The sequence below is a fragment of the Equus przewalskii genome, chromosome 1 (genome assembly GCF_037783145.1).
Source record: "Equus przewalskii isolate Varuska chromosome 1, EquPr2, whole genome shotgun sequence".
Lineage (NCBI taxonomy): Eukaryota > Metazoa > Chordata > Mammalia > Perissodactyla > Equidae > Equus > Equus przewalskii.
Window position 1 is genome coordinate 89446747 of NC_091831.1, and position 285274 is coordinate 89732020.

The following is a 285274-nucleotide window of genomic DNA, read 5'->3' on the forward strand; positions in this document are numbered from 1 at the left end:
CCTCAGGCTTAAGGTACTGATTCTCTTCAGGCTGAATGCCACAATTTGCCCCATAGAGTAGCCATGGGCAGCAAACGTGGATTCATACAGCTGTCCGAGAAAGTTCCCGATGGAGCAGTGAATTTAGATCCATCCTTGAAAAAGAGAAAGGCACAAGGAAAACTACAACTTCAGCTGATAAGCTGGTGAAGCAAGCGGGCTCAGCAAGCCAAGGAGTCAAAAGAAAGACTTCCTGGACTCAAGGTCTGGAAGTAGCGCTCCTCTATTCAGAGAACAGTGTGGGGATAGGGCCCATGGGCAGTGAAGAGCTGCAGCATGGGGACAGGACCCATGGCCAGGATTTAACAGGTCTTAGTCTTATAATATTGCATAAGGAAGCATTCCCAGAAAGACGTCTTAAAACATAGTCAGGCAAAGTTGATATAACCTCCTCATAAAAAGAAAATCACCTCAAGCATTCCAACCTTTACAATCTTATCAACACTTAGACCTTTATATTTCACCAATTCAATTATAACCTGAGTCAGGGTTTAAACCTAGTTACCATTTTCTTGTGTTTCCTTTTCAATTTGGCCTTTTTTCATAGATACCAATAAAAATTATGATGAGAGCTCTCACAATTTTTTTCCCCAATTTAGAAGTTTTCCGAATTTAAATGATCCATCGTTTGGCCGAATTGACGAGTAAGATCTTAACAGCGACTCAACCAAAGCTTAACCAAGGACAAAGAGGCGTCCCCAAAAGAGATCCAGAAAATTCACTCCCCAAAATAGCCTAAGAAAGTAAAGGCAAGAAACAAAGGTTGAGACGACAAAGGTCCCTTATGAAAGCAATTGGGACCTCTTATGACAAACTCCCCGAGAGCTTAAACAGCTGGACAAAGAGAGCCAAGCTCTCAGGACAAACTTTCCCAGAGCCCCAGTCTATGTGACTGGCCGCCAGGATGCGTGCCGGTACATGCATCCTCCGATGGCGGAGACCAGAAAGGTCACAAAACCAAGCTCTCAAGACACAGAACAAGACAAAAAGCCCAGACAACAGGCTTATAGAGACGCCTGTGTCTTATGACAAACAAAAAGACAGAGACAAGGAAAAGTCTATCTCTGGGAGGAAAAGGATCTACAACCAGTGAGTACTCAAATCCTAGATGACAAGGATTTTTAGGCTGCTTAATTTTAAAATGGCTTATGATGAGGATTTTTAGGCTGATTAGTTTTAAAACTACAGATGAGATTCAGGCTCCAAGGAGTGGAATTTGTTTACCCCTTTGTTGGGAAACATTTACATTTCTAAGGGAAACCTCTATCTGTGAAGATGCCTCCCTCTCTGTGCCAGGAAGAAGGGGGGATGGTCTTATCTCTAGAAGCTCTTAATCAATGCCAGAGGCAAGAACTTAAGTTGGTTACTGTCTGGCAACCTCAGGTAACTGACCCTCCCCCTCACAAATCCTCCTTTGTCTTTAGCCGTGGATAAAATTCAAGCGGCGACTTCTGCCATTTACTCAATCCGGTTTGATTCTTATCTAAAAGTTGTGGGACCGCCAAATGGCCAGACCATACGGCCACTGATACCATTTTAACTTTTTTACATATTCTTTGTCTTGTAAAGAGATAACTCACATACCTATGCCTTAAATTTAGCCTTACTCTCCACCCAACTTAGCAGCAGCAGCAGGAGCTCTGACTGCCCGTGGGTCCTGTCCCCACACACCAGCTCTGCCTGCCCATGGGTCCTGTCCCCATGTCAGCGGGGGCAGCAGCAGCTGCTCTGCCTGCCCGTGGGTCCTGTCCCCATGCCAGCGGGGGCAGCAGAAGCGGCGGCAGCAGAAGCTCTGACTGCCCATGGGTCCTGTCCCCATGCTATTCCACACTATTCTCTAAATAAAAGAGCACTACTGCCAGATCTTAAGAGTCTAAGAAATCTTTCTTTCGACTCCTCGGCTCACCGACCCCGCATCACTATAGTCGCTGAATCCAAGAAGCTAGCCTCACCAACATTTTCTCCTGCTAATCTAAATTTAGAAGAGCAAAAACTCACCACTCTTGCTTCCATTGGAGCCTGCAGGCAGAGATCCGGGAGACTGACGTGGTAAGAACTCTTACCTCTTGCCGGCTCTTCTCAGGGGTCCGGGATCTCTTGGCCGCAGAAGTCTAGGAGCAAGCAGTGTCCAGCCAGTGAAATTTCATCCTGCCGACTACGCCAAAACTGTAGGGGAGGAGGACATTTCCTCTCCCCAAATGGGGGTTCGTCTGGCTGGAGAACAAATTAAATTCACATGAGACAGAATAGCAAGAAAAAATTAAACAAAGCTTTATGAGGAACCATGGCCCGGGGCCTTTCTTCCCGAAGGAAGAAAGGGCACCAAAGAAGTGGGGTGCACAGAGTGGTTATATAGCCCCCAAACGGGGTGTTTCACATATGATTGAAAAGTCCCTTTTACAATAGTCACGAGGCTGCTTTGTCAGCACAGCGCTTGATGGAAACGGCAGATAGGTCTGCTGTCCCAGTGAACGCTGCGGGGTGGCAGGTGTGTTGCCTCGGGCTGGGGGGGGGGGTCACAGATGAGCGCTGCAATCGGTTCCCAGACTAAAGAAGATGCTTAATCTTTACAGAAATGCCAAAGTTGGGAGGGGGAGGGAAGTCAGTTACAGGAGGTTACCAGAGAAGCACAATAAAATGCAGATTTAATGTCCTTGCCTTTGGTATTGATTAGGAGTTTTTAGAGAGAAGCTCATCTCCTTTTTTCTTCCTGGTACAGAGAGGGAGGCACCTTTTACAGATAGAGATTTACCTTATGTCGACGAAAATAATCCATATCCAATCTATAAATGAAAATTTGGGTGAGTTTATTCTGAGCTTAAATCTGAGGATTATAACCCGGGAGAGTCTTTCCACAAAGGAACAGAGCACTCCAAAGAAGTCGGGGTATAAGGGTGGTTATATACCCTCAAAGAGGATGTTTCACATAGGATTGAAATGTCCCTTTTACAATAGTCGCGAGACTGCTCTGTCCGCACAGCGATTGATGGAAATAGCAGGTAGGTCTGCTGTCTCAGTGAACACAGCAGGGTGGCAGTCTGTTGTCTCCAGCTGGGTGGTCACAGGTGAGCTGGGAGGTGAGTGCAGCAATCAGTTCCTAGCCTAAGGAAAAATGCTTATCCCTAAGGAAATGCTAATGTGGGGGAAAGTTGCACCTTTATCTCAAGGGCCTTTGTTCTGGCCATAGGAAATGTCTAAGTAGATATGCAATGCGTGCTCAATAGCCACAGTCAGGCCCTTTTGAAAAAAAAAGTCAGGCCGAATTAGGTTTATACCAAATGGCTTCCTCATATACTCCAATATATCCTATTGCTTGCCATTTTTATTTGTCACTTACAAATTTAAATGTGTCCTAACGAAGGGCAAGTTCCATTCCTCAGAGCCTCCTTCCCTGTTCCAGTTTATCAAAAGCAATCAGCCTCAAATAATCCTGATGCCAAAGAGACATATCTTGGGGTGGCCAATTCCAGGTCCTCACACTACTCTGTGGGCACAGCGATTGATGGAAATAGCAGGTAGGTCTTCTGTCTCAGTGAACACAGCAGGGTGGCAGTCTGTTGTCTCCAGCTGGGTGGTCACAGGTGAGCTGGGAGGTGAGTGCAGCAATCAGTTCCTAGCCTAAGGAAAAATGCTTATCCCTAAGGAAATGCTAATGTGGGGGGAAGTTGCACCCCTATCTCAAGGGCCTTTGTTCTGGCCATAGGAAATGTCTAAGCAGAGATGCAATGCGTACTCAACAGCCAGTCAGGCCCCTTCGGAAAAAAAAAAAGCAAAGTCAGGCCGAATTAGGTCTATACCAAATGGCCTCCTCATACACTCCAATATATCCCATTGCTTGACATTTTTATTTGTCAAACTCAATTTTGATACTACCTGGGGATAGAATCAGATCCCACAGGCTAAGAGTTCAGTCCCACAGGATTACCCTTTGCCTCCCATTTTAGATGCCAATTGCAAGTTCAGCTTGTCACCTGTGCTTCTGACCAACCAGCCACAGAGCAGATGTTCCCACAGCCCCCTCGTTGGGTTTGATTACTTTGATAGAGCAGCTCACAGAGCTCAGGAAAACATTTTAGTTAGCAGCCAGCTAGAAGAGATGCATAGAGTAAAATACGTGGGGCAGGGATGTGGAGCTCCCAGACCCTCTCTGGGAATGCCACTCTCCCCAAATCTCCCTGGGTGTTTACCAACCCAGAAGCTCTCTGAAGCCCATCCCTTTGGGTTTTAATGGAGACCCCGCTACATAGGCACAGTTGATTATGTCATTGGCCTTTGGCGATCGAACTCAATCTTCAGCCTCTCTCCTCACCCTGGACTTGTGGAGGGGGGATGGGGCTGAAAATTCCAACCCCGAATCACACAATAGGTTTCCCTATTTTCCCACACACCAGCCCCCACCCTTAGGGGCTTTCCAAATGTCACCTTATTAACATAAATGCAGGTGTGGTTGAAAGGGCCTTGTTAGGAATAACAAAAGACACCTCTTTCCCCTTTATTGCTCTGGAGTTATTTCAGGAACTGAGGACTAAAGTAATTATTATAACAAAATATGCCTCTATGGCTCTTATATGGGAAATTACAAAAGTTTTGGGAACTCTGTTGCAGAAACAAAATGAAGATATTTATTATTATAAATCCAGTACTGTACAGCATTGACAGCACTACGGTCTTGAACAAAGCTACATTCCCCAGTTCTAAAAACGTATTGATTATAAGAAAGATTCATCTTTATGGCTTCTGGCTTCGAGGGGTATTGTTAACCTGGGGCCAGCAATCTACCTGCTTCAGTTTTACCTTTACTGACATGACACTGGCTGCTCACTCCACCTGTCCTTGTGCCTACAATTCTGAGTTAGCTCAACTTAAAACATTTAGGGGAATCTCTTCCTTCTCAGGTGCTGGTGTATCCCGTAATAGGGTCATAAGCTCAACTCCCCAACTTTTTGGGTCTTGGCTCTCTACTTTATCTTTTTCCCAGCTTATTGAGGCCCCTAACTTAGATAGCATGTCCCTCCCTAGAGGGGGAACAGGGCATTCTGGTACATACAGAAAGAAACGCTTAAGTATTTTTCATTCTGTTTCATAGGTCAAGGGGCTCCAGAAAACTTTTGGTCTCTCCTTTGCCTGATACTCCTTTGATGCTACATCTTTTTCTTTTTGAAAGGTTTCTCTTTTTGGTATTCAGTGATGAGGATTTTTAGGCTGCTTAATTTTAAAATGGCTTATGATGAGGATTTTTAGGCTGATTAGTTTTAAAACTACAGATGAGATTCAGGCTCCAAGGAGTGGAATTTGTTTGCCCCTTTGTTGGGAAACATTTACATTTCTAAGGGAAACCTCTATCTGTGAAGATGCCTCCCTCTCTGTGCCAGGAAGAAGGGGGGATGGTCTTATCTCTAGAAGCTCTTAATCAATGCCAGAGGCAAGAACTTAAGTTGGTTACTGTCTGGCAACCTCATGTAACTGACCCCCCACCTAAATCCTCCTTTGTCTTTAGCCGTGGATAAAATTCAAGCGGCGACTTCTGCCATTTACTCCATCCGGTTTGATTCTTATCTAAAAGTTGTGGGACCGCCAAATGGCCAGACCATATGGGCACTGATACCATTTTAACTTTTTTACATATTCTTTGTCTTGTAAAGAGATGACTCACATACCTATGCCTTAAATTTAGCCCTAACCCTCAACTCGGGGCAGCAGCAGGAGCTCTGACTGCCCGTGGGTCCTGTCCCCACACACCAGCTCTGCCTGCCCATGGGTCCTGTCCCCATGCCAGCGGGGGCAGCAGCAGCGGCTCTGCCTGCCCATGGGCTCTGTCCCCATGCCAGCGGGGGCAGCAGAAGCGGCGGCAGCAGAAGCTCTGACTGCCCATGGGTCCTGTCCCCATGCTATTCCACTCTATTCTCTAAATAAAAGAGCACTACTGCCAGATCTTAAGAGTCTAAGAAATCTTTCTTTCGACTCCTCGGCTCACCGACCCCGCATCATTCAGCACTGAGAATGTGGCTCCAGTATCGAGCAAAAATTTTAACATGTTCTCCTCATACTGCCAAGGTCACCCGGGGCTCCTAGAGCCAACTGGGGAACTCCATGGCCCTGTTGATGCGGTGACAGCAAGCTGAAGAGTCAAAAGAAAGATTTCTTGGACTCTCAAGGTCTAGCAGTAGTACTCTTTTTATTTAGAGAATAGTATGGAGTAGCATGGGGACAGGACCCGTGGGCAGTCAGAGCTCCTGCTGCTGCCCCGAGTTGAGGGTTAGGGCTAAATTTATAAGGCATGGGTACATGACTTATTTTTACTGGAAAAAGAAAAGATGATGTAAAAAGTCATTAAATTATTTCAGTGCAGATGGGGTCTGGTTATTGTGCAGTCGTATAACTTTAGATACGAACCTGGCCATATAGGTTGGCATGTAGGTGAGGATGCCCTGGGCTTCTCTCCCTGGGGCAGCCCTAATTCATACCATAAAAATCCACCGGGTCATATAGTTCGGCATGTAGGCCAGGTCACCTTGGGCTTCTCTAGCTGGGGCAGCCTTAATCCACATCAAGAGGAGTGTTCCCCAGTAACCTGCGTGGTCTCAGATCCAGACCTGGGAATATGGGGATTTGGTCCTGTGGGTGTGGTGGGCCAGGAGGAGATACCCTGAGGCAGCTGCAAAGAAGATCCCCAAGTTGCCCTCCAAGTGTCAGTCGTGGCATCCATCAATCTGCTGACCTGGGATGGGTCCCTGCCCCAGAGGTGTCCAGAGGCAGTTCATTCCATGGGCCATACCACCGGGGTCCCCGCAAGTCCAGTCCCAGTGCATCCCAGGAAACAATGGAACACCACCCTGACTGCTGGCACCCTTCCACCTGCCACTGCCAAGGCTATCGTCCCCCATCTGGAGACGGGGTGTGGCCAGAAGGGACCCAGATGTAGCAGAGGATAAGCTCCAGGTTGGGCACTGCAGCTGCCTAGTGGCTTCCCACACATGGGGCTGAGGACACCTCCCAGAAAACTTTCAGAACTGAGTGCCCTTTCCTCCATGCTAGTCACCCCAACAGATTCTTGGCCCAGGGGGCTGGGATAGCCGGGCTCATTCAGACAAAGCAGGGAAGTCACAGGAATCTCCTCTCCCTCTGCTTCTCACCTGTGCACCTTGGGACATGGCCAGGGGAGGGCCTACATTGGACCTTAGTCATGGATTTCTCCCGAGAGTACTGCCATAGGCAGCAGGAAGGCATGGCTTTCCTGACTACAGAGTTGAGGGTGGTACCCTCCCATGGAAGGGCATGCACAGTGGGTCCCCTGCTCTTTCCCTAGGGAGCTTGTCTAGTGTGGCCACGCTTCTTTGGCAAGCCTTTCTTGGCCCTGTCACTTGTCAAAGTCTTTCTTCCTACTGGTATTGAAAGGTTCATTTGTGCCGTGTCACCGTGTTTCATCGAAAAATAAACGAGGCTCGGGATGACCAGCTGGCAGGAGATAGCATTGCCCCCCTCCCTGGTCTGTGGTTAGCCAAGAGGGGCAGAAAAACACAAGCATCGACCCGAGCAGAAGGGGAGAAGGGGATGTGAGACCCAGCTGAAGGAAATGGGAACCCCAGTTCACCTGCTGCTGCACCTGGCCACCACCAGTGGGCTCCCACACACCTTCAGAGCCCTGAAGACCCATTGCTGAGCATGCCTAAGGGTCTTTGTGAGGCCAAGGGCCCGAGTCGCAGTGCATGTGCAGTTGGAGGGGTTGAAAGGAAGGCCACTGGGTTCACCAAAGGGTGGGAGAGAGCAGGATGGATGGGAGATGTTGGGGAGCTGGGGAGGCTGTGGCTGCACTCCTGGTTCCCTCATCGGGTCACTGAAATCTCCCATCCCTGTGTCGCTGCTGCTGCCGCCTGGTGTCTTGCCTCAGCTACCAGTGCCGTTTCCCCTGCCACCGCAAACACCACTGCAGTGTGTGCCAGATGTGGTGGTGAGGAGCGGCTACCCCAGTCACCCCCATGGTCTCACATCTGGACCTAAGCACATGGGGATTGAGTCTGATGGGGGTGGTGGAGCAGGAGGAAATATCCTGAGGCAGGGGTGATGAAGATCCCCAAGTTCCACTCCAAGTGTCAGTTGTGGTATCTGTCCATCTTTTGCCTTGAGGCAGGTCCCTGCCCCTCCCAGTGCACCCCAGGAAACTATGGAAATCCACCCTTGCAGCCAGCGCCTCTCCACTGGCCACTGCCAAAGCCGTCATCCTCCCGTGCGAGCCTGGTCATGGCTGGAAGGGGCTCGGATGTGGCAGGGCTAAGCCCCAAGTCGCACAAAAGCTGCCCGGTGGCTTCCTGTTCCCACAGGACTGAGGACAACTGCCAGAGAAATTTCAGGACTTAGGGCCCTTTCCGCCATACTAGACCCCTGACAGAGTCTCTGCCCTGGGAGCTGGGAGCTGTCCCTCCTTTGGACAAAGGAGGCCCTCCCAGGATGCACTTCTCCCTGTGCCCCGCAGCTGTGCACCTAGAGAGATGGCCATGGAAGGGCCCGCCTCAGCCCTCAGTTGTGCATTTCTCCCAAGAGTAGAGCCTTAGGCAGCAGGAGTGCACAGCTTTCCTGACTCCAGAGTTGAGGGTGTTACCAAAACCAGAGTGGGGCCGCTCTGGGGAGTTTACTCACAGTCTTCTCCAGAATTGATTTTGTTACAAAGTAAAGTATATTTGCAGTAAATAGGAGACCATTAGGAATCATTTCCAGGGTCATGGCATCTGCAACAAACAAAGGGAAGCAAGGACATTTATTGCAGATGGGGGTTGAATATTCACAAGAGAGAGGTGGTTATTTGCTTGCGCTGGCTCAGTTGGAAAGCGAGTTTCCACATACACTGCAGTTTACCTTAACAAGGTAACAAACTCTTCCTGGAGAGATCTTAGCATTAAAAATAAGGCAAAGTTTATAGGCTTTGCTCTGGTGGTGAGGCTTGTTCAGGGTGGTTGGTGATTGCATCTCAACATAACAAAAGGAAAAAAAAACAATTTGGGACAATAGTTAAAATATCCAAGCCCACCTTTGTTTTCCTCGGGGTAACTAGTTGATGACACCTTGACTGCTTTTCTTTTGTTGTGCCATATATACTTTAGGTTTCCTTGTTCGTTTTTTGTGACAAGTGTTCTTGGAGCTTTGATGGGGATTGCAGTGAACCTGTAGATTGCTTTAGGAAGTATGGATATTTTAACTATGTTAATTCTTCCAATTCCAGAGCATGGAATATCAGTCCATTTCTTTGTGTCTTCTTCTATTTCTTTGAACAATATTTTATCATTTTCAGCGCCAAGGCCTTTCCCCTCATTGGTGAGGTTTCTTCCCAGGTGTTTTACTCTTTTTGTTGCAATTGTAAATGGGATTATAGTCGCAATTTCTCTTTCTGCTACTTCCTTGTTATTGTGTAGAAACCCAAGAGATTTCTGCATGTTGATTTGTATCCTGCAACTTTACCATATTAATTAATATGAATTAATTAATTTATTTATTTATTGCAGTAACCTTGGCTTATACCATTATATAAAATTCAGGTGCACATCATTATCTTTGAATTTTGGTGTTTTCATCATGTTTCCCACCCAAAGGCTAATTACAACTCACCACCTTATACATGTGCCTCATCACCCCTTTCACCCTCCTGCCTCACTCCTAACGTCTGGTAACCACCAACTCCATTTCTTTCTCTATGTGTTTGTTGTTATCTTCTATTTATGAATGAGATCATATGGTATTAGACTTTCTCCCTCTGTCTTATTTCACTCAGCATAATACCCTCAAGGTCCATCTGTGTTGTCACATATGGCCAAATTTCCTTATTTTTAGAGTTGATTGGTATTCCATTGTGTATATACACCACATCTTCTTTATCCATTCATTCCTTCATGGGCACCTAGTTTGCTTCCAAGTTTTGGCTATGCTCAGTGATGCTATCATGAACATAGGGGTGCATATATCTTTACATATTCATGTTTTCATGTTCTTTGCATAACTACCTAGCAGTGCAATTGCTGGATCGTACTATAGTACTATGCTTAATTTTTTTAGGAATCTCCATACTGTTTCCCATAGCGGCTTCTCCAGTTTGCAATCCCAGCAGCTGTGTATGAGAGTTCCCTTTTCTCCACATCCTCTCCAACACTTATTTCCTTTCTTGTTAATTATAGTCATTCTGATGGGCGTGAGGTGATATCTCATTATTGTTTTTATTTGCATTTCCCTGACAATTAGCAACGTTGGACATCTTTTGATGTGCCCATTGGCCTTCTGTGGAGAAATGTCTTTTGCCCATTTTTATTTTGTTTTTGAGGAAGATTAGCCCTGAGCTAACATCTACCACCAATCCTCCTCTTTTTGCTGAGAGAGACTGGCCCTCAGCAAACATCTGTTCCCATCTTCCTCTACTTCATATGTGAGATGCCTGCCGCAGCGTGGCTTGACAAGTGGTGCATATGTCTGCACCCAGGATCCCAGCTGGCAGATCCCGGGCCACTGAGGCGAAATGTGCCAACTTAGCCACTGTGCCACTGGGCCTGCCCCTCTTTTGCCAATTTTTTTACATCGGGTTTTTAATTTTTTGCTTATCATATTTGAGTTCTTTATATATTTTGGATAGTAACTGCTTATCAGATATATTATTTGCAAATATATTCTCCCCATTGATATGTTGTCTTTTCATTTTATTGATGGTTCCCTTTGCTGTGCAGAAGCTTTTTAGTTTGATGTAGTCCCATTTGTTGATTTTTTCCTATTGCTTCCCTTGCCCAGTCAGACATGGTACTTGAAAATATACTGCTAAGACCAATGTCGAAGAGCATAGTGTCAATGGTTTCCTCTTGAAGTTTAACGGTCTGGGGCTGATTGGTATTCGATTCAAGTCTTTAATACATGTTGAGTTAATTTTTGGGTGTGGTGTGTCAATGAAAATAATCCAAAACCAATCTATAAATGAAAATTTGGGTGAGTTTATTCTGAGCTTAAATCTTAGGATTATAACCCGGGAGAGTCTTTCCACAAAGGAACAGAGCACTCCAAAGAAGTGGGGGTACACAGGGTGGTTATATACCCTCAAAGAGTATGTTTCAAATATGATTGAAATGTCCCTTTTACAATAGTCACAAGGCTGCTCTGTCAGCACAGTGGTTGATGGAAACGGCAGATAGGTGTGCTGTCTCAGTGAACACTGCAGGGTGGCAGGTGTGTTGCCTCGGGCTGCCCGGTCACAGATGAGCGCTGCAATCGGTTCCCAGCCTAAAGAAAGATGCTTAATCTTTAAAGAGACACCAACGTTAGGAGGGGGAGAGAAGTTGCACATTTATCTCAAGGGTCTTTTGCTCTTGCCATAGGGAATCTCTAAAGCAGATATACAATGCATGCTCTTAACCTAACCCTAACCCTAACCCAACGCTAAATCTAACCCTAAACCCTCACCCTCGCCGATGCGCTCCCGCTCACCCTCACCCTCACCCAACCCTAACTCTAAACCAACCCTCACCCTCGCCCTGGCCCCTGGCCCCTGACCCTGAACCTGACCCTAACGTCTAACCCTCACTCTATCCTAACCCTAATCCAACCCTAACCCTAACCCCTGCACCTCGCCCCTGGCCCTGACCCTGACCCTAACCCCTAACTCTAACCCTAACTGTAACCCTAAACCCTAACCCTAACCCTAACCCAAACCCTAGCCTTAGTCCTATCCCTAGCCCTAACCTTCACCCCGAACCCGAACCCTCGTAGCCAAACCCCAAACCCAAAGCCAAACCCCGAACCCAATCCTGCACCCCGAACCCATACCCTATCCTCTAAACCCTAACACTAAGCCCTGACTCTTGACATGACTCTGAACCCTTCCACACCCTCTTTTTCAACTTCACCCCCACCCTCACCCTGATCTAACCCTAACCTCTAACTCTAACCCCTATCACTGGTCATCACTCTAGCTCTAACCCCTACCCTAATCCAATCCCGTGACCCCAACCAAACCTCACTCTCAACCTTCACCCTGATCCTAGGCCCTGGCCTCTGCCCTGACCCTACCCCTACCCCTACCCCTACTCTTCGCCCTCCCCCTTCCCCAGCCCGAACCCCTACCCCTTGTCCTCACTCTCGCCCTAACCCTAAATCTGCAAACCCTAACCCAGACGTGGCCGGGACAGTAAGGTCTCCAGCTCTGCTTGGCCCCTCCGGGTTTTGTTTTGGGGAGGCCGTGGGGGGAATTCTGTTCCCGCCGCTGCGCCCCGGCTTCCACCGCCCACGCCGCCCCAGGAAGCCCCGCGGAAGCTGACGCGCACGTGGCGCCGCGCGTGGCCGGGGGCGGGTTGGGCGAAGCGCGAGGACGGAGCGCACGCGGCTGGGCGACTGTTGGAAAAACTGGCCTCTCGCCGCCCCGCCCTTCGCCGCCGCCTCCCCGGGCCTGCCGCTGCCCTCCCGCTGTCCGGCCCAGGGCTCAGGTCACGCAGAGGGGGACCCGGTCCCCGTCCAGCCCTCGGTGAGCGCTCCTGGGCCCGCGGCGGGGGCGGTTCCGGCTCCTGTGGGAGCCCCGCGCCCTCAGCCTGTTGTGCGCGGAGTTGGGGCTCCGGCCTGCGGCGGGTGCGCCGGGCGGGGCAGGGGCGAGGGCAGCGGGGCGGAGGAGAGGCAGGTCGGCAGGGGGCCGCGGGGTTCCTGCCCCGTTGGCTAAACTTCGTGCGTCTGCCGTGCGGCCCTGGGCACCCGTTTCACCGGGCTGAGTAACTCGTGCGCTCCCCGCCTCTGCGCCGCCGCCTGGGCTGCCGAGTCGAGCAGGCCGCCGGCCGTAAACCCCCAGGAACCCTCCTGCCCCACAGCAGCCCAGGCGCGGGTGGGCAGGGTCACCGGAGTCCCTGTGACTGGGAACGTCAAACCCGGGAAGGCCCCGTCCCGGAAAATGGGCCCCTCACTCTGGCGCACCCGGGACGTCCCCTGGGGCTGGCCCTGTGCCTGAGAGGAAGACACTCAGAGGCATGGGGTGTCGCTTTCCCGTACTGCTCCTGCCATCCTGTCCAGTGGCTTCCCTGCCTCGACTGCCCTGCAACTCCAGGCTGGACTCGCCAGGGAGGAAGAGAGGGCCTGGCCGGGTACCCCGAGCCCTGCCCTGCCTGGGGTTTGGGAGCCGTGAGGGGCGGGGCGGAGGGGTGGGGAGACTGAAGGAGCTTCCGGAAGGATGTTAATTGTTGGCGGAGACAGCAGCTGGATGTGTGAAGGGTTTGTGGTTTGTGAAGCTAACACAGCTGACAATGACGGAAACCGCTGTGTGTCCCCACTTCTGCCTGGCCGCCTCCGTGCAGCCTGGGGTTCAGGTTGGTCGCCTGGCTGGCCATCAGCATCCAGGGAGCTGCAGGGACCCGGTGAGACTGGGAGGAGAGGGAGCCTGCAGGAAAGGGGGCTCGGCACGTCCCCTGAGCACACGAGACCCGCTCACAGGCCGGCGCGGCAGGGTGAGCACGGTCTCAAGTTGGTCACATCTGAGACTCCCTCTCTGACTTTGTGTGAGGGAGACCTTGGCGGGCGCCAGGCTGGACACCCTCCTTGCAGGAGCTCTGGGTCCTCCCACGCCCCCAGGGGTGGGCACTCCTGCCCATTTTGCAGATCAGAGAAGTCGCTGGGGGAGGCTGAGGCCACAGGCTCCCAAGTGGTGGATTTGGGACTCAGACCTCCAGCCGTGGTGCTGGTGTGTGTGGAGGGAGAAGGAAAGCTGGGCTGTTGGTGACTTACTGCTGCCCTGCCTGGTGTGGGGCTGCAGGGCTCCTGTGTGGCCTGCCTGTCCCCTTTCCCTGTTAACACTTTGCACACTGGTATGCACACATGCCCAGGGCTGGGCTCTTCCAGAGGGTCCCTTCTGGAACAGGACGCTCAGCCCTGTCTCTGCCCCACCCTGACCTAGCAGGGCCCTGGCTGGGGCCGCGAACAGGACAGGTCCCTGTCCCTGACATCCTGGGAGGGTCCTGGGATGGCACAAGTACAGCCCAGGCTGCAGGGTGGCTGTGCTGGAGCCCCTGTCATCTGGCTTCTGCGGCTGCCGTGCTGCACATGGACTGAAGGACAAAGGCGGAAGCAGGTCAGACAGGAGACGACTGTGGTAACCCAGGGGGAGTGGAGGTGGGGACAGGTGCTCAGACCTTAGATGTGTCTCTGCAGGTAGAACCAGGGCAGCTTCACAGGCACGTGACGGTGCTGTCACACGAGGTCCTTTGTCAGAAAAGCTATGCTTGGCACATGCTCTGCTGTCACATCTTGAAACCTTTCTGTTCCCAGCTTTGTTGAGACGTGGTTGACATAGAACACGTGTGAGTCTAAGGTGAACAGTGTGACAGTTTGAGCCACATGTACGTTGCAGGACGGCTACCACAGCAAGGTTAGTTCACCCCTCCATCACCTTGCATTTTTTTGTGGTGAGAACATTTCAGATCTACTCTTAGCAACTTTCAAGTATTTAATACAGTGTTCTTAACTATATATAACTATAGTCAGCATGCTGTGCATTGTGTCCCCAGAACTTATTTATGTTATAACTGAACGTTAGTACACTTTGTCCAACATCTCTTTCTCCTCACTCCCAGCCCCTGCCAACCACAGTTCTCCTCGGTTTCTGTGAGTTTGGTCTTTTAGATTCCACATAGAGGTGAGATTATACAGTATTTGTCATTCTCTGACTTGTTACACGTAGCGTAAGGTTCATCCTTGTTGTTGAAAATGGCAGGATTTTCTTCTTTATCGTGGCTGAATAATACTTCATGTTGTTATACACTCCATCCTCCATATGCGTTCTTCTGTCGGTGGACCCTTAGCTTCTTTCCATGTCTTAACTATTGTGGATAACTCCGTGATGGACATGAGTGCAGCTGTCTCTGAGGCCCTGCGTTTCCTCACATGTGTGCCCAGAGCGGGGCTGCTGGCTTAGGTAGTAGGTCTCCTTTTAATTGTTCTAAACTGCAGTGTGTTGATTTGACCCATATATATACTGCAGTATGATTACCACCACAGCTGTAGCTGACACCTCTATGATGTCGTATAATTACAATCTCTTTGTGGTGAGAACATTTAAGAACCAGTTTCTTAGTCACTTTTAAGTATATAATACAGTATTGTTGTCTGTAATCACTGGGCTGAGCATTAGATTCCCAGAACTTCCTCATCTTCTAATTGCAAGTTGGTGCCCTTTAACAGCATTTCCCCAACTCCCCCGCCTCTTAGCCCCTGGTAACCAGCATACTATTCTGTTTCTGTAAGTTTGGGTTTTTTAGATTCTACATGTAAGTGATATGATACAGTATTCATCTTTGTCTGGCTTATCTCACTGAGCATAATGGCATAAGTTCATATGTGTATATACGACATCTTCTTTATCCATTCATCCGTCGATGGGCACTAGGTGGTCTCCGTGTCTTGGCTGTTGTGGGCAGTGCTCCGTCACTGCCAGGATCCCTCATGTTGCCCTTTTGTTCTCTCACCCTCCCTTCCTGCCCCGTCACCTCTGGCAGCATTTCATCTGCTTCCTGTCTCTATATTTTGTTGTTTCAGGAATGTTATGTGGACGGGATCAAGTAGTGCATAACCTTTCTGCATTGTCCATCTTCATGCTGGGATCCGTCCCAGCTCTGCCTGTGTCCCTGGGGGACCCCTTCCTGCTGCTGCGTAGCGTTCTGTGGTGTGGATGGACCACAGTTTGTCAAATGTCCTCTTGCTTGTGTCCAGTGTTTTGTCTGACAAATAGAGTGGCTGTGAGCACTTGTGTAGAGGCTTTTGTGTGAACATAGGTCATTTCTCAGGACTAGATGCTCAGGAGTGCGGTTGCTGGTTCGTATGGTAGTTGTATGTTCAGTTTTATAAGAAACTGCCAAACCCTTTCCAGAGTGGCGGCACCATTCTGCACTCCCGCCGCCTTCTCCCTAGCATTGGTGTCACGCTGTTCTGTTCATGCTGAGCTTGGGGGTGTGGTGTGGAAGCGCATCGTGGTTTTACTCCATGTGTCTCCAGTGCTGATGACGTGGACCTGGTCACGTGCTTTCTGCCGTGTGCGCGTCTCGTCAGGGGAGGTGCCCTCTCAGCCCCTGCCGTCTTCTGGTTGAATTGTTGGATCCTGTTGAGTTGCGAATGTTCTGTGCATGTTCTAGATGCCTCTTCTCCGTCGGTATGTGGTTCGCAAATGTTCTTCCAGGTCAGTAGCTGTCTTTCCGTCCTCTTCCCAGCATCTTTGTCATGGTGCAAATGCTTATGTTTTACTGCGGTCCAGCTGAGAGACTTTCCTCTTAGGGCTGGTGCTTTTGGTGTCAACTCCAAGAAGTCTCTGTCTAATCACAGGTCTCGTTTTTCTCCGATGGTTTTTCCTAGAAGTTTTATAGGTTCCTGTTGATGCTCTGATGGGGCTCTCACCCACAGAAGGGATGCAGTGATCATGACCACGGATCTGATCAGACTCCAGCTCTGTAGCAAGGCTGTGAGAGGAGGATGTCTGTCCAGCCTCTCCAAGCACACCTCAGAGAAGCCACGGTGCGTCGTGTGCCCCACTCCCCACCTGCCACTCAGCAGGAGTCCAGTAGTGCCTGCATCCTAATTCACTTACTCTTGTGTCTTGTTTTTTCAACTTTTTCTTTTAGAAAACTTCAGATATTCATAAAAGTAGGCAAAACAGTATAATGACCACCCCCTCGTATGCCCAACTTCAACAATTATCAGCTCATAACTAATCTTACGTTGTCTATCCTGCCTCCTCTTTCCCCCTTTCATATTATTTTTTCAATTTTTTTATAGAATAGCACAGTCACTGAAAAGTGCTTGTGTCCTAAGTGTGCGCTCACCTGGTAAAGATTCTGGCACGCACTTCTGACTTGTGTGTACTGGGGGAAGTGTTCCCACACCACCAAGCAATTCCCTGACACCTGACAGTCGCCTGACAATGGAACTGAGTCCTGACGCTCTGCTGGAGCCAGCATCAGATTCCACAGGTCAAGGGCTCAGTCCCATGAGACAGCCTCCACTCAGACGCCAATCGCAAGCCCAGGTTGTCACTTGTGCTTCTGACCAACAGGATATAAGTCAGACGTTGGCGTGGCCCCCTCTTTGGATTTGATTAATTTGCTAGAGTGGCTCACAGGACTCTGGAAACCCGTTTACTCACTAGATTACTGGTTTGTTACATAAGATATTAAGACATGAATCAGCAGCCAGATGAAGATACACACAGCAGGGTCCCTGACAAAGGAGCTTCTGTCCTCGTGGAGTTTGGGGCCTGGCAGGTGGCCCAGGGAAGCGTGCTAGTTCACCAACCTGGAAGCTCTCCAAACCTGTTTTGGGGTTTGGGTTTTTGTGAGGCTTCATTATGTAGGCAGGATCGATTAACTCATTGGCCATTGGTAATTGATTCAACCTCCAGCCCCTCTCACATTCCTGGAAATCAGGGGGCGGGACAGAAAGTTCCAGCCCTCTGATCATGGTTGGTTCCAAGGCCACCAGCCCCCCGTCCTTAGGGGCTTAAAAAGAGTCACCTCATTAGCACAAACCCAGTTGTGGTGGAAAGGGGCTCATTAGGAATAACAAGACACCCATTTCACCTTTATGCTCTGAAGCATTTTCAGGAGTGGAGAATAAGAGACTTGTATTACAACAAAAGATGCTTCCATTGCTCTTATTTCTCAGGGAATGCAAAGGGCTTTAGGAGCTGTGAGCCAGGAACCGCAGAGGAAGAGCAAATATAGGAAATATATTTGGTCATCTGAATGAGCAAATACTGACTTCTCATAAATCACAGTATCGCCCCTGGGGAGACAGTACTGGGAGCAGGAGCCCAGTATTATCAGCCCTCCAGCCCCTGTGGCCCCTTCCGTCACTGCCCTCAAGTAACCTCTGTCCTGACTTCTGACATGACGGACAGAGGCTGGTCTGCCGCTAGCTGTTGAGGTGGTGACGGGGGCGTGGTGGAGCAGGCAGTGCGTGGAGTGGGTAGAGTCGGCAAACCTGGGTTCACAATGGGCCTCGGTGCTGGCTGGCATGTGACCATGGCAGTTACGCAGCCTCCAGGAGCCTCAGTCCCTCTTGTACGCAGCGAGGACTGTGCTGGAGCTGCCAGGTTGCTGTGAAAATCATTAGTAACATGCACCAAGGCCCAGCCCGGGGCTCGGCACGTAAGGAGTGGCTCTCATGGTCATCATCATTGGTGTTCTTTTCAATTTTGCACCTGTGGTGAGACGGGAGGCGGCCTGTGGCCCTGGCAGGCGTGTGTAGCTGTGGTGAGAGCTGTGGACGGCCAGAGCCGTCAAGACAGCTGACACTGCTTTGTGGCATCGTGGGGAAACTACCCTGCACCAGACTGTCAATTAGCTCGAAAGACGACCTGAGGAACACTGTCACTGACACAGCAGATGTGGGAAAGGGGCCTAGGACGGCCCCCTGGCAGTCAGCAGAGATGGTTCAGTGGGAGAAGCCGTTCCCTGGGCTTTCTGCACTCATGGGGCCACACAGCTAGTCTGTGCAGTACTGAAAAGGCGGTTTATCTTCTCATTTTCCGTCGTGTATATTCTATAGCTCTTTTTTTTTGTGGTTACCATGGCATTACACTTAACATCCTAAAGTTATCACACTCGAATGTCAATTTATACCAGCTTAACTTCAGTCCCATACAAACACTCTGCTCCTGTATGGCTCTGGCTCCACCCCATTGCAGTTATGAACGTCACCAAATTACATCTTTAGGCATCGTGTCCAAAAACAGATACTAATACTTGGGTTTTTTAACACTTTAGTCTCTTAATGTAGAAAACAAAAAGTGGAGCCACAAACCAGTTAGAATAGCACCAGCTTTTATAGTCGTCCACATAGGTACTCTGACCAGGATCTTTATTTCTTCGTGAGGCGTCAAGTTACCGTCCAGTCCTTTCGTCTCATCCTGAAGGACCCCGTCCTTGGAGGCAGGTCTGGTGTAAAGCACTCTCTCAGCTTTGGTTTATATGGGAACGTCTTTATTTCTCCCTCATCTTTGAAGGATGGTTTTGCCAGATTCAGGATTCTTGGTTGGATTCTTTTTTCCTTCTGCACATTGAGTACATGAGCCCAGGCCATCTGGCCTCCAAGGTTTCTGGTGAGAAATCTGTCGTGGTCTTACTGGGAGAATGTGATAAAAGCTCTCTTCCGTCAGCTTTGTAAACATGGATGATGTCCCTTCTCATGTCTTACGCAACAGAGCGTTTTCCTGTAGTATTATAACGTCCTTAAGTTGTAGGATCGTTGTGAGACTAATCAGAGCTTAAGGGAAAGGAACTGAGTATTTTAAGTGTAGACATTGTGAGGTCTTTAAAAGCCAAAAATGATTACAGATTTTTAAATTAGAAATGAAAAGGCCACTGAAGCATCCTACAGATTTTAATTTCTAATAAAGTAAATATCACTCTCTAATATCCCACACAAATAAAAAGCTCTTTAGGTTCCTATTTTTAAGAGTAACATGGCCTTGAGACCTAAATGTGAGAAAACCTCTGTAGTTGATCCCCAGCCATGACTGGTCCATTTCTTGCTCTACCCTCATAAGGAGCCACAAGTCCCTGTGGAGTTTACACATCCTATACAAGCCTCTGGCTGGGCTTAATGTTTTTGGTGTTAATAGCCCAGGAAGCTAATTTTTGGTAACCTATAGGTGGACCACAGCCAACTTGTTTTCTCCTTTTTTTCCCCCATTTTAAAAATTTTTTCTTTTTTATCTAGTTTTTCTTTTTTCATTTTGCTTTATTTTCTTTTTTACTTTTCTTTGTTCTCCTTTCTCATTTTATTATTCTTTTTGTCTTTTTCTCATTTTTCTTCTTTAATTTTTCTCACTTTTTTACTTTTTCTCAATTTTTATTTGTTCTTTTCTCATTTTTTAAAATTTTTTTTCTTCATCTTCTTTAAATTTTTTATTTAGTATTGTTAAGTTGTCAGTCTAGTTATTATAGTTAGTGTTGTTGGTATAGTTAATGTTGTTGGTATAGTTGGTATAGTTAGCATTATTTATTAGCATAGTTAGTAAGCATAGGTGGCCTTATTAGTATCTTTAGTTAGTAGTAGTTAGCATACTGTCATTTTGCTTGTTAGCATAGTTAGCATGGTTAGTTAGCATTCTGGGTGTAGTTAGCAGGTCATCAGGCTTCTGGGCCTCGAGGCCACCTCCACTGAGGGGCAGCCCGTATTCACAGTTCTGAGCTCCTCAGGGCCGTCGGGGAGCTGGGCCGCCACATCCCAACCGGAACAGAAGTAGCCGTGAATGTCATCCCAAAGGAGGAGCAGATCTTCTCCAGAGCGAGGGCACCTTTCTGCAAAGTCCACAGCCTGAAGGCCTTGCGTCACCCGAACATCACCCAACACCCAGCCGTCAGGTTGTTTGAAGTGATTGACACCGAGAAGATGTTGTATCTCACCGAGCACGTCCGCGGGGGAGACCTGTACCATCACCTGACAAGCATGGCCCTATGACTGAGGAGGAGGCCCAGGGAATGTTCCGGCAGCTGCCCTCGGCCCTCCAGTGCTGCCACCGCAAGGGCATCGTGCACGGGGACCTGACGCTGGGACAGTGCTGCTTGACACTGGGCTCGGCATGAAGCTGGCAGACGTGCTGCTCATCACCATGTTCCTGGGCCACAGGCTGAGCACGGGCCGCAGCAGCCCCTGGGGCACGGCCTGGAGGTCCTCCAGGGCGAGGACTAGGAGGGGCCCCTGGCAGACGTCTGGAGCCCTGGCGTGCCGCTCTACGCCGTGCTCTCCGGCTCCCTGCCCTTCCCGGGGAACAACTCCAGGTGGTACCCACCCGCCATGCCCCTGCTGTGCGAGGACAGGAGGTTCCTGCAAAAACTGATGACCTCGACCCCAGCACGAGGAGCTTGAGAGACATCCTGAAGGACCATATGTGCTGGGTCACTATGGGAGACCCAGGCCTTACAGGGAGCTGCCCTGCGACAGCGGGGCCCCTGAGTGACACACGTCATGAAGAACATGGGCTTTGGGAGGGACGACGTCCAAGATTCCTTACGAAGAAGGGGATACGATGACACCAGGGCAACCTCCCTCACCCTGAGCGCCCAGAAGCCCCAGGTGGAGGGCCACACTGTCCGCGTAGACCTTACATCCCTCCCATTGACCCCACGGCCGCAGTTTCTTCCCGACCTGCATGGTGCAGCTGGAGGTCTCTGGGTCCCAGTGAGACGCAGACACAGGGAGCCTGTTGTCCCCGCCTGGCTCCGCGAGGCGGAGGATCAGTGGCCTGGGGAGAACGGAGAGCCGGGGCCAAAGGCCAAAGGCCTGCCTGTCCCCTGCCTGGCCTGGAGTCAAGGACTGACCGCCACCCCAGCCCAAACCCCCAGCCTGGCCCCGGGGCCTCCGCCTCCACCCGCAGCACCAGCAGCAGCAGTGGGGCTGGGGAACCAACTACCCCAGGGTGTGTCCTGTGGGGATGCTTCCCACACTCTGGGCAGCCTGATGGGGCCTCTGGCCTCTCAGTCCAGCCCCAGCCAGACCGGCAGGTGGCGGGGGGCCATTGGGGGACCAGTAGGGGACGCTGGGAGATTCTTCAGCTTGATAAGACACTTGTGTTCCTGTCTCCCCAGCAAGAAAAGGATTTAATGTAATTTGACTATTCACCTTGTCAAAGATGCTGTGAAAGTGCCCATAGCTCACTAGTTCTTCATTTGTTTACGCTGAGTGTCTGCAAAGTGTTTGAGGGCTGGTTTAAAATAGGATGTATTAAGGGAAAATTGGAGGTTCAGTGAGGCCAACAGACCAGGAGACGACGCCATTGACAAGATGGTTTGTTACTCACAGTTCCCAAGGAGGGGGCACACCACACCACGCAGGGCCACACAGGCCACACGGGAAGCTCCAGGGTGGCCAGGAGGCAGAGGGAGCAGGGGCTGTGGGTTCTGCGGGAAGGAACAGTAAGGCGGGCGAGCAGGCTCAGGACTGGCTGGTCTGAATAACTGCACAGGCTCTGGGGCCTGGGCCTGTCCCAGGTGTCTGGTGCCCACCTGGGTGACAAGGGCAGGGGGACAGTGGCCTGGATGTGCATGTTCAATAGAGGGGGTGCTTGGGGTGTGGACGGACACTGGATTGGTTGGTGTGTATTTGAAAAGTGGGCCCAAGAAGGAGGATTGTTCCTGGCAACAAGGGAGGCAGGAGGCCAAGAGGAGGGGATTCAGGACAGGATTGCGTAGGCACGCAGGACGGATGTTAAAACACCAGGTTCACAGAAGATGGAAACATGCTCCAGACAAGGGCTCAGCTGGAATGTCTCCTCCTCAGAGGAGCCTTCCCTGCCTCCTCCATCCACAGTGACAGCTTCCACCCCAGTCTCCCTGCCATCGCCCCCCTCATTCCCCTCACAGCGTTCAGGGCCTGGCCCCTGCTTAGCACCCCGCCCTGACTCCCCACCCAGATGAAAAGTCCTCACAGGGGCCCCCAGGCTTCTCGAAGTTGGTGTCCCAAACAGAGTTCAGCCCCTGCCCCACGACTGCCTTCTCTCCATGAAGCCCATCTGGGTGAGGGAGCCCCCACCAACGGGATCCTCAGCCCCCGGGCAGGGCTCCCCCCAACCATGCACCACCAGTGCATCCCAGCCCTGGATCCACCACCAGAGACCCTATGATGCACTCCTTCCCGTCTTCAGCCTTGGGCTGCACACCGACCCCCATCTTCACAAACCCCCAGGAGGCTGGGACACTTACGGGGACTCAGAGGCAACACGTGGGTGTGGCTGGAATGATGAGCAGTGTCCCAGAGCATGGGGCGAACCAGGACTCCCGAGCAGCCAGAGCAGGGCTGTTGTGGCAGGACGGCCATAAAGGGGGTGAGGTGGGCACCCGACTGCAGCCCCTCCCCATGTGCCCCAGAAGTCCCCATGTCTCACTCCTCGGCTTGGCTGGCTGTCCCTCCTGCTGTGAGGTGGGTGCCTGTTCACTCATTCACTCACTCATTCGTTCACCATGTATTTAGTACCTGCTTGGTGCCAGGCCCTGGCTAGATGACAGCTCGTCCTTGGAGGCCCAGCTCAGACGTCACCTCCTCCATGAAGCCATTCTCCATCCCTATCCCCTCCTGCAGCCCCCTGGCCTCACCTGGGGCCCGCAGTGCTGTGCTCATACTTTGAGGACCCTCCAGCCTATGTGCTCTGGGAGGCTCTGGACCAGATGCAGAAAGGGCCTCAGAAAAACATGATGATGGCAAAAACCCTGAGTAGATGGATTTCCCGCCGGCTGCGTGAGAGTCAGGCTCACCCCTTCCTCCCTCTGCTCACAGGCCTGGGGCGTCCAGGATCTGGAGCGCCCTTTACATTCTTGTCAGAGCAGTGACTTTCCTCTTGTGAAGAAGGCTCGCTCCTTCCTCCTTCACTGCAGACACCTCTGTGAGCCTCCTGCCCTTCCTCCTTCATGGTGGGTGGCCTCTTCCAAGTGTCACCTGAATCTGGACTTTCACCCATCCCTGTATCCCCAAGAGTCTTAACTCATTCCCGCATCATGACCTCTTGGAAGAAAACGTAGACATAAATCTTCATGCCTTGCATTAGGAAGCGGTTTCTTAGATGTGACACCAAAAACATAAGCTACAACAGCAACAAAAACAGTTAAATTGGACGACACCAAAATTAAAACCTTTTGTCCTACAATGGACATGATCAAGAGAGTGAAGAGACAACCCATAGAATGGGAGAAACTAATTAGAAATCCTATGTGAAAAGGAGGTTGTGTCTATAATATATAAAGGACACAGCTTGATAATAACACAAATAACCCTATTAAAATGTTAACAAGGGATCTTAGTAGACATTTGTCCAATAAAGATGTACAAATACCCAATAGGCACATGAAAAGATGCTCAACATCCTTAGTTATTAGGGAAATGCAAATCCAAACCAAGTGAGACACCACTTCACACCCACTAGCGTGCCATTCATCAAAAAGAGAGGGAGTAACCAGTGCTGGTGAGGATATGGAGAAACAGGAACCTTCACACACTACTGGGGGGAATCTAGAATGGTTTAGCCTTGTTGGAAAACAGTCTGGCAGTTCCTCAAAAGGTTAAACAGACAGTTACGAGGTGACCCAGCAATTCCACTCCTAGGTGTATACCCAAGAGAAACGAGAACATGCATCCACGCAAAAACTTGTGCATGAGTTTCCATAGCAGCGTTATTCCTAATAACCAAAAAGTGAAAACAACTGGTGAATAAACAAATTGTTTGTACAATGGAATATTATCTGGACATTCAAAGGAATGAAGTGCTGATGTGTATTACACTGTGGATGGACCTTGCAGACATTCTGGTGAGTGAGGGCAGACAGACACAAAGGACCACAGACTGTAGGAGGCCGCGTGTGTGAAGTCTGGAGTAGATGACTGTAGAGACGAAAAGCAGATGAGTGGTCGTCGAGGCCGTGGGGGAGAGGCCATGGGGGAATGGGAGTCACTGCTCAAGGGGTGGGGTTCCTTTGTGGGGTGATGACCATGTTCTAAAATTGATCGTGGTGATGGTTGCACAACTCTTAAGACCACTGAATTGTACACATTAAACGGTGAGTTGTATAGCATGAGAATTATATCTCAATAAAGTCCTTAGCAAAAAAACAATAGTCTGAGGGAAATTGGTTAACTAATGTAAGAAGAATGCCTAAATCAGAGCCCTGACTCAAAGCAGACACCAAACGGAATTCTGACTTGATTAAAGCACTCGATGTAAAAGTAATTAAACTGAAGTCGAACTATCATGATGGGAAGAGCTTTTCAAGCATAAAACAAGTTATAAGGAAGAATTAACAGGTATAATGACCACATAAAAGTTTAAGAATTTCAGTTCAAAACACACTTTTTTCCTATAACTGAATTCACCATCACACACAAGCCTCTGTTTTTGCTCAGAGTGGGAAAACCCAAACTTGGCTCATGGTTTCAAGCGTGGTCATTTCTGGACCTAAGCCCAACCGGTGGCAGATTGGCCCTGTCCTTCTCCCTTCTCCCCGAAGGTGTTCTGAGTTTCTGGGGGCAAAGGAGGCAAGAGGAACTTAGGAATCTTCCCGGCTCTGAGGCAGGGCAGTCTGGTCCTCAGCGCTGTGCTCCCATCCTCCCTGACGCCCCCTGGGGACAGCTGGCCCCTGTGGCTGGTCTGTGACAACCCCGCCTCAGTGCGTGGTCTTGGCAGCACAGCAGGCTGGGCTTGCAGGGCTGTTCACACTGTTGTGCTCTGGTTCCAGTGTCCTGGACGCTGCCTGGGCCGCACTGGGAGGACGCAGCGCCATCTCGTCGTCTGTCAGCACCACAATGGCTCTGACTCCAGCTGTGAGGACAGGAGGTACTGGCCCTGCCCTAGGGCAGCACACAGCTCTCCTGCCTCAGTCCCTGCCCAGGACTGCGCGGAAGTAGAATTACTCTACCTGTCCAACACCTTGCGTAATTGACAATGCCTAGGAAATTATGGTTTCTCATAGCGCCGTCCTCAATAGTATATATTATACTGAAATATTAATTAATATGTACTATTTATTATTACAAATTATTTGTATGTTATGCATATAGAGAGAGGCCCCCAAAAGAGGAAAAAGGGGAGCATTGAGAGTACACAGATATTTTCCTCTGTATACCAAGTTGGTCAAGCCTAACAGTATTTGGTTTAGGTTCAGATTAAATCTCCCTGCTGTTTTCAATGAGCTACTTTATTCCTCTTTAGAAGCTTAGGCTGAGGATGCTGGCACAACGGTCAGTAGAGAATAGGGTAAACTTTCATCCTGGTAAGGGGCTCCAACGAGGAGGGGTTTGCTTTGCTCTTGTGTAAAAGTCGGAGCTGGTCAATGGTTCAGGGGTAAAGAGCTTTGTTCCGTGAGCTCCCAGGGACCCAGACTTCTTCCATCTGGTGACTCCGCCTTCCCAGCCATCCCACTACTGAGTATCTACACAAACAATTGGAAATCAACAATCCAAAGTAACATATGCACCCTTATGTTCATTGTTGCATTATTCACAGTAGCAAAGACATGGAAGCAACCCAAGTGCCTATCAACCGATGATTGGATAAATGTGGTATATATCTATACAATGGAATACTACTCAGACAGAAAAGAAGACAAATTCATCCTATTTGCAGTAACATGGAAGGACCTAGAGGGAATTATGCTAATAAGCCAGACTGAGAAAGACAAACACCGTATGATTTGACTCATGAGGAATATAAACAAGTACTGGGACAAAGAGAACAGTTCAGTGGTTACCAGGGTAAGGGGGGTAGGGGAACCCTGTGGGTGAAGAGGAGCACTTACGTGGTGACACTCAAGAAATAATGTAAAACTGAAATCTCACATTGATGCAAACTATTGTGAACTCAATAAAAAAAAGACACCAGTGTGAGAGGGAGGCACAAAGTGGAAGATGACACAGGGTGTGTGATAAACAAAGACAGAGACATCACGTGGAATGTTACACATGAATTCAGAGACGCCACGTGGGGGGTTACCAGGAAGTCGTCCTTGCCACGGGGATTGTGACACACATGTTCAAGACCCCAGGGCTTATGTGACACACAAAGTCTGAGACACCTCCAGGTGTGTTACACACGATGTCTGAGATGACTGGGGGAGTGTGATAGGCGTTTTACCCATGATGTCACACAGGTCAGTGGGAGTGTCATGCACGAAATGAAAGACACCAGTGGGTGTGTTACACAAGAATTCAAAGACAGCCAGGAGAGAGTGATGCACGAGTAAAGAAACAACCTGGGTTGTGTGACACATGAAGTCAGAGAAGCCAAGGGGAGTCATACACACGAGGTCAAAGGGCACAAGGGAGAGTGACACGTCGGATGTGAGATGACGTGAGGCTTGTGATGTGCAAACTCAGAGACCCCATGGGTGGATTGTTACACATGAAGACCCTGAGGCCATGGGGTTTGTGACACACGAGGTGACAGATGACAGGTGGCATGTGACACACGAAGTCAGAGAGGCCACTGGGAAGGTTACAAATGATGTCAAAGAAAACACAGGAACTGTTGCAGAAGAAGTCAGAGACACCACAGAGGAGCATTAGGAACAAAGCCAGAGACACAAGGGTGAGTGTTATTGAGGCAGCCAGAAAGCCCACATCAAGTGTGACACAAGAAACCAGAGATGCCACCAGGGATGTTACCTATTTCAGAGACGCCTTTGGGAGTGTGAGACATGCAGTCAGAGACTATGGGTGGAGTGTTGAACACAAATGCAGAGACGTGAGTGGGATTGTTGGAAATGAAGTCAAAGACATCAGGGGGAGTGGGACAAAAGAATTTCAAGACATAACATGACATGTTATACATGAAATCAAAGACACCAGGGAGAAAGTAACACACAAAGTCAGAAACGACATGGGGTACGTGACACAGGCAGTCAGAGATGCCATGTGGAATGTTAACACGAAGTCACAGACAGCAGGGTAGTGTTAGACAAGAAGTAGGAGATGCCATATGGAGTGTTACAAATGAGTCCTCGATGCCATGGGGATTACGACACAGGGGTTCAGAGATGCCAGGGGTTGTGTGACACAAGAAGTCAGGGATGCCACCGGGTATGTTACACTCAAAGTCAGAGAGGCCTGGGGGAATGTTACGCATGAAGTCAGAGATCCCACTGGGAGTGTAGCACACGAAGTTGAACAGCAGAGGGAGTGATGAACGAAGTGAGAGACATCAGGGCAAGTGTGACACTCAAAGTCAGAGACTACTGGGGGACTGTTAAACATGAAGTCAGAGACGCCAGGGATATTGTTACAAATGAAGTCAAAGATACAACGGGGAGTGTTATGCAAGAAGTTAAAGACACCTGGTCGCATGTTTTTGTGTATGGCATGAGTTAATAATCTATCTTCATTCTTTTGCGTGTGGCTGTCCAGTTTTCCCAACATCATTTATTGAAGAGACTCTCTTTTCTCCATTGTATGTTCTTGGCACCTTTGTCAAAGATTAGTTGTCCGTAGGTGTGGTTTTATTTCTGGGTTTTCAGTTTTGTTCCATTGATCTGTGTGTCTGTTTTTGTACCAGTACCATGCCATTTTGGTCACTATGGCTTTGTAGTACATTCTGAAGTCAGGGATTGTGATACCTCCAGCTTTGTTCTTCTTTCTCAGGATTACCTTAGCAATTTGGGGTCTTAGGTTGCTCCACATGAATTTTAGGATTTTTTGCTCTATTTCCGTGAAGAATGTCATTGGGATTCTGATAGGGATTGCATTGAATCTGTAGATTGCTTTGAGTAATATGGACATTTTAACTATGTTTATTCTTCCAATCCATGAGCAAGGAATCTCTTTCCATCTCTTTATGTCATTATCAATTTCTCTCAGTAATATCTTATAGTTTTCATTGTATAAGTCCTTTACCTCCTTGGTTAAATTTATTCCTAGGTACTTTATTCTTTTAGTTGTGATTGCAAACAGAATTGTATTCTTGAGTTCTCTTTCTGTAAGTTCGTTGTTGGAGTATAGAAAAGCAACTGATTTTTGTAAGTTGATTCTGTACCCTGCAACTTTACTGTAGTTGTTAATTATTTCTAGTAGTTTTCCAATGGAATTTTTTGGGTTTTCTATATATAAGATCATGTCGTCTGCAAACAGGGAGAGTTTCACGTCTTCATTCCCAATTTGGATTCCTTTTATTCCTTTCTTTTGTCTAATTGTTCTGGCCCAAACCTCTGGTACTATGTTGAATAAGAGTGATGATAGTGGGCATCCTTGTCTTGTTCCTGTTCTCAGGGGGATGGCACTCAGTTTTTGCCCATTGAGTATGATGTTGGCTTTGTCATATATGGCCTTTATTATGTTAAGGTAATTTCCTTCTATCCCCATTTTATTAAGAATTTCTATCATAAATGGCTGTTGGATCTTGTCAAATGCTTTCTCTGCATCTATTGAGATGATCATGTGGTTTTTATTCTTCAATTTGTTGATGTGGTGTAGCACGTTGATTGATTTGAGGATGCTGAACCATCCCTGTGTCCGTGGTATGAATCCCACTTGATCATAATATATGATCCTTTTGATGTATTGCTGAATTAGGGTTGCCAAAATTTTGTTGAGAATTTTTGCATCTATGTTCATCAGCGATATTGGCCTGTAGTTCTTTTTCGTGCTGTCCTTGTCAGGCTTTGGTATCAGAGTGATGTTGGCCTGGTAGAATGTCCCTTTGATCATTATATACTGCCTCTCTTTGTCTCTCTTCACCTGCCTTATCTGGAAGTCTACTTTGTCTGATATAAATATTGCGGCACCTACTTTCTTTGGTTTGCCATTAGCTTGGAGTATCGTCTTCCATTCCTTCACTCTGAGCCTGTGTTTGTCATTGGAGCTGAGATGTGTTTCCTGGAGGCAAATTGTTGGATCTTGTTCTTTAATCCATCCCACCAGTCTGTGTCTTTTTATTGGAGAGTTCAATCCCTTTACGTTGAGGGTGATTATTGATGTATGAGGGCTTAATGCTGTCATTATGTCACTCGTTTTCTGGTTTTCCTGCATTTCCTTTGTTTCTTGTCCTGTGTGTTTTGGTCTACCCATTGAATTATGTAGTTTTTTATGGTGTGTTTCTTTGTTTTTTCCTTACTTGTTTTTTGTGTCTCTGTTCTGCTTTTTAAGTTAGTGGCTGCACTGAAGTTTGTATTCAGAATCTTGTACCTAACGTAGCCCATTTTCTGATGGCCTCTTATTTCCTTAGACTAAACTGATTCAGTCCCTTTCCTCCTCCCCTCCTAAGTTATTATTTTCATATCTTATTCCAACTTGTGTTGTGAGTTTGTGGTTAAAGTGACAAGATTGTCTTTGTTTTTGGTGTTTTCCTTTCCTTTAGTCTAATCCTATATTGAATATTTGCTCTCCTATTCTGATTCTGTCTATCTATTTATTTCCTTACTCTGTGTTTTGTGACCCCTTTCTCCCTTTTTTTCCTTTTTCAGGTATGAGGGCCTTCTCAAGGATTTCTTGTAGGGGAGTTCTCATTGCTATGAAGTCCCTTAGCTTTTGTTTGTCTGGGAAAGATTTAACTTCTCCCTCATATCTGAAGCATATTTTTGCTGGATAGAGTATTCTTGGCTGAAGATTCTTATCTTTTAAAGTTTTGAATATGTCGTTCCATTCTCTCCTAGCTTGTAAGGTTTCTGCAGAGAAATCTACTGAAAGTCTGATAGGGGTTCCTTTGTAGGTTATTTTCTTCTGCCTTGCTGCCCTGACTATTCTTTCTTTGTCACTCATTTTTGTTGGTTTTACTAATATATGCCTTGCAGTAGGTCTTTTTACATTGACAATCTAGGAGATCTGGAAGCTTCCTCCACACATATTTCCCTCTCATTTCCTAGATTTGGGAAGTTCTCTGCTATAATTTCTTTGAACATGCTTTCTGCTCCATTCTCCTTTTCTTCACCTTCTTGAATACCTATAATTCTTATGTTGCATTTCCTCATTGAGTCAGATATTTCTTGGAGACTTTTTTCATTTCTTTTTAGTCTCAGTTCTCTCTCCTCCTCTGTCTGGAGCAATTCAACATGTCTATCCTCAATTATGCTGATTTGTTCCTCTATGGTGTCCACTTGAGCATTCAGGGAATCCGTATTTTGTTTTATCTCTTCCATTGTGTCTTTCATCTCTAATATTTCTGATTGATTCTTCTTTATAGTTTCAATCTCTTTTGTGAAGTAGCTCCTGAACTCATTGAATTGTTTCTCTGTATTCTCTTTTACATTGTTGAGTTTTTTGATGATAGCTATTTTGAATTCATTGTCATTTAGTTTACTTATTTCTGCGTCCTCAGGGCTGAGTTCTGGGTGCTTGTCGTTTTCTCTCTGGTCTGGAGATTTGATGAATTGCCTGATGTTGGAAGGATGGGACTTTCCCATTCTGATATTATTCAGTTGCAGTTACAGCCTGTTGCCACTGGGTGGAGGTTGATAGCTGCGTGTTCTGAGCCCTCCGCCTTCAGCCGAGATGGTGCAGGGTGGGTTGGGGGGGTTGCTTTCTCCAGTGTGCAGTCCCGGTTTCCTGATCAGTCCTTGCTATCTGGTCTCCTGGGGTCTTGGCTTAATGAAGTCAACCCATGTGAAAGCCTTCGCCCTGTTAGAGGGCTTCCCTCTAGGCTGCAAGGGTGCTTGGGAGTCCTGGGTGATCCTGCAGACTTGCGGCCCCTCCCCTGCTCCTTCCCTTGTGGAGCCTTGGCGGCAGCCATCCCAGACTTTAGAGGCAGGAGTGAAGTTCTCTCTTACCCCGTTCCAGCTCCTCTGAGGGGGGCTCCAGCCTCTCCGCCCTCTGTCATGTGGCTGCATGTCTCTCTGACGTTTTTGTGTTATTAGGATATTTTCTGTTGGAGTTTGGTTGCTCCTTTTTGTTGTATGTTGGAGGGGAGGGAGTCCCCATCAAGTTCACTCTGCCATGATGCTGATGTCACTCCTCCTTCACCTCATTCTTTTTAACTGTTGTATTTAATGTTCCTCATTCCATTGCTGATGGTCATTTGTTTGTTTCAAATGTTTTGCTATTACCAGAAAATGCTGCAGTAAACATCCTGGGACATATCTTTATGCACAAAAGGTAATATTCTTATAGGACAGATTTTAGATATGGAATTGAATTGACAGGCATATTCATTTTGATATTGCTAAATTACCACCAAAATGTCTCAACCAACAATGTATGAGAGTCCCCTCTTTTTCATCAACATTAATAGGTTTTCAGTCTTAAAAATTTTACCAATCTGATGGATGAAAAATTATATCTTATTGTAATTTGTACTTTTCTGATTATTTTTTATATGCCTTTTAGCTCTGTGTAATTTTTCTCAAGCCCATCCACTTTTTTCCGTCTCTACCACCATTACCCTTGGCCAGGCCATCCACCTGGTCTCCGAACACCTGTGCTCCTTTCCAAGCCAGTCTCCACACCACAACCAGAGTAACCTCCCCAGAACGCAGATCTGATCACCCCACCCCGACACCCCGTCTCCCTGCTGGGTTAGTATCACTTTAGAGGCTTCGCTTGGTCTTAGGAAGAAGATTGACCCCGATCCCTAACGTGCCCCGTGGAACACTGCACAGTCGAGTCCTGCCTCCCTGCACAGCCTCGTGTCCCAGCCACACTGTCCTTCTCTCAGTTCCTCGGATGTGCCGTGCACGTTCCTGCTAAAAGCAGCAAAACAAGAGACGGAAATAATGGAGAAGGGAGAAGGCATGGAGGGGTCTATCAGGAGGGTCAACGTCTGATTAAGAGCAGTTTTAGAAAAAGAGACACAGAAATGAAACGAAAGGCTGGAAAGTTTTCAGACATAATAGAAGAAAAGCTCCTAGAGCTGAGAGGAAAGAGTCTAGCTGCCTTTCATTTTCTCCACCATTTCTGTTCCCTCTGGGGTGGCTGTTTGTTTTTATATCCTGGTGCTTTTCTTCCATGCTGTCAATTTTCCTCAAATACCTTGTGGTTCACGAGGAAGGACTGAGTTTGTCTAGAGAGCTACCGTGGGTTTCTTGGGCAGTCTTTTGGTCCATTTTTCCCACAGACCAGTTCTGCTGACTTGCATGCTGCCTGTGGGCTCGCTGAAGTAGGTAAGGTCCTCGGGGTCCCTTCACAATGTGTGGAGAGGGAGCGATGGACAGGTTGGAGGACCCCCCCCCCCCCGCCGACCCCAGCCCCTGCCATAGTAGGGCCTCATAAACATCAGAGGGCGCTTCAGAGGGAATCGCGTCATTGATGGTCACAGGCAGAGGCTCAGTGGTGAGAGGCTGGAGGAACCCCCCCCCACTCCGACCCCAGCCCCTGCCATAGTAGGGCCTCATAAACGTCAGGGGGTGTTTCAGAGGGAATTGCATCATTCATGGCCATGGGCAGAGGCTCAGTGGTGAGAGGCTGTCCAGCAGCCTCCTCTCCAGGCCCTGGGAAGGGTAGGCATGGCGCTTCCATTGGACAGGGTGACAGAGGGAGTGGGAATTACCCAGGTGGGGCTAGCCCACACTTATGGCAAGAAGACGCCCTGAGGACCTGAGGAAAGGCCTTAGGACACAAAGAGTCTGTTCCCCAAGGCAGTGATTCCTGACCTTAGCCAAGAGTCAGGATTAGCTGGGAAGTTTCTTAAAAATAAAGATTCTTGGGCCTCTACTTGGACTTACTGAATCAGAATCTTCTGGAGCGGAGCCTGGTGATCTACCTCTTCTTAGAGCTGCCCGCTTGCCCCTGATAACCAGCCAGGATTGGAATCTGCGGCCCCACAGAGTCAGTGGTTCCATCTGCCTGATGTCAACACGGCCTATTGGAGGTGGGACTGGAGCCAGAAACTGAGAAAGACCAGTAGAAACAGGGTTACTTCAAGATTTCCACTGCCGAATCGACTTTCCTGTAGAAAACACATGAGCCCCATGGTGTGCATAGTGCCAGTGCCCAGACTGTGTCCCTCTGGCTCTGGCGTCCCCATCCCCAGTCCTGTCCCTGGCCAGGAGGAAGTGATGCCCTCTGCTGGACTGACCTCGTGTCTTTTACTAGGTCCTCAATGACCAGTCTGAGCTGTCTTGGGCTTCAGCTTCTATGATGGTCTCTAGCTCCCTAAGCCTCCTCATCTTTCATATTTAGGAAACTCAGTGGTTCCTTCTGACTTCCCATTGGCTCCACCTTCTATCAAAACAGAAGAAAACAGAAGAAGGGACTGAATTAGTTAAGGTCCTTTGGGCAGGAAATGACAGAAATCAACTTGGAATGATTTATGCAAAGAGGGCCAGAGATTTATTAATAAGACAGGACCACTCTACATCGGTGCCTAACAATTTGGTATCCTTTTTTTTTTTAAAGATTGGCCCTGAGCTAACATCTGTTGCCAATCTTTTTTTTTTTTTCTTCTTCTTCTTCTCCTTCTCCCCACAGCCCCCAGTACATAGTTGTATGTTCTACTTGTAGGTCCCTCTGGTTGTGCTGTGTGGGACGCTGCCTCAGCATGGCCTGATGAGCGGTGCTAGGTCCACGCCCAGGATCCAAAGCAGCAAAACCCTGGGCTGCAGATGCAGAGTGTGCAAACTTAACCACTCGGTCACAGGGCCAGCCCCTGATATCCTTTTAAACATAAGTTTTGAGTGTTCTTTGCATCCTCAAACTTTTTCTGTAGAAAAGCTGATCTGTGCATAGGAAGCTGGCTGAGGAGTGCTCAGTCTCTGCCCTGTTGTCCAGAGCAACTTGACTTTTGGCCCCAAAGATGCACACCCAGTGGGGAAAACGAAAGCCCTGCAGTGAAGAGGACACCCTCCCCATCCCCTATAAATCCTGTACACCTTTGGTGCGACGGTACTAAAGGAAACCCTTTGATGGAGTCTCCCCCTACTGGCCACTCAAAGTATTGTTTCCAACTATGTGTAATTCTAGACAGTTCGGGTGTCACAATATTCTCCATCTTGTTACATTTCCAGCGGTGTTTCAACACTCCTTATAGACGATATGTCTCAAGAGGAGCCTTTTATAGGAATGCAAAAATGTTTCAAGAACCCAGAGGGAGGGTGCAGTCAGACCTCAGGAAGAACTGTAACCAAGAAATCAGAAGGCATCAGGACACTTCTCTCCTCCCAGCTCTGCAACTCTGTGCGTTTCTGCTTCATTCTTCTCTCTTCTTAAATATTACTCTTCTCCTTCTCTGGCGCAAACAGCAGAACATGGGCACTACTGCTCCAGCCTTCAGCTTTAGGCATCTTGTTCAGCAACCCCCAGATTCCTGGGAGGAAGAGGGTTACTGAACCAGCTCAGTGACGGCCTCTGCCTGTCACCTCTGGGTGAGGACACCTTCTCCTGGAGTACAAATGTGTGTTCCGGGAGCCCTGCCCCAGGAACAAGGGCAGACGCTCCAAAGTGGGTCCCATCAGGGGCTCCACCCTTCACAGTACGTATGTTTTCAACCATCAGAGGGCATTAACTTTCTGATCTGTTTTAAAGGGGAAGGAAACCAGAGACAGGCCCCTACTTCAGAGAGGGTCTTGTAGGCTCTGGCTGTGATCCATGGTGTGGCCTAAAGAAGACGAAGGAGCCCTTCTCTGGTGGACGGACCTGCTCATGCACACACTCATGTTCATGCACAAACCCATGCTCGTGCACAAACTCGTGCACAAACTCGTGCTCGTGCACAAACTCATACTCGTGCACAAACTCGTGCTCGTGCACAAACGCATGCTCGTGCACAAACTCACGCTGGTGCCAAAACGCATGCTCGTGCATAAACGCATGCTCGTACACAAACGCATGCTGGTGCACAAACTCATGCTCGTGCACAAACTCATGCTGGTGCACAAACTCGTGCTCGTGCCAGAAGAGGTTTCAAGTGCTCCTACATTCGAAACTTAAAGTTTGTTCACAGATGTGAAGTGATTCACTGTGGGTCCTCCTCCTTGGCTGAGTTGATCTGCTCCAGCTCATGGGGACACCGCATCCTCTAGGGGTGCGCCTGGCCCTGGCTCTGGGAGTCGTGGACTCGCAGGCTCGCTCGCCTCTGTTGCGGCCGCGATTGCCCCACCACGTTGCTAGTCAGCCGTGAACAAGGGCAGTCAGCGTCCTGACGAGTAGGGTCCTAACTGTCACACGTTTAGTGTGTGGAAGCTGGATCCCAGCAGCAAGTGACGCCGCTGCCTTCCTGTTTTGTGCTTCTCCTTTCAGGCCCGCCGTTGGGAGGGGCTGCTCGGCGGGGGCCTGTGACGCGTGCTGGCGCCCGGGCCCCTGGCGGCCCTGCCCCGCGGCCTGCGGCTCCCGGTCCCGGTCCCGGAGGGTCGACTGCATCCGCGCGCGGAGCTGCGCCCCGGTGGCCGCGAGGCGCTGCGCGCAGGGAGAGAAGCCCCGCGTCCCGGCGGCGCTGCTTCGGGCCCCCCTGTGACAGTACGTACCCCTCGCGGGGACCACGGCCGCCCGCAGCCCGTCCCGCCAGCCCCGCGCGCCCGAGGGCCGTTCGGAACGGACGCGCTGGCCGGGCCGCCAGATTAGCCGCCTGGATGCGGGCGCAGCCCAGTGTTCCTTAGAGGAGAGACAGGTGGATTCGAGGGGTGTCCGCGCCCCGGGTTGTGCTTCCACACGGCCTCCCACCTGCCTGGGAGCCTCCTCCGCCGGGCCTGGGGGTCCGAGGGTGGGACTGCGCGGGGGCGAAGGTCCTGAGTTGGGTGTCAGATTTCATCATAAACGCATTTCTCTAGGGAGCAGGCCCCCAGCTTTCTTAAGCTTTCCAGGGGTCCTGACCCTCCCGAAGCTGACACCGCTACCCCAGCACCTGCAGGAGCGGCCTGGCCCGAGGCCGTGGGGTCCCGGGGAAGGCAGAGGCGTCGCCAGCCGAGAAGGGAGTCGGCGCCCTCTGGCTGGGGCGCAAGGCCGTGGCCCTGCTCAGAGCCCGGTTTCCTCGCTTCACCCTGTGACCTCAGGTTACGCTTGTCAGGAAGTCACAGGGTTCTTTCAGCTAGGTCTCTGATGACCTGTGTGATGAGTGGAGATATATGTTATTATTATTTTATTTTCTGCAGGAGACTGCACAGACGCCACACACCGCTGCATGTTTGTGAAGCATCTCAATTTGTGTTCGCTAGGCGTCTACAGACGGAGGTGCTGCCGGTCATGTCAAGAAGGATAAACCTTTGGAGGGGTCCTGATGCTGCTGTGAAGATAAAAGAAAAATGTAAAAGCTCTTTTCCTCATGCTCAGAAACGTGCATTTCTTCCAAACTCTAGATTCTGCGATGGGAGGTGGATGCAACATCACCAGCGTTCAGCTCTTGCAGCATCATTTTCCCGCGGCCGGCTGTTAATTCCGACTCTTTCCATGATGTGCTCAAGGACTAACAAAAATGCCGGGGCGCGTGGGCCCTCACCACGTCCTTGTGATGGGGAAGCACGAGGGGGCCAGTGCCTTGTCAAGTGCTGCTGCTTCCTGTGGCTTGTAGCCTCCTACAGAGAGGGCGTCCTGAAGACCTGGGGACACACAGCAGCTGACTTCCCCCCTCAAGGTTTAGGGTTTCGACAGGCTCACGAGGCATCTACGCTTCAGAAGCTCCAGCCAGTAGTTGTGACGGTGTTGGCACTAACGGCGTTTTCATGGATCCTTGAGTTCCGTCTGTGAAAGAGACAGTCACTCTGGACAGGCTTGTGACACTGACTGGTCCAGGGACGTGGCGGGTGGCGCCTGTCCTTGCTCTGAGGGAACCCATGGGAGAAAACGCAGAGTAGATGTTGCTGCCATTTTCACAACTACGGAAATCGATCTGTGACCAAAGGAGGCGCCCTGGAAACCACAGGAGAGGGAAAGTTAACCTTTTCTACTGATTTTGGAGTCTATTCAAAGCTTTCTTTTAAGAGCTGTGAATGAAAAGTTTTTGTAAGCACTATTCTCTTGCACACAAACACAAAATCAAAGCCCTATTAGACCTAATTTATGCATAAAATAGTATTCCTAAGGATTTTTATTTTGGAAAAATTATAAGAAAGTAAATATGAAACCTGATAGCTAAAAAGAATTGTTTATAGTAAATAATTGTTTTGATTTGAACTGATTTTTCAGTAAATCCGAAGTGAATTAGGGTCAGGCTGGAAGTTGCAGTTAGGACTGGGGGTGAGAGTTAGGATTGGGTGACAAGTTCAGGATTAGGATTCGGTTAGTGAGAACGGAAGTTCAGTTAGGGTTGAGGCTAGAGTTGGCTATCGGGTTAGGGTTAGGTTTAGGGTTAGGGTTAGGGTCAGGGCCAGGTTAGGTCAGTCGGGCTGGGTGTAGATTGGGGCCAGCGCTGGTGTTACGGTCGGGGCAGAGGTTAAGTCTGGGGTGAATGTTGCTGCTGAAGCAGTCTGGGGCTCGCATTAAATCCTAAGCTCTGAGGCTGACGTGGTCGTGGGCTCTTGCCCTTGCATTCTACCAGTGACAGCTTCAGACGGCACACGACCCCAACAGGTGGTCATACGTCCTCCTCCCGCGTCCCAGCGCTGGGCCGCACGCTGCCTACAGTCTGTTGGCCACAAAGCTCCCTGAAGGAGGTGGTGCTGGACCGCGTCCCCGGTCACCAGCACTGAGCAGCGCGTGCGGCTTTGGATGCATCTGCGGACGAGCGTGCCGAGTCTCAGCCACCCTCCGAGCCCCAGGTCTCCTGTTCTGACTCCAGCCTCGCTGACACTGGGGTGAGCACTACTGTACGCAGAGGGTCTGGTGTCTGGGCGGGCGGGGACATGAACGGCACACACCAGCCCGTGGGTGTGAGTCATCAGTCACACTTGGTTGGTGAGGTTTGTAAATTAAAAGAAAGATCATTTGTAAAATACTCTTTGTATATATTTATTATATAACTTAAAGGTGCAATATTTTATTTTGTACAGTATGTAATAAAGACATGGGACATAAATTTTTCTTATTAACAAAATTTCTTAATAAATTGCTTCACCTTTGTATTTAAAGTTAAAACTTGCTGTTTTTCATTTGCTATTGTACTTTTTCTTGTTATTATTCAAATGACATTCCTGTGTACTGTATTTTACTACTATTTCTGTAACATAAGAGTTAATGTTTCTCTTTCATGATCCTTCAGTAATTCAGAAATAAATTTACTTTGATTATTCAGCGGCATCCTTGTGAATGTGGGTGGCTTCTTTGTCTGATGTTGGTGGCCTTGGGTATTGTCACCTTGGCTGCCTCCTTAGAGTCTCCAGGGTCATTTACTGAAGACAAAAGTCAATCATCTTACAGTAACTTGTGAGACGATGTCAACCTCATGAGGCCGAGCCACACGGGAGGTGAGCAACCGGACACTCAGCTCTCTCAAAAGCGTGCTTTCTTCTCTCTTCCTCTTCCTTTCTGCCTTCCTGCCTTCCTTCCTTCTTTCCTGCTTTCCTTTCTCTCTGTCTTTCTCTTTCTCTTTTTTTTTTTTTACTAAGGCTGACATAAGTGACAAGGAGTGGAGAGCATCATCAGGAGAGAGAGGAGGGGTTAGCAACTTCATTCATAGCAAGAGAAATTTTTCTAGGAAATCCCCTCTGTTTTCTTGGCAGTTTGAAATTTTTTTGTAATCTTCAGTAACTAGGCAAGGACGCTGCAAAATCCAGATTTAACCATCTAAGCACTAGGATCAGACTTGGGTCCTCTCTCATGTAGTGTGATGACATAAATACCCAAATTCTCACTCTCTTACACATCAACTAGGAAAAACGTGAGAGGGGATGGCCCAGTGGCGCAGTGGTTAAGTGCACACGTTCCACTTCAGAGGCCCGGGGTTTGCCGGTTTGGATCCCAGGTGCAGACAAGGCACCGCTTGGCAAAAGCCATGCTGTGGTAGGCGTCCCACATATAAAGTAGAGCAAGATGGGCATGGATGTTAGCTCAGGGCCAGTCTTCCTCAGCAAAAAGAGGAGGATTGCCAGCAGTTCGCTCAGGGTTAACCTTCCTCAAAAAAAAAGAAAAAAAGAAAAAGTGAGAAAATCATTCTGAGAAAATATAGGGAGATTATCCCCACGCATTTCTATGTAATAAACAAGGACGGGAGGAGTTTGCGACAAGCCTCCATTCTGAAGTGCAGAGAGAGAAGGTTTAACCAGGGCAGATTTGATCCCACGGCCCCACCAGTTTTGCAGAGGTTCTGGGACAGCCCCTCCGCTCAGGGTCATTCCCTTCGCAAGCCTCGCCCAACGTCCCACAGCCCGTCCCTGAGCTGTGAGCTCTGCCGAGGCAGGGTTTATCTCCCATCTGTTTCTAGTCCCCAGCATCTAACATGTTGTCAGGTGTGTTGAATGACCTCAAAAGTTTTAAATAAATTGACGGATGGATGGTTGGCTAGGGAGTTGAAAAGATAAACCTAGTGCACCAGGCTGAGCAGGTTTATCTATTTTTTGAACTTTTTACATGAGATAACTTAAGACCTACAGAAGTGTTACAAAGCAGCACCCTGCACCTGACGTCCTCTAAGGTTAACACCTTATGCAGCCATAACGATCAAAAGCAAGACAGTGGTGGGGCCGGCCCGGTGGCACAGCAGTTAAGTTCACACGCTCCCCTTCGGCAGCCCAGGGTTTGCTGGTCTGGATCCCGGGTGCGGACGTGGCACTGCTTGTCAAGCCATGCTGTGGCAGACGTCCCACATATAAAGTGGAGGAAGATGGGCATGGATGTTAGCTCAGGACCAGTCTTCCTCAGCAAAAAGGGGAGGATTGGCAGATGTTAGCTCAGGGCTAATCTTCCTCAAAAACAAAGAAACAAACAACAACAACCAAAAAAACCAAGACACTGACGCTGGTGTACTACCATTAACTAAACTACAGACTTCATTGGGAGTGCACCATTTTCCCATGATTGTCCATTTTTCTGCCCCGGCTTCTCATCCAGGACCCCATAGGGCATTTAGTTGTCCCGCCTCTTTGGTCTCCTCCCGTCTGTGGCGCTTCCTCAGCCTTTTCTTGTCTTTCACGACTGACACTTTTGACCACGACTCTGGCTAGAGCTTTTGTAGGATGTCTCCCAGTTTGGGGTCATCTGCCGTTGTCTCGTGATTGGAGTGAGGTCTGCATTATTGCCCTTCTCAGTGTGCAGTATCGGGGGGAACATGATGTCAATGTGTCCTATTGCTGGTGAGATTACCTTGATCCTTGGTTGAGGTGGTTTCTGCCAGGTTTCTTTTTAATAAAGTTACGATTTTCCTCTTTGCAATTAATAAATATTTTAGAGGAAATACTTTGAGACTGTGCAAATATTCCGCTTCTCCTTAAAGTATTGTCCCCTGATTTTAGGATCCGCTACGGCTGGTGCTGGTGATGTTCTAATGGTGACTTTCTATTTTCTTCATTCCTTCTACTTTTGCTAATGGGAATAGTGTAAGAAAGAGTTGTCCCTTCTCCCCTACTTATTTATTTATTGACTTATGTCGATATGGACTTTAGGATATATATAATTTTGTTTGGGTTAAAATCCAACACTGTCATTATCTTGTTGCTCAAATCGTCCCAGCTTTGGCTATTTGGGTTTTTTTTAGGTTTATTATATATATACTAACCCATGAAAGCACCCACACACACATCTACCTTTATTTCTGTACCTATGTGTTCATACTGAAACCTCAGGTGCCGATCCAGCGCAATAGGTCATCATTGTAATCTGTCTACACCTTTTTCTTATTTGTAACTTGTTTCTCTGACAGTGAGAAGCCTGGCTGTCATTATCAACAATCTATTTTCTTGGTTTGACCTTAGTATACACAGAAAGTAATTTCAGAATTGCTAACACATACCCCTGTGAGAGAAAAAGAATTACCAACTAGAGAACAGTGTTCGTATAGAGTTCTTCTGGTCTCCAGCCGTACAGCATCCGGTCAGGACACTTCCCCAAAGTTGCTGAGGTTGTCTCCTTTCTCCCCACTGCAGAGCGGTTAGGTGATTCCTTTGTGTCGTTGTGTGTCACAGTCTGCTTCCTTTTTGGGTTCTCCCCACCTCCTGGGCGATGGCTAACTGACTCCGTGCTTTCGGTTCCATTTAGAGAGTTGTTTATCTACCACCCCACTGTCTCACATAATAGCTCCCTCGCCCCCCAATTCCCTGGTCCTGCCTCTTTGCGGTGCCCCCACCCCTCCCCCTGGCAACCACTGATCTATTTTCTGTCCCTATAATATTCTCTTTTCCAGAATTTCACGTAAGTGGGATCATACAATATGCGGGCTTTGAAGTCCGGCTTCCTTCACTCACCAGAACACGTTTAAGACTCATTCGTGATGTTGGGCGATAGTTCGTTCCTTGAATGGGCTTTGCGTGGATATGCTATAGATGAGCATCATTCTTCCAGTCAAAAGACAGCTGCGTTGTTTCCAGTTAGGTGATTGTGAATAAAGTGGCGGTACCATTTTATGGTTCCACCAACAACAGATGAGCACTCCAGGTGCTCCGAATCCTTGCCAATACTTAGTATTGTCAGGTTTTTGTATGTGTTATTTTCTTTGGTAGCCATTCTAACAGGTGTGTAGAGGTATCTCATTGTAGTTTTAATTTGCATTTCCCTAATGACTAATGATGTTGAGTATCTTTTCATGTGCTTATTTGCCATCTTTTATGGGTTGAATTGTGTCCTCCCCAAAGTTTCTGACTCCCAGAATGTGACTTTATTTGGAAATAGGGTCTTTGCAGATGATCAAGTTAAGATGAGGTCATCAGGGTGGGTGACATTGGTGAGAGTTCCATGTCTGTGAGTACCAGTATGGCTGGTGTTCTTATAAAAGGGGATATTTGGACCAGATACATGCACATAGGGAGAAAGCCATGTGAAGATGAAGGCAGAGATCCACAAGCCAGGGGACTCCGAAGATGGCTAGCAGACCCGCAGAAGCTGGGAGAGGGGAGCAGAACAGATCCCCGTCACAGCCCTCAGATGGAACCAGTTCTGCCGACACACTGACTGGGACTTGTAGCCTCCAGAACTGGGACACGGTAAATTTCTGTGGTTTAAGCCAGCCGGTTTGTGGTACTGTGTTACAGCGGCTTTAGCAAACTAACACACCATCGTATATATTCTTTGGTGAAGTATCTCTTTAGATCTTTTACCCATTTTTTTCTATTGTTGAGTTTTAAAAGTTCTTTATATATATATATATCTTGACAGCCTGCGCCAGAGGGCACCTGCGTTACTACCTGTGAACCACATCAACACGTCATCGTCACCCACAGCCCACGGCTTACTGGGTCACCTCAGCTTTGTCTGTGCAGCTTTCATAAACCATGAAGCCTTTCCTTCTGATTTCTGAGTCTGTAGTGTTATTCCCACAACAAGGCTATGCAGGGAGACGGGGAGATGGGGTGGGGTGGGGTGGAAACCTGCTATCACCTTTTCTCTCTGAACTGTCCTTTCTTCATCAGACTCATCCCAGTTTGGCTTAGTGGAAATTCCCTCTGAATCTGGCAGCCTGTTAAATAATGTTACCAGTTTCCAGTGCTGCTAAAATGTTGTGTGAGTGTGTGTGTGTTCCTGAATATTATTCAGAGACCTAGGGAGCCGACGGACGAATCGGGTTGCTAGCTTTCCCCACTGTGTCTTGGAGTCTCTTTAACTCTTGCACAGAGATACAGATCCCTCTGCACCTGTGCTCATGCTGTTCCCACCTTCCCACTTTCCTTGATCTGGCAAGTTCCTACCTACCTCTCAGGACTGAGCTCCACTGTCTTCTCCTTGAGCAAGCCTTTCCTGCACTCCCAGGCTAAACGGTTCACATACACTCTGTGCTGCTATGTCCACACCTGCTACACTGAGTGTTAGATGGTGGGGAGACACTGTTACCCATCTCAGTGTCCTCCGCTCAGGGCAAACTGCCCAGGAAACCCTAGGAGGTGTCTTGTTATGGTGACCTTTGTCCAGGGAGGAGACCCCCCACTGGATCACAGAGGGATCTGAACCCCCAGCATCAGAGCATGGGCCAGGATGACAGCACTGTAGTATTCCCTGACTTTTCATTTGAGTGCATATGTTCTCTGTTAAAACGGTAGGAATATCTAATTACATACAGGTTAACCGAGACAAGACTTTATTAAAAAGCTCTCTTTTCTAGAGAAAATTTGGCGCAGAAATGATTTCATGAAAATTTATTCCTTTATTGACGCTTTATTAATGTTGCATAGAGATATAAAATTCTACATATCCATAATTTTCACTAATAAATACAAATGTAAATAAGAAGAAACTACTTTCAAATTATTTTAACCAAATATTGGATTTATTGTCAATTAAGTATATACTTTGAAACAATTCTAAAGCTACAAAAGACTAAACTTCCTGATAAAATAAATCATATTCTATCATAATCAATCATTTTTAAAGAAAAACCACCCAAAGAGTCGAGTTTCTTGGGCGATTCTCAGCGTTCCCACACGTGGCTCTCTCCAGCTCGCCTGCTGGCCTCGTCCCTTCCCTCCCTCCTGTCCCTCATCTCCAGGCTGCAGGAGGACAATCCTCCCCATCCCAAGCCTGGGGCTTCTGAGCTGTGGCTCTGGGTGCCATAATTAATTAGGTTAATTAATAATTAATTAACCGAGGTCCCCTGAGGATGTCGTCAGAACCGTCACCATGCTGAAAACCACTGCAGGCAGCGCTCTTTCCCCTCTGGAAACTGTCGCTCAAGCCACGGGGGCCCCGCACCAGCCTCTCCGGGCGTGAGGCTCGCAAGGGCAGGACTCTTCTCAGCGGTCGAGCTGCTCCTGAGCTCGGAGCGAGTTCAGGGGTTTACAGTCCTTGCTACAGGCCAGAGAGTGAGGACTGAGTGGCAATGACCCTAACAGGAAAAGGAGGAACCAGGGGCAAAGAGAGACTGAATGACTTACCAACAGCCCCTGACGTTTGCTGAGCGCTTTTACTTTATGGATCACAACGTGTCAGAGGGCCTGATGCTCAAAACAAAATTTCTGGGAGGCGGGCAGAGCAGACATCCTTTTGCAAACGAAGACACGGAGGCTCAGAGACAGCAGCCACTTGCCCAGGGCAGCACAGACACGAACTGCTGTGGTTAGGACGTGAATGCAGCGCGGCCACCTCCACCACCAGACGCCGGCCGGGCACCACGCGGACACTCGGAAGCCTGGGGAGATGAGCACTCTGGTCCTGGAAGAGGGACTGTATCATTTTCAAGGGTGTGCTAGACAGTGCTCACGCCTTGATAAATGACAACCGGCATGTCAATAACCACAGAATTGGCCTAATTATAAACACAAGGAGAAAGGACAACAGATTGGGGACAAGCTACCAAACAGTATATTGGGCATTAAAATAATTCAGAGGGGAATGTACCTCATTCAACTTTCAGAAATGCACATTAAAGAAAAATCTTGGTAAAAATATCAATACAAAATGAATCTTAAGATCCTGATTTCCTATAAAAAATTTTCCAATTTTCTTGTTTAAAAATTTAAAAACTTGAGGCTGGCCTGGTGGCACAGCGGTTAAGTTCTCACATTACGCTTCTGTGGCCCAGGGTTCATCAGTTCGGGTCCTGGGTGCAGACCTATGCACCACTTGTCAGGTCATGCTGTGGCAGGCGTCCCACATATAAAGTAGAGGAAGATGGGCACGGATGTTAGCTCAGTGCCAGTCTTCCTCAGCAAAAAGAGGAAGACTGGCGGCAGATGTTAGCTCAGGGCTAATCTTCCTCAAAAACAAAAAAAATTTAAAAACTGATTCTTGTTAGCTCTCATAATTTTTTTCCTACTATAAAAAGTTGGTCTTGCCTTTGGAAAACCCACCCGCTGTGAGTCAGCTTCCTTTCAATATGATTTGGTGATCAGAAGGCCTTTACCACGGGAGTGACCTTGCGGAAGAACTGATGACCTCGGGAGTCCGTGTGCTCGAAGACGTAGCCCGGAGGCGAAGGACAGCTGGCAGGGCAGATCTCCCGTCTCTTTGGCACGTACTCTGTGGAGTACATGGTTACGTCATCAAACGGAGCAGAACTCTTAACAGGAACTTGTAAAGGTCTGCAGCTCTCCGTTGGAACCAGTTCATGAGGCACATAGTGACACCTGAAAGTGCTCAAACCCTCGAACCTTCCAGACGGGGCAGGAATCTGCGGCTGCTGCTTGACGGGGCCTTGGTGACGACTCTCCCATGCGGGAAAGTCTTCCTTCATGGTGCTCTTCCCTTGGAAGGGATCACTGTTCCTCCTCCGATGGGACAGCGGCCTGATGGGAAGGACGCGCGTGGCCTGATGGGGAACGTAGTCGAGGTGGCTCGTGCTGTCTGACTGCATCGCACCTGCAGGAGGAACGTACTCCTGCACTTTCCTGACCTCAGGGGGCAGGATTTCCCACGGCTGGAAACTTTCACGGAATTCAGTGCTTCCTTTGAAATGAGCTCTTTGGGTCACTCTGGTGTGTGCAGGTCTGCAGATTTTCGCAGTTTCACCAGCCAGACCCTGAAAGTCACGTCGGTGCGTTGTGAGAACCTCAAAGGGTTGGCTGGTTGGCTTGTAAACTTCTCTCGGCCTTGCGGACTTGACTTCTAGCTGGTAAGGCACATAGTCAAGGCGATGACTGGTGTCACCATCAAAAGGGCATGTGGAGCGTTTGACCACAGAGCTGGGTCTAAAGCTCTGCCTGGGCTTTATCTCCTGCGGAACATAGTCGTCCTGAAATGTGGTTGAATTTCCAAATTTCACAGCAGGGGGAGAGTAAGTTTGTTCTGGTTTATAAAGTTCAGTTTTCTGAATGTCCCAAGCTCTACAATCATCTTGAAAATAATTTTTTTTAAAAAAGAGCATCTTTAAATACTGAAGAAAACAACCATCTTTTAAAAATCATGACTGAGTTCTCTTATTGCCATACACCCTTCCATTTCCTTTAGAAACCTGACCACCAGTCAAGTCTGAAGCTTCTCTGATTCACCTCAGATTTGTTTTTTGCCTCATTCCCACCTTCCTCTTCTTATATCCTCACTTGAAGGCATACAATTTTGCAATTGCAGATTCATCCGATTACAGAAGAAGGGAATGGAACATCTGAGTGCTGAAGTAAACCATAGACTCTAGGGGCTCACATAAAATCAGGGCCATGATGTGTGGGTGAAAGTGACGTGGGCATCATTCCTTGCTTTGGAGGGAGTGCTCAAAGGAGAGAGAATTTCAGCACCATTCTCTCTAGGAAGCCTGCAGGACAGGTAACTCATACTATCCCAGAAAGGTCACTGGCTCTGACTTTTCCTCCTCAGGAAGTGGGTTCAAAGCATTCACAAAACATAGAGGGCCACTGAGGCCAGGAGCGTGGAGTGACGCTCTCAACAGCGTCAGAAGCTGTGAGTAGAGTTCAGAAGTGAGCATCAGAGCTCAGTCTGGATGCATCAAATGCCTTAACTCTGCTCCTGCAGCTTGCCGAGACCACGACGGAAAACTGAAGGGCCTGCACTTCAGCTGCGGGTTATCTAGGTTCTTCTATTTCTAGATGACAAAGGCAGAAAGCTGAGAAATACTACAGAATTGACTTCACCCATAAGTATGTATTTCTAAATACCAAAAGTCAATTTATAAATGACAGAAGTTATACCACATAAAGCATTAGTCTAGAGTCCATGCAGTGTTTACTGGAAAGGCCAAAACTCAAATGTTTATTATGTGGATACTTCCTTTGAAGAGAAAAATTCCTCATCCATGGACATTTCTGCCAAGATGGCCAAGTTTTGGACCAAATGATTGCTCCCACCTCAAGCTACTGACATCTGGACGGGAGTGGAAGCTGCTCCAGGAGCAGGCGCTCCTTAGGCTGGCAGAGACCCATGAGACAGCCTGGCAGGAAGAGACGGGCTGGGGCAAGTGCATTTCCTGTTCTCGTGAACCTAATTTGAAAATACATGGGCGGATAAAAGCGGGAGAAGACTCTAAAAGGATCCACGAAGCAGAATGGAGAGCCACAGTGAGCTGAAGACACCAAGCAGACTTGCAGGGAGACAGGAACGATTGGGGGGGAGGCTGGCGGGCAGAGGGTGGTCGGAGCAGGGTGCAGAGGGAAGCAAGGACGCTGCGGGAGAAAGCACGCGCTCCGGGCAGAGACGCAGGGAGGGGCTCCTCTCTGAGCGTGTGCCTGACGGCTTTCCACTTCTGGTCCATGTGCAGCCTTACACGAGCCCGCTTCCCCTCGAGGCCCACGAAGGAGGCTCCACTGTTTACAGCCTAAAATGTAAAACTGTGACACTATTTGTCAGTAACTAAGAGGAGACCACAGGTACTACGGAAAGTCTGCAGCTCCACACGGACATGCAGGGAGAGCCCTTGCTGACAAGATGACTGAGAGGAAAAGCAGTTTATTTCACAAGTAGAAGAGAATATTTATCCCTTGTAAACCAGGTTTGCTTTTCAAACAGGAAGAATTTTAGACTGAAGGACAAGGTTTGAGAGCGGATGTTAGTGTGAATATCCATTCTGGGAAACTGCAGAGCACTGACTCTCCTCTTGAGAACATGCCTCTGTTCATTGTGGCACCTTCAGGCAGACGCAGTCTTCCTCCAGTGTCAGACGTCTCTAGGACACGACCTGCAGGCTGTTTGTGGCAGAGCCCTCGTTCTAGGGGGACTTCATCTGCTAAGCATCTACTCCCAAGTGAGACTGCGGGATACTTCTCTAGGACCTTTCTGGTCCAGTCTCCTCTCCCACCGTGCTCCCAAACTCAGCCAGCATCCCTCAAGGAAAACTGGCCCAGCACCTGGGACTCGCAGATTCCTCTGTCATGCCAGTCCACGTGGCAGGTGCTCCACTGGTCTCCCTTCCCCCAGTAGAGTCTTCCTGACTCGACGAGTCCACACTGCGCCTCGTCTGCTCAGCGCCCTGTCAGAGTCTCCCCCTCCACTCCTTCCCACTATGTGCAGCTCTCCTCCTGGAATGCACCTCCTCACCCACTCGCCCAGTCAACTGCTTCACATAGCTTCCGGTTTGGCTCCTTCTAGATTTTATCACTGTTGTAACTTTACACTTATTCTGAGTGAGGTTTCTGACTGCCCTGTTCACTAGACTGCGACGTCCGTGAGCACAGAGCTCAGGACCGTTTCGACACCGCTGCACCCCAGGTTCCTGGCACAGGGCCTCACACTTACAAATGCTTAACAGACATTGTTCAGTGGAGGAATGGCAGCAGAAACCACACATCTCTGCTTCTCAAGACACCCGAGGGCTCTCTGCTCTTCCCACTATCACCTGGAGGGGAGCAGGCTAAACACAGTCAGGGAGCGGGAGACCCGGGCACAGAGAGAAAGCTCCAAAGTCTCAGCATCTCTACTAGACTAGTTAAGCATTAGAAAGGATGCCTCCAAACACACAGCGGCTTTCTAGGGAGAAGCAGTAAAGGGTGGACACTCTCTTACTCATCTGACACATCCCAAAGCACATGACACGTCCAGATCATGCTCTCTGGGCTGACTTCTGCCACTCTGGCAGTCAATCCACCACACCATGACTGTAATGCCATGAGGGGTCACGTCCAGACCTGCTCTCCACACTGCCTCTTCCTGGATTACATAAAGTAGAGAATACACGTTGCTGTTTGTTTGTACAGATAAACCAGCTTTCTGCTGCCTAGTCAGCACAGTCAACACAAGGGAGTCAAGCCAGAGTTCCAAACCCTGAGGAGAAAGAAGAGATCCAGCATTGTACTAAGTGGAGAGATGATTATTTAAGAAATGGAAATTTTAGTTTTATTGCACATTTGGACTTTTGGGAGTTGGGACATTTCTTTTTCTTTTTCTTTCTTTCTTTCTTTTTTTTTTGTGAGGAAGATTGGCCTTAAGCTAACATCTGTGGCAATGTTCTTCTATTTTGTATGTGGGACTCCACCACAGCATGGCTCAATGAGCAGTGTGTAGGTCTGCGTCCGGCATCTGAACCTGAGAACCCTGGGCTGCCAAAGCGGACTGCGTGAACTTAACCACTATGCCACAGGGCTGGCCCCATCTTTTTCTTCTTTCTTTCTATTTTTTTTTTTTTTTAACTATTAAAGTCTATCTGAACAAGTTGACTGAGAAAACCCAGAGTTGAAAAGCAATTGCCTTTCCAAAGAAAAATATGGCAGGTTACGTTTTCCCAATTTTAACACTTAGAACTGGTTAAACACAAAATCTTTATTCAATAAATACAACTATTGTGAAATTTATTTCAAATCTCCATTATGAATCATTAAGGCCTCCGGAAGAAAGAAGTTAAGCCGAAGTAAAAGGAGCAACTATTCCCCTTTGCTCTATCTCAGCGAATTGTTCTATTTCCTCATCTCATTTACTATAATCCATAAGTACCTTGTTTAGCTATCTGATTTTCATTTTGGACTGTCATTCCCACGAGACTATAGACAGAAGCAGGGCGAAGCCCCTCTCCACGCCCCACGTCGTGCCCAGTGAACAGTCCGGTCCCTGACCCACTGCTCTGAGTCTGTGGCAACAGAGTCACCAGCAAAGCTGGTTGGAAATGCAGATTCCTGGGACCATTCCATTATCTACTGACTACCTTAGTGGCGCTCTGGAATCTGTGATTTTCACCCTTCTAGATGATTCTAAAGCACACCAAAGTCTGACGAACGTGGGAAGTCTTCCGATTTGTGGAAGAGGCACACACCCACAGAAGCGATGGAACCTCAGGGGACTGTCACCGCAAGGGCTGCCCGGGTGTCAAAGGCAGAAGCACTGGACTAGAAGTCTGAGGGTCCCCCCCGCTAGGGAGGCAGAGTGGGCTCTTTCTGAAAAGAAATGAAAATCGCTAACACTAAATAAGATGTTACAGCACACTGTTAAAACCCCAAATTATGGAAATCTGATGTCTGAGTTCCTTGAAAGCAGGAACCTGTTTTTATGGATATTGTTATACTTAATACCTAAGACTGTGCCTTGAATACAGTGTGCACAGCAACAGAATAAAGAAAAGAATTAACCCGCTCAACTGACAGAGACAGAGAGAGGTCAGAAAGCTCCATCCACAGGAAGGGTCCAGGCTCAGGGACCCTCATCTACCTCTCACTGAGTGGACACCAAGTCCACCACGTGCTCGCTGGTGGTACTGGGCTCCTGGGAAGGGAGCTCGGAGGTAAGAACAGACGTGGCTCCTGCCCTCACAGATGCTGAGACTAATCTAACGGTAAGAATGGGATGATGCTCTGAGAGCTCACAGGGACTTCCACCTAGCCTGGAGGCTGGGCGAGGGGTCGGAGCAGGTTTCTCAGAGGGTAATGGAGTCGAGATCTATAGCCTGATGGGAATTAACTAGGGTGAGAGGAAGGGAGAATTCCGGGCGGGCAAACAGCACCTTGGAAGGCTCTGTGGCAAGGGAAACCTGGTCATTTCAAGAAGGGAAAAATGTCCATGGGATGTAAGCGTAAGAGTGCAAAGGGCACTGCAGTGAGGATAAGGTAGAGAAGTGCGGAGGGACCGAACCACGAAGGGATTTTGGTGTCTATCAAATACAATGGGAAAGTATAAGAATATTTTAAGCAGGAAGGCGACAGGATCAGACGTGCATTTTAAGAAGATCATCTCGGCAGGCTCAAAAGTACAGAAAATAGATCAGGGACAAAAACTAGGGTAGATACAGATCTAACAATTAGGAAGCTCCCGCATTCCTCCAGGTAGCGGCAATGGTGGAAGAGCAGATAAATACGAAAGATTTTAGGAGGTAAAAAAATCAATAAAACTTATTTCCCTTTTTCCTTTTCACTTTTTGCCATTCTAACTTAATTCTCACCTTTCTATTTTTCTCAGGTTGTGACTCAACTAGTTTATTGCTTCTTGGATTGGTTCAACTTAAATCAACTAAATAGTTCAATTTATAGGGTTAAAAAAATTATTAAGACCAGAAGAGTTGGGAGAAAAATAAGTAAAGCAAACAGTTTCTCAATATTTACTTAAATGTTGTCATTCCTTCCATTTTACCGCTGCCTGCTCGAAATTCCTGCTTGGGCTTAAGACTCTGAGGTGGAAGAGCACTGCCATACGGAGGGTATTTTTCCAAATATTCAGTTGTGGGGCAAGACAGGCCAGCATTTTCATAAATCCTTGTGATTCCATGGGGACAACGATGTCGCCTGAGCAAACATGAACAAACGAAAGATCATTTCCACCTGCAGAACATGCTGTGTGATAACTGCATTTTAATCAGACCTTCCATAAACTCAGCGTCGCTAACTTTAAGAGCAGCTTTACCAAAAAACGCAAACAAAACCCCTTCTGCTCACTCTGCAGTGGTGTTTACAAACGCCGTGAACAAACCGCGGTGCACCCTCACCGGGTGGACACTCCCGCCTGGCTCTGCCGACACCGGCGTCTCCTCCCACCGCAGAGGCGGGACGGCCGGCAAGTGGACCGCCCGGGCTCCCTCATCCACGTGCTCGCGGGAGGCTGACTCGGAGCCACCGGGAGGGCAGCGCCCCTCGCACGGCTGCAGGACGGCGGGAGGCGCGGGGCGTGGGGCCAGCAGCAGCGTCCCGCGTCCTGACCCGTGGGGGGCGCGGGGTCCGCCCGGCTCTGCAGTTCCCTGTGGCGGAGGCAGCGCCCCCCCGCAAGGCTGCAGGACCGCGGGAGGCGGGGTCGGCGGGGCCAGCAGCCGCGTCCCGGTCACAGGGGGCCGTCCTGTCCCGACGGGGACGAGGGGTCCGCCCGGCTCTGCTGGTTTCCTAATTGTGGCAATGGCAGCGCCTCCCTTGGCAGCCTAGACCTGCGGTGAAACTTTGGGGCATTTTTCCGGAAGGCTTATCTTGAAACTTTTCTTCCATTCTTCCAACAATTCTGTGAGCTATATATACTACTCCATGCCTAAACTCCTTCATGTCCACAACTAAGAAGCGTGACCAGGACATCAGATAAGCTAAGAGCATGCAACTGTTAAACAGAAGGAGGTTGATCCTTATGCACGGCGGCTGGAAGACAGAGAGACGATAAAGTGAGCACATGGGCTGTAGAATAGCGTGTGCAGTACGCGCTCTCTCTTTGTAAAGATTGTGGATGTAAAACAAGTCTTAAAGAACAATTGTTATCTGTGGGGAATAGAATTATGAGGAATTTTTACTATAGATTTTTATAGTGGAATTTTTATACCATGCCTCATGTATATTTACTTCATAATCAGAAAAAAAGAAGATAAAGCTCTTAACAAAACAAACAGAAAAAAGTAAAATCCCGCAATTCCGAAACATAAGGTCAGTTTCTCAGGTCTGGCATCCTTTAGGGACCCCAAGAAGATGAACATGCTCTGTAAAGGAATCGGAACCAGCTAAGAAATCTAGACTCACTGAGCCCCAGGAAGAAGGTCAGAGAAATGAGCGCTGTGCTTGGGGGCTGCTGGCCAGCGCGAAGAACTGCAGTGCCGGCAAGAGTGAAGAGGCGGTGTCACGGGCTGCCGAGAAAATCCAGTCAAGGGAGCTGAGACTCCGGAGGGTCCGCTGAGGCTCCGGAAAGCGCTGAGGTGGTTTAGGGCCCCATGGTCTCCCGGAAACACGGGAGCGGTACACAGGTCAGGCAAGCAGGTTCTGAACAGTGCACTGAGCTACAAGAATCAACTCAAAGCTTTGGGACCTCTCGGTGTTTGTGTTTTATACACATTCACATTGTAACAGATCAAGTCGTGCTGAAGAGCTGGTACAGAAAAGCAAAGCCTCCTGGGCAGTTTCCAACCCCCGGAGGCAACTTCTTCCCAGCTCTGCTTCCTAGTTTTTCCGGAGGCTGCATCTGTAACACTTGTTTATGGCTCTGAACATCTTGATTTATCAGCTTGAATTACTAACTTTCAAATCCTAACATACTAGACAAAGATTTAATTTATACCACTCCACTCACTTCCTACTGAGATATGGTCATTCATTCCTTTATTCATCCCTGCAGCAAGTATTTAAGGACCAACAACTATGGAAAGGTATTGGGGACACAGTAACAAGAAAGAAAGGGCAAAAAATTCCTTCCCCTCCTTGAGCTAACATCCTACTAGGGGAGGAAGGGAGAGCCAATGAACAAACATATCAGAAAAATACACAGCACGTCACATAATGGTTAAGTGCAGTGGAGTAAAATGAAGCAGGTAAGTGGCACAGAGTGTGGGGTGGGGCAGGAGGGTTGCAATTTTAGATAGCATGACATTTGAGCAAAGATCTGACTGAGAGGATCTTTCATTATATTTGAGCAAAGGTCTGAATGAAAGGGATTTTCATTACATATACCTTGATTACATTTGTATCTTTAAATAATACACTTAGACCTCTTTTTTGATTCCATCAACTTCAGACTGCATTTGTGGACATCCCGCTTTGCAAGATGAGGATATCAGCTCTGAAATACTTTTCTCTGACTTTCTCACTTTGTAAAATGATGGAGCAAAGTATTAGCTCCTAATTATTTTTCTCCAATTTCCCCCTCCCTTTCACACCTGACTTTCTGCCAGCTATACCTTTTTATTATATATTACAAGTTTAGATTTTATCCTTCAAAACCAAGTTGCCATGCTTTGAACCCAGGTTCTTCTGAAAAGTTGTGACCCTAGTGTTCTGTTTACTTTACCATGACTACGACATATTGTCTACTGCTAGGCGCTCAATGAGTGCAGGGAGCACCTTTTCTGTTCCATGGGGTCAACACCATGGCCCGAAGAGCGCTCAAAGCAAAAGGTTCCCAGCGTCAAGATTAAGGAAACTACATTTCCTTCATGTTATCACTTATCAATACTTAAAAATCATTCTAAATTTTACTTTACTTCATTTCTGAACCATAACTTTATTGTGTAACCTTTAATTTTCCTCAAGTTTCTAGTGCCTTTAATTCCTCATGCGCTGAAGACGTTCACCCGATCGCACCATCTATTTTAGTGAGTCCGCTTTCTTCACGGCAGGTTTCCACAACTGGAGTCCTAACTTTCCCTAGACAAGCAATTTATTTACTTTTTTTTTTTGAGGAAGATTAGCCCTGAGCTAACTCCTACTAATCTCCTCTTTTTTCTGAGGAAGATTGGCCCTGAGCTAACGTTGTGCCCATCTTCCGCTACTTTATGTGTAGGACCCCTACCACAGCATGGCTGGCTGAGCGGTGCCATGTCCGCACCCGGGATCAGGACTGGCGAACCCCAGGTCACCAAAGCGGAATGTGTGCACTTAACCGCTGCGCCACCGGGTGGGCCAGACAAGCAATTTAATGTTGTAAAGAAGCATTGTTCCTCCCTGCCCTCAGGGGTGAGTGTCAGCTGCCTGTGCTTCACATGGTGGGGGCAGACTGCAGGACATGGGAGGCCAACCAGTGCAGGTGTTTTGGATTTAGACCTCAAATTCTTCCTTCTGTACACACCCTACCCTTCCATCCTCCACTGAACCTGTGCACTTAGAACCGAGTCTCTCTCAAGGCGTTTGGCAGACAGACTCCCAGATGTGCTTCGGAATATTTCCTTCAATATATCTATTTTGGTTTTATCTGTCAGTGTCCCTTCATCTTTTTATATTCCAAAAATCTGTTGAAATTTCATTTCCTAGTTAGTCCTCTGCCCATTCTACTTAACAACATAGGTTTATTTCTATCTCAGTTTCTATAACTTTATTTCAGTAGATCCTAGGAAAGGAAGAAGAAATATGCTCTTTTTATCTGCCATGAGGAACTTGAGGCACAGACAAGTCAACTGATTTCCTAGCCTTCGAAACATCTCCCTCTGTCTCCTCCCTCCTCTAAATCTCACCCAACCATTCAGAACAGGTTTGCAAAGAAAGTTGGTTGTTACCAAGTCTCAGTTTTCCTAGCATCCCGCAACTCTGTTTCCCAATATAATGTAGCTCTATCACTTAATTCACACGCACAATTGTATCTACACACTGCAGAGAAAATATGTCATGACATGGGTAGTTGCAGTAGCTGGCGTGCCCCTTTAAAACCACGTGTCCTTGAGGCTCCTTGTCTTGGCTTTGCACCAGCACTCATGATGCTCAGTCCTGGGCTTCGCCAACCCGGCTGCTTTCTCGTGGGAGACTTAGCACAGAGACCTTCACAGTCTGAGGGAACATGGAGGCCCTGGGGGGGGGGGGGCGCTCTGGTCCTTGGAATGCAGGTCATACAGGGACAGTCCCCCTTGGCAAACACGCAGCCTTTGTCTCTCTGCCTACTTAAGCACGATTCTCTCAGGGGGCGGCAGCAGATGCACATTGCCTGTCCAGCGGGCTGCCACTGGACCTTCCCTGTAACTCCCCAGTAAACCTATATGCCTCATTTGCTGTCTCCAGGGCTTTTCTTCAGTCTCTTAACAACCTATCCCACACTGCTCACCCAGCTGGGCGTGTGGCAGAACAGTTGCTTTGACTGATATAGTGAAACAGATATTTAAAGAGTTATGTAGTAAGAAAAAAAAAAAAAAAGATTCAAACAGCAGGACGAAAAAGTAGCGGAAGCAAGTCAAACTTTCCCTGAAGAGGTGTCTTGACAAACTGGATCCTCCTACAGAGAGCAATATATGGAAACAGTAGTGAGTTTGTTCTCCTTGTTCTTTCCGCTCCTTCATTTCAAGAGGCAGTCAGGGCCTTTGTGTTGCCTTGTTGCAGGGCTTTTGGCAGGGCAAAGAGAAAATGCCTGAAGTCAACACGTTTTCATCTTTTTAAAAACCAATTCATGGAAGACACAAAATCAGGTGTCCCTCTGGAGATGAAAGATAGTTGTCTTTTAGGGTCCCAAGAGGAATGGGAAGTCTTGGACTGAAAAAGAGGGAAAGACTGCCCCAGAGGGAGGAAGGAGGTAAAAGATGAGGAGAAAGGATTCTTAGACGACTAGGGATCTTTGCCCCACTCTATATCAGTGTCCCAGGTGGTGGCCAGATTCCAAGAGGTGGCTGAACGGAACCCTACAATAGTAGCTTTCAGCTTTGCTAAAGATTCTCGATCTCTAACATTATCCTGAAGGGGGGCGGGGGGGGGAGGGGCGGAGGTGGCACCACTCCTGAAGCGATTATGCGAGCTTCAGCGAGACGTGGTGGGAAACATCAGCACCTTTTACAGTCTAGAGGGGACGCCTGTGCTGGCAGAGCCTCAGCTCCCTGGATCACCACGTGCTGGAAGAAACAGGAGCCTCCGACATAATGAAGACTGAACTTCCTCACAGCTGGATGGGAAAGGAACTTGGACTGGACATAAACTAATTTAAAGATTAGAAAAAAATTAACTTTCTTGCACATCAGAAGTTTTGGATTCATACCTAAATATTAATTTATCTTCTAATCGACATCTAATTACTACTTGTAAACAACGTTTATCACGCAGCTGGGGGAAACTGCTTTCCGTCCACACGCGTCTTTCCTCCGGAGAGGATGCAACAGGGGAGGACGGGCGCCCCCGCCCCGGCCGGCGGCGAAGCTGGGGAGGGGGCGGCGAAGCTGGGGAGGGGGCGGCGAAGCTGGGGAGGGGGCGGCGAAGCTGGGGAGGGGGCGGCGAAGCTGGGGAGGGGGCGGCGGGCGGCTGTCGGGCAGGACGCGCAGCCCAGCTCCAGGAGGCAGGGCGCAGACGCCACCTTCTCAGCGGCCAGATCCGAGCATGCGACCGGAGCAGGGACAGGCTCGGCCGGAAGCGGCGCTGGAGGAGGGCGCGGCACGCAGGGGAAGCGCGGCCTCGCCCCTTTCCTTCCCTCCTTCCCGCCGTGTTCAACCTGCGCAGTGCGCTCCCCGGGCGGGTCAGCCTCAGCTGGCTGCGCACACCACCCGCCCGGCCGGCGGAGTCCAGTCCGCACCGGCCAGGGCGTCTACACTGCGCACACCACCTGCCCGGCCGGGTCCGCCCCGGTCAGGGCGTCTACACTGCGCACACCAGCCGCCCGGCCGGCGGAGTCCGGTCCTCACCGGCCAGGGCGTCTACACGCGGACACGGTGACGCTGCGGCCGGCGGGCGCAGCCAGCGCTCGTGACCCGATGAGCGGGGCCGCCGCCGCGCCCGCACCCTCCGTCTCCGGGGGCCCCTCCCGGCCCCCTTCTTGGCCGCTTCCTACGGCGGCACCTCGGCTCCCGGTTCCTGCGCGCCCGCCGTCGTCAAGGCGACCGCGGCTTCCGGGCGTCAGGCGTGGCGCCGCTTCCGGCGGCGATAGGGACGCGCGCAGATCAACGGTCGTGCGCCGGCCGGCCCCGCCCCGGCGCGGCGTTGGGGACGCGCAGAGCTTGGCGGCGTGGAGGCGCGTGGTGTGGCGGCACGGCGGCGGGAGCTAGTGGTGCGCGTGGTGCCTGCGTTCTCCGCGGGCGGCGGGGCGCGGGTCGCTGCGGGCGGCGGGGCGGGACTGGCGGAGCCCGGCCGGAGGCCGTTCTCTGTTGGGCCGGGCCTCAGGGGCGCGGCTGCGGGCCGCGCGGAGGGCGGGGGTGTGGGGTGGGTCCCCCTCGCCCCGGGACGACGGGAGGAATACCCTCGTGCGCCTGCTCGACGGGAAGCACGGGACCCGGAACTGGGTTCGGCGGCCGAGAGCTCCGAGGCGGCCGTCACTTCCGGTGGAGGGAGTGGGCATGCGCGGACTGGGCCTGGGCAGGACCGGGCTCAGCATCCTCCCTCATCCCGCCCAGGGACCTCCCTACGCGCTCCGTCCTCCCTCGGCAGCGCGGGATGGGCGTGTCTCGAGCCGGGCGGGGCCGGGCGGGGCCGGGCGGGGCCGGGCGGGGAGGGCAGGGCAGTCTTCACGCCCCCACCTCTGGCTCAGGTGCCTTCGTCAGGAGCTTGATCTTCCGTCACGGGAGGTAAGCGACCATGGTGCTCGGTAGTTTGGACAAGATGGTTCAGCTCCAGAAAAACACCGCCAACATCAGGAATATCTGTGTTTTGGCTCACGTGGACCATGGTAAGAATCCCTTTTAAAGGCCGCCTTTCCGGGGACTGAGGGGCGTGTCTCTACCCGTGTCAGAGGAGCGACGCCGCGGGCGGTCGACAGTGATGGTCGCCGAGGAGCGAGTCTTATTTCCTTTACAAGTTTGATGTCAGAAGCTCGCGGGAAGGCGTGTGAAATGAACAGCTACCTAGTGGTTAGCGTTCTTCTGTGTCGTATACTGTACTGTTTTTAACGCGACCTTGAGTTTTTGTTAAAAATCTGAAGTTTTTTTGAAATGGCTTTGTCATAGGAAAAGCCTGTAGTCTTGACATAATGTTTTCAGAACTTATGTTTTGTGGTTCTGTTGAGCTCAGCAGGGACTTAGTGAATATCTGCTCGGTTAAGGTATTCTGCTGGGTGTGTCGGAAGGTACAGACTTCTGAATAGGGCGTCAGCCCAGCTGTAGAGGAGACGGGGGCTGAGGCGGGGCAAAATGAGGCAAAAAGTAGACTGCCGGGGTCGGGAGAACCGGAGGCTCCGGAAGCTCGGCGTGGGTCAAGGAAAGGCGTCCCAGCATAGTTCGTCTTACCGATGACCCTGGAAGGGGAACCAGGAAGGCAGTGGAGACCACATTCCAGGCGGGAATCGTGTCAGCAAGGGAGGAGGGAATGTGTGAGACCGCAGCGCGGGACAGGGAGGGCAGGGTCGAGGTGGGGCAGATGTGGCTGTTACACCCAGACGTTGCTTCCTGCTCAGCCGGCTCTTGGCTTCAGGCTGCTCAGTTCGGGCAGCCACAGCAGGGTGCCAGGAGTGGGTGTGTGAGAGGAAGCCTGGTCCCCGTGCTGAAGGTGAGGGAGTCGCAGTTGAGGATGAAGAGTTGGGCGGGCGCGTCCCACAGAGCCTTCATCCTGGTGAGCTCTGGGATGGGGCTCAGTGTCCCGCTCTGCAGCCAGACCACCTGAGTGCGGAGCTCTGTCTCAGGTTCCTTTGCTCCTTGGCTCCAGTATCCGGCATCTGCTAACTGGGACAGAAACCGTCGCTGCCCTATAGGCCTGTGAGGGTTAAACGTGATGGTAGAGGAAGTCCATGGCAGGTACACGCTTCGTTATGAAGACAATCATTAACATTAATCGTTAGGTACTAGGCAGCCACTGGGAGAACAGAATAAGTGCGGGTGTTGTAATCAAATCAGACGTTACAAAGGGCAGTCTGGTGAAAGTTTAGGATGAACTGAAAGGCAGAAAGGAGGTTAGGTGGCTGTTGCCTTTGATAAAATAGCTGAAGTGAAGAAGTATGGGAACTGAGAGGAGTTAATGGGTTGCTTTATAGGTGAAGCTGACTGAGAATGTGTGTCATACAAATCCAGTGACCGACCCTGCCCCATGAGTTTTTCTAATTATGCTGCTCACATTTTGAGGACATGAGGTTCGACAACAGTATTTTTTTGCTTTGTGAATTAAATCGTGTGGCAAGTCAGTGGCATGTGTGTGTATAACAAATTACTTTTAAATTTACTTTTTAAAGTTATGTTAAAATAGTACTGTCCTGGAAAACCTGTCATTTGTTTATTCATTCAACAAATGTTCATTGAGTGTTTCTTACATGCCAAGCATTGTTCTGGTCCTGGAGGTACAGCCATGAATAAAGCGGAGTCCCTGCTTTTGTGGCGCTTGCTTTCCAGGGGATCTGTGCTTGCCGTGCTTGGAGTGAGTTCTCCCTGGGGTGGCAGGAAGGCGATGCTGTGGGCTTGTGTGCTGACAAGACATTTGCGTGGCGCACAGGTGACACAGTGTTAAAGGTCCTCAGTGCTCCTGCTGATTGGTCTCTGGTTTGAAGTATTTCACACAGATTCCATAGCTTTGCTAAAATTCCTAGGCTGCAGTAGACTTCTTTGTTCTGAGGAAAAAACTCTCCTTTTGTTACTCCAACTCTCAGCTGCAGTAATTGTATATACCCCCAGCGTTCTCTGAACAAAGTTACCTGTCTGTACCACTTGAAATTGTGTCGACTTAATAAAGGTGACTATAAATGTGTACTTGAGTATACAAAGAATTTCTTTTATGGTAGAGCAGACTCCTAGGTCTCTGTGTGGATACTGGGTAGCATCAGTAGCTGCAGTGTAGCCGATGCCCTCCACAGGCGTACAGACAGTGGGAGATAGGGTAAATTTCCTGAATTTCTTTGCTAAGTAAGTATTTTTCTTGAGACAATTTAACTGGCAAATGCCAGCTAATGCCATACGAGGAAACATGGCAGAAGATTATGTTCTGTTTCTTGGTGCTGTTTTACCCAGTGTACTCTTCAGACACAGAAATGATTGCTGTGCTGTCCTTTTGTCCTTCTGAGCTATTATGGGTTTAAGTTTATAGGTGTGGTCACCACTATGGATATCGGATGATTGATGTAATAGTTACCATAAACTTGATCAAATTCTTGCAGGACTGATGTGAGTAACTTTGTAAAAGTCGTTTGTCAAGTGTTCTGTATTTTGATTGGCACAGTGGTTTGTCTCGTCATGTAAGAGTCTGTGCATTTTACTCGGTGTAAATTATGCCTCAATTTTTAGAAAAGTTTTGTGCTTAAAAAAAAAAAGTTGCTTGTCAACTTTTGAGATGAGGTTGATGCGATCCACAAGGGTTGGAGACGCGTATTACAGCACTGTGGGGCGCTGGGATGTGTCCTTCCAGATGCTGTTCTGTTTAAAAGTCTGATTAACTCTTTAAAACGCTTGTTATGTCTTGCATCACTCAGTATAGATAAATAGGAATTCTTTGCTAAACCATTTCTCAGATGTTAGATCTGTAGATACAATCCATCTCCCCCTTAAAGAAAAAGGTGGGGGGCAGCCTGGTGACACAGTGGTTAAGTTCACACATTCTGCTTCAGGGGCCCCGGGTTCACCGGTTCAGATCCCGAGTGTGGACCTGCGCACTGCTCAACAAGCCATGCTGTGGTAGGCGTCCCACATATAAAGTAGAGGAAGATGGGCATGCATATTAGCTCAGGGTCATCTTCCTCAGCAAAAAGAGGAGGATTGACAGTGGATGTTGGCTCGAGGCTAATCTTCCCCCCCCCCAAAAAAAAGAGATTTGAATTATATTGTTATTTTAACAGGAAAAACGACTCTGGCTGACTGTCTCATATCTAGCAATGGGATCATCTCCAGCCGCCTGGCAGGCAAGGTATGTTGCTGTATTAGATGAATACTTGCTGCATTTGAGTAAGCTTTAGCTGTCTACAATGTGATAAACCATTATCTATGTTCTTAGAGATCCAAGAAAGTATATAGCATAGTTCATGCATCTAAGAAGCTGTCAGTCTTTTTAGCAAGATAAAACAGGTGTTGAGAGGGGCCGGCCTGGTGGTACAGTGGTTAAGTTCACATGCTCCACTTCAGTGGCCCAGAGTTTGCTGGTATGGATCCTGGGCGTGGACCTACACACTGCTCATCAAGCCAAGCTGTGGCAGCGTCCTGCATAGAAGAACTAGAAGGACTTACAACTGTGATATGCAACTATGTCCTGGAGCTTTGGGGAGGAAAAGAAAAAGAGAAAGATTGGCAATAGATGTTAGCTCAGGGTCAATTTTTCTCAGCAAAAAAAAAGTTGAGAAAAATTATTTACATATTGCTCTATTTTTATAAGTGTAAAAATGAATTTTTGCAACCAGGCAAATGATAGCCTGGCATGATTATGGAAGATTTCACTGAGGAAGAGATTCTTCACAGCTGGATGAGTTGGGTGGTTGGAGGAGAAAGCAGAGAAACCATCAGATGGGGGAAATAACATGGGTAAAGTGGATGAAGGCTAGTTTGTATTGTTGTGCTTGATTTGAGTGGAACATTTGCCTAGAGACTACTGAGAGAGCACGTGTGCTGTAGGGGGAGTGCGTCAGCTTATGGAAACCTTGAAGGCAACCCAAGAACCCAAGGAAGGCTTCTGAAGCCTGAGACTTAGGAAATGAAATTAAAGAGATCTTTGTTTCTATCTGTGACTTGAAAGAACTTGGAATAACTTATTTGCAGTAGAAAAATAGAGATATTTCTCTCCTTAATGAATTTAGGATATAATGAGCGGGATTTATCAGATAACTGGGAATAGAGAGAAGAAGAGATGGAGCGGCAAAATTGGATCATGTAGACCTAGGAGACTGTGGGAAGAGTTGGACATTTGAGGCGGGTTGGCTGGGGAACTGGCACAAGATGGTGTCTAGAGGAGGCCAAAAAAAACCGGGGTTGAGTGAAATAAAGTGCTTACATTTTTCCTACTTGAGAAATTAGAGTACAATAACTAAAGTAAGTAGTGAAAGTAAATAAAGCACAAATTAATGCAGTGGAAAACAAACGTTTTATAGAAAAGATCAATGAAGCCACAATTTGTTCTTGGAAAAGACTAATACAGCTGACAAATATGATACAATAATGATGGACATGTTATTCTATGTTTAAAGAGTGAACCCTACTGTAAACTATGAACTTTAATTAATAATAGTGTATTGATACTGGGTCATTAGTTGTAATGTGTACTGCACTACACATTCATGCAAGGCGTGAATAATAGAGGAAACTGTAGTGGGGGAGGGGTATTTGGGAACCTGTATATGCTCCAATCAATTTTTCTGTAAGCTTAAAATTGCTCTAAAAAGATAAAGTCTATTAATTTTAAAAAAATTACTGGCACTGTAGACAATTTATGATTATCATGTGATACAACTCATAAATATCTAGCAAAATTGATGAAGTGAAAAAGAAAAGAGGAAGGAATACATGATACTAGGAAAGAAAAATCCTGCAGCATAAAAAGGTAATAATGGGACATAATGAACAACTTCATGACAGTAAGCTTAAAAGTGGAGAAATGGAAATATGTCTGGAGCACTGTAACTTAGCAAAGTGGAGTCAAGAAGAAATGAAAACATGAATAAATCTATCGTTGTTTAAGAAATTGGATTGTTGGCAAAAATTTTTCCACAAAGAAGTCCAGATGGCTTAACTCTATAGTTTTACCAAACCTTTATGAACCATTCCAAAGTACAGCAGAGGAAAAAACAGGGACTACTCTCCGAATCATAGGAAGAGGGCATAAGCTTGATCCCAGCAGTCTGTTAAGGATGATACAAGACAGGAACGTTATGCCATAACCTTATGGTTGTAGGTATAACAGAATCTGGAATTGTGTAAAAAGTTCTTCATAAGTAAATAGGGTTTATCCCGAAGAATTCAAGATTGGTTTGCTGTCATTTCACCATATTAACAGATTAGAGGAAGAAAATCATAATCATTTCAGTAGATTCAGAAGACATTCAATAAAATTCAATATTCTATATGATAAGACCTCTTAGCAAAGTAGGTTTAGAAGAGAGTTTCCATAATCTGATACAGAGTCTACAGGAAGCCTACAGTGAAGATTGAGCTTAACGATGAAGTGTTGAAACTTTCTATTTGTATTCCAGAATAAGGCAAGGGTGGCTTTTGCACCCTTCTGGTCATTGTGTTACAGCTTCTGTTTTACATTCCACTGGAGGTTCTAGCTGCAACAAAAAGGCAAGACAAAAAAAGTATGAGTTTTGGAAAGGAAGAAACAGCTACATTATTAATAGATGACAAGACTGTGGGAAACTCAAAGAGTATACAGATAAATTGCTAGGATGTTAATAAGAATTTAACAGGTTTTAGGATACAAAAGTCATTGAAAATAGAGTTTATACATGAGCAATAAATAGAAAATATAATTTAAAAATGTATATCACTTAAATAGCATTAAAAGTGTACCTGTGAGATATTGGAGAAAACTTAAATAAATGAAGAGATATACCATGCTTGTGGATTGGCAGACTCAGTATTGTTAAAATCACAGATTTTTTTCATGTTGATCTATAGATTTGGCAGTTCCAGTAAAAATTCCAATATTTTCTTTTTTTATTTGAACTTGATATGCTGATTCTAAAATCCATACACAAGAGCAAAGGGCCAGTAATAGCCGAGGCGTGTCTGAAGAAGAGTAGGGTGTGCAGTGTGTCTTACCAGGTGGCAAGCCTTATTATGACTCTGTTGTAACTTGTGTTTTGCAGTCAGCTGAGGGGTAAAATTGATTGATGGCCCAGGATACCAGGCCTGGAAACAGCCTAATTTATCACAGACCTGGCATTTCAGGTCTGTAGGGAAAAGCTGAACCTCTCTGTACGTTGTCCGTGGACAGTTGGTTATCTATGTGGGAAAAAAATTGGACCTCTATTTAATAGCACACACAAAGATCAACTGCACATAGTTAAAATACTTATATGTGAAAGGCAAAACTGTAAAACTTTTCGAAAATAATATAGGACAATACTTTTATGTCTTTAAGGGAAGATTTCTTACACATGACAAAAAAGTGCACACCATTATGTGAATGTTTGATTGGCTCAACTACGTTAAAACTAAGAACATCTGTTTATCAGAAGATGCCATAACAAAAATGAAGAGACAAGCGTGGTAACTGGGGGAAAATATTAATAACACACATATAATTGACTAAGGTCTACTATTTGAATACTATAAATAACTCCTATCCAAAGCAAAACAAACCTGTGATGCAACCATTAAAAAGATGGAGAGGGGCTGGCCCCGTGGCTGAGTGGTTGAGTTCGCGCGCTCCGCTGCAGGCGGCCCAGTGTTTCGTTCGAATCCTGGGTGCGGACATGGCACTGCTCATCAAACCACGCTGAGGCAGCGTCCCACATGCCACAACTAAAAGGACCCACAACGAAGAATATATAACTATGTACCGGGGGGCTTTGGGGAGAAAAAGGAAAAAATAAAATCTTTAAAAAAAAAAAAGATGGAGAAAAATCATGAACAAGAAACTCACAGAACAGGAATGCCAAATGGTAATACAATAAACTCATAAAAAGGTACTCAGTCCCATTAATAATTGGAGAAATGTAAATTAAAACCTCAAAATGCTCTTTATCATCCATCTGATTTAAAGCATGAAGTCCGACGGTATTGAGTGTTGCTGAGTTTGGAGGCGACAGAAGTGCTGTGGCACTGCTCAGAGCATGGGGTAGTCCAGCTCTTGTAGAAAACAAGTGGGAGCATCGAGTAAGGTTGAAGATGTGCACATTTAATAACTCAGAAATTCCATTCCTGGCTAGTGTACCAAGGGACACACACCTGACTGGTAATAGCAGCTCAGTTACAGTTACAAAAAACTAGAATCAGTCTACATGTCCATCACTAACAGAACAGATGAATGAGGTGTGGTGGATTTGTGTGGTGGAGTCCTATGGTAATGAGAATCGATGAACTACAACTACATCCATCAGTGTGGATGAATCTCAGGAATATAGATCAAAGACAAAGTGACAGAAAAATACATAAATATATGTGTATTTCCATTTATATAAGGCCCCAAACCTGCAGCTCTAAGTGATGTGTTGTTTAGTGATACTCTCAGTTTTTAAAATTATAAAGAAAACAAGCGAATGAACAAGATAAAATTCAGGATGGTGGTTACCTCTGAGCCGGGGGAGAGGGGAATTCAAAAGTAACAGAAACCTTTTTTTTTTCCTTTCTTAAGTAGGATGGTGCATACGCAGATCTTCATTGTCTTGTTATTCTTCATGCCTTATACATGTTTTGTATAAATTCGGTCCTTAAAAACACACACCTAGAGAAGAAGAACAGGGGGCTGAGAGTTTTGGAGGAAGGCCCGCGAGGTCGGAGCGGTGCAGGGGAGCCAGGGGGGATCTCGGGGGAAACAGGAAGGAAACTAGGAGAGTCCACGCTCCTGGAGGAATTGCACGCGCACACGAGGGTCATCAGCACCTCTATGCCATACCACACCAACATCGGGAGAGCAGAAGGGACAGCTGTGTCTGGCCGCAGGTTGTTGGGAGCTTTTAGGAATTTGCTTTTGCCTGAGCTGTGGAAAGGGACCCTTTCTGGAAGTTGAGGAGTTAATGTGGGTGAATGAATGTGGCGATCCTGTGTCGGTGAGTTCTTCTCAAGGCTTTTGAGTGGAACAGATGAGTGAGTGTGAGGTTAAGAGCTTTTTGGGAGTTTGGCAGCAGAGAAATAGGTGGGCAGGGACAGGTCCTTCTGGGAGGGAGGGAGTCAGGCGGTGGGCAGGGCTAGGCTGAGCAGAGCCGGGAATGAGGGGGGTGGGCGCAGACCTCTGCGAGCCTTCTTCAGCCAGGTGCTCATGTGATCGGAGCTTCTGCTGTGCCGCTCTTTCCTAAAACCGAGTTTAAACTGTGCTAATTTGGGAAAAGGAGTGAGGACTTCTCCTGCCTCTAGAGACTGTCTGTTTCCATGTCTGCTCAGACTTTGTGGAACAGACTATGAACAGGGAGAGAAGGGCCGTGTTCTTGGTGAACAGAAGGAATTTCCCCACTTGCTGAGTTGTTCGTGGACTGCCCACTCCCTCATGGCTGAAAGGGGCGTGAGCAACGCTCTGGGGAGGGTTTGCATTAAGTGTGTGATACATTTGCAAAGTGGGAATGTCCTTCAGGTTGTCTGTTTCTCTTCCCCGACAGCTTCCCTTCTCCAACTCCACTCCCTTTAAAAAAATACAAAAGGCTTTTTCGTTTAAAATTTAAGTGTTTGAAGTAAATGTCCAAATCATTCCCTTTTAATGTTGTATTTTAATTCATTGGGCAGTAAGAATGCATGTGCTGTATTTTTACAGTTAAGGTACATGGACAGCAGAGAAGATGAACAGATCCGAGGGATCACTATGAAATCCAGTGCCATTTCACTCCATTATACAGAAGGTAAATCAGTCTGTGTCTTTAAGAAAATAATTCCGTGTCCTTTCTCTTCCTGAATTAATTGTGTGCCTCGGTTTCTTTGCTTTATGTTCTGCAAATTTCCTTTTGACCTCTCCAAATGATCTGTTGTCAGAGTCCAGCTGTCCAGACCTGGATGCAGATGGGGATGGTTGACTGGCCTGAGAGCAGCGCTGGCCGTTCACCCCTGCCCCTGTGCACCAGGCGATGGGATGGGTGTCTTCCTCAGGAAAGTCAGAGTCCTAGGGCCTTGCTGGTTCAGCCCTAGTGCTCCCTTTCCTGGCTGGTCCTGCATATTGGGTTTAGAGTCTTAACTTACCTGTGGGTTTCCATGATCCTTAAAGCTTGCTGTCCCCAAGTCAGAATGTCATTTTGACAGTAACACTTCTAGGAATTTATCTGACAGAAATCGTCATACAAATGTCATACAGAGTTCTACCTGTGAGATAGATGTTCATTGATATTCACCGAAAAGTCTGTGTTAGTGAAAAAATGCCAACAACCTTAATGTCTGTCCTTGGACAGTGGTTAAGTAAACCTGTACCACTGTGTTGTGAAATGCTGTGCAGCTGTTCACACAATTGTTTGATCTACATGTAATTATATAGAAAAACATGCTAAGAGACAAAAAGCAAGTTGCAGAGTAAATACTTGTAAGATATGAATGTTTTGGTAATAAAAATACATTATGCATGTAGATAAAGATGTCTGGGAGGACACACACCAAAATCTTAACAGTAGTTATCTCCAGGGGCTGGATTATGCGAAACTTGCACTTTTCAAAATACTTATTTTTTTGTACTGTTTGAAAATTTTACACAAAATGTGTGTTTTTGCAGTTAGAGGAAAATAGTAAAGATATATTTTATTCCCCTATTGGCCTGACCTGTGGTTTGTCCTTCATAGTGTCGTTATCTCTGGTGCTGACACCAAGGGACACACCCTGTGAGGCATGACGGTTCCCTTTGAGGGGAGTCTTGGAATTATTTTTGTACTAAACCAGTTTGAAGCTCTCAGGTACATGAATTCTCAGTGTTTAATATTGAAAGTAATGCCTTGTTTTTTAAAACTACCTTACATTGTAAAGGGTCTGTCCTCCTTCTGTGATCCAGCGAATGGGTCAGTGGTCAGTTTCTTTCTCTTCTCTCCTTATTTTTATAGACTTCAGAAGATCTGTCGCTGTCTTTTCTCTATACTCACATCATTAGTGAGTTTTTATTTGAAGATTCCTCTAGTGTCAGTTTTAGTTGCTCTCTCTGCACTTTGGCTCCAGTTCCCCCACCCCTTTGTTTAACTGTCTTATTAAGGTTTACGTGGCATTCACCTGTTCCAGTTCACTTTCGTCTTTCTGGTATGGGACTGAGAGAGAGGGGCTCTAGGACCTTGGGGACTGAGGGGTCTCCCATCTGTTCTGTTGGACTCTGATCTTGGGCATCTCGATCTCGGTTTGCTTTAGATAGGCTTTCTTGATTGCACAGAACAGAGACTTAAGCCAGCTTGGGTTGGGGTGGCTTATTGAAAGAATATGCGTGAAATGGTATTGGAAACAATATTTAGGAAAATCAAAAAGCAGAAGCGCTGTTGGAGTGACGTCTCATAGAAATTGAAATCACCTGTCGATTCTGGACCCAAGATTGCCATAGAGACCATCAGTAAAAGTTGGACCTTCCATCTGGAACTCCACTGCTGTCTTTGGGTTGAGTTCTGTGTTTTTCTCTCTCTTATTACCCTATAAGCCTCTTCCTTATCTCATAGCTTTTGCCTGCTCTTAGTGTCTCCATGCTCATAATCCCACCTTGCCCTGACCCTTCTTCTCAACTCCTGTTTTTTCGCCTTATTTCCATTGCTTACAGCTTCTTTCTCTTGTGTTTCTGAGCATACGCTCTTAAGAGCAGGACATGGCCCAGCTCGTCTCCTTATGCCAGACCATGGCAGAGGTTGCACCTATGGGTTGGCCACCCCCGGGTTAGATGGTCACCTCCCACTCTGATCAGTGGTTGTTGGAGTGGTGTCATAAAGTGTCACAGCTGTTTCTCCGTGAGCATGACTGCACAGAGGGGCTGTGGTTAGGCAATTATCACACGCGACAATTGGTGCAGAGCCTTGCTTTCCACGTCTGCAAAATGGGGATAGAAGTTGGGGATGTTGACTGAGAGGTATGCTCTCAGAGCACCTGAGAGAGGAGGTATATTCTTATCTGTCTCAGTACTGATGCTCTGGAGGGGGTGTTTCCTGCTGTGAAGGTGGGATAGTCTGAAGGGGAGCCCCCTTCTGGAGGAGGGCTGCCTGCAGGTGGAAGAGACTCTACAGGTGGATTTTGTTCACCATGTCTTCCCCTCCTTTCCGCCTCCTTCCAGATGCTCTCTGACTTGAGAATCTCTGTACTGAATGTTAAGTAAGTCCTTTCTGCTTCTGACTCCTAATTTTTTCAAATCCTTATTTGGATTGAAAGATAAGGTATTTTTCTAGTTTAAGGTAAATAAGCTTAGGAAAACCATGCATTATTATAGAAATGATGTTGAAAACTATCAGTGTGATACCCTATCTTAGCGTTTTCCAGGGGCCTAGTTCTTCCTTGAGAAAATACAGCCTCTCTCATCTTTACATTTGTGACCACAATTTTGCTACAGATGTTGGGACCATATTGTTAAACCTTGTTATTTTCCTGTTTCTTACCCACCTCTTTTTGTGCTCCTCCACAAGGATATCATACATTTATCTGATCATTTCAAGAGTTAGGAAATACACCCAAGAATACACATTTTGTAAAAAATCCTAAGGGGATATAATACCTTAGAATCCTTTAGTCTAGAATCTATTCAGATGGTTTGAATCATTTGAAATTCATGGACTATTCTTTGAATGATCTCAAAAGGCATATTGCTGTCATTTCTACTCTGTAGCCATTCTTCATACCACTGAGCAAATAGTGCCATTGCAGAACTTCTGAAATGGACTTTTCATTCTAATTTATCTTTTTAAAAATTTTAAATTTACAAATTTATGTTTACTATAGAAAATTCAGTATGTTATAGTATATACAGTAAAACACAAGAATTAAAATCATTCCTAGTTTCACCACCAATTGTTTTGTTTTCAATTTTTATATTTAATCCAACCATAATTGTGCATGTGTGTGTGCACGCGTACAAGCTGTGAGGTAGATATCTAACTTAATTTCCCCCCAGTAGTTAACTGCTTATTCCAACACCAGTCACAGGTGATTGTGAAGTGCTGTATTCTTAGTTCTTGGTGTGGTGTTGGCGTTGACCTATACGTGAGGGAAGCAGTCTGGGGGAGCTGTTAAGGGCTGCAGAGTGAACTATGCCCACCCTTTGAAACACCCTCTCCACTCCTCCGGGTGGGGGCAAGTGCCATTCAGCTCCAGCTGATTGATGCCTGTGGAAATCGGTTTTTTCAAGAAAAGTTGACGTCGAGATTTTTGGTAAAATCTTCCAGTTTTTAAAATATTGACAACTTATTTAAAAATTGTTAAATACCACGTAGAACAAATCGCAGTGGGCTTTAACCTACAGACTTTTAGTTCGTAACTTCAGGCATAGGCTTGCTGACACCCTGGTTCACTGGGACTCACCCAAGTGGCAACCACATGTAGCTTGTATGCACTGCAAATGTGGAGACCACGGATATGGCAGGACTTTCTGCGGAGATGCAAATGCAAGTTCACCTCTTTGTAAACCCCAGCTTAGGGGCTAGTAGCTGTGGGTGGGTGGAAAATTTATGCCCTTGTTGGTTTCAGCTCTTTTGCTTTCTGGTCTTGATCTCCAAAGACGAGGCCATGGGGAAACTGACTCACACCATCCAGATTCACGAGGCTAGTGTGTACCAGGACGTTGTCTTTCTTATTTAGAGGCAGTAGCTTCCCTTTCTGTCCATGTAGGTGAGCATTAATACATGGTCCTGCTGTTGCTTAGTCCTTTGGGACTGAGGCTGGGAGGGAAGAGTTCCATTGTCCCTTGTTTGGCTGAAGATTAGATTTTTTTCTCGGAGGATAATGAATGCTTTACTTTGTGACACATTCAGCTGATGCCAGGTCTAAGAAACCAGGTATGTGATGGTTTGATCCTCAGCTAGTTGCCTCATATGCATGATTTTGTGGATCCTACAGCGACTCTTGGAGATGGATATTATCCTCACTTTACATGTGTGCAAAGTGGAGTTCACAGAGGTTAGAAAACTTTCCCAAGGACAGAGCAGTTAGCAGGTATGGTTCTGGGGACCGAGTCATTACATTTCCAGCCTGTTCACTGGGACTGGGAGTCTCGGAAGTAAGTCAGTCCAGCCCATGGCGGGGGTCTTGCTCATTCTCTCCAGCGGCTCTTTTGCGCTTTCTGGTCTCTTCTCATCCCCTCCCCGACAGTCTCAGCAGACATCCTTGCCTTCTGTTTCACAGAAAATGGAAGAATTCTCTCAACTGCTTGCCACCGCACCTCACAACGTAGTGGTGTTAGTATCTTTGCTTGCCCCCATCATTGTGAAAGGCCTGTGCTCTGGACTTATCTACTGTTGATTATCTTGTTTCCTGTATCTTCAGCCTCTCCCTTCCCTTTGTCCTGATGCCTTGCCATCAGCTTTTAAGCATGTTCAAGTCTGTCTCATCTTAAGAAATATATATATATACACATATATATCGTTGTGTCTATATTGTGTGTGTGTATGTATATATCCTTTTAGCTCCATGTCCCTCTGCACAGTCTTAGTCTAGGTACATTGCTGTTACTCCTTCAGTTGCTCTGATAGTAGAACCTGTGCCTTTTAGTAATGGCATATGTTAACAATGTGAAATTGAGTGAAAGATGGTTGATCCTTGATCTCTGACTTTCCCTCCAGGGTGATGTAAGCATAGAGAGATTTCAAGCAGGTTGCAAAGGTTTGGAGCCCTTATGTGTGTCCCAAGAAGTGAACATCTACCTTTGTTATTACAGGGTTTCTTATTCTGCTCTTACTCTTTTATCCTTCCAAGCAAAAATGCCAATGAGTAGAAGAATCAAGACGATGTAGACGTGTAATTACTAGCTTTACTAGCTACACAGCAGGATGTCAAAGATGGAGAGGTTCTCAGTGATGTCAGAGTTCCAGTGTGGACGTAGTACTAGGTGGCTACATGCACTGGCCTTATGCTGAGAGAAACCAGAAGCAGGAGAGAGAAACCGTAATCAGAAGTGGCTCTGACCTGTTCTGGTTTGTTTCGTGTTGGAGGAAGGTCTGGAGAGAACTTGGGGATAGGCTTATGCAGCAAGAAAACTTAACTTATATGTGGTTGGTTGTAGTTGTTTCTAGATCCTTGTTCCCTCATTCCTCCCTGAAACACCTCACTTTTGACATTTGTACCATCAGAGTCAACCACCCACAACCTCTTGTTGTGGCAGCTTTCTCATGAGGACACGGTCGGTTACCCTGCCATGCGTGTTACCTGTGTCAACACACAGGAGATAAAATGGGCCGTACGGTTCTGTTAAGGAGTAAACTGTATTGTGGACTTGCACCTTCTGTTCTGTATATTGATGTAAAATGTATAAGGGACAGTAGTGGTAGTTCCTGTGGGAGCTCGTGGTTGCTCTGTAGTTGGCGTGTAGTTCATGTCCACACGTGTTGCATGTTCTATGAAGAAAGCACTCAGGGACGTGGCGCAGCTAACTCAGGTCCTGTCTCTGTTGCTGAGACTTGTGTTGTTAGAAATAGTGTTCTTCTACTGATGCTCTGAAACAAAGGATGCTTGCGCGGAGTACGGATCTTCATCCACAGTTTGAGTGTTTCTCTCTTCCTTCATTTTAAGGAAAGTTTCCTCTCGTCGGCTTTCTATGTGTGCTTTAGTGAGCATCTCCAATGTTCTGGAAACTGGACAATGACCTCCTTACATGAAGTTTTACCGTTCGCAGAGGAGATATTTTGGCAGGTACTGGTGACAAATGTGTGCCTTCAGTGAAACAACTACCCCTGGTACTTTAAAACCAGAGGACTCTATGGGCAAGGAAGAGGGTCTTTTCCATAACTCTGTTAGCAGCAGAAATTGTCTGAAAGATGTCTCCCATAATTAACTTCAGGTCTTCCAACTTTTTTTTTTCGGTTACCTGGAACATAAAAAAAAATTGGATTGGGGCTCAGCTGCCCCTGAACTGAGATTTGTTTTGGAACGCCTGGGAAATGAGGCAGCAGAAGTGGCTGTCCCTTGATGCCGTAGCAGGGATGAGTCCAGTACACAGCTTCAGGACTGCGTCACACGTTGGAAAGATCATTTAGCATGCCTAAAAGGTTATAATTTCCATTAGCAGTAATAATATCTAACATGGTAAACCCCACAGCTGTTTGTGTGTGTGTGTTTCTCTTTGATCCTCACACACAAAAGGTGGTAGATGGCGTTCGAGGAAGCAGGTCTCCCCGAGGCATAATGTGGCTGAAGTCACAGCAGAGGAGTTGTGCCTACAAACTGTTTTTCCTCTAATAGATGTTGGACTACTTTTCACCTCCCTTTGAAATTTAGTTTGGAGTTATTTGGACAGAGTTAAGATGAAAAGGTCATTGAAAGAGGAGTGGGAGACCTGGTTCTGTGCTGAGCTCTGCGTTTGTCAGCTCTGTGACCACCCGTGGCTCTTCCCCTTTCCCATGATCAAATACATTTCAGAAACTCGCTTAGACAAAGTTGGACAGGCTTCCTTGAGCTTTTCTGAGTCTTTAATATGTACGTGTGTTGTGAGCCTCTGCCCTCCTCCCCCAGGGCCGGCCTAATTTTCCAGTTATTTGATCACATACTCTTATTTTTTATTTTGCATATTTTTAGGTGGAAACACTTGATATATAACTAGCTTTCTGTTCCCTTCTAGATCTGAACCTGCTGTCCCTGAATGAATTTCAAGAGGTCTGAAGTGGATGCATAATTGGGTGGTGTAGATAGATAGATATGGGTGGATGGATGTTTGCTTTTCTGGGTGTTCTCTAAAAAGTCTGTAACCCAATACGAGACAAGAGCACTGTTGTATAGGAAGCCCGAGGTTTCTGTATGAGAGTGTCTTCAGACTCTGTGAAGACAGCAGACCCAGCCTCGGAAACTTCTGCATCAGGTCCAGGTATTGTCATGGTAGGAAGGTGCTTGTTGTTCTCCTGCTCTAGAGCCTGGGGTTTGGCCGGATGAACATGCAGGTGTCGTTTCCCCAGCTGCAGAGCTGGGGAAGGAGTCTCAGCCCCTTCTAGGCAGCAGGTGAGTTCCTTAGACCTGGCGTGTCCTGGCCTACTGCTCATGCTGTGGCGTTGCGTGAGTCTCTCCTTTTGACAGACATGCTAGTTTACCTGTGAACTGAAGGGTGTAGGCTAAGACATGCCAAGTGGTGTCAAGAGCCTCACAGCTTGTGTTTTCTGTGATGGGAGCTGATGGGGCCTGAACGTGCTGCAGCTGCTGACTTTCCTCTGGCTTGTTTGATGAGGCCCTGGTGCTGATCAGAGGGTGGCTGGGAGAGTGGTGCCCTAAGACCTGATGGTGGCAGGCTCTGTTCAGGTGCAGTGCTGTTGTTCCAGACCCCTGGCTCCTGGACTGACTGGATTTTCCTCTCAGGTATCCTCAGTCTCCTCTGGTTGCAGCCTGGAACTGCTGGGTGCCACAGAGCCAGGTTCCTATAAGGCGGTTTGCATGGAAAGACCAGGGCACCAGGAGGATGGTATTTAAGAAGGCAGCCTGTTGCTGATTGATGGCAGTCTCTCCGAGCCCTAGTGCACTTCAGGATCCATAGCCAGTGTCGGAAACACTACCAGGGGCATCTCAGCGTGTGAGACGAGGCCTCTGCCTCTTGAGGGTCATGTGAAGGTGTCTTTGCAGTCAGAGGGTTTGAACCTGAGCTGTGCCGTTTGAACCGTTTGTTCTTAGGCAGTTTTCCTCAGAGTTGGGCTCTCACTGGATTTCTTGGAGAAAGGCGTTTAGCTTTTCTGTGCCCTGGTTTCCTGCTCTGTGAAATCAGGCCAGTAGAAGCAAGTACCGCAGAGGGTGGTTGTGAGTAGACACTGGATAATGTCTGTGAAATACCTGGAGCCGTGCCCGGCACAGAGAGACGGTCCACAGATGTGGGCTTTGGCTGCGGCTGCTGTGTTGTTGCTGTTTCATCATTGTCAGTGTCACCTGGGGCAGAAGTCACGTGGTCAAGGTGTTAAGGTTACACGGGGGAAAATCCTTTAAATGGCCTATAAATTATAATATTCAGCCCTTTAGCGGTTCTGGAGCACATGGAAGTTGAAAAACACTGAGCTGAGAGGAGGCACTGAGTAAAGTATATATGTAGGTGTTTGAGCATTCAAATAATTGCCTTTGGCAGAATTCTATCAGATTTAGCAGTAAAAGAGGAATAAGTGTATAGAATTCTAATGAATTTGTTTTGTTCTGCTGCTTTTCTTAATAATGTTTTAATGGGAAGCCTCTGTCACCTAGCGTGGCCCTTGTTCTGGTTTGTCTGGGACCAACTTAGGAGTTAGTGGGATGGGGGAACTGACTGGGGTGAGGTGGCATGTGAGACTTGGCGCTGAAACTGAACAAGTCAGCCTGAGTTGTCACCCTCCTGTGATTCGAGTGCTCTTGTTTGTTGTGTGGGGATTAAAGGAGGTGATGCATGTGAGAGCACAGAGGTCACTGCTGGGTGCACAGTAGCTGCTCCTTAATCGCGTGGATCGAGTGTGATGGCGACTGAGCACTCACAGCGCCCTGCGGAACTGTGGGGAGCGTGGCCGGCCTCTCTGTGTCTCTCTGCACCGGCCCGTCCTGCGCTGGCCCCTTGGAGCAGCTCTCTCAGCGCTGGCTTTTCTTGGTCTCAACTGCTGACCTGTGAAGTGAGTGCAGTAACGTGTGTCTCCCAGGGTCTTGTCAGGGTTCATGACATGCAGCCAGCCTGGCGCCTGGCCGGCGGCAGCCCTTCTTCTGTGGTGGTGACTGTCAGAGTGATAACGTCCTGCAGCCTTCATACAGTTGCTCTTTGGTTCAACAGTTCTGTCCACGGGAGTCCTGACTCAGAACCATAGCTGCTGACCGGGTTTTCAGCTCCTGACGCTCTCGTCACTGCCTTATCAGAAGCGTCCTGTTCCAGAATGCCGAGGAGGCCTGCATTCACCCGTGTGACTGACGGGCCTGTTCTCACTTCACACAGGTCGCGAGGAGTACCTCATCAACCTGATCGACTCCCCGGGGCATGTGGACTTCTCCTCGGAGGTCTCCACAGCCGTGCGCATCTGCGATGGGTGCCTCATCGTGGTGGACGCAGTGGAGGGAGTCTGCCCGCAGGTAGTGGACTGTCCTGTGAACCTGCTCACCTGGGCAGCAAGGGGGAGGAGGGACTGACGCGGGTCGCTGTGTGCCGTGTCAGCTGGCACATTTCACACTCGGCAGTGTGTGTGGGGGGGTTAATCCCCTGAGTTTTGAAGGGACCTCAGAGAGGACGCCTTTAAATTTAGACGCTCTGGAGTGTCTGTGACATCCTTTTAGAGAGGGACTCAGCAAGAATGGAGGAAAGGGTGAATTTTGGGGGATCTGGAGGTTTTATTCCAGTGGGAAGGTTTCTGAGCTGAGAGATTGTTGACAGCAAGATGCTGAGCTAGTTCTCCTGGGTAAAAGAAGTTCTCTTCTTTGGCTTCTGGTCCACACTTACGCCTCTGCTTGCCTCCGCACACTCCCTCCCTCCCTCCTTCCTTCCTTGACTCTTCCCTGGTCCTTGTCTAGTCTTTCTCATCTTTTCCAGAGCTGGAAAAGCCCCTCAGGCCAGAGCGAACATGGGGCCCTGGGACTCGGAGCTCAGAGTGCTCTCTACGTGCAGTTCTTTAATAAGTTTTTTTTGAAACTTTACATTTTATCTTAAAAAAGGTTGTCACCTTTGTATCCTACTTCTTAATTTACCCGTATTTGTTTCAGTGTTTTTAAAACAGAGTAAAAAAAGATTTAAGTTACCCAAATGGAGGAAATGTGGTAATTCTGGGACAGGCTATAATTATCCTGTTGCTGTGTCTGAGTTCCCCTGAGGCACTGGTGCCGACTTGAGGAGCACAGCCACAGCCCGTGTGGTGTCTGGGCGTCCTCATCTGAGGGAGATCAATGCACCTGCCTTCAGAATAGCTGCCTGTTAGCTCTACGAGTTGGGGGTTAGACCAGGGGCATGTGTCCAGGGGACTTGTGGGGAGTGTTCTGTTTTTGACCTGTGTGTTGGGTGTTTATTTTCTAATTATTCATTAAACTCTGTGTGTGTGTGTAATTCCAGCAAAGGTTTTACCATCTTATATACAGTTTTATTTATCCTTCTCAAATAAATTGTGCCGTCCATAAAGGGAAGGCAGCGTCTCATCTGTGGTTCTTTGCTTCGGTGTTACCCACTTCGGGCGGGTCTAGAGAACACCTGTGTCTGGCTGGCGTGATCTGAGTTGTGATAAAGCAGTATGGAAATGAGCTGATTATTAACCAAGATTTCCTAATATGCTTGAATGATGTCAAATCATGAGTTTACATTTTCCTTTCTGTTTTAATTAGACACAGGCAGTTCTGCGACAAGCCTGGCTTGAAAACATCCGTCCAGTTTTAGTGATTAATAAGATAGATCGCCTGATAGTGGAACTGAAATTCACCCCCCAGGAGGCCTATTCTCACCTCAAGAATATCTTAGAACAGGTATTTTATCCTTTACTTTAGTATTTTAAAAATTAGGGCTCAAAGAAGACTTGTAAGGAAGTTGCCGAGTTGACTATGAGGCACAGCTACAGAAAATTCTCTTATTTATGACTTTTCCACTAAAGATTTGTGTGTTGGAGTTATCATGACAACAGAGGTGACAGGACAAGCATCCTCTCGGGAGTCCACTCTATCTCCTGGAAGCATCCTTTAGTATCAAGCTTGGACAATAGGTTTTCATGTGCTTTTGTTTAAAATCTTGTAGTTTGGTTCCAAAGTGAAGCAATATTGAGAAGCTCTTTGGGTTTTTTTTGTTCTTTTTTTTTTTGGTGAGGGAGATTGGCCCTGAGCTAATATCTGTTGCCAATCTTCCTATTTTTGCTCGAGGAACATTGTTACTGAGCTACCATTTGTGCCAGCCTTCCTCTATTTTGAATGTGGACACTGCCACGGCATGGCTCGATGAGTGGTGCATAGGTCTGTGCCTGGGATCTGAACCCACGCACCCCTGGCCGCAAAACCAGAGTGTATAAACTTAACTGCTACACCACTGGACCAGCCCCTCTTTGGTGTTTTTTATTACTGTCTTTAGATGAAATTTTACCCAAGCATTCATTCATTCATTTATTCAGCAAACATTTACATAGCTATGTTGAATAAATGAATTCTTGGATGGCCATGGTGTGCTAGGGATTGTCACTATGAAGACAGACAGGTCAGAGTCCCTATTTTCAAAGTTCTCACATGTGGTGGGAGAGACAAACAGTTAAAAGAAATATTTGGAGAATGATGAGATAAGTCCTGGCTGTGATTTGAGAGCATAAACAACGGCCACCTCACCCAGACTGGGTCGGGGGGAAGAAAGTTAGGAAAAGCTTCTCAACAGAAGCCTCGAGATGGAGTGAAGCTTGTGTGTGCCAGATGGAGAACTGTGGCAGGGCATTCAAGAGAGAAGGATAAGATGTACAAAGACATAAAAGCAAGAAGAAGAATCATGCAATGTTTCATTCAAAGAACTGCACATTGTTTATTATAGCTGAATTGATCTTGTTAAGCAGTGATGAGAGGGAGAGTAGAAAGGAATATAGGGCTCAGACTGGGGTGAGCCTGTGGCCACGCCTGGAGGTTTGACCTTTCTTCTTCAAGACAGTGGAGCATCACTGAGGAGACCACTTTAAGAATGTTTACTTACTAACGGGAGCAAATGCTGAAGGCAGAGCAGCGGAAAGGAATGCCTCAGTGGACCTAGTTCCTGTGGAGACCCACAGCTATGGGCATAGGGAGAATGCTCCTGCCCTGCAGTGGAAGAAGGGCCGGTGGGTTTGCAGATGTGGGGGCTGAAGTTTGGAAGGGGGGGAACTTGTGGGGTTTCTGAATGGTAGGTTTCATTTTCTCTCTGAGATAGGAAACAAGATGACTTACTTGGGAGTGAGAGTACGTGAGGGTTAGAGGTCAGGAAGAGAGCCTGCAGAGGAGATAAGAAGTTCAGACAGCTGATGTGAGAAATGACGAGGGAGTTGACTAAGGTTACACACCACGGTGGGAGTGGAAAGTGTGAGTTCCTAGTGACATTGGGCCCTGGTACCGAGAAACAAGTTAAAGATAGAAACAAAGATATGAACACTCATGTTTGCGTTGAGTGAATAATCACAAAAATGACTTTTCAGAAGCCTGATAGTTTAGTTTGCTGGGTTTAGAAGGAATGGATTGAGAACATGGAAGTTATTTATCGTTGTAAGTGTCAACTGCATCCATGTGTATTAATCTGAGCCCCAGTTGTGACTGATGACTCTAGGCTTAACCAGGGTTGGACTGTGTGTCTCCTCCCATGGGCATGCAGAGCATCTGAGTGACCTTCTGCCGTTTCACCATCTCTCCTAGATTAACGCACTCACAGGAACTCTTTTTACTTCTAAAGTCCTAGAAGAAAGAGCAGAAAGGGAGGCTGGATCCCAGGCGAATCTAGACCCTGAACAAGGGGAGCAGGTGTATGACTGGAGCGCTGGCCTGGACGACTCCGATGATTCCCACCTCTACTTCTCTCCAGACCAGGGAAACGTGGTGTTCGCAAGTGCGGTGGATGGCTGGGGCTTCTCGTAAGTCCTTGTGGATCTAATTACATCTCTATGGGTTTTATATACCATTGATCTTTGTAAATTAAGCTTTTTATTTTGAGATCATTGAAGATTCACATTCAGTTGTATGAAAGAATGCAGAGAGTTCTCTTGTACTCTTTACCTGGTATCCCCCCCAAGAGTAACGAGTTGCAAACTAGTACAGGATTGTATTGACGTTAATACAGTCCATCACCACAAAGATCCTTTGCGTTGCTCTCGTTTAGCCACACCTGCTTTCTGCCCCCAACCCCTCCTTAACCCCTGGCAACCACTAACTGTTCTCCATTTCTATACTTTGTTATTTCAAGAATGTTATAGAAATGGAATCAAACAATATGTAACCTTTTCTAGATTGGCTTTTTTCACTCGTTGTAATTCTCTAGAGACTTAATCTAAGCTGTTGGGTGTGTCAATAGTCGGTTCATTTTTATTGCTTAGTATTCTATGGTATGGCTCTATCAGTTTAACTATTCACCCAGAAGGACATCCGGGCTTTTTCCAGTTTTTGGCTGAGTAAAGCTGCTGTAAGCATTTATGTATAGGTTTTTATGTGGACCTAAGTTTTTATTTCTCTGGGACAGATGCCCAGGAGTGCATTTGCTGGGTCATATGGTAGTTGTATGTTTAGTTTTTAAAGAAACTGTCAAACTGTTTTCCAGAGGGGGTGTACCATTTTTCATTTCCGCCAGCAACATGTGAATGATCCACTGTCTCCACGTCTTCACCATCATTTGGTCTTTTGTCACTTTTTTTTTAAAGCCATTCTGATAGCTGTGTATTGATGTGTTGTGATTTTAATTGTCATTTTCCTACTCGTAATATTGTACATCTTTTCTGGTGCTGATTTGTCGTCTGTCTACTCTTTGGGGTGAAATATCTCTTCGTGTCCTTTGCACATTTTCTTTCTTTAGTTGAGGTATAGTTGACATAATATTAAAGTGTATGATATAGTGCTTGATATTTGCATATATTGCAGAATGATCACGAGTCTGGTAGTTACAAAAGATTTTTTTCTTGTAATGAGGAATTTTAAGATGTACTGTCTCAGCAACTTTCAAATATGAATACAGTTTTATTAGCTATAGTCACCACGCTGTACTTGACATCCCCGTGACTTACTGACTTTATAACCAGGAGTTTGCCCCTTTGACCCCTTCACTCTGCCTTTGGCAACCACCCGTTTGTTCTCTGCGTCTATGAGTTGGTGGGGTTTCTTTGTATTTTTTAGATTCCACATGTAAGTGAGACCATACGGTATTTGTCTTTCTCTCTCTGACTTGTCTCACTCTGCATAATGCCTGCCAGGTGCATACATGTTGTCGCAAATGGCAAGGTTTCATTCTTGTTTATGGTGGAGTAGTATTCCATTGTATATATGTATTGCATCTTTATCCGTTGATGGACACTTAGGTTGTTTGCATATCTTGGCTGTTGTGAATATGCTGCAGTGAACGTGGGGGTGCACATATCTTTTCAAATTAGTGTTTTCATTTTCTTCAGATAAATATTCAGAAGGGAAATTCTTGGCCATATAGTAGTTCTGTTTTTTAATTTTTTGAGGAACCTCCATACTGTTTTCCATAGTGGCTTCACCAATTTATATTCCCACCAACAGTGCACAAGGGTTCCCTTTTCTCCACAACCTCAGCAACACTTGTCATCTGCTGTCTTTTTGATAATAGTCATTCTAACGGATGTGAGGTGATATCTCCTTGTGGTTTTGATTTGCACTTCACTGATGATTAGTGATGTTGAACATCTGTTCATGTATCTGTTGGCTGTCTGTATGTCTTTTTTGGAAAAATGTCTATTTAGATTCCTCTGCTCATTTTTTAATCGGATTCTTTGGTTTTTTTTTTTCTTTTTTATTTATTTATTTTTTAAAGATTTTATTTTTTTCCTTTTTCTCCCCAAAGCCCCCCGGTACATAGTTGTGTATTCTTTGTTGTGGGTCCTTCTAGTTGTGGCATGTGGGACGCTGCCTCAGCGTGGTTTGATGAGCAGTGCCATGTCCGCGCCCAGGATTCGAACCAACGAAACACTGGGCTGCCTGCAGCAGAGCGCACGAACTTAACCACTCAGCCACGGGGCCAGCCCCCTCATTGGTTATTTTTTTGCAATTGAGTCCTTATATCTTTTGGATATTAAATCTTTATCAGATAGATGATTTGCAAATATTTTCTCCCATTCAGTAGGTTGCCTTTTCGTTTTGTTGATTCTTTCCTTTGCCCATTTTCTCATTATATTGTTTGTTTTTTTACTGTTGAGTTTTGAGAGTTATTTAAATATTCTCGCTCCTAGTCCTTTGTCTCATGTGCTTTATAAATATTTTCTCCCAGTCTGTAGTTTACTTCTCATCCTCTTAAAAGTGTCTTTCACAGAGGAAGGTTTTTAATTGGGGTGGAAGTCCAGTTTATCAATTTTTCCTTTTTATGAATTATGCTTTTGGAGTCAAATTTAAGAACTCTGCCAGCCCTAGATCCTCAAGATTTTCTCACGCTTTTTGTAAAAGTGTTATAGTTTTACTTTTTACATGTAAGTCTGTGATCCATTTTGAGTTAGTTTTTGTGTCAGATGTGAGATTCTGAGCAGTCTAACATCACTCAGCTGTTGAGTGGCAGCGTTGGTATTAAGTTTACGGTCTGCCTGACACTGAAGTTCCTGCTTTCTTACCATGCTGCTTCTGCGGGTTCTTCCCTGTGCAACATAGGGACCCTCATTTCTGCTCATGGCCCCTCTAGATATGGACACAGGGCTGGAGCCACGGTGATAGCAAATTTTAGAATGTGGTAGGTAATTGATTGCATTTCTTAACTACAAACATCACCAACTTGTGGAATTAGAAAATTCAAATGTAATTGAAGAGTTATTCCTTTGAGAAAAATGTTTTCAGCTTGGATAAACCGTTGTGAGACTATAATGAAATTTGCTTTAGTCATGGGCTTAATCTTGGATATAATTTACAGGGATGATAGAACCAGAAATAATGCACCAGGTGAAAACAGAGCCTATCCATGGAGTGCATGTCAGTGTGACCTGAAAGTGGGGAAGAAGGGAGGGCCGGAAGTTGCCCAGCATGCACAGCTTGGGAGTAGGCTGACCACTCTTGGCTGCTCTTTGTCCTCCTTTGTACAGGAACTTGCTCTTCATCTTCCGTTTTGCCTCGGGCAGTATACTAAGTTATAATACTGTAATTTTTCCGTGTTAGTTTGTAATAAATTATAGATTCCTTAGTCCAGTTAGTTCCTATAAAGATCATACTAGACTTAAATTCAGATAATGGCTGTATAATTAAAATGGAAATTACAACCCTGCTGAAAATCTGCATGTTTCGTATGTGGTTGACGACTTGCCAATATCACCTTTCTGGGACTCAGTTTTCTCTTCTGAAAAAAGACAAATTTGGGCTAAGGTGATTTCTAAGAATTTCTTTGAGCTAAAAGGGACAGTTATTCACTCAGTCACATAACAGGGTTGGACTTGTTGATTTCCTCCTTTGTGAGCATTTTGCTATGAGACATAAGGTGGGCGGCTTCTCCTTTTCTTGTAATGATTTTCATAAATAATTTACTGTTTTTGTGAATTTTAGTCTAAATCTCACGACTGGGAAAAGTTTACTGTGGAGGGAGAAGGAATGGGGAGAGGCTTGCACGGGTGGAATAAGGATGACTTCCGTATCCCTCAAGACTTTGGACACTTTACACACTTTCAGTCAGTGGATGAACTCCCCTGTGTTAGACGAGGCCGTGTTTAGAGATCTGCTAGTGCCCGTTCTCAGCAAGTCCATGTGTTAATTTATGGGGAGTGGTGGTAGAAGTGAAAGCACTGGGGACACTTTCGTGGTAATTTTCCTCTAAAATGTCAGTGAATAGGAAAAGTTGGTGACTTCTTGTATCACAAAAGTGGAGAATGAGCACATTTCAGAATTTGAAGATGGTTCCATAAACTCTCTTACTGTGGGACAGGATTCAGAAGCATGAGTAGTGGCTGAAGCTGGGTCTGCAGCGTCAATCCACCGTGGTAATAGCTGTCAGTCCAGGAGCATCTGCTCTGAAAAAGCAGAAGCACGTTGACTTGGGTAGCGGGCAGCGGGCATCTGGTCCCTGTGTTAGGTAAATAGAACTGAGCCCAACCCTGTAAAACAGGGACAGGAAAGAGAGACAATGCAAAGCCCTTCCTAATAGTTCCATTGTCTTTGGGCACCAGTGTCTTAGAATCTTGCAATTAGCAATCTCTTGGGTATCTTGTATGCAAAACGGTATGTGGCCCAATAATTTGGCCAAGTTGTCATTTAGGAGAATAGGCAAAAGACAGATTGGTCGGTAAAGTCTTGGGAAATGTTCCACAAATCTTTTCTGAGAATCTTTTTGAAGTTACTCTGTAGAGGAAATGAATTAAAATAGAATGCAGAGATGGAGGAGTTGTGCTAGAAACTGTCAGTGTTTTAAAATTATAACTAACTAGAGAGAGAGAAATGAATAAAAGCACTAAGCAATAATAAAGGGTTGATGTTTAATAAGGAAATTTTATGGTAACTGTGGGATGAAAAAGAATGAAAGGATAAAATGTTGAAAGATTTATGTACCTTTGTGTGTATGCATGTGTAGATAAATGATGGACTGGAAAAGGGTTTGAGGACAGTGGCCTAAGCAAATGGACAAGTTTCTTCCTACGATTTATGATTCTGATACATGTTTTAGAGTATTTGTGAAAATATTTGTTTACCAGTTTTGGAATTAAAAACAGAACATATGTCTGAAACGTTGTTGTAAAAGATAAAATCTAACAATCTGGGTAGCATAAATCAACATTTGAAAAAAATCCTAGGAACATGAGGAGAAATCGTACTAGAAATCCACCTGATCAGAATACTTATGCCAGTAAATGTATGAAATCCCCCATTGAGGAGATGAGGTTTTTTAAAAGAAGGAAATTTCATTAAAAAAAAAAGATCCAGGTTTGCTACATAGAATAGATAGACATAAAACATAACGGACAGAGGATAAAGACCAAAACTTGGGCTCAGTATGTCACTCAAATGCAAACAAAAAGTAGGTTTGGCAATATTAGTGACAAAGCAGAGTTTACAGCAAGTGTGTTATGGCATAAGAATCATTTTTATGTGGATAATTGACACATTTCAGTAATGAGGGGTTAACTCGGTGTGTCAACAATTGTAACAGCGAAGTGCATGAGACAGCAGTAGATGTATAAGTAGAAATCAACAGGCATGTGGTTTGGGGGAGGTTTTATCATATCACAGTCAGGTTGTTAACAGGTCAAATAAACAGACACATTAGACATGTGAATAGTATAATAATTAAAGTCAGAATTTGTTTTAAGTGTGAGTGAAGGATATACAAAAATTGGTTCTATATCAGGCAAAACAACATAATGCAAGTTCAAAAAATATGAAAATTTTGAAAGTTTGATGTGTTAATCATTCAGTCATTATCTCCAGTTTTAACCATCTAAGAATGGACCCAGGTTGCCAACATGTGATCAAAGTGTTGCCTTACTCCCTGAGACCCTGGGAGCATCACTGGGGAGCAGGGCTTTCTGGTAGAGCTGCACTGGAGCAGGTACCTGGGCCCTCAGGCCTCAGTGGTTGCCTCCTCGTGGTTCCCTCCTGTGGGTCCTGGAGTGCATCTGCAGAGCTGCATGGAGGAGTGCAGCCTGCCTGGCATAGTCAGGTGTGGACACATGGAAAGCTGCAGGGAGATCTGGGGCTACTGACTTGCATCCTGAAGGAGGGTTTTGTGCCCTGCCCCAGGTGCACTTGACCACAGGAAGCCAGGGAGGAGGCCCTGCGCTTTCCACTGTCCCTAGGGTGGGCAGCAGAGAGCCTGTCTCCTTTCTGTGCTGTGAGCACCGTTCCCCGTGCAGGCAGCGATTGGCCTTCTCACTGTGGAGGAGCGGCCAATGCAGGAGAGACCCAGAGGCTCCTGTCAGCCCTCCGGGTTAGCAAGGCTATAGGTCTGCGGAGGGAGGCAAGAATTTGTGGAGAGAAGAAAGGTTCCCTCCTTCAAAAGACAGAAAAATTATAAATTAATAATATAGTAGTAATATAATGATAGAAACTAAAATTCTAGAAAATTAAAAACTCTACTAAATAAATAACTGTTGGGCCAGATGGGAAATAAAGTTTACAATAGCAAATTACTTTGAAAGTAATAGACCTTTGAGGTCAGCTCCGGAATGTCAGTGGTCTGTAACTGTGTGATTTTAAAGTTTTATTCCTGATTGGGTACTTTGCTCTCCCTTGGTTCTCAGTGAGAGGGGACACTGGATATTTGTCTTTGGCGGTTTCTGTATGGTCTGCTTCTGCTTCTAAGCTACTGCGTGATGCTCTTCACATCTCTGGTTCTGACCGTAATTATTAACTTCACCTCTCCAGCTCATCATTGCTCCCTCCGTGCTCCCATTATCATGAGAGAGTATCAGCCAGTTGGACTTGTTGTAGTGAACCCCTGGGTTCCAGGAGACCACAGTTACTGACTGACATGGAAAGAGTTGTCTAGAGTGTGTTAACTTAGCATTCCTTCTGCAATGGACGAAAGAGCAGGCATCTTTTAAGATGCTGGTACTTTGAGAGTTAGACGCAAACCTTAGATTAGATTTCCCTATAGAGAAGATATTTTTTCTAGGTCCTGTATCCAGACAATGCATATACCATAAACAGCATCCTTATTTGTCAAGTGACTGCTCACAGGGTTGGGGTTTTCAGTGGAGCAGGCCGGGAGCTAATGGGTTTCTCTAAGGGCTGAGGAGAGTTAAGTAAGTGCGTGTATGTTTCCTGTTTAATCCAGAATGTTAACAAGCCTTTTTTGGCAGGTTCTGGCCCTGGAGTTTGTTTTCTTTGTGAGCGACAGGCACCTGTAGCAGTGAAGGGCTGAAGTGAAGTTTGTTGTTGGCATAGTTGTGTTGGGCAACTGGGGCCTGTACTTCCTTGGCCATTGTTCCTCTTCCCTTCCATATATGTGGAGAATTAAGAAAGGGAGCTATAGCATGAATTGCAGTTCACGTGGATGTAGAGAGGGTAGGACAAGAACACGTGCTCTGGAGCCGCATTGTGTGGGTTAGAATCCCAGCTTCACTGCTGCCTGTGTGACAGCCCTGTGGTTCATCACCCTTTTCTGCAAGGTGAGGGAGGTGCTTAGTGCCTCCTCAGGGGACGGCTGAAATGCTCACGTGTGTAATATATTTGAAGCACTTTGAACAGCACCTGGCACAGAAACGCTCAGGTGTTCGATGTGCTCATGCTCACCTTTGTCACTGTCAGTAACATGGACTCTTGCTTTCCTTTTAGAATTGAGCACTTTGCCGACATCTACAGTCAGAAAATTGGCATCAGAAAGGAGGTTCTTTTGAAAACCTTGTGGGGAGATTACTACGTAAATATGAAGGCTAAGAAGATTATGAAGGTTGACCAGGTAATGTGGTGTATTGTTGGTCACATACTTGCCCTGCGAAAACCTGACACCACCTTTAGTAGGTGTCATTCAGCTTTGGTTTATGTGGGTTAGTTCATGAGGGATTTTTTACTGTATGTGTTCGGTTAGAGCTTATGAGTTTTATATTTACGTGTTGCTTGGAGTTCTTTAAATACAGGAAATAAAGAACTTCCTTTTATTTTTTAGAGGAGCCCAAGTCTCAGATCCTGGGCACTTGAAGATGCATATTTTCCATCATACATTCGTGTCCCCTTCCCCACAAAGAGGCATCTCCTTCTGCCATGGCCGTGTGGCCCACACTGTGTGTGTTCCTGATCTCAGCCAAGGCCTCTCACTGAGTCCCAGTCACCGTGCAGTGCTGATGGCGAGGCAGCTGCTCCCTGGGTCCCTTCCCTCTGTGCACAGAGGCGATGCGGGACTACTGAGCCACAGACCTTGAAAGGTGCTTTCCTTGAACCTTATTTTTTATGTGAAATTCAGGATTTTATAAATTTATTCTCATCAAAGAGCATACATATGCCTCTTAGAAAGTACCCATATATATAAAGCCACAGGAAAGAAAAACATTGGAAGCCAGCACCGCTGATACTGTGGTTTTAACTTCTGTCTTGCTTTTGGACAGAGGCATACATCCCTCAGTTGAGAATTGTACTGTTTATACAACTTACCGGCTTTTTTGCTTGACCTCCTATCGTGAACATGTTCCCATGCCATCAAAAGCGTTTTATAAACTGTCTATTTAAGAAGGAGCCAGTCTGGTGAGATGGGAAGGAGTGTGGCTTGGGGTCTGACTGTCCAACTCGCGGCTCTGGCACTGGTGGCTCTGGGGCCTGGTCTTGTCGTCTCACCTGCAGTGTGGAGAGCGGCCCTTCCCTCGTGGAGCCGGGTGATGCTTGCGTGAAGTAATCCCAGGAGTGCTCTTAGAATAGCTCCTGCACATGAGAAGTGCCCTGTAATTATTTTATTTTCCGAGTGGATCATCACTTATGTAATCATTCTCCTAAGATGGGGGCATACTTTTTATTTCTATTTTTCAAATGTTTTGATATTGTAAATAAAGTTACGATGGGCATCTTTCTGTATAAATTTTTGTCTTCGCAATGACTTTTTTTTAACCAAGCATTCAAAAGTAATGTCTTAATTTCCTAATACCTTGCCAGTAACTCTTCAGAAAGGAGGTATCAATTTGTATTCCGTCTTGTGTGTATGTGAGAGTGTCCATCTCAAGGTGCTCTTGCTATTTTGCATAGTTTGGTGGGAGAAATGGTAGGTTGTTTTGTTGTTTTAATATCCTTGTCCCTGAAGTTGAACATTTTTTATGTCTGAGAACATTCTTTAGAGCGAAGTCTGTGGAAAGGCCTGCACATACAGAATGGAGTTTTAGCGCTGAGCTTGGGTACTGTGTCTTCATTGACGGCAGTGGAGGGACAGCTGCAGTGATATGTCCCCCAGATGCTCTCATTGTTTGTGAAGTCCATGGTTCCCAGAGGAAGGGAACAGCGGGTTATTACTGATTGCGGATTCTTAGCTTTTTACACCTGTGGCCCTGGTTTGTTTCCTGGTCAGGGAACCATGCCACTCGTCTGTCGGTTGTCATACTGTGGCAACTGCTGTTGCTGTGATGCTGAAAGCTACGCTTCTGGCATTTCACATACCAGCAGGGTCACCCATGGTGGGCAGGTTTCAGTGGAGCTTCCAGACTAAGACAGACTAGGAAGAAGGACCTGGCCATTCTCTTCCTAAATAATTGGCCTTGAAAACCCTGTGAACAGCAGCAGAGCATTGTCTGATACAGCGCTGGAAGGTGAGAGGATGGCACAAGAGACAGGCAGGGTTCCGCTCTGCTGTCCATAGGGCGCTGGGAGTCAGAACCACTCGAGGGCACTAACAGCAAAGAACTTTCTTACAACTACTTTCGTTTACTTTACTGTTGAATAAATGTTTCCAAGTAGAAATGAGACATAATAAAACAGGTCAAGAATGAATATATAAGATGTCTATTAAATATTCAAAAATTTAAGCCCATATGTTCTTTTCACAGGCAAAAGGAAAGAAACCTCTATTTGTACAGTTGATCCTGGAAAATATATGGAGTTTGTATGATGCCGTCTTGAAAAAGTAAGACTTAATGGAATTGTTTATCTTTGGTCATTGTACTTTGCCTCGCTGCCCAGCGTGAGGAGTCATTTCAGAAGCTGAGATGGACTGAGAAAGTGAGCAGAGCCTTCACAGATGAGTTGCTTCAGGCCTTGGACATAGTTTACAGGAGTCTGTGACCCAAGTCAGGCGTGACGGGAGGGACAGAACAGCAGTATTTTATAGGGTGCTGAGGCGGAGAGAGAAAAGGACAGATGGAAACGTTGGACCTTTACTTGTACAAACCCAATTTAAAATAAAATAGTAATTGTAGTAGAAAAGGTGCTTGATATCTTGGATCATTAATGGGGAACTTGGGAAATAACTTGCCTGATAAAGTGGAAAAGAAAGTTTGCTTTAGTAAATTTACTTTTTAAGTTATTCTGGAAGTGGAATAAGGATTTTTTAGCACTTATTTGCAAAACCGCTTTATCAGTTGACCAAGCGTGTTTAAGGATACCGTGGAATGGTGCTTCATGGGAAGTAGTTGTAAAGGGATTCTCATTCTGAGAGTAAAGGTTGAGCAGTCCTCTGCTGTGTCAGGAGCCCTTCCCAGCATTTTTAGTCTTTGTAGAAAAAGTAATTTATTAGGAATAAATATGTCAAATAATGTTGAGTTCCTTTTCCTCACTGCTCCTTCATGTCTTTATGTGATCTTCTCCCCTTATCTTGTGTGTTTACACTAGGGACAAAGAAAAAATTGATAAAATCGTGACTTCTTTAGGATTAAAAATTGGAGCCCGGGAGGCACGGCATTCAGATCCTAAAGTTCAAATCAATGCCATTTGCAGTCAGTGGCTACCCATATCCAAGGCTGTTCTTGGTATCCTTTATTTTAATGGTCTTTTATGGAATCATACATTTGACAAAATGAGAAAAAACAGTGTGTCACTGGCAACTAGGCAATCCTCTGGAAATAACGCATTCTAATCCAGAGCAACTCTTCTGTGGTTGTGTAGTGTTCTACCATGAAACTATGTTTACTACTTTAAAAATGAATATGCCAATACTAATTAGTATTAATACTGATACCAATCTGAATGAAGGTTCTCTTAAAAAGACTGTTTTGTTGTTTAGTAATACATAAAAATAAAAACTTTTGGACTAAGATTTACATGTAAGTAGATAATTTAGATGTTTGTGTTAGATCACTTTTTCATTTTAGTATCATATTTTCTTTAGCTTGTTGGTATTTCCTATCATGTTAGTGATTCCAAAAAGAATTGATTTTAGATGGCTTACGTTAACTAAAGTAATTGTATAGGTGAATGTGTACTATGTTCTTTTCATTGATGTGTGTGTGCCAAGCAGTCCCCAGGTGGTGGGCTGGGGGTGCAGTGTCCTTGGAGTTGACCAGCAGTGGTATCCCAGCCAGAGCTGTGATGGACACATACCCCTATGTGACACTGGCTCTGGTAGGGGACCTTCTTGTATCATAGCTACTGGCTGGTGGTGGTTTTATAACACTTTATATAGACTGAAACTATGAGGACTTCAAGGTCACAGGTAGCTGAGCTCCTGAGCTCTGTTGTCCTCACTTGTTCCGTGGGCTGCAGTATTAGAGCGTCTGTTGTGAGGACCCTTCCTGAGCTATGGACTCCTTGAGACTGTATCCCTGATGTGAGACGAGATGCACAAAGTAATGCTGCCTTAAGCCCAGGCCTTGTATGGACAGACATTGTTACCTCAGTATTTAGTGCATACTGTGAGTCTGGGCCCTGGTGGAGGGCCCAGATGGTGGAGTGTTGAGTCCTTAACCACAGACTTCAGCTATGGTGTGTCAGAAACTTCCTAGTCCCCTTGATATTACAGCTGAGAGAGTGGAGAAACTGATGTGCACAGGATCACAAACGTTTGACTCTCTTCCACCAGAAACTCAGGCACTGAAAGCAGGTGAGGTGAAGATGCACATGGCATGTACCATGGTTTTGATTGTCCTAAAGTCAAGGCTGGTCTAGACCAATTTGCCAAATGCTAGTTTGCTAAATGGCGAGATGGCAATTCCACAAATAAACAGTTTCACAAATGACTATTTCACTGTGGTTTTTTCCCCTAATGTTTCAGTCTTGCTACAGCTGTTTTGCTCTGCCGGTGGGGTAGGAGACCGGAGACTGAGACTCCTCCCTTCTGCCCTGATCGCATGTCATAATCATTCTGTATTCCATCGTCCTAAATAGCCACGACGTGCTCCTGAGCTGCTGCATCACTGCCATTGCTCTGTCCCTAGGGCCTGTAGAAAAGTGGTTCTGGGGGCTGCACTGCTCACTAGAAGCCCCATCCATATACACATTTCTGCATGAGGGGGGAGCCTCCCATTCCAGCTCTGTAAGGTTCCATGAAGTTCACCTGTGTGTACTCATTTCCCCCTGTTCTTTTCGTCCCATTCTATTGAATTTGCAACCCCCAACCCTGAAATCACTCCACTGCTGTTCTCGGGGCTGCTGTTTCCTGTATTAAATCTAACAGCCAGTTCTCAGTCCTCATCTGACCAGATCTGTCACCAGCATTGAACAGTTGGTCACTCCTTTCTCCTTGGGATTCTTTCTTCTCTTCCAGGCTTCCATGGGCTACTCCTTTTCTCCCTGACTCCCTGGCTGTTTACTCTCAATCTCTTTTTCTGGTTCCTCTCCATCTCCCTGGCTTTTTAACTGTAGGGTACTCCAAGCAAGGCTAGGTCTTTGGGCCTTATCTATTTTCTCTCTGCATTCACTCTCCTGGTGATCTCATCCAGTCTCGAGGCTTTACGTGACAACAGTATGCTTGTAATTCCCACATCTATATCTCTAGTGCAGATCTGGCCTCTGAACTCCAGACTCATGTCCAGCTGCACACTCCCTCTCTCCTCTCGGCTGTCTAAGAGGCATCTTAAACTTAACATATCCTAAACTGGGCTTCTTATCTGATCGCCAAACCTGCTTCACCTAATTATTCCCATCTCAGTTATAGGAAGTTCCATCCGTTCATGTGCTCAGTCTAAAAAACCTTGGAGTTGTCCATGACTTTTATATTTAACTCACATCCCTGCATCCAATCCATCGAAATCTGTTTATTCTTCCTTTGAAATATATCCAAAATTCAGCTACTTCCCACCATTTCCACTTCTGCTTCCCTGGGCCAAGCAGCCATAATGTCTCACCTGCGTGTTGTAGTCGCTTGCCAGCTGATGTCCCTCCTTCTGCTCTTGAGTCTCTTCATTGTTTTCTCAACACTGTAGCCAGAGCAATCCTGTTCAGGTGTAAGTCAGGGCATGTCATTCTGTTCCTCAAAACCTTTCAGAGGTTTCCCAGGCAAGACTTCTGATACATGTTTAATTCTTGCTTCCCGGAGTGTTTTCCTTACTGTTGAATTCTTTATGTGTAAATTATTTTGATGTAGGGTGATTTTTTAAAAAAATTACTAACCAGTGGTTTTATACCTTCAGTGTAGGTTAAGAAAAATGTCAATATGTTGATAGGAAATTTAAAATTTATAGATTTAGGGAAAATTGACATCTCTATAGTATTGAATCTTAATTTGTTTCTAAGTTTTTTTTTGTTACTATCATGATAAGATATTTTTGTCCATTTTATTTTCTAACTTGTTATGGAAAAGCTACTGATTTTTATGTATTTTATTAACAAGCTACCTTGTTGACTGTTGACTTTTGGTAACACTTCTCAGTTCTATCCCTTCTCCACTGGAAAAATTTATTAGGCTTGCAATAGGTGGCTAACCCCTTCTCTAGCTGCAGCTGTATACGGGAGTCTCCAGCCCTCCTCCCATCTGGGTAATGTTTCTTTTCTTTCCTTGTTCCTGTCAGTTCTGCTTGCTCTTGCTCTAGTATTCTCTTCTAGCAATTGTATACTTTTCTAAAGGGAACTTTTATTGTAGTTGTAGAACAGCCTGCTTACGTATTTAGATGATGCTGTATTCTAAATTTCTTGATTGTTTTCCAGAAAAATCTAGTTTTTTAATAATAGGAGAAAATAGTGACAATTTTACTTCCTGTTTGTTTAGCCTTTATGAAATGTGGAAGTGAAGAGACTGCTCCAGTTATTATCTTTGTTTCCAAAATGTTTGCAGTTGATGCTAAGGCTTTGCCTCAGAATAAGCCAAGGTAAGGATGAGGGGAGGTTGGGCTGGGCCAGGGCAATGGTGTGTGCTGGCAGGTCCAGTGGGGGCGTGGGTGGGAGAGTGCAGCGAATGCTTTTCCTCCTCAACCCAGAATGCATGTTGAGCAAACCCCATGGTAACAGAATGTGCGCAGTACTGTGTCTTTCTGTGATGCTCTGAGGGAGATAGGTGTTGAAATTAGCTCTGGGCTGTTGATTTGGAGTGATGTGAATCTGAAGAAGAGTAGTAGTGGTAGTGGCCACAGTGAGCCTCTACTGACGGTGAGGCAAGGCCTCAGCTGAGCCTGCCTGTCCACCTCAGTGGAGACTGCATGTGTGAGCGTCGCTGCTGATCTCTGTGTGTGTTGTTGGGGGTGGGGCAGCTCTGGAAGATGGATTATTTCTCAGGTTTCCAGTGTCTTGGAGAATCTTCTCTACTTCATCTGGGTTTTTCCTATTTATTCCCCTCCCTCCCAGTTCCACTGCCTCCCCCACTAGTTTAGATCCTGATCATTTCTTGTGAGAATTATCGCCCTAGCCTCCTGGCTGGTCCCCTGCCCCAGGCTCCAGCTCCGCCGATCCCTGTGCTGTCTGCCCTTCAGTGCGGTTTGGTGTGTGGAATGAAAGGTTCATGTGATGTGAGTGCTTGGCACTCCTCTTCTGTACTGCCCACCTCTCTGGGCATTCTGTGTAGGAATCCTGCACGTAGCCTGAGAGGAAGAGTGTGAACACTACTTCTTAAGAAGTTCCGGGGACCTCAGGCAGCATCTCAAGTCTTACTCCTCTATCTTGTAAATAATAATGATGATAGCACTAACAATTGGCTGCAGTTTCTTAAGCTCTTATGCTATTCCTGCCTCACCATTGATTATGCCATTTAGATCTAGCAACAGTTCTGCCACAGAAGTATTTAGCATTTCAGCTTTACTTGTGAGGAAATTAAGGAGCCTTAAAAAGATTAAGTAGTGTGCTCAAGGTCACGTAGCTCGGAGGAGGCCCAAACAGTATTTGAATCTAGGTCTGTCCATCTTTAAAACCTGTGGTCTTCCACTTTACTGTGTGGGATCTGGCCTTAGTCTTCCTAGGTGGTTTTTCAACCTCTACCTCCAAATCCAGGCTGGCGGGCAGCCTTCCAGCCTGCCTCCCTTTTTAGACCCTGGGCATTGCTTTTGCTGTTCTCAGCTGTAATCTGTCAGACATTCTTACTGAATACTTACTTGGTGGTAAGTACTGTTGGGTAACTTTCTGTTAGGGGGTCTTTCAGGCAGTTCCTCTCCTGCCAATCCCTGAGCTTATGTGTTGGTTTTGCTTCCTTCTTGAGAACCAACTTCTTCTAGTAATAAGATGCTGTCTTCAAACAGAAGCCATGTCTCTTGGTCTCTTGCTTCCCATCATCTCAGCTACCTGGTAGTGTGTTACCTGTAGTACCCGCTGCAGCCAGCCTTCCAACCCTTTCTCTGACGTTCTCCAAGCCCACTCTGGGACCAGCTTCACAGAGGCCAGAGCCTGAACATTCTGCTTGGAATCCTGAGGATGGATGTTTTGTGTTCTTGTCTTGTTTCCTTTCCCCTCCAAATTCACCTCCCCAATGTGCCATTTGCATCTCCAGTCAACATTCTCACCTCTGGTCTCCTTCATCTCTACTATTGGTAACTACTGCCACTTCAGGAACTATCATGCATGGTTAGCTCAGCTGCAGCCTAAATAACCCACCACCTGCAACTGTTCCTTGACTAGTGGAGCTCTGTTTTCTTGCAAATAAATGCTGCTTTATTCTCAATAAATACTAGATGTGCAATGGGTACTTCATGTACACCTTTGCTGATTTCTCTTCTGTCTGCTCTGTTTCCCTAGACCACCATTGCCAGGGCCCACAGCAGTGCCTGGCACATAGTAGGTGTTAACTGGATGGATTGGGTACATAGATAGATGGACAGCAAGCCTCTGCACATTTGATGCTAACTTCATGAATAGAAATGCTGATTTATTTCAGATCATGTCACGAACCTCGGCAGAATGAGGATTTAATATATGTGAACAAATATGCTGCTTTCTTAAGCAGAGCTAAAATCAAACCACATTTACTTAATGTGATGATGATTTTATCATCCTTCATTCCTTCCGAACAGGAGACATAGCCTGGTGATAATAAGCATAGAGTTTGCAGTCAGATCTGGATTTGAATTATGCTTCCTCCACTTATTGTCTGTGTGACTTGGGGTCAAATTACTTAAATTTCCTAAGCTTCTGCTTTCTCATCTGTAAAATAGGGGTAATGATAACATCTCCTTCGTTTATTGTTGTGATAAATGTGGGCTGTGATATATGTCAGGAGATCGACACCATGTCTATACGCCAGTGATTAGCCCGTGGGAAGAGACCGTCTCTCTTCAGGTGCTAACAGCTGCCTCAGGTGTCTTTTCCTCTCTGTTCTCATGATAATCTTGTCTTCTGCATTTATATTTTAATTCGCACTCTCCTGATATTCTTATAAAAGACTTTAGTAAAAGTCTAGAAACAAAATAAGTCATGTAAGGATTGATGGAAGGTACTGCTGGAGTGTTTAGCCTAGAGAAGAGTGGTGAGGAGAAGGTGTGAGTGCAGGTGGCAGAGAGGAAAGTGGAGGCAGGAGGGCTTGTTGGATGCTGCTCCAGTGGACAGAACAGCTGTGGCCAGAAGTTACGAGGGAGCAGATTCCATCCTGTACTTGAAAGGCTTTCTAACATTGACTGCTTCCAGTAAAGAGGGCTTATCTCTCGCAGTGGAAGTCGGTGCTTCTGTCCAGTTGGTTTGATGGCCTAGCGACACCTGACCAAGCTGTGCTCGCAGAGCGGTCTCGTATTTTTGTATCCTATGGTGCAGCCCTGTCACCCACTGCGGGTGGGTCTGCATGGAACGGGCCAACTGCTACAGCTGAGCTCATCCATTCTGAGGGGCAGGTTCTAAGGGAGGTAGAAGTAGTGTCCAGTCCTGGTAGGCGGTCTTACCTAGCAGGTAGGTGTCTGAAGAGGACAGCAGTGGACGGTCAGTGAGTAAGCAGTCACCTTCCAAGGTAGCCCACATGGAGTAGTAAAAAGGAGGAAGAGGTTTTTAGGGCACTTGGTGTTGGGAGCTCCAAGAGTATGTGGTCATTTAGAAATGCACATGGACAGTGCATCTTCAGAATGGCCATCTGAAAGGATTCCAGTGTTTAAGGAGAGAGGAGGGGAAAGGGACATGGCAAGGTAGGGGACGAGATTATCAGTCAGGTGTCAAGTCAGAGATCAGAGAGTAAGCTGGAATCATAATGCCAAAGGGAGGGACAGCAGGGGAGGGAGGTGCAAGGTAACATGACTTGTGGAGGAACCTCAGTTTCTTATTGAGGTCTTATGCTTATTTCTCTGCAGCTGTGTCCTGAGCCCTGGTATCTGTTGCTCCTTCCCTTCCCTGTTGTTTGCCTCATCCAGAAGGAATGTGGGTGTCTGAGAAAGGTCCCCTGCTATTGTGATGGCTCTCTGTGGGGACATTGGCCCTTGCATGCCAGTTCATAAGCTCAGAATAGCTGGGGACATGGCGATCTCCAAGAAAGCCTGACAGGCCTTCTCTGCTGTTGCTGCAGCTAGGGAGAGAACTTGGAGAAGCCTTCTGCCTGGGAGGGACCTGGGGCCAGTCTTTATCTTATCCAGCCACACTAGTACTTGCTGTTTCCGTGCTTGAAGGGACTGAGAGATGCTCCATGTCACCAGCTGTTAACCTATCTGTGATATATTTAGACCTCTCACTCAAGAAGAAATTGCTCAGAGACGTGAGCGTGCGAGGCAAAGGCATGCAGAGAAGCGCTCAGCCGGGCAGGGGCAGGCGCCCTCAGAGCCCACCCAAGATGGGAGTGCCCTTGAAACAAGTCCAGAGGGAGGAGAACCAAAAGGTATGGCATTCCCAAATAGGCCTTGGTGCCAAATGTTTTTACTTAAGTGGGGACACTCATCCTCTAACTCTTTTTTAGCTTTAATTGGGGCTTTTATCAATCTTCTTTCTTTCCTGGTGTTTCTTTCCTGAAACTGAGCCAAATAGCTCCTATTCGCTGTTCTCTCTGTGTTTCTAGGCAGTTCTGGATTGCAGAGCATTCCTGGCACTCATTATTCTTTTGTTTCTGACAGGTGATGAGCAACAGGTGGAGAGTGTGACCCCTAAGCCTGTGTCCCAGGAAGGAGACAGCCAGGAGTCTTTTGTTGCATTCGCTCGAGTGTTCAGTGGTGTGGCTCGAAGAGGAAAGAAAATTTTTGTCTTGGGGCCCAAATACAGTCCAGTTGAGTTTTTGCAGCGGGTAAGAATTGGAAGTAAACCATTAGTATATTGTTTCAAGGTTCTGGTATCTTTTCAGGTCCACTAAGATTGGTGGTTGCCTTACTGGTAGGTTTATTTTGTCTTGAGAAGGGCACATTCAGATGAATCCATATGTCCCTCTTGGGCAGCATTTGGTGAACTTGTCTCACTTGGCAGCATTTAGAATACTACCCCAGTGTATGAGCCAACTTTCAGGCCTTATTTGATTAATTATAAGGCTTTTCTCTTCAAGGCCAGAGGAAAGGACTGGTAAGAACAGAAGTCATGCTGGAGCCAGGGCAATGGCAAATCTTTAGGAAATATGGAGATCCAAACTCTAGGTGGCACAGGCCAGGGCATGGGCAGCCAGCAGGTGACAGGTGACAACCGCGTGGCAGGGAGAGCCCAGCAACTGGTCAGGAGGGTCTGTGGGCAGGTGAGCAGCCAGCATCTAAATACACCTGAGCCAGAGGGCAAAAAGAAAGTACAGGCTAGAGCTTCTCAGAACATTTTTGGACATTGGAAGGTATGTATGTTGTAATTAGATAATAAGGATCAGAAGATGAGAAGATGCCAGAGGCCCAGGGAGCCAGTCTGGATAAGCAGGACTCAGTAAGAACTTGTCAGGTGTGCAGCGTCACGAGAGAACAGCAGGTACCCGTCTCTGCGCAGGGGAGTCAGGGAGCTGTTGTGCTTGGCTGAAGTGGGAGAGGGAAGTGGCCGCGGAAGGGAGGCCTGCCGTCGGCTTTCCTTGCCTTGAGTGCTCATTCCGTCAGTTTTCGCAGTGTAAGCCTTGGAGCTGACAGTGCTGCGCAGAGCTCGGCCGTCCTTTCTGGCCTGTGGCTGCTCTGCTTCTGCAGGAGGGAGCGCAGCAGTAGCTGTCTCTGGGGTGGTTTTGTTGCCGGGCTGAGGATGCTGTAGTGGCACGTAGAAAACCTGTTTGTGCTAGCTTGACGTTTTGGTTTAGACATAGTGAGTTTGTTATTTATCAGTAAGGCTTGAGTATTGGTTTTTTTCTTTTTTTACTCTTTAAACTGTCAGTTGAGTAAGAAGTTGTAACATAGTGGAACTCTGATTTATTGGGCGTTATGAAGTCCATGAGCACTCCAGTTCATCTTCGGTGCATAGTATACCTTTGCTCTTGTGGGGCTAGAGGTTGAAATCAACTGCTCATGTGTCAGATGACTCGAGGAGTAGTGATAAAATGAATTGACACTACAAATGACTCCTTATTTCCATAATCGGAGCCCCATAAAATCTAACTCCAACCTACTTTTTTAAAAAATGTGAAATATTTCAAACTTACCCCAGAAGTAAACCCTACTGAACTTTTGTGTTTATCCTTTGTATTATTTATCTATTGCTGCATATTACAGATGACCACAAATTTAGCAGCTGAAAACAGTACCCTTTTGTCATCCCACATTTTCTGTCCAGGTACAACCTAGCTGGTCCTGCTTAGGGTCTCCGAGCTGCCACAGACTGTCAGCCAGTTGAGCTCTCGCCTGGAGGCCTCACTGGGGAAGGTCTGCCTCCACATTCCCTTAGGTGCTGGCGGAACTCGTGCCCTGGTCCCTCTAGGCTGGGCACTGCAGGTTCTTGCTGGCCGTGGCTGCCCTCAGCTCCTAAAGGCCGCCTGCAGCATCTTGTCTGGACTTCCCAAGCCTGGCTGCGTACTCCTTCCAACCAGCCAGGAGACTCGGGGCGAATCTGCCAGCAGACGGTCTCGTGATGTTACATAGTCGTAAGGTGGCGCCTGTTGCCTGAGCAGCAGGTCGCGGCCTCTCTCGCACTCGGGGAGGGTCACACAAAGGCCTGAGCACCAGGAGGCAGGGATTGTGGGACCACCATCAGTCTGTCTGCTGCATCCTTCTGCTGCTTTTCTTTATGGTTTTACAACGTGTGTGTGCATTATGAAAGAAGACACAGTTTTTGAACTTCATATAAATGGAATCTTACTGTAGTTATTCTTCTACAACTTGGTTTTTTTACTTAACGTGGTAAGATTAATCTATATTGATGCCTGTTCCTGTAGTTCATTCATTGTTCACTGCTGCATAGTATTCCATTATATAAATAAACATTTTATTTATCCATTTTCCTGTTACTGTATATTTGGGCTGCTTTCGTTTTTTGCTAATCTAAACAGTGCTACCTTGAATATTTTTGTACATATTTCCTTGTGCACATTTGCAAGAAATTCTAGGTAATACAACATGGTGGAATAGAGTATGTATATCTTCCGCTCAATGAGTTAACTCCACATTGCCCTCTGAGGTAGCTCTGGTTTACCCTCCCAGTGGGAGTGTGTCACGGCTCCAATTGTCTGCATCGTGACCAAGATTTGCTCTTGTCAGGCTTTTAATTTTTACCGTTCTGAGGGATACAGTATGGTCTTTTGATGTGGTTTTCCGTATTACTCTTTTAATATGTTTATTGGTCAGTCATGGTTTTTCCTGTGAAGATATGCCTTTGGTTCGTTTGCCTATTTTTCTGTTGTGCTATATATATATTTTTAATGTTGGATTTTAGACATCCTTTGTAAATTTTGGATACTAATTCCTTGTTTGTTTTAAGTTTTGCAAATTCCTTCTCCAATTTTCGAACTTGTCACATTTTCTATTTAGAGTCTTTTAGTGGATGGAAGTTCTTAATTTTAATGTAGCTGAAATTATCAGTCTTTTCCATTATGTGTTTTGCTTTTTGTATCTTATTTAAGAAAATTAAACTTATGACTATGCTGAAGAAAAAATTTTCTGTTTCCTTCTAAAGTTTAATGTTTTGCCTTTCATGTTTGAATGTTTAATTCACTGTTTGTATATGATATGAAGAAGGGATCCAATTTCATTTTTGTCCCCATACAATTAACCACTTGTTCCAGCACTGTTCATTGAATATTTGTCTCTACCCACTAGTGGGCCTTGCCGGCTGTCGTAGTCACATGTCACTTGTGTACTCGTCTGTCTCTGGACTGCTAGACTGCATTTTTCCTGTTTGTCTATCACTGTCTCTGTTCGGTGCTGTTTTCATTTCCAGTTGTTTTGACGTCTCAAAGGCCAGTCCTTCTAACTTGTTTTTCTTTGTGAGTGTCTTGTTTATTCCTAAGTCTTGACTCTTCCATGCAAAGGTTACAGCCAGTCTGTCAGGTTCCCTGAGAAGCTCTCTGGAGCCCCTGATTACTGTTGCTTTAAATCAGTACATGTGTTTGGCGTAAATCAGCATTTTGCGATATAAAATCTTTCTGTCCATGAATGTATTAGGTGTACATATCCATTTGTTTGGGTTATTTTAAATGTTTTTCACTGAGGTTTTATAATTTTGTCCATAAAGATCTGTAATCACTTTTGTTAGACTTATTCCTAGCTATCTTATATTTTGTTGCTATTTCAAAATTTACTGTTTTAAAAAATAGATATTTTCTCTTGCTGATCTTATAGATCTTGCTGATATATAGGCATACAATTAACTTTTGTATATTGACCTTGTGTCTCGCCACCTTACTAAACTGTCTTACTAATTATAATTTATCTATAATTTAAGTGGATGATCATGGCCTGCAGATAATTCTGTTTCTTCCTATTTAATCCTTCTGTTTTTTATTTCTTTCCACCCTATCTTTAGAGCTACCCTGTAGAACTGTCGTTGAATTAGAACCTGTACATTCAGATGTGGCATGTACCTGAAGGCCTTCATTTTCATGAAGTTTCTGAGTCTACCCTAACATAATAGCGTCTCCCTCCTCTGAGCTTTTATGAATTTACTTGCCCATACTGCTTTTTTGTTACTCACTCTATGTTTGTGATGTTATCCATCTTTGTGTATGTTGTATCTTAACCTTTTTTCTCTTCATAGCACTAGCACAGTGCCTTGGGCCTGTGGGTACCAAAGATAAGTTGGTCGATAGAAGTGCTTTCAGGGTACTTGCCTTATATGGAGGTCACTAAATAATCCAAGACAATATCTCAAGTGCTCTTCAAGATATTGAGTAATTCTTCACAAAACTTGAATAATTTGAGGCAATACCTGCATAAGAATAATATGATGCAGGGGATGCTCGTGAATCTGTTATCCTGTAGTGTGTTTTGCTGTGTGTGTGCTGTGTATTCTCATCAGTGTCCCCAATATTTCACAGTGTGCTCTCTCCAGATTTACCACATAGCATATAATAGCAGTTGCTTGGCCATTTTCTTGGCATTTTTATTAGATCTAACTACTCTTCCACAGTTTTTCATTTTCGTGTGTTATTTAGCACTAGGACCAGCCTTGTTGAATGCTGGAAGGACATTATAATAAGATTAAAATAACTTTAAGTGATAATAGTAATAATGAAATATTTCTCTGTTGAAATAATATCAGTAATCACCAGAACTAGTATATGACTTGGTTCATATGAATACCAGCAAGGGGCTGGGGGATTTTTGTTTATTAGCTAATGTGGCGCTGCCGTATCACAGATAATTGATATTACTTAGCTGTAGGCTTATGAGTATGTGGCATTCTTGGCAATTTCAAATAATTGAGAGATTTCACTATTTCAGATTTTATTCATAAAGTGAGATATTTTTATATTACACTTTCTCAAATTTGCGTGTTCAGGTTTACATGAAATGTGACTGCGTTATATCTTACTTATGAATAAAAATAATTTTATAGCTATTAACTCACACTTTTGTTTAATACTTTTGCCAGGTGCCCTTGGGCTTTGCAGCCCCGCTGGACGACCTGCCCCCGGTCCCCCACCTGGCACGCTGCTCTCTGGATCACCTGTATCTTCTCATGGGAAGGGAGCTGGAAGCTCTCGAGGAAGTCCCTCCGGGAAATGTGCTGGGTATGGCAGTTCTCCGTTCTGTTCTGGGAGCTTACCTATTGCCACACACATTTAGTGACATCTTTGAAGGAAATGACTTTGATGTCTCTTTTAGTTTGATAATTTTTTTCTGATGTCTTTAGACTTTAACTTAGTACATTTGAGTAATTGGCATGGAGATCAATAACTTGCTGTGAATTGTGGCAGTTCTATTTTAAAGAGTACTGCCTAATGTTAGCTCAGTGACAATCTTCCTCAAGCAAAAAGAGGAAGATTAGCAACAGATGTTAGCTGAGGGCCAATCTTCTTCACCAGAAAAAAAAAAGTACTGCTTAAGTAATCTGTGAATGCTTTATCCTAAGCTGGGATTCCATTTGTTTGGAAGCAAGTCAGTCTTGATGACTATGACGCTACTGGTTCTATCGAATGTTGATTTACTAACAGTAGTTATCAATTTATATCTATAAATGTTATTCCTCATCTCTTTCATGTTTGTTATGTGCTTGGCTTCTGCTCCTTGTGTCCAGAATTCACTTTTTGAGGTCCTTAGTAGAGCCCTAAAGTCTCAGATTAAGGAGTTTCTCTTGGGTCATCACAGGAACTGAGTGTGCCGTGGAATGCTGTATCCCGTGTTCCTGCTGGGTTCTGAGCCCTTAGTCCTTGTCGGCTGTAGAGCTATTTACTGGGCGGTTGCTTGGGCTGAAAATTCTTTTTATGTTTTAGAGAAGTGGTCCAGACTACAGGTCCAGAACAGCTAATGATTTATCGGAGTTTGTGAACTTTAGTCCAAGAAATTTGCCAAAGCACTTTGCCACTCCCTTGCAGAGATACCTTTTTTCCTTTATTTTTAAATTCCTTGTTGGGAAGGGGGGGCATCAAATTAGAATTCCTCGCTTCTCATCAGTGTCACCCATTCTTTTCCATCCCTTTGGGAAATACCTTTGAACTATAACAGTTGGTGTAGCTCCTTGAGCTGCCACAGCCAACAAAATGCTTTATCAGTAAGGACATGGGAGGAAGGATGGAAAACACTTCGTTTTTGTTTGTAAGCCTTCCTGGGGATTACTGTATTGCTGGGAACCACTCCATTTCGTTTCTCAAATGGAAGGTGAGGTGTAGGATTTCCAACACAATATTCAAGTGAAAGAAAAGGTATTTGTTGAGTGAATGATTTTGTAATATCTCCTCCAGTTAAGGCCCAGTGTTTGTGCTTTTTCCCCAGTAGAGGTTGGGAATTTGATGTTTGGTAGTTTCTGGTTCCCCTCGTTCTGTTTCTGGATTTCCCTGTGCTGTCCAAGACTGAGGTTAAGTGGTTAATAAGGAGGGAAACCATCTCTCTTTCATCTGCCTCCCAAGGCAGCCTTGACTCTGCCATCTGCTACAGGAGACCAAGCAAGCTAAAAACTCTTCCTCCTGGAGAAAAGAGATGTACCTCATTTTCTTTTACTGATCTTTTAAAATGGTTGTGGGTGGTGTTAGGAGCTGGGGTGATGGCAAAGGTGACTAAATATTTACCACATTTAACTATATAAAAATAAGACAGATGGACACACCACTTTGGGACAAGATGGATTGAGGAGAAAAGCTAGATTTAGGGGCCAGCCTGGTGGCGCAGCAGTTAAGTTCGCACATTCCGCTTCTCAGCGGCCCAGGGTTCGCCGGTTCGGATCCCGGGTGCGGACATGGCACCACTTGGCAGAAGCCATGCTGTGGTAGGCATCCCACATATAAAGCAGGGGAAGATGGGCATGGATGTTAGCTCAGGGCCAGTCTTCCTCAATAAAAAGAGGAGGATTGGCTGTAGTTAGCTCAGGGCTGATCTTCCTCCAAAAAAAAAAAAAGGGAAAGAAAAGCTAGATTTATTCCATGTAAGAGTTAGGATTGTATTTAGCTACAGGTAACCAAAATAACCAACTCCATAGTCTTAAACTTCACTCAGTAGGAAGCCTGAGGATAGACAGTTCAGAGCTCGTGTGATGGATTTCTTGTGTCATCGGGGAGCCAGCTTCCTTCTCTCCACTTGTCCACAATCCTCAGCATGTGGCTTTTGTCCCCATGGAACCAAGATGGCTGCTGTATCTCCAGGAATCACATCCACCTTCCTGGCAGGAAGAGGACACGAGGGCCAAAAGCCTTTTCGCAGCACTAATGTTTCTATTTGGGAAGAAATGCCCTCGTAGTGACTTGTGTGTCCATGCTTGGTTTGTAATTTTGTCGTATGGTCACGCCTAGCTGCTCTGGAGCCAGGGACTGAGTATTTTATTCTTCCAGCCTCTGCAGTCAAGGCAAGGAAGGCTGTGAATGGCTTTTGAATAGCCAGTCGGCACTATAAGCTGCCTTCCCACACGTTTGCCTGGTGCTGCCTGAGGCCTTCCATTAAGGTTCTGTTTCTTTACATTAAGGAGGTAGATAGTCCACCAGAAGGATTATGAATGTAATGTTGAAGGAGGGTGAAATCCAGCCAACCACTTTGACTTACCGTTTTTTTTTTTAAAGATTGGCCCTGAGCTAACGTCTGTTGCCAATCTTTTTTTTTTCCCTCCTCCTTCTCTCCAGAGCCCCAGTACATAGTCGTATATCCTAGCTGTGAGTGCCTCTGGTTGTCCTATGTGGGACACCACCTCAGCATGGCCTGACGAGCGGTGCCATGTCCATGCCCAGGATCTGAACCAGTGAAACCCTGGGCCACCGAAGCGGGACATGCAAACTTAACAACTCGGCCATGGGGCCAGCCCCTTGACTTGCCTTTGAATTGAAACATACAGTAATTATTTTCCTTCTGTTAATCCAAATCTATTCATACATGACTAGAAAACATGAGTATACCAAACTTTTGGTCATGGTTTTGCCACTAACCACTTATATGGCCTCACAGCAATTGCATAACCTTTCTGGGCTACAGTTTCCCCAGCTGGTTTGGACTAAAGCAGTGATTACTCACATTTCTTATGGTAAAAATAGAACAGCTCTTTAAATTTTTTTCTAAGAAGACTATTTATGGGTTCCCAGGGCTGCTTTTGTTATGTTTATCATATACTATTATATTTGGCATACGTCCTGAACTTTGAGGACAGAACATTAAATAGCATTGTATGGTGCACATTTTATTGCTTAGATATAAAATATAAACAAAATCGCATTTTGTACATTTTCCTTTATAAAATACAAACAAAACTGAAGTTTAAAATTGCTGTTACAGTGTAGCAGGTTGGCATTTCAGTGAGGATAGAGTGAGGTAGAAGTCCGTAGTGCCCATGCTGCAGAACTCTTCCCTGGATTATGTCAGCATCCCACTGGTTGAAAAAAATCATAAACTAGATTATCTCCAAAATCCCTTTTAGCTTTACTTTTCAGCCTTGTGTTTCTTAGAGAAAAGTCTTATTTCGGTATTTGGGATGTTTCCTTTCCTGTTATTATTGGAGGAAGAGTAAATTTTTGATATGGTTTCTTGGTTGGGTTGGTAACCCATTTGAATGGCTCCATCAGAGCATCTTGAACTAGTTACCAGCCTTAGAGTCAGAATTACCTTTTCAGGCAAGTTTCACTTGTTCATGGATTGAAAACTGGAGCGCGTGTAGCGGTCGCAGCAGCTTCCTCAGCTAGGTGTTTAATAAAAGCGGCTTTCACAGCTCAGAGCAAGTTTAAGGCAGGACAGAGGGGAGGCCAAGGATTCTGGTACCTTAAGACTTGAGAAGCAAACAGCCCAAGAGAAAGCCAGCTGGTAGCCGAGGGGCCTGAGTGCTGGGGCTGCAGCCATTAGGGGGCTGGGTGAGTTGATGGAGACCAGGTATGTCAGCACAGGTTTTTTTTTGTTTTTTTTTTAAACTTAAAACAGGTTTGTCTTCTCGGTGGGAGTTGAAATGAAAAGAATAAGATAGATGACAGAATTTGATTGAACTAATCTATGTGTCCATTTATCTTTTGCTGTATAATAAACCACCCAAAACCTAGTGGCTTAAAACAAAGACAGCTTTTGTTTTTTCAGGAATCTTCAGTTTGGGCGTGGTTTGGTGGGACAGCTCGTTTCTGTTCTGTAGTGTCACCTGAGGGGCTCAGAGCTGGGTGCTAGAATCAGGGGCTCTTCTCACTCACAGGCCTGGTGGTTCATGCCTCTTGTTGGCTTGGACCTTGCCTGGGATGTCTGGCCTTTCTGTGTGGCTGCTGGGCTCCCTTGCAGCGTGGTGGCTAGGTGCTGCCGGCGAGCATCCCAGCAGGAGGCAGGCAGCTATATCACCTTTTAGGACCTTGCCCCAAAACCTTCAGCCTCTCTGCACTGTGTTCTCTTTATTAGAAGTGAATCACTAAGACTGGCCCACATTCAAAGGGAGGGAAGTAGCTCCACCTTCTGATCGGAGACATGTCAAGAATTTGTGGACATGTCTTAAAACAACCACACCACTAATTGTAGATGATTTCTTGTTTCCTTTTATATTTTAGCAGGTCCATGACAGGACACATATCACGCATTAACACAGTGATGCTTATATTGATTAGGGCAGACCTGTAAACTCCATCTTTTTTACTCTCGTTAACTTAGAGAGTAAGTTGTAAGTCCTATTTACTAAGAAAATAGTAGAGAAGTGATATGACTGATACTCATATGCTTTTCATCAGAAATAGTACTGAGTCAGATTTATCAACTGCAGATGAAAATTTTTGTTGGAGAAGGAAATGAAAACACTATATGGCATTCTTGAACAAGTCTGTGTAGGTAGCAAAGTCTAAAGGAGAGTTCTTTTATCGGCACTGGAAAAATGCGGATTTCACATTTGAACTCAGCTTGGAGGACTTGCACTGACGAGTGTGGAATAGGTTTTGTGGTCTGGAAATAGTTGATTTAAACTTTAAAATCATATAATTTCAACCTCATGTTTGAAAAGTTGGTATAGATGGGACCAGAGAGACCTTACCATGTTGAACACACAGTAGCCTTTTGTTCAATTCCCTACTAAGAATATCTCTAAAAATAAATGTTTGCCACAGGCTCTTTTTAAAATGTGACGGGAAATTAAATTAAAATTCCAAATCTTTAGCCTTTTCTTTTATACTTTCAGATCTCTTCCATGTGGTTAAATCTTTAAAATTTCAGGGGCATGTTCTAAGAGGGAACAAGATAGTCCTCTTTTCACAACGTGAGGAAAATATGAAGTATTAATTAGCCTTTTTCTGAACTGGTTTTACTTCTGCTGTGGTTGGTTGGTGGGTTGATAGGAATGTGGATCAAATGAAGTTGTGTGTGTGTGTGTCCTTAGTTATGTGGGATAGTTGAGGAGTCAGAAGCCTTTGAAGAGTTTTACTAGCAGATTTGATTTTATTTATTAAAAGGGAAATCTCAACAGTTTGTGACTTTTAAGCCTTTATGGTAGTTTTATAATATTTTAAATTCACTTACTAGTGAATTTCTTGTAAATATACTTTATTATCAACATTTCTATTTGGAAATCACCTATTTTAATCAGTAAATAACCAGCAGCCTTACTAGTCACTTCTTAGTATTAATAGTTTCAAATGGTTTTAATAATTTTTCTTTTATAGATGATAATTGGATTTCATTCTCCTCTTTCCTAATAGTTATGTGTCTTAATTCTTTTTATTTTCACATTGCCTATAAAATCGTAATAGGTAATAATAGTTATATCTGCTATTCTGTCTAGTTCTTTCCTGACTTTAATAAAAATATCCCTAGTATTTTAGATTCAGGTTTGTTGATGCCTGTTGATTCATATCTGTTTATTTATCATGCTAAGAAAGTATTTTCTTTTTTAATTTAAATTAGGAATATATACTGGATTTTATTAATGCATTCTCAGCATCTGAAGACAAAGTTATAGAACTTTACCCCTTGCTATAATTGATGTCATGAATTATGTTTATTTTCTGATTAAGATGTCCTTGCATTCCTAGAAAAACACCACAAGCACTTGATCATTGCATATTCTCTTCATACACTGTTAGTTTCAATTTAATAGCAATTTATCCAGATTTTTATTGTTTAATAAATAAAATGGGCATTATTTTCTTGGTATCGTGGCAGTTCCAGAATGGGATACTTTCATCTTTTCCACCCTCTAGAGCTGCACTGTCTAATTGGTAGCCACTAGCCATTATTATTTAAGTTTAAATAGTTTGGAATCAAGTAACGTTAGAAGTTTACTTCATCAGATGCACGAGTCCCATTTCACGTGCTCATTAAGCTCTTGTGGCTGTTGGCTGCCACGCTGGACAGTGCTACTCTAGAGAACTTTCTGTAGAGTAGGATAATCGTCTTTTCTTTGAAAGTTTTGAAGTAGTTCATTTGTAAAATCATCTGGGCTAGATACCTAAAGTGTTTGATTCTTTCAATCCAGGATACTGTCTTTCTCATTACCAATTCTGTGTTTATGTTTCTTGCTTTATTTCTTTATTATATAAATTTGTCTATTTCATATAATAGCACTTATGTATGAATTCTAAGGGCTATGTGTTTAAGTTCTTTTTAGAAGATAATTTTCAATATAGTGTAGGCCATAATATAGGTCTGTTTGAAAACTGCAGATAGACTAAAAAAGAGTTATCTTGTACCATAGGGGTAACCACCAGTCTTTTTATATCCATGTATGCACATATATTTTTTTACATTGTGATAAATATAAAACATAAAATTTGCCATCTTAGCCATTTTTAAGTGTACAGTTCAGTAGTAGTATATTTTAATACAAAAAAATCATACTTTCTGTGATGTTTTATGACCTGCATATTTTTCTCTCAGACATAAGCTCTTTTCTCGGTATTTGTAGCCTGTTATGTATTTATTTTATGTTTGTGGAGTTTAGATATCGGCATTATACTAGCTGCATGAAACCAGTAACAAAGTAGGGAATGGTTTTCATTGTTTTTTATTCTCTGAAACAGTTTCATGGCACAGGAATTTTCTGGGCCTTCAAACATTTGATATTAACACCCATGAAACCAACTGTACCTGGTTGATCAAGGTTGTGATTTGACAGTGTTATCACTTGTCCTTTTCGCGTTCTTTTTCCTGTTCCTTATGTTGATTTTGGTACTTTGTGCTCTCATAGGTAATCATATTTCAGATTAATTATCCAGTTCGTTTGCATGGAGTCTAGTATTAATATTGATTATAACAATGATGTCGAAAATTACCATCTATTAGGGCTTACTCTGCCAGAAACTACTATATATTCAGGAGTGATTATCTTATTTTGTCCCTGAAAAATGAGATAAATACATTTTACAGGTGGAAAAATAGAGGCTTATAAAGATTAAGTAACTTTCCAAGGTCACATAATAGTATATATAGAAAGGTAGAACTTTTATTTGCTTCTGTATCTGTAGTTATTTAACCCTTTTTTGTTTCTGTATTAATTGGGTTTTTTTCCCCCCTTTTTTCTTGAGCATTCTTATTTGGTGGTTTGTCATATTGTGTCTTTCCTTCCAACCTTAAAGAATCAATTCCTTATGTGTTATGTTTTTTGGGGGTACATTAATTTATTCAGCATCTTTATTAAATCTTACCTTCTGCTTATCATATATTGCTTTACTTTTTTGTTTTTATTTAGAAGAATTTGTTCATTTTTTCTCTTTCTTTTTCAAATGAACGTGTTTATGGCCTGAATCTTAGTCTTAACTCTGGCTGGATTTCTTTGGTTCTGTATGCATTTTCTCTTTATTGTTAGATTTTTATGTGTGCTCTAATTCAGTGGTTTCCAGCCGGTGGACTGCAGTTGCACTTTACAAATGCGACAAGCTATTTATCCTTTTAGCCGTTAAAACAGCCAAGCAGGTTATAGGATGGCTGGAGTCCCCTTGGCTGTTACCTCGGATCAAATCGTTAGCATGTAGTTTGGTAAAATGCTTATTTTACAGGTTAAGATGTGTCTGTTAATCCTCATTTTCACTGACTGAAGTAACTGGCTAAAACTGCATAACATTCTTTTGAATGTAATACAGCTTTATAACTTAAGAATTTTCTATTAATAAGCTCATTGCCGCTCTAGACATTATATGAGAACAAGGATTATCGATGGGAGTTTTCTTCCCCTCCATCTCCAAAAAATATATTCCTCTTTTACTCTTAAATGGCACTTACAAGATAGAGACCAGATTCTCAGAGGAGATGAAACAAGAGATAATTGAAACAGTTTTTGCTGAAGTTGGTCAGTTAAAGAAAGGAGCCAAATGGGATAATAGTTTGAAGGAATGATTGGGTCAAGGGAAAGAGAAGGAGAGAATGAGTGAGGGAGTGTGTGTGTGTGTGTGTGTGTGTGTGTGTGTGTGTGTGTGTGTCTGTCTGTCTGTCTGTGTGTGTGTTTAATAGAATTCCATTGTACTTGGTCTTTGGAGTGAAAAAGGTAGTGAAAGGGGAAAGATGAAGGATGCAGTGAAGAACTGAAATGATTAGTGGTATAAAGTATATAGGCTCTCCCACCGCAACAATGTGGAAAACATGGGAAGGAATGAGATTTTGCAGCATGTGATAAATGCATAGAGAAGCACAGTAAACATCTGCTAGCAGATCATCAGATGGTACTTTGACTAAATGAAATTGCAGTGAGGTCCTGGGAAGAAGTGGAGACGGGAAGTCCCGCGAGTATTGCTCAGACGTGGAAATATAAGATTGGCCTGAATGCCAGTCAGGAAGGGACTACAGGTTGTTCTTAGACAGTGTGGGGCCGTCCCAGGTGTAAGCTTGGAGGAAACACCACTGAGACCATCTTCTTTACAGGCGCTAGGTCCTTGCGCCCTCTGGTTGGCAAGGAGGGGCAGGCTCTCCTGCCGTGGAGCCACCTTCTGTAACTCAGCTGATAGGCTTGTTCAGTTTCTTCATTTCCATTTGTGTTTTTGGCCCCACTAAACCTACTTCAGATAGTTGAAAAAATGGACAGTTGTATTTAGGAGTTACACATAATGAATGTACTACAGGTCATATTCCATTTCAAGTGACATTGGAAACATGCTTGTGAGTTGAGGAATTATCTGCTTGATTGTCCTGCTGACACTGGACAGGCCGGGGAGTCCAGAGCCTGGAGTTTAGCTAAACATCATCAAGTCAAGTGTCAGGTGTAGGAAGCAGGAAGGGTGGGTGGTAATAGGTCAAGCAGAGTCAAGTTCAAGAAACTGATGGTGAGACGTTTGACCTCTATTCTTAGTATTTCTAATGTATGACAGAGTAGGGAAGTAACTTGAGTTTTGTTCTTGGTTTCATGAAGTTTTGGAAGATATCCTTGATGATTCACACCATAGTCTTCTTGGTGACAGGGTCAAATTTTATTTTTTCCAGCAGACAACCAACTGATTGTCAAGAAGATCAAGAAATATACTCTTTACCCCTAAAATGTACATTTGGAGTGCAATTTGGCATTATATATCAAGAGTTTTAAAGATAATTATATCTTGAAAAATAATTATATTCTTTGACCTGAAAGAGCTACCTTTAGGAATGATTCAGAGGAAATAATTAACATTATGCACAAAGATTCGGTATGAGGATATTTATTATAGTTTTGGGGGAGAGGGTAAATGGTTAAGTAGATTTTTTAAGAAAATTTCCAAAAAGAAAGGTATTTCTTCAAAGACTGTGAAGATAGTTTGTGGGAAGCTGATTTTGAGTGATAACAGTAACTGGATTTTGAGTGGTAGCAGTAATTATGAAGGCTCAATATCTCTTTTGGTCTTTCAGAAAAGTTGAAATATGTGGTTTAGAGGAAGGTAATGTTGAAGGGAGAAGCATGTTTCTAGTGTGAACTAAAATGCGGCAGACCCATGAGATGTGGAATTAATCAAGGCAGTGCATTTTAAAATCACAAGACATCATTTCATGGTCATTAGAATGACAGAAATCTTAAAATCTGGCAGTATCCCTTGTTGTAGATATAGGGCAGTGGCAATATTTATAAATTGTTGATGTAAATTGGTACAACCACCTTGAAGAATGCGTGACCCCGGGATGCAACAATTCCACTTGTAGGTGTATCTCTTAGAGGAACTTTTAAGTCTGCTCAAGTAAGGAGACGTGTACAAGAAGTTCATAGTAGCACTAGATCGTTTGGAACAGTTAACGTCGTCCCAGTCCTCGTCTCTTTTGGGGAGAAGCCCTTCCCATTTTCACACAAGGTCTTTTGTTGTGGGCCCAGCCCAGCTTCTCCAGTTGAGCCGACTGGCAGCAGGCAGAGTTTCTTCTTCTGCCCGGGGTTCCCCCTTGGCCTTCTTCCTCCGGAGTGTTTGTGAGGTCAGGATCGCCTGTTGTAACTTCGGGAGAGGCCAGCTGCTCTCTTTGTGGCATCAGTGAATTCTCGTGACCCTGGGTGACATTTCATCTAGTTCTGTTTTTTCTGTTTCTGGCGTTTGGATGAGACCTTTTCCTGTGTTCACGTAGCCTTTCCCTAACTTTTACCTTTCTTTGGACATTTCACTTGAGATTGGGGTGGAGGGATTTGAGGAGGTGAAGGGGAGGTGTCACTGTCTTTGACGAGCCTTCCTTTCTCCTGGTCCAGAGTCACATGTAGTGAACTGTTGTTTGCTCTGAACAGACGCCCCTGTGTCTGCCTCATTCTGCAGCTGGATCTGCTCTCACACGTGTGTTCTGTGCTCACTCCATGCTGGGCTCTGTTCTGCCCACTAGGTTAGATTTCTCATGCTGGGTGCTTAAATTTAATCTTCCAGATTATGTATAGGCCCTTTACAGTTTTGCTCCCAAACTAGTCAGCAAGGCAGCCTCTTATATATGAGAAACAGCACTGGATTTGCAAGTTGAGACCTCCTGCAAATTGGCCACTTTGTGGGAAATTCCAGCCCTGAATCTACATCCGTGTGAAATAAGGATAGGTCTGGTGAGCTCTTATGGCCTTTTCTTCTCTTAGTTGGTTTTCTAGGAACCTTCTCCACTGCTCATGACTTGGAATTTCCTATCTCTTTTAAAGTTGCTTTGCTGTCCACAGAACCTCTTTGCCCTTGCCTCTATCTGTGGATTGCTCTGAGTGACGGTCAGAAGGCCAGAGGTCCAGAGGCCTTTTGATAGATAGGAATCCCATCCCCCTAGAGATCTCGTCTCATAACCAGGAGCTTTAAAAAAATGAGTCCTCATCCTGATTGGATGCATAAGGGTCCGCTACACGTGGCTGTGCCTCCTTTCTCCGATGTGAGCCAACTCAGAAGTGTTGACACTTTCCCTGGAAGCCCAATCCTGGATTTCTGGGCAGAGGTTGGGTGGTTGGGTCTGTTCTCTCAGGCCATCAGGGAAGGAAACAGGCATCCGCAGCCAGTCTGGCTCTAGCACGGGCCTCCGCCACACTGAGATGAGCACAAGGGGGCAGCCTTTCCACGGATTTACCTCAGATCTGAAGACAGAGGAACAAAGACTGGGTGTTTGCACGTGTGCTTGAGCCTGTGCTCTGCACCAAAGCCCACGCGTGAGCCTGGTGACCTCGACTGTGTTTGCAGGGGCAGTGAGCCAGTGGGTGGAGGGCAGATGAGTGCTGAGTGGTCTGTGCCTCGCTGGGCTGGAGCTTGTTCACAGCCTGGGACCTCTGTGAAGGTGCTATAACTACCTCCCTGCCCAGCCACATCCTGCACACGCAGGCAGGCACTTTTTATTGTCGGAGGTTTGGAGACCTCTGAATTATTAGAATAGAGAAGTTGAGATCAGTTTAGCTTGCTGTTTGAACCTGAAGAACGATTTCAAAGCAGCCATTTAAATTTATTTTGGCTCTTTCTTTCTCTCTCCTGCCCCTCCCACCTCTCTTCCAAATACTAAAGGCATTGTTTCAGTTGTATATTTTTTCCCTTGGTTTCCTCTTCATCTTGGAAACTGAGTTATGACTCCTTGGGTTGTTTCTACTTGGAAAAAGCGTTATTATGAAAATATATGCTGCTTAGTGGGCAATAAAGCAGAATATAAAATATCACTAATATCCTGATCTCCATGAAATTGGAAGCACATTGTCATTGGTCTTGTTTTATGTTTCCCAGGTGACTGTTAATTTATAGCAGTTCAGCACACAATTGCATTGAGGATCATATTTCAAGGGATTTGGGTCTCTTGGTTCAAGTGCAGAATTGAAGTAAGGTTGTTATTCCTTCACTGTTGTATCTAAATCTCTCTTATTATTTGACTCTGTAATAGCTGGAAGAAATCAGATATGCTTTGAAAATCAAAGGCAAAACCTCTGTCCCCTGGGGGTGTCAGAGAGGGAATGTTTTCTTTTAGGTCCCTACAGAAGCAGCAATTAGTAGATTTACTGTATAATAGTTGCTTTTCTTCAAAGCTACAGGCCTTCAATTTTTCTAAAATGACAGTTGTAGAATTTTGCTTTCTAAACAGTTTGCATAATCAATGTCATTATATTTGCATATCTTTTGTTACTGATAGTAATTAGATGCCACTTTTATAAATGACTTTAAAGATATATCAAACCAACTTTAATCAACTTTTATGTCGTACCTACTTCATGCCAAATGTTCAGTGAGTCCCTTTGGTCATGTTTTCTTATTTAAGCCTCACAACAAACTTGAGTGATAAATTTATTATCTTCCTTTTGCAGATAGGAAAACGGAGACTGAGGTTTTTACTTATGCAACAAATTACACTATCCCAGCCATCCCTTACTGGCTAGACTTTGTTTTGTGTGCAGTTGTGTAGCTGAGATTATTTTAAATACTTCTGTTACTGATTCTCCTCACTTTCTATGATTGTTCAAATGAAAATATGCTATGATTTTTGACATTCTGCTTATAGAGTCCTTGAATTTCATATTTCATGTCGTCCAGTCCCGTCCTCCTGTAAAGAGGGAGTTTGAGACTCAGAGAGAGACTGGGTCTTCTCTAAGCCTGGGTAGTGAGAGCTGAAACTAGAGCCCAGGTCTTTTATAAGGGAAAAAACTGTTGGGGAGGATGGGAGGAGAAATAGCTTGGCTCCTCTCAAAAGGGAGGAGAGAGAAGCTGAACAATGAGAATTTGTCAGTTTTACCCGGTTTGGAGTGAGACACTATAGAGATGAGGTAGTGAGACCCTCCCCCACCCAGCCCCCCCAAGGAGTATTTTCCACCGGCCCCTTATACTCACCGCTGGTGTCGCACACCTGGGAGCCTAGACGTGTTTTGTGTGCAGACCTCATAGACCCTTCACTGTCTGTCTGCTTCTCTCTACCTCAAACTCCCGGCTTCAGTTCTCACCACTCTTGAATATATCAGGATTTTAAAAAGATTTATTATTATTGAGATATAATTGACATAGAACATTGTATGAGTTTAAGGTGTGCATCATGTGGATTTGATACTTTTTTACATATTGCAGTGTGATTACCACTGTAGTGTTAGCTGACATCTCTATCACGTCACAGAATTATTGTTTCTTTTTTGTGGGGGAAACACAAAAGATCTAGTCTCTTGGCAACTTTGAAGTTTGTAATATAGTATTTTGTCTGTAATCACCATGCTGTGCATTAGATCTCCAGGACTTACCTACTGGTTGCAAGTTTGTCCCCTCCAACAACATATGCCCAGCTTCCCTCCTTCTCAGCCTGTGGGAACCACATTCCACTCTCTGTTTCTGTGAGTTCAGCTCTTTAGATTCCTCATAGAAGTGACGTCATTCTGCATTTGTCTTTCTCTGTCTGACTTATCTCTCTTAGCGTCATGCCCTCACAGTCTATCCACGTTAGCACAAATGGCAGAATTTCCTTCTTTCTCATGGCTGAATAATATTCCAGAGTGTGTGTGTGTATTTTACACCTTGTTTATCCGTTCGTCCGTGGATGGACATTTAAGTTGTTTCCATGTCTTGGCTGTTGTGAATGATGCTGCAGTGAACCTGGGAGTGCAGATGTCTCTTTGAGATCCTGTTTTCATTTCTTTTGTATATATACCCAGAAGTGGAATTGCTGAATCATTTGGTAGTTGTATTTTTAATTTTTTGAGGAACTTCCATCCTGTTTTCTATAGTGGCTGAATCAATTGATATTCCCACGAACAGTGAATACGTCAGGATTTCCGTACCTCTGTTTCAGCACGTGCTGTCTCTTCTCAGGTTTTCCTTGTATTGCCAGGTAAACTCACAAGATCATGATGAAATTTAAATTAATTTTAAAATGTAACAAGTCTGTAGCTTTGTTCTTTGTATAGAATATTTTTTGTGTATCCTATTTTGTTTTCCATTTTCTTCAGTATGCCTCGTTGATTTTTAGATTCTGAGAACAAGACTGTTAGCTCCATCTCCCTTTCTTAGTAAAGTGAGCTATTTATTTTTTTAACTAGGGGAACCTCACAACCTGGCTTGCTCAGGACATCCTGGTTTATGCCTGTCGTCTTGGATAAGTTACTAATAGTGCCCTTTTCACTCTTGAAAATCCTAGCTTGGATGATGAATTCCGTGGTCACTCTAGTTATGACTGAGGTACTTTGTCCTTGATTATTTTATTTTATGCTTAGATTTTAATGCTGCTTTAGTCCATTTTTTACTATACTTTTCTGTATTTTTAGATTCTCTAATGATCTAAAAGGCACATCCTATTTTTAATTCTATTAATGGCTGTCTTTTATGTTTTTCAAATTATTCTTTAAAAATAAGAGTCAACACTGAAATGTTATCCTGTACGTGCCACCAGTTTAAGACTTAGACTCTATGAATTTTTTCAGGATGGTACGTGATTCATCTTTGTATCTCTGACAGTTTCTAGTAATATGCTTTGAACTAAGTGGGTACTCAGGAAATGTTTATGGAGTGAACCTTAGGAAACAGTTTGTCCTTAGAGAGTGAAGGGTGGAGTTCGGTCTAGTGCGGGAGTGATGTGAGGTCCTGCAGGAAGAGGAGCAGGGACTGAGCTGGGGCTGAGGATCGGCTCACCCACAGCACCACTGACCAAACACAGTTTTGGAAGAGATTCCAGTTATCTTCCTTTGTTACCTAGGGACTCCCAAATAAGTTTTCTGTAAACTCTTTTTCAATTAAAATTCTTTCTCAAAGACTGCAGTTCTACTAAATATAAAGGCAAAGGAGTTTTCCACTAACCAGACAGAGAGACAGAGGGTAGCTTGATTCAACTGCTGTGGCTGCCAGCAGTGCTGGGACGGTGCTGTGTCTGGAGCTGGGAGAGTCAGGCCCTGGAGTTGAGTGGGCAAGATCAAGCGAGACAGGAGTTGGGGCGCCATGCAAGGAGTTCATGGGAGAGACCAAAGAGTTGTGTGAGCGTATTCGGTTGATTGAGCCATGTGTATTTCTAAAAAATAGGTTTGGCTGCTCCATTTGAAAGTTAGGTGTATTCTGTAACAGTTAATCAATCAGGTATGAGCTGAGGGAAGAATGCCATTTTTTAGAATTTTAGTTGCAAATTTGCACTGTACTTTGACAGTTTACAACAGCAGAAAAAATTATGCTTTGCCGAATTTTACTTGAGCTAAGTGCCTCCAAATTTAGACAGAATATGGACAACTTAACTGTTCTTACATGTAATGATGCTGTAGACCCTCATGAGTAAAAACCTTGGATAATGAGGAAGTATTTGATTGTGTGCTAAGTGTAAGGTTTGCGTATCTGCAAAGCTGGAAGGGGGTGTGATTGGGTGTAAATAAAGAAGGCTATGGATAAATTGAGTGCAAATATTCTCTAAGCCCTAAGTTATTAGGTAACTGCTTAGTGCATGATGATTGATGCTCAGTAAATAATAGTTGAATCTGTATTTTTTTTTTCCCTCCAGTGAATATGTTTGATCATTAGTTCACTATTCTGTTTTCAGGATCTGGTAGTCTTAAACCATGGTATAATGCTGGGGGTTTTCTTTCTTCTTTTATTTAAATATATATATATATATGTATATATGTAAGTACTTACAATTTGATATTTCTGTTTTAAAAGTAATACCTATTCTTTGTTGGCAAATTTAGCTGGTATGTTTTTATTTTGATTTCACTCATTTGGATTTCAAAAATAATACATGCTTATAGGAAAAATCCAAACAATAGAAAATGTCAGAAATTAATAGCCTTATCTCTACAGCCATTTCTCTGATAAAACCGTTGATAACAAATTGCCTTGTATCCTTCAGTAAAAACACACACACTCAATTTTTGCCTCTTTATCTGTTCTGTAGAGTTGGCATTGAATATATCATTAGTCTGGTACCGTTCAGTAGCTCCATATTGAGCTCTTGCTCACGCAACTCACGCAAGTGTCAGGAGGCCTTGTGCCCTCGGGTATGTGTGATCTGTGCCCTTGCGCAATTTACCGCGTTCTCTGCTGACACCTTTTCAGATTCAGTACTGTTGTTAATCCCTGTATCAGTTCACAAGGGCGTTCCACCTCATGATGCTGTGAGACCAAAATAAGGGGACGTTTATTAAAGCGCTGAGTTAAGCATAACGCAGTAAGACTTGATGACAATAATTACTAATAGTTATTTATGAATGACTCTGGTTTTTGTAATTCCTAAGGGACAAAATGGTGCATCTGATTATATTTCAGTCACTTAAGTAGGCTCCATACATTTCCACACGGGTTTGCATACTGTGTTTCTTTCTTTAGATGTGGTGTGCCTCACCTTCTTTGTCTCAACAGATGTTAAAAACAAACTCCCATTAGTTGTATCTTCAGCAGTTCGTTTCTTCCATATTCTTGGCTAGATCTTGGCTATATATTTCTTGGATGGACGAGAGTGAAATAAATAAATTTCATTCAGTTAATATGTGTGCGTTGGAGTCTAAGGTTTGTTATGGATTTGTATTCCGTGTCCATTGTTGTGATTATTTTATCACAACTAATTAGCTACAGCCAGAGATTTTAACTTTGCCATAAAACTTAACTTCGCCACTCTTGAAAAGTTACTTTTGGATTTGATCACATAATTTCCAAATGTCCTCCAAGAAAGTGAGCATGGTGGCTTTGAGTGAAAGACTATAGCATTTGACCAAAACCTCTCAGTTTGTTTCTAATCGTGTATGGATGGAGTGTAATTTGATTGAAGTCCACTGGCCTGAAATGATCCCAGTAAGAGGCAGAAATGGGTCTGGCTTGAAGTCTTGCTGCTTCCTGCCCTCGTCCAAGACTTAGAGACTCACTGAAATGAATGAGTTTGGGATTTCATGTCCAAGTCCATTTTTAATGCTACCACCTTGTATTTTTATAGCACTGTCTGCTTTTCAGAATGCTTTTATCTATACTATTTGATCTGTCCAGTCTGCCTTTAGCTTCTGTATTTCAAAGGCCAGCAATGGTTAGATTGGAAGTAATACCTATTAGAATACGACTTTGAAAACTTTGAAGTCACTTCCAGGTGTTTTAGATAGGCTACATTTGCATGATGAAACTTTAAACTTTCTTTTCTATAAAAGAAGACTTTACTGCTTGAAGTAATCTTAGAAATTAGCAACGCCAGAGATTTCACTTCTTTTGTAGTTAGTGTTGTTTTTCTTTTTTATAATGAATATATACAATTTACTGAGATGTGGATAATGAATAATATGTGTAGAGAGAGCTATGGGTGTAGCCAAGGAGAAAAGATGGGGCAAAAAAACTCAGTTTTCCTTAAATACCTAAGGTGGTGGAAATTAATTTTAAATCATTTTCAGCAGAGAAAATTCCTCTTTTTTGATCACAAGGTGGATGCTAATTAGGATGGAAAAAATCAAGGAGAGAATCAGAAAATAATAGCTGTGCAGTATATATGTTGGGGACTTTTCTGAGATTTTGCTTGTGATGTAATATCCCTTTTTAAAATGTTCCATAGACATTAAGGATAATTTGCACATACACACATATATATCTATTAAATCAGTATTATTGGTTACATTACTCAAGATGTGAAAAAGGCATTGAGACAAAAGTAAACCCCCTGCTCGGATTCTGCTTGCTGATCCTTTCTTATACCTAACAGATGATTGCATCGTCAAGATGGCAAAGAAATTTACCATAAATCCAAAATCTTCCCTCCTCTTTTCCTGAGGACTAAAGATTTGGACAGAAACCTGCGTGATCTCTGGCACAGCTCCTCAACGCTCGTAAAACAAACATGGATACTTGCCTCTCTTGGAGTGGACTTGGAAGAATCAGTGGACATGCAGAAACATACAGCATTTCAAAAGAAAGACGAATTCAACCAACAAAAGTGAGAGGACTGTTTGAAACATACTTCTTATAAGAAACCAGGGAAAACTTAGAAAAATAATTATCCGAAGTAAGATTAGGAAGGTACTGCATTGGTAAAACCAGAGTAGATAGTCAAGAAAAACAAATGAACTGAGAACAGAAAAAGTTATTAGAAATCAAAAACAGGTTGTAGGATTTTAAAACAAAGCAGTAAGGAACAGATTCAATCCTGAAGAATACTGAAGAAACCTGAATCAGAGAAGACAAGAAAGCTAAAGAAATTCTAACAGAACTCACAAGAAAAAAGGTGAAAATTCTGAGTGGAAAGATTGGAAACATGGAAAATAGACACAGAGAATTCAGTATAAATAAATGTGTATATTAATATGTATGTGTGTGTGTGTTTACACCAGAAAGAAATAATGGGAGAAAATTTTCCGTGGACCTGGGACCTCTTATTGAAAGGACACCGTAAGTAATAGGCATAGTTGGGGGCAGGGGACAGAGGCGGGGGAGAGGACTCCTAGAAGTATTCCAGAGGAAAATCTGAATTTCAAGAATAAAGAAAATATTCCAGGACATCCAGATGATTTAAAGCAGAATACCCACTAAAAAAGAAAATAAGACCAGCATCAGGTTTCTCTTCCTGCCCCCAGAATTTTGAGAGGGGAAAATGTGACTCATGAATTCCCTAAGCTTCTGGGCTCAAGTATTTCCTTCATTAGAATGTAAGCTTGATTTAATAGGTATATCTAAAACACTGTTCTCCATGTATAAATTACACTTAAAAATTAGATTCTGGATCACAAGTAAAATCTCAGTAAAGTCCCCAAAATATAAACTGCACAGGCTATTATAAGGTAAACTAAAAATTAATAAAAATTTATTCAAAATAATTCTCACCAGTTAGATATTAAAATACAATCTCTTAAGTCACTTGTAGAGCAAAGTAAAAATTAAATTTGCAACTGTGGGATATAGTAATCCCTTGATTTGAAACATTTGCATTTCATTTTGACTAAATAGCCTTAGTGGAACTTATACCCATTTTACAATATTTTTTTCATCATTTTTCATCCGCCTCTGTAGAGAAGTGCCACAGTATCAACCGTGTTTGTGACCCCCCCAGCCAGCGTCCTTTGTGAGGTGACGGGTCATAGAGAACATTTGCAAAACCACTCTTAAAAATAGCCTATGTAAGAAGGTAAAACAAAAATCCAAGGAGTATGGTGATCAAAGACAGTCAGAGTTCAAGGAAATGATGAACAGCACAGCTCTAGAAATTAGCTGGTCATTTCAGGCTGGAGTTCCAGGGAGGGGTGCGCACAGACTGCCTGCACAAATCCTGAGGTCCCGGCTTTTGTGCACCACGTTGTGGGCATCGGTTGCAGAAGGACGTGCAGTGGAGAGCAAGGGGAGCCTGCTTATCAGAAAGGACTCGGGTACTGTGCTGGATGTAGCCTCTTCCTGCAGGATGAGGACAAAACTAAACCATGTGTACTGGGGCCTCCACAAAGCTGGCACTGAGAGCCGGTCTGGACAGTCGGTCACAGGCCTGCAGGCCGTGGAAAAGGGAACCTCAGCTCAGAGGAGCCAGTGCGTAAGTTCTCAGGAATTTTTCCAACCGGTTGTTAAATTTGGCCATTATTAAAAATTAAATTATATAATTTTTTTTTGGCTTTTTCTCCCCAAATCCCCCCAGTACATAGTTGTGTATTTTAGTTGTGGGTCCTTCTGGTTGTGGCATATGGCATGCTGCCTCAGCATGGCCTGATGAGCGCGGTACCATGTCTGCGCCCAGGATCTGAACCAGTGAAACCCTGGACCGCTGAAGCAGAGTGCACAAACTTAACCACTCAGCCCCGGGGCTGACCCCCTAAATTATATAATTTGTAGTTCAGCTAATTATATAAAAAATAAAGATGTTAAGTAAAAAATGGATCCAAAAATAAGTGACTGGTGCTCTGGCAATAGCAGAATGCAGTGAAACTGGACCGCCTGACATTTGGAAATGGTTCAGTTCATCCTGCATGCTCGGCTGCTGAAGCATCCACTTCCTTGGCCTTTTTACATAGGGAATGTCCTTTTAGGTTGGGCTTTCCTGGAGAGCCGATGCCTTAGCCCTGTAGGCAGAAGGTTTTTGTGTCACGTCTGTGGCCTCCCCCTTGCCTTTTGCCCAGTGCCCTGCATTTGACCACTGTTAATTAGAGGTGGAAAGGAAAGTGGCTGCGTGAATTTTCAGTCGACAAGAGTAAGATCAAAGCCTGTAGATGTGGTTCCAAAACTCTGAGTATAAAAAACTAGCTTTTGCTTTTATTAAATGAGAGAAAAAATTAAAGAATCATTCCATTGAGAAAATCAGAGAAAGAACAACCACCAAAAATAAATAAATAAATAAATTTAAAAAAGGAAAATAGGAAGATAATACGCTGGAATTGATGAATAGCAGATATGTATAATCAGTACAATAGATAAATTTCTCATTGAGGAAGGGGGAAAACGTACACTAGGAATGTGTGGGAATAAAGTAATGTACACAGAGATTTTTAAATTGTGAGAGAACACTGCACCTTTTGAGGCTGAGGATAGAGAATATAGAGTTCTAAATATGTCAGCATCTGATGGTATTGAGTTTTAGCTTAAATTTGCCTTTACTTTATTCTTAATGAGGTTGAACACTATATGTAAGTGTAAGTTGGATTTCTTGTATTTCTTTTTTTGAATTGTTTCTTTGTGTCTTTGGCTGCGTTTTTTAATTTGGCTATTTTTTATTCATTTTCTCATTTATTGGTAAAAAGCTTTTTATATCTTGAGGCTATTCATCTTTGTTCTAATATATACTTTAAATAATTTTTTCGATTTTTGATTTAACTTTATTATAATTTTTGCCATAGAGAAGTTTAAAAAATTTTGAGCAAAGATATAATTTTTTCTAAGATTTTTTTAGTATTTAGAAGTTGAAATATTTTTTTATTTTTTAACTTTTTTTACTTCATTTTTTCTCTTTTCTTTTAAGAAGATATGCATTACAATGAATTAAGCAAAAGAGTGGCGTATAGAGAAATTTAGTAGTCTCGTCCTTTCTCCTGATAAACACTTCTTTTACTAGTGTTTACTGTGAATTGCTTATAAAAACAAAATGCATACATATGTCACTTTTTGATCCATCTGGATTTTTATCTTGGCTTACTGTGTGAGATAGAGAGGTAAATTTAAATTTAATTCTTTATTTTCAAAAATGGGTGATGTAATGTCCTAACTCTATGGAGGGGTGGGGAGTGGGGTGTACCTAGAAACACACATGGAGTTTCTGAGTTGCGTGTCTTCTGGGAGGGGTGATGCGTGTGGTGAAAGACCCTCTCTGTGATCAGCAGAGCTCACACTGGCTTTGTCTCTGAGAGGTCGTGGTGGGGCCCTGAAGACGGTTTCTTCTTCTTTTTCTGCACTGAAGAGTTTGCTTCGTGTTGATTGTCTGGAGAAATGAAGGCCTCCTAATTTTTCACCCCACCCTGCAAGTTGTCCTCATCCTGCAGTCCTCAGATGAGAAACTGTACATTTCTCTGTTTTATGATTAAGTGTATTTTGGCTGTATAGTAGCTTGTTTCACCTCATTTTATCAAGTAACCCCTTATCTGTCAACCTCTGAGGAATTTGGGAGTGAGGAATTTTCATCCTCTTCTTTATAAGCTACTTAGCTTCAACTTTTTTCCAGATGTGGGAAAAAATTTCCAAAATAGCATGAAGGATGTGAACTGCTGGAGAAACAGTTTAACGGGACGCGAGAGCCCTATGAAGTGTTGTCTGTGCTGATGGGGGCATGGCCCTGTTCGTCCCAGTTCTCTTTGTGGTCGGTCCTGCTGGGAGGGTCTGGCTGGGCCCTACCTTGCAGTGAGTGTGGCTGGTGGAGCAGCAGGAGGACCAGGTTTTGCTCTGGCGGAAGGCTCCCTGTGCTGATTAACCCCCACCTCCAGGGGACTGAGCTCTGAGGTTCACAAGTTGACCTGACTTTCTCATTGTTAGAATAACCTTTCTGAAGCTAGTTAACACCTGAGATCTCTCTCAGGTTGCTGTGAGTGTGTGTTACCAGTCACTGCTTGAACTTTCCTGATGCTTCTGCTGTGTCCTGCAGGGACCAGGAGTGCCATTCACTGCTTAGAGTCCTGTGTATCTCAACTGCACGTCTTTTGCGTAGTAACATAGCAGTCAGGCCTTTCCAAGACTAGACAGTTATGATCACGACTTTTCTGTCAATATCAAAGGTGAAATGTTTAGATTAAAAAGAACTATTAACCACTGATTATGATGAGAGCTAAGATTGGCACTTTTATTAGCCACTGTTCTAGCCTGCTTGACATCTCTCGTCACCTCTGATGTCCTCGAGTGACACAGCCCCATAGAAAGTAAACCCAAACCATGAGGATGAAAGCATGACTGTCTCTGCCACCTTGAAAGGTGAGCCCCTCGTTAATAGTGTGCTGCTGGAGTGTTCTGCTCTTGGACTCGTAAGATAACCTGACGTTGTCCTTCGGGGCAGACTTCCCAGTGCTTTGCACTTTTTAGGGAATCTTGTGCTTGGTTTTGTTTTCGTGTTGGCTGCAGTAACTCCCTAAGAAATTTAGCCAGCTGCCAGCTGACCCTATTCATAAACAAAGAACACAAGGACCTATTGTAAACCCAGTGGTATTGTTCAAAATGGCTAAAAATTCAGTGCCTCCGAGCTACAGAATAAATTTTGCTGGACCATGCTTAGAACCTTTGTTATTACTACATTTCTTCCAGCTCCTTCCATCAGATTTGGGGAGGCTGGACCTGCTGGCCTCAGCTGGCCTCTGCTGCCGTCTGTGGAGAGGTGGCGGATGTATGCCGTGCAGCAGGACAGAGGGCAGTGAAAGGAGCCCGGAGTGGTGTATGACAGCACACCCTGTGGAGACGAAGGTTCCCCCCCCCGCCAAACGATGAGACCCACTCACCAGAGAAGCAAGTGAGAGATCCGCATGCCAAGAAAACAAGCTTGACTGCCGAGTTTATTTTTAGCCTGTGTGCTTGAAGAATCGGGCATATACCCTGGCATAGGCAATGCTTTATTTGAGTTACTAAAGGAATCAAAGAAGGACAAAATTATTATAAAATATGATTATCAACTTTCTTTTACCCCACATTTGAGAAATTGATATTTTTTGGCTACTTAATATATAGCCAAAGGGATTCTATAGTAAAATTCCCCTGACAGGTCCTCACTTAGTTTTGCCATTTCCCCCCGAAACCTTGGGTCACAAGTGGGCTGTTGCTGCCAAGTTCTCTTTCCTGCTAGGTGATCCTTTTCACCTGCAGACCCCATTGAGAAAACCTAAAACTGAGTTAACAGCTACCTCAGACTAGTTTGCAACAAACCTAAAGTCAACCACAAACTGAAGACCGTTTTCACACAAGTAACTGCTTAGAAATGTACCTGTGTGCAATGATTTTTTAACCTAAATATAGTACTTTACTCTCTTAAATTTATATGTGGAGCATAGAGGGAATTGGAAGTTTTTAGGGGCATTTATGAGAACAGAAGTGTTGGGGATGATTTGATAGCTTGCTTTCAAGTATCTAAAGGCCTGTGTTACTCCAGAAGTAAAGCCAGAGGCATGGTTTTATAACAAGGAATGTGATCTAAATACAACACAAGAAAGCCCGGAAGAGCTGACAGGTAGAGGCAATGTCGTATTCATTTGCCTACCAAAGAGCCACCCGGGCAGATCTCCACGGGGAGCAGGCGAGTTCACATATGCGCGCACACGTGTGCACACGTGCACACACACGCACGCACGCACACAGGAATGAGAACTCCTGCTCCTCCCTGGGGAAGTGGGCTGCTGCAGCCTCTCCTCTTGGATGTGGTGAGTGGGGTTCCATACTGCAGCAGGGGGTTTTAAAGCAAATAGCCTGTCAGGGTCCTTCCATTTCTGCAGCTCTGTGTTTACTTGATTAATTGTTATTTTCTGTGTTGTCGCTGAGGATAATAAATCTGATACGTATCAAGTAACTGCTGTTTTTTTTCTTTCCCATGTTCTAGTCACATAGTATATCTTAAATGATATTCAGAGGGTTGAAAAATTGTTTCCTGCACTTGTATGCAAAGTGCAGAAATGGGTCTTAATTCGAGTCTTACTGGTCATCTGAAGATGGTTTTATCAGTCAGTTAGATTCAGGACAGAAGCACACATTGAGTTTTATAGAGCGTGCCATGTATGAATCTAAGGGAAATGATGGTATCATAAGACCCTCGATGTTTAGAGCTTAAAGGAGCTGGTGATATCATTTTATCCATTCCATGTTCTTTGGGAGGGCCGACTTTAAGGATCTGGCTGCCATTCTTGAGATTTTATCAAGTTTACCCATGTACCATGTATATCTTCTTACCATGTTTACCAGCATATTCCAAGTGTATCTCCTTATATTACAAAAGGGGGGAACCTCATTATTAATATTGTTTTAGTCTACTTTGCTTTTTTATAATATATCTTAGATATTTTATTAGTACTGTATCTTAGCATATGTTATCACATTCAAATTTACTATATTCTTTCTCGTGGCTAAATAATTTTTATGAGTGTACCACAAGGTTTTTAAACCAGCCCCCTTCCTAATGGATAATTAGTCTGCTGTGGCGGTTGTTTCCCATTTCAGACAATGCTAGAGTGACCGTCATTGTGTTCTGTTGCGGTGGTCTCTTTTTTTGCCAGTGTAATCACAGTTACTGCTTCATTTTAATCAACATTTAACATAAGTGAGCTTCCTGCATTCGTTCTTGCAGCAGGTATCTCTGGGGGGCCGACTCCATGCCAACATAGCTGATCTGGGGATCGTCCGAGTGGAGAGCAGAGAAGCCACAGTGAGCAGGAGAGGATGGGGAGCGGGGATAGAGACAGACGGGAAGGGAGCATGCAGAGGGCGTCAGCAGACCCTGTGAGTCCCAGTGTCACCTGGCGGGGTGGAGCTGGGCACATACAGCCTGTGCTCTCTCCCGGTCTTCTTACTGATTGTATCTATGTTGTCAAGGCACCTTTCCCCTCATTTGTCTCTTGTGGGTTTCAGTTGATGTTAATTTTAAGCCGATTTCACCTGTCTGGATATTTGCAGGCAGGGCACCCAGGCTTTCTTTGCCCAGCCCTTTCACCCCCTCAGGAGGATCCTGGGCACAGACACTGGAGTCTTCAGGAATTGTCGCTTTGTCCTCTCCACCCTGGTGCACCCTGCTCCTGTGCGCCAGCCAGCTCTGCAGGAGAGGGGGACCCACTGCCTCTCTGTCCACTCCAGTCCTTCCTGCTGTCTTCTCCTTCTCTCTCAGATTTGGCACTTTTTACTGTCCTTCAGTAGAGGAAAGGCATGTGCATGAGATTTCAGTGACTCTGGAAAGGAGCAGAAATAGGATGAGTGTTGGTTGGCCTTGGAACAAGGTAACTCATGTGGGATACATTGAGGAGACATGGCCTAGAGGAGGAGCCATGGCCTGGGAGTCAGGAAATGGGGCTTTCTCCACCACCGCTGGGTCTGTGATCTGGGACCAGCCTGGGCCCACCGTGCCCCTAAGACCCCTCGTCTGGGAAGTGGGTGAGCTCTGAGGGCTCGTGGGAGTTTACTTTTATGTTTGTCTTTAAAGCAGGGACAATGCTGTTTTACGAGCAAGCTGTAAAAGTTGTTTTCAGAACTTTAAAGAAATTCCTTCACGTTAACTAAAACAGAGACTATTTTAGAGATGGTTTTGTTTTCCAGATAAGGCATTTACCAGCCTGATCTGGTGGTGAATCTGGAACCTGGGCTGCCCCCCGGGTCTCCTGAAGGCTCCCACCTGGGTGTACTTGGGAGGGCTGCTGCAGCCTCCTCTTCTGCCGCCTGAGCCAGACACCATGAGCCACTTCTCAGTGCAGAATAGTGCCGCAAAGGGTTACCACCCAGGATTGACTGCAGCGTGGACTGAATCATTTTCTGGGTTGCTGGTGTGGGACATACCCAGATTATTGGTAGAACGGGCCCTCGAAGGTAGTTGAGGTACCCCCTGGAAGGAAACTTCTCCTAAGGAACAGGAAACCAGACATGACAGAGTAATCCAGTAGCCAAGCCTTAGTCCAGAGGGTTGGAGGTGTGATCCTGCCACTTGATTTGCCTGTGGCCCAGTCCTGTTGCTCCCATGACCGAGACCTTTGGAAGGCAAGAGTAAAACCTGGCAGAGCTGACCTCTCTTAGACACTGCATCCCAAGCAATGTCTTATGCCCTCTGAGGAATATAGCATATGGAGGAAGCATTTCCCCTGCTTCAGAGGCCCCTGCAGTGTGTTGGCACTGTAACGCCACCAGGGCCTAAGGATCTGTGGTGCGTGTGAGCTCATGGGCTTGGGAGGAACAGCCCAGAGAAGTTGATGGACAGGTTCCAAATAAGGCCCTCTGTGTACTCGTGGGGACGGAGAGCCAGTGGGGTTTGGCTGTGGTTCCTCTAGCTCCACTGGTGATTCCGACCTGGGAAGCCTCGAGAAGGTAGTTTGCATCAGCCGGTCTCCTGAAGGCTTCTCCACAGGTGCTCCCTCTGCCCTTCGGAACCGTGACACAGTGGGATTCTTAGTCTGCAACAGGTGTCACTGGACAGAGCTTGTTGATAATTTGGGAGCACACTTGTGATGGTTCGAGAAGACACATTCAGGTGCCCTGTAGAGTAAAGGAGGTTCTCCTGACAGCCCCTTTTTGTGGGTTTTCTATTTGGGGCCAGTTAGAAATGATAATCTTACCTCACAATATTTCTGGGGTCTTTGCCCAGACACTCAGTACATAAGGCCACTGGGGCCCATATTATGGAAATAGTCAACTCGAAATGACTTGCACATTATTTTGCTGACCTTTTTACAGCACTTTGTTTTTCTTAGAGCCAAAGGAATGTCTACTGTGATGTGAGCTGAGATTATTTTACTCTAAAGATAGATTTCAGCAGTGGTAGCTGGTAAGAGTGGAAGGAGACATTGGAAATTCTCTGGGTTATGTGTTGGATGGTTTTAATAAATAAATAAAGCCAGCAGTAGAGAATTATATGATGTTTGCTGGGGATTGTTTGGTTTTCCTGAAAATGAAACAGACGAAAACTAAAGAATAGTTTTATAAACCATTTTGAGCATTTTCCAATGGGTGTTTAAAAGGCCCAACCTCTGAATGAACGACAGCGTGTCGGGAGCTGGGAGGGTAGATGGAAGCACCCAGCCAGGAGGAGGCTGGCTGTGCCTGTTGGAATAAGGGAGTGATTTGCTCAAGAACAGATCTCCTCGGAAGAATTTGTGTGAGGACACCGCAGTGAAAGACACATTTCTTTATTCATTGTCTGATGTGGAGGGAAAAGATACAAGGAGATAAACCATGGGCTCTTTTACTGCCAGCTCTTTTTTGAAGGCTCTGAAATGGTTTATTAGTTGCAGTTAATGACATCTCTAAAAGACTCAAAGCACTTTAAATACCCATGTAATTTGTGTCAAATAGCATTTTTAAGTAAACTTTTATTGATGCATAATAGGCATATAGAAAAGTATGCAAATCTTAAACCACGGCTAGATAGATTTTCATAAACTGAACATATCCAGTGTTATAGCATCCAGATCCAGGAGCAGAACATTACCCGCGTCCAGAACCATGTGCCTTTCCAGTTACTGCTGCCCGCACCCTCCACCCCTAAGAGTAGCAGCTCTCCTGGCTTCTGACATCATAGATTAACTTGACCTGTTGTGAAGCTTTGCGTGAACTGAATCAGAGAATGTGCTCTCGTGCCAGGCTCCTGGTGTTCACCGTTCTGGCTGTGAGACTCGCCCATGTCACTGCCCATGGCTGTGATTCATTTGCTCTCGTTGCTCTGTTGTGTGACTGCCACAATTTACCTCTCTTCCCTTGGTGGACGTTTAGTATTGGGCTGTTCCAGATGTTGCTTTGAGTATTCTTGTATGTGTGTTTTGCTCAATATTTGTGCATGTTTCTGTTGGAAGAGAAGTTCCTGTGTCATAGGGTAGACGTGTGTTTCAGGCTTAGTGAGTGTGCCAGTTTGTGCCTCCACCAGGAGCATCTGGAAGTTGGGTTGCCCCATATCTTTGCAATCGCTTGTTTTGTTTCCTTTGAGCCGCTCTGGTGCATATGGAGTAGTATCTTATGTTGATTTCCCTGATGACTAATGAAGTTAAGCTCCTTTTCATTTCTTTATTGACCATTGATTTTTACTCATTTATGAAATGCCTGTTAAGTCTTTGTTTTTAGATTATCTGCCTTTTGTGTATTGATTTTAGGCATTCTTTATATATTCTGCATTAAAAGTCCCTGGTTGGATATATTTATTGCAGATATTTTCTCCCACTCTGTGGCTTACCTTTCTGCTCTCTAGTGGTATCTCTTGATGAACAGCAGTTCTTCATTTTAATATAGTCTAATATTTATCGTTTCTTATGATTAGTGCTTTTTGTGTTCTGTTTAAGAAATCTGCTTACTCCAAAGTCAAGAAGTTGTTCTGTGTTATTCTTCTATAAGCTTTTTTATTTTACTTGGGAAATTTAGACCTATAATCCATCTGAAATTAGTTTTTGTAAGTGGTGTGAGATGGGGGTCCAGTTGTTTCTTCCATTGTGGATATGCCATTGACGTAGAATCATTACCAGACCTCCAGTGCGCTGTGGTGTCAGCTTTGCCTTGTGTCAATATATTGTGCATTCATTTGATTCTGTTAATGGCAGCTCTTAAGAAAAAAATCAAAAGTTCTTGCAGCTTGTGTCTAATAACTTTTTGTGGTAAAAATTACAATATTTTTTCTTCTGAAATGGTCATTCATAATCTCAACACTAACACTATTACAATTTTTATTTTTAGTTCTATTTCTGTTAACTTTTATTTATATAACCCTACCTACACAGAGTTTTGTATTTTGCTTTATCTGTGTCTAAGTAGTGTTCACAATTCGGTTTATTGGTGGCTGTGTGGCATCTTAGTACTTCGTTAGCCAGCCCTCTACTGCTAGGCGTTTAGGATGTTCTTAGTTGGTGATGACAAGTGTTACCTGGTAGAAATTTATTGATCTGTCATTTTACAAGAGGGTAGCAAATGAGAATGGATATATCGAGAGCCCCATCTTTGGTTATTTTTGTCTCTTTTTTGACTGAGTGCCCATTAATCCAACCCTCTGGGACGGATTCCTTTGTCCTTTATAAAGGGGTTTGACTGCTCTACAGTGCCAGTACTAACCAACTGTGCTTCCATAATATAAAATTAAAACCATAACTACTAATATTGAAAGTGATATTAACATAAAAAATTCAACCCGTAGTTCTTGTTTCATTGATCTATAAAATGATCAGTCCATAATAACAGAACCACTTTACAAGCTGCTGCTTCTCACAGGGATGGAAAGCGCACACTGGAAAAAGCATTGGCTTGAATTAAAATGACCTACGTTTGCTTGAACTTTAGCTAGGATTCTATTTTTGTTCCTTTTTCCTCTACGAATTACATGTCCTTGGTAGGTTCTACAAGGAAGCTGTAACTTTCCCACATCAGGATGCAGACACATGGCAATCGTGTGAGAGATCTCAAGCTCCAAGGCTCAGGGATTGGAATAAATCATCAGCAATAATGTGACTGAGTTTTAGAAATGCTGTGGGGGCACTTACATTTACAAAATGCGAGAAAACTGAATGTGGGATCTTGGTCTAATTCATCTCTGTCTCCTCCGTGGTGCTCAGCACAGACCTGTAAACGTGAGTGGTCAGTAGCTATTTGATGACTTAAATCTAAGAAGCTCAGGAATTACATGAAGTATTCCTTCACCAAGTGTTTGGAGCCTGACCCTCAAATAAGTCACTGTATTAGACTGTAAGGTTCTGTGGGCCCCTAAATTCCGTAGTTCCTGAGTTGACTTTAAGGAAAATGTTAACCGTTGGAAAAGAGATTGTTCTAAATGGTGAAGGACACAGGTGGCGTCAGGGGATGCAGGCAACACGGTGGCCTGTGGAAGGGTCTGGAGGTTAGGGTCTTCCTGTGATGGAGCAGGGCTGTCAGCCTAAGGCTACCAGACTCCTCACGCTCAGGACCTTGATTAACCTGAAGAAACATTCCAGCTCCCCATCAGATAGGAATCCAAGACTCCCTCTGCGGGCATCCAGTACCGGGAAATCCAAGTCTGCCAGTCCAGAGGGGAGAGCACAGTTTCAGTTTCTAGGGCCTGAACTGATTAATACAAATGTGATGGATTTACGGCATAATCCCAGGGTTTATTGCTGTGTGGTAATTCAAACAATGCAAGCATTCAAGGCACAGAAGCAACAAGAAGGCTGTTTTTTTTACCTTCTGGTTTAAAAAAAGAGTTTTATAATCATAAAAATAGTATATGTAGTATAATGAACATCCACCTAGAAATGAAATTCAAAAATAAAATAATCTACTTAATTTCAAAACATCAATACAATACCCTAACTGTGATATAAAGGATAAATAAAAAGGGAATAATTTACATTAAAAGAAAGTACATTGCAGTCTATCAATGCTGCGGTTTGACTAGACCGGATGGCACAGTCGAGTCAGGTACTTGCAGTCACATGCATGTTACAGCTACGGATGTAGCTTGATGTGGATGTGTGGCAGTGATGACTCAGGTGTGTGAGTGGCTATTGATAAAATGGTGAACAACTCATTTTCAGAACAAAATTCCTGAAAATTCAGTGTATATTAAACTGTGCAAAAAAATACTATTATTAAAATGGAGTTAGATTTAAGCTCAGATCATTATAAACAGGTTTGTCCAGCAGAATACTCAAAAGCTGTGTGACTGGGGAAGGTTCCTCCTGTGGGACGCTTCCACACACTGTAAGGCCTGCCAGTAGTAGGCCCCAAGCAGAAATGCCCGACCGGGTACCAGGTTGCCTAGATTTCTACCACTGGATTGCACCTCTTTGTGTGGCATTCTGTTGATACACTGTTGTGCCTGTTGTCAACGCTGTTTGGGGATGTACAACTAGAAATCAAACTGGTGAGTTGCTCAGTCTGGACGTACTTTGCTATACGTTGCAGAAGTGTTCTCCCACGTAGTCGTTACAATTTTTGTTCCCATCTCCAGTGCATAAGGCCTAATTTTTCTGCATGTACTTGCCAACGCATGGTTTCTTCCGACTTAGACCAGTTGTATTGATGTGAGTATCTCCTTGTTTTAGTTTACATTTACCTTGTTATTAATGAGATTAAGATTCTTTTTAATATGTTTTTTGACTGCTTAGGGCTTCCTTTTCTTTCAGTGTCTTCTCTTGGAACAGCTTACATTCTTTGCCCATATTCCTGTTGGGTTGCCTGTCTTTTCATTGCACTAGTTTTGTTACTTTCTGAAGAAAGGAGTTATGAACTGACCCTAGCTTTTCTTCTTTAATTTGACCCCCAGCTAACGGAAGGAGCTCAGTGTGAAGCGCCCTTCTCTAGTTTCACTACTCCTTCAGCTTCTCCTTGGTTCTCTTTCTTCGATCCTTCCAGTCATGATCTTGTGTATACTTGTGATGAAACTGCCGTTTCATCCAGAAGTGACTCTGCTTTCTGTTTTTAATTGGAAATATTTTGAGTTTAAAAGTAGAAGAAATCTGGTTATAATTTACTGATTGTGTAAAGCCGTATCTGTTTTGTTTTTTTTTTAAGTCTTAAAACAAATTTCCAGCATTGTTTTAAACTGTACTAAGCATGTTATGCTTCTTACATGCTAAACCTTACATGTTTCCCCCATTTATTTAAATCATTTGAATTGGAGTGCACATCCTCAAGGAGCATCACTTAAAACCGTGTGTTGCTATATAAAATATAAATTTAAGTCAGCAAGACAGGAAACAGTGCTCATAAATGGACCTGATTGTTAATATGAATTTGAGCCTCATAGAGAAGTTATTACAACCTTCTTTACAGTTAACTTGTTAATAGTATATATAAAAATTAAATGTGCATTTCATACCGTACACCAAGAAATCTAAATTGATTAACAAATCTATTAATAAGACTACTCTTAGTACCATGACTGCTATAACCACTACTGCCACCACTCCCCTTCGTTAATGCTCCCTCTGTGCCTGGGACGTTAACTCTTTATTTGATTATCTTACTTAATGCTCACAGTCACCCTGTGAAAGTACCACATGTATTATGTGCATCTTCTGTACGTGGAAACTTGAAACTTGGGAGGGCTTAGGTAGCTGACACAAGGTTAGAGCTTTAACTGAATTCAAGTCCCTCTGATTCCAAATCGAATGTAACAAGAATGCTTGTTGGCTAAAGAGAAGAATTGATAGCAGTTGCAAGATTCAAGAGAAGTGGAAATGAATGGAATAAAAGTGTCTTTTCAGTCTTGCGCATGCTCCACGCTGCAGCTGTGGGTAATGACTTTGGTTCCTCACTGGACCTGGACCTCCCTTGGTGCCCTCCCCACCCCCACTCTCCTCCCATAGTATCTGCATAGTTATCTTGGTGCTTCTGTACGTCGACTTCTCTAGGACGTCTGTAACTTTTCAGTTTCTCTTTTCGCGTAAACAAACCTGTACTTTTCCCATTATAACATTTATCACATTATATTGTAATTGCCTGTTTATCTGCCATTGTCTCCCTCCGGATTTTAAGCTCTGAGGACAGGAACTGTGCTCATGTTCATTTGTTCATTGAAGAAACTTTATGAAGTGCCTATTTGTGCCTGTGCCCTGAAAACGAAGTCATTGAAAAACTAACAGAAAGTTGAATAAATATTTACCAGTTCTTTGAAAGCACAGCTTTCTAAACTCTAAAGCTTAGAAACCAAATAGAAAAAGCACAAAAAGGTGCTAGAGAGAAAAAATAGAAGTAAACTAAAAAGAGAAACTATAGTCTGCAGGAAAAAAATATGATAAAATGTTTATTACATAAAGAACAAATAAAATGGTAGGAAGAAATTTTGAACCTAAAAGAAGAGTAAGAAATGCTTTGAACCAAGTAATAATCTGCTTAGTTTTCCAAGTCGGAAACCTGGATTTTATCCTTGTTTACTGTCCTTTGTTCCCAACTCCTAACCAATCACTGAGACCTGACAGCCTACCTCATTTCAGCTGTGTCCCTCCGTATCCACGGCCTTCAGAGTAAAGTCTAAACTTAGCACGATCGTATTCAAGTCCCTCGATAGTCTGTTTCTGTTCCCTCCAGCCTCGTGTCAGTCAGCCCCTCGCTGTGCTCTCTGCCCTGGGTGTTCTGAACTGCTTTGGGTTCCCAGAACACGCCAGGGCTTTATATGCTCAGTCCCTGGCCTGGAACCCCCTTCCCCACCGTTCTATAACTTAATCTTCCACATCTATTTCTGTTCTAATAGGAAGCATTACTTTTAAATATTTTAATTGATTATGTACTAGCCTCTGCAGATCCTTTTGTCCTGGTCTGATACACCAAGGGACAGCCAGAGGCTCCCTCACTGACGGCCGTGTGTTTGCTTGGAGGTACAGTGTCAGGTACATTCAGGTGCTCTGCTCCATCTCCAGCCACAGCTGCGTTTCCTCTGCTGTTTTAAGCCTAGACCAGCCCTACGGGAATTTCCTCGGCGAGAGCTGGGCTCTGCTGGGTGAGGCTGTTCCTGCAGGAGTGGTGCTGGTCTGGGTCCCTGATGACCCTTTCTTGGGGCATAACTTGTGACCTGATAGTGACACTCAGTTAGACCTTTCTTACCTGGTTCAGGACGCTGAGGAGCAAGTTTCTACCTATTCTTGAATTTAGACAAAGGTAGCAAACCTACACATCTCTAAAAAAATGTTTTTGTTGTTTCTTTAGATATTACTTTTTCTTATTTACTGTAGTCTGTCTTCTGAGAAAAGGGTCCCAAAGCTTGATGTAACTTGCTTAAGAAGTATTATTAGCTGGTTATAAGCTCCATCTCTCCCTACAAGAGAAGCTTATGGGCTGCTTTGCTATCCAAAGACAGAAGGACCTAGGGTGGAAGGTGGTCTTCCAAGAATGGTTCTCACCCTGGGAACTTGTACTTTAAAAAGAGAGTTTTTTATACCCATCTGAATCCTCATGTCCCTTCCAAAGGTAGTGTTCATTGCTCTCCAAGCTCTCTGAGGCTCTGTCGACGTCCAGGATGTGTAACTTGCATTTACCACAAAGATTTAAAGGAATCAGTTAGCTCAGGCTTATTAAACAGATTAAGAGGAACAGGTTGATGGTTCTTAGGTGTAGTAATGTTAAAGTTGGCGTGAAATAAAACTTTAGTAATTAGGAGACCGTATTGTAACTAGGGCATTAACATATTTTCCCACAAAATTTTTTTAGTTTCAGTAATGCTTTTATCCTGGCAATGAAAGGGCCCTTCACGAATCCAAACTTCCCTAAAGATGGTGGTGCTGTGCTCTGTGCAGACGGCTGACGGGCTTGGCCCCTGGAAGCGCTGTTAGAGTTGCTGGAGGATTTCACCATCCTCCCACCTGCCAGTGTGACCTCATCTAGACTGATTCAGCCTGTGCAGTAGTAGTTGTTAAGAATAGAAGGGGCTGGCCCGGTGGCGTAGTGGTTAAGGTCAAATGCTCCACTTCAGCAGCCCACCATTTGCTGGTTTGGATCCTGGGTGCGGACCTATGCACTGCTCATCAAGCCGTGCTGTGGCAGCATCCCTCATACAACATTGAGGAGGATTGGAACATATGTTAGCTCAGGGACAGTCTTCCTCAAGCAAAAAGAGGAAGATTGGCAACAAATGTTAGTTCAGGGCCAATCTTACTAACCAAAACAAAAAAAAGAATAGAAAAAATGTTGTCAACAGAAGGCTAATCCATCTCCCAGGCCTCACACAATATTTTCAGTCTCGTGTTGTAAAAGATGAGACGTGAAAGATGTTCCTTAATATTGTTTGTATTTGAAATGCTTTTTAAAGGGAATTTTAGAGACCCCGGAAGTAATTTTGGCCTGACAATGTTTACAAGATGCTGATTTTCGATTGAAAAGAATTTGAAGGGTGTGGTCTACAGCCTGGCAGGGGCGTGTGTACTGGTGGAAGCACTGGCGTTTACCTGGCTGTGTCTGTCACCCTGTCTGAGCTAGTGTCCACACACTCGTGTATCTGATTTTACTTGTGTGGAGAAGAATCAAGATCAGAGAGGACTGGGATCACATGTCTTCAATCAGACAAAAGTTACTGGTATTTGGATAAAAAGCTGGAATTCTTTTTTTTGAGGAAGATTAGCCCTGAGCTAACTGCTGCCAATCCTCCTCTTTTTGCTGAGGAAGACTGGCCCTGAGCTAACATCCATGCCCATCTTCCTCTCCTTTATACGTGGGATGCCTACCACAGCATGGCTTGACAAGCAGTGCCATGTCCACACCTGGGGTCCTAACCGGCGAACCCCGGGCCTCCGAGAAGCGGAACGGGTGCACTTAACCGCTGCGCCACCGGGCTGGCCCCAAACGCTGGAATTCTTAGTGTTTAGTAAGTTGCTTTTGCTCCACATTCCTCAACCTGTTTTCTCTCTCTTTTGTTTAAATCATATGCCGTCTTTTGGATATACATAAAAAAAAAAACTTGCACCCTTTTCAATCCTTGGAACAAATCACCCTAATTTTGATTTCTTTTTTTTTTCTGAACTATCACTTCTATCCCAGAAATTCTGAAATGATTCCATGAAGGAAGCACGCCATTCACGCTAACCCCAGTTGAAAGTGCAAATGTACTTTATGTGAAGGAATTATTCCTCCTCAATTGTTATAATTGTGACTAAAGCAACTGAAGTGAAAAGTCACATGATTTAAGCAGAAAAAAGGATGCAGAATTATTTGGAATTTATTAACAGCATGAATTATGTGTGCCAATAGAGGAGGAAAAGAAAGAGGGAAATACATCAAAATGAAAATAGTGACAGTATTAGAATGGTGTGATTATGGATATACTGTTCTCTTTTCAAAATTGTACTTGATGGCATTTTTAAAACAAAAACTTGTTTTAAAGTATATTTTGTATAAGTATCAAATTGTACCCTTAATAATTATCTGATAGTATATCAAGAAATTCTCAAAGTGATTTTTAAATCATTCATTTTGTTGCGATTCAGCCAAATAACCTTAATGGTTCTTTTCCTAGATTTTAAAATTATGTTTAAGAATAAGTAAAAATGCTAACATATAGTATAAGTAGTTTTTTTACTATCTTTGGAACATTTCTTTTTTCATAAAAATCTTAATCTTGATTAGGAATACTGTGGTATTGACTTTTTTCTTTTTGGGAGAAATATAATTGTGTTCAAAAGTCTGGGCATATCTAAATAGCAAGAGTAGAAATGGTAATTTGAACAGCAAAATGTAAACTAGAAGTTCAGAGAGACAGTGTTCAAAATATACTGACTGTCTGCAGCCTACATTCCTGGTGATTCAGAGGAAAGACCAGCGTTTATCTTGTCGTTGAAGCCATGTGCTGTGTGTGCAGGAGGGAAGTGCATACTGGTCAGAGGTCAGAAGCAGAATGGATGAGGTTTGAAGGGAAGGTTTATTGTGGGGTGTTCGTAACTCCCTGGCCTCACGGGAGATGTTGTTGTCTCTAGTAGATTTGGTGGAAACTTGGGCAGACCTGGAACTGTGACATCATGTGCCAGCTGGGGAAGTTAACAAGAAGCTGTGGCCATATATAGACCTCTCTGTGCTGGGCCAAGAGGTAGAGTGATAAGAAACGTAGACCTTGACCAAGTCAGTGCACTGGAGGCACTGACTGGAGTGAGCACCTTGGAAACTTCAGTCTGAAGAGGCTCTGGGTGTGAAAGGTCTAGAAATCGTGCCATGAGCCAAACAGTGAAAGGAGCCAGTGATGTTTAATGTGAGGCAGGAAAGGGCTAAAAGGGTCTGACAAACACCTTGAAAGTCCAAAGGTTAGTTGGTGCACGTGAAGCAGCATGTTTTCTGTGGACCTGTGGGGCACTGAACTGTGTAGAGCTGGGGGAGATGGGCTAGCATCACGCCAGGAAGATTTTCTTATTGCTGGAGCTTCCTCCAATGCAGCGTGGGGGTGAGTTCTGGATGCCCACAGGTGGGGTGCTGCAGGGGCTCCACGCCGTGTGGTCAGCCTCTAAGCCGCCTTCCAGGCTTGTGTGTGAGAAGCCTCTGCTTAATCCCCACCAGTGGACTGGAGCTTGTGTGGCATCCCATCGCCCTGGCCCTTACATCGGCTTCTCAGCTGAGGGCAGCACAGTTGTTTCCTTTGCTTCCTTTCCTTCGTTGTTTCTAAGCTCAGGTCCAGTCGTAGAATGCTGACTAACTGTCACTGCCCCTTTCTCCTATGTCACCTTCCCCTAAAACAGGTGGCTCCCTTTCCATGCCCTCCTCAATCTTTACCTTAACCCAAAAGCACAAAATGGCACTTGTATATGTTTCTTCATCTGTTCTGAAATGTTGTCTGCCCTTACTCTGGATGTGAGGTTCAGTGTGACCCCTCCATCTCTCTCTCAGGCATTCTGTCTGTTCTCATCTGCTCGAAGACAAATACGCACCCTGTAGAGTCTTATGCAGTCTTCAGCCAGGAGCCTGAAGTGGAGACGGGGCAGGGCCGGGAGGTGGGAGTTGGGGGGGGGGCTGATGTTTTCTTCTAAACTCCGGGTGATGTGGAAGGTGGCTTAGGGTCACGTGCTCCATAGGAACATCAACTTTTAAGTCTTTAAATTCCCTTTACCCAAATGCAAGTAGATTTAGTAAAAAGGACTATTTTATTAGAGACTTAGCAAATTAATATATTTTAAAAACTAAGAGTTAGAAATAATTAGTATTTTCAGACACATGTGTCTGGACATAATTATTTCTGTAGTCAAAGTAGGTATGTGTTAGTCCAGTTTGTTGTAACAGGATTTGTACATTTGGAATACAAAAACTAGCAGAATTTCTCCATTTTTAACAGTAACTAAATAGTATCCAGTAAACAAGTATAACATTTTTAAGTGTTTTTCCTCTGTCACATATATATTGGATTGATACTGTTATTTTTCTCATGTAAATTCAGAATTTATCATCTTTTATTGACCCTCTGGATCTTTTCTTCCCTGCAGGAATAGGAGGCCTTCAAGACTTTGTGCTGAAGTCTGCAACGCTGTGCAGCTCACCGTGCTGCCCGCCATTTATACCACTCAGCTTTGAAGCCACCCCTATTGTGAGGGTTGCTGTTGAACCGAAACACCCAAGTAAGGTGACCTTTTTTAAAGCATATGGTGTTCATCACACTTTTTCACTGTGTGCATTTAGTAATTGGTTCTTCACCGTTTGCCTCAGCAGTAGACTGTGCATCTTCATGCAGGTGCAAAATAGTAGTCTTTGCAGCTGTGACGCCATACAGACAGCCAGCTCTCCCAAGACCTTGTCTTGGGAACCTTGGTTTTAGGAGTATGGTGCCCCTTCTCTCCAGGGAGACTGTGTTCTTCATGGCAGGACAGGCTCGTCTCTGCATCCTGCACAGCCCTGGCAAAGGTTGTGTCTCAGCAGAGCTCGTGCGTCATGTGACTGGTCCTTACAACCTTGTCCTAAGCACCTTGGTTAGGAATCCCTCATCTGCCTCGTGCTTCTGGGTTTGCTAGATGCTATGGACACGGAGCATCTCCTGTCTGTCTCCTGCCCTCCCCCTGGCTGTGTGATGCTCATGTAGGCCAGACCGTGGAATAACTCATCCCTGGTCTGGTCTGTGCCATGTGCCTGACCAGTCCTCATCAACTCTTATATTTTGCTTCCCGTGACTGTCGCTAACCCCTTATTCCCCATGTCTTTGCTGTTCCCAGTGCTTAGTGGTTGTCAGTGAAGAATTTCCAGGCTGTGCTTTCAGGGAACCAGAGAACAAATGGGTAAAATGGTAGTTTTCTGTTGAGGTATATGATGGCCTCATTGCCTCTGCATCTCTCTATCCCTCTTGTCTCCAGAGCTGGAGTCTTCTGAAAGCTCATCTCTGCCTCCAGGTTTTTTTTTTCCTTTGGTGAGGAAGACTGTCCCTGAGCTAACATCCATACCAGTCTTCCTCTATTTTGTATGTGGGATGCTGCCACAGCATAGCTTGATAAGCAGTGCGTAGATCTGTGCCCAGGATCTGAACTCGTGAACCCTGGGCTGCCGAAGCAGAGTGTGCAAACTTAACCACTGTGCTACTGGGCCGGCCCCTGCCTCCAGTTCTAAGACATATTCTTAGCCATTGAGGGTCCCTGGGACCCAAGAGCAGATGCTTGGAGGACTGCTTCTGACCTCTGGGCCCAGTCTTAGCAAATAACCATCTGTCTGCCTTGGGCCTCAGAGACACTCTTGCTGGGCTGTCGTTGGGGCTGACAGGGCCGTGGTTGCTGCATGGATTGACGCCATCCTCTGTAATACCTGCTTCTTCTCTGGGCTTGTCCAGATCCTGGCTCTTTTATTAATGTTATGATAGATTACAACCTTGTGAGATTTCAGTTGTACATTTTTGTTAGTCATGTTGTGGGTACACCACTTCCCCCTTTGTGCCCTCCCCCCACCCCCCCTTTTCCCTGGTAACCACTGATCAGTAGATCCTGGCTCTTTATTGTTTGTTCTTGTCTTCTGCCTGCTGGGCTGGCTCTGGCCATTGTCAACTGCCTCCAGCCCTAAGGAGCACATACAACACAAGGACACTCACTTTTATTTAAGTTGCGACATTTGAGTCTGGCAATGGTGGTTTATTCTTAGGTGTTTCTAGTATTTGTTTATATCTTATTTCTTACTTAATTTTTTTCTGTTCCATTTGTATCTAAATGTTTTAAATAGAGATTAAAGAAATAATTGACAGTTTAACCCATAATGTTTTACTAGAAATTTATAAATTTTTAAAGTCTGTGTGACGGTTGTGTGCTGTTCTGTGCTGTTATCCAACCAAGCAAGCCTGGCCCCAAACGGCAGCGACCCTGCCCCGGCTGTGTGAGGCCAGGGGTGCCGGTGCCCTGCGCACTGCCTCTGCCAGACGGATGCTCAGTAAGACCAGCTTTCTTTCCATAAATGAAGTATCCAGCAAGTAGGACTGTTTAGGGTTATTCATCCAGATGCCAAAGTTTATTTCTTCTTATGTGTATCGTTAGATTTGTCTGAACTTTGTAAAAAGTAAACTAAAATGATTAGAAGGGGCACTCAGTTTTCTTCATAATTTTAAAAGAACTGTTGCTCCTTTTTCCCGTTAGGTATATTTTTGCTGCATTTACCCTGCATGTTCTTGACTGTGTCAGTGAGGTACCCCATTCTGCATTTCTGGGTCTGCATTTTAACCTCATTGTTTGTCTTCTCGGTGTCATTGCAGTGTCGACATCTTGTTTTACATGTGGGGCGCCTGGGAATACTTGTCTTCGTGCTTTCCTCACTCCTGTGAGCCCTCAGACATGACTGTCTGTCTGCTCTTCGCCCTGCTTCCTGTGCCCATCCTTACTTTGGGGCTGTAGCTCCTCCCCATGGGTTACGTGTCTGATTGCTGTTGGGATGTCCCACCCTCTTGTTCCTAGACTTTCCAGTAATACTGCCCCCAGGAAGCACTGGGCAGATGCATTGTTTATTTCTAAACAGAACATGTGTCCCCAGGTCCTCTTTTCTTTCTCATACTGATGCTCCTCTCAGCCCCACACAGAGTGAAGCCCCACTCGCAGTCTTCCCTCAGGCTTCTGTGCATCCCACATGTGGCTCCTGCTGCTGATCTGTGAGGGTGCTGAGACCATCACAGAGTGAGGGCGCTGTGGTTGTCTGCCTGCAGGCTTCAAATCTAGTGACTGTGGCCATGAGCACAAGCTCCTTAGCTTCTCTATACCTGTTTCCTCATCTGTAAATGAGAATAGTAATCATCCATGTCTCTTAGTTAATGAGTTCATATATGTAAAGTGCTTGTCTGTCATATTGTTAGCGCTATAAAGTGTTAGTTATCGTTAGAAAAGCTTCATTTCAAAAAATACGTAGCTGTGAAAAAATAACTGGTCATGGAAGAGATATGGATAATCAACTTTTATAACATATATTGACAACCCCTGATTGCAGAAAGCTCCTGTGGTTTTGTTTGTTTGGTATCTTGAAAACCAGGCATGGGGGAATTGCTGAGTCCTCCTTCCAGTGTGGAAGTGAAACAAGACTGCGTAAAAATGCCTTCAAAGCTAAGGTCTCTGCTAGGTCGACACAAGAGGATTCCTCTGACCTGTTGGAGTGAATAGTGGCCACAGAGTCTATGGAAAGGGGTGAAAAAGCAGCCACACCCATCCATGCCCTCAACTCCCATGACCTGTAGGGCAACAGCTGTGATATTCCAAGAGCCCCTGCAAAATGGGATGCAGAGGTGCCGTGGCTCCTGCGGGAGCAGCTGGTCATGTGGTCCAGCTGTCACCCAAGGGCAGCGTTCCTCTCAAGCTCGCAGTTCTGTCAAGCAGTTTCATAAATAATCAGTTTAAACGTGGGGCTCTGGTTCAGTTTCTTGAATTGAGTATCATATTAAACGCTGCTCTTGCTTGTTTGTTCATTGTATAGGTTCTGTTTGGGGAAGAGTTCTGTTACATTTCTAGGTATATAGTATGTACATTTGTAATAAGATTGAGGTGGAGTCACAAGTATGATGATGGCAGTTTATATATTTGCTGAGTATTTGAAGAAGTGCTATAGATCAGCTTTGGGGTCTTGAGGATAAGCTTGTAAGTGTCTCATGTTAGCTCTCTGTACAAATAAATTACTAGAAGGTAGTTTGCTTCATGTCGCTGAATTATTTGGAAGAAAAATAAGCCATTATTTTAAGAGTTGATTTTATTGTACTTTTCCCTTCACTGGCCACAGACATCATCTTTAGATTGTATTTAATCAGTATTTCATTTTGTTAACCTAGGTGAAATGCCTCAGCTCGTCAGAGGAATGAAGCTGTTAAACCAAGCGGATCCCTGCGTCCAGGTTTTAATTCAGGAGACAGGAGAGCACGTCTTGGTCACAGCAGGGGAAGTCCATCTTCAGCGATGCCTGGATGATTTAAGAGAAAGGTTAGGAGGCGATGGAGATGGGGAAGTGATAGCTCCCAGATCAGTGGGCTGTGTTAGTGTTTCCTAAACTGGTTGAACTTAGAATGTGGTTTGTTTCTGTAGAAAAAGGAAATGTCCTCAGCTCCAACAGGAGCTGTTATCATGTTGTTGGATCATAGGTTTAATTTCTAATAACTCACAAATAGCATTCACTTCTGTTTGAATAATTTTGCGTTTTTAGCTTGAGTCATAAAATATTTTCATTTTACTTTAAATATATACACACACGCACAGTATATCAGGACAAGAAAATAGCATCATGTTTTGTAAACTTAGACGCTGATTTGGACAGACTTCTTTGCTGATGAATGTGGTCTCTACAGTGTTTATATTTCTCCATCATGGTGATATGTAAGTGCCGTAAAGCAGGCATCCCAAATCACTTTTTGTAAATAACATTTTTCCTCTTTGTTCCAAAGGCAATGTATGTTTATTGTAGCAATTAGGAAAATACAGAAGAAAACAAAGAATCATTCGGTTACCTGCAGAGACAGCCACCATTACACTTGGCTTCATAAATGCCTGGTCTCTTTGATGCAAGGTCTTTAAGCACAGCTCTGAGTAATTGGTTAGGATAAACTCCTACAGGTATTGTTGCTGGCTCAAAAGGTGGCATATATTGCTGGCATAAGAAAGACTCTTCCACGGGCTGGCTCCGTGGCCGAGTGGTTAAGTTTGTGCGCTCTGCTGCGGAGGCCCAGGGTTCAGATTCTGGGCGCGGACATGGCACTGTCCGTCAGGCCACGTTGAGGCGGTGTCCCACATCCCACAACTAGAAGGACCTGCAGCTAAGATATACAGCTGTGTACAGGGGGGGTTTGGGGAGATAAAGCAGAAAAAAAACAAAAAAAGACTCTTCCAGTTTACACTGTAACTAGCAAGAAGTATTTGAAAGTGTTTTCCCAGCCTTCACCAATTCTATATATTATCATTTTTTTAAAACTTTATCAATCTGGAAGACAAAAGGTATTCATTGTTAATATACATTTTCTGTGCTTACTGATGATATTGAAACTTTTTAATTATGTGTTTATTGGCCGTGTGTTTTTGTTGTTGGATGAACTGCCCTGTAATGTCCTTCCTTCCCTTTATTTTTAAATTTTCTGGGACTATAATAATCGTAGCTAAAATAATAATTATAAACGATCAACATAATTCTGTACTAGATATTACATGCCAGTCACTGTGTTAAACACTATTTGTCTCATTTAATCCTTGTAACAACCCAGTGAAGTTGGTAGTAGTCGTAGTAACAGTCCTGTCACGCCTCTGCCCGCGAGGCTGCCAGACTGGGCAGGAGGAGCTGCTGCGGCGCCTCCCTTCAGGGTTTGTAGAAACTCGCGCCGCGTCGGGAGGTGCTTTTTTCTGTTCTTCGGGGTGAAGCGGTGCTGTGGCTTTTCCTCTTGGCGTGTTTTATAGCTGAAGTTAGTATAGACTTGGAGGTGGGCCTTCTGTGTCTGTCACGCTTGTTGCCGTTTTCTAGGAATTTCTGAAGGCTCTGCTGTTGCTTACAGAATAATGCTAATTGGATAAATTGTAAGACATAATGTATAAAATAACCTAATTCTCAGAGTTTTTAAAAAAACGATTGAAATGTTATTTTTTGAGGTCTTTGAGCTAAATTACTTTCTCTCTTTTCACACTCTTTGCTACCAAATTAAAATCCATGTTAAATAACCTCACGTTTCTCAGGCCGTTAACTCCACTTTGAAAATAATACTTTTTGGTACTTAGAATTATGTTTCAAATAATCTTCCCCCTTAAACCTAAAAACTAATTTTAATTGAATTACTTATCTGTATCTTTGTTTAGTCTTTTTTCATGTTTATCTCATGGTTTTTATTATGAGTGCTTTTTAGTATCAGGAGAAAAAAGTTATATAATAAGAGAAATTAGTTTTCCAGAAATGCGTGCCCTTAACATGGCGTTAAAATATTTTAATAAATCAATTTATTCTGGAAACCACTCTATGTAAACCTTTTTCAGAAAATATCCATATCCAAATACCTAAAAATAATTTAGACATAGATTGAGGACAGTAAAAGCAATAACACACCTGCTTTTCAAGAAATTTATACTGCCTTAATAAGATACTTCACGAATTCTGAAGTATTTGTTAACTGCTTTTCCTCAACATTCCAATTTCTGAAAGTGGTAACACCTCCCTCCAAGAGCAAACGAAACGAAAAACCAGTTTCCTTTGCTCTGTGGCCTGGTGTGATGGAGAATAACCTCAGCTCAGGATTCTGTCAGAACTCAGCGAGGTCACCCAGAGCCCAGGTAGGGAGAAATCTCCCTGTTCCCCTCGTCTGGGCAGTCAGCAGGAAGTCAGCTAGACTGAGCGGGGAGGGTAGCGGACAGTTCCGCAGGCCCGTCAGGCCATACTTTATGCTGTGCTGTTCTGGAAGCCAGAGGGAGCAGAGTCAAGTCGTGCTGACCAAAGGCCACTGCACCTCAAGTCCCAGTGTCACGTAGAGTGTAGGGCCCCTGATGTGCTGGGTTTGGGGCAGCTTCTCCTGGGCCAGGAAACGTGAGAGAAGATTACCAGCAGTTCCATACCAATACATTTTAAAGGAAATGAGGAAATTCCTGGAAAAATCTGACTTAAGAAGAAATAGAAGACCTGATAGTCCTGTAACTATCGAAGGAACTCAGTGTTGGAGTAACATTAAAAATAGCAATCAGTGTAAATTTACCGGATTAATAGAAAAAAGGAGAGAAATCACCTCGCTAGACAAAGGAAAAAGCATTTATAAAATGCAGCTCCATGGATGATCACAGTTCTTAGCCATCTGGGAATAGAAGGAGATTTCCTTATATTGATATCAGTATCTTCAGAATAGCTATGGCAAACACGTACTGATAAACTTTTTGAAAGCTTTCCTTTGAGATCAAAAATAAGACAAGGGTACCCCTCTTACAAGTTTTATTTAACATTGTACTGTAGATCTTGGGCAGCATTATAAAGAATAAAAAATAGAAGATAGAAGAATTGAAAAGGAAAAATTAAAACTGTCGTCAGTTGCAGATGATATGATTATGTAACTAATAATGCAAAGAGATCTATAGACACTGGGATTTGTAAGTAAATGCAGCAAGGTCGCCATATTCAGGATTAATGCGCAGAATCTATTGTATCTTTATATATCACTAATAAACAAAATGAAAATTATTATTATTATTTTTTTTTTTACAACTTTCTTTAAGGGTTTATTTTCCTCCCATCATTTCTTTTTATTTTTTTTATTTTTTTATTTTTTTTAAATTTTTTTTATTTTTTTTATTAATGTTATGATAGATTACAACCTTGTGAGATTTCAGTTGTACATTTTTGTTAGTCATGTTGTGGGTATACCACTTCCCCCTCCGTACCCTCCCCCCACCCCCCCTTTTCCCTGGTAACCACCGATCAGATCTCCTTCTCAATATACTGATTTCCACCTATGAGTGGAGTCATATAGAGTTCGTCTTTCTCTGACTGACTTATTTCGCTTAACATAATGCCCTCGAGGTCCATCCACGTTGTTGTGAATGGGCCAATTTCGTCTTTTTTTATGGCTGAGTAGTATTCCATTGTGTATATATACCACATCTTCTTTATCCAGTCATCAGTTTCTGGGCATATAGGCTGGTTCCACGTCTTGGCTATTGTAAATAATGCTGCGATGAACATAGGGGTGCAACGGACTCTTGAGATATCTGATATCAGGTTCTTAGGATAGATACCCAGTAATGGGATGGCTGGGTCATAGGGTATTTCTATTTTTAACTTTTTGAGAAATCTCCATACTGTTTTCCATAGTGGCTGTACCAGTTTGCATTCCCACCAACAGTGTATGAGGGTTCCTCTTTCTCCACAACCTCTCCAACATTTGTCGTTCTTGGTTTTGGATGTTTTTGCCAATCTAACGGGGGTAAGGTGATATCTTAGTGTAGTTTTGATTTGCATTTTCCTGATGATTAGCGATGATGAAAAATGAAAATTATTTTAAGGTTACCGTTTACAGTAACAACAAAAATATCAAATACCTAGGACTAAAAATGCATTCATATTTATAGGCCTTCTAAGCAAAAACTATGAAATATAAAAAAGGTATATACCATCTTCATAATTTGAAAAACTCATTATTATAATGATGTCACTTTTCCCCAAACTGATTCTGCATTCAAAGCAATCCCAGAAAAAATCTCGTTAACTTTATGTTTATTTGTTTTGGGAACTTGACAAGTTGATTCTAAAATTTGTGTGGAAATGCAAAGGGCCAATAATAGCCAAAATCTTTTAAAAACAAGATGGAAGTTCTTACTGTACTGGAAATCAAAACTTATTTAAAGGTACAGTGGTTAATTATGTGATGGTGACACATGGACAGACAGATCAGTGAGCTGGCATAGAGAGTCCTGCGGAGTAACGTGGAAAGGGTGGACTTTCCAACAAATGGTGCTGGCCAGTTGCATATCCATGTAGAAAAAATGCAACCTGACCTACCCTCGTGCCGTACAAATCCAGGTGGACTGTGGATTAAGGTGTAAAAGGCAAAACTATGAAGTGCCTGAAAGATAGTGTAGGAGAGTATCTTCAAGACCTCGGGATAGGGAAAAGCTTCTTAAAATAAAGCATCAGTGACAAAGTAAAGGTTTGACCATCAGAAGACACTTAAAAGAGTAAGAAAGTAAGCCACAGGGTTAGAGAAGACCTCTGTGATGCACACTCTAGACAAGGAGCATACAGCCCCTGTATGTAAAGAATTCCTACAAGTAAGTGGGGAAGGTGACAATCCCCTAGAAAAGGGGACCAAGACTGGAACAGGTCTTCACAAAAGAGAAGTCTAAAGACATTAAGCATATGAAAAGATATTGAACTTATTAGTAGTTATTAGTAATTATTATTAGTATTTAGTAATTATTATTAGTATTTAGTATTAGTATTTAGTATTAGGGTATTAGTAATTAGTAATTAATGAAATGTAAATTAAAGCCAAAGTGAGGTGCCTCTGCATACCCACCAGAGTGGCTGAAATTTTCAAAAGCCACAATATCAAATGGCGGCAAAGACGCGGAGCAGTAGGACTTGCCTGCACGGCGAGTGGAGTGGTAGCCACGCAGCTGCTTTGCAGTGTTGTCCAGTGTCCTCTGCTGGGGGGATGGGCACTTCTTCTGGTGGCAGATCTGCCATTTCTGCTCCATGTGTGCTTAACACAAAGCTGGACAAATGTGCATCAGGAATATTCATGGACACAGCAATTTTAATAGCCCCAAACTGGAAACAACTCAAACCACAAAATAGGTAAATAAATAACTTATGATATGATCATGCCATGGACTTGTACAGCATTGCCTCAGTGGACAAGCCAGCTCTGCAAACATGGCTGACTCTCAGCATCTTGTTGAGCAGAAGAAGCCAACTGAAGAAAAATTGTTTGATTTTGTTTATACGACGTCCAAACAGCAGGCCAGGATGAACTGTAGAGATAGGGGTGACATGTTTAGGTGGTAAAAAGAATTCAAAAAAGGGGGTGACAGTAACATTCAGGATAGCAATTGCCCTCGTGGGACTGGGAGCAGGCTTGATGGTCCTTCTGAGGTACGGCAAGGCTGTTTCTCAACTCGGGTGGCGGCGGCTCACATGGCCATTGGCTTTGTGGTGAACCATAGGTCAGTGGGCTTTTGTGTACTGGTCTATGTGACACTTAAATTTCACAATTATGCTTACATTAAGAACAGGTATAAAATTCTAGAGTTTTTTAGATCTCGTAGGACAGAACCTGCCTTTAATATATAAGCTTTTGTTCAGCTTCTGCAGACATTTTCAGGATGTATTACGTACAGGAATGGGAGACCAGGCCCTAGAACCTGTCAGAGTTGTCAGCATCCAAATCTCCAGATGGTGACGCTCAGACGTGGCAGGAGGCCACAGGACACGCCAGTGTGGTCTGAGCCTGCTGCCTTCTTCCTGAAGTCCTGATGGGCTCTACAGCGCCAGGATTGGAAGGACCTTGGCCCTGAGGCACTTGGCTGGTGTGATGCCATGCACACTTCCACGGGAGGAGTGGTTTTAATTAATCTTATCAGTGATTGCTACAGGAGACTTCTTGGGAACCTCAGAAATTTGAAGGACTAATAGGACTGAAAGCCCTTTGACCTTAAAATGCAATGAAAAGAGGACAGTGTCATAGATGTGTTCACTCTCATGGTTTCAATAGCTGTGCAGTTGGTTTTCTTGAATGTTCTAAGTATATGAACATTTTTTTTAAATGATAATTTTAAAGATATTTTCCTAGTCCTAAGATTTCAAATACTTTTCTTTTTTAAAAATCAGGAATGGATATTAAATTTTGTTGAATGTCAATTTAGCTCTTTTTTTCTTGGTGAGGAAGATTGGCCCTGAGCTAACATCTGTTGCCAATCTTCCTGGTTTTTTTCCCCTCCCCAAGCCCGCAGTACGTAGTTGTATATCCTAGTTGTAGGTCATTCTAGTTCTTCTCTGTGGGATGCTCCCACAACACAGCCTGATGAGCAGCTTGTCGATCTGTGCCCAGGATCCAAACCAATGAACCCCAGGCTGCCAAAGCGGAACACATGAACCTAACCACTACACCACTGGGCCAGCCTCTCAATTTAGCATTTTTCAAGATGATAACATAGATTACTTTGACATTTTTAAATGCGATATGTTATTTTAAGACATCTCCTAATACAAATCAGTTTTTATAACCTGTGATAAAAGCTACTTGGTGTTGTGGTAAATTATTCCTTTAATATGTTTAATTTGATTTTTCAGTGTAGCATAATGGGTAAGAGCATGGATTCTGAGGTCAGACTGAGGCTTGAATTCTAGCTTCTCCACTTGCTAGCTGTGTGACGTTGGAGAAGTTACTTGATCTTTCTCACCTGATTTTCTCCTCAGCAGAGTGAGGATAATAATATACCTGCTAAAGAAATAATATGTGTAAAACATGTAGCACAATGCTTCATATGTAATAAGTGGTTAATAAAAAATACACACATATTTACTTTTTTTCATTATTATTATTTTTTTTTAGAACAACTTTATTTATTTTTTTTCCTTTTTCTCCCCAAAGCCCCCCAGTACATAGTTGCGTATTCTTCGTTGTGGGTTCTTCTAGTTGTGGCATGTGGGACACTGCCTCAGCGTGGTCTGATGAGCAGTGCCATGTCCGCGCCCAGGATTCGAACTAACGAAACACTGGGCCGCCTGCAGCGGAGCACGCGAACTTAACCACTCGGCCACGGGGCCAGCCCCTTTTTTTTCATTATTTTATCGTAGGTTTTTATATCTGAATTCTTAGGTAAAATTGAATTACAGTTTTGTCCATGTATGCTGTTTTTCTCAGGTTTGAGTATCAAAGTAATTGTAAAATAATAAAATGTCAGGTAGACATCCATCTTATTGTATATTCTGCAGCTATATGTAGCCCTGAAGTAAGCCAGTCCTTGAAAGTGAGCAAATTCATTGGCAAACCAAAACCTTTCTTGGAAGGAATTTTTTCCCCACAACATTTTTGTCTTTTTCCACACATTGTGATCTGTTTAGGTTCTATATTCTAAAATCAATTTTGGTAACATATTATTTTTAGAAAACCATCCATTTATTGAGTTTTCAAATTTATCAACAAGTATAAAATCAGGTAAACCAAATAGCCACCCCACACCCACAAAATGTAGAAAGCAGAAAAAAATCTAGAATTAAATGTAAGTATTTCAAAAACTTTTACTTTTAGTATTTGGTTCCCTTATTGAATAACATTTCCCAGGGAAAAGCATTGTTCCAGGATCCCAAAACTTCATATAACATATACATGTACACACACAGATACAGTATATGTGTGTACATACATACATGTACGAACATTTATACATACGTAAATGTTCCACAATGCCAGTAGCAGACACAGACGAGACCCAGCTTTAGTATTACCTGGGAATGAGGTAGGCAGACAGTAAGAAAAAAAGATTGCATGGTGTCATTGTCATCAGAATCAATCCATGCCAGTTTGCAGAATCTGCCCTCTGTGAGCTAATAGCTCATTTGGAAGAAAATGAGCATGAAACTAAACTTGAGAGCATGTGAAACAGAGGCCAGACTGAGGTTCAAGACCTGTGCCCTCCATTACGGGAGCCACTAGCCACATGTGGCTGTTTAAAACTAAATTAAAGTTGAGTAAAATTAAAAATTTAGTTCCTCAGCCACACTAGCCACATTTCAAATGTTCAGTAGCTATGTGTGGCCATTTAAATTTAATTAAAGGTAAAATTTTATTTCCCCAGTTGTACTAGCCACATTTCAAATGCTCAGTAGTCACGTTTGAGGTGAATATCTTCGTCATTGCGGAAAGTTCTTTTGGAAGGTGCTGGTCTGGACAAACTCCCGGGTCGCTGGGCCTTGCTGTGAGCCTCGTTACCCAAGCCGGACACACGTCAGGGTTTGCCTGGATGTCCTGAAGTTCTGTGATTCTTCGTCTGTTTAGAGTTACAGTCATTGAGCTTTTCTTCTCCAGACTCTTAAATCAGCAAATATTATTTTAAAGAAATTGATATGTCAAATTTTACTAAAACATTTATTTTCCATTGAAAACATTGTTATCTAAATGCGTGGTTTATTTATTTTGAGAATGAACAAAGCAGTGAAATTCTAATACATGCAAAGAGCTCCCTGAAGGTATGTTCCCATTAGCAGTAGTCTTCTAAATCTGGAATGGAAGCAGTTTTTGAATTCTGATATAATGTAAATTACTGATCTTTCATAGTAAAATAATTTTTACATTTCTGTGTTTTTGCAGAATCTTCATTGCGTAATATTTCTATCTGGGAGTTTTGATGCCATTTTGATTATAACCTTCTGTTATTTCTCTTGAATTTGTCTGTAGGTTTGCAAAGATTCAAATCAGTGTATCTGAACCCATTATTCCATTCAGAGAAACAATCACAAAACCCCCAAAAGTTGACATGGTCAATGAAGAAATAGGCAGACAACAGAAAGTTGCGGTCATACACCAAACAAAAGAAGATCAAAGCAAGGTTCCTGAAGGAGTCCCAGTCGACTCTGATGGACTGGTCACCATCACAACTCCCAATAAGCTCGCCACACTCCACGTTCGAGCTGTGCCCCTTCCAGAAGAAGTCACGCAGATTCTGGAAGAAAATAGTGATTTGATTCGTTCTATGGAGCAGTTGACATCGTCTTTGAATGAGGGTAAAAATACTCACATGATTCACCAGAAGATCCAAGAGAAAATTTGGGAATTCAAAGGAAAACTAGAGCAGCATCTAACAGGAAGAAAGTGGAGGAACACTGTTGACCGAATCTGGTCATTTGGCCCAAGAAAATGTGGGCCAAACATATTAGTAAATAAAAGTGAAGACTTTCAGAGCTCAGTCTGGACAGGCGCAGCTGGCAAGGCTTCAAAAGAAGCCAGTAGATACCGAGATTTGGGCAATAGCATCGTGAGTGGCTTCCAGCTGGCAACGCTCTCTGGCCCCATGTGTGAGGAGCCTCTCATGGGCGTCTGTTTTGTTCTGGAAAAATGGGACCTGAGTAAATTTGAGGAACAAGGAGCAAGTGATAAGCGGACTCAAGAGCAAAGTGATCTGGAGCAAGAGGGACAGGGAGAAGGTGAAAACCAACAGCCACAAAGTGGCTGCTCGGAGCCCCTTGAGAAGAGGGCTTCCCCAAAGGGAGAGCCTGCCCTCGCTGACTGCTACGGACCCTTTTCGGGACAGCTGATCGCCGCCATGAAGGAAGCATGTCGCTACGCCCTGCAGGTGAAGCCACAGCGTCTCATGGCGGCCATGTATACCTGCGACATCATGGCCACCGGTGATGTGCTCGGTAAGGAGGGAGGGGACCGGCAGTGAGACCTCGCCCCAGCAACGGAGTCCTAGGGCAAAAACTGAAACTCCTGTGGCCTTTTTTTTTTGCAGAAGCTATATCATCTAATTTACTAAGGAACTAAGATCTTTGAAAGCCCAGAGGCCTTAAGTATTAAAATCCTGAGGGGTGGGGGGCATCTGACTACTATTGATCCTGTCTTTTGCAACAAACAGACCCTTTTCTGTAAAGAAAGTTCTGCCATATGAGGTTTAAACTGTCTGCTTATGTTACCGTCCAAACCCGCACAGCATTCTTTCCTCAAGTGAGTGGGCGTATCTGTCCTTCTGAACAGGATCCAAGAGCCAGGCGACGCTCTCGTGCTCCTGACGCAAAAGGGCTTCTGGGAATTCTGGGTCCTTTCTGAAGAAGAGAATTATTTGGGGCCTTTTTCATTGCTAACCATTATATTAAATCCGACTCCCGGTTTTCCTGTCGTTGGAAGGTCCTTGGGGATCTCAGGAGAGATGGGGCGCTGGCTCTTAGTGGCTGTTTGACTTTGACAGGTGTTTACTTCCCTGAGACTTACTTTCTTCATCTATAGAAAGGAAGATGATAATTGTCTGGAGGTTGTGAAGATGAGCCTCAGAACACAATGTAGGGCCTAGAACGGTGCCTGGCGCACAATAGTTCTCACCCTCTTGAGATCATGGAACGGTTTCACTGGTGAGGGTAGAAAGGGGAATCGAGCACCGGATGAGAGTGGACCAAATTGTTAGGTTTTCTCAAGCACTCAGGTCCTTCAAGTCAGTATGTGGTTATTTTACATTTTTTTTAGTAAGGTTCTTTTGCTGATTAATTCCTAAAGCCAGAAATGTAAATTATTGTCTTTTTGTCTTACCAAAAGAAATTTAGATTTGCCTCACAGTAAGGTTTCTTGAGACTAGTTGGGCGTGCACAGCAGCATCTCAGAAACAGCTGGGTGAGAGAGCGCTCCACACTCTTGGCTACTGTGGGGCTACCTTCAGCCAGCGTGCACTGAGGGTCACGTCTGTGAGTGCATGCAGTGTTGCTCAGCCTTGTGTGAATGCAGCAGGCCTATCCACATCTCATGGAATTAATACGTTGGTTTGAGGAGCACCAGTCTAGACCGTTCCCAGAGGAGAACCTTCTCAATTCAAGGAGGCAGAGGTGGAATTACAGTCAGGGAATCTTGATTCCTTCACACCCTTGAAGACTCAGAGCTCTGCTCCGTTCTCTCCAACCCCGACGGATGCCTGCTCTGTTTGAATCCTCTGTTCACCCACAGCCAGCTCCACAGTTAGACAGCGTCTTTCCTTTGGTGAGCCAAGAGTCTAAGAGTCTTGTCGCCCACCAGTGTCCAGCCATGGTGCCACCATTCGCCCCTCTCTCATGCAGCAGCACTTTATATATTTGGGGACAGCGTTATTTTTCTAGTCTTATATCCTGGAGAAAGCGCTCCAGATTCTTCAGTTATTATTCATGATAGGACTTTTTGTGCCCTTCCCGCATTCCGGTTGCTGTCCTTTGGACGCACTTTATTTGGTCAGCCTCCCCCTTGAGTAAAGCAACGGCATTTGAACACAGCGCCTCAGATGTCCTCTGACCAGTGCAGGACGCAGACGCACTGTCACCTCCCGAACGTGGTACCACGTTCTTTAATGCAGTTTAGCCGCTGCATCTTGTCATTGACTTGTGAAAAGTCAGGATCAGCTCCATTTGTTTTTTTAAATAAGTTATGTCTTCCCCTTTTGTTTCCCAAAAAGCCAAATCCAAATTTCAGTGATTGAAATGATGTAGGCCCACCAGAACTCCTATATTTGTGTATGAGTAAACTGGACCTAAACAATTAATTTTTTCCTTAGGATATATATATTATGTAATAAACATTACGACAATAGTGAAGGAACTTTTTTGGTTTTTTTAATGCTGAGAGAAAGAAGTCCCAACACCATGATCTTAATGCATTGATTCCTTTTTTATTTTTCCTTTAAGATTTTTATTTTTCCTTTTTCTCCCCAAAGCCCCCCGGTACATAGTTGTATATTTTTAGTTGTGGGTCTTCCTAGTTGTGGCATGTGGGATGCCGCCTCAGCATGGCCTGATGAGCGGTGCCATGTCCGTGCCCAGGATTCGAACCGGTGAAACCCTGGGCCGCTGAAGTGGAGCCTGTGATCTTAACCACTCAGCCACGGGGCCGGCCCCTGATCCCTTTTTTTCATGTGAACTTTTCTTCTCTGGTCACACTCAGTAAGCAGTGAATCGCATGTTTTGATGAAGTTAAGGTCCTTTATGCGTAAAGCATTCCCAACTATCGACGTAACCAGCACGTTAGAAGAGGAAATAAGCTTAGGTGGATGGATTTTGTCTTAGAAAGTCCTTGTCATCTCCGGAGGTTTACCTCATGCTTATGTAAGTATGTACAGATCTTTGTATTGTGTTCTTAAAATTCTACAGGAAATTAGCAAGTGGCTTTCTAGTCTGCAGCTTATGGAATCCAGTGTTTTTATCCTCAAAAAATAAACTTATCATTTACCTTTTAGGTGTAGTTTGGCAGCTACCCTGCTACCCATAATTTCTCAAAAGGGCAAATTTGTTTCGGACCGTGAGATATAATTCTGGTCCTGGAGACGAGCTCCTTTAAGAAGGCCAGGTCTTTGCTCATCCGCTTCTCAGCTGTTTCGAACTCAGTGTCTGCTGTGTTTGTTCTGCCTGCTACAGTCCTTACAGAAGAGAACGCAGGTACCTGGGTGCTGAGAACCAACCCTGCTTTCCTGCTGTTCTGTTACCATTACACTGGCTTCTCACTGTAGTAGGTATGTCTCATTCTTATTCCGAAAGTAGTGGAAAAGACTCTCTTGTTGTCGTGAGCTCTGTTATGTTGGTAGACTTAGCTTCTTCTAGTTTTTAACATCCTGGACATGCTGTTGATCTACCCTTAGTTGGGGTCCCCTTCTTCCGTCTGCTGTGTGTGTCCTTTTAAAATGGGAGTTGGAAGATACAACAGAGTGCCTTCCAGGACTCAATAGATTTATTGTGAAGCTCCTGCCGTATTTTGGTGGGCTAGTGTCTCTCCTCCTTTTTTCTCTCATGGGGTTAATTCATGATTGATATTTCAGACTCCTGTTATTCCCGAAAGGAATTTTATCTTAGGGTTTGTTATCCTAAAACCGGGGTGGTTTTGTTTCTTTTCCTTTATGTATGTGAAATGATCCCTCCTGAAGTCCAGGGTCCATCTACATCTATGCCTATCCTTTCCCTCCCTTGGAGTCCCAAGGAACACATATTTCCTCCCCAAATTGCCATCTTTCCTATGTTATCCATTTGGGGTGGCATTTGTCCTTTGCTCTCTGAGAAGACAAATTTTCAGCACAACATGTGAAGCCAGGATCAGCTCTTGGTGATTATCAGACGGAAACTCCCAGCAGACTCTTGAGTCACCTTTGTTGAGTCAACCCTCTGGGCCCATTTTCTCATTTCTATTGAGAAATCACCACCTGGACCCTGCTTGTGACCAGGCAGCCCTAGGACGGTTCCTCGAAACAGCGCTTGCCATCCTGTCCTTTTGTTTTCATCCTGGCACTGTCAGACTCAGCTCTGGCGCTTTCTAGGAAGAGATGCATATCTTAACCCTCAGGGTTATTTGTCCTCTTCTCTCTTAGGAGCAAGGTATGTCTTTGCCTTGTCTTATCCAGGTACAGATCCCACTGTGCTGGGCCTCCTTGACCCCTGGGGGTGGCAGCTGTGTGCATGTGGATCGTTACTGTGCAGTCTCTGTGCCATTGTCGCTGGGCAGCCATCTTAACCCGTTTCTCAGAGACCATGCAGTGATTGTGTGATGGCTGCCACAACCACTGCCTTACAGAGGGCCTATGTTTAGATTTGGTCTAGGATTCTGTTTTCCTGAATTGGTTTGAAGCCCTCTTGCTTAGCTTGGAAAATCTCCTCCCTGAGCTCGTTCTCATTGCTTTGAGGGGCTCTGGTGATGACAGCCAATTTCTAGTGCCCAGGATCCGTCAGGGTGGAAGCTGGTTGCTTCTCGTGTTTTCCTCTTTCTTTCTAAATCACCACTTTTAACTGAAAGAAGTGAAGAGACCTTTATATCTCCAAGGCCTTTTGCTTCCTGCTTGGGTGGCGATCTTCCAAGAAGACTTCAGACTCTGCTGATAGTTACTTTAATTCTCCAAGAGCCGGCACAAGACAAGTGAAAAGACAAGTTCTTTTTTATTTAGCAAAAGTGAATTCCCTTAGTCTCTTTTTAAAACTTAGTTCTTTTTACACAGATTGTTACAAGAAATCATTATATATATGGATAGAATTGCTTATGGTCAAAATGGGAAATTTTGTAGAAAAATACTCCTCTCAAAATCATTTTATCTGGGGAAATAATCCCCAAAAAATGACGCTCTTTACTTGTAATATCGACTTTCCAAAGGTGTGGTTCTATCATTATTTTTTACCCGTGATAAGTGCCTTAAATGGACATCAGAATTGGTTTGTGTTTTTAATTCATTGTCATGTGACTGGTAGATGGTCTCTTTTAATATTTCTTCTTCTAACCTATTAACTCTTTTTATTCTTGCTCGTCATTGTTCTTGTCTCTGGGAATAACTTCACATATAAAAATCTTTTTCTGTTTGACAGTATTAGGCAGAGTTTTAATCACAGCTCCTCTTACTGTAGTTCTTCTGTTTTTATATACAGGAGTAAATGCTTGCATTGTTAGAATGTGTGTGCCTTAATGCATCAGAAACATTCTTAAATAGGTTTCGTTGTTTCCTTTTAAGAACCTTTTCTTATTCTACACTTGGGGTTCTTTTTACATTTCATCAGCATTTCATAATTCAATTTAACAGAAATGTATTAAGTGGTATATGCCACACCATGCTCATTGTGATTCCTTCTTGAGAGATGAGTTAAGGTGACAAAGCTTAATTGTGTAAAACAATTAGAAAGTAAAATACAGTTGAATTTAGTGAATAAACATGGTTTTCCAGTGAAATTTTATAAGAAATTTGGATTAGCAAAATTTGAAACAGGGTGGGTCTTTTGAAAGTGATAGTACTTTGAAATGGGCTTTAATGGAATAATTTTGAGTTCAGCAACTAAGTGTTACATTGGCTTTTTCTGTCCCACACGCTGGAGGCTGCTTTGAGCTCCAAGGAGACTCATTCATAGTTTGCTTTAGAGGAACTTCTGTCGGCATTCTCTCTCTAATCCTGGACACCTGGTTGGTTGAACCCAACTGTAAAACCTTGTGTTTACTGTGCTAGCTTGTGTCTTGTTAAATTTGGGTCCTTACCTAGTTATCCTTGTTCCATCAAAGTATTTATTACTCAGCTGGCTGCACGTGACTGAGGTGTGATGGTGGAACAGACGCCGGTTGAGGGGTACCCAGCATTCACAGTCAGAGGCCACGGAGCAGAAGTGCTGGTTGACGGGGCACACCGATTTCTCAGGGAACAGCAGCAGGTTGAGGGTCTCCGAACGCATCCCAGTGCTGGGAGCGCCTGTCGGGAGAGCCCAGCGCATTTGGAAGGTCGTATTGTAGCTGTTTTCCTTTGTTCGGTGATCCATCACTGTGCCCCAGTTTTAGGATTTAGTTTTAGTGGAATTAAAATTGAATGGCTTAAAAGTTGCATGATTAATTACATTCAGTTTCGGTTACAGTTATTGATCCAAGCCTGCTGGCGGGAAGGAGGTGGTGGAGCTGCTGGCCTCACCCCAGGGCCGTCGGCGGCTGGCCTCTGGCCCCTCAGTCGTGTGCCTCCGTTTACTCGTTCCTCCTGCTGCCCCACCCCGTTGTTGGTATTGACTTCCATAAACCACCTTAAAACTTTTCCTAGAGTAAGGTAGCAGAGTAGATAAAGATTGCTGGTGTCAGCTTTTAGAGTGTTTTTCCCCTCGTATAAATCTCAGGCAAATAATCTATAGCCTAAAGGAGATCATTCATAAAGATAATAATTGTTCTGCTTTTCAGACTGTGCCTACAGTATTGTTTTCAGTTCTGGGTACCACATTCCAAGACGGATGTAAGGAAATCATAGCAGTTCAGATAGGAAAGTTGTCAGGATGGAACAGGAAAGAAAGGTCGTGTCCTAGAAAGATTGGAGGTATTTAGATGGGAGCAGAGAAGGCTGCACAGCTGTCTTTGAATAGCCTAAAGGCTGATCTGTGGAAGAGGGACTAACCTTGTCCCATGTGACAAAAACTAGAACCAACGGTTAGAAACTTCAGGGGAGCAGATAAGGGGCTCAGGAATTATCTGCCAGTTAGGGTGTTCCAGAAGTGGGATGGGCTGCCCTGGGAGGAAGTGAGTTTTGAAGTCTGCAGCAGAGTTTAAATGTGTACTCTGGCAGAGCTTGTTCACCCTCAAGTCCCCTTCTAACCCACTGTTCTGTGACTGAACAGAATGAGCGACAGGGGAAATGACCGTTCAGAACTGGGAGAGTGGAGCTGCTTTTGCCGTAGGTAATGTGCTTTATCTTAGCCATGTTGGGTTTGGAAGGGAGTCAGGCTCCACGGTGCAGCCTCCCTGGCAGGCATCCTCCAGGGATTGGAGGTCGAGTGAGGGGCCTGGCTTAGAAATAGAGTCTCAGCAGCTGCAGGCATGAAATCAATCGTTCAGTCCACAGACCTGAGAAAGGAGTTGGCTCTCTGCACGAAGAGTCTGTTCAGAGAAGGGTGTGGAGCCTCAAAGACTGCTCTTAGGAAGACATTATCCCTTTAATAGTTACTGAAGTAAACGGTGCAAGGATGGTCAGGGGGCCGGGGGTCCGAGGAGGGTAACGCTAAGATTGGGGAGCTGTCAGAGGAGCTGTTGATCAGCAGCTTCAGAAACCACAGAGCGATGGTGGAGAACGAATACCGAGAAAAGGCATTTGCGATACGAAAATTACCATGAAGTTCAAGGAAACAGGTTTAATGGAGCGCAGGGCAACCCATGGAGCCTGGGAGTTGAGAAAGAGCACACAGCGAGGCGGCGAGAAGCTGCCCCATGGGAGATGTGGGGAGAAAGTGGCGGCCAGCGAGGGCAGAGACAGTAACTTGGTGCCTCTCAGCTCTCGCGGAATTTGTAGTTTGTTTTTCAGCTGAACGGGGAGCAGAGGGAGGGAGGCCCGCCAGAGTTTTTAGGGTTTTTTCCTAAGACCCTGAGACACATGTGCTTCCTGCCGTTTGCTTACCTTTATCCTTCTTAATCACCACCGCCAGGGGGACATCTGAGTCAGAGAGAAAGGCTGGAAGTCAGACAGTTTTGCGCTGTGTCCTCAGTTCCTAGTTTAAAAAATAAACAAGCAAAGGTGGTGCAGGCACGACAGGTCATCACCCTTTTGCTTAGGAGGAGAGCCCAGGACTCAGTGGGGAGACTTACCCCTCACGGCAGTGCTTCAGCTTCCAAGGGTGAGGTGTTCCCAGGTCACTTAGGTGACTAGAGCATTGCTCTGAGTGGTGGGGAAGGCGCTTCAGTGTGCATGTCTGCCACCCGCAGCGAGTTCCTCACAGCTGTCTGTGCGTTTCAGTCCATCTGCTCTTGCAGAGTCCGTTGTGCTTACTGGTTGGGAGGAAGCTTTGAGTACCCGGAGGCGCCACCCAGAGCCAGTAGGGGGCCATCTCCCTCCTGGGTGTGAGCAGAATTGTGCCGAAAGGCGAAGTGCAAGTGTTAGCCCAGAGAATTTGTTCAAATCCTTGTGGCGTGGCAATAGAGACTGTTCGCAGACACTGAAGGTCCCAAGACGGTCACTTTTCAGGGGAATAAAACTCTCACGCTTGTGCCACTTAAATATCGTCAGTTAGAAAATATGAGCAAGCATTTATATGTGTGGTTTTAATTTTTAGTATAAAAATGTCATTGTGCCAGTTGTTTGCTTACTAGACCCAAATAGCCTATGTCATCATCATAATTATCATCGCCACATTAGTAATGTCTCATAATTATTACAATTATAATATTTATGGAGCTCAGTCACACTCCTCTCATTGGATTTCATACCCAAAGACAGCTCATGGATAAAACTGCCTCAAAGCGTCCTTTTAAAAGTCTCCGGCTTCTCCTGCTGTGTTGAAGGGCTTGCCTTTGGGGGAGGCAGTTTGAGGGGATTGCACATTTTATCTCTAATTTTTCTATAACTGTCATGCTTTACTTTTCAAGTAAACTCTTTAAGAAAAAGTCTCCATGCTTTTGTAAACCAGAATCATTGGTAACAGAGTTGCTCGTGAGTGGATCGTGACAGAGTGCGTGAGTAGTCGCATCTTCATGTGGCTGGAGACACATGACGGGTCAGGAAATTTACAGGCTCTGTGGCTTTGCAGGTCGGGTCTACGCCGTGTTGTCGAAGAGGGAAGGTCGGGTACTTCAGGAGGAGATGAAGGAGGGGACGGACGTGTTCACCATCAAGGCGGTGCTGCCGGTGGCTGAGAGCTTCGGCTTTGCGGATGAGATCAGGAAGAGGACGAGCGGCCTGGCCAGCCCGCAGCTGGTGTTCAGCCACTGGGAGGTAAGAGCCCACGGCCTGTCCTCCGTTCTCGCTGCGGGTGTGCTTCTAGCGGTGACGCCGGGGGAGCAGGCCGCCTTACGTGCCATCAGCATTCTGCATCTGCGCCCGCCAGGCAGAGGCTTCTCGTCCAGGTTGCGTGATCCTGAGACCGGATGTGATTTGTAACACACACGTGTGCCTTCCTTCTCTGTGTTAAGACACAATGTGTCATCCTTTTTTCCACTCTAAGGGTATATTTTAGATTTTTAAAAGAAAACCACACATTTCGAAAGTGAAACTTTAAGGAACTTTTCTATTGGGGGAAAAATATTTCCAGTATTTAGAAGGGGACGGTTATGTTTTGCATATTCTCCGGTCCCCGCTATGGAGACGCCAGGTTTCCACGGCCTTCAGGTGTGGGGTGAAGCGGCTCATGGAAGCCCTTTGTTGTCGGTGTCGGCAAAGGTGGTGAGAAGGCAGCCTCGTCAGTAATCAGAAACGAAGACTGAAAGATCTGCGTGGCTGGGAGAGAAGAAAAGAAGTGAACACGTTTTTTAACTGAGAGGGGAAAGTAACAACAAGAGGGGCCGCCCTCCTGAACAGCATTCATGACGGGGTAGACGCTGGCCCTCCAGAGAGAGGAGAGGCCGCGAGGGACGTGGAGGGCACGTGCGAGAGGCAGTTTGCGATGCTTCCAGTCGAAACCTGTCATCAGGGACGGTCGGTGTGAGTAGAAAGGTCGTTTTAGGATCACAGCTTCTGCCATCTGCGCTTACAGGGACTCTAATGACTTCCCCTCGTCCGCTTTTGCCATGGAGGTTTGCGGTTTAGCGGGAGGAGCGCTGACTTTGGGGTTGGAGGGTCCTGGTGTGGAATTCTAACTCTGCACCTGCTGTGGACAAACTGGGACTTCGCTGAGTTTGCTGCACTGTGAGACGGCGTGGGGAGTGTCCAGCCTGGCGCCCAGCACTGGTGGCCCCAGAGTGAAGCTGGTTCCCTTGTGTCATTCTCGGAGTCTCCGCCACGCTCGCTTGGCCTGCCCTCGGCATGTGGCACTGCACTGGGCTTCACGCCGGTGGTCCAGGGTTTTCCCCTAAACCCGTGGTTAAGGTTCAGTGCTAAGCTGTTGTTATTTCTCTCACTTCCTTTAGCCAGATGAGTCCCTTTCTCTAGAATACTCCAAATGAATAGTTTAAATTTAGACAATAAGGGAGAATGGGAATAATTGAGGAGAACTTTCTTTTTAAAATGAATTTTATAGTCAAGTGAATCGGCAAAGTAAAGAAAGGTGACATTTCAGGAAAATTGACTTGGGGCAGGGCAAATTTAATTTTTTTTTTTTTTTAAAGATTTTATTTTTTCCTTTTTCTCCCCAAAGCCCCCCCTGTACATAGTTGTGTATTCTTCGTTGTGGGTCCTTCTAGTTGTGGCATGTGGGACGCCGCCTCAGCGTGGTCTGATGAGCAGTGCCATGTCCGCGCCCAGGATTCGGCCTAACGAAACACTGGGCCGCCTGTAGCGGAGCACGCGAACTTAACCACTCGGCCATGGGGCCAGCCCCAGGGCAAATTTAATTTTAACGTGCAAGTTCATGTCTGAATTGATACAAGTGAAGTTGCTAGTCCGAAACACTCAGTTGTATCTCCTTCTTCTTAAAAAAAAAGTCACGTTCTTAATGCTTGATCTAGCCAAAGTCAGTGTTCCAATTTAGGCTACCTTTTTTTGTCAGTACAAACTACGATTTAACAGTGATTTACTGTGAAGTTTTTCTTGTGTTTTGTATCTTTGTCTAGAAACCAAATGATGTTTTGATGGTTTTACTGGCTTATATCTGATTGGTATCGTTACTGTATTTCATTATGTGGAAAACAGTAGCTCCAGACATTTAAATTATTCGTTAATCCCCAAGCTCATGGGTAGTAATCTCTCACTTATCCAAACTTCTGGCTTTTTAGTTTTGGGTTTTTGGCACTCAACTGTCACGTAAGAACACAAACCAGTAAGAAATAGAAGGATGGGATTTATAGAGGCAGCTCCTGAATAATAACAACAGTGTCTGTCGTGTAAATACGTTACCGATGTTCCTAATGAGAAACACCACTGGCGTCCTCTGCCCTGGGTTTCAGTGACCGACGTGGTTCCAGGGCAGTGTGGCTAAGTGACATTTAGAACCGCAGGGAGATGTGTTCCACTTCAAAGTGATGACCTGGAGAGGAGAAAGTGATGACCTGGAGAGGAGGACGCGTTCCTCCTCAGTACTGCTGTTCCGTGAAGCTCCTTCAGAGCTTGCAGCTTGTGCTTCTGCACGTCTGAGAGATGGCACGTCGTCCATCTCGGGAAGACGGCCTTGATCAGCGCTGGTGCAAAAACTGGGTTACAGTGTCTGGTCAGAGCAAAGGGGGTGTAGGTGAATGAGCCCTGGGATTCTCTGGGATCCAGATCTGGAGGAGCTGTTAGCAGCTGTTGTGATGGTGTTGTTATTGGAAAACTTATATCTCCTGTTGTTTGTTAAAAATACCTCATCATTTTAAAGTCAGTCTTATTCTTGAAAGTGATTTTATAAAGCACACTTTAGAAAATCTATAAAGTTCTGATCATTTCCTAATTGGCAAATATATTGGTTAGGAAACATGTAAGACTCCTCCATGGAAGGGATCTCAAAATAGAGCAGCTCACGTAAGGCAGAAGGCTCTCGAGGCTGTGGAGGTGGCCCAGGGCTGCTGTGGCTCGCTGTGGTGGGGCCCAGGCTCCTTCTGGTTTGCTGCCTTTGTCAACAGTTGGCTTCTACTGATGGTCCAAAGTGGCCGTTCACCTCCCACCATCACGTCTGTGTTCCAGCCAGTAAGAACGGGGAATGGGAAGAGCAGGGCATAGTCCTTCCCTTTAAGGACATGAACTGGGTGTCGAAGAAGTCACTTCACCTGGTCCTGTTGCCCCACGTCTAAGATGGCCCCACCTCACAAGGAGGCAGGAAGTGTAGCCTTGACTGGATCAGAGGTCGGCAGACTGTGGCCTGTTTCCTGTTTATCTTGATAAATAAAATGTACCGGGATGTGGCCACACCCACTCATTTACATATTTTCTGTGGCCAGTTTCAAGCAGAATTGAGTAGTTGTGACAGAGACCTATGGCCCGCACACTAAAATGTCTACTATCCGGCTCTCTAGACAAGTGTGCTTTGCTCCCCGGGACCCAGGTGGCCTGTGTGCCCGCCTGAAACACCTGTCACCAAAGACAGGGGAGGATGGGTGTTTAGGAACAACTAGGATAAAAACAGCACGTTTTTACCAAATAGGCAGTTTCTGTTAATGTGAAAATTTTCAGTCTCTTTTCTCTCTCAAAATTAAACCAAAAGAAGCGAAAATTAATCCTACATACTTAGTAGTTTTAAAAAGGTTAGTTTCTGGCCTGGTTATAGCTTGTTATTAAAAATGTCTCTTCATAAATAACTTCAGAGAAAAATCTAGTCACGTAAAGTTTGCTGCCGTCCTCCTGTCATCCCTTGGCCACCTGTCGTGGTGCTGTTCCCCAAAGCTTCAGGTTTTTGAAAGTCTTGAAAACTCCTTTATCCTTAAATGTCATTGACCTGACGTTCTTGGCCATCTCGGTTCCCCCATAGTTAGGGTAGAAATAACACGGCTGAGACCTGGCTCTCCCTCCACGGTGCTTTTCTCATTGGTATTCTGCCACATCACGTCATTTACCAAGAGCTTCTGAGAGAAGCTCCTTCAAAAAATAGAGAAAATAAACTTAGAGTCGTTTTCCATGAGGAAACCTTTGAAGTCAGCAATCTCCTAATTTCTCTTTCAATGTTTTACCTTCTATAAAAAGGAAGAAAAGGAGCTGATAAGAGGCACAGAAAGAAAGATATTACCACCCGGTGCTGTTCGGCATGGGTGCCAGTGTAACCTGGAGGTTCACCGGTTACTGTCGAGACCCCCCACCGCGGCTGGGCTGCAGGTCGCATAGGCTGCAGGAGCGCCCAGGAAGGCTGTTCTGGACCTGGTGTTTCTCACCTGCCAGCCGGAGTCATAGTGAAAACTGGGCAAAACATTGAAATGTAGCTCCCACAGCTTTCTCCTTCTAGACATTTTTTTTTTTAACGCCCAGGCCAACAGCCAGCGCTGTGCCTTCCTGAGTTAGAAAGTGCCACCTCTCCAGCTGTGGGGTTGCATACACCCCTCCACGGTGGGCACGTGGATCCTGAGTGAGCCGGCCAGAGAAAAGTGCCTTTTCCTCCAGGCTGCTAGCACGCCCTGCTCCGTGGCCCCCAGGGCCCTTTCTGCAGAGCACAACCTGGATGCCCTTGGGGGTCGCCGCCTCGTTGCCCCACTAAGGAAAGTCAAAATGAGCCTACCCGGGCAGACGTGGCTCCCTCCGCTCTGTTCTGAGACTTGGTTGGGTGTGTTGAGGAAGAGGCTTCAAGACGTCTGCACAGAGGCCAGCATGGGGAGGGGCCGCAACACAGCACCCGTGGCTGAGGCAGAGGAAGCCCACAGGGTGGGGGGCAGGAACGAGTCCCCTGAGGGCTTCGCTGGGCAGACGGAGGTGAGGGCAGAGTCCTGGCGCTCAGGAAGCACACTGAGCAAGCCTCAGTCGTGTGTGCTGAGGCTCAGGCAGAGCTGGACCGTTTTGAAACACCTGGGTCTTATATTTTTGAAACAAGGACCCTGGTCTTAGATTAGCCAGTCTGGGTCTGTCGGCTTGCACCTCCTTTATTTCTCTTTAAAAATCTTGTCACTTTCTGAACAGATTAAAAATTTATTCACCACAACTCAGACCTGCTCAGAACATGGAGCTTCTTAATATTCTATGATGGCTCATCGTCCAGCTGGTTGGGGAGGGCACCAGTAACCAGCTTACAACTCGTGACGTCATGGTCTCTGTCAGGGTGGTCTTTGTGGATGATGGCCCAGGGAAGTGTTCTGTTCTGGCTGTCTCCCTTACCCTCTCTGAGAAGGATGGGCCTTCTGTGACTGCATGGTGGGGAGGGGAGAAGGGCCCTCTGCATCGTCACTGGTCTTTGCCACGTGAAGCACCTTGTCTGGTCCAGTCCTCTCGGACCCTTAGGGCTGGTTTGGTGGCCCAGCCAATTTCAGGAGTCTCTCATGTTGGTCATTTGTCTCCAGCAGAGAATCCCGACCCACGACTGCCTGCATCCTGCCCCTGCGTCTGCGGCCCCTCTGCACCCCCAGTGCACTCACCAGTGTGTGCGGACTTCTGGGCCAGCAGCACCTCTTACTGCTCAGGCGCCTTGTCAGCCTTTCTCGGAGGTGTGCAGTCTCCCCATCTGCTTGTGCAGGGGCTCAAATGTGCAGGACAGGGAGGAAACGCCCATCTTCTTAAGAAGCTCAGCCTTCTGTAGTCAAGGCAGGTGTGCAGGGGTCCACGTCAACACGTGCTTTCCAAGTACAGGCTGAGGGCGCCACCCGCATGGAAAGACAGTCGTTTGTATCTCCCTGAAGCAGAGCCACAGCGGAGGGTCATGGTGGGAGGAGAGGAGACTTAGGAGCCTGGCGCGGTGTCCACAGGGTCCTTGCCTCACGGGGCAGGCTGCACCACCTGCCCGCTGGGCTTCCTCAGCAAGTTTGCTGCCAGCCCTGGGCTTGGGCTGCAGGTGAGATGGTGGCGTGTGGACGCTCAGGACGATCCTTGTGTTGGGGCAGCCTCGGTCAGCCTGCTTTATCGTAGAGGACAGAGACTCAGCGAGCTTATGTCACTTGCTCAAGGCCGCAGAACCAGTTAGTGACCGGGCCAGATGCTCAGTGGAATCCAGACAGGAAGCGCCCATGTGTATGTCCCTGGCGTGGTGGGCCAGGTGTCCTTCCTGCTCAGAGAGACATGGACCTCAGGAGGCGTCCTTAGTTGATGATCTTTGCTCCCTTGTCCTGCTCCCTTCTGACTCCCCCTGCTATCTGCTGGCTCATGTCTAAGTGCCATTTCTTGTATTCTCCTCTGGAAATGAGCCTTTTGCTGCTGGCCCCTTGGGGACTTTGCTAGTCACTCTGTAACCTATACCCTGATGGCACTTGGTTCCTCATCTGCAGCATCGTCCTCCTTCGCTCTGAGGGCACCTGTGTGTGGTTGTGGCATGGGGGGAGGGGCGGGCAGGGTCCCCAGAGGCAACAGGACACCGAGGGGTCCAAGTGCTGGCGCAGAATGCACACAGCTCTTGGTGGAGCCGCTGCTCCCGTTGCTCCAGCCTGACGGTTTCCTCACGGCCCTGGGGACACGGCCCAGCTTCTGGGCCTCCCTTTCCCTTACATCCAAGTGTGCTTGCCCGTGGCGCTGTCCTGATCCCTGACCAGCAGCGTGGGGAGGGCGGTGATGTGCTTGCTGCCCTCCAAGTGCGCTGCCTGAGTCGGCGGTCTTGCTGAACCCTTGCGCAGTCCATGCGGTTGGGCTTCTGTGCCACGTCCCTGCGGGTGGGGCGGAGGCGCTGGCTGGTGTGAGCTGGCTTGCCCAGACCACGCGGTGGGGTGTGCGGGAATCCACGGGGCACCCACCCGCCTGGCTAGTCCAGAGCTGCCCTGGCCTGGACTCATGGACCTTGCTCCTCTCATTCCTTTGGCTCCTCCTTGTTTTGTGGCGTGAGGAACAGGCACACCCCCTCCCCCCTCCCCCCCACCACCGCCAGCAGAGCCGAGTGGGCTGCTCCTGGGCAGCTCCTGCGCTTGGCCTCTTACAGAGACTGAGAATTTCACTTCTTCCTTCTTCGGGATCATCATCTCTTTGCTAAGGGTGTTCCATTGTTGAGGGGCTGTGCCAGCAGCCCCTGCTCAGAGGCCTTCTCTATTCTTGGCAATGGTTGAACTGGGTGAGGAATTGTTGGTTCTCCCTGAGGCCCCTGGCACCGAAAGCACCAAGCTGTGTTCCGGCGTTTGTTGCTGCTGCTTCAAAGCCTGTCACCGTCCCATGCAGGTTTTCTGGGGGCAGCCGGCTTGTCTGTCGTCTCTGCCTGCCTCGGCGCAGGGACGGGGCTGCTGCTTTGTTTCCAGCCTCTGTTCGGGGCCAGCGCCATCCTGGCCTGCACCTCCCATCCTGGAGCCTCAGCTCAGGCCATCCAGGTGTGTGGCACAGCGTGGTGGTTCTGCCATTTTCCTCAGGGCCCCGCAAGAGGGTCACTCTGAAGACTCGTTCCTCCTGCCCTCTGGCCTCTGACTCTGAGACGTGTCCTGCACCTGTCTTATGGCTCTTAACTTTCCTTTCATATTTTTTTTTATCTCTATCTCTTTATTATATTCTGGAAAGTTACCCCATCTGTTTTAAAAAATAATTTATTGAGGTGAAATTCACATAATATAAAATGTACTGTTTTAAAGTGAACAATTTTGTTGCATTTAGTATATTCACAATATTATGCATCCACCACTTCTGTCTAGTTCCAAAACGTTGCCATCACCCCAGAGTAAAAGTGTATTAGTGTCCTCCAGAGAAACAACCAGCGGAACGTACAGAAAGAAACTTGTGGGAAATGACTCACGAGGCTGTGGAGGCTGCCAAGTCCCAAGGTGGACGCTGGCAAGCTGGGGGCCCAGGGGAGGCCGTGCCGTGGCTTCCAGTCCGAGGGCAGGAGGGGACCAGCTTCCCTAGGTGCCATCAGGTGGGCGAAGCTCCCTTGCTCGGCCCTGCTCTTCTGTTCAGATGTCCAGGTGAGGACGGCACGGCTTCTCCTTCGTGGTCTGTGACTCACTGGCAGATACATGTCTTCCCGCTCCAGAGAAGAGCCGGGTGGTCCTGGTGCCCACCTGCCCGGAGTGTGTGTTGGGCCCATCTGAAGTGGCGTTGAGATCCCGGCCTCCCAGCTCACGTCTGTCGTGGCTCCTGTGGATGCAGACGGGGCCTGTGCCCTGTTTACTGCTGTGGGCTCCTCTCTCTCCAAAAACCGTTCCCTTCCCAGTCCACAGAAATTCCTTTTCTTGTGTTGAAAAGTGACTATTTTAAAATATATTTTTCTTTCATTTCTGTATTTTAAATGGAAAGTGTTGGGATTTGAGGCCACTCAATAAATACCAGGCCTTTCTGCCCAATTAAGAAATAAGAAACAACAACAGCAAGAGTAAGCATATAGAGGTCAGACTCTCACCTCTGTCACTAACAAAGCTGAATCTTGAAGCATGTGGTCCTGGTCCACAGGCATCACTGGGTTCCGAGCACCCCCTCCAGAGCCCGGGGCAGGGCAGGCCGGGCTCCTGCTGCAGGTCAGCTCTGGAAACAGCTGGAGGAACAGGGCTGGTTGTGTTTCCTGTGGGCAGCTTGCTTCCTGTGGGAGGGGAAAAGAAGAGGCCGGGCTCCCCACATTGGCTTCTCCTCTCAGTTGCCAGGCAGACTCATGGGGAGCGAGGGGCGAGGGCACAGAGGCAGGACTGTCAGGCTCAGGAGCTCTGTCTACACGAGGGGCCCGTCAGGCGGAGGGGACCACCTAGAGCAGAGGCACAGCCCTCCATCCTGTTCTGGAGGGCAGCCCCTTGTGCGTGGGCCCGAGGAAAGTCCGTGTCAAGGTCCTGCCTCCTGAGACATCGCGACTTGGCTGCAGAGGACCTGAGCCCCTTCCTCAGCTGCTTCCCTGCCCCTCAAGGAGGAGCCTCAGAGAGAAATGTCCTCCAGGGCATCCCCTGGGCTCGGCCTCCTCACCATCAGAGTAGTAAGTAGGCGTAGGCCAGAGAAAAGAGGAGAGGCTGCTTATATCTGCCTCTGGCTGGAGAAGTCTGGTCCTCCAGGTCCAGCTCCCCAAGATACCCATTGACGTCCAGAGCAAAAGCTCAGTCACCAACATGTGCTTACATGTGGACAAAGGCAAGATGAATGAAAAGACGCCAACCCCCACATCTGTCCCAGCGGGAGAGAGATGTCCTTTATTCAAAATTAATGGTTTCCTTTATTCCTTCGTGTTTTGCAGTGACTCTGAGCAAAGAATAATATGTGAGTTTTGTTGACTCGACTTCCCTTTGTTCACCCCTCCCACGAGTCTTCTGTTTATACCAAACTTGACTGTTCGTTGCTTAACTTTTTTTCTTTAAGACTGTGTGAATTGAGGTTTGAAATGAAAGGATATTTGCCTAATCTAGCACATTCTGTCCCTTTTTTTGACAAGGTCATTCCCAGCGACCCCTTCTGGGTGCCGACCACTGAGGAGGAATACTTGCACTTTGGGGAGAAGGCTGACTCGGAGAACCAGGCCCGGAAGTACATGAATTCTGTGCGGAAGCGGAAGGGGCTTCATGTGGAAGAAAAGATTGTGGAGCACGCAGAAAAGCAGAGGACCCTCGGCAGAAACAAGTAGCTGTCACCCCTGGAGGGTCCTTCTCTTTCCAATAAATTAAAAAATGTCGCCCAGGTTTGACACTGGGACGATTTCTTTACACTGCGTTATCTCTGCGTTCACTTTCAGTAAAGTTGGTCCACGTAAATATTGTAAGGAGGGTATTAGAAAACACATTTCCAGAGTGTTTTTAGTTGATGCTGGTTCAAGGCAAGAAGTCATTATAAACGCTGCAGTGCGACACACTGCTCCCCTGTGTGTAACCCCCGGTGGTCAGATGTGGGCCGTGGTGCCGGCGGCCTGTTCAGTGCTGGGGGCTCCATGTGCAGACCCGACATGGGGCTGCGGCCCCTGCACTGAGTGGCCGCGCCTGTGCCTGTCACCACAGTATCACGCTGGGATTACAGCCTCCACTTGCACATGTTTCGTGTTGAATCAGTGAATGACAGCGGTTAAAGCCGTGTTGGAGAGACCATGTGCTTGAGACCCGCTGCCTTTTCATTAGTAAAACCAAGCTGCTCTTATAGCTCATTCGTCTAGTGGTTTATTTGTTCAGCAAAACAATGAATGTTCGGTTGTTGGCCTTTAAACTTTGTGTTTTTACACTCGTAAATTGCATCACTCACATTTAGATAAATGTTAAAATGATGATCTAAACCTTTTTCTTTTTTTAAAAAAAAAAGGTAAATTTGTAGTTTTCTTGGCTGCTTCCTCTTAGCCTTACTGAAGGGATAGTAACTAATGTGCTTGAGATTACTGCCCTTACTGTGAAGATTTTTCTGAAGCTGCCTCATTGGCCTCATTTGGGGAGATCCCCACGTAAGGAACAAATGCAATTCAGTCAAAACTAGATTTTGTAATTTTTGATGTTGTGCTAGTAATTTTTATAGCCACTTAAAAGACGGATTCTTTTCAAAACACGTAAAATTATCAGACCAGACTTTGTTTTTGACATGCTTTTAATGGGTTTTTTCAATAAACTAGGTCATTGTTAATACTAGTTGTAGGCATTTTATCTTTAATCTTTAAGGCCCTGGTCAAGTGTAGTTGACCCAGACTTTGGGAAAGTGTGGACAGATGACTCACTGTCTAAGTTTAGCAGACACTGATAGCTGGATTAATTTAGAGGAGTGATGTTCATAGTGATTTATCTGGAATCTTTGATAACATGGGAAAAGCTAGCACATGGATTTATAGCATTTGTAAGTAACATTGTTCCAACTGCCAGATGTGCTGTAAAAAGTGCTGTTAGACTGCGCTGTATCACAAAGGCTGCATTTGGTCGAGAAAGGGCTTCAGCCCCCGAGTGCTGGGGCTCCCTCACCATCGTCCTGGCTGCAGCTGTGCCGGTGTGGGAGGACTCACCAGGGTGACAGATCACCTCTCTTCCTTCTTCCTGTTGGGGGAGAGAACAGTGAGCGGTGAAGTGACTAGGACAGCCCGGCCAAGGGTATGGCCAGTCTCCATGTGAGCGGTCTCCCTTATTGGGCAATTCTTGCCGGGACCCCAGCCGCTGATTCCCTGCCTGCTTGCCGCAGCCTTTGAGACTGTGTCTGCACTGCCTGCTCAGGGCCGCCCAGCCCCAGCCTCACGTGTTGAGTTCAGTGGAAGTGAACCAAGAAGTCGTCAGTCCCAAAGTGGAAGTGGGGTTGTTCGGTGGGGTTGGCTTCTTGCAGTCCTTTATGGACAGGCCTCAGGAGCAGTGAGGAAGGCTGGGTTGAGGAAGCGCCAAAACCAGGACCCTCACACTCTGGAGGACTCTTTGCGTTGAGGTCCAGAGGGGGCTGTCCTGCTCAGGGGACGGGCACAGGCGAAGTCAACATAATGCCTTTTCTCAGCCAACCCTGGGGCAGAGGTGGGCCAGGGCAGGGGAGGCTGGAAGGGGTCTGCTTCCTGGGTCACTTTCCATGGACTTGAGGGGAAATACCCATCTCCTGTTTTGACCCTGGGCATATCCAACAGGAATGTAGGGCCTGATGAGAGTGGAGTTCAGCCCATGGTCCATTTCTCGTCCGCTTGCGCTCTTGGTGAGCCCTGCTCCCAGGGCATCACAGGGCTCTGGGACTGCCACCCACCTGGTGTCGGGACGAGATGTCTGAGTAGAGGTCGGATCCTCAGCCCTCGGGGCAGCTGGTGTTTCTGTTCTGTGCCTCGAACTTGGGTAATGCCCTCCGTGTCCCGGGTTCGGAATCATCATCTGTACTGGTTCACATTTATGGCTGGAAGGTTTAGAAAAATAGTTGATTTCAGAAATTGGGTTAAACCTGTGTACTTGACTGAGAACAGGGAACTGGGTGTGAAATGCCCCTTCTCTCCTGTCTTCCAACAGCCGTGAGGCTCGGGAGGCAGAGCCTTCCAGACGAATAGGTCATTACATCTGGGAGTTAGAAGGTGTTCCCTTGTGAAGTCACAGTCATCTTTTCTTTTGAAACTTTCTCAGCTAGAAAAAATTTGATAAAATTAATAATAAAAGCCAAGGATTTAGATCAGACTCTAAAAATAGAAGATTATGAATGTCAATCCAACCAAGCAAAGGAAGTGCTGAGCCTGCCTTTGAGTGTTGTGCTCTGTAGACGGAGCCTGCAGCTGAGAAAGTGTCTTCTGGGGACTTTGCAACCAGGAGTGAGAGGGTTTCTAACCCTGTTGAGACGGGGCCAGCCTAGCGAGCCAGGGCATCTGCACGGCCCCCTGCGTAACAAGGTTGGCCCTAACCAAGTGGCAGGCTGGGAGAATCAGGCCACCAAGATGCACGTTCCACAGCCTCTGGATGCTCCCGGGCTCACGCATGCGCCAAGCCCCCAGGAAGCCACAGAAGGTGACCCTGGCCCCATCAGCGTAGTAAGATCACACCCAGGGCGGAGAGTTAGCATGCGCATGACCCACGCGTCGTGTGTAGTAACTGCTACGTGACAGCGGAGCCACAAGCACAGCCCCCTCTACCTGCCGCGACAAGGCGCTCCTCCCAGCCTTTGCCTAATAAATGCCCACAGTCCCGCTCCCTAACGAGCCGGCCACCTGCCTTTCCTTTCCCAGCGGCTCCCTTGTGCCTTTCCTGTGCATGAGCTGATGAACTTTTGCTTCTCTACTCTTGTTGTTGTGTCTTTTGGTTTCCATCCTGGGGACAACGAGAACCATGTGCCCATAACACCGTGGTGCACCTGCCCCGAGGCCCAGAGCAGAGCTGCGTGTGGCAGACCCAGGGAGGCAGACAGCTCTCGCCAGAGAAGGAGGCGGAGCAGAAGTGAGGGTTCCCTAGAGTGGCCGACAGAAAGGGGCCAGCACCCTCCTGGCTGGACATGCCTGGCCTGGGCTGGAGACTGGAGGCTTGATCTCGAGCGGTAGGAAGCTCCCCTCCTCTGGGCCTTCTTGGCGTTACTGAGGAAAGCCCAGAGCGCTGGACGACTGTGTCCACCGCAGGCCCCTCCCCTGGGCCATTTCGCCCCCAGGCCAGGGAGGGTCTTGGTGTGAGGGACCCGGTGATTCTGTGTGACTCGGGTTCATGGCGAAGGGTGTGACAGCCCTGGTCCTGCTGTCCCAGATCGCACTGATTTCTCCGAAAGAAACAGCCTTCGGCGCCCAAGTTTAAAGGCCCTTTTACCTTCCTGCACAATCAGGGATCTTGAGGAATTGTGATTTATTAATTTTTGAGTGACCGTTTGTAGAATTTTTTCCAAAAAATAGTTTTCTGTTCTTTTTAAAGAAAAAAACAGAACATTTTGGTTGAACTGCACAGCACTGATAGGATTCACAGAATAGCAAAGCAGATAACTCTGGTTGAGGCAGAGTGGGCAAGCCTGCCACCTGGCCGTGGAACTGCCTTCGTCCTTGGCGAGTCCGCAGTAGTCGCTGTCTCAGTGGGAGGAGGAGCTGCTTGGAGGAGGGCTCGGCCCAGCTGGGACGCCAGCCTCCTGCCTGTCTAGGCCTCTCCAGCATCCCCAGTTCCTGAACGCTCTGGACCAGCTCCCTTTCCTGCCTGCCCATCTCCTCCGGAGGTGGCACTCGTGGCTACTCTGGGCCTTGCCACGGGCCTGGACCTCCTCGCCTGGAAGGTGTGAACCCCACCGTGCCTTCTGTCTCCCCACTCCGGCAAGCCGTGAGTCTTACCACAACTCTGCCAGACCACCAGTTCCTCCTACGTTTTTTACCCCCTTTTGGCTTTACTTTCTTTGCCTCCAGCCTGGGCCCCAACAATAGTCTCTGCGAACACTTTCACCAACACACTTGACTCTTCCTTCTCCATCAAGCCACATCCGCCAAACACCAGCGTCCCTGCGTGGCCTTGCTCTCACCATGGCCGTTGGTGGTGCTGCCTTCACTGCCGGAGCCGAGGCTCCCTCCGCCGGCCCTCTGTGGCTGCCCCAACGCCTCTGCCTCTGGCCACTCATTGCCCTGGTCAAAGAGCAAGGGGCACAAGAGGGCCTTGGAGGCGGCAGTGCTGGCACGGTAGTCACTCAGGGATGGGCTTCCAGGGAGCCCACCATGGGGAGCGGCTCAGCAGCCTGGTCTTCAGTGGAACTGGTGCAGCAGGAGGAATGTGATGAGTAGCAGTGGCTCCTGCTCTGACTGGTAAGTGCACAGCAGCCTCCACGAGGCACAGGGCAGGCCCAGGGCCTTCTAGGGGAGCAACAGTGGACTTCAAGGCTGTGGGAGATCTCTGCACAGAGGCTGCGCTGGCCCTGCCTTGACCAGACCTTTGGTGATGACACACACACCAGAGACTGGCTTTCAAGGCCTGGTCTAGACGGACCCGCCACTGCCCTTCTCCACCGCAACCTCCCAAGCTGAACGGCTCCCCTTGTGGGGGTCTTGCTGCTGTAGAGAAGAGAGGCTGCAGGCAGAGGGGACGAGGACCAGGATGCTGCCCTGGACCAGACTCAGGCTAGAAGCCAGGTTGTTCCAAGTCTGCTGGCAAAGGGCCTGAGAAGTGAGTGTGGCCGTTTGGTTGGATTGGCTCCCCCTCTGACGGTTACCTGTGGTCCCAACTCTGGGCTGTTCACACGTGTGGCGACTCTTACTTGTTTTCCCTGTACGATACCCCGTAGACCAAAACCTTCTGGGAACACACCTGCTTTTCTTCTGGGAAACCACCTCATTTCTACCCACTCCCTGAGGTGTGAGTGGGTTTGACGGCACCACACACGACACCTGCCCATGACCCAGGCTGGGACGATCTGCACGTTCAGTCCCCTGGCCTCATGGGAAGAATGCGTGACCAGCAGGGTCCAGTGCATGTCAGCTGCGGGGCTTTTGATAAAGAGGCAGTGTGTTGGGAGACAGTGTCTTTGATCTGGGTTGCCGTGCTGGTGAAATAAACGTGTGGGGCTGCCGGTGGCCGTCTGTCTCCACGTGGCTGGACCCCACCAGAGAGTCAGCTAGTAGCTGAAAGCAGAGCTGAGAGGATGTGCGACCAGCTTCTTGACTCTCCCTGGAGCTTCTGCCTTCTGCACGGTAGACATGCTGCCCCGAACTTTCCAGTTAGGGGAGGCGGTAAGTTCCGCTTTTTGTGTTGAAGTCGATTTGAGTTGAGTTTAAGTCACAAGCAATGAGGAGTCCTGGCCAAGACAACACTGTCCGTCATGCTGCCTCCTGCTTGTCCTGTCTGGTGGGTCCTCACGTCCCCGCGCCTTTGCCCTGTCTCTGCTCCATCCTCCAAGCCGTCTCTGTGAGGATGTCACCTTCCTTCTGCCAGCCAAATACACTTATCTTTTCCTGAGGATGTTCTGGGAAGTGTGGTAGTGGTTTGTGAACAGATCTCGCCCATTTACTGATCTGGAAGCTTCTGGAAGGTCTGTGCCTTGCACACAGCAGATGCTCGGTAAGTCCTGGTGGAAGAGCATTGAGGAGCCTCAAGAGTACACGTTCCGTCAGGTGGAGCCACATCGAGAATATCCCAGGGCTTCTGGGACGCCCCCCTTCCATCTTTACAAGAAAGAGATCTCAGTAGAGGGGACGTGTTGTCGCGCAGTGGTTCTCAAAGTGCAGCCACTGGCCAGCCAGCAACATCAGCGCTGCTTGGAAGCCTGTGGGCGACGTAGCATCCCCACGGCCCTCAGACCTCTGGAGCCTGACTCTGGGGCGAGGGCCCGGCGGGCTCTTTGACAAGCCCACCGGGGATTCCCATGCACGCTCAAGATTGAGCCTCTGCATCGAGGTTCTAACTGACGCTTATTTACACGACGCTTCTCACGTTTGAAGTTTTTAACTGCTTCTTGATTTACAAATGAAAGTGCACACTATTCATCTTCAGAGTAATTTTAAGTAAAATTTGCAAGGCCTCATTTGGATAATTAACTTCCTTCCACCTTAGAGTAAACAGAGAAATTCTGAAGTCCAAATGTGTACACTGTTATTTTAGGATTGAGAAAGTAAAGGTCAAAGGAGAAAAGTTTATTTAGCTTGAAAAAGAGCATCTGCACAGCACTTGTTCTGGACAGAACATTGCCGCATGGAGGCAGACACTTTGCCTTTCAGACTCAGTGGGGGTGAAGGAGGGGAGGGACGGTGTGCCCCCCTCAAAGATCTGGGGCGCTTGGAAATGTACTTCTGAGAGAGGCCTGAGTCAAACTGGAAAGGGTCGTTTGAACATCAGATTTAGATGGTTCTTTTTTTATTTGCCCTAATTCAAAAAAAGTGACCTTATGAAATGTCTAGTTATGAATGTTCACTCCCCTTCTTTTATCTTTTTTAAAGAGTGTCTAGAAAAATCAGAGCTGGGAGAATTTTTCTGTTACGCGTATTGCTTGAGGTTATTGAAATACACACTTTCTATTTTATATGCTACCCTTTCCAAAGATGTTTTCTTTTATTAAAACAACTTCACTTTTGAGAATGTGAATTACAGGTGAATTCTTTTGGTCGTTTTCACAGGCTTTGAAGTGTTTTTAAATTGCTCCCACCACCACCAGCATCCCCTCAGTCCTTCAAAAAGGATTTAGCATTTGGGATGGAGTTTGGAACAGAAAAAGCGGTGCCTACTGGTCAAATATTTCCCTGAAAAGGCAGAGCTACCTCACGTCTGAGACGCCCTCTGGTCTTCTCTCTTTGAGAACTGACTTCCTTCTCCAGAAAAGGTTGACATTTCTTAGGAGTGTGCAGGGGGCCTTCCCCACATACCCAGAGTTCACCAGCTGTAAGGGTCACCGTGCGAGGCCCTGATCCTTTAGGCGGCTTCCTCCCTTGAATACGCAGCTCCTGGCGGCCTCTCCAGCTCGGGTCAGATGTGCTTGCTCTGAGGACCCAGCTGGGGGCGTCACAGCTTCCTCCTCCACAACTGTCGCTTCATCGCCGCCTCTCACCTGCATCCAGGTAGGTCCCCTGCCAGTGGTCCCCGCTCACTGAGCCTCACTGCTGCCGAAGCTGTGGAGGTGGAGTGTTCTTGTCTCTTCCTCTTCGTGTCGTCGTGTTGGAAAGGTCTGTGTCCTGGGGTTTTTCTGAGTGTTGAGGTGGCTCCTGGGCACCCTGCTCTCCGTAAGACCAAAGTCCAGGCTTGGGATGGATTCAAATGGCCTCGCCAGCTCTATACAGAACCATTTTCCCCTTCTTTTACTCATTCAACCAACTGTTTTTGTTGCTTTCTTTGTTTTTCTCCTGATAAGTTCCTCAGAATCCCCTACAAATAGCTCGGTCTAGCTCCTTGCCATACCCATACCTCCTCAGAGACCCCCACTGCCGTTATTTTATAAGAAGCTGGTGGCGGTGGCTGTATTTCCATTGAGTCAATCCAGAGGTCGTGGCAGAGTGAGACTTGATAACTGGACACGAGGCCAGTGGAGCTAGAGGGGAAACGGACATCCTCTGGTAGCTGTTGACTGACACGGACCAGCAGCTTTGAGAAGTGGCCCTGCGCAACTTGGCAAACGTGTCAAAATGTAAACAGTCATACGCTTAAACCCTCGCGCCTTCCTAGAAATCTCTCCTACAGAAACACTCTTGCAAGTGCACAAAATATCCAGACGGGGCTGTGTGATGCCCCCAAGGGGAAAAGTCCCAAAGTCCATCAGGGAAGAGCTGCTTAAAGAATCAGGAGTCCGCCCCCCACAGCCTCTGTTGAGGGCAGGGCCCCAGGACACTCCTGGCCCGGAACTGGGCACATTCTGACCACACGGTTACAGCCACAGGTCAAAAGGCCAAGGAAAACTGAGGACAGGTCCTCCAGGAATTTGAATGGAGAACCCTGGAGACAATGAGCCAATTGTAAGAAAAGAAGGAGGAGAAAGGCGAAGACCCCCCCCCCCCAGGGGTAGGGGGAGGTGGAGAGGATTGTGAATTCACCAGACTGAAGCCCTGTGCTCAGCCCCTGCCCCCGGTCCTCCGAGCCTAAACACATCTCACTTCTGCCTCCGAGTAACCTGGCCTGTCCAGGGGCCTGGCCGCCCTCCCCCCCGAGGTTCCCAGGAGCTGTGGCTGCACCACTGAGGTCCTGTCCTCTCCGCATCCCCCTCTCCTCGGCAGGGAAACCTGAGCGATGTCTGCTCATCCTTAAACGGGCACACGGAGAGGGTGCAGTCCTGGACTCATCTGACTTTCGCCACGGAGTGCTTTCTCCAAAAGAAATCTACTGTGGACATTCCCACCTACAAGCAAGCCAGTGGAACTGCGCTGTTGCGGCAGGAGTGGAGGGCAGGGGGCGGGGAGGAAGAGGAGCCTCAGATCTGGCCCTGAGAGAGGCCGCTGCTCCTGGCGGAGCCCATGGAGTCCCCAGGGCCTAGGGAGCATATCTGAAGATGGAGGACTGTAGATCCTGCTCGGTAACACCCTCAGCGTCCCCTTGCACACCCCTCCCCTTTGCGGGGTTCCCAGAATGGTGCACACACCACGCCCCGTTCCACCGTCACCAGCTGTAAGCACCCAGTTCAGCTGGATGCTGACTCCTCCCCAGGATCATCTGCAAGGCGGGGGAGGAACGTAGGTGACCTAGGGGCACACGGCCTGGGTCCCAGAATCCTACTCCAGAAGGAGGACTTGGCGGACACCTTGAGTCAGTCATGAAGACCTGGATCAGTGGTCCTCCCAGAACGGTCCCCAGACCAGCAGCATCGACTAACCTGTGGGATGGTCCGAACTGTAGCTTCTCAGCCCCACCTCAGACCTGCTGAACAGGAAAGTGGGGATGGGCCCCTCATCTTTCCAGCTGATTCCCGTGCACGCAGATGTTTGAGAACGCTGCCCCGGACCACGACCAGGGGAGGAGGGGGTGCGATTCTGAGCTCACTAGGATCTGCTCTTCAGAGCTACCTCCTGGACCAGCCTCCCGTGAACCCATTGCAGGTGGTGAGTGAACACAGAAAGCTGCCTTCTGGGAGATGAGCCAGTGCCGTTTCCTTCCTCGTGGTGCAGAGGACAGAGACTCCTCTCCTGTCCTGCCCAGAACACAGCTCAGTCTCCACACACCGTGGGCTCCACAGCGTTCGTCCCTCCAGCGCCCACCTGGGAGAGACGGCAGAGACCCGAGGCCCCAAGACCTGCAACAGCAGACGGATGGGAGCCAGAGGGTGGTGCGGCCTAGAGAAGTGCTGCTTATACGTAATGGTGCATTTTCCAAATCTTACGGGCTCTTGGGACGCACACACACACAAACACAGATACCGATTCTTTCATTAGATGGAGTGACCCTTGGTCACGTTCCCTCTGGATTTTGACATTATTTACATACAAGAAACACATTTCTTAGAGCGCAGATGCCCTCATACAGTCATGGTGGAAGCCGAGGAAAAGAGCACATGATGTTGCCTGAGGGATTCTTTCTGAGACGGGTCCCTATCTCATACAAAAGGTACTTATTCCTCCACGTGGTGATTCAGCATTTTTAGAATAATACCAGTAATAATGCTAATAAATGTTATTTTTTGAACTCCTACCATGTGCCAGACTCCATTCTAAGCATTTAATACGGATTGCCTCCATAAACATCAGCATAACTGCCAAATAACCCTTCTGATGGATGAGAAAACTGAGGCACGGATGGGTCAGAGAACGTGCTCAGTGTAATGCAGGTGCTGGCTTGTGGTCAATTAAATCATTGACGAGCCCTCACTTGTTGCATCACTTTTGCTCTTTGATCCATGAGGCCCTCGTAAGCATCCGGGGCCGATCCTAACTGTTGTCCACGGGAATCTACTCTCCTGCTGTCCCACATCACGGCTGTGATGCGAGAGGGCAGGTGGCGTGGATGCCAGGATCTGGAGTGGTCCAGGGGAGGCCTCAGCCTGGACAGCCTGGCCCTGGACCTTGCCTCCCTGTGGCTCTTGACTTCAGGGCTGTCATCTTGCACCAAATAGGAAAATGTGGGTCAAACTTGCCTACACTCCCGACTTCTTACTGTCAACTGGAAAGTACACTCACACTTGGAACCAAGGAGAGGCCAGTATTATCGATTGACTATTAGTTTTTCTCTGCTTACCTCCATCTACGAAGTTGGACTTCTAAAATCGGAGTCGAAGGAATTCTTCCTGCTTTACTGTGTTCCATCTTCAGGTGGGCTGTCTCAGATTTGGCTGTGCCCTGGTTGAGACAATCCCCCAGATGAAGGGGCCGAGGAGGCAGAGAGGGGTCGAGTAGACCAATGTTCTGCTGCCTTCGCACAGGTGTGCAATTCTCTCCCAGGTCTTCTTGCGAGAGTCCTCCGCATGGGCCGCGTGTGCACAAACAGGCAGACTCAGGGAGCCCTGATGCCCCAGCTCTCGGCAAATAGGGAGTACATTGCAATAACAGCAGCTGCCACGCATTGGGCCCTTGGGATCCGGGACCGCACCAAGCGTTTCACAATTAATCTTCCAGAACGTTAACAGTTCACTCTCGGCCGGGCGCCCTAACGCCTCAGGACAGCCATCTGAGGTGGGCGCTCATCTCACAGATGAGGAAACCCGGCACAGAGAGGTGTAGTAAGTTGCCCCAGGTCCCACAGCCAGCGAGCGGCAGAGCTGGGATTTGAACGCAGGCACCGGCCCGCACGCTCCCAGACGCCCCGCGAGGCTGCCCCCGACTGGACAAGGTGGTGCTGGCTCCATCCCCGTTGACAGGCGCTGGCCTGAGGCTCAGCGAACTTGGGTGGATCCCTCAGGGTCGTACGGCTGGACGGCAGTGTGACAGGTCAGACGCAGGCCGGCCAGTCCCTCAGCCTTTGCCCCCAGACGCAGATGAGCCGGAAAGCTCGGAAAAGCAGAGCCCACGAGGCGCCTCCAGCCAGACCAAGAGGACGCTGTGAGCATTAAACTTACTCTCCTTCAGAGAAGCGAGTGGTTTCCAGGAAATGCCCCCGGGCCGGCTTCCCGTGGAACTTCGCAGCTTTCGGACAAATGCTTGGTAACAGCTCTGGAGTCCCCAGTTCGGGCCTCAGAGCCACTTTGAGGCACAGGTGCCGTTCCGACGAGAGAGCCTGTCTGGGTGTGTGGTGAGGGGCACGGAGGTGGAAAGCTCCCCTTGGACGGACTCGGGGGTGTGGGGTGTGGGCAGAGAGGGAGAGAGGACGGGAGACGCCCGCTGAGGGTGAAGGATTGAGGTGAGATTCGGTCAACAAAGAAACGTTGGCTGAGTTCCAGCTACGTGCCCCCTGCTGTGCCAGGTGTTCAGGGGATACTGGTGCTCAAAACAGAGCATGCTGAGTTGGGGAGGAAGACATTCCAGCCATCCAGCGTAAGTGCCTTTGAAGGAAAGAGTGTCTGTCAAAGGAACTGACCTCCTGGGGGATCAGAAAAGCTTCTTTTGAGAAAGTGACCTTTGAGCATATCTAGGCCAGGATGGGTGTGAAAATCATGCTGCAGGAAGAGCAGCATGTTCAAAGGCCCTGTGGCAGGGGAAGCTTTGCAGGTCTGAGGCACTGAGAGAGGGCCAGCGTGGCCAGAGCAGAGAGGGCCTGGGGAGGGTTGTGCCAGGCCCCGCCTGGACTGTGAAGGGGCAGAGCAGGCAAGGCCTGGAAGGACGTTCGAGGAATTCGATCTTTTTCCTCAGAGGAATGGACATCCTGCACAATGCTAGACAGGGTGACCAGAGCTAGCCTATGTTTTCAGCTGCTCACTCTGGCTGCTCTGAGGTGGCCAGTTGGGAGGCGGGAGGCCAAGGTGAGAGATATTGTGGTCCTTCAGCAGGAGGGGACTGTGGCATAGCCTGGGGGGCAGCAGCAGCGACAGGGAGAGGTCATCTGTGACACGCAGCGAGCCCTTGGGGGGCCCCAGCTCTGTCTGGGGTTGTTCTCTCGTAAAAGGAGGCGGGAGGATGGCTGCTGGGAAGGTGGGCTGGGGACGGTGGCTCTGGACCGCTTGGAGGTGGGAGGGGCGGGAGGACCCGGGAGCATGGGGGCTGCTCTGAGGGCTCGCAGGTCAGCAAGCCTCTTCCCTTGGAGCCAGGAGCCGGGACGACCGTGAGGCCGCGGGATGGGGGCCCGAGGGGCCTGGGGGTGGAGCTCTAGGCAGGTGACAAGGGAACCCCGGGTGTGGCGGGACCTGGGAGGCGGGTGGCGGGGTGTCCACCTCTGAGCCCGGTGCCTGTCCACCTCTGCCGGTGACAGGGAGCCCCCATGTACCCGAGAGCCCAGCTCCAGAACCAGGGTGGGGGTCTTGAGTCCAGGAGCTCTACCCACGCGGCTGCGAGCGCCCGGAGCGGGAGGAGGGTACAAAATGGATCCACTGAGTCAGGAGTCCAGGCCACAGCGTCAGAGCCTGTGGGGCGCGGGGGTGCACGTGGCCCCGGGCGGCTCCGGAGGCTGTAACCCTGCAACCTGGGACGCAGCCACTCCGCGACATGAGAGAAAGGAGGTCACAGCAGCAAGTGTGCGAGCCGGTGGGCACCACCTGAGGCGGCTCTGTTGTGGCCAGAGAGGCTGTGCAGCGTGAGGTCAAGCCCAGGGTGGACAGGCTGAAGGCCTAGGTTGGGGGAGGGTGTGGGGGGAAGCGGGGGAGGAGTGCAGTGCCAGCAATGACTCAGGGGCCAGCACCTCCAGGAGGAAAACGTCTCACTAACTGTCCCTCGGTGACAGGATTGTTTCCTGTGGACTGTCAGCCAGGCCCTGGGCAGCCGCCCCAGCGCAGGGACCCGGTGGACCGGCCTGGTGGCCGCTTCGAAGCTCCCATCAGAACAGGGCCCGGACACGGGAACTGCCCAGCACCAGACGGTGCCGACACGGTGGAACCCTCAGCTGCCGTCCGCAGCTCTGGACTCTCCTGGCTTTTCAGACAGGTCCCTTATTGGAGAACCTGGAACAGGTTCTCAGCCTGGATGATGCTGCCTGGGAGACACTGCAACCTCTGGAGACACCGCTGCCTCTTGTGGGCAGAGGGTAGAGACACCGCTGGACGTCCTACAGCTCACAGGCAGGCCCTCGGCAGAGAAGGGTCTGGACCAAATGGGGGGCATGGAGGCTCGTCCATCCTGTCTGAGCCCCTGGCTGCCCGTCTGGCACCTGCTCCCTCTCCTGACGGGCGTGGAGTTGGGCGGGGGTCACCAGGCCCCCGCTGCAGCTCGAAGGCAGAGGCCTGACAGTGGTCTTGGGAAGGCTCGTCTGCGCTCTCTGTAGGCTCTGGGGTGTTTCCAGTTTGCTCCAGCTTTTCTGGAGCCCAGAGAGGGGCTGGGAACAAACCCCACTGTCCCGGGGGAAGGTGAGGGGCACGTCTAACCCGGGAGAGTCATCTACAGGGCAGTTCAGCAGCCACACACTTGGGTACTGTGAACCCAGGTCCCATTGTCCCCAAACAGTGTGATAACCACAGAATTCCCATCATGATAAAAAAGGATCTTACTGGCACAGCCAGGTTGTGCGCACCCCGGCCCTGCCTGTTCGCAGCCTCAGGCCTCCTGGGCTCTGGGTGGCCTGGAGAGAGGACTTTGTCACCATGAGGACTGCTTCTCAAGGGCTGAGCACATAGGGGCTCCAAGACCTGCCTGGGGCAGTGCCATCTGGAGTGGAGGCTGAGTTTGAGGGGAAGTGACATGGGATATGCAAAGGCCCTGTGGCTGGATGGGGCGTGGCATCACTGAGAGCCTGAGGAGGGCCAGGCAGCAGCTGTGAGGGGAGCATGGGAGCGGCTAGAACTGGAGAGAGAGAGAGAGGCGAGGTGGAGGCCAGGATCCCCGCGGCTACTTTGGCTTTTGTCTCCTGGGAGGTGGAGATTAAAGTTTGTTTTCTTGTTTGGTTGGGGCCCAGTTGTTCTCCCTTCCTGACCCGGCCCTCGCCTGCTCCGCATGGTGGCACAGCCTCTGAGTCTCAGACACACTCTCCATCTGACCTCTGTAAACTGTGCCTTGATGGTGGGGTCACCCCACCCCTTACCCTGGCAGGTCCTGGGTCTCAACCGGTGGCTTTCTCATCCCCTGGCTTCTCTGGTCCCCTCCAGGCCCAAGGAGGGCCGAGGGCTCTCACTCGGGCCTTCCCTCTGACCTACCCGCTGGGTCTCTGTCATCACTGTGTGGCCGCTCCCTGGGAAGGTGAGGGGCTCCCTGGGAGGACGTCTCTTCCGGGAGTCCAGAGGCTGGCCGTCCTCCACTCTGGCTTTTCCCGAAACCCAATGTGGCATCCAGCCCCTGCATCCTGGGATTTGGGCTGCAGGGGCATCGTGATGCGCATCTGACCCGTCCCGTCTCTCTTCCTTCCCAGCCTGTGGGGAGGAGGCAGGGGCAGCTCCATTCCCTCCTCTGTCTGAAGAGGCTCCTTGAACACAATGCCTCCCGAGGTCCGGACCCCGGGACCACGGGGCCCCTCTGCATCCAGAGCAGGCTCCAGGCCGGGGTCTGCTGGGTTGGCATGAGACGTCACCACAGATGGAAATACGCTGGTTGAGGTCCCGAATCACGTCCTTGTCACATCAGCACGTTTGGTCAGTGGCAGCGACTGTTGCTGTGATTGTCTCCCCATCTGAGAGGGTTTCCTTGGGCCTCTGTCGAGCTGCCTCCTCTTCCTCCTGAGCCGCACTGGGCTCCTCCCTGCCCGGTCCTCTCTGCCTCCAGGGTCTCCAGTTTGGTGAAGCAGCTCAGACCCCTACACCTCCAGCTTCTGATGACAGAGCCGGGCAGGGTCTCCTGGAGCCTCTAGTGCCCCTCGGGTCTCCGTCCCGCCTTTGGGTCCCTGTGCAGACCCGGTCCCGGCCCTCCACTCCCCTCTGCTGGAGCCTGCCCACCTGGCGATGCTCCTGGAGCTGAAACCTTCTAAGAAAAACGTGAGGGAGATTAAAGCCCCAAATGAGGTGGCCTCACGGCACAAAATGAAGACCACAAAGAGGTGTTCCCTAATTTATGGGGAGGATAAAAATAAGGAAAAGGAAGAAACGAATATTTGCTGAGTCCCTGTTACATGCCAGGCCCTTAGTAACCCGTCACGTGCGTTGTCGCATGACGGGGTTGTGACACTGGCACCTGTGTTGACAGGGCAGGGCCACGAGAGTCCAAGTGGCTCACCCGAGACGGAAGAGTGTGTGAGCGACAGAGCGGGACCACAGGACCCCAGGTCGCTGCCCCTGCTGAAATACAGACGCAGCTCAGGCAAGGCCGATGGGGCCCAGAGCAGGCACCTCCTGCTGTGCCCCAGAAGTCGGGATGGGGGCGGTTCCCATTGCCCCCAGCAGGGGTGGCAGGAGACCACTCTCCTCCAGCTCAGGAAGGGGCGTCAGGCCAGCAGAGCAGCTCCTCCACCGGCCACCCTCTCCACCTGCCCACCGTCTGGAAACCCACGTCTGTCCTCTCCAGGACCGGCCGTGGCCGGGTCAGAGAGCCTGGATGGGACAAACACAGCTCTGGACACAGCTGTGCCCATTTGCTTGGTCCTGGTCCCTGAGTCACACCATCCCAGGGCTTCAGGAGGACCCCATCCTGTCCCTGATCCAGCCCAGTGGGCTGACCAGTGCCCTGCCCCACCCCCATCCTTTGGAGGAAGCTGCTCCTCGGTGGGGCTAGGTCACAGACACGAAGCACAGTTGGTCCCATATCTGAAGACTCCGTCTCCCTCCTGCCCAGAGAGCAGAGCCAATGCCCCTCAGACCATGACCAGCCTTCCCATCACAGGAGGGACTCTGAGAACGTGGGCGTGGCTTCCGACAGGCTCTGCTGGGTGGCTTTCCCCAGAGGAGCCTCACCAGTCGCAGCCTAGCTATGTGAGGGCACCTTCTACCAATGGGTCAGCAGCACTGGGGCTGAATAATAATACATTTTAAAAAGTGTTTAACTTGAGGCCGGCTCAGTGACGCAGCAGTTAAGTTCCCACGTTCCACTTCTCGGCGGCCCAGGGCTCGCTGGTTCAGATCCCAGGTGCAGACATGGCACCACTTGGCAAAGCCATGCTGTGGCAGGCGTCCCACATATAAAGTAGAGGAAGATGGGCACAGGTGTTAGCTCAGGGCCAGTCTTCCTCAGCAAAAAGAGGAGGATTGTCAGCAGTTCACTCAGGGCTAATCTTCCTCAAAAAAATAAGTGTTTAACCAATTTAGGAGGTGTAAAATGGCACCATAGAGTCACTGAATTGAATTCTTATGGTGATTAATGTTTCAACTTTTAACCGTCTATTTTCTAGTGAGAATTGGACTTAATTAGGCAAGTCTGGATTTAAATTCCCACTCTGCCTTTCATTAGCTATGAGAACCAGGGAGATTTGAGGACCCTCTCCGTACTTCAGTTTCGACATCTGTAAAAATGGAAATCTTACCTGTTTGTAGCTCAAACGCTAGTTGTGAGGATTAAATGAAATAAAATACATAAAGCACTTAGCAGAGTCCCCAGCACACAGTAGGTGCTTGATAAATGGGCCCAGCAGAGCTAGAGTGGAAGACCACTTCTCTCTTAAGCTCCAGCTGTTTTTCTTCGATACTTACAAGAATTACATAAATTTGAACCCGTGACCACTGCTAATGCAAGTGTGTCCTGCAGTCAGTCTTCTCCCTTTAAACTCAGTTTGCTTACGTTTCACTCACGAGAGATCAGTGTCACTGCCGTTGATCCTGTTTCTCCGTGTTTTCTTCGACTGCTGGAAACCTGTCCCTCCTCTCTAGTCTTTGCCTCGAAAGTCAAGGTGACATGTAAGTGGGCGTGGTGGATGCTGCGGGAAAGGCGACGAGCTGGTTCCCAGCTGTGTCGCGGGAGCTTGGCCGCAGGTCTTCCTGTGGAGCCAGGAACGCTCTTGGAATGTTCTGAGAAGCTTCTTCGAGTGGTTCAGCTCCAATAAAAAGTCTGAAAATTAATCACCAGACATGCTCACCAGCCGACACTCACTCAGCAAACATTGATTAATAATCTACCCTCTTTTCCAAGGCCTGGGCTTGCCGTGGATCCCGGTGTGGTCCGACATGGATTCTGCACTCTGGGATTTCGCAGTAGGGAGAGAAGCCGTGAGCTGGAGGCTGTCTGCCCCCCAGCTCCTCTCTCCGCCCTTCTCCACCCGCCCTCTGTTCTCCTGGTGGGTCCAGGAGTGGGAGGCATGAGCAGGACATCACTGGGCGCAGGGGAGAGAGGCCAGGGTGTCTATTCTCCCAGCCCCCGCCCTGCCAGCCCACCCTCTGGCGGGGTCTGTGCTCCTCTTCCCCAGGCCACAGCTCCTGTCAGGCGACCCTCTCCAGATTCCAGGAGCCACTTCCCACCTTGCTCCCAGGAGGAGTCGTGGCTTCCAGCGGCTGCTGGCTCTGAGGCGCTTCGCCCACGTTGTTAGTTTCCCTTCTTCCTGCCACATCTTTGTCAATGGTCCCTTTGATTAAACTTTGTTCAGCTGCTCCTGTCTGGTAGGTATGTATCCAGTGCCTGTCCAGTGAAAGAAGAAAATCAGTGGCCGTGGAGAGGGGCCCAGTGCTGAGGGCAGCGGCTGAGACATCACTTCCACTCGGGCGTCAGAGACAACTTGGTGGCATCGAGCTGGACCTCGAGGGTGGAACGCAGGTGTGTATGGGACAGAGGACAAGGGCATCCTGGGAAGAAGCGACAGCCTCGGGACAGGATGGGAGGTGAAGGGAAGTTGGTGTAGGACAGTGGTTCTCAAGGTACGGTCCCCAGACCAGCAGCAGCAGCAGCATCCTCCAGAAGAAAGGCAGATTCTGCAGCCAGGTGTGGACCCACACAGTCCAGAACTCTGGGGAGTGAGCCCAGTGACCTGTGTTTTGACAAGTGCAGGAGATTCTGACGCAGAGTCAAGTTTGAGAGTCCCCTGGAATGGGGACTGCAGGTCAGGGACTGGAGTGAGGTGGAGAAACAGAAGTGGATGGGCACGGGGCCCAGGTTTGCAGAGCCTGGCAGTCTGGACTGCGGGTGGTGGGTGCTGGGAATGGGCGTGTGTGTGCGCACAGGTGTGTCCTGAGCAAAGATGCCCTTCAGAGTGAGGCTGGAGGCAGAGAGACAGTCGGGGAGGTGACCGTGGCTGCCGGGCAGAGGAGCCCCCACAGTGGCCTCAGCCCTGTGGACATTGGGGCCAGGGCACTCTTTGTTATGGGCTGTCTGGCCTGTGCATTGTAGGATGTCTAGCAGCATCCCTGGCCTCTCCCCACTAGATGCCAGTAGATCCCTCAGTTGTGCCAACCAAATATGTCTCCAGACGTTGTCAGATTCCCCTGGTGGGTAAAATCGCTCCAGTCAGGATCGACGGCCCCGAGGCCTCTGTTTGGCCGCAGCGATGGAACCGAGCGCCCAGGTTGCCGTCGGCTGTAGAGTCAGCTGTGCGCGGCCGCTGACCGAGCGAAGGCCTCCGCTGGTTCCAGGCGAGCGATCAGACGGCAAACTGAGGATCTAATTGAAAATTGCTCATTGGAAATTACGTATCGATCTGTTTGGGTAAACTGCTTCCAGGAGTTTTCTCCGCGGTCAATTTGTCGAGGGAGCACTGTTCCTGAGGACGCTGCTCTGGAACTCTGATGACACGGAGTGCACCCAAAGGGGAGGCCTGGGGGTGGGACTTTATCGCTCGAAGCAGGCTCCACCCTCCGCCTGCTGTCTCCACCCACCTCACCGCCCAGTTTCAGCCGCCTGCCCAACCTCTTTTCAGTGTCGCCCTATCACTCTCCACCTTGTCTTAAAGGGTAGTATTAAACAGATGTCCCTTTTGGAGAAGGCGCCCCCTGCCCACTCCCTCCAGCCGGGCTACTCCCCCTGGATGCCCGGGGCCCAGGGCCGAAGCCCGTTGCTGCGGCTGCCCGTCCCGCTGGCCTGGGACGGAGAGCGACAGTCACGGGACGGCGTTGGAGGAGTTCAGTGTTCTGGAAAATCCACGCCCTCGGAGCAGCGATTCTTACACTTGGCCCCGCATCAGCATCAGCATCGCCGGAGGGACTTGTTGAGACAGAGTTTCTGATTCAGAGGTCTCAGAGCCCGGGGTTTGCATCTCTAACAAGTCCCCTCAGCAAACACGATGAAATCAAGAACCGAAGCGGAGGGTGCGGCTCCGGAGCCCAGTCCCACCCCTGCGCGGGCTGCCGGTCTCAGCAGAGGCCGTGGGACACCAGGGCCCCATCTGCTCAGTGGTGGGTGGACCCTGTGCTGCTTGAAACGCCCTCCGCCCGGAAGGTCCTCGGGCCCGGGGTCTGACCCGGCGCTGACCCTCCGCTCGGGGCCGGGCCGCTCGGGGTCTCGCATTCGGCGGGGGCGAGTCCTGGGGCTTAGAGGCCCTCGGACACCCTCGGACGTCTGGACCCAAGTCCAGGGAGCGGCAGCTGCTCGGCGGTGACCGGCGACCGGCGGTCCTGGTTCGCCAGGACTGAGGGTCCCGGGATGCGGGGCTCCTGGGGCTACACCGCCGGGCCCGGGACCCCAGCGGGCCGGGGAGTCTGCTTCCCTCCCTCCCGGACGCCCCGCGGTCCTCCGCTCTCCCGAGGGCCCTCCCACAGCCCCGCCCCTGCCTGTCAGCCAATCAGAGCGCTCAGGCCTTGGCCGACTCTGGGGGGCGGGGACACAGCTATGAGGCAGCCAATAGGGACTCGGGGGGCGGGCACTGCTCCGCGCTCCGCCAATCACGGCGCGCGGCCTGGGGACCCGGCCCGGTTCGAGCGCCTGTCGCGGAGGCGCATGCGCGGCGAGCAGCTGCTCCGTCGGCGGAGGAGACGCCGGACGCCGCGGGGGAGGCAACGTCGGGGTTCTGATGCGGCCGCTCACAGGCCGGGTGAACCTGGACGCTCAGCGTCTCCGAGCCGCGGTTCCCTCCTCCGTGCCCCGGGGCTTCCTCGAGGGTTAAGCAGACAGGTGGGTAAAGCCTTCAGCCCGCGCCCAGCACGGCGCAGTCCGTTATCATTACGGCGTTGGTATTGTTCTCTCCTCCCGGGAGCCAGGCTGTGGCTCCAGAGCACACCGAGGGGAAGCTGCCGGGGCTCGAGTCCCCTGCACGGTTTGTGCCCCAGAATATGCAGGAAGCGAGTGCGTGCTGCACACCGGATGCGTGTCCCCCAGGTCCGCATGTGCAGACCTGGCCCCTGTGACGTGAGGAGGTGGCCTGGGGGAGGCGGTCAGGTCCTTTGGGTGGCCCCTATGGGGTTAGTGCCTTTTGCAGGAGCCCCTGGGAGCCCCCTTGCTCCTCTGCCACTGAGGACACAGCGGACGGCTGTCTGTGGCCGGGAAGCCCTCGCCAGACCTGCAGGCGCCTTGACCTTGGGCTTCCCGCCCCGGGCGGAGAGGGTTCCCGTCGCTCCGCTGGGCTCCTCTGCAGCAGGGGAAGGGGCTAAGACGCCTCCTCGGTCCAGCGGCACAAAGTCAGGGTTCACCTCGAGGAGGCTGCTGGACCCTGGGACTGAGAGGGGACTGGCCGCCTAGGACTTCCGAGGCCTGCGAGGTCACCGGGAGGTCACGATAAGGGCTTCTGGAGCAGCTTCTCACGAGTGTCTGAGGAATAAGCAAGAGCTCCACCAGGTGCGGGGACCCAGATTCCAGGTCTCTTTCCGAATCTTTCCTGGGGTCCCTGGAAGACTGTCAGAGGACACCTCACGCCTCGCGGGTCCTCGCGGGTCCTGGCTCCTGCGACCTTCGCTCTTCCCAGCTGTCCCGTCGCAGAGCTCCCCCTAAGCACCTGCTTCTCGGTTCCTCACGCCAGCGCCTGGGAGAGCCGCCCTGAGTCCAGCTCTGCTCCAGCTTGACTCCCTCCTCCTCCCGCCTTTCAGCCTCTCCTTTTCCCTGTAAGCGATTTTCCTACCTTTTTCCAAATCAACTGAGCAAATCACTTTGCCCTCTTGTGATTAAGATGTGACCACGTCCTGCCGGAAGAGAAGCCCAGGAGCCGGGGGGCATCCGGATCCCCCCGCCAGGAGAAGAAGCCAGAGGAGAATGTGCCAGAGAGGGGATTTGCTGTTGTGCTGTGGGGAGGGGAACATCACAACCACACGTTAATATTTTTTCATTTTATATTTTCTGATAAGCTGATTTTTTAATGATTTGTTGTTGAGATAAGACAAAAATCAAAATAATACGTCAAGTGTCCGTGGTGTTGGGGGGCAAGCCAACTCCAACTAGAGGAGCCCTCATTCCTGCTTCCAAATTTCTTCTCCTCTTCTCTGCGCCCGCGCGGTGCAGTCTGTCTCATTCTCCTGGCCACGCATCCTGAGTAAAGCAAATGACTAGAAAAACCCGGGCAGGCTGGGCCAGGGGCACGTGTTTCTGCCAGTGTGGTTGGGGTCAGGAGCTGCGCTGGGTGCTCCTATCCTGAGACAGGAAGCACCGCAATGATCGTCCCTCTGGGCCTTGTAGAGTACTCAGCCTCGAGCACCTGCAGCACCTAAGGGAAACTGAGGTATAGCTAAGCGTTTCCCAAGCAGAAATGCCGTTTTTAGGAATAAGCCTCCTTTCATGCCAGACTGTCTGTGCTGAGGCTTCTGACAAATTCTTGAGATGGGATATTAGCTGTGCCCCAAAAATCTTAGGATGGAAGCTCCAGTCGCTCCTGTTGCACCCCAACGTGAGATCTTGGCCGACGTCACAGCCCCAGTGGAGGAGATGAAGGATGTGTCAGAGCTTCAGAAAGCACAGAATCCGGGGGGGAGGGGGGCCAGATAGAAATGCCCGTGTGGATGAGCTGTGATTTTGTTTATTTTTGAGTAAACAAGGGTCGTTACTTGATCTGCCCAGCCCAGTTCCTTCTGCCCCGACAGATTTGTGTGAGAAAGGACACAGTGGCTCGGGGGTAAGTTTTGAGGAGGAAATTGCCGCTGCTGCCCCTGCAGAATGGGCCGAGGACGGAGTGGGGCCGCTGTTGGCTTCCGGAGGGCTCATCTGAGGGGCGTCAATGGGGGCGGCAATGGGCTCCTCGGTGGTCTGAGCCGAAGGCTCTTGTGTCGACTCTGTGGCATGTCTGTGACTAGAACAGAGCTCAGCTGTTTCCTCTCTTTTACATCAAAATACAGGATTGTGGCTGGGTAATTAGAAACTTCATTTTTTTCCCTTTGCTGGACCACAGGACAGCCGTCGTCGGCCAAACTGCTCCCGTTCTTACTGTGTCACTCCCGGGCCGTGTTCCCAAGTCTGAAAGGTTACATTTCTGTCTTTGCGATGGTACGATTTGTGGTGGTGAATGTGCAGTTATCCACAAAAATCTCACATTATTTTCTGTAAATTTCCATCTTGAGGCTGGAAAGAATTCGGCTCTTCTTACCAGCATCTGCGTGGTTGGGGTCTGTCACGAGGGCTGCTGTGGAGGCCCTCAGGAGCCTGGCTTCGGGGGCCACAGACGGACTGGAGCTTCCATGGTCACTCAGCCAGGAGGCAGTGCCTGGAAAGCAGGTCAGAGGACGGGAGGCGAGGGGCGGAGGCCTTGCCTTCTCTGGGCGGTTTGCGTCTCCTGCCTCATGTTTTGGTTCCTGATGTACAAATATCTCGAGTGTGAGCTTCATGGATAAGCAGTTATGCGAAATCCTATATGATAAAATCAGAGAATGTTAGAGTCGGAAGGGTCCTTTGAGAGCAAGTTGTCCCAAAAAGCATGACAGTATAGAGGAGAAGAGACGTTCCAAGAGTGCCGGGCTTGCCTAGCGTCACACGTGGGTCGTGAGCAGGACCACAGCTGGGCTGGTGCCGGCTCTTCTTTCAGATCAGTGGCTGTCCGTGAGGAATTGGGGATGCGTGCTCCACGTGCCGAGCGCTGGGCTCAGGGGCCCCAGGGTCATCTTCCCTCAGTCAGAGGCTCTTAAGTGCTTTTTGGCTGAGGTTTCAACTCCAAGTCAGCAGCCAGCAGATAGACATCTGGGGACCTTAGGTAGCTTCTGAGTGTCTCCAGGGGACAGGTGTCTGTGCAGTGAGAAAAGTGAACCATCATCAAAATGACGACAGCTTATTCACCCAGACCCCCCTACTCCCAGCCCAGAGGAGTCAGGAGGGCGAGGAGCACCGCAGCCAACTGCCCAGCACCGTGGGGGAGCATTAGTGTGGCTGTGGGAGCGACTCCTCCTCTCTGCCCCGGCCTCCCATGTCATCTCTGGAAGCCGGCCTCCCTTCTTTGCAGCTCTCTGTCTGCACCCGTGTCTGTTCTTCAGGCCTCTTTTACACTCGTCCTTGCGAACCAGCGTCTCTTTGAACGTGGTCCTCAGGGGATGGGTTCCAATAACAGAACAAGCTCGACGGCCAACCTCTATCAAGAGCCAATAGCAGGCACTGTTCACGCAGCATCCCATTCAATCTCTACTACGACCCTATGTTATAGGTGAGAAATTGAGGCCCCGTGAGGTTGACCCACCCAAAGCCACCCCGGGGAGCCAGGACTCAACGCCAGGTCGGCCTGACCCCAAGCCTGCCCCCTTAGCCGATGCACTGGACTGCTTCCAGGTTGTGCTCTTCAACCAGAAGACATGACACCACAATTAATTCAAACAGAGCAAGTATTTACAACTACGTTTACTAGTGTGCAAAAAAAATTCACAAATGCAAGTACAAATGCACTGTGGTTACAAATGGAGTAAGGAAAATGCGATTTGGAAATTAAAAAAACACGCACACAAAGGAAAAAAGCCAGAAAGAGCTCAAAACTGAATTTACAAATTGTTCATATGATAGTAACCATGGGAACTATAAATTATAACAGTACATGAAAACTCGATGGGAAAACTAGCAGAGGATTTGAATAGGAAACTAAAGATAAGAAGTTACATGAATTGTCCAAAATATATGAAAAAAGTCAAATTCTAACTAAAGGATTACAAGTTAAAGCAACAAAAAGTTTTGGAAAATGACAAAACCCTGTGTTGGGGAGGATGTAAGGAGGCAGGTGGTGAAGTGAGCACTTTCACATGGGCGAAATGTTGAAATTTGGCAAAATGATAGAAGTTATAGTAAATATGATGTGCATATAATGGGAAGCTAGGCGTCTACTAAAATGATGCTGTATGAGAATATGTAAGACACAAACATTCCTAATAGATTGTCAAGTGAAACAGCAGTTTATAAAACAGCGTATCCTGTGGGAGCCCAGTTTTCCTGGTGGCTGGCCTTCCCCGGGTGGAGGATGTCGGCCTCACTGACAGTGGGATGAACCCACTTCGTGGGCATCTGATAGGACCTGCTGAGAACACACCCAGCTCCTGGGGTATTTGTACCCCAAAGTGCAACTTGGAGCGTGAGGAAGCATCAGAATTCTCCCGGCTGAGGGCCGTCCTATGAACTAACTGACCCATTTTCTTTAAAATGCTGAGGTCATGGAAGATGAAGACTGAGAGACTCTTACAGACTCAGGGGGACTAAAGAGATATGAAAATGAAGGGTGACGTAGCGTCTGGATTGGCCGCGGAGCCAGGAAGAAAACTGCTGTAAAGCACATTACTAGGACAATTGATGTCACCTGAATAAGGACTGTGACTTGGATGACAGTATCGATGCCAATTCCCTGGGTCCTGGCACTGTGGTCATGTGTGACGCTGACAGCTCTGCCTCCGGGATTTCAAACACCAGCAGGTCACCCACGGTGGGCAGGGTTCAGCGGAGCTTCCAGACTAGACAGACTAGGAGGAAGGACCTGGCCACCTACTTCTGAAAGAAATGGCCATGAAAACCCTGTGAACAGCAGCAGAGCATTGTCTGATACAGCGTGGGAAGGTGAGAGGATGGCACAAGAGACCAGGCAGGGTTCCCTCTGCTGGGCACAGGGCGCTGGGAGTCAGAACCACTCGAGGGCACTAACAGCAGACTGTGGCTGTGTGAGAGGCACCCCATCCTCAGGAGGCAGACGCTGCCGTGTTCAGAGGTAAAGGGCGTGATGTCTCCAACTGCATCGCAAATGCCTCAGGAAATAAATGTCTGCCTGTCTAAAATATATGTGTATATTGTTAAAATTTATTATTTTAGTATTCACAATAACTAGTATATTATAAAAATATTAAAGTATATTTAATATATTATGAAATAATTATATAGAGAGAGAGAAAGGGAGAGAAGAATAAAGAAGGATAAAGCCGCTGGGGCCACTGGACAATTGGTGAAGAGCATGTGGGAGCTCCTTGTAGTCTTCTTGCAAATTTTCTGCAAGTTTGAAGTTACATCAAAATAAAAAGTCATCAAAAAACTACATTAAAAACCGGGAGGTTTTCCACAAAATGTCAAGAATACTTTTCTTTCAGTGGTGGGATCACGCTTGGTTTTTTATTTCCACCTTTCTGCAGACGAGTGTTTTCTAAAATTGTCCACGATAAACAAGCCATAATGATATAACTGGCTGTCAAACAGTCTGAACTCAGTGGGTACAGACATGGAATTGCCTTAGAAAACGTCCCGGCTGCACTGTGCGTTTCTTCTCAGTTCTTTGATGTCGTCCTGAAAGATCTAGAAACTTCCGGATCCAGATTGAAACGTTGACTCACATCCAGCAAGGGCCCTTCCTCCTGCCCTGCCCCCCCCGAGCTCTGCTCTCCTTCCTCCTCCTCTGCTCACTGCTGCTTCTGGTCTGCTAGTGTGGAGGTCGAGGGAGCGTGTGGCCTTCTGCTCAGCTGATGCTGCTGAAGTTTCGCTGTCGCTGGGGCTCCGTGCAGGAGTGCGAGCTGCTCCCAGCTCGTCAGCTGGGGCTTGAGTTCCTCAGGAGATCTGGACGGGGCCTCCCCATTACTTGTCCCCCAGCCTGATGGCTCTTGTCCACAGTGTCTCACCACAGCTCTTCCCTGCTCTGGGCCCCTCGCCCGGCAGGCAGCACGTCTCAACACCAACTGGAGGCCCCACAGAGTCAGAATGTCTGAAACCGGCTCCACATCTCCCTCCTCCAACCCGTGAACTGGACCCTCCCCCAGCATTTCCCACACGGTGAAGGGCACCACCTTCCACCCAGGTCATTCTTACCGCCTCCCCGCCATCTGTTCTCTACAATCGTGGTGTCCTGTCTAGTCTATTTCTGAATATTTCTCCAAATCAGTAGCTGTTGAAACTTGTTTTTAGAATAAGCTTCTCTTAGTCACACCCAGTTAGTCCCAGTGTCCACAAGAGCTTTGATCTCCAAGCCCCAGAGCTTTAGGCGCATCTTCCTCTCTTCCCATAAGGTCGCTCCCCAGGCCCCTGGCCCTCTTTCCTCAGCCTGGTTGGCTCCTCTGAAGCTCTGGTCCCTCATGAGGGTGGACTGGATGGGAGGAGCTCATCACTGGGCCTGGGTTGTCAGATGGGATTCTGAGTCCATGGAAAGTCCTCAGTGAAGATGGGGAAGCTTCCCCCCAGTTATGCAAGGGCGGATGCCATTGAGGGTGTGTTTAGGAGCCAGATGCTCAGAGGTCAGGCCCCAGGAGTCATCAGAGCAGCTCCGGGGAGCTCCCTTCATCCCCAAAGGCCTGTCCATCTGCCCAGAGAGAGCCACACAGAGGGAGATATTTTGGGGGCTCCTCCTCCTAAGATTCAACTCTGTCTGAGTGGTTACTGGTCAGCAGCGGTGGGTTCAGGTGTCACGAGGTCGGAAGCTCATACAACTGAAGGATCTTCTTTAAGAAAACAAATACAAATTACAAATTCCCACTGCAGAGCCTCGGGAAGGGCCTGGATGAGTGGCATGTTTTGGGGGGTGGGGGTGCAGCTGAGTTTCACCACCTCCCTGTAAATCTGGCTTTTCTGGTCAGAGGCAGAGCCTGAGGACGGCGCAGCGCAGTGTCTCCCGCCCTCAGGCTCTTCTGGGATCATTTCAGGGCGGTGGGCAGGACCATGGGCTTCGCAGCCAGGCAGGCTGGTCTCTCACCAGCTGTGTGGCCTGTGGGCAGTTACCTCAGCTCTGGGAACCTTAGATTCTTCCTCTGAAATAAACCGGGGTTGCTAACTGAATTATTATTCTAAAAGGTTCTCTGTTTTCCTTTCCAGGAAAGCAGCCTGAGGACCGAATTCAAGTGACTCCAACCCTTTGTGCTCTTGCAAGAACAGAAACAGGTGCTGGTTGAAAAAGCGATGGTTAAAAAAAATTTTTTTCTTTAATTTGAGGATTCACTTCAAAAAGCATCATGTAACTTTTATTTCTCCCACACTTGTAAAAAGAGCACTTAATCATGGGTTGAAAACTTCCTTTGCTTGTCTCATGAGAGTTCTGTGGGGCTGGGTTGGGGCTGCCTGGGGAGGACGGGGCAGGCGCGGCTGCGGCTCACTCCCTGGGGCCGTCCTGTGCTGCGGGGCCCGGCACCGGGGAGGCCCCCTCAGGACACGGGCTTCAGTTTTACTCTTTTGCACGTGAATGTCCAGTTTTCCCCACACCATTGATTGAAGGGACTGTCTCTTCCCCGTTGAGTATTCTTGGCTCCCTTGTTAAATATTAGTCGACCAGATACGTGTGAATTTATTTCTGGGCTTGAATTCTGTTCCGTTGGTCTGTGTGTCTGTTTTTGTGCTAGCACCATACTGTTTTGATCACCGCAGCTTTGCAATTTGGTTTGAAACCAGGAAGTGTGATGCCTCCAGCTTTGTTCTTTCTCAAGATTGCTTTGCTTACTCAGGATTTTCTGTGGTTCCATATGAATTTCAGAATTGTTTGCTCTATTCCTGTGAAAAATGCCATTGGAATTTTGACAGGGATTGCCTTGAACCTATAGATAGATGGCTTTGGGTCGTATGAACATTTTGACAATATTGGCATTCCGGTCCGTGAACATGAGATGTCTTTCCATTTATTTGCATCATCTTCAATTTCTTTCATCAGTGTCTTATAGTGTTCAGGGTATAGATCCTTCACTTCCATGGCTAAAGTTATTCCTACATATTTTATTGTTTTTGATGCTATTATAAAAGGGATGGTTTTCTTTATTTCTTTTTCAGAAACTCATTGTCAGTGTATAGAAGTGCAACCGATTTTGGTACATTGATTTTGTATCCTGAAACTTTTCTGAATTGCTTTATTAGTTCTAACAGGTTTTTGATGAATTCTTTAGGATTTTCTGTATACGTGATCATGTCACCAGTGAACACTTTTCCTTCTTCTTTTCGATTTGGATGCCTTTTCTTTCTTTTTCTTGCCTGATTGCTCTGGCTAGGAGTTCCCGTACTATGACAAATAGGACTGGCGAGAGTGGGCATCCTTGTCTTGTTCTTGATCTTAGTGGGAAGGCTTTCAACCCATCACCATTGAGTGTGACGTTAGCTGTGGGCTTGTCATATGGCCTTTATTATGTTGAGGTATGTTCCTTTTATACCCACTTTGTTGAGAGTTTTTATCATGAAAGGATGTTGAATTTTTTCAAATGCATTTTCTGTGTCTATTGAAATGATCATATGATTTTTATGTTTCATTCTATTAATGCATTGTATCTTACACCACTCATAAAAATTAACTCAAAATGGATTAAAGACTTAAATGTAAGACCTGAAACTGTAAAACTCCTAGAAGAAAACATAGAGAAAAGCTCCTTGACATTGGCCTTGGCAAATATTTTTTGGAAATGACACCAAAAGCACAAGTAATCAAAAGCAAAAATAAATAAGTGGGACTGCATCAAACTAAAGCGCTTCTGCACAGCAAAAGAAACAATCAACAAAATAAAAAGGCAACTTATGGAATGAGAAAAAATATTTGCAAAACATCTGTCTGATAACAGGTTAATTTCCAAAATATATAAGGAACTCATACAACTCAATAGCAAAAAACAAAAATCTGGTTAAAAAGTGGGCAAAGGACATGAATAGACATTTTTCCCAAAGAAGATATACAGATGGCCAACAAGTACATGAAAAGGTGCTCAACATCACTAGTCATCAGGGATGCAAATCAAAACCACAAGGAGATATCATCACCTCACACCTGTTAGGATGGTCATCATCAGGGGCTGGCCCCATGGCCGAGTGGTTGAGTTCATACACTCTGCTTCGGTGGCCCAGGGTTTCACCAGTTTGGATCCTGGGTGCAGACATGGCACTGCTCATCAAGCCATGCTGAGGCGGCATCCCACATGCCACAACTAGAAGGACCCACAACTAAAATATACAACTATGTACCAGGGGGCTTTGAGAAGAAAAAGGAAAAATAAAATCTTAAAAAAAAAAAGTCTCCAGCCTTTAAAAAAAAAAAAAAAGAATGGTCATCATCAGAAAGACAAGAGATGACAAGTGTGGTGAGGACGTGGAGAAAAGGGAACCCTTGTGTACTGTGGTGGGAATGTAAATTGGTGCAGCCACTATGGAAAACAGTAAGGAGGTTTCTCAAAAAATTAAACATAGAAATGCCATATGATCCAGCAATCCCATTTCTGGGTATTTATCCAAAGGAAATGAAATCACCCTCTCAAAGAGCTGTCTGCATCCCCACGGTCATTGCAGCATCACTCACAAAAGCCAAGACACGGAAACAGCCTAAGTGCCCATCACAGATGAATGGATCAGGAAAATGTGATGTATATAATGGGATATTATTCAGCCATAAAAAAGGAAGTCCTGCCATTTGCAACAACATGGACAGACCTTGAGGGCATTATGCTGAGTGAAACAAATCAGACAGAGAAAGACAAATACTATATGATATCACCTGTATGTGGAATCTAAAAATGCTGAACCACAGAAACAGAGGAGGGTGGTGGTTGCCAGGGGATGGGGGTGGTGGCAAATGAGGTGCTGGTCAAAGGGTGCGAACTTCCAGCTATAAGATGAGTAAGTTCGGGGGATCTAATGCACAGCATGGCGACCACAGGTAACGATACTGAAGGTATACTTGGAAGTTGCTAAGAGAGTAGATCTTAAATGTTCTCACCACAACAACGAAAGGGTAATTATGTGAAGTGAAGGATGTGTTAACTAACATTATTTTGGTAAACATTTCACAGTACATACGTGTATCAAATCATTGTATTGTACACCTTAAACTCACACAATGTTGTATGTCAGTTATATCAATAAAACTGGAAAAAAAAAGAAAGACACGGGGTGGAGGAAAGAGGAAAGACAAGAGGAACAGGAAGAGGGTTTCCTTTTCCTTCCTGGACTCCTTTTTTAGCCCCTCAAGTGGAATTTTGAGATAAGCAACATGAGTTTTGGAGTCCTTTGCCTCCTGTCCGTGCTCCTCTTTCTTTCTGGGGCTCCTTTCCTCTGTCCCAGAGGCTGAACCTTATCCCACCCCCAGCCTGTCATACTCCCTAAGCGCCCTCTGCTCCACAAAATGACCCGCACCCATCCCCCATCACATGCCCATCACACCCTCAGCTCCCATGTACAGCTGAGGGCAGCTCAGGGTTTGAAGTAAAGAAGCTGAGTGGACTAATGATTTCCTTCTCGGGTACCTTGACCCTCTGGGAAGTGTTTGCACTTAAAAGACCTGTTGGGACCCATACACGCGAGTTGCTAACTGGTGGAATGTCGAGCAGATGAAGAAAGTGAAATTTGGCACCAGGCTGAGGGAGGAAGATCGTTTCTGGCACCCAGGGGAGAATGTTCTGCTCTTCACAGTATCTTCTGTTCCTCTACTTCAGATCCTCAGACTCTCTAAATATTCTGGTCTTTGCCCACATGCGTGGGGGCAGCAGGGTCTCTGGTGGGTGGGAGAGGAAGGGCAGAGGCTGTTTCTGGGTGCGGTTTGCCTGTTAATGCGTTGGATGCTCCCTTGACAGACGCTGGTCTTGGGATGGAGGAAGGAGGGCTGGAACAAGGGTTGGGGAGGTCAGGAGAGCCTCACGATGGGCGGCCTGGAAAGTGACTTGGGATGGTGAGAAGTTTGGAGCCCAGGTGTGGTGGGTCACAGCTGCTTTTAAGAGCCACCGATTTGCCAGGGATCCTGGCTGGTCGATGGGATAAGAGAACCTGGGGTCAAAGCTCTGAGGGAGCTTGTCCAGAAATGCAGAGCTGGGTGAGGAATACCAGTGGAAACGCTGCTATGTGGAGGGTGGGGAAGAGAGTTAAGATACTCACACCGATAATAACAACGCCGAGGGGACTAACACGAGGAGGTGGGAAGTCTGGGCCCTTGGTAGGGAGACGCGACCAGACTGAGTTGAAACCCTTGTGCAGCAGCTGAAGGGGCCACAGCACATGCTGTCTGGTTATTGACACTGTCTCCTTGCTTTTGCTCATATGTCTCTGTTCATATGACCTTCTACACGTCTTTGTTCATTATCATTATCTTTGTGCACATGTGATGCGTGTGGATGTTTCCTTACCATAGTTTCTGAAAAAAGGAATTAGTACATCAAAGAACATATGCATACAAACTTTGGAAAGACTCTGGAACCATTTTTTAATGAAAAGTCCCATCTGATGAGAGTGGGGAGAAACAGCATTGTCCCATCTATGTCACCAGTGGGACTGAAAGATGTGGCACCTCTTCTGGAGAGGAATCTAGCAATGTTCTTGAAAATTTTGCTTTCTCGGTGCCCATCTAGCATAGCCATTTGGAGGTTTTTCTAAGGAAATAATCAGACAAAAAGGGAAAGAGTAGACTCCAGGCAGCAGTGAATATAGTAGTGAAAAATTGGGGGAAAATCCCAAAGTGGTATTCGGGATTGAGTAAGTAAAATATGGCAGGCACATCCACACAGTAGAACTCATTACAAATTACACTGTAGGCGCATTTGTGAACACAGACACTCTTCGTAGCGCACGCTACAGAAGCAGGTTACAGACGCCAACGTGGAAGCTCCACGGATGCTGCGGGTTTGCTCCCCGTGCTCGGCTCTGGGCTCCCATTTACCTTCTGAGCCGAGGTCGGTCGAGGGTTCTGCTGGTTCCTTGTGCTTCTCTATGGGCTGTGTCAGCCTCTGCCGGTGAGGAATGACGGCTGGGTGGGGTGTCTGTCTCCTCAGTCTCCTTGGCCCCCTTTCCTGCCGCCACTCTGAGGGTTTTTGGGGAAATGGGGCCGCCTCTCCCTAGGAGTTCGCAGCACCAATATGGACTCTCCGCTGTTACATCCGTGTGGACTTTTGGGACCTGGGGTGGGGTGGGCTGGGTCTTCAGGCTCAGAACAGCATCTTGGACAAGGTGTCTGGGCTCGACTCCTGGGAGGCTGTGCACCGTGACACTTGCACTGTTTTCTCCTTGCTAGAGTTGAAGGGCACTTGACGGTCAGAATTTTATCCCTATGTTCTTATCTCTTTAGTAACTTTTCTGACCATAGAATTGGAATCAAGTCTACCCTCCCCCATCCTTTTTTTGCTTCTGAGAATGTCTTGAAATTTTTCTCTGAACTCTAAGGAAACTGACAGCATCTAGTGCCTCGTGTCTCAGGGTCGGAGAATCTCTCAGACTCTCTGAGCCTCGGGTGGTGCTGGTTCTGGACCAGCAGGAGGGTGGTGGAGACGTAAGACTGATGCCTGAACAAAGAGCAGGAGGGTGTAGTGGCTGTGGGTGGACCCCACTTGCATTCCTTTCCACTGCGGGGAGGGTGGGCTGTGACAAGGCAAATGTCGGCCAGCTCGACTCACTGACCTTTGGGCGTCTCATCTTCCTCTGGTCGACAGCTTAGTGATGAGATAAAGGTGGATCAGCCATGGGGCGGTTTCATCCTGGCCTGGATCACAACCTTGGACCCTCCTCACAGTGAACAAAGCACATGGCAGACTGACAGGAAGCAGGAGTTCCTTTGTTATAGAAAAATGTTTATTGCAAAGACTAGTGGTTAATATATTTGATTGAATTAAAAGTGATAGTAATAGCGTTAATACCCGTTCCTATTTGTTGCAACCTAGTATCCACCAGCTCCTAGAGCTTACATCCGTGTGTTGTGTACTATACATCATGTGTTACAGGTGACATGCTATGTGTGTTATACTTTATATTATTGCACCTCACATGTTATACATTATGGTCAGGAGGAGGCCAGCAATGGTGTTCCTAGTGCCTGAGCCTTCCTTCACTGCCAGCCCAAGCCCAAATGTTGACTGTTTTTTTTCTTTTCCTTCTGGCAATGGGTAAGCAGGACTCTAGCGGTCAAGTTTCTGATGATCCTTCAGGGTTTTGTGTCTTTAGGAGGAGAGTCAAGAGAGTGGCCTTGCCCTGGTTGGGGGAGACCCTCTGGGCCAGAGCCAAGGCCACGGAGCAGGCAGGAGTCGTGTGTGAGCAGGCAGCGGGTGGGGACAGCACTGCTGGGAGCCGGCTTTGCTGAGACCTGCCCGGTGCGGCCAGGTGGTCGGTGGCCAGTTGACAAGAGCGAGGGGTGGTCCCAGGAGCAGCAGCCCGAGCTGGGGGAGCCTGCTCCTCCTTGCGGGAGCTGGAAGTTGGGGGACGTTTTAAGGACCCATTTTAGTGACTGAGATTCTCTCTCTCAGTGGAGAGACGCACAGATTCCTCAGGGCTCCATGAGATGCTGGATGGCAGAATTAGGATCCAGAAACATCTGGATGGGCTTGAATGCAGCTGCGTCGCTGCCAGAACAGGGGCCCTGGCCAAGCAGCCAGCCTCCCGGGAGAGCAGTCCTTGAGGACAGACAGGGAGCCTGGGGAAGGATCCTACAAGACAGGAGAGGAAAGCTTCCAGCAGGAAGACCTGCGACTCAAAGCCTGGCCCACGGCTGTTTTGGGGGCACCGCACCTGGGCTTGCTCTTGGTTGCCAGCAAACGCTCGTTTCTCAGCCTCCTCGCCCTCTACCCAAATCCCTGCCCTCTTTGTTCTCCACATCACCCGGGGACTCCTTTCCACCCAGATGGGCCCTGGGTCCTCCTCGGCCTCCTCCTCGGCCTGTCACCAGCATCAAAGGCGATGCTCTAGGCGCCTTCGTTCCCAGAATCCTCTGCCATCCTTCGCTCCGCCGCCAGAGGAGCCTCCAACACGGAAGCCTGGGCGTTCGTCCCCTGTCCCCCACCGCGGCCCTAAGGGCCCCAACCACAGCCCCAGCCACCGCGGGCTAAACACCGGCCCCGCCGGTGACCCTGCGCCCAGCCTGTCGCTCCCGCCGCTCACCCGCCGACACGCACCACAGTCCAGCTGCTCCGTGATTTCTGTTCACACGTATCAACCAGAAAGAGGAAAAACAGCTGTTTTCCGGGGATGCCAATTAGCGAGCGGCGTGTTCATCGTCAGCCGTGGGAGGACTGTCAGCGACAGCGCGCGCGCCCCCGGGCGGAAGGAACAGCGTCCACTGTGTCCGTCCGGCCCCGCAGGCTGCGTGTCCTCTACGCGAGCTGTGCTGAGGCCCTACTGGGTGTGGGGTCCCGAGTCCAGAGCCGAGGGGTGCCAGGCCGGGTGCCCGTCTTCCTGGGAAGGCCCCCGCGCACCTCCTCGGACACCGCGCACGGGCCTGCTGACCGCGTGGACCCGTCGCCCTTGCAAGCCTTCCACACGGGGTTCCAGCCCGGACACCAGCTGGCGTCTCCTGGCCCTGGGGGTCTGCAGGGAGTGGCTCACACCCCTGTTCCAGGCAGACCCTCGAGGAAGGATGCGTGGAATCTCAACTCTCTCCAGATGGCTGAGCTCCCCGGCGGCCTCCACTCCCGCAGACCCCTCCGGATCCAGCCTCCCGCGTCCGCCGGGTCGCTGCTCCCTGCGCTGTGTCCACGGCCCTTCCTCATCTCCACCAGCCCCCACAGAGCAGACTCCACCTCTATCCCTCCCGGGAAGCCGGCGCTTTGGCGGAACTTCTGCGTGCAGGTCGGGGCCATCAAGGAGCTCCCGCCGTGGGGCTGAGCGCCGCGCCTCCCGACTTCCTGTTATCACAGGCCTTCGGGCCAAACTCCTGGGGGGCTTCCCGCTGGCCCCGCACCCCGCGGGGCCCTCAGCTCTGCATTTTGCCGATTCTCCTCTCTCCTCTCTCCCCATCTTCTCTTTCCAAACTCGGCTCCGGGCGTCGCCGGAAGGTGCGCAGCGGAACCGAAGGGTCTTAGCAGGATAGGGTGCCGCTGCCTTAGAAGGTCAGTGTGGTTATCGACCCGGAAGGAGCCTCCTTCCTTTACAAAATCAAGTTTAATGAGGCAGAAATGCCCCACCTGGGTGTCGATGGGGAGCAGCAGCTGCACCGGCCGCCTTGGGCGTCTCCCCACAACTTCGGAGGGCAGGAGGGTGCCCCGTCTCCCGCCTCTGGGCTCCTCAGCTGGCTGCCGAGGTGCCCGCCCTCAGGTCTGCCCTCCATGTTCACAGAAGCACCTTCTTTTTAAGTTAACAGACTCCATTTTTGAGAACAGAACAGTGTTGGATTTTCCACTTCTGAGCGGTAGTATGGAGAGTTCCTGTACTGCCTCCTCTCGCCCCACAACGTTTCTCCTGTTGTTATCATCTTAGTACCAGGACGGCACATTGCTAGAACTAAGGGAAAAGCGTGGGTACAGTGGTACTGACTGAAGTCCAGTCTATTCAGATCCTCAGTTTCCCCTAATGTCCTTTTTCTGTCCAGGACCCCATGTGACATTTAGTTGTTGTGCCCCTTAGGCCCCCTTGCTGTCACGGTTTCTCAGACTGGGCCTGGTTTTGGTGAGACCTTGACGTTTTGAGGAGTTCCGGCTGTGTGCTTTGTAGGACGCTCTCTCCTGGGATCTCTCTGCTGTGTTCCTGGTGAGTGGACAGGGGCTCTGGGTTCTGAGAGGAGAAAGGGGCCGAGCGCCATGGCCATCCTCTCCCGTCACCATTGACGGTGTGTGCTCTGGCCGTGACCTGCGACGGCTGGTGTCGCCTGGGAGGCAGGGCCCTGCCTTCTCCGTGGCAGAGTCGCTCTTTTCTGCCCCTCTTTCCATTCCGTGCTCCCCTGAAGGAGCCACTGTGCGCAGCCCACACTCATGGGGAGGGGGCCTCACACCACCTCCTTGGGTGCAGAATCCACAAGAATCATCTGGAATTCTTCCATGGGGGAGATTTGTCTCCTCCCTCTCATTTATTAACTTAGTCCTTTGTACTAGTCTGGACTCACGGATATTCATTTTATGCTCTGGGCTATAATTGTATTTGTTTTGTTGCTCAAATTGTCCCAGTTTTGGCAGTAGGGGGCTCTTCCCATTGGTTTTGTGGCCCTTTGACACACCCCATCTGTGTGTGTGTGCATGTATGTGCACGTGCGTGCATGTGTCTGCGAGTGCGTGTCTGTGTGTGCATGCATGTGTGACACACATGTGCGTTTAATCACTTTCCCACTTTGTGGCGCTACGAGGCGCTCTCTTCTCTTCATCCCCGCTCTTGGCTCTTGGCTCTTCTTGGTCTTCTTCTCAACTCTTTGTTTTCACGAAGTGAAGTAAACGCCTTGACTGCCGAGGCCGAGTGTGCAGCCCCTTCCTGGTGACCCAGAGGCGCCATGTTCTCTCGGCTGCACAGGCAGGTGTCATCCGGCCACCGCAGGCGCCTTCAAGTAGACATCGTCGTTCTTGTTCTAGAGGGACTCCGGGATGGTGAGGAATTGGGTCAGAACCACGCGGAGGAGCAGGACCCGAACCCAGGCGCTCCCTGCGCGATGTGGTCACCTCGCCTTCCAGGAGAAGCTTCCGGAGCCTCTGCTTGGAGCAAGGGCTGTGGCAGCACCTCTCTGAGGAGGGGACAGGCCTCCACGTCCCCACACGTCCCCGTCTGAAGCCCCCGTGTGGCTCCCTGGCGCTGCCTCTTCCCGGCGCCGTCCACCCTGCAGCTCTGCTTGGGCTTTGGGAGGCACCTGCCCCACACGGTGGGAACGGTGCTGTGCGCGGGTTCCGCCACCACGAGCCGAGCCCCATGAGCCTCTGAGATCCGCTCCCTGTGCTGAACGTCGTCTGCCGCGAGGGGGGAGAGTGGCTGGCGTTGGGTCAAGTCCACCCACCGCGGACGGCTTTGGTGGATTTTCAGTGGCATTCAACAAATGAGGGGAAAAATAACATAAACCTAAACCACTGTTTTTATGAGAGGGTATGTATATTTATACATCAGTCTCGTGTTTAAATGTTCCATTTGGGGCTACGGTTTTTTGAAAAAGTACTATTTTTTCCCTTTTTATAGAAACAAAATTCACTTTGAATTGTGGCATTTTTTTTTTTTTTTTTGGAAAAGAAAAGGCTGCATTTGAACTTTAGAACTAAAAGAGTGTCTGGTCCACAGCAACCCTATGAACAAGATTTCAGGAAATCATATGGGGCCCTACCAGAAATGGAACAGAGGGGCTGTCGGCTGTGTCGCTCATGGTTAGAGCCGTCGTCACCGGGGCCTGTGGTCCCGACCACAAGCATGTGACCAGGGGCCCCGATGGAGCGGCTGGGCTGAGTCAGACCTTCTGCTTGCCTTGGCGCCGGCCCTGCCGAAGGCAGAGCGCAGAGAGGCCCCCTCCCCCTCTCGCTGGGCCCCTCCTGCCTTAGACTGGGCCGTGGTGGCTGCCAAAGGCCGCCCCATCCTGGGCCCAGCGCCACAGTCCGACTCCTGGAGAGAGAGGACAGTGTGGAGAGGGAGGTGGAAGAGCAGGCTGGGGGGGGGGGGGCAAGTCACTGAGCCCAACGGGTCCGAGAAGGGGCCTGGCTTGTCTGCCAGGAGGGTTGTGTGCTGCCGCGGGTGTGGGTCAGGCCCACTGGGAGGGCAGGTTTTAAACTCTCCCTTAAACCCCAGGTGTGGGCCAGACCCTGGCTGGCGGTCAGTGTAGGGGGAGGATGAACTCGGTTTGTTTGATGCTGGGGAGCGGGGAAGGCAGCCGGGGAAACCCACGTGCCCCCTAACCGGCCCCCTCTGATTCCAGGCGCACACTGTGCTGTCAGATCAGCAGGAGCAGGGCCCGCTCTGGGTCCTAACTGAGCACCCATCACGGTGAGCCCCGTGTGCTCGCACGGCTGGAACTCGTCACTCTGCCTCAGCATCTTGGTCCACAGGAGACAATAGGGGCCCAGAGCTTAGTGAGCGCAGAGTCGGGACTCGAGCCTCCGTCTGACCAGCTCCAGCATCCGCGTTCTGACCATGGGATTAAACTCCCTCGCGTCTGACCCAGGAACCAGAGGACCTGGAACCCAATTCCACGTTTGTCACTCACTGGCTGGGCCGCCTGAGGAAGCTGCTGTCCATCCCTGACCTCTGATGCACTGAGTCAGATGGAGCTAATTCTAGTGCTTGCCTGCCAGGGTTTTCTGAGGAAATGTATGTGAAAGTGACGTGCCCCCTGCAGAACTGAGGAGAGAACCTCCCGGATGCCGCTCTCCTGTGCTCTCCTGCTTTTTGACCACTTCATGCTCACGAGAGGAGCTTGTGCGTGTTCCCTGCAAGGACAGCCACACTTCGTCGTGGGACCTGCTGCATGTCCCCAGCTCTGTGTTGACTCTGAGATGTGCAGGCCCAGAGCCGATGGAGCGAGGGCCCCACCACCTGACTGGTAAAGCCTCCCCCTAGATGAGACTCTCCGGACTCATCTTTCCCTGAACCGGACGTGAGGCTGGGACACGGCCACGCAGCCCCCAAACCCGCCGTCTCCTTGGTCACTCCTTACTTCCCTCCAGCCGCCCCTCACTCTCCAGGCTGTGGGCGTCCTCCTTTCGGCAGCCTGTGCGTCCACCCCGTCTCCAGTGCGGGCAGGTCTGAGCTCAGCCTCTCCCTCCTGCCGCTCCCCAGCCCGCTGCCTGATGGCCAGGCACTGCCCCCAAGCTGTTCTTCACCAGCCACGCAGGTCTTCGGCCCCTTCTGGCTTAGAGTCCACCAGGGCTCAAGCGTCCCACTCCTTGCAGGGCCCCGTGATCAGGGTGGCGACCTTTCCCACCAGTCCTGTCCAGCTCCCCTCGCACCACTGCCCCACGGGCAGGCAATGCACGCTGAGTGCCCTCTCTGCTCCCCGATCCATCCTTGGGAACCCAGTCTGGGCAACCTCTTCCAGGAAGCCTCTGAGTCCATCAGTCGGTGGGGGATTTCTCCGAGGACCCGCAGCGCCTGCCTGTGCCTTTCACTTCCCTCCTCGGAGTGCAGCCTCGGCGTGTCTGACGCGGGGTAGAAGGACCGCGCTCAGTGCACGCGGTGGACACCCTGGTCAGATGCACTGGTGGGCGTGGTGGACTATCCAGGGTCAGATGCGCCAGGACATACAGTGGACATCCCCGGGTCAGACGCGCCAGTGCACGTGGTGGATGACCCAGGGCCAGATGCTGCGCTGACGTGTGAGTCATTCTGAGGTCGTTGGGCAGCTGGTTGACCCCACTCTGCTCCTCCTGCGGCCAGGCTCCGCTCCCCCTAGTGCTCCCAGGGCTGCCTAAGTGCTCCACGCCCTCTGGGGGGGTGGAGGAGGGGCCATCAACCCTCCCCCTGCGGGTGGCCCTGCGAGGCTAGCGAGGCGGGGGTGGGGGGGGCCGGTGACGGCGACAGGAAGCAGTGCCCACAGTGAGGGCTCCCTGTTGGCCCGGTGGAGTCAGAGCGGTCTCCCGTCCCCCCCTACCCCCCCCCCCACCCCTGCCTGCTTAGGGGAGGTCCATCCTGCCTCCGGCCAAGACAGAAGCAGAAGACAGCAGCTCGAGCTCTGCTCCCTCCCCTGAGGTGGGACACCATCAGAAGCCACTGCGCACCCCGCATCTCAGAAATGTCAGGTTTGCTCAAAATGCGACAGAGCGAGGCCACCTGTCCCCTGCGCCTGAAGCTGCAGTCATACCGCGCACGGCCGAGGGTTTGTGCCCTGCTGTGGAGGAGCGGCCGCGGTGTTGGGACAAGACTGGGACCCGCTGAGGATCGGGGAGGGGACAGACACCATCTCATTTGCTGTGGTCCACTGGTGTGTCGAGGAACCGGCCTGAGAAGTTCTGGGGACATTCGAGGTTTCCCACAGCAGAGTCACAAGGAGGGTACACACTGGCGGGGGCAGTGACCCCGAGATTTCATCCACAGAACCTGATTCCTACAGAACGAAAGCAAGCAAACGGGCGAAATTCTCAGTAGCCTAGAATCTTCAGGGAAAGTGCTGCCCCAAATTACAGAGTGTCTTCATCCAGATGAATTTGTCTCAAGATGTAATTATTTCCACCATTTTGGAAGGAAGTCATTCTCCTGAGTCTTTGAAGGCAGAGCTGTGTCTTGCTCTCTGTCACCCCTGGTGCCCAGCTGTGATGCTGTGACGGCTGTTCCCCAACGTCTCCTTGTCTTTTCTTCCTTCTAACAGGACCTCTGTATTGTTGGGAGCCATAGTAAAAACCCACATTTCCCATTCTCCTTGCACATGGAGGCAGCCAATAAGATGTAAACAAAATTGGGTAAAGCTTCCATTTAAGCTGTGAAAGAGGTTGAGTCAGATGCAAAGTACGCCTTTCTTTTTTTTTTTTTTTTTTGCCATTTCCCCTTCCTTCTCCCTGCTGACTGGAATTTAGATGTGATGACTGGAACTGCAGCAGCCATCCTGTGATCATGAGGTGACTTTGAGACTGGACGCAACATGCTAAGGATGGTGAAGCAGAAAGATAGAGGGTTACTAATGAAATCTAGAAGCCACCATACCTATCCTGGACTCCTCACCTCTGGGTTTCCTGTTATGTGAGAGAAAAATATCCCCTACAGCTTGTTGAAACCACTCTTATTTGAGGCCCTATAACTGGCAGCCAAAAACAATAGCTAACTAATATGCTAACAAAGAGCCTGGCCCGGAGCAGGGGCTGTTGGGAGACTGGATAGTATGGTATTGTCCACAATAAGCCCTGAAGACCTGGAGGTGTGCCAGACCATTTGTCTTCCCACGTGCTGGCTGGGATTTCTGTGCCGACTTCCCGTTTACCACCCTTCCTTTTAGAACCTTTCTGCTGCCAGGTGTCCCTCCTCTAACCGTTTCTAGTTTGTTCCTTCTGATCTGCTGTTAGTTTAGAAACCTAGTGTCTGAGCTTGTTGGGGTTGGGTGTTGAGTAAGAGCATGTGGGCTGGGAGTGGGAGGCTGGAGGCTTGCCCCTGAGTGTGGGTGGGTGACAGGCTTTGGTGGGGGAACCCTCCTCCACGTGTTTTGGCTGCTCAGAGCCTTTTTACTCACCCCCAGTTTGTGCCACGTTTTAAACAAGCCAGTCTGCTGCAGAGCTCGCCCTGAAAGGTGGGAACTCTGAGAACCGGGGGCGGGGAGGGGAGGCGACCTTAGGTGATCCGCTGTAACTGCTGCTGGCCCTGGAGTAGCAAAGACACGAGATGGCCAGTGGGGTTCTCGTGGTCCTTCCACTTCCGCTCAGGCGCTCTGCTGTCCTGGGGCTCTGGCTTCCTGGCTCCCAGATCCAGGTTCTCGGGTCGGCTCTTTCCTTTCAGCTCCGAGGTCCCATCTTCCGTGCTCGCCCGGTGCGATGGCGTGGACACCTTTCTCCGGAGCCCCAGGGCGGCCCAGCGATGTTGAGGGTCTCCTGCCAGAGACGCAGGGCGTCTGATCTCACCGGGAGGGCCGCACGGGTCTGAGGAGGAGTCTAGACCCGCTTATGTGTCACCATCAGGAGCCATCGGATGATCAGCTGGGTCGGCTCTGGACCCAGATCCAAGTTCTAACAAGGCCGGGTGACGCCAACCAGTGAGGGTTTTGAGGCCTTTTCTCTTCGTCTCCTTTAAAGAGGTGCGATCGAGACAGTCTTTCCAAAGAAAATTCAAGTGCATGGAGGCATATAGCAAGCAGCCGAAGACGAGGAAGGAGGAGGATAAAGAGTGAGTGAGGCAGATACGGAAGACTGAAGGGAATGCTTCCCGACTGGAAGCGCCGTGTGGCCTCATGTCGGTCACGCTTCCACTGACCCTTCATTTCCGATTCAGCCACAAGGACGCACGTAGGAAAGACGTGGGAGCACGAGAGAGAGGACCATGCGGAGGGCAGCCTGGGCTCAGGGGACCCGGGCGAGCGCCAAGGAGGCCTTTGGTGCCTTCGCGACCAAGCTGCACTGCGGCCTTGTCGGGAGCGGCCTCAGTTTCCCTACAGAGCACAGCACAGCGGTGCCGGAGCCTGGCGCTCGAGAGCCGCGTGCAGGCCTCACCCCAGCGCGCGTGTCACTGCTCCGCGTTTACGCGGCCCTGCGCTGCTGGGTCCTGGATGCGGACGCTCCACGCGGACGTGGGCGGCGTCAGAGCGGAGGCTCCAGCGCGAGGGAGGAGCCCCAGGAGCCGGACCGGCTGAGGCACAGGGTTAGGGTCAGGGTCAGGGTCAGGGTCGAGTTAGGGTTAGGGTCAGGATCAGGGTCAGGGTTAGGGTTAGGGTAGGGTCTGCCGAGCACCCGGGACGGGGCCGGGCGGTCCGGTGCGAGCTGTCAGGGACAGGAGGCCGGCTGCTCAGCGGAAGGAGAGGAGCCTACAGCTGGCCCTGGGTGGGAAACACCTAACATGGCCGTCTCCCTGCGGGGCCTTAGTCGGGCGCCAGGCTGCTCTGCGCCACCCGCCCGCCTCGCGTGGTTCCCTCGCGCCTGCGCCCTGGGGTCCAGCCCTCGGACTGGGTGCAGCCTCTGTGCAGGAGGAGCTGCGCAGTTTCCTCAGTATACTTCATTTAATTACAGGCTGGCGCCTCCTTTGTGTTTGTTTCACTCAAAATTTTTTAAGTTACAAAGGTTTTACACGTTTGTTGCAAAACTCTTACAATACAGCGGAGAGGACGGCGCCCCCCCCCCCCCCCCCATTCCCCGCTTCCCCGCGTGGAGTCGACCCTCCGAGTCGGGACGCGCACGGTCACACTTTTTCCTGCGCGGGCACATGCGACACAAGGGGATGACGCTGGATGCAGGTTTCTCATCCGCAACTTGTAGAATACCCGATACATCGTGGTCTCTCCAAGTCGATACACATTTATTTAACTCATTCCTTTCAGTCGGCGCCATCGTATTCTGTTGTGTGGATGTTTGATAATTTGTCGAGTAATTCTTTACTGAAAAGCATTTGCACTGTTCACAAAATTCCACTATTACAAAAAAAGAAAATGCCGCGATGAACGGTGGCCGTTTCCGGAGATGCAGTCCCGGCGCGCAGACGCCGGATCGGAGGGCGTCGCATCCGTTACCGGTCCACAGTCCTGTGCTCTTAGTGTAATAAACGAGCTTAAGGCCTAACCCGCCTGAGGGCCCCCGTCCGGGCCGGGCCGTCCTTCCCGGCTCCAGACGTCCCCCAGCGTGGCCCCGCCCGGGCGGGTGTGTCCACCCCCGCTGCCCCGCAGCCTGGGGACCTGCTCTCTGATGAGGATGTTCCCTCCTGTTCTCTGGCCTAAGGTGAGGCCGTTCTTGGCTTACGTGGCATTTACCGTTGAGTAGAATTCCGAGACTCTTTTCAGGCAAAGTCTTCCCTTCATAGAAGCTGCTGCCTGGAAGGTTTTGGGCAGTTTTGAATTTTTATTAAGAATCCGGCGATTGCCCCAGAGATTTCTCCATCCCACGCGGTACCATTGCTGATTGCTTCCAGAAAGGGAACCAGGAGAGTCTGGCGGTCGGCGCACAGCCGTTGCTGGCCCAAGCGCTGCGGTCTCTGCAGTCGGGCATCTCCCCGGAAGGACGGGACCTTCGGCGGGTGATGGATGAGCAGAGCCTAAGGCGAAGCCCCAGGGACAAGAGCACGGGGCCGTGGAGCCATCAGAGCAGACACTGCCCGACCAAGAGCGTCTGGGAGTCCGTGGGGACAGTGTCCCCTCCCCCCCCCCCCCCCCCCGCCGCCACCAGGCTCTCCCGGCTGCGGCTGCGACTGCAGCTACCGTGCGCTGTTCACTGACGGTTGGCTTCTGGCCCCTTCCCAGCCTCAAATAAACAAAGATGGTTTATCCTGGGCACGTGGGAGTTTCCCTCTGTAAACGGAAATTGTAGAGATGGGAGTGTGATGGAGCTGGTGTCTGGGCAGGGGTGAGCCGGCTGCATACCCACAGCAGACTCTCCCCCAGCACCCGACCTCTGACAGGGTGTGACGCAGGGAGTGGAAGGTGTCTGGGAACGAGTCATCCCCCTTCACCCTCTGGAACGTTCTGTCTCCCCCTCACCAAGAGCATGGTGCCCCACACGTCTGCTGTGACTCAGCTGAAGCTGTTGGATGACGTGACCCTCCGTGTAGCTCCACTGGAGGGTCCCTCTAATTCCGCATGTGTGCACGCACGCATGTAATAGAGGTGAGAGTGTGGACCAGCAGTGTCCAGAGCTCTTTCTGTGATCATGGGGGCAGTCTACAATCTGTGCTGTCCAGGACGGCAGCCGCCAGCCGCCTGTGGCTGTGGAGCGCTTGAGGTGTGGCCAGTGTGACGAGGCACTGAGTGTTCACTGCACTTAATTTTAGTGAATTTTGATTCAAGTGGCCACATGGCTGGTGGCCGCCGTCCTGGACGGGGCTCCACGCCCCAGAGCTGCAGTTTCGCCTCATTTAGGCACCTGCTCACTCTCTGCCCAGCTCGTTTGTTCCACAGAGGGTCTCAGCGCCCGGCATGTGCTGGGCTGCGGCCCCAGAGCGTCCGGGCCGTGGGGCAAAGGCCCATCGTGGAGCCGGCTGTGGTGCCGTGTGCACAGTGCAGGAACAGGGCTGCACACGACGCAGCGTTCAGAAGGCATGCGAAGCTGTCTGAAGGGCCTCGCAGAACAGGTGGTGCTGAACCGTGTCTTCATACCATTATTTCTGAAATCCTGGGTCTCGGCACTTGTCTTTAGAGCAGACCTGGAAGTTCCAGCTCTAGCTGAGCCTCAATTTTACCTTCCAGAGTGGCTTTTCATCAGGTCCTGGCAAGCACACACACAGAAACACTCTTCTCTCTTTTGGTATCATCGACAAATCCCTTAATCCGCCAGCTGATCCCGAGAGGAAATGGACTTTCGGCAGAGATGGGCATTCCTACGAGTCACGACAGCCATCTAGTCAGTGATGTTTCAACCAATAAGAAAACTAAGGCTCAGACGGGAAGTGATTTAGGTGAGCGTGCAGACGAGGTCCCTTCAGGGGCTGGGACAGGTGGGGCTTCCAAACCGGAGACATCCATCGCCTGAAGATAATTCTTGTCTATCCATCTTAATTTGGAAATTAAAAGCATGATAACTTGAGAAAACAAACATTTTTGGCTGTCAAGAGTGAAGAACAGTTACTGCAAAAATGCAATCTAGAGTCAGGTTTGTGTACTGCCCGATGTTCTGATTCCTAAGGATGGCCGACGTTCTTGTCCAAACTCAATGTGGATTTAACATCCTGTGATATTGTGATTTATCAGAAGTATATATATTTGGCCATTTGAATGACCAAAATACATTTCTCAGGTGTATTTCATCTTTATCTACAGTTCCCAGCTCACAGCTTCCAAAACCCTTGGAATTCCTTCAGTGTTGAGAGTGATCAACGTGTCTCGTTTACCAGAGTGAAGGTGACCTTTGGGGGCTGGCTGCCGGGAGAACCAGCCGTGTGACCAAAGGATTGGCACTTTCAGCCCCACCCCCTGATTTCCAGCAAGGGGAGGGGCTTGAGGTGGAATCAGTCACCGATGGCCAATGACTTAGTCAGTCATGACTAGTAATGAAGCCTCCATAAAACTCAGAAAGCACAGCTCAGCGGCCTTTTGTTGGAGAGCTTCTGGTTGGTGGGCACGTGGAGGTGCTGGGAGAGTGGGGCGCCCAGGGGGGCACGGAAGCTCCACCCCCCTTTCTTTGTACCTTCCCTACGCATCTCTTCCATCTGGATGTTTGTCTGCATCCTGTATCATATCCTTTAATAAACTGATAAACCCAAGTGTTCCCCTGGGTTCTGTGAGCCGTTCCAACAAATTAATTGAACCCGAGGAAGGGTCGTTGGTCAGAAGTTCAGGTAACAACCCAGACTTGCAGCTGGCATCTTGAGCTGGAGGGAGTCACTGGAACCTCCAGTTTGTAGCTGGCTGGTCAGAAGTACAGGAAACAACCTGGGCTTGCGACTGGCGTCTAAGTGGAGGGAGGTCTTGTGGGACGGAGCCCTTCACCTGTGGAATCGGATTCTCTCTCTGGGTAGATGGTGCTAGAATTCAGTTGAATTCTGGGACACCCTGCCAGCGTCCATGTGCCTGTTGTTCTTGGGAGGACCCTCCACACGCGTGGACTTGGGTCCAGGAGCCCTTTGCACACGTCAGTGTCAGTTTAAACGGAAGGCAGGCTCACCTGTGAGCTCCCTGACCTCCACCCGGGAGCCCTCCTCCTCTGCAGCATCGTCAGTAGACGATTCCGTGGACTCAGCTGCCTGGCACCTTTGATGGAGCTTAGATCTCACCCAGCAGAGCCCCCGATTTCCTCTTCCTTATCTACAGACTGAGCGTTTGAGCAACACAAAGACCAGACGATGTAAGTGGACATGAAAAATCAGTAAGAGAAGTACAGTATTGGAAAGAGAGGCAAGGGTGTCCTCATTTTCAGAGGGCATGATGTCACACCTTGTTGGACACCAGATAGATATATCTGAAGAAGGTTTCTTGAATACTTTGCAATGAAGAAACTTGAAAGAAATTATTGAAAAGGAAATCACCCTTGCAAATTTAATAAAAGTATTTTAATACAAGGGTATAAAATAATTGAGAGATGACTAAGATCTTTTTATTTTTTATTATGAAATATTTTATACACATAATTGAATGTATATAATATGAAGGAGGTACTTAGCAAAATAAATGGAAGGAACACACAATACTCAGCTTAAGAAATACAGAATCTCTAGAAAGAAAACAATGTATAAAATATTATTGGAAGATATAAATAAAGATTTGAATAAGTAAATATACTGTGCTTCATATGGAAAGGCAAAATGTTATTGAAAGATGATTTTTCTTTATGGAGCATTTTATAGACAATGAAATCAGAATAAAAAAGCCAACAGGGTTTTTATTGGAAATATACAAGTGATACCAAGATTTATTTAAGAAAAACAAACATGAAATATTTATAATAAAGTTATTAGAAAAGTAATATTTAGAATACGTTTGTGAAAGTTCAAAACAAATCAGAATAAAGGGGCCAGAAATAAACTCACCTAAATATAAGAATTCAATGTTTAACATTTTGGAACAAGAAAGCAACAAAGGATTGTTGGATAAGTGTTGTTGGAAACCTGGATGCTGCATGTTGAGCATCTTTTACATACAGGTGTGTCCCTCTGGGTGGTCACCACCTTGGAGGGGAGATGGGCATGTGGACAGGCCGCCATGGCACGGAACGACAGGTGTTCCAGCAACATAGGCGGGACGGCTCTGGGGACACCCAGGGGAAGGACTCATCCCAGAAGCGGGGGCCACGAAGGCCTCGCAGAGGCAGAGAAAGCTGGGCCGGGACCTAAGGATGTGGGGGTCACCCAACAAAGGGGGACTGAGGCCAGGACGCCTGCATGAGTTCAGGGGGGAATAGAGGAGACCAAGGGGACAGTTCTCTCAGGAACCTTGTGATGAATGGGCAGAGAAACAAGGCAGGAGCTAGAGGCGAGTGTGGAGCGAAGGGAGGGAAATTCTCTGTGAAGAAGAGAGGCCTCCCGCACAGGGATGGTTCAACATCCACAAATCAATCAACGTGATACACCACATCAACAAACTGAGGAATAAAAACCACATGATCATCTCAATAGATGCAGAGAAGGCATTTGACAAGATCCAACAGCCATTTATGATAAAAACTCTGAACAAAATGGGCATAGAAGGAAACTACCTCAACATAATAAAGGCCATATATGACAAACCCATAGCCAACATCATACTCAATGGGCAAAAACTGAACCCCATCCCCCTGAAAACAGGAACGAGACAAGGATGCCCTCTATCACCACTCTTATTTAGCATAGTACTGGAGGTCCTGGCCAGAGCAATCAGGCAAGAAAAAGGAATAAAAGGAATCCAAATTGGGAGGGAAGAAGTGAAACTCTCGCTGTTTGCAGACGACATGATCTTATATATAGAAAACCCCAAAGAATCCATTGGAAAACTGTTAGAAGTAATCAACAACTACAGCAAAGTTGCAGGGTATAAAATCAATTTGCATAAATCAGTAGCATTTCTATACTCCAGTAATGAACCAACAGAAAAAGAACTCAAGAATACAATACCATTCACAATCACAACAAAAAGAATAAAATACCTTGGGGTAAATTTAACTAAGGAAGTGAAGGACCTATATAATGAAAATTACAAGGCCTTTCTGAGAGAATTGGATGACGACATAAGGAGATGGAAAGACATTCCATGTACATGGATTGGAAGAATAAACATAGTTAAAATGTCCATTCTACCTAAAGCAATCTACAGATTCAACGCCATCCCAATCAGAATCCCAATGACATTCTTTACAGAATTAGAACAAAGAATCCTAAAATTCATATGGGGCAACAAAAGACCCCGAATTTCTAAAGCAATCCTGAGAAAAAAGAACAAAACGGGAGGCATCACAATCCCTGACTTCAAAACATACTACAAAGCTACAGTAATCAAAACAGCATGGTACTGGTACAAAAACAGGTGCACAGATCAATGGAACAGAATTGAAAGCCCAGAAATAAAACCACACATCTATGGACAGCTTATCTTTGACAAAGGAGCTGAGGGCATACAATGGAGAAAAGAAAGTCTTTTCAACAAATGGTGCTGGGAAAACTGGAAAGCCACATGTAAAAGAATGAAAATTGACCATTCTTTTTCACCATTCACCAAAATAAACTCAAAATGGATTAAAGACCTAAAGGTGAGACCTGAAACCATAAGGCTTCTGGAAGAAAACGTAGGCAGTACACTCTTTGACATCAGTATTAAAAGGATCTTTTCGGACACCATGCCTTCTCAGAGAAGGGAAACAATAGAAAGAATAAACAAATGGGACTTCATCAGATTAAAGAGCTTCTTCAAGGCAAATGAAAACAGGATTGAAACAAAAAAACAACCCACTAACTGGGAAAAAATATTTGCAAGTCATATATCTGACAAAGGCTTAATATCCTTAATATATAAAGAACTCTCGCAATTCAAGCACAAAACATCAAACAGCCCAATCAAAAAATGGGCTGGAGACATGAACAGACATTTCTCCAAAGAAGATATACTGATGGCCAATAGGCACATGAAAAGATGCTCATCATCGCTGATCATCAGGGAAATGCAAATCAAAACTACACTAAGATATCACCTTACACTCGTTAGAATGACAAAAATATCTAAAACTAATAGCAACAAATGTTGGAGAGGTTGCGGAGAAAAAGGAACCCTCATACACTGCTGGTGGGAATGCAAGCTGGTGCAGCCACTATGGAAAACAGTATGGAGATTCCTCAAAAAACTAAAAATAGAACTACCATACGATCCAGCCATCCCACTACTGGGTATTTATCCAAAGAGCCTGAAGTCAGCAATCCCAAAAGTCCTGTGCATCCCAATGTTTATTGCAGCACTGTTTACAATGGCCAAGACGTGGAAGCAACCTAAATGCCCATCAACAGACGAATGGATAAAGAAGATGTGGTACATATATACAATGGAATACTACTCAGCTGCAAAACAGAACAAAATCATTCCATTTGCAATAACATGGATGGACCTTGAGAGAATTATGTTAAGTGAAATAAGCCAGCGAGAGAAGGATAATCTGTGTATGACTCCATTCATATGAGGAATTTAAAATTATGGACTAAGAACAGTTTAGTGGGTACCAGGGGAAAGGTGGGGTGGGGGGTGGGCACAAAGGGTGAAGTGGTGCACCTACAACATGACTGACAAACATTAATGTACAATTGAAATTTCACAAGATTGTAACCTATCAATAACTCAATAAAAAAAAAAAAAAAAAGAAGAGAGGCCTCCCGCCATGGAAATGGGAGGAGAGCGTCAGTGCGGGGGCCTGAGGATACAGGGGAGAGAGCTCAAGTCTGGGAGGAGGAAGGATGGAGCGAGGTCTCCACAGAGGTAAAGGCAGGGACCCGGGGCGGAGGCAGAAGAAGTCGCTGTATACAAGTATTTTCATTTTTTATTTATTTTTTATTTTATTTTTAAAGATTTTATTTTTTTTCCTTTTTCTCCCCAAAGCCCCCTGGTACATAGTTGTATATTCTTTGTTGTGGGTCCTTCTAGTTGTGGCATGTGGGATGCTGCCTCAGTGTGATTTGATGAGCAGTGCCATGTCCGCGCCCAGGATTCAAACCAACGAAACACTGGGCCGCCTGCAGCGGAACGCGCGAACTTAACCACTCAGCCATGGGGCCAGCCCCTAACTATTTTCATTTTTTAATCCTTTTCAGGGAAGGCTGGTTGATGAACTCTGGGGACAGGGCACAGCCCTGGACAGAAGCATCAAACTTCACTTTGTGGGAAAACATAGGAAAACAGAAAACCAGACCTGCTGGGAGAGGACACAGCTTTTCAGCTGACTGGGGAGGGAAGGGATGGTCCCAAAGTAAAGTTTAAAGTAATAAGAAAGTCAGTCACCAAAGGGGAAATGCGTTTAGGAAACAGACACATGTGAGATCTGTATAACAGTTAAAAATCACAGAGTTTGGAGTCAGACAGACCTGGGTTCCAATCCCGGCTGCTCTGATTACTAACTGCAGTGCTGGGCGAGTTTCTTTACTCTTCTAAGCTCACTGTTCTCGTCTCTAAAATAAGCATCCTAATGGCACGCCCTTCAAAGGTTCCTGGGAAGGTAAATGAGAAAATGCAGGCAGTGCTTTACCACAGGGCCTGGAGCATGGTAAGAGCTCAACAAATGGTGGATTTTATTATAATTCTTGCAGGTGATCAAAGAAATGCAGAGTGAAGCAGGGTTGACAGACCCCCTCACACCTGCTGGATCGCAGACACAGCAGCAGCCACTGCAACCCCAGCGCCTGGGAGACTCTGAGGAAACCTGCACCTTCGTGAATCATAAACCGGCCTAGTTGGGTGGAAAAGCAACATGGCAACATAGATGTAGCAAGGGCTACAAAAATGGTCACAGCCTTTAACCCAGGTCTCCTCCCAATAATTTCCAAGGTTTCAAGCAAGAGTACAAGTGGAACCTCACATACTGTATGCTGAAATAGTTTAGAGTTATATGCCAGGTACAAACGGTTCAATGTGCTCTACCTCCTGCCTCGACAGTTATATACTTTCACAACCACCTAAAAGGCCAGGTTCAAGTTTAAAATTCTCGGACTCCTTGAAGCCCCGTGTTGAGATCTGACAGCATGGGGAGTGCCCGTCACTGGCCCCCGGCCCCATTCTCTTCCCAGTTCCTAGGTTTGTCTGCCATTGGGAGGGACCGCGTGTAGATGTGTGTGGACACCCCAGCTCACGAGCCAAACTCTGTCCACTACACCAGGGCTCCTGGGCCACTTCTTGAGTCCAGCTCTGTGCCCACAGTTGGTGAGACAGGACATCATGGAGAGACCCAGGGAGCAAGTGGGGCTTCTGGGGGGTCCCAGTGCCCAGAATGGGGTTGTGGACTTCACGCGGGCCTGCTTCTTTGGCCTGGGGACTTCCTACCCTACGGGGAGGGACGCAGTCAGAGGAGGAACGGAGGCCACCTCTTACCTGGTCCAAGGACAGTACTGCATTGAGGCCTCCTTAGAATCTCTCCAAAGGAAATAACTCAGCAGAATAACAGTGCTGGGGGCACAAAGACAGTCACTGCTGCATTACCTATGACGCTGGATAAAACCCTAGCCTAACGTCCAACAGTGGGGAAACGTTGAGACAACGGTGGTGAGACTATTCAGAGAATGACATGCTACCGCCAAACTGGAAAGCATGACACCCGTGCAGCAACATGGGGTCGCACAGCTGCCGACGTGGAGCAGTAAGTGAACGCTGGCAGCCGCGTGGACCTCGTATGCAGCTGAGACCTGGAGGCCAGTCTGCGGGAAGAACAGCTGCCTGAAAGGGGCTCAGACTAGGGGATTTTCCTCCCCAGTGTCCCCTCCTGTGGCCAGGGAGAGGCAGGCCCTGCAGGGCTGGTGGGTAAGAGCTGACTGGCTGCATCAGGGTTTGCACACTTTACTCACAATCGTTGGAGGCAAGAACCTGCCACCTGTCACATGGAAGCAGAAAAGCACTTTAAATAGTCTGCCCACTCTGCACAGGTTCGAGAGTCCGTGAGTCCTCCCAGCCCGAGCCTTGTGGGGTCCTCACCTCCTCCCCGTGACAGCGCATGCCAGAACCGTGCACACCATGCTTGCCTTGCTGACTCAGGACGACCTCTGTTGCATTTATGGAGCATTTACTGTGCTCTGGGCACCGAATGTGCCTTACCTCGTGGAGGCCTCACAGCACGTGGTGAGAGGGAGCTCCAGCATCGTGGGCTCGGGCCTGGAAGGGCTGTTCCGACATTGCGCAGCCGGGAAGCAGAGCAGCAGGACTTCGAACGTCTGTGTCATGTCTGGGCACATCCCCCTGGAAGTCAAAGGGCACGTGCTCCCCGTCTCTGCAACAGCAGCCTCCAGTGTCCACGAGGCGGGGCGCCCCATCGGAACAGTATCTCCACAGTGTGAGGGAGTCCTGGTGCCAATCCATTAACAATCGCCTTTCTGGGCGCTTAGGTGTCGACCGTCCATGTGGCCCTAACAGTGAACACAGATTGGTACTTAATTCTCATCTTATGAGAGTGAGAAGAAGTCTGATGCTGGTCCTCAGTGAGGAGGAGCCAGTTACGATGAGGAACCCTCAGAGGTGAACTCTTCTGGGTTCCCACCTCACACTCCCCCTCTTGGCCTCCACGATGCCCTGGGCTGCTGGCCTTCCTCTTCCCTCTCTGGCCAGTCCCTCAGTCTCCTTGGCCACCTCTCCCTCTCTCCTGACCTCTACACGTTGGAGTCCTTCAGGTCTTGGTTTTTTACCTCTTCTCTTTCAATACTTGCTTCCTATGAGACCATCTAGGCTTGAGCCATCAATGCCACCCACTACTGCCAACTCCCACCGCCATATTTGCAACTCCAGCCTGACCTGCAGCCTATGTGACACTCACAGATGCTCCACTGATGACGCAGGAGCCAAGGAAGCGACAGGAAGAAGGACGCAGGAGAAGAGGAAATGGGTGGGTGTCTGCGTGTGTGTAGCTTCTGTGTTCAAGAAAGAACTCAGACTCGGAGGCGGACAACATCGAGGGGGACAATGTTTGCAGCAAATACAAAAGACAAAAAATTGTATCTTACATATAAACACTTCACAAAAAATAGCTGAGAAAAACTTAATGTTAAACAGGCAAGAAACAGGGTGAGGAAATATAATAGCATAAAAACATAGAAAACATTCAGTCTCTGTAGGACTCAAACCAACGCGGAACAAAGCACGGAGACCCATCTTCAGCGAGGCGATGCTCGGGGTGGGGAGGGCCGGTGCGTGGAGGCGGCAGGGGGCGGGCACGGTCCTGGTGGAGAGTCGTCGCTGCGTTTGGCCCAGTGATCACACTCCTGACAAACATTCTGCCGAAATCATCCCATAAGCCGAAAAACAAGCTTTTTAGAAATCTTCTGAATGGAAGTAGGTTAAGGAAGCTTGACAGACTCGCAGGATCAGGATTCTCCCTGGCGATCACGCTCTCTCCGGGAACTTGCTCTGTGTGCAGATTACGGCCTTGCTCCCAGGAATTCTGATTCCAAGGTCTGGACGGCGCCCAGAATTTCTATTTTAAAAACCACTTCAGGTGATTCTTATCTGCAGACAAATCTGGAAAACACAGAGGAAATGTGATGGATGCCGTCGTTCTGCCATCACAGCTGATGGTGACAAAGGCAACTTAACGACACGGGCAGGTACCTATGATATTTTAAGCACTAAGACTGTGGAATGAAATAACGGCATGGGAAAGTCTGTGAAGTACTTGTCAATTCAACAATATTTATTGGGCACCTACTATGTGCTGGGTGGTGGGGAGACAGCACAAAACAGACACCGTCTGTCTTCAGGGAGCTTAGAGTCTGATGGAGAGACAAACAGTAAAATTAAGTAAAAAAGAAACGGAAAAAAAATCCAAATCCAGGATCAGTCCCCGTCCAGGACAAGGCACAGGCCCGGGATGGAGGCAGAGGGTTGAATGACTTGGCCTCCCGTTCAGGAAGAACCTTAAATTTGCACTCAGGATTGATTCCAAATGAGGTTATAAATACAGTCACAGAGATGCACCAATAAGCTTGGAAAAGAAAGTTTCTCTCACACTTTTGTGCTTATGTATCATGACTGGACTGCATTGCTTCTGATGTACTGTGAATATTTTTTTAATAAATCCTGTAATTATCCGGGAACCAGCATAATTATATTGCATTATCATTGGTTGATGTAAACACTTAATATATATGATCATTTTTGCAATTCTGTGTTGGCATTTCTTCCTTGTATCGAAAAAACATGTCAGAACCCTCAGACCCTGGGGGTGGTCCAAGGCTTTCTTGACTCTGAGGTTCTTCCCGGCTCAGGACCCGGAAGACCGGGGCTGGTGCTGATCTCCTTAGGGGTAACTTTGTGTGGTTCATCTTTGGTGGTGTTGTGTTCCTTTTCAACTTCCAAAATTAAACAGGTTGTTAGGGTGCCGTCAAGAAGAGAGGGTGCTGAGCGGGGAGGTCCTTGGGGTCACTCTCCCAGTGGCCCCCAGGGAGCATCCCTGAGGGGTCAGATCACGGCATGTAACAGAGCTGGGGACTTGGCGGGTACTTAGCAATACCCTGGACTGGTTTCGGTCTCCCAATCGTTTACACATCGTGGGCTCTTCCCATCCGAGTTTTTGGAAGCGAGGTGTATTCTTATAGGGAAGAGGTCGAGACCTTGAGACCTGTTGGTCCTGCTCTGTGGCAAGCTGGCTGGTGACCTCAGCCCGGGCCCCCATATGTGCAACAGGGAAGACGCACTTGGTCATCACTAGGGGCCACTGCAGCTCGAGAGTTCGACATTGATGAGGTTCCGAGCACCCACCTGCCCAATGGCAGAGAGAAAAGTCACACATTCCAACACAGGCCCGCCCACTGCTTGTGTGCGTCCAAGTTTCGGTTGTTGACTCCCATAGGCCTTAACCTTATGTCCACTTTCCTCCCAAACTCTTATTCCCACCAGCAACGTATTTATAACAATCTCTTGAAAATAGCTGCAGATGCCAATATTCGCACAGAGACTTTGTTTACATACGTTCACTAACCAAAGTGCCTTGAGAAATTAGGGAGGAAACGGGTTGCAATTCTGCAGTTATTCAGCCCCAGGATTGTCTCACGGTGGGCACCCTGTCCCCAGTCAGGATCACTCCCGTTAAAATGAACTTCTAATGCAAACATGTCTGCCACCGGTGGGACCGTGGCATCTCGTCTTGCAGCAGGGCACAGTCAGCAGCGCTGGGCAGGCATCTTTCCCTGATGGAGAAAGTTCCTTGCGAGCCCTATGCCTAATCACACAGGAAGCCAGATCCGAAATGCTCTCTACAAACTGAGAACATGGAAATCAAGTCAAACAAAACACCAGGAACACGGCAGAAAACAGTGGAAGGCTTGGGGCCTGCACACTGAGTTCCAGTTGCCTGTGTGTGACTGCAGCCTGGAACAGCCCCGAGACCTGGGCAAGAGGGGCCCCGGCCCACACTTTCCGAGACCCTGTCCCAAGGCGTGGGCCTCCTCTCCAGGAGTCTACAGGACCAAGGAACGTGACTCAAGGCCTGTACCTCCCCATTTTAGGCCATTCTCAGGGTACCCAGGATGCTGGAAGTCTCTGTCCGTGCTCCGAGGCCTGCTTCTGGGATCTGCCCAGGCTCCTTTGCGGGCTCTGTCCTCCTGAGGGCAGACCATGCTGAAGACTGCAGGCTTTTCTGTGTGGGGAGGGAGGTCAGCAGAGCTTGGCCATGGGTGCCGAGATGTGCACTGTGTGTGGGGGGCCCGTCGCAGTGCAAGACGGAGCTGGAGCGAGTTGGGCGGGGAGGAATGTTGCCCCGGTGCTGGTGGCTGGCTCTCATACCAACACGCTCTGGTGCAGGATGCCGAGGAGCCTGAGAATGCTAGATTTGGATCCGGCTTCTAGGTGAAAAATGAAGGTGTCCATGTCAAGGTGGAAGGAAAGAAGACATCGTCTTTAGTAGTCTGTTAGCTTGATGGGCAACTTTCAAGTAGGTAGACACTAGGACACGGGCCTCCACTTGATTCTCGCTCCAGGCCACTCGGCCTGCCTCGGGCAGAGCTCTCCAGCCCCCAGGCGTGGGCTCCGTGTCTCTGCTGCCGTCTAGCTCGTTCATATTTTGGGTGCTGGCTCGTGAGGCTGACACCAGTGAAGAAGAATGGGACTCACTTCTTCACAGGGGTATTTTAGGTTCTTTTGTTTGCAGGGGATAGAAATGCAACTCAAATTGGCTTAAGCAAAAAAGAGATTTTTTGGTCCACTTGCTTCAGATGTGTTCAGGTTTATTTCTTAAAACCTGTGTTGTCCATTATTTGTTTCTATTTCTTGGCTCTGCTCTTCATCTGTGTTGGCTTCATTTTGGGGCAAGCCAAGATGGCTACTGGCAGCTCCGTGCTTGCATTTGGCCGCTCCTCCCTGACAGGCCCAGCAAAAACCCTGGGTCGGAGTCTCACTGGCCCTGCCTGGGTCACATGCTCATCCTCCGAACCCAAATCACCACGACCCACTGGCAGGCAGGTAGGGGGAGCGGAAGATGGCGGCTTCACCTGAACACGTGGACAGTGTGGGGCCGCGGGTATTCCCGAAAGGCGAAGGGGGCTTCCGATGCCGGAAGAAGGAACAAGAGGTGCTGAGTAGGCAAAACCCACAGATCCTCCAGCGATGTGCACCACAGGGACGTCGAGATGTGTGAATGCTCGTGAAGGACGGAGCCAGGGACCAGGTGACGCAACGGAGAAGTGGAGAAGTGTGCCAGGAGGCCAATCCCCAGCCATGCTGAGCAGTCGTGGGTCAGCTGTATCTGCAGCCCCCACCCTGGGCAAGCTACACTTTAGTGGACTCAAGCTGGACCAATCAGACTGTTGCTACAATGAACTTAGACACTGTGACATGGAGACTTTGGAAAGTTCTCTTAGTTGTCTGGACAGAGGAGCTGAGTGGAGATAAGCAGAGAAAGGTGGTCTGGGAGAGAGTGAAGCAAAAATGCAGAGAATGCCAGGGATCAGGCAGCCCCAGAGAGACGAAAAGAGTGAGTTGTGACTCCCTCTGGGCGGTGGTGCCAGCCCTGTGGGGCCAGCTGTGTTTCCTGCCCAGGACAGACATTCCTGGGTCCTTCCTCGCTTCCCTGTTGTGGGTGTGGGGGTGTCTTGAGCTGGATTGAAGAGTTTGCTCTTCCAAAACCCACAAATAACACCAAACACAGTAAAAACACAAAGACAGGCAGAGAATGACGTTTTTTCTTCTAACTCCTCTTAAGAATTCAGTCAAGTGTTTCTCAATGTTGTTTGGATTTTTATCTTAGTTTTTCACAAGCAGAGAGAGAAGGGAGCGGGGAAGTGAGCGCGTGTAACAGAAGGGCTGGCTGTGCTGGGGTCTGGACGAGAAGCTCTGAGGGGAGGAGGGGCCACGCAAGCAGAGCTGTTGGAAAGGCTGTTGCTGGGTCCTGCTCCCCCACTCCAACTCCGCTTTTGCCCAAAGGTGGGCTAAGCTGTGCCGGGACCAGTGTGGAGAGCTTCGCACATCCAGGCAGCTGCGCCTACGTTTCCCAGAATTTTATGTGAAACCAATGGTCATAAACTGAGTCCGATTTCCAGAGTTTGGGAGAACCTGCACTGTCCTCTTCAATATTCCTGAAATCCCTTTGTGAAGGGGAACTCAAGTCCTTCACTAGCTTCTGTATGGATAATAGTTTTAAAATCACAAAAACCAAGACATTATTTTTTTTTAAAGAACAAATTTAACTGGATGAGGAATCTGGACGAATTGAGTTTCTGTTTGGAGCTGTTTTCACTTGTTGCACATGGGGCACATGGAGCTCCAACAGGGGCTCCAGCCTTGGGCTTTGGTGTAAGTGGTTCCCTCTGGGGTCCCTTTCACTGCCTGCGAAGGGAGCAGACGCCTGTGATGGGGAGACCCTTAACGGGGGCTGCACCCCGTCCCCAGCCCAGCCCCCGCCCGGGGCTCCAGAAGCAGAGGGACCAGCAAGGGCGGCGTGTGACCTGAGAGCCTCTGCTGGTGACCAGGCTGCAGCTTCAGGTCAAGAACCCCGGCTGAGGCCTCTCATTTAAAAGCTCGACTTTCACAGTCAGCAAAACCTGTTGCTTCTAAAATGGGCCGCCTCTCGGGACACCAGCAGGTTGCACATCACATTGGGATTCTTCCCGGAAAAAACGAGGGGGAGAAGTGGTGCTCCGACCCGGAGGGAGCTGTTTCTGCTCAGCATCTGCGGAGTATGGGAGGGAAGGTGGGGGATGACGTGGGAGCTCGGTGACTTAATACTCAGCTAACCAGCCTTTTAATTAACTTGACAGGCCAGATAACAAAGCTATTACTGCGTGAGAGTTTCTTAATTGAAAGTGGGAACGAGATTAAAAGTAATATGTTCAAACTCATCTATAATGAGCATTATTAATTTTCCAATCAGAAATAATTTTTTTGTGTGAAAAGCGTCTGGCTATTTCGAGCGATGAGCAGGGAGGGGCGGGCTGACCTGCCCCAGCTACCCAGCCAGGGGGTTCCTGCCTCGTCCAGGAGCTGCGCCTGACACCAGCGCAGGACAGAGGGTGACCGGTTGATCCTGTCAGTGCACAGCCGTTTGCAGCAGTGTCACCTGCCAACCGCTCGGGCCGTCGTGTCCCGGGCATTTTCCAGCCTCATCTCCGACTGACCTGCCCCGGCTCTGAGTCCAGCCACAGGAGGCCATCCATAGCCTCCCAGTTGTCCACACGTCTGCATGTGCGGTTTCCTCTGCGAGGACGTGGAGACCATCCCTCCCCTCCTCCTCCCTCCCTTCAGCCTCCAGCCAGCTGACCTGTCACCTTCCACACTCAGCTCCAACCACCCCTCTGAGGACCTCTCTGATTCCAGCCCCAAGCCCCAGGGCCTCCATCTCCGGGCTCTCTGGGTGCACTAGACGGCTATTAGAGCGACTGGTGGATGGTATTGTGATGTGTGTTACATCCCGTCTCCCCACCAGTCACGCTAGTTGGCGCTTACTGAATACTTCCCTGTACCAGGCGCCGTCCAGACGAGCTCCCTGGATCTCAGCAGCCGGCTCGGTGGATTTTACTATTCCCCGCAATTCCCCGCATTTCCCCGCTCAAGAAACTGAGGCTCAGAGCTTGCAGTCTTCCCATCTCACAACAAGCAGACACAAGCCAGGTCCACCCTCCTTCTGGGTTTGCGCTCTCAGGGGCCACAGAAGCAAGTTTGGGCCCAGCTGGCCTTTCTTGCTGGCAAGTCAACGCCCGGCCCAGTGGAGGTGCCCACCAGTGACTGTGACGGAGCGACCGCGCCTGCGCCCTGCTCGGCTAACCCCCGCTCCCCCGGAGGGAGCGGTCTCTGGGCGTCAGCCGCCCCCAGGCTCCCTTCCCACCACGCGTGCGACCCGAACCCGCGCAGCCGTGGCGTCTCCGGGGAGGTTTCACAACAACAGAGACGTGGAGGATGCAAAACAGACCTGGGAGCCTCTGGCCTCGCGGGTCGTGCATGTTTGAAACTCACTCCGGAGGCTAAAGGTTTTCAAACAAATAGGACCCTCTCCATCCTGCTTGAGATTTTCATCTCTTTCGTTCTGGAGAGAATTAAAAAAGTGCTGGTCCTCACTGAGGACACTGGAACAGAACATCGGGCTTCCTCAAGGTACCATGTCGACGTCGAGTTTACTGGAGTCGGTGACTGTGCTGCGGGCTTGAGAGAGGAAGTCTCTGTTCTCAGGAAACGGATGATGGGAGAGACGATAGAGCAAACCGGGCCGATGTGAACAGCGGATGAAGATCCGTGAGAGTTCTTTGCACTACTCTTGTTTTGGCAACTTTTCTGTAAGTTTGACATTATGTCCAAACGAAACGTTTAATAAAAATTGCTGACCTTGGAAGAGGTCAACAGCCGGAGAAGGTGTCGGGAATGTTTTCCTTGGAGACGCAGGAGCGAGCAGGCGCTGGAGGCGGACGACTGGGGAGCAGAGCCGCCCCGCACCAGCGCGCGATGGCTGGTTCTCTCCCGTCTGTGCGTCCTGAGTCTGCGTAACGTCCAGCTGGCCCTGCTCCGCGTGGGCGCCGGGCTTTCCCTGCAGATGGGACGCCGGGAGCACAGTGGCGCCTGTGGCTCAAGGAGCCGCCGACAGATGGTGTCGGCCCCCAGCCGCAGATGCGGCTCTGCAGGAACAGTGGGGCCCTCGGTCCGAGAGCCCCCGTCTGGCTACGGGCCGTGGGGACAGGAGCATCTGTGTGACCGCGGACGCGCCCGCTGGGAGGGGGCAGCCACGCCGCCTGCGGCCCACATCTGCCGGCTCCGTTCACCGCTGTCATCCTCGCCTCCACGTGGACGCGCCCCAGTGCGAGCTGCCCGGCGCTGGACCACGTCAGCGCCGTTGCGACCCCGCCCCAGACCCCGTCCGAGCACCTGCTCCAGAGATCGCGTCCCCGATGCTGGGGACCGAGCTACGTGTCCACGCGCAGCATTTTGTTTAGTCCTCATGCTAACTCCGTGAGCCAGCGCCGTTATTGTCCTCCTCTTCCAAAAGTGGAGACTGAGGCACGGCCGAAGGGGCTGCCGAGGTAACTCAGTCAGAAGAGTGAGGTAGTGGTCTCCCAAACCAGCCCGGCCTCGCCCAGGAGGCAGGAGGCCACGGGGAACGTCCACGACGGGCTATGGAGTGGGTACCAGCGAGGGGCCCCCGAGCTCACCGGGGGATGACAGAAGAGGACCGTTTTCAATTCTGGGGTCAGTCTGGAGGCTTCACCGGGGAGGTGGCATTTGTGTGGAGGCTAATAGGATGACAAAAATTACGTCAGGAAAATAATAAGAAAAAGAGGGACAGCTGGGTACAGAGCCCTCTCCAGGCACGGGGCAGCTCTTCCGCTATATGGACTCATTTAGGGCGATGGCTCTCTGAAGCGAGCCGGTCACCGCCCTCGTTTTATCAGGGAGTGAACGGGGGTGTGAGGGAGATTAGACACACTCATGTGGTGACAAAGCCGGCAGCTTGAAGAGGCTTCACGATGCTAAATGATAATGAGGATAACGATGGGGGAGGAGGAGAGGATGGGAGGTGGGGAGCAGGAATAGTGGAGGTGGTGGTGGTGGTGGGTCTGGGTTAAGCGGGGGGCGGCAGGGGTTCACCAGGAGTCCTGTTTCCACCCTCTCTGCCTCAGCCTTCCCCAAGCTGCTTACCTCCCTAGGACTCACTCGCTCGGGGCATTTGAGAGGCTGATGGAAAGTTGCAGGCTCCTGGGATCAAAGATGCTCTGGAGATAAGATGGGCTGCCTTCTTCATTCTTTTCTCAGCTCTGATTCTAGCGTTGGATGTTTTTTCCAAATCCCACAAAAACCCCAAAACCCCCAAACAACGTATGCTCGCCTCAAAGTCTGTATGTAACTCAGGGGACATGCATCCCAGGCGGGTCCCGCAGGGCAGGATGGAGAGGACAAACCGGACACACAGCCCTCAGGGGAGGTGGGGCGCTTGGTCACGGGGCCGGGGGTCTGTGTAGCCTTGGAGCCGGTCTGGCAGCAGAGGACGCTCCAGCGAAGGGCTGGCACCCACCCCAGGGGCGCCAGTTCCCACGGGCAGGTGGCTGGGCCTGGAGCAGCTGCACAGAACCTGAAGCAGGAAGGAGCCGGAAAATGTGTGTGCGTGTGTGCATGTGCGTGTGCACGCGCATGTGTGAATGTGCATGTGCTAAAAAAGTCTTTGAAATGAGGCTTTCCTCTGCGGGGGATAAAAATGTTAAAAAGCTGAATGTTCGGTCTGGGACAGGGGAGGAGAAGACATCATCGTTCCTTTTCCAAGGTGAATTTCCTGGGGATTTATTTACTCCTTACTGGAAACTGAAAACCGTTAGGGAGAAGACATAAGATCAACGGGCAGTCAGAAATTCAGATCGCCACGGGTAAGGCTCTAGTGGGTTTCCCTTGGAGGATTCTCCCCTTCAGGACAGAGCTACGGGGTGGCCACGTGCTCTGCCACATCCGCGTGGACAAGAGCGACAGTCGTGGGAAAGTCTCCTCTCGCCGCTGTGGCTGTGAGGAGCGGGCCCACCCTCTGCCTCCTGCTCACTGAGGGCCTGCTGGTTCCAAAGCGGTCACCGTCCCCACACCTTGAGGGGCCTTCGCTAGGAATCGTCTCGAGCGGAGCGCGCGGAGAAAAGTCATGGGACACCGTGTGACTCGCAACTCTCGCCTTTGCTGTGTCACAAGTGGACATTCACGGGAAAGTGGGTCTCCCACCCCACCCTCTGCGTTTCCAGGAGACTCAGGCGTCGGGGTCTCTCGTAAAACCCGTGCCTTCTACAAGCGGACAGTTGGCCTTGTAAACTGCCGGAATTTGCGCCTCTGAAATTTTTGGCCACGTTTCTCTACAGCAATAAAGCAGTAGAGCTGATTCAATGAAATTAGCTCACGTGCTCGCAGGGAGCGCACCCAGAGCTGGTGAGCTGTACCAAATGCATCCATTTCGGAGGTTCCTGGAAATATGAGGCCTCTGGCTTTAAGAGAAAAACAGATTTACATTCCTCCCCGACTCAGCAGGAAACCTTAAATCAAAGGCAACCCACAAATCAGTGCGTGCTTATCTGCTGCGCGCTAGGCCCGGTTTGTAATTACACGTTTATTTGTGTACGATCGACGCCAGGCTGCTCGTCAGACTGCAAGCCCCCCGAGCACATTTGTCTTGATTATCCTCGAACCCCAGGGCCCGGCAGTGCCTGGCACACAGGCACGCTAAATATGTGTGCAAAGAAGGAAGGGAAGGAGGGAAGGAAGAAAGGAGGGAAAGGAGGGAGAGAGAGAATAAAGGAAGGGAGCAACGAAGGTTGGAGCGAGTGAGAAATGCTACAAGTGGAAGATACTTACAAGGGTCCCGTCCAGCAGAATAGGGTTTACTTGTAATCCTTCCCATGTGTAAAACGGAGACAACAGCACTCATTGCAATTTTTATTTTATACTCAAATCGCTCTTTTTTGTTTTTAAGTTATGTAACGTGTCAGACAAGAGGTCCCTGCCCTGGGCCCCGTGCTTCAGAGGGTCCCGACCTTGCTGCCCCCTCGGAGTCTGTGTGGACCCCTCCCCAGATAGTCCACTGGGTCTTCCACATGAGGGGTGTGCACCTAGCCCAGTGTGTCCAAGGGTGTGAGGGCAGGGAGCAGGGCCTGGAGGGAGCGGAGGCGTCTACACACGTGTCCTGGGTGTGGGACTGAGGCTGGAGGGGGACAGAAGGGGTGGAGGCAGGGTCACGTCCAAGGTTGCTCCTCCCGTGTGACCAGGGTCCAGGGCGGAACCCCAAGGCGGCGAGAACTCTAAATTCTCACCTGCCGTCCGGTCATCGCCAAGGGCTGTTTGTCTAGGTAAGAGGTTAGAATGCAGGTCATTCAATAGCTGATAGCTTGATGCGTAACTTTCAAATACTTAGACATATGGTATGTGAGCAAATGTCAGGACACGCATGTGTATGTGTGTATAAAGCTCTCAAATTCAGCTGGAATCAACCGCATAGTGACTAAGAGGGAGAAATGTTTCTTCAAGTCCTTTACCCATTTTCAGTTGGACTATTTGTGGGGTTTTTTGCTATTGAGTTGTAGGATTTCCTTATATATTTGGATGTTAATATCTTATCAGATATGAGTTGGTTCTTCTGTGTTCTTTCAGATGAACTTCTGAAAGACTTTCCCCCAAAAAACTTGTTTTGATTGGATTATATAAAATTCTAATTATAAACTAATTTTTAAAGAATTAGCCTAATTAAAACATCTTCTCATCCACAGTTTGCATCTCCAAGCATCATTCGCTCACATAACATTTGCATTATATATTTTTATCAAATCTGAGGACCAACTGTATTATCATTCATCTGATATTTTTGTTCAAATTGACGTCCTTTTAAAACATATATATACCAACTTGAGCTTCTTCTTTGCACCGATATTAGTGAATTCAAGGGTTTGATATACTAATAAGATTTCATAATGCAATTAAAGTGAAGATATAATAATTGAAATACCACAGGCTTATCTCTGCGCCTCCCGCGGTCAACACCGGTGCGTCGCACTTGTGGACGCCCCGCTGTCTGTTATTCCGTCCCGTCCTGCCGGTTCTCAGTTTCTTCACATAAGCCTCTCCCCAGTGATTCCCACTGTTAGGGTCACGCCCAGAGAGCCTTTCTCCTGCCCCCAAATTAGAGAAAAAGTCACCTGTTTGCGTTTAGTTCTTTTATGATTTCATTCGTCAAACTCCTTAGCCCACCTGGAATTTATTTTGCTGTATGTCGTGAGGTTAGGAAGAAAAAGCCAACTTAACATAGTGCTTCCAAAACACCAGCCATCTCAGCACCATTTTCGGAACAGTTTCTCCCCTCACTCGTTTGCATTTCTACCTTTGTCATACAGTAAATGCTTTTCAACGTGGGTTCGTTTCTAAACGTTTACGTCTGTTGTAGGGATCCAGCGCCCGTCTGATGCCAGGATACAGTTTTAATTTTCACAACCTCACAGCACAGTTTAACCCAACAGAGAGCAAGGGCCGCTTCCCCTCTGGTTCGTAGTCGTCGGTCACGCGGCACCACCTCGGGATTCTGCCAGCGTCGTCACCTGCCACTCCTCGCACGAGCCGGGAGGCAGAGGCTACAGGCGCCCGTTTTACAGACGAGGAAACTGAGCACAGGGAGAGAAGCCTGGCTCTCCAGGCCACAGAGACAAGGCCGAGCCGGGAGCTCCAAACCCAGGCAGCCCAGCCCCAGAGGCCACGACCTTGACCTCTGCAAGGTGAAATCCCAGCTGAGAATCAACCTCTTTTCAAAGACTATATTCTCCTCATATCTGTTGTCACCAACTTGTTGGTACTTGTTTTATTTACTTGGTTGTTTTATGCTTGTGTTTATTTTTATTATACTTTCCATTTATAGTGCTCCTTAAAATTTTCCAGCTAGACATTGTATTTCCTTTCTCTTTTCTGAGACGTGGAATTTACATCTCGGCCTCTATTCTAAATCGATAGCGTTACCAGCAGCTGCGCCCACTCAAAAGCATTCTTTCACTCGAATTTCTCTGCTTGTCAGGGTCAGTGAATCTGCGTTCATTGGCTGCATTCACATTTTACTACAGTGATAACTGTAGAATTTTAATAAATAAAATTGTAGAAGATCTATTTCATTAACATAACAAAATGATTCTATTATTAGCTAAAAACCAACAGCATTGTTGGCACAATTTTTATTGTTTCAACTGAAATGCCCGGGAAAGAAATAATTTTGTCACGAGGATAAACTGGCTACTCGTTCAGTTATTTGTGAGAACATGACAGCTGTGTCTCATTAATCAGCATTTAGATTTTTGGGGTAATGTTTAATGTACACACAAAATTCTTTAGGTTATGAAAGTATTTCTTAGTTTTTTTTTTAAGTTATGAGAGCAGAGAAGGTGTGGTCACATAAAGTATTGAAAAAGACTACAGAGTTTTTAATACTTTTTCCATTCTACATTCTATCACTTTATGAGATGACTGACAAGAAAACAGGAAACCCCACACCCCTCTAGGCTGTCTCCATCCTGCCGGCAAGAATCAAGGGCCCACATGTGTCATCCGCCTCAGTTAAGGCTCATAGTTCTATTTTACTGATGAGAAAACCGAAGCTCAGAGACTGGGTGACTGGTGAATGTCACAGACCAGCTGTAGAAAACTCACTGTCAGCACTGGCGAATTCACCTGCCGGCCGGCCCGTGCGCGCGCCTGTCACAGACGTCTCCCCATCGAGTGGCCTCATGAGCATCGCCGTGAGATGCTACCCCACCTGCAGGCAGCTCAGAGCTTAAGGAAGTTCTTACCCTGGGCCTGTGTCTGCCTTCCAGGAGCATCTGTCCTTGTTCTGCCCCATGGAGTTTCACGGAACAAGTGTCCCATTGAGAAGTTGTGCAAATATCGGAAAACTATCAATTCCTTCCATTTCTCATTGTCCCCTCCCACTTTTATTTTTAATTATTATTAATTATTTTTTGAGGAAGATTCGCCCTGAGCTAACATCCACGCCCATCATCCTCCATTTAACATGTGGGACGCCTGCCACAGTGTGGCTTGACAAGCTGCGTAAGTCCTCACCCGGGATCCAAACTGGTGAACCCTGGGCCGCCGAAGCAGAGCGTGTGAACCCAGCTGCTACACCACCAGGCTGGCCCCATCCCCTCCCACTTCTGATTTTTTAATCTGTACTTCTCAGCACACTTTATCTTTTATTTTATTTAACTCATTACTGTTGTTTCAAGTCTGTTTGTCATTCTCAACTCTGAGGAACACATTTTACCCCAAGACTTTCCTCTGTCAGGAGAGTCAGAGTCCCTTCCGTTGTTTCTCTCACGTCGTAATTTTGAGTCTTTTCCCAACCCTGGTTGTCTTTTCCTGGACAGACTTCTGTTTGAGAAGGTTGGCTGGAGCTTGGATTCTAGAGTCATTGGATTCTAATCCTAGTTCCAAATTTTCCTGGAAATGTGACGTTGGGCAGTCAATTTATGTAATAGAAATGACAGCAAGACCTACGGGTACACTGTGAGACTGGGATGACCAAAGACCCAGGTCACTGTGACTGACTTGTGTCGTTGCCAATGCACATGGTTCCCCTTGTTTTATTTCCACGCACGGCAGTCCCTCTAGAGCAGACAGCATGGCTGTGGCTGGACCTTTGCTGCTGGGCCTCACCCGTCTCCCCCAAGCAGCGACACGCGGCTCTGAGACAGCGCCTTCACCAAGGGGCACTGTCCAGGTCGGGGGAGGAGCCTGGGGGTAGGCGAGCGGGGCTCACTGTCCTTCCTCATGCTCTGCCCAGATTTGGGAGCAGGTGTAGGGGTCCTCCCCGGTTTGACCTGGCAACTCTGACAGTGGGACTGCCCTGTGCTTACCCTGTGGGACAGGGAGGGGCTCACTAGGCAGTCCCAGATCTCCTCAAACTGTGCAAGAGCAGAGCTCTTCATGCAGGTCAGAGCCCCGGCCCCCAGCCCGGCTCCGCTGAGGACCAGCACTTGGTGTCTGGTCGGCCGCACCCTGTTGCTGGCCTTCTGTGTGCTCGCTGTCAGGTGGTCACACGCTCTCCACCATCTCGAGAGTCTAAGCTTCTATGGTTTTCGCCAGCTTCCTAGATAGGGGTTCAACCTACAACTTTGGGAAAAACAAGGGGATCCAATGGAAGAATTGCTTGAATTCCACCAATCTGCTGCTTCCCTGCTCAGAGAGCAGAAAGAGCACTTCCTTCCTGCAGACGGGGTTCCAGGCTCCCCGACTCCCCGCGTCTCAGAGATTTTTAAAGTACTTTCTCTTGTTCTTACTCCTTTCTGATATTGCGGAATGGTTATTACTGATTATTAACTAAGTCATGTTTAAATTTTAGAAGTCAAGCTACTTTAAAGGCCCATTTAATAAAATTTATGAAACTTTCTCCATCTCTACTCTTCTAATTCCAGAAGCTTTAATAACGATGTGTGCTGGGACTAGTTTTAGCTTTTTTTCCTCTACCTACAGCAAGGATGGGGTGCTTTTTATTTTATTAAGCCTTTTAGCATTAATTTTTAACCTAAGTACGTATTATTTTTAAAAATTGAGAAAAAGGTCTGTTCAGAACTTGAAACATACAGAAAAGTAAAATGAAAATAAAATTGTGATTCCACCACTTAAAGAATAACCATAGTTAAAATGTTGATTTCTTTCTAACCTCTCCGTTTGCTTTTTCTAACGCTTACTGAGTGTTTAGTGACACACACACTCTCCTTATCTCCTTTTTTGTTCACTAAACATAAGGAGAGCATTTCCCATATTATTCAAATAGTCTTAAAAATGTGTGCTCTATGTGTTACATGTCACATACAGGTTAACAATGCAAAGACAACACAACAGGACATCAAGAAGGAAAGTGCTTTTGAGTCTTTGCTCACAGCCCCGTGGAGAAGCAGGGCTGGAAATGCTTCCAGCTTCCAGCCGAGGATCATAGCTCAGAGACGGAAGAACTCGGGGCTGGGGAAGATCACAGACCGGGTCAGTCACTAGCTGAGTGACCTTGGGCACAACAGCGGATCTAAGATTTGTTGGGCCTCAAGGTTCTGTAATTTTGGGGGTTCTCCCTAAGGAAAAGAATAAAAACCTTGCTCTTGAGAATTTTACTGAAACACGTGGTCCTGTAACTAAACTGCCAGGACCCCTCCCAGGGCCCTGAAACTGCGGTGCAAGTGAGGGGCCCTGAAGCTTGGTGTCACCTGCTTCAAGGCACAGCTGCCTTGGCTTGGGCGAGCGACCCACCTCATTTTCCTCTGTAAGATGGGGATAACAGGAGCACCTCCCTCAGCAGTTCAGAGAACTGAATGAGATGCAGCCTCATAAAGCATTTGGTAAACTGCCCGGCAGGCGAGTGCTTTATAAATGTCACCTGGGTTACTATTATTACTCAGCGTCATGTCCTCGTGGCTGAAGTCATCTGAGCCACTTCTCAGAGACTGTTATTCATGTAAAGACTTAAGAAAACCGCACCTCGAGCCTTTCTGACCTGGCTCACTGGTTCATTTACTAAACACTCACCGAGTTCCTACTAGACACGATGCTGATTCCACGCTAAGCACTGGGCTCAGTTAATTCTCACTCCTCATTCTTGGGAAGCACGACTGGGAAATCTTCCCAGGACCCTCTTTGGGCACTCAGCCTGCTGTGTGGCCGGGTTTGGACGTGACCAGGGTTCCAGGGGAAGGCGCCTTCTGCCTCGTCCACTTCTGTGTCATCAGCACGTTCTGCTGTGCCTGTGACACAGCGTGCAGGTGCTCGGGGAATGTTCAACGAGTTGACACAGGGTGCGCTGGTGTTCCCATGAGGATTTTAGTTTCTTTTGCCAGCTATTCACTTTGCAAAAGTAAGCAAGATGTGTGCAAAATAGTTTGAGGCCTCTGGAAACAAGTCAAAGGTGGTTTCATGGTTAATCTTGGTTGTTTCTGCGTGACTTTATCTTATTTTATCACAACTGAAATTCCCTATAATATTACCAGGCCACACTCAGGAAGCTTCTTTCTTGTGCTAATGAAAAAATAATATGGCCACATCGGGGAAGTCCTTAGGGAACATGTCCTGTGTCAGGAAAAGTAGTTAAGCTCTGGGGTCCTAAAGGAGCCTGGGAAAGTCTAACAGAAGCTATGGGGTTGGCTGTATCATCTATTTAAAAACAGAACTGGACTTCGCAAGTTTTATGATGTCTTGGCTTATTGAAAGCTTAATTGAGAATTAAAATGTCCAGATCGTTACTTTAACGATAGCATTCAAGCATCAGAAAATACCGTGCCCAGTGAGCACTGGACACAAGTGGGGAAGACGAGACGTGGCTGTGGGTAGAGCTCACATTTGTACCCGTACGTTTGCTTGAGACTCTGCAACCTACAACGAGTTCCCTTTCACCATCAGCATCCATCTGCTAAACCACCCTGAGGGCCGTGGGGAGCTGGAGACCAGCCTTTTTCACAGCGCCGGGACTGGGACCCAGATCCATCCAACATCATACCTCTCTTCACCATAATCATCACCCTCCTGGCCTCGCAGGAGGGCCTTCGACTCCATGGATGTCTTCAGAAGACCACGCTGATCTCTGCAGGTTTGCTGAGGCTTTCTGGTCTGTGGAGGGCGACCTGAGCCGCAGGGCACTTGGGCCCCTCAGGGCAGGCAGCTTCCTGTGCACTCCTCGGCTCAGAGCTGTAGCTGATCCTTCATGTGGCTAAGACGTGTGATTCACTGAACATCTGCAGTCACCTGCAGGCACAGCTCTGCCTTCACCATCTAGTAGGGAAGAAAGACATTAAACATGTGACTTCCGCAAAGTGTTGCGTTTACCCACCTGGGAATGAGCCCCATGCTCCGGGGGCCTCTGAAGCACCCAACCCTCTCAACAGGCTTCTGATCAACCACCTGAAGTCCAGCACCGCAGGCTGGAGGGGAGGATGTATGGCAGGCCTGTTCCCCCGCGGGGAGCCCCCCTTTACCCGTCTACAGGCCTCAGGAGTGGTGAAACTTTACTTCCAGCGTGTTATTTGGGAAAAACCCCTCAGTTGGCCCGATCGGGAGGCTACTAAATTCCTAGACACAGAGCTGAGAGGCCAGAAAGTGGCCTGTTGTGTCAGCAAGATGCAAACGCTGAGGCCTGGGGAGCCTTCTCCCGCCTGCCTTGGTGTCCACAGGCCCTGAGTGGGGGCCCAGGCTGCGCCCCCTCTGCAGGAGTAAAGCAGGACCCTTTACTCGGAGCCCTCCATCCGGGCAGGAATCCCCAAGGGCACTCCCTCCTCATTCTCGAATTAGTTGGACTTGAGTCCATAAACCAGGTCAAAAAATTCTGTATGGGAGCTCTAGGGGGTGGCTCTCTAGGAGGACTCAGCGCCCCCACCCCAGGCCCCTCCGTCAAACCTTCCCTTTGAAGAAAACAAACCCCAGGCTCGGGGAGCTGACGTAAACATCCTGAGGAAATAACCGCTGTAAGGCTGGCGAACCTCATCTCCCCAAGGAAGTAATCAGCACCTCTTCCCCTGACAGCTCCAGGTGAGCGGGCGGGGCGGGGACGGGCGTGCGCCTGGCGCTCCCGTAACTGTCCGCTGACGACCAAGCGCGCTCCCGTCCATTGTCACAGTGGAGCCCCTGAACCCAAGGGCCGGGCGGGGCGGGGATGGCTCGCCAGGAAAGGAAGCCGAGGCTCCGGCGCTCGCTCGCTCTTCCCGGGCCACGCGGGGAGCACCCGGGAGGCCCCTGCCTTCCAGCCCCGGGCTCGCCCCCGGCACCGCGAGGACCCGGAGGAAGCCCTCCGCGCGCGCGGCCGCACGGCCTCATTGTCCCCGCCAGGCGCCCCGCCGCCCGGACCCTGGCCGTCTCGACGCCCGCCGCCCCGGCTGCTGTGCGGAACGGCCCCCGAACAAAGGAGCGGCGTGCGCGGGCCCGAGGGGCGTCCGCCCGGCTGGCGGAGGAGGGAACCCGCGGAGGGGACGGGGCGGCGCACGGGGGCAGCGTCCCGCCCGGCCGCCTTCTGAGCCTCCTTCCTGACCGAGCGCGGAAGCGCCCCGGGTGCCCCAGGAGGTGGCGCACCCGCCGCGCCCCGCCGGCCCGTGCGCCCCCCAGGGCACCCGGAGCACGGGCTCCCGTGCGCCCTCCCCGCGCCGCCCCCCGCGTGCGCTCCCCCCCGCCGCGCGCCCTCCCCGCGCCGTCCTCCTCGAGCACCCGGAGCGCGGCGGGCGGCGAGCGCACTCGGCCGGCGGGCCGGGCTGGGGCCGGGGCGGGGCCGCGCGCTCCGCCGCCGCCTTAAAGGGCCCGTCTCCGCGCGCACGGCGCATGCCCGGCGCGGGGAGGGCAGGACGCGCTCGTCCCCGCCGCCGCGGGAGCTGCGGCCGGCCTCTCCGCGGGGCTGCGCGGCGCCGGTGCGCGTGTCACCGCCCGCGGGGGCTCCGCGGGCGCGCGGGGTGTGTAGGACCCCGGCGCCGCGCATTCCGGAGGTCGCCCGGAGCTGGGCGGGCCAGACCCGCGCCGCAGCCGGGGTCTGGCTTTCTGAGCCGCAGTTTCAGGCCTGGTCGGGTGAAGCGCTGCCCAAGGGGACAGAATTGCGGGCGCGTGCGCGCGAGTGGCGATGCGGGCGGGCGTGTGCCTTTGTGTCTCGTGCTCTCCCGCGCAGGTGGGCAGCCCGCGCCGGGAGCCGCTTTGCTCCCGCGCACCAGTGCCTCGAGTCTTGCTTTCCGTGTCCGAGGGCTCGGACCGCCCTGTTGGGCACACAATAGACCTTTCTCCCGGTGGCACCTTTGGCCCTAGGGGTGGCTTATTTGGGGACACTAACGGGACTTTCTAAGGACCGCTCCCTCAGAGCCGGGCCCCTGGCATCCGAGTTGGGCGCGTTTCCTTTTCGGAGTCAGGCGAGGGAGGAGACCTGGGGACAGTACCTGTCCTCGGTTGATGGGTGCGAGCAAGTGTCCCGAGCCTGCCGGTCCCGCATTAGACAACAAAGAGAGGCGTTCGCGGCGGCGGGGGAGGGGCGCGGCCGGGCGGAGGACTGGGCGGGCTGCGGCGAGCGCGGGGCGGGGGCGCTGGAGCTCCGCTCGCTCAGCCAGCGGCCTCCGCCCGCCCCCGGCCCGGCGCGCGCCAATCGCCTCCCCCAGCGATAGTGTCAGTAGCATTGTAGTGTCAGCTCCCGCCGGTGACGTTGCGCCTCCCTCGTCCCCCTCCGGAGCAGTCTGGCTGCAGAGGCTCAGTCAAGAGGCGGGGAGGAGAGGAGGAAAAAGCGCTGAGTGAGGGCGGGCGGGCGGGCGGGAGGGAGGGAGTGGAGGAGCTGGGGAGGGGCTCCTTAAAGAAACGCTGCTGTCGCTCGCCTGCTCGCTTCTCGCTCGGCATTGTGGCCAGCCAGCCGGGCACTCGGGGGCACGCGCGGCTGCCGCTCGAGCTCTGCCCCCACCCCACCCGCCGGCAGATCTGGGGTGGGGACCCAGGCAGGGGCTCCTGCAGCCACTGCCCGGCGCGGACCGTACGGAGCGAACCACTCCTCTCGGCGCCGAGAAAGGAGCAACGGAGCCCTCTGCAGCCGGCCTGCCTCCCCGCCCCTGACCACTCGCTTCCCGGCTGCCTTTGTGGCCGCAGCTCCTCGCCGCCGAGCCGAGGGCCGGCGGGGGCGCGGCGCGCACGGCGGAGCGATGCCCAGCTCGCTGTTTGCAGACCTGGAGCGCAACGGCAGCGGCGGCGGAGGGGGCGGCAGCGGCGGGGGCGGCGGCGGCGGCGGCGGGGGAGAGACCCTAGATGACCAGAGAGCCCTGCAGCTCGCGCTCGACCAGCTCTCCCTTCTGGGGCTGGACAGCGACGAGGGCGCCTCTCTGTACGACAGTGAGCCGCGCAAGAAGAGCGTGAACATGACCGAGTGCGTGCCGGTGCCCAGTTCCGAGCATGTCGCCGAGATCGTGGGGCGACAAGGTGGGTCCCGCAGGGATGGGGAGCTGCAGGGGAGGGGGTCTCGGGCCACCGCCCCGCGGGGAGGACGCGAGAGGGATCGAGATACGCGGCGCCGGGGAGCCTAGAGGAGGGAGGAAGAGCCGCGCGATGGGCCGGCGCCCCAGACAAAGAAAGTGCAGCCGGGCTGCGTCCCAGAGCCGCGCGCGGCCGCGGCGGGGTGCACTGTATCCTGCTAAGAACACTGCCTGCTCCCGGAGGGCCCCCTGCCCAGCCCACCCTGGGAAATGCAATTTAAATACGAGATGCTTGGGGGAGGGGGCCTTTGATCGGTCCTTCGGGAGCGGAGAAGGAGGAGAGAGTGTCGGATGGGAGGAGGGTTCTGGATTTCTGCAAAGCGGAATGGAGCCCAGAGGAGGAACAATGGGTCCCGGGCCTGCCCTCCCTTCCCACCCGCCCCCCGCGCTGGGGGCTCGCGGCTCCGGCCGGCTTCCCCGAACCCCCTTCGCCGCGTGTCAGGGCGGACGGCGCGCCCCGCTGGGTCCCAGCCGCATCTCCCCAGCGGACTTTTTCTGGGAGCCTCGGGTTTGACTCGGGACTACTGCAGTCCTCGGGGGAGGGCTGGGCTGTTCCTCGAGCGCCTCGCGGGTAGAACCGCTTCCCAGCCCGTGGCGCGGCCCGGGGTCAGCGAGGGAGCCGCCCCCTCTCCGCCCATCGCGTGTCCTGCCGTCGCGGGCTGTCCCAGGTCTCTGCGGTTACCCCGGGATGATGGGCGTGTCTGTCTCTCTCTCCCACTCCCTCCCCTGCACCCTGACTCGCAGGTTGTAAAATCAAAGCGCTGCGGGCGAAGACCAACACTTACATCAAGACCCCGGTTCGCGGGGAGGAGCCTGTCTTTGTTGTGACGGGCAGGAAGGAGGATGTGGCCATGGCTCGGAGGGAGATCATCTCTGCCGCCGAGCACTTCTCCATGATCCGCGCCTCGCGGAATAAGAACACGGCGCTCAACGGCGCAGTGCCCGGGCCGCCCAACCTGCCCGGGCAGACCACGATCCAGGTGCGGGTGCCCTACCGCGTGGTAGGGCTCGTGGTGGGGCCCAAGGGCGCCACGATCAAGCGCATCCAACAGCAGACGCACACGTACATCGTGACGCCCAGCCGCGACAAGGAGCCGGTGTTCGAGGTGACCGGCATGCCAGAGAACGTGGACCGCGCGCGCGAGGAGATCGAGGCGCACATCGCCCTGCGCACGGGCGGCATCATTGAGCTCACAGACGAGAACGACTTCCACGCCAACGGCACGGATGTGGGCTTCGATCTGCACCACGGGTCCGGCGGGTCCGGCCCAGGCAGCCTGTGGAGCAAGCCCACCCCCAGCATCACGCCCACCCCAGGCCGCAAGCCCTTCTGTAGCTACCGCAACGACAGCTCCAGCTCGCTCGGCAGCGCCTCCACAGACTCTTACTTCGGCGGGGGGACCGGCGGCAGCGCAGCCGCCACCCCGCGCCTGGCGGACTACAGTCCCCCCAGCCCCGCGCTCAGCTTTGCGCACAACGGAAACAACAACAACAACGGCAATGGATACACCTACGCAGCGGGGGAAGCTTCCGTGCCTTCCCCCGACGGTTGTCCGGAGCTACAGCCCACCTTCGACCCGGCTCCTGCTCCCCCGCCTGGGGCGCCTCTTCTCTGGGCCCAGTTCGAGCGGTCCCCGGGAGGCGGACCTGCAGCTCCCGCGTCCTCTTCCTGCTCTTCTTCTGCGTCTTCGTCCGCTTCGTCCTCCTCAGTGGTCTTTCCTGGGGGCGGCGCCGGCGCGCCCTCCAACGCCAACCTGGGGCTGCTGGTGCACCGCCGGCTGCACCCGGGCACCAGCTGCCCTCGCTTGTCCCCGCCCTTGCACATGGCCCCGGGGGCGGGCGAGCACCACCTGGCTCGCCGGGTCCGCAGCGACCCGGGCGGAGGGGGCCTGGCCTACGCCGCCTTTGCCAACGGGCTGGGGTCGCAGCTGCCCGGCCTGCAGCCTTCGGACACGTCCGGCTCCTCGTCGTCGTCCAGCTCCTCCTCCAGCTCTTCCTCCTCCTCCTCCGGGTTGCGGCGGAAGGGCAGCCGCGATTGCTCCGTGTGCTTCGAGAGCGAAGTGATCGCCGCGCTAGTGCCCTGCGGCCACAACCTCTTCTGCATGGAGTGCGCAAACCGCATCTGCGAGAAGAGCGAGCCCGAGTGCCCGGTCTGCCACGCGGCGGTCACTCAGGCCATCCGCATCTTCTCCTGAAGGCAGCGCGCGCCTGCGCGCCCCGCGCGAGGGAGGGGAGACCCCTCGCCCGGTCCTCGCTCCTTAGCGCCCGCTGCCTCCTTGGTGCCCCACCTCCTCCTCCTCCCCTGCTCGCACTCTGAGATCCCAGAGGAGCTTGGAAAGCTGTAGTATCCGCTCATTTTTAAAATTTAATTTTTAAACGAAGGAACTTGCCAGGATATCTGCATCGAGAGTACTGCGGCCTAGGGAGCCTGTGAACCACCCGATTGCATGCTCTATAGATAATAGGAAGGCGACATTCTAGTGATGATAGTTTTTACACTGTACCCAATAGGAAGCTCCCAAAAGAAGAAAACCCCATAAGTGTTCCATTTTCTTAAAGTAGGAAAAAAATGGACAGTAATTATTATGAAGATGATGATAATAGTGTATGGGATGTGTGGACTGTGTAGTGTGTCCCCTTGTGGCTGCGTTCCTACCATGCTTATTACAGAACGCGGTGGATCCTTTTTGAATGTTCGTGGAAGGGCCAGGAGTTCCTGTGAAACCAGGATACTGCAGCTTTATTAAAGTTAAAGAAACTGTAACATATCTCTTATATATTAAAAACATTTAAAAGTTTTAAAGAGAAATTGCATTAATACAGATTGAAGTATTTTATTCTTTTTTGACTTGAAAAATTATATTTCATATTGCAAAGATGTTTACAAGTATTTTAATTTAAGTTCAGTGAACTTTTTTGTAGCTGGGTTAAATCTTTTTATTTTAGTATGGCCTTATGGCAAAGAACACTGTATTATTTTAATAATCACACAATTGTGACAAACCATAAAATGTGTAATGTTTTGAACAGTATTCTGTTGGGATGGAGATTTTATAGGTTCAGACAAATCTTCTACGTCTGCTTCACCCAGCATATTTTCTATTCAGTGATATAAAGCATATTTTATTCTATATTATTACAAAAAAACGGAGATGTAAAAACATGTCAAAAGGAACTGTTGATGCTTTCTAACATTTGTATAAATAGAATTCAGTGCAAGTTACAACAATTCTGTTGCACCACTCTAGTTTTAGTATTTCTATTTTAATACATTTGTTTACCACTCGTTTATGTATATGTAGGTGACGTTACTTGAGCTTAAATGTACTTTACTGAGCAAAGTTTAAAAAACAAAGTATATTTTATTTTATGATAAGGGGCCTTTAACCTCATGGTCAAATACTAATATTATATTTGCTGAGACAAGATTTGAAATTGTATCAAGAGTTTTATTTTTCTGACATTTAAAGTTCTACATAATAAAGGTAAAACTTAAGTAATGGTGCTACTTCATTTTTTAAGTATTTCTATATAAATAAAATATTGAAGAAAATCGATTTTGTGTGGTGACTTGATTTTTTTCTCGGCCCCTTGGCGTCTACCTGCGCAAGGATCCGTCTTAAAGTGATGAGTTGAGTATAGAACTTCAGGGTGTATCATGTCCGTATTTTATCGATAGGACGGACTTTCGAGAGGCCAGAGTTGGGTTTGGTGGAATATACAGGCCGTGGGAAACAGTATTTTTAAAAAGTTGACAATTTCTGCTGGATCAGGGCTTACTTCTCCATTAGAAGTAGTGGGCACACTGCCTGGGGCTCATGATGCCTTTAGAGGCCCAGGAAAACATTTAATTTCTTTTAAAATTAGAAGGAAAAAAAAACCCCCAAAGGAAATGAAAACATTCAAAGGGAATATTTTACTTTTCAGGCCCAGAAAAACCTGTTAAAATTTGTCTAAAACATTAAGAAAATAAAATATTAAAGTATTTAAAGTTATATTAAAAATAACTTTTATTATGATTGTTGTGGAGGAAGAAGCGTGTGAAAGCAAAAGTGCGAGGTCCTGGGAGAGTCTTACCCCAGCCACCAGGCGGGCTTCCCTAAGTGGAGAGGCCTGAGAGTTGTGCTTGCTGGGGTGGGTCCTGTTGAGGGTCACTTCCTCCGGGGAAGCCGAAGCCGTGGGAGGACAGTTTCTGCTTGTGGAGGAGCCCGCTGGATTGGAGCACTGTTCTTAACAGGCTTCTGCTGGCAGGGCAGGCTAATCGGTGTTGACAGGCTGCGGGTGTCAACTGTTTGTTGTTGTTTGAGAGAAGTTTGTGTTTGCTTTCGGCAGGCTGCACCTGCGCCCGCCTGGCTGTGGGGCTTTGTCAGGGGATGGAGCGGCGTGCTTTCCCTTGACCTGAACTCTGCCTTCCAGAGAGCATTTAGGGATGACCAGACCACACCACCGAATTTCCAGCAAACTTCCCGGCTGGGCTGCCCCAGGAGGATGGTCTGCCTGGCCCGTGGCGGGCTTTTATTTGACTCTGTGCTGAGGGGTGACATTTAGCAGGTGAGTCCAAAGAGAAGGCTAAAAGATATGTTGGTGGCTCCTCTTTTCCCCAATGTTTTTGTTTGTCTGGAAATTTAGTCACTGTGTGCATCATAGCTCCTGATTCGCTTGGTTTAAAGGATGCTGTGTACAGGCAGGAGGTAGGTGAGAGGAGAAAAAGGAGTGGCTCCGCTTGGGAAATTTCTGGCGTTGTCTTCAACTCTGGAACGTTCCCAGGCAGTGTTTGCCTCCTTCTCTTCTCCGTCAAGGACTGGCTGGGGTTTGCTGAGGCCTGGTAAGGAGCAGCGTGACAAAGCCCAGTTCCACCTTCCCTTCAGCTGATTGGAAAGGCCCAGAACAGAACAGAGGTTCTTTTTACACGTTCTTCTTTAGTCATGTGACTTTGCTCTTCTGCTTTGGCGGAATGATGGTGGAGAAGGCAAAGAGAACTCAAAGCCTTGATTGCTGAGTTTCTCAGGGACTCTTACACATTGAGATTTCTTGTGGTCCATATGCTGCTTTGGAAAATGAGAAAAGATCCAATTCTGAGGCTGCTGACGTACCCTTGGATGGCTTGTGTTTCTTTGCTGTGAGAGGTCCCCTTTGTTGACATGAAACTTTTGGATATATTATTAATAAAACTAGGCTCCTGGAGAGGAGAGAGAGCCGTCTACCATTGGTCTCCCCCGCAGAGCAGGCCCTTGTCACCTGCAGAGACGCGGGCACATCTCATGTGGTACTAGGTGGCATTAGCTTTTGATCCAAGGCAAGCCTTTGTCCCATCCCCAGGCCCCCCAAATGACAACTGTTGAGGTGGTCCCTGGCTGTGGAGGTAACAGTTAGAGGGGTGAGAGGTGCCACATTTATGCCCCACAGCTGCCAGCAGCGTCCCTTTCTCCTTCTGTGCCCTCTGAGATCGTCTTTGTGCAGGAGCAAGAAGCCAGCTAACAGGCGTCTCTCCTCTAATCGCTGTTCCACGTCTCTTTCTTTATGGAGACCAGTGGTTCTCAGCTGGGGGTGATTTTGGCCCCCGCCCCCCGCCGATTTGCCCAAATATTCAAAGGGCAGTCCCCCAGACTCAGACCTGGGTTTTCCAGCTCCAGCTCACACTCTTTCCGTCTTGTCAGGCTGCCCATGGCTGTGAGATGAATTCATGGAGAAATTCTGGAAACGATCTGTGCCAGCAGCTCACTCTTCTCTCCCTGTTTCGTGGGTCCCCGTAACCTACTCAAAGTGGCGCTTGGGAAAAGCCCTCTTATCATCAGTGAATTTCAGGCACAGGGGGATCCACAGCTTGTATCTCTTAAACCTTATCTTTCCAGGAAATGTGAACAAATTTGCCCCGTTTCAAGGGGTTTTGAGCCCGCTGGCCAGTGTAATGCTGGTGGTAATTGTCTTAGAGCTTTACGGAGGCGAGGTAACTTGGGAAGAGACGGGATTATATTGGCTACACCCACTGTTTCTCACCTTAAGAGCATCTTTCCCTCCCTGGCTGGGGAGCAAGGGCCCTTCTAATGCTGACTCCCGCCGCCTCCCTTTTGCCCTCCTCTCTCCCCTGACCTGGTCAAAGCCTGACCTGCCGCCTCCCCTCCCGGTGACACTTACAGTGCTGGAGGCTCTCTCCCCACACTGTCAAGGCGAACCTGCTGTCCAGGACGGGGAAAGGGAGGCAGAGTTAAACATCCCTCACTTGGCCCCGTGGACGCCAGTGATGAAGCAGCTTACTGAGCCCTCCTCACTCTGAACCAGGCACTGTGCTGAGGGTTGGACATTCATGCCGCCCGATGAGACAGGTACGAATGAACTCAACTCACAGTTGAGGAAGGTGGGTTGGAGAGAAGTTAAATGACTTACATAAGGCCATGCAGTCGATCAGTGTCGGACCCAGGATTCCAGCTTGAGTCCATCTAAATCCAGAGCTCACATCTTTACCGCTTCAGGAAAACGGTTTCCGTTTTCAGAAAAACGGTTTGTCTAGGAGGTATTTTCAGAAAAAGTGAGGACTCATTCATCACAAAATAGCCACCCACGGGAACGATGCTCCTTCTGAATGATAAGCGTTATTGATCTGAAGGCTGGCTCAGGGCTCAGTTATAGAGACTCTGGGCGGCTCACGAACACAGCTGAGAATCAGAAGCATGGAAAGCGCCTTATGAGCACGGGGCCTTTCTGTGACGTGTGTTCCAAAGCCTGTCACCTCTTGACTGTTTTCTGACCATCTGAGCAGTGAATATTCAGCTAATTCTATAATGTTTCCTTCCAGGTAGATTAAAAAAAAACAGCTCTTGATGAGGTTAAAATGAGAACAGAATTCTCTCTCTCTCTCTCTAAAAAAAGCTCCATAAAAATGTCACATGAGCTAATTTAGACAGTGACTAAAAGATGCCAAAACGCTGACTGAAAAGTGAAATGTGGTCCGTTGTTTGGTCTCCATAATGCCCAGCTCTTCGTTCGGCTGTTTTTTTTTCTCTCCCATTGACTTCATTTTCTAGGGCATTTATCACACCCCGTGGGATCTGGGCATGGTCTAAAAATGGCATTAGGGTTGCTGTCCACGCCGTGAATCTTTTTTCGTGCAAGGTGTGGGGGAAACAGACGGTGGGTCTCTGCGTCTGCTCATCTGTGGAAAGAGCCATGGTCGGCTTCCCTCCGGGTCATCAGCCGTGCTGCATCCCTCTCTGGGGCTTACACCCCCTTCTGTAGGGGCACCTGCCAGGGCTTTTCACCATTGTTTGTTTCCTTATCTTTTCTCCCCTCTAGGTTGAGAATGGCTTGAGGGCAGGGGTCTCTTTTTCCATCTCTATGCCCCCAAAACCCAGTACAGAGCCGGGCCCACAGGGGTGCTTAGTACACACTTGGAGAATTAGTGAAAAGGGTGTTTTACCAGAAATAAGCTGTATGCCCATCGATAGGGGACTTGTTTGTTAAGTTATGTAATTTCCACACAGTGGAATTCTAGGTATTGTAATAAATGGGGGGTCACCGTGACGTCTGTAAGGGCAAATGAAAAGGATAAGCTTTTGTGGAAAAAAAAGTTTTATATGCGTAGAAAAGTCTTAGAGGCTGTCATGATAGGCAGTGTTAAGGTGACGCTCGCCTCCAGGTGTGCACAGCCTGTGAAAGCCCCACGAGGGCTGGACTTTGTGACTTGGTTCTGATGAAGAGAATCTGGCATGAGCGACAGGATGTCACTTCTGAAATTAGGTTCTAGGAAGGCGGGCTTCCATCTCAGATGTGATCTCACAGGTCGCTCACTCTAGGTGTAGCCAGCTGCCCTGTCCTGAGGCAGCCCCGGGAGGGGTCCATGTTGGGGAAAGTGAGGGAGATCTCTGGCCACGAGGAGCTGAGGTTCTCAGTCTGGCAGCTCAGGAGGGACTGAGCCCCACCAGGAACCCTGTGAAAGGACCTGGGAGCAGATCCCCTCAAGTTAAGTCTTCAGACGAGATTGCAGCCCTGGCCAACGTCTCGTCTACAACCTCACAAGGGACCTTGAGTCAGAGACACGCAACTAAGCCAAACCCTGCCCCCTGACCCGCAGAAACCATGAGAAAATAAACACTTGTTGTTTTAAGCCTCAAGGTTTTAGGGCAATTTTTATGCAGAAATAGAAAACAAAACAGATACGCAATTATCTGTTAAACGGTGGTCATCTTTGGAGAATAAGACTAGTATTTGGGAGTGATGACAGAAAACTGGCTTTGCCAGTTACTAGCTGTGTAACCTGGGAAAGTTACTGCACTTCTCTGTGTCTCAGTTTTATCATGTATGAAACGGAGGTGATAATCGTAACAAACCTCAAAGGGTTTCTCTGAGGAGCATTTAGGATGGCGCATGACTTGTGGTGACTGCTGTCTATCTCTGTCTATGTAATACATTTGCTCTTATTATTATTTTTTCATTTTATATCCCCATGACCTTTGGATTATTTTACCATATGATTATTTTACTTTTGTAGGTCAAAAATAACTTTAAAATTTTAAAGTAGAATGCATGAGTGGTGTTTGTCAATTTTGCCTGAGCCAAATCTTCTACATAGAACATTGTGATGGACAACATATCTTTAAAAGCAATACAGTGCTATTGCTTGATTTTATACAGGATAAATTATACTTTTAAAATGATTTCATAGAAATTATCTCACAGCAGACACATGAGGTGGTGGATGAATTATTATCCTCATTTTATAGCTCAAGAAACTGAGCTTAAATGTGTTGCCCAAGGGGGAATCATCGGTAAAGCGGAGACTAGAGATTTCTGGAAACCAGCATCTTTCTAACCATGCCCTGTGCAGACATACAGAAAATTCCTGCTTTTATAGAGCAGCCAGGAGTGGCCAAATAATTTATGCGTAAATTTAACAGGTTGCCTACTGAAAATCCCAAATCTTCCGCCCATGGATTTAGAGTCCAGTGAACACACTTCTCATTCAAAACCTGGTGGTGTTGCCTCGATGTTCCTCTGAGGACTCAGCAGGCTCTTCGACATGAGTGGACAGGACTGCAAGGACATTATCACTGGGAATCCTCGATAAACAGGACGAGGACCTGGGGTTACGTATCACAGCCGCTCTCCTCTGGTGCACCTCCTAGACGGTTCACTCACCCGCAGTTCCTGTTCTGAGAACCCTGCTCTACTGTCAGTCTCCGCTCCAAGTTTGGGAAAATTACTTTGTATCCTTCATCCCCAGTTTCTCAGCTGGAATATTGGGAGGATGGACTAGTTTATTGCTTTGTAAACTAGTTCCTTGAGCTGCCTGCTTGAGAGTAACCTGGAGAAGGTGCATAAAGTAGAAATTCCTGGGTGCACCCCTTGAAATTCTTACTCAGTACACTGGGATTAAGCCTGGAAATCTGCAGTTGAAAAAACCCCCTCTATCCATCAATAGGGATGGGTAGTTAAAGATATAAATATATGCCTTGGACAGCTCTGCAAAATGCTGTACAAAGGACGAAGCGGCTTAATTTGCATTGATATTGAACAATCTTCAGAATGTATTATTAAGGGGAAAAATTACAGTGCATTTTAGTGTACACCGTATGTTACATTTGTACTAAAATCGTATGACATCCATATGAGTGCGATTGTGTGTCCACAGACGACACCGCAGAGGAGGGAAGTGGGGGGTCGGGGGTCAGGGGCTGGAGAGCACTACTTTTCCCTCTATTTCCTTTTGTAGTGTTTGGATCTTTTTAAAAAAGTATACATGTTACCTTTTCAAAAACATTTTTCTTTACTTGATAGTGATGTGTCAATGTTTGTTCATTGATTGTATCAAATCCGCCACACTAATGTGGGATATTGATGATCAGCGAGGTTGTGTGTGGGGTTCGGGGAGACTAGGTGGGAACTGTCTGTACTTTCTGCTCAATTTTAGTGTGAACTTAAAACTTCTCTAGAAAGTAAAATCTACCAATTAAAACAATTTTTTTTTAAGAGTTAGGCATGGTGAATACATATATGAGTGAATGTAAGTCCTGATTCATTGATTGACTGATTGATTGATAAAAGCTGCCCCAAGACTCTGATGGGAAGCCGGGTTTGAGATCCGCTGGACCCGCCTCAGGCCCCCCAGGGACGTGTCCTGTGAAGGGAGGAGTGGAAGGTGAGTTCGCAGAGGCAGGTCAGATGTGGATTGCAGAAGACCTGAAAAGCCCAGCTGAGAGTTTTGGGGGGAGCTTTGCAGGGGTCAGGGAACCCTGTTTTCTGGTGACCATGAGCCGGGTGGGCTGGGAAAATGCCTGGTCAGGCTGGAGGAGGGTGGAGGAGGAGCCCTGGCCGTGATCTGGGAGGTCGTGGCGAGGCCTGAGGTACAAAAGCATCAGGGACGACGGAGGTGAAGGGAGAGTTGAAAGGCCCTTGAGAAAGTGTTAGTCTGAATTGTGTGGAATTGCTGATGTTGGACTGTTTTGACCGTTTTGACCTGCAATAACTGCCATTTCACATGGTTCAAACCAACAGGATTGACAGCGCCAGGTGGCCTAGGGGATCCCTGAGGAGTGGGATGGACAGGGCGATTTGGGGGTTCAAGTCTCCGCGGCTAGGTCACTGTTATTAAAAATGGAGGGATGAGGATGTTTGAGGTGACGACTAAAGGAAGCGTCGCGAGTTTAGAGCAAATGCTTTCGCTTACTGTTTCCTCAAAACGTCTTGTGTTTTTACATGTTTGTGCCTTCACCTGAACTAGTCCCTCTGCTGAGGAAATGTGTTGATCTTTTTACAAAAACAAAGATCCAAGTGGAACCCTGGTGAGATAGAAGAAAGTTGTACCTGGAGCAGTTTGTGAATCACCGGGCTGGAGGGAGATTGTCAAAGATTTGAAAGGTGAAGACAAGTGTTTACGTTGAATATGGCTGGGAAGGGCCTTGAACAGAGCGCAGCCTAAGGAAGGTATTTTAGGAAGAGGAAGTTGCTGGTGTCGGCAGGACTCGACTTGCCAAAGGGATCAGTGACCCAAGATGGAGGTGGTGAGGGCCCAGGGAGAGAGCAATGGGTTGGGAAGGAGGAATGAAAGGAGGTGCTTTGTGGCTTAGCAGACTCTTGGCGAAGAGGAGAATTAAATGTCACCTAGTTCAAACGGTACCTCTGTCAACGCTGGAAGCCCCTTTTCCGCCTACCATTTTCTTGAAGACTTAGGGCAATGAAAGTCCTGACTTTGCGCCTTTGGGCAGGTCCAACCCTGAGAAAGCTGGTCCTTGCCTGGAGTCAAAAGCCGAAACTCCACCCAAAAGCTTTCACTTTGTGGCTCAAATCAAATTTATCTTTTACCTGGCAGCCCATCAGGGATTTGAGGACACCGACCACGAGCCCCTGAGTCTCCTTGTTTCCTGCTACCCGGCCCTAGGGGCTTCGACTTTTCTCTCCACGATGTGCTTGCTCTGCTCACCTGAGCTCTGGCGCTGTGACTGGACGATTGCACCGCAGGCGCCGACCCTCGGGAGCAGAGCGGGGGCAGCCTCCTTCCATTCACGTGGCCTTAGGAAGCATTCGCTGTCTATACTGAAGTCTACACTGCTGGCCTCTACTGAAGCCAGTCCTGACACAAGTCATGAAGGCTTCATCACACTTGCTGCCAGATGCAGGGCCAGCTTGGTGAGCAGTGGATGTAGAGCATGGGGAAGACTGGGCTTCCTCTCCAAATAGAGCCTCTGTCCGGGGGTTTGGCCATGTTCTTTCCCAAACACCTAAGGGCGTGTTGGGGAGGAATGGGGATTGGATTCGAAACCATAAGTAGATTGGAAGTCCAGAAGAGGCTGCAGGGCATTTTTTTTTAAACCACTTTATTGAGGTAGGTCGACATATAAAAAGTGGTACATGTTTAATATATGCATTTACTTACATTTTTACATGCAAATTTAGTGTATTTAATTCAGTGAGTTTGGAGATAAGTATATGCCTGTGAAACCATTACCACCGTTAAGGCCACAGACATATTATCACCTCCCGAAGTTTCCTCCTGCCCCTTTAGTATTATTATTATTATTTTTTTTATGGTAAGAACACTTAATATAAGATCTTCCCTCTTAGAAAATTGTAAGCACACAATGCAGTGTCGTCAGCTACAGGCGCAATGCTGTATAGTGGGTCTCCAGAACTTACTCTGCACAACTGAAGTTAGAGCCCTTTGGTCGTCACCTCCCCATCATCCCATCCCCCAGCCCCTCACAGTCACTATTCCTCTCTCTGCTTCCGTGAGTCTGACTATCGCACGCATGAGTGAGATCACATAGGGTTTGTCCTTCTGTGTCTGGATATTTCACTTGGCACGATGTCCTCTGGGCCCATCCGTGTTGTCACAAATGGCAGGATTTCTTTCTGTTTTCAGGCTGAATAATATTCCATTGTGGAATATGGAATGGTATCTATTCCATAAACACGCTGCATTTTCCTTGTCCGTCCATCTGTCCATGGCGCTCAGGCAGCTTTTGTACTGTGGTGGGTGTGAGTAACGCTGTGGTGACCGTGGTGAGCGGGTTTTGTGACTACTTCCTGACTTCTCCCCCCGTCTCCTTTCAGTTCACGCAGAGAGGGCTCGGATGGGTGTGCAGGTTTCCCTCCACTTTCTTCCATTCCTCCCTCTTCTTTCTCTGCCATGGTCCTCTTGATTTTCTCTGTTTTCATGTCCTCCTGTGAGAGCTCCATCTCCGTCCTGAAGGAGGAACGTAAAGTCCTCGATGTTCTAACGCCGCTCCAGGTGGGGGCTTGTTGGTGCTGTGCACACAGGAGAGAGTGTGAGTCTTTCTGACCCTGGAGAGGGGCATCTATGAGACAATCAAATCTGTCCAACATCACCAGCTTCTCATGGCACAGCGTCGAGATGTTATTTTACTAACAGGTCCCTCTTTTTTTATTATGTTTAACTTAAAAAGACTGTGGTAAAATATACATAACATGAAATTTACCATTTTAAGCATTTTTAACTGTACAGTTCGGTGGCATTAAGTACATTCGCATTGTTGTGCAACCAGCATCCATCTCCAGGACTTTTTCATCTTCCAGAACTGAAGCTCCGTCCCCATTAAACACTCAAGCCCTCCCTTCCCCAGCTGACGATTCTAAGTCATAGCCCTGTTTTTTATATTCTTGCTCATCACAGATTTCCATCCCACCAGGGGAAGGTGGATGGGAAAAAGCCGGTGGGGGGGAAGCAGCTTGCACACAGGGGCCTGGTGACATTCTGACTGTGCTGCGACATCTAGCCTCCCCTCCACCCGCAGGCTCTCGGTGGGAGCTCAGATCAGCCTGGGGGAAAGGCTACACCTGTTGAGGATGATGTCAAATAAGAAAGAACTGTGCTTCAATGGGAGGACTGGGGACAATGGTTTATACGCAACTCAAAACAATTTGCTTTAGGTTTATCTTGATTGTGGATATTAAAAGGTCTATTTCCATATCCTGAGGCGAACCATGCATTTAGGATCACAGACAGACAGGATATAAAGTAGAGGAGAATATCATGAAAGAGCCCCAATGTGCCTGCTTATTTCAAAAGGGTGTACAAGTGCGTGTGCACGTGGGCATGCGTGTGTGTGTGTGTGTGTGTAGCTTAACAATGTTCCCCAGCCTTCTCCTGGGTGTGGTTTTACATAATTGTTTTAACCAAAGTGTATACAACTAGAGAGATCATCTGGAAATCTCCACTGTTGATTTAAGTAGATGTTGATGCTAATAGGTGACAGGTACATAATCTCCGTTTGTAGGAATGAGTACATTTCTGAAAGATCATTTATATAATCTTTTCTGAAATTAACTTTAGAAATTCTACACATTTAAGGTTAAACATTTGTTACCTACTTTGAATTTACTACAGCAAAGTGTTTTTAGAAAAATCCTGTATTTATGAGCATTTATTTACATGGTCAAAGGTAGAAAATTCTTAAGACATGTAGAAATGTAGCATCAAAGATTTGCTGAAAATTTGTATGAGGTGTAGCTAAGCTGTGGAAGCTGGAGGAGAAACAACAGGAGCGCTTGAGAAGAGATCTCGAGGAGCCCGGAAGATGGACAAAGAGAGTCCGGGAGGGAGAAGAGCGCCGCAGAGAGTAAGAAAGATTAAACAAACAGGCAGACAAGACGCAAATAATCAACAGGCAGTAATTAAGACGGAGAGCACAAAATAGGAAACATGTGCTCCAGCCGTGAACACGGAACGCAAGATGCTGGGAACAGGGTTAAACCAGAAATTGAGTAAACACTAAAGTGATGAATGCGGAGAAGCTTCATTGAAACATCTGTCTGAGGCCCTTTATTATAAGAACCACGTGCAGAGCAACATGTACGCAAGTTCACCAACAGTACAACACGCACAGCAGCACCGTGAGCGGGTTCACACACAGGACCACACGTACGGCAGCACCGTGAGCAGGTTCCCACTGAGGACCACACGTATGGCAGCACCGTGAGCGGATTTACACACAGGACCACGCTTACAGTAGCGATGTGAATGGTGCTCTGCAGATAGTCGGAACATATGTGACCCACAGACTGACAAAATACCATACCTGAGAATAAAAAAGTGTCGCTAACTCTAGTTAAATGACATGTAGGGATAAATAAATGCATTACTATTTTACTAGTGACCGTTAGCATTTGCTCACCAGAGCTCCACACGGATCCAGCTCTTGTGAATGAAATATCAAAGACCAACCCTTGTTACTGGGAAGCTCCGAAGACCCTTTTATTATTAGTAGCCGTTACTTTAAACCTTCTCTTTGAGCGACCATGTATGAATGACAGCAGTATCAATGTGTTATCATCGTAAAAGTTTAATTTCGATACCTCAGCATTCATTAATGCACCTTCAGGAGTAAGTGCTGGTCAGATTCCAGGAATTCTGCTCCAAAGAAGAGATCAAAATGAATGAAAACCTGCAATCTATATTTCCCATTTAGGAAGAAAAACCACCTCAAATTTCACTCAAACATTTATGAGAAGTTTGGGACCGAGTGAGTGGTGGAAGGAGTGGGATTTTCAATTTGCTGCGTAAACAGCTTGCCCTTTGGTTAGCAAGGCTGGGCTGCCAGGTGGCTCACACGAGCGCCTGAACAGTCCAGGCCTGCAGGTTCTGCGTGGAACCCGGCCACAGCTTAAATTTGGAAACCGGAAAGAAGTGCCTTCCAGGGCAGCCCAATTCATCCTCCTTAATGATCGGAATGTGGAAACTCCTGCATCCAAACCAATGTCCCAAATCAATCAATCGAACTTAGAAGCTTCGCAGAGTGGGGACGTACGCAGGACTTAGCGCACAGGTGAGGAAGAAAGTGACACACAGCGTAGTGTGCTGCTGTCCTGCTGAATAATTCCTGGATGGGACTCTCTGGCCACGGGCAGCCTGGACACGAGCCAATGCTGTTCAGAAAGGGATGGGCTCCCACTCTTGCTGAGAACCCTGAGAGTCTCCCTGGCTGTTCACTTGTTCTTAATGGCTCATTAAGTTTAAATAAATTTAGCGCCTACCCCAGCAGCTCAGAGAACAGGACTTAATCAGGGAGCTTTTTCCCCACATGGGGTGACATCAGATGACCATCGGGGCCACACGTAGGGTGAGTTGGGGGCGGCGGAGTGGGGGGCCACCTGGCTATGCCGTACAGGAATGCGCCCGGGCTTGGGGAACAGACAACCCTCCTGCATCTGCTTGCGGGAGCTGACCGGGTGCCACCCACTGAGCGGCTCAAACGACAGAAGTGTGCTGTCTCAGTTCTGGAGGCCGGAGTTGGACACGGAGGCGTCCGCACAGTTTGCTTCCTCTGAGGCTGTTTCTCCAGATGCCACCTCCTTCCTGTGTCTCTTCACCTGGTCTTCCCTCCACGCATTTGTCTCTGTGTTCAAATTTCCCTTTTTCATCAGGACGCCAGTCCTATTGGACTAGGGCCCACCCAAATGACCTCATCTTTACTTGATGATCTCTATAAAGACCCGTCTCTGAATAAGGCCACGTTCTGAGGTCCTGGGGGTTAGGACCAAAACACATGTTTTTTCAGGGGACACAATTCAACCCCTAACACTTCTGATAGTGGCTTAAGCAAAGTTTGACTGGATTTACACACAGGCAGCCCCAGAGTAGGCAGATCAGGGTGGTCTGGTGGCTCAGAGACACAACCAGGGACCACAGCTCTTTCCATCTTTCTGCTTCACCATCTGTTATGTGCTTGGTGCCTCAGAGTCACAAGATGGCTGCTGCACCTCCAGGCCTCTTGTCTGTAGTCCCTGCATGTAGAAAGGCCCAGTGAAAGGACCAAGGGGATATAAAGAGGCACTTTCCTGGTGAGTCTTTGCTTTTTCATTCAGGGCCTACCTCTCATTGGCCAGAAGTGTTCCTGTGGTTGGGAAATCAAATATTTTTAGCAGGGCATAGTGTCATCTTGAGTAAAATTTGTGTTATTTAGCAAAGATAAGGGATAAACGGGGGTAAATATTGGACAAGGAGCTGTAGAACTACTTCAGGAGCTAAGACTGGAAGGGCCAGGGATTTGCCAAAGTCAGAGTTAAGGCTGAGGTCATCGGCCAGAGAGTTTAACAGGATGTGTCTGAGCTGAGCAAGGACCAGTTGAGGGCAGGGAGTGGGACCCGAAGCCTAGAGAGTGGATGAAGAGCCGTCCCTCCAAGGGTGAAGGGTGTTTTTTGACACGTCAACTTGCCCCTCTGTGGCCTGTTGGTCTCCTCAAGGAATGGTGCCACTTCCAAGGCTTTGCATCGACCTCTGTTGCTGCCAGATGGACATTCGGGGTGGCAGTGGTGAGAGTGGCCACCATCAGTGGAGTCCATGCTGTGGGTCCATGTGTAGCCGCCATCTCTCCTTTCAGGTGCCCATTGTGCCAGTTCTGGGGTGGGAGTGGCAAAGGCTGGCTAAAGCCAACTGGCAAGTCATCGTGTCCAGTTGCTGGTCATTGTCTCATCCTCAGTGGATGCTTTCTGGTGGGATTTAACATGTGATGAGACAGTCATCACATGCTGTGCCCGCTCCCCTGCTCGTCTTCGCGCCTCTGCCCCACACTCGCTTGTCTTCAGCCTTCCAGTCTCCTTCCTGGGCCCCCGACCAGCTAGACAGACCATCGGCCTTTGCTCAGGAATCTTCATGTTTTCCTCTTGGCTGCTTCTCTCTCACACAGAGTGGACTCCCCGTACACACCGCTTCCACCGGGAAGGAGTTTCCCCTCCCACTTGTCCTTCAGGACCGTCCCCACATGTGGCTATTGTGCAGCTGTATGTGCAGCTGGGACCCATGTACCCAGCTGAGCCAGCAGCAAACCAAGCCGAGACCTTTCCTCCTCTTCAGTTGGTCATATGGGACCCATATGGCCTGATGAGCGGAGAAAATGGTTGTGGGTGGTTTGGGCATCTGGGCTACCCATTCATGCAGCTTTCTTGTGCCCCCTGGTCCTGTTCACACCCAGTCTTAGATTTACCATTTCCACCTTCTGATGGACTGATGCTGGGCTTGTCTGACTGTATAACTTGGAGAACCCAGCTCATGGTGGACGGCTGTGGACACGTGCTCGTTTGGTGCCCCAGAATCAAGCATTCCATCTCTACAGGACCCAATACCACATCAGGAGCTATTTCTTGAGAGTCATAGAAATCTCTGCGTGCGATGGTGTGGCCTTGATCCAGTGCCCCAGACGCCTGCTGGTGATTTTCCCAGCGGGCCTTTGCAAAGAACTTCACACCGCATCTTCTGCCACCCCGGGCTCCTCCAACATCGTACGGTCTGCCAGGCCGTCTGGCCACGTGGCAGATGTGCACAGAGCTCTGTTCTGCTCTGGGCTCCTCTCGAAGCTGTCAGCCTCTGAGTCGACCAGCACGTGGTCCAGAGCAGGGTTCCTAGAGATGGAACTCAGAGCCCCCCGCCTTCCTGCCGTGGGGTGGGCAACTCAGGAGGCAGCATGTTCCCCTTTACTTCGGAGGTAATACGCTAGCATGTTCCTGACCTCTTGACCCATAAAGACGTGTCAAAGTGACAGGTCCCTGAATCTCTGTAGGATTTATTCCCACCTCTGGGTTACAAGCGTTTGACTGAGGCCTCCAGAGGACTAACAGCTGTGTCCATCCTGTCCGATCAGCGTGGTGCCGTCGATGTGATGGATGAGCGTGACGTTCTGTGGGACGTGCAGGTGCTTCAGATCCCCTGAGACTGTATCACGATAGGGAGCGGAGAGTCAGCAGAGCCCGGAGGCAAATGATAGATTAATACTGTTGTCTGAGCCATGGGAATGCAAACTGTTTCAGATCCTTTTTTCTGATAGGAACAGAAAATAAAGAATTTGCCACATCAATGATGGCGCACCTTGTACCCGAGCGCACTTAGCCGAGCCTGTGAGCGTCTACGTCATTCCGGAGGACCCATCTGGTTTCTGGAGGGTCCATACTGGGGAGTTAAACTGAGATATGATAAGTCTACCACCCCCGTCTCCTCGAGATCCTTAGGGACGGCACTAATCTCTAGCATTCTCCCTGGGGGCCATATTATGTTTGATGGATTACGAGGGGAGCAATTTCGGAGGGTTCTCCTTCTCCACCATGAAAGCTCTTACTCCACAGGCTGAGGACCCACAGTGGGGCATGATAGGCAGAAAGATGGCTCCTTGAAGATGTCCTCATCCTGGGAGCCTTGAATGTGTCCCCTTGCTGCAAAAGGGACTTTGCAGGTGTGATTAAGTCAAGGACTTGAGATGGGAGATGACTGTGGATTTTTTTGGATGGACCCAATGCAGTCACAAGGGTCCTGATGAGGGACACAGAAGCAGGAGCGTCGGAGAAGGAGATGTGGTCACAGAAGCAGAGGCTGAAGGGATGAGGCTGCTGGCTTTGAAGACGGAGGAAGGAGCCTCAAGCCAAGGAATGTGGGTGGTCTCTAGAGGCTAAAAAAGGCAAGGAGACAGATTCTTTCTTAGAGCCTCCAGAAGGAACACAGGCCTGATGCCTTGATTTTAGCCCAGTGAAATCCATTTGGACTTCCAACCTCCAGGACTGTAAAATAAGACAATTTTGTCATTTTAAGCTACTTTTTCATGGCACTTTGTTATAGCTGCAGTTGGAAACTGGCACAGGGGGGTTACTCCAGCTGACAAGCAGATCAATCCCGTCTGTGCACACTGGGGAAAGCACCACCATGGTGTCCCCTGATCCGGTGGCCAGCTGTAAGCTGGACTTCATCCAAGACTCCACTAGATTGTGTGGTCCCTGTAACCCCACTCTAATAGTGAAGTCGTGACAAAGCTTTAGGTCTCCAAGCACCAGTGACGACTCAGATCCCATGTCCAGCAATGCTTGACATGTCCGTCCACACCCCTTGCCCCAGGGAAGGGTCGCTCGAGGACTGGCCGCAGGTCTGCGGAGAAGGACCGGAGGAGCCATCACAGTTACACCTGCTGTGGGGTTGCAGGGTCCTCTCTCCGGGGTGACTGGCCAGCTCTCCAGTTATCGGGTTCTGGATCTGAAATTTATTTCTGGTCTGGGAACTGAATGAGAAATCGTGATGTTTTTACTGGGGTGGTCTCCGTTGACCTCCTGCTCTTCCATTCTTTCGCTCTTCTGATTGGAGATAGTTCCCTTCTTAGCGGCCTGTCTCTTTTGCTTCTCAGGGCACTGTGCTCTGTAAACCAGCTCCTCAACCTCCTGTGGGTCAAGACCCCTTGGCTGCTCCTCTGGTCTTCAGTGATGGTGGCCTTCTGGCTGCTGGTGGAGAAGCATGGCTGCCTGGCCTCCGTTGTTTTAGGCCCCGCCATACAAGTTGCCTTTAACAAGCTCAGTTTGGTGAATGCCTCGCCCACAGCCAGCTCCAGCCTGCAGACGGAGCCACCACTGGACTGCTCAGTGTTGTTGGCGACCTCTCGCTAGCTCGTTCCCGGTGGCCTTGGTGAATGGTGGCCACTGGGCCTACACACAGGAAGTGATCCCCTGGTGGCTCTTTGGGGCTCACATAGCACATCTATGCCAGCACACCCACTGCCCTGAGCTTGTGTTCTCCCTTCCTCTATTGTTTGCCAAAGTAGCTCAGGCACGTCCTCTTTGCTTTGCGTTGGCTGTCTCTTTCCCCAGGCTTCTAGAAGCCACCGTAGCAACAAGAAGGTGCCCCCCACCAAGACATTCTCTCAGGTTACCACCTGTGAAATATTTAGCAATTGGCCAGCCACTTGTACCAGCGAAGGTGCCCACATCCCACTGGAGACGGGGTCCCCTCGCCAGCCTGGGGTGAGTCCTCCAGTTCCAAGACCCCGGCTCATTGCTCTCTTTCTTGGGCCTCCTGGCCACCATGTGTCAGTTTGGACCATCTAAGAAGCAGGTGCCCAGATCAATTAGATGCGAGATGTTTACTGGGGGAAAGTCCTGTGAAGGATCGAGGGGAAAGCAGCAGGAGAAGCGGGGAGACTTCAAACTCCAGCGCTGACGTGACGCCTGTGAAGGGAGAGAGGGAGGGATGGGGCTGATGGAGAGCACCACAGCGAGGATTTCACATGGAGGAGTCCTGTGTTGGGCAGGAATAACCAGGCTCTCATACCTCTGCTGGGCCTGGATGTTGGCTGGGAGCAGCCTGGGCAGAGGGAGGCCTCAGCAGGAATGTTGCTAAGATCCCAAAAGTGTGGGGGACTGCCTGGTGGAGTAGTGGTTGGGTTTATGAGCTCCACTTCAGCAGCCCAGGGTTCTCGGGTTTGGATCCTGGGCACAGACCTGAACACTGCTCATTAAGCCGTGCTGAGGTGGTGTCCCACATACAAAATAGGGGAAGGTTGGCATAGATGTTAGCTCAGGGCCAATCTTCCTCACCAAAGAAAGAAAGAAAGAAAGAAAGGAAGGAAGGAAGAAAGAAAAAAGTGTGGCACCCGGGGACGATCAGCTATCTACACTTCTCGTGGCAGGTGCCCTCTGGAAGGGACACGCAAGTGTCACTCTCCCATGACTGTTTACCCATTTGGATGGAGAATCTGTCCAAGGGGGTGAATGGGAAGGGGCTGGGTTCCCAGGACGGTGGGGACGGGGGAGCGTGGACTTGAAGTGGGACGGTGGAGAAGCCTCTGCGAGGGCGTTTTCAAGTTTCTCATTGCTTTATGGCCGTGCAAGAGCACGTCACACACAGTAGTTACTTAAAATATACCTGTAGCAATAATGCAAGAACGAACACATGACGTGTGAATGGATTTTACCAGGAGTCTAAGATGAGACTCGAAATGAGCACAGACCAGGTCCTCAGCGGACCCTCCACTCTACCCATGCACAGCCATCAGTCAGCTGCCAAAAAATGGCAGGAGGGGGCCACCGTCTGCCGTGACTCTCTCTCAGTTTATGCTGGTTGAGTATTTTAAAACCCATGTTTTCATTATCAACTTTTTAATGTAGGTGAAGGGAGGGGAGGAGAAAAATCTGGGATGAAGGACTGTGGAACGGGGAAACGTGAGCAGAGAGGAGCTCTTGAAGTGGGGTGGTGGGTTGGAGGGAAGCACAGGGGCAGAGAACAGGGGGAAGGCACAGGACAGGGTGCCCAGGATGAGGGGAGCATCGGGGCTGCACGGACGCCTGGGGGCTGCTGCAGACACCTCTTCTCAGGGGTTTGCTGACAGGAATTCTGTGGCCCAGTGAAGAATCCTCGAAAGGTCACGTGCCAAGAAGGATCAGCAACTGGAGGGCAGAGGGCTTGTGGGATCCCATCCTCTGCAGCTCCGGAGGGCAAGAGCACTAGTGGCGGCGCCTGGGGAGGCAGAGATGGCGAGTCCCAAAGAGAATGTGTGAGGTGAACGAGCAGGGCGACAGCGCCGAGCCAGGCTGTGTGCTGGGGCTCGGCGAGATGGCAGCACTGGGACCCTGTATTAAGAAACACTGGGGCTGAGTGGATCTGACCTCGGTGTGAGCTCAGAAGGAGCCCAGAGGTTCGTGGGAGCCGGTGGGGAAAGAGCGCCCAGCACCTCCAACAAACCCAGGGCCCTGATGCTCGGCAGCGAGGCGGGACGTGCTTGGTTGGGCCCCCCCCGCCCGTACACGGGCTTCTACCCTTCTCATCTGCCCCGCACTCAGGGATCAAGAAACATTCAAGGAAGAAATTCCCATTTTTCTTATTTGAGAAACTTTGGTCTGACTCACTGGAGAGGGTGGCCTTTGCCCCTGGCGCACGGGTACCCTGGTGCGTCTCACTCTTTGTGCATCTTTCCTGGCCCCCGTCTCTGCTGTCCCGTTTCCCCTTCTCCATCCTTTTCTGTCCTGTACTTCCTCCTAAGGCTCCTCTTTGACTCTTGTCTCTCTCTTGCCCTGTCCTCTTCCTCTTCCCTTCCTGATAGGTGCCCCTCGCTTCCCGCTGCAGCCCCACCCTCCTCGCACACTCACACTCACACACTTTCACAACTGTCTTCGCTTTGAGTTCCCTGGCCTCTGCTTTGGGCAGGGGAAGAATTGGCTTCTGACTTTAAAGTTTTCTGACACAGCAGATGTCAATCATTTGACTTTACCCAAGAGGTTAATCTGAATTCAAGAACTCTGACTTGGGAGGCAAATGTTTAGAGAAAGGCAATTTCATTCCTCTCGAGTCTATAGATAACCTGCTACAATGTGGTCGAGGGGAAAGAACGCCCCTGTGTCAGGAAATCCTGGGAAGGCTTCACAGAAAGATAAGATTCGTTCTCGTTCCTTAAATGCATTTGCTGATGTAAAATGCCTTACCTTTAAAGAGGTCAATATTTCCTCTACTTAAACTACAAAATTACCAAAGAAAATCACATAAGGCTTCATTGAGATAAAATTGCATTATGAAGGCTTAGTAAAAAATTTTTTCCAAGTCCCAATGGACAGCTTCATCCAACATTCAACAAATGAATGTTGAAATAAAAAAGAATTTTAACTGATAAATACTCTACAAATACAAAATGCAAAAAATATGCCACAAAATATACAAAGTATGTTTTCTTTAAGATGAATAGGGGCTGGCTCCGTGGCCAAGTGGTTAAGTTCGCGCACTCCGCTGCGGTGGCCCAGGGTTCGGATCCTGGGCGCGGACATGGCACCGCTCGTCAGGCCACCTTGAGGCAGCGTCCCACATCCCACAACTAGAAGGACCTGCAGCTAAGATATACAACTGTGTACGGGGGGGTTTGGGGAAATAAAGCAGAAAAAAAAAAAGATTGGCAACAGTTGTTAACCCAGGTGCCAATCCTTAAAAAAAAAAGAAGATTGGCAACAGTTGTTAGCCTAGGTGCCAATCTTTAAAAAAAAAAAAGATGAATAACATTTTGTCTTTACTGTTACTATATTGTATTTGTGGTTACTATTACTGCAGTGGGTATTACTGTTATTAGTCTATTTGAAATTACACACTGTGATTGGATAGTCCCCCAAACACTGGGGACCCAGGACCTGAAGTCAGGAGAGAGAAGCCGCTGAGGGGTGAGCGGGAAGAAGCTGATAGGCTGTCATGGTCTGCCAGGCTGGAGACAACCTCAAGGATCTCTTGAGACCCCTACCCTGAGAGCAGGTTTCTCAGTCTCATCACTGTTGACATTTTAGGATGGGCGGTCGGTGCTGAGGGGCTGTCCCATGCATTGTGGGGTATTGAGCAGCATGCTTGGCGTCTACCCCGTAGATACCAGGAGAACCTCCCCGTCCTTGTGTGACAACCAATAATGTCTCCAGACTTGTCAAGGTCCTTGGGGGCCAAATTGCTCCTGGTTGAGAATTTGCCTTAGATTATAGACAAGTTGGGGATCCAGAGACCTCATGGGGATTTCCATTAGTGGAAGAGGAACGATATTCTTGGCTGGATCCTCCAAACAAGGAATCCCATTAGGCTCAGGAAAGCCCAGTGGGTAGCTGAGGGGGGAGCTCCCGCAGGGCCGACGAGCTGGGCGTGTGGGGCATCAGAGAAGCAGTGGAGGATCCTAAGGAGGGGGCAACTGAATGGGAAGCAGAGGCCGTGTTTTTACCCACTGAGGACCCCTTTCCCCACACCAAGTCTTTGGGCTCGCAGGAGAGAGACGCATTTGTTCTCCAACAGGAAAACTAACACAAGAACCCGGGTCAGTTCCACGGGGACCCGTGGAGATGAGGCGGCACCTGATATAGCAGAACTGGCCCCTGAGGCAGAGGAGGAGGGGGAGGAGGAAAGGCCCGGCAGTGATCCTGGCCAGAGGGGCTGGTTACTGTTGGTGGCCTCTGCTGCTTGTCCTGCCACCAGGAGAGGAGAGAAGGCAAAGACAGGAGCAAGTCCAGTCCTGCAAGAGCAGATGGGGGAGCAGGGACGGCAGCTGCACAGGCTGGAGAAACAGCTGGACAGGATGCAAAACACGGGGGCTGAGAGGCGAGAAAGGAAACCCTCACTCCCGGGACGAGAAGGACATGTGCCCAAGGACCGAGGGTGAGGCTCCCGGACTTTGGAAGAGAAATCAGTGAAGTTGATGTTCTGTCCTCTTCTTCAAGGCTTCCCATCTGAGCCTTGAATCTGCCACGTCTCTCCCACTCGTGATGGCCCAGCAGGACTGGCCCCTGGAGCAGGCGTCCCGGGAGGAGGCCCCGTGCCCAGGAGAAGAAGGAGGAACCAGAGCCTCACCTGGGGGTGGAGTTCGCTGTGGTGTGGGGGAGGTTTCCACAGGTAACAGGTGGACAGGAGAGGCTCTGGGACTGTCAGCAGCATGTGTGTGTGTGTGTTTGCATGTGTGTGTTTAGGGGACTGCCCTTTATCCCGTTCTCTGCAATGGGAAGAGCCAGAACTGCCACTAGGCCGTGTGGCAGTCTTACTGGGCAGGAGATGTGGGTCTGCATCCCTTCCTCTAAGAACCGGCATGTTCCCTTTTCTTCCTAGGACACCCCAAGCAGGTGCAGAATCTGTGTCCTGAGATCCACGCAGAGCGGAGGAGATGCACGAAGAGATGTGAGCTCAGGTTGCAAGGCTTTTCGGTGTGAAGGGGACTGTTTTTGTTTAAGTCCCTCACTCACACCTCCAGGGAATAACGTACTAACATTTTAACCTCTGACTGGAGCCCAGTGCTCTGTGAGGAGGCCCTACAGACTGTGTTTTAGCAAAGGGATTACGCTAGCATGGACGAGAGGCTCCTCCCCTGAGATGAGGTCTTGGAGGAGAGACCGAGTGAGTCATCCTGTCCTCTCACCCAGCACAGGGGTGGCAGAGAGAAGGCATCAGCATGTGTCTGCAGACTGATCAGATGAATTAGCTAATTAATTAGAGGGCGAATTCGTCTTTGCTCATCAGGCCCTGCTGGGCTCCATCAGTGTCTCTCCCCGCCTTCCGAGCCTGTAGGCCCCTCTCACGGGGAGCGTGGGCCGCGCAGGGCTGACGGCGAGGATCCTCTGCTCCCAGCTCTGATTCTGATGATTCTCTGTCACTGAGGCAAAGGCCGCGCCAGCGCGGGAAGGAGGCTAAAGGCACAGAACAAATCCACAGGCACGTGGACGGGCTCAGCCTGTCACGGAACAAGGCAAGGGACAGCACGCTGAGCAGTAGAAAAGGAGTCTCCTCTCACGACACCATCAGCCCCTCCGGGTTCTACCTTGACACGGTCTTCCCTGGACTGCCCCACAGTGGCCCCCACGGAGTTTCTGGGGTGGGAGGGACTGCTCACGATTCAGGACATTTGTGGCTGTGACTGGCTCTGGACCTTCACACTCGACGTTGCTATTTTCATTCAGGACGACTGGATCAATTCTGAGATGTGGCGTCTAGACAAAACAAGCTGGGCCTGATGGAGCAGGGGAAGGGCAGGCTGGTCCTGGGTAAGGGGGCCGCCCGGGTCTTAGAGGAGGGCATGGGGACACGTGCCCTCTCAGGAGGCTCTGTCTGGGCAGATGGGCAAAAACGCCAGGTTCCAGGTGCTAGGCGTGCTGGGGAGGTCTGGGGCTTGTAGCATTTGTGAGCCAGGCCTTGGCAATCAAATCTGCGTAGCTGGAGGAGGCCGTCTTGAAGGCAGTGGGTTTCTCACGAGGCGAGGAGGAGGCCGCATGGGGAAGCTGCGGAACAGTCGTCTGCCCACTGCCAGGTTTGAACTTCTTGTCGTGACGGTGATGGCTGTGTGAGAGCAGAGGAGGAAAGACCGGGAAAGGCCTGGACATCCCTGAGGGTCAGGCAGGAGAGTCCTGAGGCCAGAGGTAGAGAGAGGGAGCCTGGCATTTCTGGGGTGGGCAGAGGAAACTGAACTCATCTGAGGAGCGTTTAGCCAGAACAGCCTTTTCCCTCATGGAAAGGTGGCCTCCATCAAAGTGTTTGCTTCCATTTTCCATCCCGAAATCAGGCCCAGGATGCAGTATATGTGCTTTCTCCCTCCTTCTGGAAAGAAGGCAGTGACACGGGTTACAGAACATCTCCCACTGGCGTCCGTTGTTCCAAGCAGACGTCCTGTCCCGTTGAATCCACTCAGTCGCATGTAGTACGTGCTCAACAAACGTTCGAGGCAAAATTGCTGTAAACAGCCCATGAGGGTTTTGGTTGTTTCTGCATCTAGAAAGCAGAGTGGAATGCTGAATCAAGACCTGGGAACTGGGTGTCCGTGGCAGAGCCGGCTGATAACCACACACATTTTGTCTTTTTTCTGGGAACACAGCTAGATTGTATCTCCCAGCGTCCTTTGCAATACGTTGTCATGTGCTCGAGTTCCAGCCAATGAAACGTGAGCTGTGGGGATTCACTTGACGTCCAGGCCTCCCGCACGCTCAGCTTGACCTTCTGCTAACCTCGGGGAAGGCGGCTGCAAAATGGGAGGATTCCGGGTTCCTGAAATGTCGCTGAAGGGCAGCTGCTTGCTGGTCAGAAGCACCCATTTTGGATTCATATGGTCTGGAAATAAGCTGATGTTTTGTCACGTGCTGAGATTTTGTGGTTTGTCTGCTGTGTTACGGGTAGAGTTTCCTAATTCAGAAATCGGCACCTGGCATCTTGAAGTGATGTGCTGCCGTGACCAAACCTAAACTGTGTGGCCTTGGCCGACCTGTGAACCCTGGAGCGAGAGCTGCTCTCAGATGATGGAGAGACGCAGACCCACGTTACCTAGTGGCCGACATTTGGCAAAAAACGTTCCCTTTGATAATTTAAAGTCCAGGCCATCTGTCTGATGAAACTGTGGCTCTGGGGGAAATGCGTCGGCTTTCCCTCTCTGCTTCGAAAGCTCTGTGTTGAGGACAAGGGTGTTGTAGACACAAACCTCGCTCTGTGTTCGACTGCGAGGAAAATTGCTTGATCTCCCCAGACTTCTTCCCGTCGTAAGAGGGACAAACACCCTCCCTCCCACAGGCTGGTCCTGAGGATTCAGTGCAGTGACACGTGCAACGTGCTGGGACAGAGGGCAGGGCCTGGGGTTGTTGCCCGGCGAACGCTGATTTCGATCCATCCATCTTACTGTGTTCTGTCCCATTTGGCACATTTTCGGTAGCTGCCGTGAGGATGAAAATGGATATAAGGCAGCCCTGCGTCAAGGAAAGTTGGGAGCCGGGCACAGAAAACGGAGCGTCCGTTCGCTCCCAGATAGTCTCTTGTCCTCAGCAGCTCACGGCCCGTTTGATAAATCTGCTTCCAATTAAATTTAATTACCAGAACCTCTTAATGTCACACTCCAGTCTGCGTAGAGAGAATGCTAAGTTTTATCCTGTTTATTTTGTAATTCAGGGAGGACTGATAATAAGTAAAGCGAGCCGTTCTCAGTTCCTTATTCTGCCATTAAGTGGCAATTAACTTCCAATTTTCTTTCTTTCTCTCTTTAATCTCGCAGCTCATTCCAATTCTGGGTAAAATGGCCACTTTGTCGTCTGTAGGTGGAAGTGCTTTCTCCATTTTCCCCACCTCCATTCCATTTTGACTGAAAATCAAAAAGGGCCTAAAATCCTCTAAAAGCTGCCTCAGGGGAGAGGCCGCCCGCAGGCTCCACTTTGGAGGGTTCTGCCCATCCAGCCCCGAGTGGACCAGCCTGAAGGAGGCGCTCGGCTCCCACCTGCAGCCCCCCAGGGAGGCAGGGCGTGGGGTGGATGCAGGAGGAAGTCCCTGTTTGGAAGGCGGGGCAGGCCTGGACAGAGGGAGAGAGCCAGCGCTGGCACCCCCTCCCCTCTGGATGCCCGGCTGAGAGCCGCTGAGCCACGCGGGGCCTCACCAAGCCTACGGACGAGGAGATGGCGCCCTGGGCCTGAGCGGAGAACAGGCACACTGTGCTCCTGGAGAAGGGGCTGCCACGGCCAGGGCCGGGGTCCCCTGGGCTGGACTGTGAGCCCCGAGAGCAGGGCTGTCTGTTTCTCTCCTCACTGTGTCCACTGCCCGCTGTGTGGTGGGTATGCGGTAGATATTCGTGGACCGAATACGAGATCACTGAATTTGTCGCGTAACCTTATTCCCGCCAGCCCACTGCGAGCTGCGTGCGTTTTCCCAGGCGGTGGCGGGACCGTGGTGATGGCTGTTCCTTCACTGCTCTGCTGGGTGGGAGCTGCTGTTTTGTTTCCTGAATCTCCTTTCTCCCGACTCATCGTTATCTCGGCTTCTGGAGGCCCCGCTCCATCAAAAGACAGGGCATTCTGCGGCCGGCTGTCGTCCGGGGTCGCTGATGGGAATCTGACCTTTAAGTCCTTCTTTGCAGGTGGCCTGCTTTTCTCTCTCCAGAGCCTGGGGCTTGTCTGCTTCCTTCTGGATGCTCTCAAGCTCTGGTCTGGGTTGGAGGCGTTCCCTGGTCCTCCTGCGCCAGCGCTTTGTGGGCCCTTTAACTTGAAGATCAGCGTTTCCGTTTAGCCGGGGAAATTTTCTTTCACCCTGAACAGGATTCTCCCCGTCCTGATACGTCTTTCTGGAGTGTGTGTTTTAATTGTTTGATCTTCCGGATTTGATGCACAGATCCAGCAGGCTCCTTGCTTTTATCTTCCTGCCCTCCCACTGGAAATTTAAAAGCAAACGTTGTCAACCTTATATTTAATATTCTGAAGCTTGCTCTTGTTTCTTGGTGGCTGTTTTTCTCGGTCCCATCAGGGCTTTTGAACAGGACATCGTGGCTGAAATGTGTGAGCTTGTCTCTGAGGAGGGATGAAAGCAGAGACTGGAGTGACTGCGCGGCACACAGCACGGCTTCCCGTGCGTGGCCCGCGGCCGCACGTTCCCCGCCCAGGAGGCCGTCCTGGAGCACGCGGCATGGGGTGAAGGACAGCTTCAGCTGCTGGGTCTTCTTCAAGGAGGAGTAGGAGTCAAGACTCTGTCTCAGAACTTGGAGCTCAAATAGAGAAAAAACAACTTCGGAGATGTGGTGGCATCAGATGTCAGCCAAGCTGAGAACACGAAATGCCAAAAAAGATGTGTAAAAAGGAAGTAGGCCAAGCAGGGACAGCGAGGCTGAGGAGGAGGTGAGAGGCAGCCGCTCTCCTCTGCGGAAGGGAGGGGCCCAAGGAGGACACCCCGGAATCTCCCAGCTGGTGGAGCAAATCACTGGGCATGGGGCTGGGTCTCCTTGCTGACATCTTCGTTCAGTGACATTGACGGCATTCAACGCACCGTCTTCCTCATCCACGCAGGTGGCACCAACAACGTGGGCCCAGGAGAAGGTGCACAAGGAAAAGACGGAGCAGCTGACCTCAGCGACCAGGACAGGCCCAGAGGGACACGTGAACCCTGGAGGAGGGAGGGGAGCCAGGACCTCGCCGGCCTGTTGGAATCTCGGGAGGGTAAGGGAGCCATGCCGTGAACAGGGAGAGGGGAAGTGCTCCAGCGGGCGGTGGGGGCTGGACGGGGGCCTTGGAAAAAGTGGTCTTGTTAGAGGGAAGGTGGTGGTAGAGTCGGGGACCAACCTCTGTGCAGGGAGAGCGGACAGAGCTGACAGAGTGCCCGGGGGAAGCTGAAGGGGTACAGCAATGGGTGAAACACCCATTACCAGGTGTTCCCGTGTCACCACTTCTTCCAATGAATCCACACAGAGAGAAGCGATTTCCAATCCCAGAGGAGAGAAGACCCCTGGGGGCGGTGGACCGTCCACCGTGCACGAAGAAACGAGGCTCAAGGCTCAGTCTTTGTTTCAGAGAAAATCTCACGGATTATCTTCCCAAGTTACAGAAATCCTCGGAGAAGGGGACAGAGACACTAAGTTCCAGAGATGGGAATGTTCCCGGGTGGGAAATGGCAGGAAAACACCTGGGGGAAAATCTGGGAGAGATAAAGGAGTTAGTGGGATTAAAGGGTTAAAGAAGCTCAAGTGGAAAAGACAGCAGAGTCTGAAGATCAGCTGCAGTGGGTGCAGAGCGAGTTTCCTGCGGCCACTACATGACACTGCACGACCTTCGTGGCTAAAAACGATGAAAAGTATTATCTTCTGGTTCTGGAGGTCAGAAGTCTGAAAATGGGTTTAATCAAGGTGTCAGTGGGACTGGGTTCCTGTCGAAAGCCCTGGAGAGTCTGTCCCTGGCTGTTTCCACCATGTAGACATTGTCTCTGTTCCTCGGCCCACGGCCCCCTTCCACCAACGGCGTCACTCTGTCCTATGTTTCTGTTGTTGCGTCTCCTTCTCTGACTTTGACCCTCCTGACTCCCTTTCATAAGGACCCACGTGATTACGTTGGGCCCGTCCAGGTCATCGAGGATAGTCTCCCATCTCAAGACCCCTAACTTAATCACGTCTGCAAAGTCCCTTTTGCCGCATAAGGTAACGTAGTCACAGGTTCCCGGATGAGGATGTGGGCACATTTGGGGTAGGGGGGAGCTCTATTCTGCCTGCCACACGGGGTTAAGGCAGGAGTGTTAACAAAGGATGGGAGAGACAAGTACGCTTATTCACTGACGGGCAGGTGCCAGGCGAGAGGGAGATATTTCAGACACAGGGCAGAGAGGTAATGGCTGAGGAAGCAAGCTCCCATGGAGGTGGAGCCGGGGAACAGTAATGAGCGGCCTGTGGGGGAGATCAAGCCGCCATTCAGGGGCGACTGCTCTGTGGACAGAGCTTCCTTTCCTACTTTTTCTTTCTCCCGACTGTGCCTCGGTCCCAGCAGGGTCCCACAGTCAACACTCTCCAGCTTCAAGCTACCGGTGGCGTTAGTAAGGAAAAGAACAAGAAGAGATGAGTCAGGGGGACTCGGAGGTCAATTCCGGAAGACCTCATTGTCCGGGGATCTTTGTCAAGCCTGTTAAATGCGATGATTTCATGTTTCAGAGTCCAGGGACATTTTTATAGGATTCAGACACTCTTTTCATGGGAGCACTTATGCGTCCATTGCAGGGAAATACGAGATGGTGATCACCGTTTGCTTCTAGTTCCATTCACGATCTTTGGTTGTTACTAAGGCAGAGGAACCCGGAGGGCAGAGACCCACAGCTGAGTCCAGGCCGCCGGATGAGGAAGCTCTGATGGGTCAGAGCAGGGGAGGCGTGGTGCTCTCTCTCTCGGAGAGGCTGGATCAGGCGTCTCGACTTGCTGACTCAGTCATTCTAGACCGGGAACCACCATGAGCAAGGCTGGTCCTAGGAGGGGATGCCTCCCTGGGTGGGGGGGTCTTTGCTGGGGAGGAGATGCAGGCGGACACACAGATGGCGCGTGGTTGAACTTTCTTCAAGAGCTCTCGAGGGCTCCCTGACAGCCTCTGAGATTTGAAGCTGAAGGATGAGGTCCCAGCTGTGTGTGGGACAGGAGCCATGGAACTGGAAGAGACCTGGTGTGTCTCAGGGGCGGGACAGGAACGTGTGGCCCAGGGGGCTGAGCCTGCTGAGAGGGCAGGAGGAAGGACAAACCACGTCTGCAGCACAAAGTCAGAGGCTCTGGGGGGCGCTGGGGGGATCAGGGTCAGTGACCTCTTAAAGGGAGAAGTGACTCAGGAAAGGATGGAGGGATGGGCACGACGTCTAGGACTGAACATTTGTCAACCTGATGCCAAATTTGTACTTTTTACAGTGAGAGTTAGAGACTCTTGGCTGATGGAGAGAGGAGGAAGGCAGGCTGGGAGCTTGACGAGGAGGCCGTGATGGTTAAAGGCACCAGAGTCTGGATTCCAAGAGGGCCAAGGGTTGTCTCGGGGACCCTGACAGGGGCATTTGGCCAAATTGTATAATACCTACTGTTTTCCTGTAAGATCAGGCCGTTCATTAATGTGCTCTGCTTTTTTATCTTGGAATAAGTGTAGGAAGCAGGAATGTTTGTTTCCTAGGAGAGGCTGCTCCAGAAAGAACCGGGCGGTAGCTTGTTTGTTATCATGATTCTTGTTACATGAATCGGCCAGACTGCCTTGCCCGGGAGCTTACGGCCTCCCTGAAGATTTAAGAACAGAACAATTGCTTTTGGTAACTGAGTGTCTCAGGACCATAAGTTGTCATTTTAAAGGGGCTGAAAGTTTGAGATGCGGCATCTGTCTTTCAAGAAATATGGAGGTTGCACAGCAGGGAAGGGAGAGTGAACATTCAGAATCAGACATTAAGGGAATAATCACTGTTTCAAAAAAAACACCTCCAATGTGTTATTCTCTGTTTTGTTTTCATTCGCGTCTCACTCCCCACCCTCATGTTCTTACTGGTGGAGAGCTTCCCTCTTTGCTGTCAACTCTAAACAGAACAACAGTGACCGATGTGTTCAAAGGGATGGAGATTCTTGTCCTCTTCTGCTTCCTTCCAGCTGTACGACTTCCAGCAATCACCAGACCTTTTGAACTTCAGCTTTTTTTTTTTTTCCTGAGGAAGATTTGCTGTGAGCTAGTATCTATTGCCAGTCTTCCTCCTTTTTTTTTTTTCCGTACGTGAGCCACCATCACAGCATGGCCACTGACGAATGGTGTGGTTCTGCACCCAGGAACCGAACATGGGCCACCGAAGTGGAGCACAAGGAACTTAACCGTGGGCCACTGGGGTGGCCCTGAGCTTGAGCTTTTTAATTAGTAAAGTGAGCATAGTAATAAATGGTCGTTTCTACCTTCCTCATTAGTTGTTTCGAGAACTGAGATCCTATTTGCAAGGCCACTTCCACAACTCTAGCCTGCCGTGTGGGGGAAGGGGCCACAGGGACCACAGGAGATGGTCCAGGAGTGAGAGTCGGAGGCAGGGTCCTGAGGTGTCGCATGAAGGTCGTGTGGAGTGGGGGCATTTTTAAGTAGGAAAGTGCTGTTTTCAGGGTTGGATTTTGAGCACATTCCTTTCCGCTCTGTGGAGTGTGAATTTCAGGAGGATAAGCTGAGAGGCAAGGAGACCAGAGAGGAGATGGTGACGATAAAGACGACGAGTGTGAGAACGTGGATGTGCAGGGAGGGACAGCGAGGAGAAGTAAACTCAGGAGGTGAAATCAGGAGCGTGTGCTGACCGACTGGCTGGTGGGAGAACGGGAGAAGCAGGGGGCAGCGAGATGAGCTGGGTTCCCGCATGCATATTCAGCAGATGGCCCCTAGTCAGAGTGGGGAAACACGGCGGGGAGAGGATTGGGAGGCACGACCGTGCATTCTGTTTAACGATGCACTGAGTTTGAGGCAAGTGGGTCGGGGAGGTGGACGTACCAGTGAGCAATCAGATAAGGAAAGTGGAAGCCTAGGGAGGATGTCGGGGCTGAAGATGCTGGGTTGGGAGACACTGGCGTGTAGAAAGGTTTTAAATCTTGAAAATGTCCCCAGAGAAATAGAACCTTTGAAAATCAGCAGGGCAACGAGAGCCACCAGGAGCATCAGCATTCAGGGATGTGCATTAGTTTTCTATGGTGCCTGTAACAAATTACAACAGGGGCTTAAAACAACACAAATTTATTATCTTGTGGTTCTGTAGTCTGATGCAGGCTTCCAGCCACACGGGGCTAAAATCAAGGCGTCTGCAGGGCTGTGTTCCTTTTCGGAGGCTCCAGAGGGAGAATCCACCTCCTCGCCTTTTCCAGCTTCTGGAGATGACCTGAATTTCTTGATGACTGCCTCCTTCCTCTATCTTAAAAGCCAGAAATGGTGGGTTGAGTCCTTTTTATGCTGCCATCTTGCAGGTCTCTCTCCTGTCTTTTTTTTTTTTTTTTTGAGGAGGATTAGCCCTGAGCTAACTACTGCCAGTCCTCCTCTTTTTTGCTGAGGAAGCCTGGCCCTGAGCTAACATCGTGCCCATCTTCTTCTACTTTATACGTCAGATGCCTACCACAGCATGGCGTGCCAAGCAGTGCCATGTCCGCACCTGGGATCCGAACTGGCGAACCCCGGGCCGCCGAGAAGCAGAACGTGTGAACTTAACCGCTGTGCCGCCGGGCCGGCCCCTCTCTCCTGTCTTTTCAGTTTCAAGGACTCATGAGATTAGATTGGGCCGACCTGGATAATGCAGCGTACTCTCCTCGTCTCAAAGACGGCTGACTAGCAACCTGAATTGCATCTGTGAGTTTAGTCCTCTTTGGCGTGTGAGGCAGCGTGTTCACAGGTTTAGGGCGTGGATGTCTCTGAGGGGCCGTTACTCACCTACCACTTCTAGAGTAATCACTAAAAGAACAGAACCTGAGTGCAAAGCTTTCAAACAAGTAAAGAGAAAAACAAAATAAAGAAACTCAGCTAATCCACAAGAAGGCAAGAAAGGAATAAAAATAATAATAATAATAAATGATTAAGCAAAAGAAAGCTAAAAAGCAAAAAAGTAGAAAGCATAAGTAAAATGGCAGAAATACATCTTTATCATTAATCCCAACAAATGTAAATGGCATAAACCAGCCAGTTAAAAGATCAATACTGTCACATGGAATTTGAAAAACAGACCAGCCATATTTTGCTTAAAAGATGCACTTAAAATAAAAAATGAAGTTGAAAGTAAAAGATTGGGGAAAGCTATTCCACTTAAACCATATATAGGTATAGCGACATTGGACAAACCATATACAGGTGCAACTGTATCAGACAAAACAGATTTTTAGGTACAAAGCATTATTACAGATGAAGAGGATCAATACATAAGGATAAAAAATTCAAGTCATGAGGAAGATGTCACAATTCTAATCTTCATGCCCATAATAATGTAACCTCAAAATACACAAAACAAAAACTGACTGAACCACATGGAGCAGTAAACAAACTCACTATCACAGAGAGAGATTTTACCAGACTTCCCTGAGTAACACATAAAACAAATGTAAAACTCAGTAAGCGGGCTGGCCCCATGGCCCAGTGGTTGTTTGCGCTCTGCTTCGGCGGCCCAGGCTTTTCGAAGGTTCGGATCCTGGGCGCCCATGTGGCACCGCTCATCAGGCCGTGCTGAGCCAGTGTCCCACACAGCACAGCCAGGAGAACCTACAACTAGAATCTACAACTATGTACCAGGGGGCTTTGGAGAGAAGAAGAAGGAAAAAAAAGGACTGGCAACAGATGTTAGCTCAGGGCCAATCTTTATAAAGAAAAAAAGGCTCAGTAAGGATATGAAAGAACTGAGCAACACCATTTACCTGCTCATCTAACTTGTGCATATAAAACTCTGCATCCAACAGTTGCAGAAAACATACTCTTTTCACGTACACGTGACATATTTGTGAAAACTGACCACGGGCTACACCAGAGATGTCCAACAGAGCTTTTCTCGATGATGGAAATGTTCCAAATTTGCAGTGATCTGGCACTAGTTACACATGACCATGAGCAATTTAAATATGGCCAATGCAATGAGGAAACAATTTCAACTTTTATTTAATTTTAATTAACTTATATGTAAATAGCCATTGTGGCCAGTTGTTACCATATGGGGCAGCGTGGTACCAGATCATAAAGCAAGTCTCAGCACATTTTTAAGGATTCGTTACTGTAGGATCACATTCTCTGACAGTAACGAAAATTAAGTTCAAAACTCAGTATCAAAAAGATAACTAAAAAAATGTCATCTATTTGGAAATTAAGAATACTTCTAAATAATTCAGAAGTCAAAGAGGAAACCATAATGAAAACAAATGTATTTGGAGTTGAACAATAACAAAAATGAGATCTCAGAACTTGAGTTGCAGCTAAATTTGGTAGAGGGAAATTAAAAGCCTTTAATACTTGTGCAAGAAAAGAAGAAAGGCTGAAAATTAATGAGCTAAGTAACAACCTGAGTGATTCCAAGGAAATTAGAACGATGAAAACAGAATAAACCTCACAAAAGAAAATACTAAAGATAAGATAAAAATTATTTAACTGAAAGGTGAAGAGACAATAGATCAAGGAAAGTCAAAGCTTGTTGTTTGAAAATATTAATAATATTCGTAAGCCTTTGGCAATATTGATAAAGCAAAGAGAAAGCTGAGATGATATTAGAAAGAAAATGGCAACATAGCTTTCTGTACTGCAGAGATTAAAATGTGATGAGATACCGCAATGAATAACTTTGTGCTTCATTTTAAAAAATTTAGGTAAAATGGACAAAGTCATAGAAATATAATTTATTAAAACTGACTCCATAAAAACGGAAAATGTAAATTGTCCTCTAACATTTAAAGAAAGGAATCTGTAGTTAAAAATTTTCCCCAGAAGAAATATTTAAGCCCAGAGGTGTTACAGGCAGGTTCTGACAAACAATTAAGAAATATAAGGATGGACACCTGAAATTTACACAATGTTATGAAGCAGTGTGACCTCAATAAACAAACAAACAAACAAGGGACATACAGTTCTGGTCTCGCAGAAAACAGACCATAAAACAGAAAAAAAAGAAATTTTTCTTCCACTCATTTCATGAAGCAAGTATAACGTTGACATCAAAACCAGACAAAGACAGAAAGAAAAAGGAAAACCTCAGGCCAGTTTCAAACGTGAACTAAAGAACAAAAAATTAGCAGACTGAATCCAGCAACGAACAGAAGTGACAGTACGTCACAAGCAAACTGGCTTCATCCCGGGAACGTTAGAAGAGCTTAAGGTTAGAAATCTTGTGAATTCCGCTTCATTCAAGGATCGAAGCCGAAAGCCATGCGATCGTTTCAGTAGACGTAGGAAGAAAGGTGTGAAAAATTGAACATGTGTTCATGGTACGCTTTTAACAAACCAGGACTAGAAGGGAACTTTCTTAACCTGCTAAAGATTATCTGCAAAAAACCTAGTGCCGAGATGAGTAAGCATAAATCCTGCCCTCGAGGGGCTCACAGTCAGAGGGGCACAGGAACAGTTACAACTGAGTCACACAATCTTACTTTGTTTTTGTTTTTGCTGAGGAAGATTTGCCATGAGCTAACATCTGTCGCCAATCTTCCTCTCTTTTTGCTTGAGGAAGACTGGCCCTGAGCTAACGTCTGTGCTAATCTTCCTCTATTTTATGTTGGACTCCTCCACCACATGGCTGATGAGGGGTGTAGGTCCACACCTGGGATACGAACCAGCCAACCTGGACTGCTGGAGCAGAGCACACAAACTTAACCACTACGCCAGGGGGCTGGCCCCTCAATCATTTTTTAAGTCCTCTTAACAGAGAAGAAAATGAGTCACAGCAGTTAACTCAGTCGTCATATTTTAATTTATTTTTATGCAATAATATTGCTCAAACATTCCCTTTTCTGTGACCTAACAGCGTAATCCTTCTGCTCTTATTGCATTGTTTTATCTGTAATTATATCCTACGGGAAAGTTTTTAAATCTTTTGCTGAAAATCAAGCTAGACTATGAGTATGTCACTCACCTAGTCTACGTGACATTTTGACACAGATTTAAGAAAAAATCCTGGGGACATTTTGACATGATTTTAAAACCGTAATACTTTTTTTCAGTGACTCAGTATCTTGGGTGCAGATGGCTCCCCAGGTACACGGGTTTGACCATTGCTGCGCTTCTCGGATAGCAGAGGCTCAGGAGTGGGAAAGGAAGGGAGTGGAGGTCACGAATGGGCAAGAGGAAGGTCACTCACGAGTGAGGGAGAGAAGGATGTCTATTGTGACCTTTATTCAGCAATAAAACCTGGCAGTTGAATGTTCTTTTGTCTAAGAGTCAATTGATATGTCCAAACGTCAAAGTCTCTGTTCGGATCCCTGAGTTTCACTTCATTCTTGGCACAGTATTCTCAGAAAACTGGGTGAGGCTGAGGGATGGGGGAGGGGCCTCTTGAATAAGTTCCTTGATAATAAAATGCTTAAAGGTCTTTGGATGCCTTTTAAAAATTTCCATGTTTATATTCGGTCATTTTATTGTATTTTCTGAAGTATCAGCCCCCAATTGATTTGGGGGCGGGGGGAAATCCTTCCCCACGGATAGTTTGTGAAACACTGGAATAGACTCCACGAAAATTGAGAAATACGCTTCAAGAAACGGCACCATAAAGACGAAGAGACAAGCTACACAAAGGAAGAAAACGTTTGCAACGTGTCACTGACGAAGACATAGCATCTAAAGAGCTCATTCAAATCAATCAGAAAAATGGCAAAAAGCTTGAGGAGGCACTTCATATAAAAAGAAATCCTAACGCCCAAGAAGGCCTCCACCTCAGTCATCAGGGAAATGAAAATGAAAACCCCAATAAAAACCACACACCTGGTCACCAGATTGGCAGAAACGTAAAAGCTTCACAAACCTACGTGTTAGTGGGGATACTGTACGTTACAGAGACGCTCCAATGTTTATTGCCCCTGAGTGTCAACTGGTTACATTACTTTGGAGAAGACGTTTGCGGTGCCTAGCTAAGGAGAATGCATACATATCCCATTACCCAACAATTCCTAGGGACCCAACGGAAGTGTGTTACGTACGTGAACCAGTGACATATGCAAGGATGTTCACAGAATCATTGTTTACAGTAGCCCCAAATGAAAACAACCCAGGTGTCCATCAACAGTGGAATGTACAAATAAATCGTGGCACAGTCAGGCAGTGGAGTACTCCACAGTAGTGGTTTTCAAAGCGTGGACCGTGGACCGGCAGCATCAGCCTCACCTGGGAGCTTGTCAGGAACGCAAGTTCTAGGGTCCCACTTCAGACCTGGCGAATCAGAAACTCTGGGGAGGGGCTCAGCACTGTTGGAACAAGCCCTTCAGATGATTCGGATGCATATTAAAGATTGAGGGCCAATGGTCTACAGCCGTAAAAATAAGTGAATTATAGCTCTGGGCAGCAACATAAATGAGCTTCACAAACATATACTGTTGTCCTAGGGTTTTTCATGGTTTCCCCAAGGAATCGGCAGGACATGCCCGTGCACTGACTCTTCTGTAAATTCAGATGTGTCTCCATGCTGTGATGGTTCTCATCTAGGTAGTCAGCCCCACCTTGGGGCCAAAGTGTCATGGTGGAGAGTGGGAGCTATGGAGATGGAGCTCACTGAAGGAGTCTCGAGATGAGGATGCCCTTTGGGCTCAAGGAATCATTCCCACTCTGATAGGAAGTCCTTGGTCAAGGCTGCGGCTGGTTTGCCAGAATCCGTGCTGGGGTTCTCCAGTTGGGTCCTCCCAGACCTGGCTGTGGTTGAAGAGAAGAAATTCTGTGGCTGAAAATTCCCAAGGGTCTGGGTGGAGGAGGTCTACGGAGACCGGATACCCCTGGACTAAGAGATTGGCAGAGGCAGAGGCGCTGGGGATGTGCTGGGCTAACCCCGGCTCCACATCTCTGGCCTTCGGTCGTTGCTATTGTTGCTGCTGCCAAGGCAGTTTGACTTCTAGTCCCTGAGCCCCTCCTTTTGGAGAGTTTCTCCAACTTTGGCTACTGTTCCTCGCGGTAGACAGTGTGTTCTGGTGTTGCCTCCCCCTGGCCGCATGAATTCCTGACGTTCCTGTGCTCTTCACTCCTACCCTGTTTTCTCCAGGTGTTCCTTAAAGTTTAATGATTTTTTTTGAGGGTCATGAGGTAGACGTAAAAGTCAACTCTCCAAAGGTGTTGAAACAGTCTCATTAAAGCATGATGTGCCTGAGTGGCTCCTGGGCAGAGGGCAGATCTTGATGCTGAAACGCATGTTTTGTTGAACTCGTCCACCCCTATGGATTTCAACACCTTCCATACACCGTTGACTCCCAAGTCTCCATCCCTAAGCCTGTCCTCGTCTCCAGGCTCCAGATGCACACTAATTGCTCATGTGATTTTTCACTTCCTCCTAAACTAATGGATTCCCTCTCCATTGACGTCTCACCCTCTCCACCTGGCAAAGATGCTCCTACCCTGTCTTCTTCACCTCA

General features: G+C 48.1%; 2 protein-coding genes, 6 long non-coding RNA genes and 1 pseudogene across 13 annotated transcripts; 5 read left to right on the forward strand and 4 right to left on the reverse strand.

Annotated features, from left to right (window-relative positions):
• Window positions 1–12372: 12372 nt before the first annotated feature.
• On the forward strand, window positions 12373–21675 carry LOC139082972 (uncharacterized). 2 transcript variants are annotated; one of them, XR_011539388.1, is made up of 4 exons: window positions 12373–12520; window positions 14302–14401; window positions 16378–16536; window positions 20208–21675. It is a non-coding gene; the product is annotated as an uncharacterized lncRNA (long non-coding RNA). The 2 variants fall into 2 exon arrangements; XR_011539387.1 differs by having other exon boundaries at window positions 12385–12520; window positions 20223–21675.
• A 14242-nt stretch (window positions 21676–35917) lies between these two features.
• Window positions 35918–38586, forward strand: LOC139082974 (uncharacterized). The gene is made up of 2 exons (XR_011539389.1): window positions 35918–36025; window positions 36507–38586. It is a non-coding gene; the product is annotated as an uncharacterized lncRNA (long non-coding RNA).
• A 6404-nt stretch (window positions 38587–44990) lies between these two features.
• Window positions 44991–56827, reverse strand: LOC103544699 (stabilizer of axonemal microtubules 2 pseudogene; annotated as a pseudogene).
• A 257-nt stretch (window positions 56828–57084) lies between these two features.
• EFL1 (elongation factor like GTPase 1) lies at window positions 57085–172305 on the forward strand. 3 transcript variants are annotated; one of them, XM_070617080.1, is made up of 20 exons: window positions 57085–57630; window positions 58108–58245; window positions 61327–61394; window positions 66882–66966; window positions 76122–76255; window positions 77489–77626; window positions 79508–79722; window positions 87053–87176; window positions 89239–89315; window positions 90020–90156; window positions 91104–91226; window positions 93330–93429; window positions 97177–97328; window positions 97561–97727; window positions 102416–102554; window positions 140651–140782; window positions 144433–144580; window positions 153508–154469; window positions 162780–162964; window positions 172038–172305. In XM_070617080.1, exons 2-20 carry the CDS (start codon window positions 58155–58157, stop codon window positions 172224–172226), a joined length of 3366 nt encoding a protein of 1121 aa, XP_070473181.1. In that variant the 5' UTR covers window positions 57085–57630; window positions 58108–58154; the 3' UTR covers window positions 172227–172305. The 3 variants fall into 3 exon arrangements, with proteins under 3 accessions (XP_070473181.1, XP_070473190.1, XP_070473200.1); XM_070617099.1 differs by lacking the exons at window positions 77489–77626; window positions 79508–79722 and having other exon boundaries at window positions 57088–57630; XM_070617089.1 differs by lacking the exons at window positions 90020–90156; window positions 91104–91226; window positions 93330–93429.
• LOC139082977 (uncharacterized) lies at window positions 161654–171169 on the reverse strand. The gene is made up of 3 exons (XR_011539399.1): window positions 171030–171169; window positions 161842–163465; window positions 161654–161744 (listed from the first exon to the last, which is right to left on the reverse strand). It is a non-coding gene; the product is annotated as an uncharacterized lncRNA (long non-coding RNA).
• Window positions 172306–173146: 841 nt separating the features above from the next.
• LOC139082976 (uncharacterized) lies at window positions 173147–191964 on the reverse strand. Of its 3 annotated transcripts, XR_011539398.1 has the most exons (4): window positions 189755–191964; window positions 189092–189347; window positions 174281–174424; window positions 173147–173601 (listed from the first exon to the last, which is right to left on the reverse strand). It is a non-coding gene; the product is annotated as an uncharacterized lncRNA (long non-coding RNA). The 3 variants fall into 3 exon arrangements; XR_011539397.1 differs by lacking the exon at window positions 189755–191964 and having other exon boundaries at window positions 189081–189310; XR_011539396.1 differs by lacking the exons at window positions 189092–189347; window positions 189755–191964 and adding an exon at window positions 182605–184516.
• Window positions 191965–192119: 155 nt separating this feature from the next.
• On the forward strand, window positions 192120–199577 carry LOC103560274 (uncharacterized). Its single transcript, XR_547159.2, has 2 exons — window positions 192120–192332; window positions 199380–199577. It is a non-coding gene; the product is annotated as an uncharacterized lncRNA (long non-coding RNA).
• Window positions 199578–240840: 41263 nt separating this feature from the next.
• Window positions 240841–242859, reverse strand: LOC103560273 (uncharacterized). Its single transcript, XR_547157.2, has 3 exons — window positions 242720–242859; window positions 241805–242076; window positions 240841–241199 (listed from the first exon to the last, which is right to left on the reverse strand). It is a non-coding gene; the product is annotated as an uncharacterized lncRNA (long non-coding RNA).
• Window positions 242860–244806: 1947 nt separating this feature from the next.
• MEX3B (mex-3 RNA binding family member B) lies at window positions 244807–248836 on the forward strand. Its single transcript, XM_070617152.1, has 2 exons — window positions 244807–245226; window positions 246024–248836. The coding sequence occupies exons 1-2, from the start codon at window positions 244953–244955 to the stop codon at window positions 247472–247474; spliced, it is 1725 nt and encodes a 574-aa protein (XP_070473253.1). The 5' UTR covers window positions 244807–244952; the 3' UTR covers window positions 247475–248836.
• Window positions 248837–285274: the final 36438 nt, after the last annotated feature.

What these genes read in the sequence shown, in the direction of transcription:
- MEX3B (XM_070617152.1), top strand. Translation starts at nt 244,953, where the DNA reads ATGCCCAGCTCGCTGTTTGCAGACCTGGAGCGCAACGGCAGCGGCGGC. An exon ending in CGAGATCGTGGGGCGACAAG is followed by an intron (nt 245,227 to 246,023) that starts GTGGGTCCCGCA and finishes CCTGACTCGCAG; the next exon opens with GTTGTAAAATCAAAGCGCTG.
- EFL1 (XM_070617080.1), top strand. Translation starts at nt 58,155, where the DNA reads ATGGTGCTCGGTAGTTTGGACAAGATGGTTCAGCTCCAGAAAAACACC. An exon ending in TATGATGCCGTCTTGAAAAA is followed by an intron (nt 89,316 to 90,019) that starts GTAAGACTTAAT and finishes TGTTTACACTAG; the next exon opens with GGACAAAGAAAAAATTGATA. An exon ending in AGAGGGAGGAGAACCAAAAG is followed by an intron (nt 97,329 to 97,560) that starts GTATGGCATTCC and finishes TGTTTCTGACAG; the next exon opens with GTGATGAGCAACAGGTGGAG.